At 46.8% G+C, this 235479-nt stretch overlaps 3 protein-coding genes across 6 annotated transcripts; 1 reads left to right on the top strand and 2 right to left on the bottom strand.

The window, feature by feature from the left end:
- Positions 1 to 3268: 3268 nt before the first annotated feature.
- On the bottom strand, positions 3269 to 101402 carry pex1 (peroxisomal biogenesis factor 1). Of its 3 annotated transcripts, XM_038797374.1 has the most exons (24): positions 101183 to 101402; positions 90031 to 90177; positions 88369 to 88452; positions 87603 to 87717; positions 76307 to 77064; positions 75232 to 75351; positions 73137 to 73260; positions 71500 to 71609; positions 69100 to 69194; positions 60304 to 60436; positions 56562 to 56658; positions 50726 to 50896; positions 49524 to 49678; positions 48499 to 48688; positions 46750 to 46916; positions 40113 to 40247; positions 30365 to 30429; positions 28661 to 28803; positions 27364 to 27467; positions 25461 to 25637; positions 14161 to 14391; positions 11625 to 11822; positions 10297 to 10427; positions 3269 to 3706 (listed from the first exon to the last, which is right to left on the bottom strand). In XM_038797374.1, exons 1-24 carry the CDS (start codon positions 101288 to 101290, stop codon positions 3625 to 3627), a joined length of 3840 nt encoding a protein of 1279 aa, XP_038653302.1. In that variant the 5' UTR covers positions 101291 to 101402; the 3' UTR covers positions 3269 to 3624. The 3 variants fall into 3 exon arrangements, with proteins under 3 accessions (XP_038653302.1, XP_038653303.1, XP_038653304.1); XM_038797375.1 differs by lacking the exon at positions 14161 to 14391; XM_038797376.1 differs by lacking the exons at positions 90031 to 90177; positions 101183 to 101402 and having other exon boundaries at positions 87637 to 87717; positions 88369 to 88399.
- Positions 101403 to 101457: 55 nt separating this feature from the next.
- Positions 101458 to 132716, top strand: rbm48 (RNA binding motif protein 48). 2 transcript variants are annotated; one of them, XM_038797377.1, is made up of 5 exons: positions 101458 to 101707; positions 106380 to 106570; positions 107668 to 107813; positions 117854 to 118455; positions 131888 to 132715. In XM_038797377.1, the coding sequence occupies exons 1-5, from the start codon at positions 101606 to 101608 to the stop codon at positions 131957 to 131959; spliced, it is 1113 nt and encodes a 370-aa protein (XP_038653305.1). In that variant the 5' UTR covers positions 101458 to 101605; the 3' UTR covers positions 131960 to 132715. The 2 variants fall into 2 exon arrangements, with proteins under 2 accessions (XP_038653305.1, XP_038653306.1); XM_038797378.1 differs by lacking the exon at positions 101458 to 101707 and adding an exon at positions 101983 to 102175 and having other exon boundaries at positions 131888 to 132716.
- A 16049-nt stretch (positions 132717 to 148765) lies between these two features.
- efcab1 (EF-hand calcium binding domain 1) lies at positions 148766 to 195110 on the bottom strand. The gene is made up of 7 exons (XM_038796431.1): positions 194955 to 195110; positions 189518 to 189673; positions 161498 to 161602; positions 161245 to 161396; positions 150761 to 150808; positions 150553 to 150657; positions 148766 to 149041 (listed from the first exon to the last, which is right to left on the bottom strand). The coding sequence occupies exons 1-7, from the start codon at positions 195028 to 195030 to the stop codon at positions 148766 to 148768; spliced, it is 918 nt and encodes a 305-aa protein (XP_038652359.1). The 5' UTR covers positions 195031 to 195110.
- Positions 195111 to 235479: the final 40369 nt, after the last annotated feature.

The following is a 235479-nucleotide window of genomic DNA, read 5'->3' as shown; positions in this document are numbered from 1 at the left end:
GGCTTGATTAAAAAAAAACTCCAGGCCACTATATCTAATTCACATCACAAGGAGTTTCAACTGGTACCCTGCTGGATTATGAATATAAATTAGATGCTGGTAGTACTAGCACATCCCTGAATGTAAGATTCGTAGCTGCCTTAAGAAGCGCTGATGTACCCCAAGCGATTACAACAGATTCAAACATTGTGTAAAAAAAAAAAAAATCGCAGTGAAAAATCTGCACTTAAAATTCCCAGTATACCACTGTGGTTCTTGCCATAAAAACTTGTGCTGTATTCTTTATTACACTAAATAAATACTGCTAAAACATTTTTTCTACCATACTGGATCAATGTTACCGAATTTTGCTGGAAACAGATTTTCAGTATCGGTTGGAAGTAGAGTGTATGTCCAGATACAAAATGTAGAAATTATCCAGGAAAGAACAGGCTGAAGCTGTGAATTCACAAGAAAATGGCAGGAAATTGTGACACACGAGGGCTTCTATAGTTAAAAACAGATGGCAGTCTGTAGAAGACAAGAGGACAAATTAATATAACAATGATATAAATCTGAAATATTAAAGATATCCCTTGTGGACTGCTCTAAAATTTCCACTTGGGCTTGAAAAACTTAGATAGTTACACTTGGTGCAAGTTTTACACTTTTCCTGATTAGTTCTAATTTCTTTAGATACAGAATTAAGTTCTACTCAGCCCAGTGACTTGGAGACACCTCATGGGTATTTTTAGATTCCTTAGCGCAGTTGCTTCAGTAAAATATATCCCAAGCTTCTTAAGATACAAACATGCCACAAAACAATATCCATGATGTGGAGATGCCAGCGTTGGACTGGGGTGAGCACAGTAAGAAGTCTGACAACACCAGGTTAAAGTCCAACAGGCTTGTTTCGAATCACTAGCTTTCGGAGCACTGCTCCTTCCTCAGGTGAATGAAGAGCTGGGTTCCAGAAACATATATAGAAAGTCAAAGATGCAAGACAATGCTTTCAATGAGAGTCTTTGCAGGTAATCAAATTTACAGGTCCAGTCGAAGCAACTGGAGAGAGGGATAATCACAGGTTAAAGAGGTGTGAATTGTCTCAAGCCAGGACAGTTGGTAGGATTTTGCAAGCCCAGGACAGATGGCGGGGGGGGGGGGGGGGCTGTGAATGTAATGCGACATGAATCCAAGGTCCCGATTGAGGCCATACTTGTGTGCGGAACTTGGCTATAAGTTTCTGCTTGGCAATTCTGCATTGTCGCGCGTCCTGAAGGCCGCCTTGGAGAACGCTTACCGAAGATCAGAGGCTGAATGCCCTCGACTGCTGAAGTGTTCCCCGACTGGAAGGGAACATTCCTGCCTGGCAATTGTTGCGCGATGTCTGTTCATTCGTTGTTGTAGCATCTGCATGGTCTCGCCAATGTACCACGCTTCAGGACATCCTTTCTTGCAGCGTATGAGGTAGACAACTTTGGCCGAATCGCACCAGTATGTACCACGTATCTGGTGGGTGGTGTTCTCACGTGTAATGCTGGTACCCAAGTCCATGATCTGGCACATCTTGCGGAGATTGCCATGGCAGGGTTGTGTGGTGTCGTGGTCACTGTTCTGAAGGCTGGGTAGTTTGCTGAAAACAATGGTTTGTTTGAGGTTGCGTGTTGTTTGAAGGCAAGTAGTAGGGGTGTGGGGATGACCGTTGCAAGATGATCGTCTTCATCGATAACGTGTTGAAGGCTGCGAAGAAGATGTTGCAGTTTCTCCGCTGCGGGGAAGTACTGGACGATGAAGGATACTGTCGGTTGTGTCCCGTGTTTATCCTCTGAGGTGGTCGGTGCGATTTTTTGCTGTGGTGCGTTGGAACTGTCGATCGATGAGTTGAGCGCCTATCCTGTTTGTACGAGGACATCTTTCAGCGTCTGTAGATGTCTGTTACGCTCCTCCTCGTCTGAGCAGATCCTTTATATACAGAGGGCTTGTACATAGGGAATGGCTTCTTTAACATGTTTAGGTTGGAAGCTGGAGAAGTGGAGCATCGTGAGGTTATCCGTGGGCTTGCAGTAAAGCGAAATGCTGAGGTGACCGTCCTTGATGGAGATGAGTGTGTCCAAGAATGCAATTGATTTTGGAGAGTAGTCCATGGTCTGATGGTGGGATGGAACTTATTGATGTCATCGTGCAGTCGTTTCAATGATTCTTCACCGTGGGTCCAAGGATGTACCTGGTGTACAAACTCAGTTGAAGGTCCTGTGCGGTGGGGAGGTCTTGTTCAAACTTTCAATGAAGATGCTGGCATATTGAGGTGTGAATTTGGTCTCCATGGCTGTTCCGCGTGTCTGGATGAAGAATTTTTGTTGAAGGTGAAGACGCTGTGATCCAGAATGAAGCCGATGTGTTGCAGAATTGCATCTGGAGATTGCTAGTTGTCGGTGTTGAGTACTGAGGCAATTGCAGCAATGTCGTCTTCATGGGGGATGCTGGTGTAGAGTGCCGAGATAGCCATTGTCAGGAGGAATGTTCCTGGTTCAACTGGACCATGCAGTCGCTGCGACAACGGATGAACGGACATCGCGTGACAGAAATATTCCCTTCAGTCGGGGAATACTTCAGCAGTCAGGGGCATTCAGCCTGATCTTCAGGTAAGCGTTCTCCAAGGCGCCCTTCAGGACGCGCGACAACGCAGAATCGCCGAGCAGTAACTTATAGCCAAGATCCGCACACGAGTATGGCCTCAACCGGGACTTTGGATTCATGTCGCATTACATTCATCCCCCACCACCTGGCCTAGGCTTGCGAAATCCTACTAACTGTCATGGCTTGAGCCAATTCCACACCTCTTTAACCTGTGATTATCCCTCTCTCCAGTTGCTCCGTCTGGACCTGTAGACTTAATTACCTGCAAAGACTTGCATTCAAAGTGTCGTATTGCATCTTTGACTTTGTCTATATATATGTTTCTGGAACCCACCTCTTCATTCACCTGAGGAAGGAGCAGTGCTCCGAAAGCTAGTGATTCACAACAAACCTGTTGGACTTTAACCTGGTGTTGTAAGACTTCTTACAAAACAATACGTTCTGTGGCTACTTGTGTGAATCAAGTTGTTTTTGGCATAATAGTCCTGATTCTTGGTTCATAAATTAAACACTGATTATAAGTTATGAAAATGTTGGTGCTTATTTGTGTAAGGAAGCACTTTTCCATTTGCTACCATACATGTTGCTCAAATATCCTCTCTTCTGTCAATGTAGTCCTCGAGTCTGCTGTGTATAAGATTTTGAACTCAAATTGGCACTTTCTGAATATTTATTTAACAACCAACAAAGTGTCAAATTTATTAACCAAGACAATATTAATTGCTTTTTTAACAGAAGTACAAACAGTTTAAATTACAAGCTCAATAATACTGTTGTCATTCAATTTTAAAATGTACTTTTTATTGGGTAAAGGAGTTATGATATGAACGTAAAAAAACATTAACGTTGATCAGTTTCAAGCATAATTGACATATTTGAAAAATACATTCTTTAAAGATTTGGTTTGATTTGAAGTCACTTCAGACAACATTATTTCTTGAATCAAATAAAAAGTCAGATCAGTGCAACAAATTTATTTTACATCTTGAATTTGTCAGAAGAAATTTCTTATGCCAAGGTAATTCTCTGTCCAGCCTTTATGACTCCACTCAGTCTCTTAGTGCCTCCAGATTTCCGAAACCCATCATACCTTAAAAGACAAAAGGCAAAACTGAACATTGTATATATTGAAGGAAATTACTTACATTAGTGGCACTCTGTCTGCACACTGCCCAGGCAATGCTTTATGCCTAGTTAAGTCTATCCCAGTCTTTGGAGAATTATTCGAAGAAAGTTCCTTTGTCATACTGAAGAGAGCATGTGGCTCAATTAATTATACCACAAAGAATTTCATGATGTTACAGTATGGAAACTATTTAACCCTCCTATCCTGCGCTGGTAGTTTCCTCAATTAGTCTAACCCTAATCTGTCCAATCTTCATACCTTTCAAGAAACTCAGTTTTAACAATGGAAGGACTCTTCAATAAGTTTATAGCTGGGAACCCATGGGCGCGATTCTCCGCTCCCCACGCTGGGTGGGAGAATCGCGGGAGGGCCGGGCGACTCACGACACGCCGCCCTGGCACCCCCCGCGATTCTCCTACCCCCGGCACGGAGAATCGCCGCTCGCCGTTTTTCATGGCGACCGGCGATTCTCCAGCCCGGATGGGCCGAGCGGCTTGACGTTCCAGACCTGTTCACGTCAGCGGCAACCACACCTGGTCGCTGCCGTCGTGAACATGGCGCCAAAGGTTTGTTTGTGGCTTGTGGGGGGCGGAGAGGGGAGTGAGCACCACGGCCGTGCTCGGGAGGGGACTGGCTCGCGATCGGTGCCCACCGATCGTCGGGCCGGCGTCTCCAAGAGGCGCACTCTTTCCCCTCTGCCGCCCCGCAACATCAAGCCGCCACGTCTTGTGGGGCAGTGGAGGGGAAGACGGCAACTGCGCATGCGCGGGTTGGAGCCAGCCAACCGGCGCATGCGCGGCTGACGTCACTTAGGCGCCGTCGTCGCGTCATTCTCGGCGTCAAGCCCGGCGGCCGAGATTTACGGAGCGCCGCTCCTAGCCCCTTGGGGGGGGGGGGGGAAGAAGGCGAATAGGGTGCGAAGAGCGGCCTCCAAGGCCGTCGTGAAACTCGGCCGAGTTCGCGACGGCCGTCCCGATGCCGCGCAGGAGCGGAGAATTCCGCCCCATATTTTACCTATCCTCTGAAGATTTTTTTCCTAACCATTCCAAATTATTTCAAACGTGTGTCATCAAGTGAGTGTAGCTGACTTGATGGGAAAAATATGCATCATCATTTATCTTAAATTACAAAACCCTTTGTGAATTTGAAGCACTTTTAAGTTTACCTGTAACTTTTTCAACTCTAATTTTAAAAAAAAATCCAATTTCAATCTTAGTAAAATATCTTGTAAATTTATACTTGTATCGTTCCTGTCTTTCCGAGAACTGTTATTTGCAGCTGTAAAGGGTAACCAAGGAGTGACCCGAGTTTCCAAAGAGTTGTAGTGAAATTATTAATGAATTTGTGTCTTACTTTGTCTTATTACATTAGCAGTGGAAATACACCAAAATCAGAAATAATTTGGAGGTTAGAATGCTGAATTCTAAATGTATGTCAAAAGTATTTTGAAAATCCATATAAATCATATCCACTGCATTTTCACTATTCTTTAGTTTAAAAAAAATGTACAGTTAGTAGATGGAACCTTTTTGAAATCTGTACTCTCTGACTGAACTTGAATCCAGTTTCGCTTCACTAGTTTTAGTGGAATGAAATTGTGAGTTCACTCTACCAGATTACTGCCCAAGCTGACAATTGGAACTTATTCTGAATAGTCTTCTGCCAATTGGCCTACAATTCCTGTCTTACTTAAGTTTTTGGAGGGGAAACAAAATTGCTACTCCTCCAGCTCTCGAGCCACAATTTTCCTTTGGTAGAATTTATTCCTTGGAAAATTATACAAGTTAATAATTAATTACTTCCACCACTCAAGAAACAAACACGAAAGAGCACAGAATCCTGGGAAACCTCCACATTAGTGGGCAAGAGAAATACAAGAGTGGGCCATGCTGCCCCTCATGGCTGATCCGATCTTGGCCTTACCTGTTCCCATAACCCTTGATTATCCTATTTAAAAACATGTATGGCAGCAGAAACAATGGAGAGATCGGCGAAGCAGCTAATTAAATCTACCGTTACCTCTCTGTCCTTGCAAACTACCACCCTATTTCCAACCTTCTTGAACAGAGGCTATCACTTCTCAAATCTGGACCCATCTTCCTTCCAACTGTGTTTAAATCTCTCCAAACAGATTTCCATTCTTGCCACAGCACTGAAACAACTCTCAAAGTCACAAATGGTGACTGTGACATATGTAAACTAACTTTCCTCATCCGTTTCAATTTGTTGGCAAACGTTGATATAATTGACAACACCATCCTTCTCATACAACTAGGTAACTTTGAATCAGTTTCCACCTGTGTGCTGACAACATCCAACTTTCCCTCACCACTATCTCTCTTGACCCCTCCATTGCCTCTTGAATTACCAGACTGCTGGTCAGACATCCAGTACTGGATGAGCATCAATTTCCTGCAACTAAGTATTGGGACGACAAAGCCACCTAGTCTTGCTCTGTCCCTGACAAATGTCTGAGGCCAAACCATATTGTATTCAACCTTGGTGTCATAAGGTCTCAGTTCAGTAAAAACAGAGGAGCAGAAAAACAGGAAAATGGCTGCAGAGGGTAGACTGCAAATGAAGAGGCAGCTAAAGGTTGGTGAGCCCTTTAACACAGGTTGTTGGGGCAAAGCCCTTTCGAGCAGTATTCTGCTTGGCGCAACCTCAAAGTTAAAATTGTGCTTGCGAGTTGATGCTTGAGTGCATACTCTAGAATCTAGGGCAATGGACTCTCGGGAGATGAGATTGAAGCCCTAAAAGATGGACCATTGTTGCTGCCGTTTATTTTGGAACAACTTGTGGTGAAATTACAAGATTTTCAGAGATGTCGCCTGTAATCCCTTGTGACAGAGTTAGAGCTTCAGTGAGATTGGTTGACCCAATGTTTGCTTATTTCGTGATGGGTTGAGTCTGTAGACTCTTGTCTTGGTCACATTTGCCATTTATTGCATGGTGCAGTGTGTTCAACCAATTTGCCTGTCAATTCAGATGTGTCACAAGTAGGCTTATATTAACACTGCAATGAAGTTACTGTGAAAATTCCCCAGTTGCCACACTATGGCGCCTGTTTGGGTTCAGAGGGAGAATTCAGAATGTCCAAATTACCCAAAGCAAGTCTTTTGGGATTTGTGGGAGGAAACCAGAGCACCTGGAGGAAACCCACGTAGACACAGGGAGAATGTGCAGACTCCGCACAGACAGTGACCCAAGCCGGGAATCTAACCCAGGTACCTGGCACTGTAAAGCACCAGTGCTAATCACTGTGCTACCTTGCCGCCTTTATGTACCTCACATTAACCCTAAATGTTAGACTATAAGACAGATATTGTAAATTGTTTTGTATTTTTGTCCTTTTATAGGAGAGGAGCCAGATATTTAAGCGCGGGAGAGGAGCTGGAGATTTAAAAGCTGGAGTTCAGTAAGGAGAGGAGAGAAACTGAAGAGTGACGTCACAGGAGGGCTGTGATTGGATTGCCCAAGTGAGGACCTGCTGGTAAGTAGTGGTGACTGGCAAGTAGTTTTTCTTTTCATTGTCTATTTTTTTTTTCTTTTGTTTTTTGGCATTGTAGTTGTATAAATTAATCTAAGGTTTAAGACATGTCAGGAGATCCCAGACCCGTGTCATGCTCCTCGTGTGCGATATGGGAGTTCAGGAACATGTCCACTGACCCTAGTTCCTTCAAGTGCGAGAAGTATGTCCAGCTGCAGCTCCTGGAGCATCCGTGATGCTGAAGATGTTGTGGATAGCACGTTTAGCCAGTTGGTCACACGGCAGGTGAAAATTACTAAGGGAGATAGAAAATGGGTGACCAAAAGAGAGCGAGAATAGGTAGGCAGTGCAGGTGTCCCTTGCGGTCATCTCTCTGCAAAACAGTTATACCGATTTGGATACTGTTAGGGGAGATGGCTCACCAGGGGAAGGCAGCAGCAGCCAGGTTCATGGCACTGTGGCTGGCTCTGCTGCACAAGAGGGCAGGAAAAAGAATGGCAGGGCTATAGTGATAGGGGACTCAATCGTAAGGGGAATAGACAGGCGGTTCTGCGAATGCAATCGAGACTCCAGGATGGTATGTTGCCTCCCGGGTGCAAGGGTTAAGGATGTCTCAGACTGCCATTGAGCTAGTCAGAGTAGGAATGTCAGGATAGATAGGATGAATGCGTGGCTCAAGAGATGTAGCAAGAGGAAGGGATTCAAATTCCTGGGGCACTGGAACCAGTTCTGGGGGAGATGGGACCAGCACAAACTGGACGGTCTGCACCTGGGCAGAACTGGAACCGATGTCCTGGGGGTGGTGTTTGCTAGTGCTGTTTGGGAGGGTTTAAACTAATGTGGCAGCAGGATGGGAACCGATGCAGGAAGTCAGAAGCCGATGCAGGGAAGTAAAACGGGGCCAGAAACAAAAGCAGTAAGGGGGAAAGTTTAAGGCAGAGAAGCCATAGTCAAAAATCAAAAAGAGCCACAGTACAGGGTACAGTGACTGAGGAGAGTGTGAAAGGGGAGGTGGTCAATGCAGGATTGAGGGTGTTGTACCTAAATGCGTGCAGTATACGGAACAAGGTAAATTAGCTTGTTGCGCACATTGAAATTGGCCGGTACGATGTTGTGGGCATCACAGAGACGTGGCTGCAAGGGGATCAGAGCTGCGATCTAAATATCCAAGGATATATGCCCTATCGAAAGGAAAGGCAGATGGGCAAAGGGGGCGGGTTTGCATTGTTAGTAAGGAGTGAAGTTAAATCGATAGCAAGGAGCAATATAGGATCAGAAGGCATAGAATCTCTGTGGGTAGAGTTGAGGAATCGCAAAGGTAACATACTCAGATGGGAATTATGTACAGGCCCCCTAGCAGTAGTCAGGATGTGGGGCAGAAAATAAATCAGGAGATAGAAAAGGCATAAAAAAGAGAATATTACAATAATCATGGGGAGTTCAATATGCAGGTGGACTGGGAAAATCAGGTTGGTAGTGGGTCCCAAGAAAAGGAATTTGTGGAATGAGATGTTTTTTGGGATCAGCTTGTGACAGAGTCTACAAGGTAACAGGCAATCTAGATTTGGTAATGTGTAATGAGGCAGACTTGATTAGGGAACTTAATGTGAAGGAACCCTGAGGGAGCAGTGACCACAATATGATAGAATTTACCCTGCAGTTTGAGGGGGAGAAGCTACAATCAGATGTAACGGTATTACAATTAAACAAGGGTAACTACAAAGACTTGAGGGAGGAGCTGGCCAGAATTGAGTTGAAAAGGAGCTTAGCAGGGAAGACAGTGGAACAGCAATGGCAGGAGTTTTGGGGGGTTATTAGGGAGGCACAACTGAAATTCATCCCAATGAGGAGGAAACATGCTAAGGGGAGAACAAGGCATCCATGGCTGACGTGGGATGTCAAGGACAGCATAAGAGCTAAAGAGAAAGCATACCAAGTGGCGAGGCTTAGTGGGAAGCCAGAGGATTGGGAAGCCTTTAAAAGCGAGCGGAGGACAACTAAAAAAGCAATAAGGGGGGAGAAGATGAAGTATGAGTGCAAGCTAGCTAGTAATATAAAGGAAGAGTTTTTTTCCAATATATAAAAGGTAAGAGAGAGGCAAAAATAGACATTGGACCACTGGAAAATGTGGCTGGAGAAGTAATAACAGGAAACAAAGAAATGGCAGAAGAACTGAATAGTTATTTTGCATCAGTCTTCACGGTAGAAGACACCAGTGGGATGCCCGAGTTCCAGGAGAACCAGGGGTCAGAGGTGAGTGCAGTGCCCATCACTAAGGAGAAGGTTCTGGGGAAACTGAAAGGTCTGAAGGTGGATAAGTCACCTGGACTAGATGAACTGCACCCCAGGGTCCTAAAACAGATAGCTGAGGATATTGTGGAGGCATTGGTGATGATCTTTCAGGACTCACTGGAGGCAGGAAGGGTCCCAGAGGACTGGAAAGTGGCTAATGTAACACCACTATTTAAGAAGGGAGAGAGGCAGAAGACAGGAAATTATAGGCCGGTTAGCCTGAATTTGGTCATTGGTAAGATTTTTGTGTCTTATTAAAGATGAGATCGCAAAGCACTTGGAAGTGCGTGGTAAAATAGGACTGAGTCAGCACGGCTTTGTCAAAGGGAGGTCGTGTCTGACAAATCTGTTAAGAATTCTTTGAGGAGGTAACAAGGAAGTTAGACAAAGGAGAACCAGTGGACGTGATTTATTTAGAAGGCCTTTGACAAGGTGCCGTATTTAACAGGAGACTGTTAAATAAGTTTAAAGCCCATGGTGTCAAGGGTAAGATCCTGGCATGGATAGAGGATTGACTGACTGGCAGAAGGCAGAGATTGGGGATAAAGGGGTCTTTTTCAGGATGGCAGCCGGTGACTAGTGGTTGCCTCAGGGCACACATTTATTTTCTGGTTTGTTCTAAGGAATGTTACACGAGCTTTCATTTGCATTTTAGGTAGATTTGCAATAGTTAGACCATATCATTCCATATATTTGGTAACACAGTAAAACTCGATGTAGATTTTAAAATATTTATATTTCAGCTTTAATTTAACAAGAATTTTTTACTCACAGTTCTGTGAACTTATGCCATTCTTGCTGACCAATAGAGGGTCTTGTATTTTTCAGTGCTGTTAGTAAGTGGGATTGACAAATAAATTGTGACGCATTCATGGGTCCTGATTGATTGTGGTTAGTACCCTCCTGGAACAAAAGATTCATATAAAACAGAATTTGAGGAAATGCTGGTATTTAATATGCACAGCACGTGTTTTAAAAGCTTGGTTCCATAATCTATATTCGTAATATTAGAAACATAGAAAATTTGTATGAACAATATAATATAAACAGCAAATATATTAAAAAAACATTTTTTAAAGAAATAGTTTATTGTAGGATCAATTTGGTTGCAAAATCATTCCATACAGGTGATATTCTGTAAGATACCGCCAGTTGGAATAGATAATCAGGAAGATTGCCAAGGACTGACAGGTACTTAATCACAGCATTTCCTCAATAGTTTCATTTAGAGAAACTCTTTCAGATTCTGCAATTATCCATTTCAGAGTCTGTATTCATTAAACACAAAAGGTAGGTGAACCCATTCAGGACATTCATTCCACAAAACAGATCTTGCTCTGCTATTCTTCTTAATTGAGTCATGACATAGCGATTCTTATTCTGTAAAGGTAACTGAAGGTGTTGATATGCTGATTACAATGTTCCATGAAAGGGAAAAGCCCAAACTATATTTTCCAATATTACAGGTCAGGGAATAACATCAATTTGACATCAGTTATGGCACTTCAAATGTTTTATATTCCTTTTTACAGCATGTGTTAAATTCCAAATATCTTCCTGAATAAACAATAACTTGCTTTGTACAGCAGTAATATTTGGTATGCAGCAAAGACAGGGGATTGCGCTATCTTCCTTATTATCTTATAGGGTGTTTATGCTTTTGAACAAAATACCCCACACAAGGATAAGCTCAGGAAACCAATAACGAAATCTGTACTTTTGTTGTAATGCCTCACAAATGATTTGTTTCAAAGGGCTGCCTGGGCTGAGCTCAGCAGGTTGCTGAACCAGCTGCCTGAATAAGCTGCAACAGTGTAAACATTTTGAACTTACTTCTATAATTCAATATCAGTGATCAGCAAGAGATAGCTGACCCACAGAAATAAAATTAAAAATTAGAGAACCAATGGGGAGAGATAGTAAATTTGTAAAAATTCATAACGGAAGCCAACTTCTCTATTTATAATTTTTTTTAAACTGAAGAAAAGTACAGATTCAATATTTTAATGTACAAATAGGAGGCCTGGTGGCGCAGTGGTAGTGCAGTAACACAAGAAACAGCAATCTTTTTGTATTGATAAGGAAGCCAACTGACATTACCATGTTCTCGTTCCTTGTATTTGCTTTAATAACATTTAGTTCAAACCGTAGATGTTCCATTTGCTCCTGATTAAGTTCTTGGTATCCTTCTTGCAATGACATCATATAAGCAGGGGGATGAGAAGATATGGTGTCTCTAACAGATGTGATTGTGTGATCAAGAGTCATTGAATTTGGTCCAGACAAACATTGAGAGTTCTGATAAAAGAAAAAAAAGACTTGCATTTATGTGGCATCTTTCATGATTAGTGAAGTTCCCCAAGTGCTTTACTGCCAGTGAAGTACATTTAATAATAATCTTTATTACTGTCACTAGTAGGCTTATATTAACACTGCAATGAAGTTGCTGCGAAAAGCCCCTAGTTGCCACACTCCAGCGTCTGTTCGGGTATACAAAGGGAGAAATCAGAATGTCCAATTCACCTAACAACACATCTTTTGGAACTTTTGGGAGGAAACTGGAGCACCCAGAGGAAACCCACGCAGACACAGGGAGAACATGCAGACTCTGCACAGAGAGTGACCCAAGTGGGCTTTGAAAGCAGGTCCCTGGGACTGTGAAGCAGTAGTGCTAACCACTGTGCTGTGCTACCGTGCTGCCCTAGAGGCTCCTTTACTATGAGGTCATTAATTAATCCCGTCTCATTACATATAACCAGATCTGAAATACCTACTCCTTGGTTGGCACTAGAACATACTGCTCTTAAGAAATTCTCGCGAATACACTCTGACCTCATCTTCTGAGCTACCTATGCCAATCTGATTTATCCAATCTATATGAAGATTAAAATCACAAATGATTATTGCAGTACCTCTCTTAAAAGCCCCCATTATTTCTTCCTGTTTACTTCGCCCTATAGTGCAACTACTGTTGGGGGCTTATAAACTACTGCCACCAGTGACTTCATTCTGTTGCTATTTCTTAACTCTATCCAAATGTGATCCCACACACCTTGATCTTCTAAACTAAGGTCATCTTTCACTATAATGTTATTATTAATTAACAGAGCTGCATCATTACCTTTTCCTAGTTTCCTGTCCTTTTAAAATGTCAAATGCACTTGAATATTTAGGTTCCAGCCCTGGCCGCCTTGCAGTCATATCTCTGAAAAGACTATTTGTGCAATCACTTCATATGTTTTGTCCTGAATGCTGCACACATTCAGATACCCCTAATATGATCCTTCACCCCATTTAGTTGAAAGCCATCTCTACTGCCATAGTTATGATACTTGCCAGATCACTAATCCCAGCACGATAAAGACTATCCCAATGATACATCTTCCATTTCCCCCAATATTGTGCCCGTGCTTCGTGAATCAAAGCCCATTTCCTCCATACTAATCTTTGTGATCTTATTTGCCCTATGTCAATTTGTTTATGGTTCAGGTAGTAATCTAGAATTTGCTACCCTTGTAATGGTTTCCATGATTTATAAAGAATTATTAATTTTTATACAGATGATGAACAATCAATCTGGCCATCAGCAATTCTGAACACAATGTTATAATAATGGATATACCATTTTCCTTACTGACAATCCAAGGATCAGATTTAGATTTAGCTTTTACTAAGGCAAATAAAAGGCAAGTGAATACCTACAATGCCACACATCATGGGCTGGATTCTCCGCACCCCGACGGTGAAAGCGCATTCGCTGACTGGGTGGAGAATCCGTTTCCCCAGGAAATCAGTACTGGCGCCGGTTCCGCTATTCTTCGCCCCGAACAGCGGTGTACTCCGAGTATCCACCGCCTCAGGCCATTGCCTGAGGCCCGCCCTGCTATTCTCCGTCCCCGACCGGCCAATATCCAACGGCGTGGTTCGAACATGGTCCTGCCGTTAAGGAACCTCACGTGGCGGCTGCGGACTACAGTCGGGGGAAGGCCGATCGGAGGGCAGGGGTGGCTTTATTCAGGACTGGGGGATGTGCGCGCGGGCGAGCGGCCGATGCGGGGCACTATTTTGCCGGTCCAGCTTAGTGGGCTGAGTCCACCATGGAGCACGGCACGGCTGTCGCTGTGCACATTCGCGGCCTCTGACCTGGACGTGAGGGGGGCCATATCAGCAGCTGGATCTGTGAGCTCTACGACAGCTGCCTGCAAGACAGTGAATCTGTGCCCTTTTGCCGCCAGTTTTCCTGGCGTCAAAGACTACAGTTTTCATGACCGCGTGGGGACACAGTCCCAAAAATGGAGAATCCAGCCCTTATCTACATCTATGTCAGTTCTAGAATTTCCCTTTACTATTTCCTTCATGGCTCAGTTCATCAATTGTCCTTCAACTCGGAAGGTAAAATTAATAAAATTAAATAAAAGCAATATAGTAGTGGTCAGATTAAATCAGTTTGCTTAAATTAATGAGGTCACCTTTCCATAACTGCTATTTCCAATGAGGACAATGGCAGTACAGAGAAATAGCATCCATGTGGTGTTAGGACAGTAAAATTAGTTAGAAAATAATAACACTTATGAAAGTGGTAATCAAAAGATGATAAGATTCATTCATTACACCAATTTTATTTTTAAATGCTGACCTGTTCTGAAGAGGTTGCAGTTCCTAGTTCTGATTCGTAAGAGCTACCAAAGTAAAGGCGCCAGATGTTGGGGCATGGATCATCAGGTAATATTTCGCTGGTATCCAGGTAAACTGGAGAATGTTCTGACCATCTTTCTACGTCCCCTACAGACTCATCAGAACCATTGCTGTGATGCAAGAAGATCATGGAAGATAGGCTCATATCACTATCAGAACCTGAACCTGCATCCTAGAGCAAAATGGCAGAATTGCATTTAGTTATTGCACTATATATTAAGAACAGAGAAAGGTACAGCACAGGAACAGGTCCTTCGACCCTTCCAAGCCTGTGCCAATCATGATGCTCTAACTAAAAAAAAACCTTCTGCCCTTACTTGGCCTGTATCCCTTTATTTCGTCCCTAGTCATGTGTCCATCCAGATGCCCCTTAAATGTTGCTAATGTGCCCGTTTCCACCACATCCTCTGGCAGTACGTTCCAGGCACCCACCACTCTGCGTGAAAAACTTTAAAAAAATAACATCTCCCTTAAACTTTACCCCTCTCCCCTTGAACCTATGCCTCCTTGTAATTGACACTTCCACACTTGGAATAATCCTCTGACTATCCAACCTGTCTATGCCTCTCATAATTTTGTAGAGCTCTATCAGGTCTCTCCTCAGCCTCCGTCTTTCCAGTAAAAACAATTCTAGTTTATTCAACCTCTCTTCATAGCCAACACCCTCTAGACCAGGCAATATCCTGGTAAACCTTTTTTACACTCTCCGCAAAACTTCCACATCCTTCTGATAATGTGGTGACCAGAACTGCACACAATATTCCAAATACGGCCGAACCAAGCTTTTGTATAGTTGGAACTTGATTTCCCAACTCCTGTATTCAATGCCCCAGCTGATGAAGGCAAGCGTGCATTTTCCTTCTTAATTACCTTGGCCACCTACCTGTGTTGCCACTTTTAGGGAACTGTGGACCTGCACACCCAGATCTCTCTGCATATTAATATTCCTAAGGGTCCTTCCATTTACAGAATAATTCATACCTAGATTTGATCCTCCAAATTGCATCACCGTGTATTTGTCCGGATTAAACTCCATCTGCCATTCTGTGCCCAAGTCTCCAATCTGTCTGTATCCTGCTGTATCCTCTGACAATCCTCGGCACTATCAGCAACTCCGCCAATCTTCGTGTCAGCCCAAACTTAATCAGATCACCCACATTTTCCTCCAGATCATTTATATATACTACCAAACAACAGAGGTCCCAGCATTTATCCCTGTGGAACACCACTAGCTATAATCTCCATTCTGAAAAACACCCTTCCACCGTTACTCTTTGTCTTCTACAACCAAGCCATCTCATCTAGCCATCCCACCCTGAATCCCATGTGATTTTAGTTTTTGTACCAGTCTGCCATGTGGGACCTTGTCAAATGCCTTACTAAAGTCCATATAAACTACATCCACAGTCCTTCCCTCATCAATTGTCTTTGTCACCTCTTCAAAAAACTCAATCAATTTGGTGAGACACAACCTTCCCCATACAAAACCATACTGCCTGTCACTAACTAGTCCATCTTCCTCAAACTGTGCATATATCCTGTCCCTCAGTATCTTTTTCACAAGCTTCCCCATCCCTGATGTCAGGCTCACCGGCCTATAATTTGCTGGATTATCCCTGTTTACCACCTTAAACAAGGGAACAACATTGGCTCATCCTATATAACATTACTGGAGCAAAATAAAAATAAAAATTATTTGAAAAATATCTTACTGGCACAAAAGTGCTGACAGAGTCATTTTATGCATATCTGAGGAAAGGAAGCTACAAATGAGAACGATTGTGTGGAGTTGGGTAATCTCATTCTTGAAACAGAAATTGACTAGGGCAATGACCATTCAGCAGTTTTACACTTGCAGTCATTTGATTTTCCTTTGGCTTCCAAACTTTAACACAAGCCTTTTAACATCAAATCAAATACAACCCATTTGTATTCTGATACTACATTCAAAATCTTCTAGAAGACGGAGGTCAAACAATTACGATGAAAGTGGAATACATTCCATTTGTACCTTGGCTCATACTTGTATTGTAACTTATTGTCTGTACGTTTCAATTTCCATTATAGCCGTTGTCCTAATTTTAAGTTCCTGAATTGTAATTATTCAAAAATATTTTGTTAAAAATTCCTATCAAGTCAGGTATTAAAACCTGTTACTGTAACAGTATATGGTACTACCTATGATTGATCAATGTCAAGGGCCAGGGAAGTGGTTAAGTAACCACCAGAGAAATGGCAAAAGCTTTGGGTGTTGAGTGCCTGGAGGAGGATCTTCAACTGCATCCACAAGCTGTGAAGCAGCTATAGCATACCAGTGAATGAAAGAGCAATCGTGGACAGTCTGAAACTCAACACCAGCAATTAACACCATGCCATGTGTGGAGGAAGTAATAGAAGCTACAATATAGAAGAGTTGCATTTATATAGCTTTTATCACAACCACCAGATTTATCAAAATGGAGTACAACCAATGAAGTACTTTTTGAAGTGCAGTCACTGATGTAATGTAGGAAACACAGCATACAATTTTCACACAGCAAACACCCACAAACAATGTGATAATGACCAGATAAATCATTTTTTGTGATGTTGATCGAGGGGTTAAAAACACAAGAACCATATAGCCCATCGAGTCTGCTCTGCCATTCAATATGATCCTGGAAGATCTTTAGCTTCACCTCCACTTTGACACCCACTTACCATATCGCCTGGTTCCCTGAGAAACCAACAATCTGAACATATTGAAGGCTGAGATGGACAATCACGGAGCATACACAATCCTCTTGGGTACAGAATTCCAAAGATTCACAATTCACTGAGTGAAGAGATTTCACCTCACCTCAGACCTTAGTCCTTGTCCACTTATCCTGAAACTTTGCCTCCGAGTTCTAGATTCCTCAGCAAAGGGTAACAAGCTCAGTGTCTACCCTGCCAAGCCCCTTCAAAACCTAGGGCGGAATTCTCCGACCCCCCGCAGGGTCGGGGAATCGCCCGGGGCCGGCATAAATCCCGCCCCCGCCGTGGCCAGAATTCTCCGCCACCCGGGAATCGGCGGGGGCGGGAATCCCGCCGTGCCGATCGGCGGGCCCGCTGTGGCGATTCTCCGGCCCGCAATGGGCCGAAGTCCCGCCGCTGTCAGGCCTCTCCCGCCGACATGGTTTAAACCACCTCTGTGCCGGCGGAAGCAGGCGGCGGAGCGGGCCCCGGGATCCTGGGGTGGGGGGGCGTGGGGCGATCGGACCCTGGTGGGTGCCCTCATGGTGGCCTAGCCCGCGATCGGGGCCCACCGATCGGCGGGCGGGTCTGTGCCGTGGGGGCACTCTTTTTCTTCTGCCGCTGCCACGGCCTCCATCATGGCGGAGGCGGAAGAGACCCCCTCCGCTGCGCATGCGCCGGTGGTGACGTCAGCAGCCGCTGACGCTCCGGTGCATGCGCACACTCACGCCGACCGGCGAAGGCCTTTCGGCCAGTCCAGATGCCGGGCGGCGTGGCGCCAAAGACCATTGGCGGCAGTCAGCAGAGCGGGAGCCACTCCGGTGTGGGCCTAGCTCCTAAAGGTGCGGACTTTTCCGCACCTTTGGGGAGGCCCGATGCTGGAGTGGTTGGCGCAACTCCACTATGGCGGGACCCCCCCGCCCCACCGGGTAGGGGAGAATTTCGCCCCATATTTGCTTCAATGAGATCAGTTCTAATTCTTCTAAACTCCAGAGAATATAGGCCTCTCATCCCAGTGAACATTCAATATACTACCTCCAATATAAATATATTCTTCCTTAAGTAATCAGTAAGAATTAACAATACATCCTCCACAATAATACTCAATATCGGGGCCCCGCAAGGCTTAGCCCCCTACTATACTCACTGTACTCATACTCCCGGCTTTGATCACTATCTGTGCGGAGTCTGCACGTTCTCCCTGTGTGTCCGTGGGTTTCCTCCGGGTGTTCCGGTTTCCTCCCACAGCCCAAAGATGTACAGGTTAGGTGGATTGGCCTAGCTCAATTGCCCTTCATTTCCAAAATTGCCCTTAGTGTTGGGTTATGGGTTGTGTGGAGGTGCGGGGTTGGTTAGGGTGCTCTTTCCAAGAGCCGGTGCAGACTCGATGGGCCGAATGGCCTCCTTCTGCACTGTAAATTCTAAGAAATTCCAGTACACTTTTCTTCAGTCAAGACCTTCAGTTGGATGTCTTTGCTTTCAATTTGTAATGGCTTTCAGTTTGTAATGATTTTCACTAAAAGTTCATCAGGATCTCGAGACTTCTCTGCAGACTAAACAGCAGGCAGGAAACATTTTGGAGAGAGAGAAAGCAACATACAACCTCTCCTCTCAGCATCTAGGACCCGATTGTCCTTCCTGTGTTCTCTGAAAACCATCCCACGAGGGTGGATCCAATCACTGCTTGTTGCTGGCCAGAATATGGCCTTTGGCCACCAGCCAACTAGTCAAATGGAATCCCTCTGATCTATTGGCTGCCAGAAAGTCCAAATTCTGCTGTTCAAATACTAAATCTCCAATATATTGTGCAACTTTTGAATTCCTCACATCCTCTGCTTGACTTAAAGATACATGTCCATTAAAGATTCATGAATCAAAACGATGATGACAAAGTAAAAGAAATAGAAAATAAGGGAATCAACAGGTAGACATTGACACGTGCACGAGTACACCCATCAGCATTAGAAGTTTCAAACCTTTTAAAATATATTCTGTTCTTCCAACAAGCAAAGTGAATAAAGTGTCATTTCTCCACTTATGCTCTATCTGTCAACTTCTTGCCCACTCACTTAACCTGTCTATATTTCTTTGCAGCCTCGTGACCTCCTCACGGCTTGTATTCCCACCTATCTTTGCACCCGTAAACTTCGATATATTACTCTGTCTCTTCATCTGAGTCATTAATATAGATTGTAAATACGGGTTCGAGCATGGATCCATGTAGTATCCGCTAGTTACAGCCTGTCAACTTGAAAATGCCCCATTTATTCCTACTGTTAGCTTCCTGCCATTAACCAATCCTATATTCACTATTATAGTACTCCCAACTCCATGAACCCTTGTTTAATATGAACCTTTTGGGTAGCACCATAACAGATGCCTTTTGAAATAGAAATATGCAACAGCTACTGCTTCCCCTTTATCGACTCTACTAGTTACATCCTCAACTAGCTCTAATAAACTGGCCAAAAGAGATTTTTTTTCTCATAAAGCCATGCTGACTTTGATCATACTCGGCCTAAGTGCATTGTTTTTTTAAAAAAAAACACATTTTATTACAAAATTGTATCAAAGCAGGTTACAGTCAGTAAACACCCCGGGAAACATACTTCCCAACAATCAACTATACAGATTGTACAGGTTTTTCTTCTTTTTCACACCCCCCCACCCACCTGCGACGAACAACTCCTCAAACAGGGTCACAAACATCCCCCACCTTTTCTCAAACTCCCCCGCTGACCCCCTTAACTCATACTTTATCTTCTCTCACCTCTTCTCTCACCGCAGGAAGTCGTACGGCCATCCAACCATGCTGCTACCCCCAGTGGCGATGCCAACCGCCACTCCAGCAAAATGCAATCGCCATGCAATCAGAGAGGTGAAGGCCACGACATCGGCCTTCCTCCTCTCCACGAGCTCTGGCTTCTCTGAAACCCCAAATATCGCCACCAAAGGGTCCGGGTTCACCTCCTCTTCCACTATTCTGGCTAAGACGGCGAACACTCCCGCCCAGAATCTTCCCAATTTTTCGCAACCCCAAAACATGTGCTCCTGATTCGCTGGCTCCCGCTCACACCTCTCACAATCATCTGTTACCCCCTGAAAGAACTCACTCATTCTCGCCAGAGTATTATGCACTCTGTGCACTACCTTAAACTGTATCAGGCTCATCCTTGCACAAGAGCAGGTCCTGTTTACCCTTCGCAGTGCCTCACTCCATGCTCCCCAATTGATCTCCATTCCCAACTCAGCTTCCCATTTCTCCTTGATCTTCACCACCCACTCACGTCCCTGCTCCCCCAGCCACTTATATGTATCCCCAATTCCACCCCCCTTCCACATCCAGAAGCAGCAGTCGCTCCAGCAGGGTGTATCCCGAAAACCTAGGGAACCCCTTCCAGACCTTTTGTGCAAAGTCTCTAACCTGAAGATACCTGAATTCACTACCCCTCGGCAGTTCTACCCTCTCCCTGAGTTCCTCCAGACTGGTGAACCCTTCATCCAAATACAAATCCTTCACATTGACCAGCCCCACTTCCCTCCACCTCCTGTATACACTATCCATCCCTCCGACTCAAACCCATGATTCTCGCATAGCGGCGTTAGCACCGACATCCTTTCCACCCTAAAATGCCTCCTCAGCTGATTCCATATCTTCACCGTAGACTGCACAGCCACTTGGAGCCATTAGCAATGCTGCTGTCACCATAGCCCTCAAACTAGACCCCTTACAAGATTCCTCCTCCATCCTAACTCACTCTACCCCTTCTCCTTCCCACCACCGCCGCACCTTGTCCAAATTCGCCACCCAATAATAATGAAGCAAGTTCGACAACGCCAAGCCCCCCTGCTGCCTCTGCAGCAGGGACGTACGTTGTTAATATTCCCTGAATATGAGATTTCAGCACTTCCCTGATGACATATGTCAGGTCAGCTGGTCTGTTTTCCTGCTCCCTCCTTTCTTAAATACTGGTGTTGTATTTGCTAACTTTCAATCTGCTGGGACCATTCCAGAAGCTCAGAATTTTAAAATATCATTGCCAGTGCATTCAATATCTCTGCAGCTTTCTCTTTTCAAATCACAAAGTGTTATGTAATCAGGTCCCAGGGATCAGATTTTAGTCTCCGAAGTTTTTCCAGTAGTTTAATTCTGCTGTTATTAATTACCTTTTTCTTTTCATTTCCTCCACCCCCCAATAAATTTAGAGTATCCAATTAATTTTTTCCAATTGAGGGGCAATTTAGCGTGACCAATCCACCTAACCTGCACATCTTTGGGTTGTGGGGCGAAACTCCCGCAAACACGAGGAGAATGTGCAAACTCCACATGGACAGTGATCCAGAGCTGGGATCGTACCTGGGACCTCGGTGCTGTGAGGCAGCAGTGCTAACCACTGCGCCACTGTGCTGCCCATTATTAATTACCTTACTTGCATCACTCTTTAGCTTCTAGTTTACCTTCTCTTTCTGGTATGAAACTTGAGTCTTCTTCTGCGAAGTCAGACACAATATATGTTCAATTATCTTTGCGTTTTCCTCAATCCCCATGATAAGTTCTCCTGCTTCTAAGCTTCTAAGGGACCAACATTTACATTAGCTCCTCTCTTCCTTATACGTTTATCAGTTTTTATATTCCCTGGCTAGTTTACTCTCTCTATTTTTCCCCTTTTCTCTTTTCATCAACGTTGTGGTGGCCCTTTGCAGATCTCTTCGACACTCCCAATGCTCAAACGCGTTATTATTCTTGGCAACATTATAAGCTAACTATCCTTAACCTCCTTAAGTAAGCTACAGAAAGATACCTCTTGCTGAGTTTTTGTTTTTCACTGGAATGTATTTTTTGTTGAACATTCTGAAACATTTCTTTAAAGCTCTCCCTGAAGAAAGGCAGCACTGACTTTAATGAATGGCAGGAACTTGCTACCAATTGCTAAGAATGGCGACAACCTGTCCATTGGATTCAAGTCCAACGCCTTAATGATGATAGAACGATGGCAAGGATGGAAAGGAAGCAAATTCTTCATTCTGGATCGCACCCCTTGCCCCATGTGTCCAAAGATCTGAAAGTTGCTCAGCTCCCCATGGCAGAAATATGTGACCCTGATTAGATGTTGTCATCAAGCCTAGGGACAGTCGATGATGACACAACAGTCAAATGATTAAGATCATGGCACATGGAGTCAGGGAATAAGTAGAAGAATTGGACAACTTGTTGGTTGAAAGGAAGTAGGGAGAGGAGTAAAAGAGACAGAGTGGGAAGTGGGGTCCACAAGGATCAGAGCTGGGACCCCTGTTATGCATCATTTATATTAACATTTTGAAATCAAAAATACAATTTCTAAATGTGCAGACACCACCAAATTTTGATAGTTAATACTAAAGAGAGCTGTAACAAATTAAAGAGGACATTGACACCCTTTGAGTGAATGTAAAATTACCATATGAATTTCAACACAGACGAAAATAAAATGTTACATTTTGGTACAGAACATTAGATGGTCAAATACTGCTTGGAAAACAAAAATCTAAATGGGGTAGATGAACAAATGGGATATTGGAGTAAAATACATTAATCATTAAAGATAGCGACATATAGTCATTTCAAAAAGCCAACCAAGCACTAGGGTTGATTTTTAAGAGAACAGAATTAAAAACTGGAGAAGTTAAGTTAAATCTCCACAGGAACGTAGTTAGTCCACATTTACAACATTGTGCACAGTTCTGGGGCTTGATTCTCCAAAAATGGGGCTATGTCCCCACACCAGTGTAAAAACGCTGGCGTTTCACTCATGAATTTCCTTCAAAAAGTTAAGGGCGATTCTCCTATCTGCAGGGGGCTAGCAGGGCCCCGGGGAGCTGCTCGCAGATATGGCTGAGGAAACAGCCCCTGCACGTCCAGTCGGGAGTCCACACATGCGCACGTCGGCGGCCTGCATGCATGTCTGCCCTGCGACAGGGCAGATTTGGACTGCGGAGCGCATCCAAAATGGAGCCCCCCCGGCCCGAGATGGCTCTGAGCCACCCGTTCGCAGCCCCGGCCATCCATAAGGCCCACCCCCCTTCCCGCTGCTCGATCCCCCCACTCCCCACCAGAGCGGTCGCGGACTGAGTCCGCAGCCGCCACCCAATGTTCCCGACAGGCAAGACGTGGTTAGAACCACGCCGTCAGGAACTCGGCCAATTTTGCCTGGAGAATCGCTGGGGGGCCTCTGTCAAAGGCACCCCAGCAGCGTGATCCAAACACGAGCGATTCTTTGGGAACCGGGGAATCACAGGAGCGGCGCTGACCACAATCCCCGCATAAGAATGGATTCTCCGCCCTTGAGCCAAATGCGATTTTGGTGCGGGGCTGAGGAGAATCCAGCCCATTATTTACAAAGAAACCTATCAGGAAAGGATGAACAAACCAGGTTTCCTTTTACTTGAAAATAGAAGGTTGAGAGGTGACCTTATAAGAGAGGTCCTTAAAATTATGAAAGATTTACTAGAGTAGACATACATAAAGCATTTCCACTGTGACAAAGATCAAAACTAGAGGCCATCAATATATGATCATCATCAGTTAATCAATCTTGATTAATAAGGGGATCAGAGGGGAGAAGGCAGGACAATGGGGATGAGAAAAATATCAGCCATGATTGAATGGCGGAACAGACTCGATGGACCGAGTTGCCTAATTCTGCTCCTATGTCTTACGGTCTTATGGTCTAATTAGAGAATTCAGAAGAAATTACTTTACCCAGAGAATCATCAGGATGTGGAATTTGCTACCAATGGAACTAGCTGAGGCAAATAGGGGAAATTAGGTAAGCCAATCAGGGAGGAGGGTAAAAAGGTTATGCTGATAGGTTATGCTGATGAGTTGCTTCGAAGGGAGCACAAATAAGAGGATGGACTGGTTTGATCAGACCACCAGTGCTGAATGTTCTATATAATTCCATGTACGACTTCTATGTTATGGTTCTTTGAAGACTAGGGGCGGAATTCTCCGACCCCCCGCAGGGTCGGGGAATCGCCCGGGGCCGGCGTAAATCCCGCCCCCGCCGTGGCCGGAATTCTCCGCAACCCGGGAATTGGCGGGAGCGGGAATCACGCCCCACCGATCGGCGTGCCCCCCGCGGCGATTCGCCAAAGTCTCACCGCCGACGGGCCAATCCCGCCGACGTGGTTTAAAACACCTCTGTGCCGGTGGGATTGGTGGCGCGAGTGGGCCCGGGGGGGGGGGGGGGGGGGGGGGGCAATCGGACCTCAGGGGGTGCCCCCACGGTGCCTGGCCGCGATCGGGGCCCACCGATCGGCGGGCGGGGAAGTGCCGTGTGGGGGCACTCTTTTTCTTCCGCCGCCGCCACGGCCTCCACCATGGCGGAGGCGGAAGAGACGCCCTCCACCCCGCATGCGCCGGTGGTGACGTCAGCGGCCGCTGACGCCCCGGCACATGCGCGGACTCACGCCGACCGGCGAAGGCCTTTTGGCCAGCCCCGGCGCCGACCGACGGGCGCCAAAGGCTGTTGGCGCTGGTTTTGGCGTCAGTCGGCGTAGCAAGAGCCACTCCAGCGCGGGCCTAGCCCCTAAAGGTGCGGAGAATTCCACACCTTTGGGAAGTCCCGACACTGGAGTGGTTGGAGCCACTCCGCTACACGGGACCCCCCGCCCCGCCGGGTAGGGGAGAATTTCGCCCTAGATGTTAGACAAGTATTTGACATTAGACAAGCATCTGCAAGACAGTGGTTACGTTGCTTGGATCCTGCTGGGTAAAGCCAAGTTCTCCTGTTTAGGTTATGTAGAGCTGGCTCTGAGCAGTAAAAAAAAATTAAATGTGCGAACAAGAGAATTTCTCCCTCATAAATCTCTTAGCAGAGGTGAGGTACTTTTAAAATGTATCCAGGAGGTCCAAACCACTTCCAACTATTTTTCAAATTAGTTTGGATATTGCATCAAATTTACAATCCATTCATAGTTAAATAGAAGTAGTTTGTGATGGCTATAAAAGCAGACCCACTCTAAGTTCTGTTAGGGCGAGTTTGAATCCCGATACCACATTTGCACTGCAAATTTATCAGTCTGCAGTAAAGTGCATTTTTTTTCTTTATTCGTTCACAGGATGTGGGTGTCACTGGCTGAGCCAACATTTATTGTCCATCCCCGAAGGCATTTAAAAGTCAACCACATTGCTGTGGCTCTGGGGTCACATGTGGCCAGACCAGGTAAGGATGACAGATTTCTTTCCCTAAAAGGACATGAGTGAACTATATCGGTTTTTACAACAATCAACAATGGTTTCATGGTCATCATTAGATTTTTAATTCTACATTTTTAAAAATTTAATTCAGATTTCACCATCTGGTCTAGTGGGATTCTAATCCAGGTCCCCAGCATCGCCCTGGGTCTCTGGATTATTAGTCCAGTGACAATACCACTACGCCACTGCCTCCCCATCACACCATTGCTAAACTTGCAATATAAATTCAGCCACAGAAAAAAAAGTAATATCTTGGAATTGGATGTTCTTGTACTTGATGCACATACCCGGATTACACTGGATGACAGAGCGTTGTGAACTGCATCCAGCTGAGCATTGCAGAGTAAAGCCTTCAGGTCAGCTCCAGTAAAGTATTCAGTCATGGTTGCTATTTGTTGGAAGTCAACATCATCTGCTAAGTGTAAAGATTGGCTCAAAGCTTTCAAAATCTCATAGCGCGCAACCTGAAGTGAGAGAGGAAGAATGTGACATTTATCTTGTTTTCAGTGTAAACAAAGTCAAAAATTCAGCTGTAATTGCACAATGCATTAGAATGCACAGATGAAACAGGAACTATGAGCATTAAGCTGATTACATGGCAAATTTGTCAAAACTTGGATTATGTACATTTTGCATTCGTATTTTGAATAGAAGTATTCTCCTTATGACAAGCCCAGGTCACAAATGGCAAAGCACTTTAGCAATATCCTGATGCTTTTGACACCATGTGCACTGCATAAATAAAATCTAGCTCAATCTTGGTTTGTTTTTAATATTTGGAATAATATGAATCAGCAAAGGTAGAATGGAAAATACATGTGAAGAATAATATGAAAGAAATGAACAGTTTTTTCTCCCATTATTTGTCACAACACACTGCTATATCCCTATGAGAGAAAGTTAATTATATTTATTAGATTTTTATCTGTGCCGTGTGCATCATACTCTGAGGGAAAGAAGGAGCAGAAACTCAGCAGAGTCTTTCTGGGCTGGGGATATCTCGAAAGTAACTGATCTGGCAATGATAGCTCAGATGAAGAAAATTTCTGTGGCAGTTTTGATGCACCAGAACATGCACCACGCAGGTCTGTACCCAAGGCACTGTTGATTGAAAGCCAGCTTAGTTTATTCATGGAACCTAGGAGATGTAAATTCGTCAATGAGGGACCAGAATTCTTCTCAAACAGCTCCAACTAAATCTACTAGTCAAGCAGCAGTTCCAGGATATTGCGCAGGATAATTTGGTTAAACAACTGGAGAACTCTTGTGCAAGGGCTCTAAGCCTTGGATCTGCTAAACTGTGCTTATTTCACTTGACTTATGCAAGCCAGTTCTATTTCTACATGAAGAAGTCTTAGAACACCAAGTTAAAGTCCAACAGGAAAGGACGTCCCAAGGTGTGGTACCTTGGCGAGACCATGCAGACGCTGCGACAACGGATGAACGGACATCGTGCGCGCCAATCGCCAGGCAGGAATGTTCCCTTCCGGTTGGTGAACACTTCAGCAGTCAAGGGCATTCAGCCTCTGATCTTCGGGACGCGTGACAATGCAGAATCGCTGAGCAGAAACTGATAGCCAAGTTCCACACACACTAGTATGGCCTCAACCGGGACCTTGGATTCATGTCTCATTACATTAACCCCCCCACCATTTTGCGAAATCCTACCAACTGTCCTGGCTTGAGACAATTCACACCTCTTTAACCTGTGATTATCCCTCGTTCCTGTTGCACCTTCTGGACCTGTAAAGGCACAATTACCTGCAAAGACTCACATTCAAAGTATCATCTTGCATCACTGAATTTGTCTATTTGTGTGTTTATGGAACCCACTTCTTCATTCACCTGATGAAGTAACAGCGCTCTGAAAGCTAGTGATTCGAAACAAACCTGATGGACTTTAACCTGGTGCTCTAAAACTTCTTACTGTGCCCACCCCGGTCCAACGCCGGCATCTCCACATCATCATCTCTACAGCGAGTGCACGCTTCATGTTAAAGAAACAGAACCGTGACAGATAGATGTACAGCTCTCAAGAACTTGACTTAACATGGTAAACTGAGCAAATATCTGAAATACTAGAAAGTTTTATTTTCTAAATAAGTTAATAAATACTTAAAGTCAAAATATCTCATGTATAACTATATTTTTTTCACTGACTACACTCTAAAAACTGTACAATTTCAATACCTGATCTGGAGGAGGGCAGTACACAGATTTATCTAGACGACCTGGCCTTAGTAGAGCAGGATCAATCAAATCGGGGCGACTTGTGGCAGCCAACACATAAACCCCTGTAGACAACATTTCTGGGTAATTATTAGATCATTTCTATTTGGCTTGATCATAGAAGAACACCCTTGGTCGTAAGCAATGTGAAATTGGACTTTTTTTTAAAAAAAATGCCTCTCTAATTCTCATTTTAAATAGTATCCCAATTTAACTAATTCTCATTTTAAATAGTATCCCAATTTAAGAGTTCATAATACAGTTCACCACCATTTGCTCAATAAAATAATGGAGAAGGTGTTCTTCAACAAGATCTATCACTGACAACTCACTGGAAAGAATACACTTTGTGACATTGGTTTTTGGGTTTGATTTCAATTCAAAATAAATCAGTGTGCTTTATTTTTAGACAAACAGCAAATCCACCGACCTATAAGGAGGAGCTCTCAAGATGCAAATAAAGTTAAAAATACTTGCAAGTATATAGTGTCTTTTGCAATCTCAGGGCTTCCCAAAACACTTTAAGGCTAATTAAGTGCTTCTGAAATAATGCAAGAAACATGGCAGCCAATTTGCACACACAATAAAGTCGCAGTGTGATAATAACCAGATAATCTGTTTTTCGTAATGTACTTTGGGGAATAAATATTGACCAGGACTCGTTCTTCTTCATACAGAGTTTCCAAAAGATACATCTCCATCACTGCAGTTTCAGTATTGCAAGAGAATGACAGCCTAGATTTCTTGTTCAAGTCGGTGCTGTGGGACTTGAACCCACAACCTGACTTTGAGACAGTGCAGTGGACTGGCGGCACAGTGGCGCAGTGGTTAGCCTGTTGCATCACGGTCCTGAGGTCTCAGATTCGATCCTGGCTGCGGGTCACTGTCCGTGTGGAGTTTGCACATTCTCCCTGTGTCTGTGTGGGTCTCGCCCTCACAACCCAAAGATGTGCAGGGTAGGTGGACTGGCCACACTAAATTGCTCTTTAATTGGGAAAAGAATAATTGGGTAGTCTAAATTTATTTTAAAAAAAGATGGGACCACAGTGGAACAATCTATTTCAATCACCTTTTCCAATATGCATTCCTCAGCCTCTGAGAAAGTACATCCTAAACCATATTATTAAGTCTCTTGCATCTAATCCTATCTATGCCCCTTATTGTATGGAGGTCTCTCAACCACTGGATACAGTCTGTTTCTATCTACTGAGTCCCAGCCCATCATAAGTTTGAACTTCTTTATTAAATCACCTCGTACCTTGTAAACCTTCTACTCCATCCAGTTGTGTGAGCAGTTGATTAACAACTCTATCAGTTACACCAGTGTTGTCATGACCACGGCGAGGTGCAATGGAATCAAACTCATCAAAGAAAAGAATGCAAGGTTTAGCTGCCTGTGCCCTGGAGATCAAAATTCATTATGCAGAAAGAATTGTGTTACTCTTTAGAATTCATATTTTCTAAAATCATCTTTTAAATAATTGACAAATTGAATCTATTTGTGACAATTTAGCATTTACAGAAGTGCGGTAAGTACAGTGTTGACACATGGGGTTTTCATCTAACACGATCAAGCACACCTGAAAAGTGACATGCTCGGTAAACTCCTTTGGGCACTACAGCAAAGATATGCCTATTTTTCCAGGAACATGGTATTTCTAAACATGGGGCGCGATCCAACAGCCATGCTGCGCCGGAAAAGCAGCTTGCCGCAGCGCAGTATGGTCGTCGAAAGCCGGGACACCCCGCTCTCGGGATCTATCTGGCTCACGTGTCTCGCAAGATTCAATGCAATTTTGCGTGACGTTGCGATGTGAATCCCGCCCACAATGGGCAGGATCACTTTTTAGCAAATCTGAATATTAGAACGAGACAGTAAGCTTCACTCTAATGTGCATATTCCCGAGGTACCCGAGGCTTTGGGATTCATCCCCTATGCTTCCGAGACCTCAGGCGAGTGCGATTCGGCACTGGTGCCTACAATCAGGATCAGACAAAACGGCATTCGTGGGGGTCTCCAAGGGGACTGGAGGCATCCAGCTGCATGCCCTTTGCGCACGGTGGTGCACAGGCACTGCTGGTGCCATCCTGGCAGCCAGTCTGGCACCCTGGCAGTGTCACCTGGATGCTAGCCTGGCACTGCAAAGCTGGCAATTTTTGTGCACATCCGATCGGGTTGCCCAGCGTGGGTGTTGGGGAGGTTGTAGGGGTGGGGGGACCCTCCCATTGTGCGCTTGGTGGGGGGTTGTAGATCGCTTCGGGGGGTCTCGGATATCCAGAGCCCATTTTCTCTTGCTACAATGGGGCGTTTCGGCACGAGTCGTGTTGAATAGCCATGTGTTTCCCAGCACTGGAAGTGTTGGGGAACACGTAGCTAAATGCACCCTTTTGGGAGAATGACACCCATGGTCACATGAAAGCCACCAAGCTGCTCAGATTAAAGAGTTTCTTCAGTTAAAGTGTAAGTCAGTTCACCACCACCATTTTCTCTCTGGACACAGAGAAGAATGGGTTACAAAGGATAGAGGCCTGGGCCCTTCAACTTCCTCTGGCCCCAGGCTATTCCTTCCCTTTCTCCTGGGTTCTCAGTGCCCTGCGCCCACTCCCTAGCCCTTTTGTACTTCAGGTTCCAGTTCTTAACACCATTGTTGAGTAGGTATGACAACAAAATCCACCTCTTGACTCTTTAGACAATTTTGTTCTCTGTTCAGATAGAGATTTCTCTGAATCACAAGAAACCACTAAGTCAAAAACTAACCTAGAGGCAGAGGTTAAAGGCAATTTCTGGAATCAAGGATTTTACAGAGGCAATTTTATCTCCCTCTCTCTGTTGATGTAGCCATGATACCAGAGAAATATGAAATGAAATCAAGGGTTATAATTAATGAAGGAATTTTTTTGGTCAATCCTCTGGAAATCACCTAATGACAATAATCAACATATACGGGCGCATATCACATACTTGCTGAAAACATCTCGAATTGCCTGTTCGCTTGCGCCAATATATTTGCTCAGCAGTTCTGGACCCTGTGAAAAAAAGGGTTGGAAATCAGTTCAATTATTTTAATTCAATTCATTATTTTATATTGTTTAGATCCCAATGTCACGCAATTCATCCACTAACAGCAGAGGATGGGAATTTTTACCCAATACCAATTCTGCTCAGAAGCTCATATTCAGAGTTTTAAGAGAGTGACCCTGTGTGGGGGAGCACTTAACCTCTATTTTGGCGTTTTAACTCAATATGCCAGAGAACAGAAATAAACAATATCAAAAAATTTTTAAAGCCTGAACACTAAAACTTATGGCAGCACTGCAGCAGAATGCTTGATGTATATATTATAGCATGATATGGCATTGTACATGCTAGGTTACTAAGGCAAGTATTTCACCTGAAAGGGGAAGCAAATCTCTAAATGTATAATGGGAACGACAGAAGAGGGGAAAATATTGTGTGTTGTTCTTCACACATCCTGTCAAATGCTTGTCTTGGCTCAATGGTGGCATGCTTGCCCTTTGAGTCAGAGTAGTATAGATCCAAGTCCAATTCCAAAGAATTGGGACACAATCTAGGCTGACACATCAGTGCAGCACTGAGGGAGTTCTGAAAAATTAGACATGCTATCCTTTGGATGAGACGTTGTGGTCCCATTTTTGCTCTCAGATGGCTGGAAAGATTTCACAACACTATTGGAGAAAACTGTAGCGTTTTCTTTGATGTCCGAACTAATATTTATCCCTCTAACAACACCACAAACACCATTTCATTGCTCTGTTTGGACTGTCCTGTGTGCAAATTAGTTTTTCTGTTCTCTACAACAGTTGACTACACTTCAAAAGTACTTAATTGGTTGTAAAGTGCTTTGGAATGTCCAGAGGTACAATGTAAGTTTTTATCTTGATGGTTAATTATGAAAGAAATAAAAGTCACCATAGTCTCGGAGGACCATTGGCTTCTCTCTCCTTTTGAGAGAGAGCTGACTGGTGGTGATTTAACCTGAGGATCACCACACCTCAGACGAGGGGCAAAGTTGAGACGACAGCTTCTTCATGGACAACCTCAGCTGGTACGGGAAGTGAACCTGCACTGCTGGCGATGCTCTGCATCATGAACCAGCCTTCCAGCTATCTGACCATGTCAGTGTCTATGCGAGGAACAGATCTTTCAATCCTCATACTGAAACTTGCATTTATATACTGGTTCAATACACATGGAAAAATATGGGTTGATTAGGAAGAGCCAGCATGAATTTCTTCAGGGAAAATCATGTTTAAACGACTTGCTGGAGTTTTTTGAAGAAGTGACAGAGAGTCGATGAGAGTCATGCTGACGTACATTGACCTTCAGAATTCAAATATGCTGCTGCATGACTTCCAGTGGTGGCATGTAGGTGAAGGTCGCACGTTAGGTGGCTCCTGATAGAGTATCTGGTTTTTGACTTTTATGCCCGGTTTCAGGGATAGTTTGTGAATGAGTTGGTGTGGGAAGTCATAAGGAAGATGTGAAATGCTGAAGACCCAGAAGAAGGGTGCTGGAAAGAAGAAGGCAAAGTCCGCCGTCAAGTGAGGCAGTAATTCCTGCAGGAAGAAAGATGGCAGGGGCTGGGTTGACGGATGGGGCCTCTCCCCTCACGGTGGAAACTCTGACCGAGGTGATGTCGCTGGAATTCAAGAGGCTGTTTACCAAGCATATGGAAGTGCTTCAGAGGGAGATGATGAAAGAATGGGCGGAGGAGGCGGTTGCCCGGTAAAGGTGGCAATGACGAAGATGTCGGTCGAGGTATGGGAGCAAGGAGAGAGGTTGAAGGGGGGGGGGGGGGGTGGAGGAGGCACTGTCGCAACATGGCGACCAGTTCATCTCGATGAATGAGAATTTGAGGGTGGCGGAGGCCAAGAAAGGCCTCAGTCAAGATGGAGATGAGGTTGAAGAAACAAAATCTGAGAATCGTGGGCCTGCCTGATGGGGTGGAGAGCCCAAGGCCGACTGAGTACTTTGCAAAAATGTTTGCGGAAAGGGAGGGGGAAGATTCTGTCCTCTACGAGTTGGAAAGGGCACGTCGGTTGCTCAGGTCAAGGCCTAAAGTGAATGAGCTACCAGGGGTGGTTATAGTTTGCTTTCACAGGGTCGATGTGAAGGAGTGCAATGCAGTGGTTAGCACTGCTACCTCACACCGGCGAGGACCCGGGTTCGATCCCAGTCCCAGGTCACTGTCTGAAGTTTGCACATTCTCCCCATGTTTGCGTGGGTCTCACCTCCACATCCCCAAAAGATGTGCAGGCTAGGTGGATTGGCCATGCTAAATTGCCCCTCAATTGGAAAATAAAAGAATTGCGTACTCTAAATTTATTTTAAAAAAAGGAAAAGGTCTTTCGCTGGGCGAAGCATCAAGTGGGAAGGTGTTGGTTTACGAATATACCAAGACCTGACAGCAGAGTTGGCGAGAAGGTAGACGGCCTTTGGATGGGTGAAGGCAGCATTGTATGTAAGCGGAGTGAGATTTGGAGTAGTATACCCTGCGAAGTTGAGAACGATTCACAATTCAAGGGATTTTTATTTCGAGGTGGTGGAGATGGGGGAGGCATTCGGTAAGGTTGAAGGACTGGCACTAAGGTGAAAGTTGGAATTTGCACTTGGTTGGTGGGGATGGGGATGGTGTTTTTCCTATGGTAGTTATTCGATGGGGGTTTTGTTTCTCTGTTTCTTGAATGGGGCGTTTTATTTACATGTGGTTTTTAGGGTTTTATTCCCTAATGGGTGCAGTTATGTATTGTTCCTTGGTATAAGGGAGATGGGCATATGGGGCTGGGTTCAGCATGGCCCTTCCACCTAACCTGCATATCTTTTTGGACTGTGTGGGTGAGGCTCACACAGACACAGGGAGAACGTGCAAACTCCACAGACAGTGACCCAGGGCCGAGATCGAGCCAGGGTCCTCGGCGCTGTGAGGCAGTAGTGCTAACCACTGCGCCACCTGCTGATGGTGGGGATGTTTGAGGACGCGATGGTCAGGGTTGTTTCCGCAAACAATGGGGCAGGCTTCCATTTCGCTGTTGCCAAAGAAGGATAAGGATCCAGTGGAGCGTGGATCGTTTGGCCCATACGTCTGCTGAATATGGATGCCAAGATACTGGTAAAGGTGTTGACGGTAAGGTTGGTAGGGTGCCTCCTGATTATAATTGGGAAGGGCCAGACGGGGTTCGCAAAGGGAAGACAGTTGACCTTGAATGTGAGGAGGTTGTTGAACGTGGTGCTTTCTCCATCACAGGGGAGGGAGACAGAGGTGGTGGTGGCACTGGACATGGAGAAGGAGTTTAATCAGTTGGAGTGGAGTCATTTGATAACTATATTGGAGAAATTTGGGATTGGGCTGAAGTTTGTGGAGTGCGTGCAGCTGCTATACGAGGGGCCGATGCGAGCGTGTGCACAAATAGTATTTTGCATTCTACCGGGGTACGAGGCAGGGATGCCCTATGGCCCCCCTTCTGCTCGCATTGGCAACAGGGCCCTTAGCTATTGCATTAAGGAGCTCCATAAATTTGGGACGTTTTCAGGATACAAATTGAATTTAGGGAAAAGTAAGTATTTTGTGGTCTCCCCTCCATGAGTGGGAGCAGGGGTGGGGGGCTGCCATTTCACCTGGCGGCGTCTCATTTTAGGTATTTGGGGATGCAGATGGCCCAGGATTGGGCACGGCCTCGGAAGCTTAACTTCACTAGCTTGGTGGGGAGCGTGAAGGCTGATTTGCAGACGTGGGACAATCTCCCTCTGTTGTTGGCGGGCCGGGTGCAGTCAAGATGTTTTGCCACAATTCCTGTTCTTGTTTCAATGCCTGCCTCTTTTTGCCCAAGGCATTTTTTAGGGGGTGCATAGGCTGGTCTCATCATTTGTTTGGGCAGGAAAGCTGGCTAGGATTAGGACGGTGATACTGTAGAGGGGACGGCACACTGTGGGTGGGGGGGTTAGGCCTCCCAAATTTGTTGTATTATTATTGGGGAGGGGGGGGTAAATGCAAAAAAGGTTCAGAGTTGGAGCAGGGAGGGTGGGGATATGTGGGTGAAGGTGGAGGCGAGGTCTTGCAAGGGGTCGGGTAGTGGGTGCTGGCAGCTGCGCCACTTCCGATGGCCCCAGGGAAGTATACGGTGAGTCCAATGGTGGGGGCCACGTTGATTTGGAGGCAGTTTAGACAGCAGCTTAGTTTGGGAGCTGGGTCGGGGGGGTTGCCGATCAATGGGAATCATGGCTTTGAGCAGGGAGGATGGATGCAAGATTTTGGGGATGAGAAGAGAGGGGGAATTGAGGATTTGTTTCCAGGAGCGTGATTTGAAAATGTGGAGGAGTTGGCCGAGAAGTTTCGGCTGGCGTGGGGCGAAAGCTTTAGGTCTATGCAAGTGCGGGATTTTGCGAGGAGGTCTTTCCGAGCTTTCCCGATAGCGCCTGCTTCCTCATTGCTGGAGGCGGTGCTGTCAGCTGGGGATTTGGAGAGTGGGGTTGTCTCGGAAATTTACAGGAGGATCTTGAAGGAGGATGGTGTATCGATGGAGGGGGTTAAGGCGAAGTGGGAGAAAGTGTTGGGGGCGATGCTGGAGGAGGGTGTGTGGTGTGAGTTGCTGCGGAGGGTATATACCTCGATTTTGTGCATGAGGCTGGGGTTGATACAGCTGAAGGTAGTGCACAGCACCTTACAAAATCTAGGGTGACCGGCTATTCGAAGGGAGAGTATGTCTGTGAACGATGTGGGAAAGGCCCTTCACATCATGTGCATATGTTTTGGTCCTGCTCGAAGCTGGAAAGGTTTTGGAGGTCGGTGTTCAAGCCTACGCCTGGTAAGCGGGCCTTGTTAGGGTGGAGGTCAACTTCTCCACCCTGTGCCTTGGCGTGGCGGGGGTACCTGTTGGATGTTTGCTCCAAGAGGGGCGAGTAATAGGTTCTACAATTGGGGTATGTTCATCATTCATTTTTGGGAGTTGGTTACCATTGACTGTTGAGGGAGTGGTGGGAGTGTGGGGGGCAGTTTGGGTGGGCTGGGGTTATGTTTTGTCGGGTTGTTTTGTATCGTAAAATTGTTGAAAATTTGTTGAATAAAACCACTTTCAACAAAAAAAAAATATGGTGCTGCACAACAGACTTGTGAGAAAAGTTACAGCTTGTGGAACAAAAGCAACACGAATACAAACTTGGCTGTGTAATAGGAGACAGTGAGTAATGGTTAAGATATATTTTTGTGCTGGAATAGAAGGTTTTTTTTGTGTGCTCCCCGGCATTCAAGAGGAGAATGCCTCTTAGCTATAATGCTCATTTAAAGAGATGGTGCAGACACAATGGGCCAAATGGCCTTCTTCTACACTGCAACAATTCTGTGATTCTGTGACTGGTAATCCAAAAGCCTGGAATAATGCTCTGGAGGCGCAAATTCAAATCACACCACGGCCACTGGGGAAAATTAAATTAAATTAATAAATCTAGAATAATAAACGCTTTTCGGGTACAGTGACCACAAAGTTACCAGATTGCTGTCAAAAATCGATCTGGTTCATCATTGTCCTTTCAGGAAGGGTATCTGCCATCCTTACCCAATCTGTCCTATGCGTGACTCCAAACCCCAGAAGCATGGTGGACTCTTAACTGCCCTCTGAATTGACTGAGCAAATTACTCAATTATAGAAAAGTCAAAGAAGATTAGAACAGGACAGGCCACTCAATAGCAACTTAGTTATTGGATATGGAAAAGGCATGCCCATCGTCAGTTGACCCTGCAAAGTCCTCCTCACTAACCTCTGGGGCTTTTGGCAGAATTGGAGGAACTGTCCTAAAGACTAGTCAAGATACCTTACAGCCAATGTCCAAGACTCTTTCATTGTCATCCCTGGGTATGCCCCTTCAGAGGTACAGTGGTATATGTGGGAGGAAATGGGCCAAGGAGTCTTCATTATTGACTCTGGATTCCATAAAGTCTCATAGATTCAGTTCAAAGGTGAGCAAGGAAACCTCCCTCTTATTAGCATCTACAGCATTCCCGAAACTGATGGATCAATACTCCTCCATATTAAACACCATTTGGAAGAAGCAGGGAGGGCAGCAAGGGCACTGAATGTACCCTGGGTAGGAGGCTTGAATGTCTACCACCAAAGTGACTCGGCCGCATCACTACTACCTGAGCTTTGAAGGACATAGCTGGCAGAAAGAAGCTGCTACAGGTGGTGAGAGACTAACAAGGAGATAGTATGGGGAAACCCACTCGACCTTGTCCTCACCAATCTATCTGCTGTAGTTACACCTGGCCATGACTCTGTTGATGGGTGTGACCACCACACTGTCCTTGTCTTGTCTTCACACTGGGGACACCTTCTATTGTGTTACGTAGCATTAGCACTATGATAAAAGGGATAAATTCAGATCAGATTCAGCAGCTCAAAACTGGGAATCCATAAAGTGTGTGGGCCGTCAACCTATAATCTCATGGATCAGTACATCCCTCACTCTACTTTTACCATTGAGCCAAAAGATCAACTCGGGTTCAATTACAGTAGAACAGCGTGCCAGGAGCAGGAACAAGCACACCTAAAAATGAGGTGCAACGCAAAACTGCAAACAATAGAAGTAGCATGCAATAGACAGAGCTTTGAAAGCCCACAACGACAGATGACATAAAAATTCAAAGTGCAGCCACATCAATGTATGAGCAGCGATGGTCAACGTGAAGAGGCAGTTCCATAAAACAAACCCATCCTGAATGATGCAGCTCCCAGCGTGATTGCAAAAGGTAAGGCTGAAGTTTCTGCAAGTATCTTCAGTCAGAAGTGTCGAGTGACTGATCCATCTTGGTCACCTACAAGGGTCCCCAACATCACAGATACCAGACAATTTGATTCATTCATGTGATGTTAAGAACAGGGTTCAGCGAAGCCTATAGGCACTGATAACATCTCCACCCACATGCTTTAATGTAGAATATTGCCCACTCGTCCTGACCACAAAATAGGACAAATCAAGTGCAGCAAATTACTGTCCCGTCAGTCTACTCTCTCAATCATCAGTAATGTGATTGAAGATGTCGTTGTCAGTACTCCAAGCAGCAATGATTCAGCAATAACCAGCTCACTGTCGCTCAGTTTGAGTTCTGGCACAGCCACTAGGCTCCAGACCTCTTTACAGTCTTGGTCCAAACATCGGCAAGGAATTGAATTCCAGGTGGGCGTGACTACCCTTGGCATCAAGGCAGCAATTTGACCAATTGTAAAATCAGGGAAATCCGTCCACTGGCTGGAGTCATATCTAGCACAAAGGAAAATGACCCATTGCTCAGGACAGTGGTCCACGGCCAAAACATCTTCAGTTGCTTCATTGGCATTCCCTCAATGAAGTGGTCAGTAGTGGTGATGTTTGCTGATGATCACACAGCATACAATTCTATTTGTAGCTCCATGGATGATAAATGAGCCCATGCCCTATTGGAGCAAGACCTGGACAACATTTAGATTTGGGCTGATAAGTGGCAATTAATATTCACGCCAGGCAAGAGTTAGCAATGACCACCTTCAACGAGAGGGAATCTAACCATCCCCTCTTGACATTCAATAGCATTTCCATCGCCTAACCCCATGAGGGTTAACATCCTGAGGGTTAACATCCTGAGGGTTAACATCCTGAGGGTTAACATCGACCAGAAACTTAACTGGGCCAGCCACATAAATACTGTGGCTACAAGAGGAGGTCAGAGACATTGAATTCTGTGGCAAGGAGCTCACCTGCTGACTCTCCAAAGCCTGCCTATCAGGCACTAGTCAGAAGTTTAATGGAATATTCTCTACTTGCCTGTATGAGTGGAGCACCAAAACCACTCAAGAAGTTCAACACCATCCAGAAAGCAGCCAGCTTGATTGGCATCCTAATCAGTACTGGCACTTAATGGCAGCTGTGTGTACCATCGATAAGATGCACTGCAGCAACTCACCAAGACATCTTCAAAAGCAGCTCATAAACCCGCAAACTAAACCACTTAAAAGAACAAGGACAACAGATGCACGGGAGTACAATCACCTTCATGTTCCCCTCCAAGTCACACAGTATCCAGGTCTCGAACTATATTGCCACTCCTTCAACGCCAAATGGGTGAAAATCTCAGAACTCCCTCTCTAACCGCATTGTGGCTGTACTTACACCTCAGGAATGGCAGTTCTTCATCATCACCTCCTCAAAAGCAATCAGAGATGGCAATAAATGCTGGCCTATCTAGTGATGCCCAGGTCGGATGAGCAAATAAACAATAGGAATCTGTCCCAAGAACTTTACAGTAGCTTAAAGAAACAGGAAGAGACCAGGGGCGCGGTTTTCTGCTCCCCACGCCGGGTGGGAGAATCGCGGGAGGGCCGGGCGAATCACGACACGCCGCCCTGGCACCCCCCGCGATTCTCCCACACCCCCCAAAATGACATGTCGCGTTTTGCGACACGCCGCTCGGAGAATCGCCGCTTGCCGTTTCTCACGGCAACCGGCGATTCTCCGGCCCGGATGGAGAGAGAGAGAATAGGGGGCGAGGGGTGGCCTCTGACGCCGGAGTGAAACACTCCGGGTTTCACTCCGGCGTCGGCTGTTTCACTCCATTTCGGAGAATCGCGCCCCAGGGGCGGGATTCTCCCAATGGGTGGCTAAGTGCATTGTGTTTTACTCCGGCGCTCCAGGTGCCGATCCCGGCCTGAACCCGGTGCCGAGGGGTCCGCGCATGCGCAGTTGGGCCGGCGCCAACTAGCGCATGCGCAGTTGCCTTATTCCCCGCGGCAGCCCCGATGCCAAATGACACAGGGCTACAGGAGCCGGCGCGGAGGAAAGGAGGCCGGGGGCAGAGAGGCCGGCCTGCAGATCGGTGGGCCCAGATCGCGGGACAGGCCACTACGGAGGCTCCGCTGCTGGTTCAGACCCCCCCTCCCCCCGCCACAGGCCGCCCCAGATCCTTCAACGCCAAGGTCCCACCGGCTCAAAGGATGTTAGAACGGCGCCGGTAGGACTCGGCTTTTTGTTGACAGCCGCTCGGCCCATCCGGGCCACAGAATCGGTGCGCCGGCCCATGCTGGAGAATCGGCGCATACCCCGGCCGGCGCCGCGCCGATTCTCCGCGGGGGGGTCGGAGAATTCCGACCCAGGTGTGTGGACCAAACGTTTTCACTAAGAGGTGAGTTTTAAAGACAGTTTTAAAGGATGAGAGAGAGAATTCTCGAGTCTGCACCCATGGTAGCTGAAAACATGGTGGGGCAAATGAAGGAAGAATCCATAAAAAGTTGAAATTAATATGAAGATTGTTCAAGGATGGAAGAAATGTATCACTGGAGATTATAAAGATGGGAAGGACAAGCCATCACAGGATCTAAACACAAATAAGTATAATCAATTTAAGGTCTTTACAGACTTGGAATTCCTAATTGACACTTTGGATGGCATAGTCAATAATTTAGTTCTTCAACTTCAGGTAGTCTCATTCCTTGATTATTTTTGGTTATTTGTCATTCTATTTGGAAATTAAGTAAACAAAGAAATATAAAATTCACTAAGCAAGCCAGAAAAGCAAAAATATCACCGGTCTTTAGAAATTCTTTCAAAATATATTAGTGGCATTAAGAATCAGAAATGTTATGCACATAGACACAATAATTCGACGTCCTTGTTTTAAAGGCACAAGAGAGGATGTTCAACTGCACCACGTTAACAATTATCATACCTTAATACTAATAAAGTTCAATCCACTTTCTCTGGTGACGACACCTGCTAATAATGTCTTTCCAGTTCCTGGTGCCCCATACAACAGGATTCCAGATCGCTGTCGTATAGGCAATTTTACAAACAGCTGTGGGTACTGAAAGGATAAAATGAATCAAAACATTCCACATGACTCCATGAGCTTCAAAAATACATAACATATTTGCTTTGTATATTTTAATTTATTCATCGCTCTAGTGAAAAAATAACTGCACTCTTTGCTAAATTATCTTTTCATGCTTGACTGCAAGATTCTATAATGGCTTGTGAAGCCAGATACCTAATTCACACTGCACAAACCATAATCTCGAGCTATGTTTTCATGAATGGTTTAATGTTCAGCTTGTGCTCTGCTAATCTTTCACTGAATTTTCCCTCAGCCTTCAGCAATCACCCTTCAGTTCCTGACCTTCAATGGCTCATGATTCAGCAATGCCTCAAATTTAACATTCTCATCCTTGTGCTTGTGTTCAAATCTTTCCATGGCATCGGCCATCCCTATTCTGTAAACTCCTCCAGCTCTACAAACCTCTTGAGAACTCTGTGTTCCTCCAGTTCTGGCCTCTTGGGCATCCCTGGCAGTTTCTCTCCCCTCCCCCCCCCCCCCCCCCCCCCAGTTTCAGCAGCTTTTAGCGACCTGGTTCTAAGCAGTGGATTCCCTCCCGAATCTTCTCTTTCTTATAGGTGAACCTTAAACTTACCCCTTTGATCACTTATCATGTCTTACTTTCTTGGATTGGTGTCAATTTATTTTGTCTGATTCTATAGTGTCTTGGGATGTTTCACTACCTTAAAAATGCTACATAAATGCAAGTCATTGTTGCCATTACCTGAATCTGTTTAAATTAGTTAGTCCTATATTATCCAATTCATTTAAGACTACCTAATTTCCAATGTGCTATGAAGTAGAAATGTGGTTATGAAGTTAACAGAACGATTTAATCTTCGATTTTTGAAGCGCAACAAATTTTTCCTGTCTACACAATTTTATTTTAAATTCCCAATTTATTCACAATTAACTGAAAGCATTCAAAGCAAAACATACAGAGATAATAGAGGGACAAAGTATACTGATACAAGCATCTTTCAAATTTTACATCTCTAGGGTTGTACTGTCATAACTCATTGTTGCTCCCTGCCAAAACCCTCATTCATGCCTTTGTCATCTCCGGACTAATCGGATGATATCCAGGCCAGCCTTCCATCCTTCATGAACTTCGGCTCAACCATCGCTACTGTGTTCACTAAACTGCATTGGTGCCTGGTTTCACAACACCTCAAAATAAAATTTAATCCTCTTATTCAAATTCCTTCATAACTTAGCCCTTCCCTATCAACTCTACTACCCTTTGGGAGTTGCGAGTTCCTTGATTCTGTTCTCTTGCATATCCAAAATCTCTCTGCTCCGCCATTAACGATCATGCCATCAGCCATCTAGGGCTTAAGTTCTAGAATTCCTTCCTTACATCTCCACCCATCTTCCCCCTCTTGCTTGGAGACCCAATTTAAAATCCTGACAACATTTTGCTTACTCTCTTAATAATTCCACCTTTGGATTTGTGTTTGTGTCTTATTATGCCCTTGAGGCACCTCATAACACCTCCAATATGCAAGTCATACCAATGAAAGCTATTTTCTTGAGGAGCAACATCACAGATCTTGCATTCTCAGTGCTCAGTTGAGGGATGTATGATGAGCTTTTGATAGAAGATCCAATAAATATTGGTCATTGCAGGAAGGATGTGAATGTGTTTCTTGTATTCTTCAGTGTGCAGGGCAGGCGTTGTAGGGGAATGTGTTTTGAGCATGAGAGCCAGGAAACATTTCTAACTGAAGGGCGAATTTTTCAAACTGTTCACAATAAATATTGTCCCATTATTTTCAATTAATTTAACTGCGACAGTATCTTCACAATGGAACTAGGCACAGAGCATTTCAAAATTTTGAGCCCACTCATCATTTCAGATATCCCCAGATTTATCAATAAGTGAATATCTAAAGCATGATTCACAGAAAAATGACTAAATGTCATTTTGGGCGAGTTTACAAGGTGTTTCCTGCCGGATTTCTAGGTGAGATCCAGACCTGGATTTGCCCACACCGAGGGCACGATTCTCCGGCCTTGTTGCGCTCCCGCTTGAGTGAAACAAAGCCGATGAATAGCGGGAGAAGCCAGAATCGAGAAACGCGGCAGGTGCCAAACAGTTTCCATTGCAACCGATCCACTCGCGTAGGAGAAATCAGGATCCCGTCGCAGCATGGCGAGAAACCAATTATCAACACTTATGCCTTATATCCATACAATTAACGGGAGCTGACCCATATCCAACGGCTTCCCGTCATTCAGCGGCCTCCTCAGCAAGTGATCATGAACCTGGCGGAAGGGTTTCTGCGGGGAGCTGAGTAGCCATCTTTGCTCACAGGCAAAGAACCTGGTGGCGCTGGGCTTGCTGTCCGAGTGCTCAGTGGGGGGTGGGGGACCCTCAGCTTGGGGGGGGGGGGGGGGGGGGGGGGGGGGGGGGTGGCATCCTCTGCAGTGGTGAGCCGCCTTGGGAAGATGGGGAAGGGGGCGGGGGGGGGGGGGCAACCGCATGCGGCACCGTCGTGCCAACTCCTGGATCACGTATACCCATTACAGGGGCAACCCTTGTCCCTACCCTTCTGCCCCACCGACTGCTGAGGCTTCTAGCCATGTGCCTGAAGGCGATCACTAATATTGAATTGGCAGTCATGGTTAAGTGAGCACCACACAACACAAGGGGATTCCCGTGGTTAGGCAGGCCATGTAGCATGTGGGAATCATTACCTAGCATCCCAATCATTCCCTGATATTTGGACATCGTGCCTGAATACTACGGGAGGCAACACCACACATGCAGCAGCCAACAACCGAACACCCAGGGGATGGGACACAGCTCCGGGGACATCTCCACAGTCAGAGGCCTACTGGTGGCTGGGTGTGTGTGCACAGGAAGTTCTGGATTTGAGGGAGGGGGTGTTGGGGAGGATGAATGAGGCAATGGAGGATCCCAAGTTGGGAGCCACCGTTGTTTGTCAGTCTAACACCCTCTCTCAATGCCTTACAAATATTGACCGATTTGAAAACGGTATGGATGGCATTTTGGACCGTGCAGAACAGACCCTAATCTGTGGCAGCAGTTGCACATGGAGGAAGACACCCACTCCCGGTGGCCGTCAAGATCACCGCAGCCCTGATCTTTTACGTGTCATCATTCCAGGGCTTGAGCGGGGACCTGTGTGACATCTCGCAGGCCACAGCCCACAGGTGCATCCGACCCAGGCAGAAAACTATCTCAACTTTGACATGCACCAAGCCCAACAAGATGCCCCATCTCCGCCATCGCTGGGATGCCCCAGGTCAAGGGCTGATTGAGACTGCACGCATGTCGCATTGCGCTCATCGTGCCATCTGGAAGTGCTCTACATTAACAGGAAGGGGCTCCACTCCCTCAACATACAGATGTGTGTGACCATGGCATGGAGATCATGCAGGTGTGTGCAGGCTTCCCAGGGAGTGTGCACGCTTCTCAGGGAGTGTGCACGACAGCTACATCCTGGGGCAGTCAGACATTCCCAGCATCTTCGAGGACCACTCCAGGATAGACGGCTGGCTCTTGGGGGATAAGGGACACCTGCTGAGGATCTGGTTAATGACTCCAGTACAGAGACTGGAGACCGAAGCGGAGATCCGATACAACGAGGCCCATGTGACCACTCGGGCTGTCTTTGAGTGGTGCATCGTACTGCTCAAATTGCGGTTCCGATGCATTGACCGCTCTGGTGGTGTCCTGCAGTACACAGCCCAGAGGGTAGCCCTTTGTGGTGGCCTGCTATGTTCTCTACAACCTGGCACAGCAGCAGGGCGACTTGTTGGAGGCTGGGGATGAGGAACATGTGCCGACCTCCGAGGAGGAGGATGAGGAGGACAAGGATGACAAGGGTAGCACGGTAGCCTTGTGGATAGCACAATCGCTTCACAGCTCCAGGGTCCCAGGTTAGATTCCGGCTTGGGTCACTGTCTGTGTGGAGTCTGCACATCCTCCCCGTGTGTGCGTGGGTTTCCTCCGGGTGCTCCGGTTTCCTCCCACAGTCCAAAGATGTGCGGGTTAGGTGGATTGGCCATGATAAATTGCCCTTAGTGTCCAAAATTGCCCTTAGTGTTGGGTGGGGTTACTGGGTAATGGGGATAGGGTGGAGGTGTTGACCTTGGATAGGGGGTAGGGTGCTCTTTCCAAGAGCCGGTGCAGACTCGATGGGCTGAATGGCCTCCTTCTGCACTGTAAATTCTATGAGGAGGCGTTGGACCAGCAGGGGCTTGAGGATGATCCCAGGGAGGAAACAGAGGACCAACTGGAGGCTGCAGGACTGGCGGCAGCGGCGAGGGTCCATCAAGCTCACCCGTTTCATATAGGATGTGGCTTGGTCCATCAGCGTTCGTAATCAATACCTTGCCCAACCCCTACCCCCATCTACCGCCCTCCCAGGGTCTGGTCACATCACTCCAGAGTGCTGGGACTCTGTATGAGAGTGTATCGGCACCATCAGTGGGTCATTGTCGAGGGCAGGGGGGGTGATGATAACTCAGAGAGCTCAATGCCGGTGCTCCTAAATCGATGCGAGTCTGATCCCTGCCTGGCTGCTGATTGCTCGCTCACACTCATCGCCTGCACATGGTGTGCCAGGGGTGGGGAGAGTGATCATACTTGGAAGATGGGCCAAGAGTTCGGAGGTCAGCCCGCATTGCGGGTGAAAGTGACAGAGGCGCCATGCTGCTTGTGGTCAAGGGTTTTTAATGTGTCACAGGTGTCCAACAATTCCCGCTTTCCCAATGGTGCCCTCTCACTCGCCCCACCATCCACTCACTCCCCCACCCTCTACCTATATCTGACTTACCCAACCCTCCCCCAGTGATCCTCAATGAGTTTAACCTTCCTAGTTCTTCTGCTACATCTAGGTGTGTCCCCAGGATGCACATGTGAGGTGGAGGCAGCCAGTTGCTTACCTCGTTGCATGGCCTTCGATGACCCTGGCAGGCTCTGGTGCCAGAGGGCCCCGGCGTACTTGTCGGCAACACATGCACAGCCGTAGGTACTGACTTTGAAATGCAGCTTGATCAGAGGGATGGAACTCGGGGGAGCAGATGGCCACCATCTCCACTTCACGGGACGGGTCCGGGTTACTCCCCAGCACCCATTCCTCCCGCTTGGTGCCCATAGGGACACCTGGTTCACCTCGGGACGGAGGGGCAGCTTGTTCGAGCCCCGGCTGCCACTGTAGCTGCCATCTGGTTCTGCCAGTCTTGGCAGCACCCCAATGTCTGCACCATTGTGTCGACGCCCTCGACGATGCTCCTTAGTGATTGGGCCATGCTATGCAAACCTCGGCAATGTTCACCTGTGTACACCGCAGCGCCGCGGCCATTTCCATCTGAGAGTGGAACATGTCCCACATCACTTCATCATAGTCAGCTAGGTACTGGATCACATCCCCAGCGAGTCAAGACATTCTGCCGAGCCCCTCAGCCATGGGTGTCTATGACGGTGCCACGCCTTGGGACACCTGCACTAATGATGCCGACAGTCTCGTGCACCAGGCTCTCCACTGCAGTCGTCACCATAACAGTCTTGGCCTCGGGTGGATCCTCACCAGTATAGACCCCCCAGAGTGGCCATCACACCTGATTTCTGCTTGTGGAGACCAGGACTAATCAGCACCCGGCTGAAGCCTTGTCAGTGCACTGGATAACTCCCAGGAACTGTGGGAATGCGACCTCAACCTGACCATTTAAATGTCATTACCAGGATCACACCAAGCGAGGGTCTGATCCAGATCACGCTGGGTGCTGTGGGTTGGGTAACTCACGCGTGGTTTTGCTCTTGGCCCAAAGCCTGATTTGAGCTTCTCCCATGATGCTCCCTGCCCACGATCAGCGCCAGGCTCAACACGATGGGAAAATCACGCTCCTGTTGTTGATTTCTCGCTCTTAATTTTTGAAGTTTAGAAACCAATATTAATGGGTAATTGATGGGTAAGGGCAGCACGGTGGGACTGTGGTTAGCACTGATACCTTACAGTGCCTTGGACCTGGGTTCGATTCCGACCTCAGGTGACTGTTTGGAGTTTGTACATTCTCCCCATGTCTGCTTGGGTTTCCTCTGGGTACTCCGGTTTCCTCCCATAGTCCAAAGATGGGTAGGCTAGGTGGATTGACCATACTAAATTGCTCCTTAGTGTCCAACGGTCAGGTCAGACTACGTGGATGTGGCATTGGAGTGGGCCTAGGTTGGGTGCTCTTTCAGAAGATCGGTGCAGACCCGATGGGCTGAATGGCCTCCAACTGCACTATAGGGATTCTGTGATTCAAATGAATTAAGGTCAGGGTTCTTGGCTTTTGAATTTATTGTGAAATTTAACAAAAACAAAACTTGACAATCCACTACCAACCTCCAACTGCACAGGAAACAATGGCAGCATTTTTACATTTGAATAACATACATCAAATATATTCCCCATGCAATATCCTTAGTCATCTAACCTTAAATAAAAATATTTCACTGCACAACAGTTTTATCTCATACCTTGACAGATAATTGTATAGTATCCATGAGAATTTGTTTTACTTCATGCAGTCCTCCCACTTTGTCCCAACCCAAATCTCTTGGTTTGTGTAACTTGGCATTTCTTAGCGAAGTAGGTGTAAATCCGACAAGCGCCCGCTGGAAGTCCAATGTTGTCAAATGTAGTTCTGCAAATAGAAAAATGTAAAAAATGCTTGTTTATGGATTTCAGAAGTTTGGCGTGTTATAGTTTGCCATCAATTTGACAAAGCGGATTTGAATTTGCAAATCAATTACTGAGATTTTTCTCTACTGGATTCAAACCGTTTACTACTAACTACCTTTACATAGGTACTGGAGATGAATTAACTTTTGTCGTGCAGTTAATTTCTTAGAATATACAGAGTACAATAGTACTCCAGAGCTAGACATTATTTCTTACTTACTGAAACTAAATTATAATCCTTTGCATTTCCATGATAAATTTAACTCTTGCTCAGCTAAAATATTTCTGTGACATATGCATATGCCATGTTTTATGCTTCCGAATGTCAGTCCAAAACATCTTACTGGCTAGGTTTTAAAAAGCTTAGAATGCTAGAATGGCATCACAGGAGACAATACAGTCCCCTGAGTCCATGCCAGTTCTTTCAAAAAGCTGCCATTTGGCATCACTTCACTGCTCTTTCCCATAGACCTGCAAATCTCCCCTTCAAGTATTTACCTAATATCCTTTTGCAAGTTATTAATGAATCTGTTTCCACCACCCTCTCAGGCAGTATATTACAGATCATAATTTACTGTGTTAAAAACATTTTTCATCTTGCCTCTGGTTTTTTTGCCATTTCCGCTAGTCACCGACTTTTCTGCACGAGAAAGAATTTCTGTTGGTTTACTCTATTAAAATCATTCAGAATTCTGAATAGCTCAATCAAATCGCCCTTTAACCTTTGCTGCTCTAACCCCAGCTTTTCTAATCTCACCACAAAACTGCAGTCCTCCATCTGTGGTATCATTTTAGTACATCTCATCTGCACCCTCTCCATGACTTTAATTTCCTTCCTAAAATGTAGTGACCAGAACTGGACACAGTACTCCAGTTAACTCAGCACGGGCTGAAAATCAAACCTTCCTGGTCTGTAAGGGTCAGCTGGTCAATGCCATAAGGCTAAGTCAGGAACAGTTTAACATAGTCGCAAATGATCACTTAGGGAGTGTAACACATAGGTATGTGTGCACAGATTTAGGTCCAAGTGCTTTTGAAAGCCTCTGATGAAACAGTGATGGATGGACAAGGATTCTATTGTTTATGGAGTTCTAAAAATAAATAAAATGGGGAGAGAGGAGGGGAGACTAAAAAGAGAAACAGGATACAAGACTGAGAAAAAGAGGACACAAAGATTCCAGAGCAAAACGTTTACAGGGACAATTTTCAATCAAATAGGAACATGGTAATTGATATCTTCCAAACAATGAGTAAAGTTTTGAAACAGGAAGCGTAGGCAGCTATGATTTTTGTATAAATATTCAATGTTTTAAATACATTGGCTTATGGCTAGAATTACTGGTTGACAAACAAAATGTGACAAAAGAGGGCAAGACCAGAACATATTGTAATACCTGTACCAGAATTATACAGAATAAAGGTTCTCTATAATGACAGCTAGAAATGTTTTCAGTTAACTTCATATGTTATTACAGCAATATACAGCCAGGTAACTGTATTCTAATTTATGATATTGCCATTTAAGTCTCTATTTGTAGCCATACCTTGTTCTTTGTTGTTTTTACTAGTCAATACGCGAGAGTGCAAAGCCCGTTCCATCAGCATGACAAAATCTCTTGCTACAAAGCCTTCAGTTGCTTTAGCCAATCCTTGAAGGTCAATGTTTTGCAATGTCTCCAATGGTACAATGGTTTTATTTTGTATTACAGAGGTTAAGAGTTGCACTCGCTGATCCTAGTAACCAAAGAGAAATATTAACTAATTTCAAACATGACCTTGGTAAATTATACTTCCATGGAATCCAGTATTTCTTAGCTCAAAGCACAAATGCCCAAGAGCACAATGATAAAGTCACAAACAGTATAGGTTATAATTTATGGTTCTACATAAACGGTACCTGCTTCAAGAAGAAACAAAAATAACTTAAATATTATTGGGAGACAAAATTGGTTAGAGTACCGATATATAAAAACAATTAGATTCCATCTCTTTAAAAAGATAAAACTGAAGATAATTAATGAGCAATATTTTTGGTCTCAGTTTCCGTCCAAGTTACTCCAGTACTAGTTTACGAGACAATTTTAGTTAATCTGAGCATAGTACCATTGATTTTAACAAATTCATTGTTTATGCAAAAATGGATGGTTTCTCTTTTCTCAAAGGCTGAAAATAAACCAGTATTTAGCAGCATGGAAAAGGAATGGAGACAACAAATATCCCCTCATGTTCGCCTCTCTTCCAAGTTTCTATTGGCTTTAAAACAGACTAGTGCGGTCTAAGTGGACATATTAAATAGCTCCTTTCTATTAGACACACAGTTGATGCACTATTTGAGACATCACATAGCTCATCTTCAAATCTTGAAATAGGAACCTGCAATACTAAACATTCAAAACATTAGAATTGTTTTTTCTTCCATTTATATTTTTAAAAACGTTAATTTAACTCTGTAATGAATGATACACTACATGCATCTAAAGATACAGAACATTTACAAAGAAAAAAATGACTATGATTCAAATAATGATGTAGTGTGAATTAGTTTGAAGTACTTAGGAAGTTGATTTACCTGGTTTGGAAGTGAAATACCCTGGATACACTGAAATATGTGAGATCCTTCAGCGCAAACAAGAGAGGGATGCAAAGTATTCTCAGAAATGCTGGTGGCTATCAATGCAATAAGAGTCCCTTGTGAAACTGCCACAGCGATCAAATGCTTCAAAACTGAAAAAGAGATTGCACAGATTAGTTAAAGCATTCAAAATCATCCAGTGTATTGCATATTTTATACCACGACCAAAGAATGCATTTCCCATTCCGCAGTTAAAATATTTATTAAATTCCTACCACTCACGAATTTTTTATGTTTATATAGAGGTAGTTCAAATACATTTTCATATGTTGCCCAATTTGTTTTTCTCATTATGGTTTCTAACACTGCCCAATTTCGGAAAATTCCACAATGGTCAAAAACTTATGCAAGTTCTGGGGAGTTAAATAAATATTCAATTTGCTTGGTCATCTTAGCCCAGTAAAGAGGAGTCAATTTACAATATTTGTATTTCATCAATGATAGCTCCTTCAAATTTACCAACAAATGGAAAGGAAACAGCAATTGTCCTTCTATTTCCAAGCTCAGATCTCAGTTGAAAAAGGGCGAAGTATAGAGCAAGTCAGCTTGCACAGATCTTTAATACTTCCTCATGACTGGCATAATGATGGCATTTGTTAACCTACCAAATACTTACACAATAAAAGGAAGGAACTTAAAAAAAACAATTTCCAAAAAGCCATAAAGTGCTAATTTCCCAAGAAATGCTAGCAGTTGGTATGCAATAACACGTATTTACATAATTACATTCTTGACATTCTCCAGAAACTAACCTGCCCATATCAGAGGGACTTTTCAAGAGTTTTCTAATTATCATAATGGTAAATTTAAAAAAATCTTTTAAAATAAGAAAACATGTAAAACCACGGTGCTCATGTGATACTGTCCTGTTGTCAACAGTGTATAAAAATCCATTTATCTCTCCAACACAGAATATCCAAACTTAAACCCCTGTTGTTGGGTTTCCATATTCATTCCAACCTGCTGTGAGATAGAAGTATTTTGCCAACTTTTCTACGATCAAATTAATCAGATAGAATTTGTCCAACAATTAATCAGCCTATATTATGGTTCGCCCGTTTTGGAGTAATATAGTTCCATTTAATGTTATTGGCCTGTTACCTGAAAAGCAATAAAAAATGTTAAATGAAAGCAATTACTTTGAGAAAGCTGCTTGCTAAGAATAGCCTGGGCACTGTGTTCATGTTCTGGAGTAGAGGTAGCCCCAGCAATATGATCTAAGTCATCCAACAGAATAATAGAAGGCTGCCTCCACGCTGCCTCTGTGAAAGTATCTTCCCATTTCTTACGGATATTTTCAGCTCTTTTACCTAGATTTAAAAACAAATTAATACAATTTACAATCACAATTACACACAAACTCTATTTCTTCAACATATATGTCCAAAACATAATATTTAATTCAATTTCTTTAAACACATAAAATTTAACTTCATATTGAAGATTTAAAAAAACATTTGACAGTTTTCCATACATTCTCACTACTTGAGTCCATCCAAATGAAAAGACTCAGGCAAAAGAACAGAAGCCACTGTTCCAGATGATTCATGAGAAAGAGAACTAATCAATTGAGTTACTCATGCAACACTAACAAAATATTCCTGCTCTACTGAACAAACAATAAAATAGTTAATTAGCTCCTTTAACATAGAATTAAATTCGATGGTGTTTGAGTTATAGTGGGCTTTAAGGAAGGTCTTCAAAGTAGGAGAAAGGAAGTAGAGAGGCAGAGTATTTTAAGAAGCATATGCCAGACTTAGGCCATTGATGGCTGAAGGTATAGCCACCAATGGCAGGGGAAAGGGAAGGGGGTCAGAGTCAGAAGAACATGGTTCTGAAAGGTGGGGTGGGGGTAGGCAAGACTTCAGAAAGTTGCACGTTATAGTGAGGCCCATGGTTATGAAAGGATTAAACCACATGGATGATTGGAAATCTTGAGTGACAATAGTCAGCAAGTATAGGTGTAATGATTGATCGGGACTTGGTGTGGGATAGTAGTCAGAAATTTAACAATGAGCTGGAGTTTATAAAGGCTGAAAGGCTGGTGAGAAAGCATTGGAATAGTTAAACCTGGAGGTTTAAAAGGCATGGATAAAAATCTCAACAGCAGGTGCTCCGAGTTGGAGGTCGAGGCAGGCAATGTTAGAGGGTGTTTTTTTGTCGTAGAATATGTATTACTCAGATGTTCAGGCTTGAATAGTAAGTATGGAGTGAGTAACAAGGGAATGAAGTTTGTGGCAGAAGCCGAAGACAATGGATTCGACTTAACAGAAAAGTTTTTAAGTGTCATTTTGGGCGCGATTGGACTAAATGGCTCTGTTGGCAAGATCCTGGCCTGTACTTAATGGCACTTAGAGCCGAAAAGGAGCGGCCACGAGTGTCTCACCATCACCGGCTGTTGCGCCATCTGATACGCCTCAGCATCTCGATGCTAATAAGGGGGAGCAGTTTTTAAATACTCCCTTATCACTCACTCTCAGTCAACACAAAAGCATGGCAGAACACAGACCTACTCCTTACTTTGGGAATGCTGAGCTGGACAAGCTTGTCGACATTGTAAATGTGACAGGGCATCCTGTTCCCCAGAAGGGATCGGAGGGTCAGCAGTATGGCCACCAATACCACCTGGGAGGCAGTGGCAGCAGCTGTCAATGCGGGCAGCATGACCAGGAGAACCAGTGTCCAATAGTGGAAGAAGACCAACGACCTCCACCTCTCTCCAGGCCAAGGTAGATTGGGAAGAGTTACTTGTTGAGAAATCTACAGAAGGGTTGGGGGGGGGGGGGGGGGGGGGGTCGTTCAAAAAGGAAATGGGGAGGGTACAGGCCCAACATGTTCCCTCTAGGGTAATAGGAAGGAGTGACAAGACCAGAGAACCATGGATGACCAGAGATATTCAGGATACAACGAGAAGGAAAAGAGAGACTTTTAGCAAGTACAAAGGGAGCAATTGGATGGGATGGTCAAGGGGGAGTTGGAATTTTAACCTGTAAAGTGAGGTGATACACTTTGGAAGGAGAAATTTGATAAGGAACCATTCAATGAATGGTATTGCACTGGGAAGGTCCGAGGAACAAAGAGTCCCTGGCGTGTTTGTCCATTGATCTCTGAAGGTAGAAGGGCTGGTTAATGGGGTGATGAAAAAAGGCATATGGGGCACTTGTCTTTATTAATTGAGACATTGATTACAAAAGCAGGGAGGTCATGTTAGAGTTGCATAGAACTTTGGTGAGGCAACAGCTGGAATACTGTGTGTAAGTATGGTCGCCATGGTATAGGAAGGATAACAGTCAAGGCTATGAGCCAATGGGATTGGGTAGGCAGGTCAGGTGTGTTTCATGTGTCAGTGCAGACTCGATGGGATGAAGGGCCTCTTTTACACTGTATTATCTGTGATTTGTGATCAGTTCCACCTGCCAGCCTCAAATTCCCAACCCCCACGATTCACTGGCTGACACCTCGCACCCTCCCCACATCCGATCTTTGTGCTTGTTCTTCAGCACCTCCTGACACCACCCACCAGCACAACTCCTTAATGTCCAGTTGCAGTGCCCACACATGCCACTTGCTATCGATCCGCCTGATCCATCAAGCGTCCGGCTCACAAAGCCCTCTCTTTTTCCCCGCAGGAGAAGATAGCCCACTCTAAGCGGGAAAGGGCAAAGACTTGGGCGAGGGTGGGGGGGGGTCACCCAGATGAATTGTCTCAAGTGAGTTGTCCATACCAGACAAAGTGATCCTTTCCACTCACGAACCACATGACCATTGTCTTTCAGGATCTCCACCTGACGGGGCCGGGCCATCCGGAGTTGTTCCCCCCTCCGCCACCCTGGAGACGACCTCGGAGGAGAGCTCCAAGGAGACCACCATCGAGATGTCACAATAATCACCCCACCTTCCACCAGTACAGGGGCACATACTTTGATGGACGACATTTGTAGATAGCTTCTGGGGCACAATCTGGTGAGCACCACAAAGTTGCTGACGTACGTCAGGTGGAGACAGTAACATCCAAGAGAGTCAGCAGTCAGAGGTGTGCTGGATTCCAGGGCTCTGCTGAGGGCCAGTCAGATGCCGAGCTTCTGGACAAGGCTTCCTCAGAGCTGATGCAGATGCTAGGACACAGTTGTGAGATTGAGGAGAGGGTGTGAGCGACAGTGGGTGCATAGCCAATTCGACGAGTCCTAATGGCTACGGGCGCAGTCGATGATGCTGACAATGCGTGGCACCGAGGCCAACACTGCTCGGGTGGCCATCGCAGTGGAAATCCTGCAGTGTGAGGTCAGCATCTTGAGTGGTTGTGTCCAAGGTATGGCTCAGTCTGTGACGACAAAGAGCCTTAACATCATGTTTCAGTCGCTGAGGGACATGTTCCATATGCAGGTGAACATTGCCGAGGCACTCCAGAGAGTAACCTAGTCACTGAGGGACATGTCCCAGATGCAGGTGGACATTGCAGAGGAACTGCAGAGCGTGCCCAGTCATGGAGGAGCATCGCTGATGGTATCGACACCATGGTGCAGACAACGGGTGGCACGGTAGCACAGTGATTTGCACTGCTGCTTCACAGCACCAGGGGCCCAGGTTCAATTCCAGCCTTGGGTGACTGTGTGCAGTTTGCACTTTCTCCCCGCATCTGCATGGGTTTCCTTCCACAGTCCAAAGATGTGAGGTTAGTTGGATTAGCGATGCTAAAATTGACTCTTAATGCCCAAAGATGTATAGGGTAGGTTAAGGGGTTATTGGGCCTCGGGCCATCCCTTGGCGGCAGGAGGCACCGCGCCGTTCCCTGGCGGCAGGAGGCACCGCGCCGTTCCCTGGCGGCAGGAGGCACTGCACTGTTCCCTGGCAGCAGGAGACACCACGCCGTTCCTTGGCGGCAGGAGGCACCGTGCCATTACCTGGCGGCAGGACGCATTGCGCCGTTCCCTGGCGGCAGGTGGAACCGTGCCGTTCCCTGGTGGCAAGAGGCACCGCGCCATTCCCTGGCAGCAGAAGGCGTTGCACCATTTCCTGCTGTCAGGAGTCGCTGTGCCATTCCCTGGTGGCAGGAGGATTTCCTTCTGAAGCCACGCCACGCCGTCAGGAAACACACGGTCGATGGTGCGCTGCCGGCAGGACCAGAGAATCCCAGCTTCAGCTTGGTGAGATGGTGTCATTGTTTGGTGGAGCTACGGCATCAGGCTTTTTGTGAAAGCATTTTTCAGTTTCTGTTCTGATCTGGCTGAAAGTGTGCACAGTGAAACCGTTCTGCTCTCACTTTTAATTAGTTAAAAGAGATTACTGTATTAATGGCAATGCAGATGTGTCTGAGGACAAAGGGGAGAGGAATTAAGCCAGTTGAAAACAGCTTTTGAAATCATCCAGCCAAAGTTTCTGTAAGGGATTGGACCAGAGTCAGATCTGTTATATAAATCAGTGTCAAGAGATCTCTTTCTCAAAGAATAACTCTGTAAAGCAAGTGCTCTTCTGTGCCATTGAAATTAGGGTGGATTGAGAGCTGAGATGGTTTATTTCCTTGTTGTTTAAGTGGGTATAAAGATAGCAAGTAAGGGTATTCTATTCACTGGGTAATGTTTAAGGGGCAATCGTAAGCTAATTTTGGGTGTGATGTTAAAGATTTTAACACTGCGTTAGTAATAAAGTTTTGTTTTAATATACCATAGCCCTATTTCTTCATACAATCACTCCTGGAGCGGAGCAACCTTTCCTCACTGTCTTCCAAAATTAAAATTAAATATTTGGATTTCAGTTGAGTATCCTAACCACTGTTGGGGTATGGTCTGGGATTGTAATGTAGGCTTGACAAAGTTGGTTTAAGTTTTAAGATGTATTTGCAGTTAAATACACTATAGTGGTTGCAGTAGGGAATGTGACACTTCAGCCAGGAAATTGGTGACTAATCTATGGGTGTGTCCATGATAAGCTAAGGAATATGATATTTGGGTCAGGATAGAATAGGGACAAGGAGCTGTCAATCAAATCTTGATGTTTATAAACATTGCGGTTAAAGCACTTCGAGTTACTCAACCATGAAGGGAGATAAATGGAGCAGTACTGACAGTTGTGTGTGTGTGTGTGTGTGTGTGTATGTGTGTGTGTGTGTGTGTCTGTGTGGAAGCTATCAATCACAGGCTTTCAGATCAAAGATCTGAGGGGGATTAAACACAGTTGACTGTTTTTTTCATCCCAGGAATTGACAGGTGGTGCTTCCCGTGTCTGAGCCAGCAAGTGTATTGTCCAGGTGAGTGTTAAAGTAGCGATTTGTTTCACTGCCTCTGTCTGGACTGCTCTCTAGTTTCTGGGGGCCTGCCTGACAGATGTCTCTCTTCTGGGGGGTCAGTGGGTGGGGGGGGGGGGGGTCCTCTCCTTATTTACAGGGTCTCTGATTGGGGGGGTGTCTCTTTATTTAGGGGATAAGGTGGTGGGGGAGGGAAGGTCTGGTGGGGGTGGGTGGGCAGGTCTGGCATTGTGGGGGAGAGGATGATCCTCGGGTGAACTTAGGGGGCAACTCCCTTAAAGAGTTACCCCCTTGGCATACTCTGCGAGGTCCACCACATCATGGTCATGCTTGTCAAGACCTGTAGTGATTCTCACACACGTGATTCCTAGCCCAGAGGATCAGAGAATCACACAGGCTTGGGGAATATGGTGCCCAGTCCGCTAAGTGGATAAAAATGGGTCTTAATAGCCCATTCGCATCCTCCCACTAGCATGGGGCACAAACCTCGATCCAGACACCAGCGAGGGGCTGGAGCATCGGAAACGGCGACAATCCCATTTTCTTCACAACCGCTGGATTTTCCGACTCCTTGGCAACTCCACTACCAGCAACACAAGGTGGAGAATTTTGCCCTTTGTATCTTTGTAAGTCTACTAAGATTACATTTGTTCCACAGAACCTTTGTTCTAATGAACTAAATCATTAGATTATATCAGTCTCATCAAGTGCATTTAATTGTAAGTTATTCCTACCTCGCAACATTTTACAGTCAATAATTTCCACATGTGTTTCCAGTTTATCTGATGCCTCTCTGCAAATGGCCTTTGCTAAAGTAGTTTTCCCACTGCCCTGTAAAAATTGAATTTCCAATGTCATACATTAACTTTTATAAATTACAGAGGTTATGAACACATTTCTTTTTCCAAGGTGCTTAATAACCACAGAAATGCATAGACATCCACTTCATAAAAAATGTTTTCTTTGAAGACACTTTATTCTGTTCGGCTATCCCAAAGTAAGTAGATGAACCATGTAAATCAGGAAGGCCGCAGGCCTGATAAAGGGGAAATTTAAGATCTGTTTGTAATAGCTTCAATGCTCTCAGGTCTCCAGCCCCCAATGATCAGGTCTTACACAGCCAGTGGAAACCCCAAAGAAAATTGCTGCCTTCATTCAGGTTCCGTTCAGCCTGCCTGCATTGAATGCCTAGATTAAAAATAAGTCTTAGTGGGTTCGTGAGAGGGAGGCAGCTTTTTCCGAACATTAGGAGGGTTTTGAACGTCTCTATGGCACCGGCGGAAGGGAAGGAAACAGAGGTGGCTGTGGCATTGAATGCTGAGAAGACGTTTGACCGGGTAGAATGGGGGTACTTGATGGCAGTTCTGGAGCGGTTTGGGATTGGACCAAGATTTGTGAACTGGGTAAAGCTACTATTTAAGGAGCCGAAGGCAAGTGTCCGCACAAAAAAAAAACGCTCGAGATACTTTTCTCTCCACCGTGGGACGAGGGAGGGATGTACTATGTCCCCCCTGCTGTTTGCACTTGCGATTGAGCCGTTGGCCATCGCATTAAGAAGTTCAGGAGCATGGAAAGGAATAGTGCAGCGGTGTATGGAGCTATTTTGGAAGAGGATAAGGCACCACTGGAAGGGATCAAAGCAAAGTGGGAGGGGTTGGGAGAGGTTATAGAGGAGGGGGTCTGGTGTGAGGTGCTCCGGAGAGTAAATGCCTCCACCTCATGTGCGAGGTTGGGGCTGATACAGCTGAAGGTGGTATACAGAGCTCACGAGGGTGAGGATGAGCCGATTCTTTGAAGGAGTATGTGAGCATTGGGGGGGGGGGGGGGGGGGGGGGGTGGGGGGGGGGGGGGGGGGGGGGGGGGGGGGCTAATCACGTTCATATGCTTTGGTCCTGTCCAAAGCTAGCAGATTACTGGAAGGAGGTTTTTAGGGTAATTTCCAAGGTGGTGCATTCAAAACTGGACCCGGGTCCCCAGGAGGCCATATTCGGGGTGTCGGACCAGCCAGGGTTGGAAACGGGTGCGGAGGCAGATATCGTAGCGGATCCTGTTGGGATGGAGAGCAGCCTCTCCACCTTGTGCCCTGGAGTGGCGGGGAGGACCTGTTGGAATACTTGACCTTTGAGAAGGTTAAGTTTGAACTGAGAGGAAGGACGGAGGGGTTCTACAAGTCATGGGCATTATTCATCAGGCACTTTCAAGAACTGGATAACATCGAACATAAGTTGGGGGGGGGGGGGGGGGAGGGTTGGAGGGGAGGGGGGCTGTGTGTATTAAGGGTGGCTATGGGTAATGCCCGATTCCTTTTTGTCATTTGTTTATGTAAATATGTGGGCTAATGTTTTGGGGGCTGGTGGGAGGATGGGATCGTTGTTATTGTTAAGGGGATTGGCATATTTGTTGCTGATTATTGTTTGTTGTTGGTGAGTGTAAATTTGGGAGGAAATGTGAAAACGGAGAATAAAAATATATTTTTTTAAAAAACAGGTTTTAGCCCTGTCCAGCCTCAGAGAATCCCTCATAGACGATTTACTGTGCTCTATGAGCCATGGAGTAACAACAGAGGAAGTTCCATGAACAACAACTATAAAGAGTAAATATGGAGAGGAAAGATCGAAGGCAGGAGTGCAAGGCAAAAAGGGTCATCGGAGAATACAAATATTACATTACAACAGTAAATTAGAAATCATGCCTACAGACTACCTGAAAAAAAATCAACAATCACAGTCTAAATAATCAATGAAGCTAGAGCCTAGAAGTGAGATAGAATGGAACTGCTGCCTATGTGACTGTCCCATGACTGACTCCAGAGAGGGCAGCACGGTGACATAATGGTAGCACTGCTACCTCAGGGCGCCGAGTTCGATCCCGGCTCTGGGTCACTGTCCGTGTGGAGTTTGCACATTCTCCCCGTGTTTGCATGGGTTTCGCCCCCACAACCCAAAAGATGTGCAGGGTAGGTGAATTAGCCACGCTAAATTGCTCCTTAATTGGAAAAATGAATTGGGTACTCTAAATTTATAATTTAAAAAGATGACTGACTCCAGGGAAGGTTCTAGAGTCAGGACAATTTGAAAATTATGGACATGCTTTAATTTTTAGCAACATTCCGTTTGGGAGTTCATTCATCTTGGGCAAGAAATGTACTGCTACAGAACTTTAAAGCCTACAGCCACTTAAAGAACTAGGTATTATAAATGAACTACTCTTTTGAGAGCAGTATGAAAATATTTCTAGATTTATTCTTGCCTGAGAGTTTTACTGTGTCATCATGGGTCTTAGATTTTCAAAGGCAACAGAGGATGAAGGCTCTTGCTGGGAGAGTTAAAAAGAACCAGAAAGAAGTGCTGAATCATAGGGAAGGTGATGGTAGTCAGTTTCAGCTGCCCAACTCCGTGCCTGGTTGACTCAGTTTAATAACTTCACAAGTTCAGAAGAGACTGTCTAATAAATGCACTACATTAACGATGCAAACAACTTCCCATCATCTCTTCCTGAAAAGAGATTATCACTAACATTGGGACAGGGTCAGGTAGAGGTGAGGAAATAAAAGGAGAGAGACAGTGGATCAGGGAGGAAGAGGGAGCAAATGAGAGCAAGAGAGATAGGAGAGAACAAGAGTGAGAGAAAGAGAAAAAAGGAGAATGCCCACCAGAGCTCCCCATCACTTAACTTGAAACTGCTCCCTCCTCAACGCCTCCATTATTTGCTAACCAGAGATTCCTACTCTCCCAATTGTCAACCTCATTGTTTCCATTCCTCACTTCCAACCTGATCTTTATTCTGCTCTCTTCATGCTGATCACCATCCAACTTTCTGCTGGATGATTTGCATAAAGACAGGAATTTGCCCTGAACCTCCCTGTGAGCATTAATAAATTGCTGAATATTTGATCCAAATACAAAGGACTCTCACGGCAGACATATAGGGCGTTGTTTCATTGTAAGGACACTGCTAATTAGATGATTATGGACCTGACAAGAAGTTTAAACTTTGAGGCTCAGAAGGGAAACAATTAATATCTTGGATGTTTCAATTGAGGTTTTAAGTTTTAATTTTATTCAATTTTCTCTTGCTTTACCTTTGGGTCGAGAGAGAATGCAAAAGAAAACTGTCTTGCCCTAACATTTTTTTCTTTCTGTATCTAATTTAACTCTAATTCACTTTATTTTCTTCTGTCATTCCCTCGATCTTCCTCTATCCTTAAATTTCATGGGTATGATGGTCTAGCTCCCTAACCAAATATTCATGAGGATCCAGATGCCACAATAGTCAGGTACTCCTATCAATTGATACTTCAAGCAACTTAAGGTTCAAAGTTAATATAACGTGGAAGATAAGGAAATTTTATTCAGAACTATCTCTGCTCAGCAAATTCTGTGCCATTGTATTTGAATGCTGCCAAATGCTAAAATAAAATGTTGTGTGCTAGTTTCTCCACAGGAATTCTGTAGAAAAAAAGTGTAGACTAGTCACCTTTACTCCTGTAAGCAGTACTCCTCCACTTCGGAGACCCTGTGCAATTGAAGCAATTTCCCATGAAAGTGGGTGGCCCAATAGGCTGAGAGAGATGTGCTCAAACGTTGACCTGGCAAGTTCATGAATCCCTCTGCAATACATTACATTTAATATATTATAATGTAGTTAAATAACTACGTTGTGGATAAAAAAAACAAATCACCTACTGCAAATATCTATATGTAACATTTTCAAAGGGTTCAAGAAGGCAGCTCATCACCACACTCGAAGGCCAATTGGGGATGAGCAACAAATGCTGGCCTTGCCAGCAAAGCCCACATCCCGTAAAAAATAAATTTTAAAAATACAGTAAGTATATTAAAAACTAAGTTGATAAGATTCTCTCCACATGAAATGTATTCTTTAATGACATTGGAAAAATATTAATACATTTTTTCCAATGCAAGCACGCAGATTCACTGGCACACAGGCACTGGAGTGTAGCACACCTGACAAAAAAAAAACAGAAACTGGCCTTCATTTGCCAGATCATTGCAACCAGTTGTTCCACAACTAGAGGTAAGCAAATTATCTCCTACAGCTGAAATACTCAAATCAAGCATTGCAACTTGACTTCCAGACCATAAAAGAGCAATGCAAAAACACAAAAGTTTCCCAGGGGATAAGAAAACCCTTTAGTGTTAGACTCGAAGATTATGCTGAAAGCAAATATTAAAAATATAAATGAATCTGAATATATCCTTTATAGTGTTTCCTTTAGGGAAGATTTTTTAAAAATCACTTCCGTTAGAGGTGATATAAGTAAATGATGGGAAGTAAGCTGTGCTTGTTTGTGAACGGAAGCACTTTCAATACATTGGATTTTTAAAAAAAAATTAATTGGCCTACAGTGCTGTGGAAGAATTAATCATTGCTTATTTAACTTGCAGCTTATCTCTAAAAGCGACATACCTTTTCCAATTAGCTACTGTATCCACAGAAGCCCAGAAAATACTTTCAGAATTAATACAAGTCTAATAAAATATAAAATAAAGTTCAGCAGGTAATATGGAAGGTAAATGGAATATTGGCCTTTATTTCAAAAGGAATAGGGTATAAAAATAGGTAAGTCCTGCAAAAACTATACAAGGCACTAGCTAGACCACACTTAGAATACTGTGAACAGTTTTGGTCCCCTTATCTAAGACACAATATACTTGCATTGGAGGCAGTCCAATGAAGGTTCACTCGGTTGATCCTGGGTACAGAGGGATTTTCTTATGAGGAGAGGTTGAGTGGGTTGGGCCTGTACTCAGTGGAGTTTAGAAGAATAAGAGGTGACCTTATTGAGACATATAGGATTTTCCGGGGTCTTGATAGGGTAGATGCTGAGAGTGTTTCCCCTTGTGGGAGAGTCTACGACCAGAGGGCATAATTTCAGAGTACGGGGTTGTCCATTTAAGTCAGAGATGAGGAGGAATTTCTTCTCTCAGAGGATAGTGAATCTATGGAATTCTTTAGCACAGAGAGCTGTAGAAGCTGGGTCATTAAGTATGTTCAAGGCCACATCTCTGTGATAGACAGATTTTTAATCAGTAAGGGATTCAAGGGTTATTGGGATAAGACGGGAAAGTGGAGTTGAGGATTATCATATCAGATCAGTCTTGATATCATTGAATGGTGGAGTAGACCTAATGGGCTGAATGGCCTATATCTGCTCCTACATCTTATGGTGTCTATCACAGAGATGTGGCCTTGAACATAGCTTCTACAACTCTCTGCAGTAAAGAATTCCACAAATTCACTACCCTCCGAGAGAAGAAAGTCCTCCTCATCTCTATGTATTAAATGGGTGACCCCTTACTCTGAAATTATGCCTTTATAATCCTCATTGTGATGTGGTCAGCATGACATGCCACTAATTTGGAGGAGGGAAATGAGGGAAATTTGGGGCAGCAGGGTAGCATGGTGGTTAGCATAAATGCTTCACAGCTCCAGGGTCCCAGGTTCGATTCCTGGCTGGGTCACTGTCTGTGTGGAGTCTGCACGTCCTCCCAGTGTGTGCGTGGGTTTCCTCCGGGTGCTCCGGTTTCCTCCCACAGTCCAAAGATGTGCGGGTTAGGTGGATTGGCCATGCTAAATTGCCCGTAGTGTCCTAATAAAAGTAAGGCTGGGGGGGGGGGTTGTTGGGTTACAGGTATAGGGTGGATACGTGGGTTTGAGTAGGGTGATCATGGCTCGGCACAACATTGAGGGCCGAAGGGCCTGTTCTGTGCTGTACTGTTCTATGTTCTAAAAAAAATACGAAGGATCTACACTAGCAGCTGAATTGGTGCCTTGTATCATGGGTATGTCCCTTTAAGAAATGTGTGTTTATCAAATAGCTTCAGTGATGTCATTGTGTGGGTAGAGCTGGGCTATTGTTCTGGCTTTTACTTTCATTTTGAGCAGGGAGCTGTTTGTAGCTCTGTGTTTTACTTTTGTTTTAGACAAGCTGCATTCAGACAAAGGAAGTTTTATTTTGGTCTCTCTCTCTATATATATATATATATATATGTTTTGTGGAAAAAGGGATTGGCTGATTTATGCATGTTGTTACTTGAGTGAATCAGAAAAAGGGAAGTTATTCAGGGTTAAATGAAATGAAAAATGAAATGAAATGAAAATCGCTTATTGTCACGAGTAGGCTTCAATTAAGTTACTGTGAAAAGCCCGTAGTCGCCACATTCCGGCGCCTGTCCGGGGAGGCTGGTACGGGAATCGAACCATGCTGCTGGCCTGCCTTGGTCTGCTTTAGAAGCCAGCGATTTAGCTGAGTGAGCTAAACCATCCTCCTAATCTCTGACTTAAATAGAGTACTGTAGCTGTGTGGGGGATGTGTGTTTGTAGTTGGTAAAAATGCTTATTGTGTGTGTTTATAAAATGTTAACTGAATTTGTAGAATAAACTTTGTTTTTGATTTAAAGTGCTTAAGGCCTCTGTTGCATAACACCTGAAGAGTAGACTCTTGTGCTTCTCATAACCAAAATTTATAAACAGTTGTAGGTCAGGTGAACTCCATGATATACTTTTGTGTTCTCTAAACCCTGGCCCATAACACAAGAATGAAATCAACTCTATAGGGTAGCAGGCAACATATTTGCAGAGCCTACAGCAGTAACTATATTAAATATAAAAGCCTTTATGATGCAAAACTATCAGGTGAGTACCATAAAACGTGCCCCAAAGCTCCATGCAGCTTTCCAACCACAGCTCAGGATGTATATGGCTGGAAATGACCACCTCCTGACTTACACTGCTCATTTAAGGGCAGCACGGTAGAGTTGTGGATAGCACAATTGTTTCACAGCTCCAGGGTCCCAGGTTCGATTCCGGCTTGGGTCACTGTCTGTGCGGAGTCTGCACATCCTCCCCTTGTGTGCATGGGTTTCCTCCCACAGTCCAAAGATGTGCAGGTTAGGTGGATTGGCCATGATAAATTGCCCTTAGTGTCCAAAATTGCCCTTTGTGTTGGGTGGGGTTACTGGGTTATGGGGATAGGGTGAAGGTGTTGACCTTGGGTAGGGTGCTCTTTCCAAGAGCCAGTGAAGACTCGATGGGCCGAATGGCCTCCTTCCGCACTGTAAATTCTATGTAAATTATTGGTTGCAAGAGCAAGAAATGACAATCTTGAGGCAGACAGAATTGAAAATGATTTCAGGAGTCTTAATGGCATCAGGAGGATGAACTGCATCCTTTGACCTGAATTTTCCACTTCTATCCTACTTCTAAATGGAGCACCAACCACTCAAATAGAAGTCTACCCAAAATCTGAGATTGCTGGCTTGCTCAGCGTTTAAAACAGTTGTCTGATTTGAGTAGTCTTAGCTCCCGTTATAGGAGCATAAGATTCAATATCCTTCAATTATTCTACTGTGGTGCTGATGTGCATCCCCATCTGCATTAGAATATGCTGAAACGCTGTTTGGCCTGCAGCATTCCTGACACCAAGACACTGCTAGTAGTGGATCGCATTTACACCACTTCACAGAGCCCTGGAAACTAACTTTGATCCCAATGGTCCACCAACCCCAAGTTCAGAACCGCAGCTTTTAAGGCACTGACTGGGTTTTTACAATTGGAGCAAGTCTGCAGCAGGTGTGGTTGTAGAAGTGGAAGCGGGGTTGTAAAGACAGAAATTCACTCTGTAGTGGTGGGGAAGAGATTGTGTTAGATGCAGAAGCAATTGCTAAATGAGATCTTTACTCTGAAGACAAGTATCACCGACCTTTAAGTATTCATTTAAAGTTTAATAAAACTAAAGGCACGATTCTCCCAAAAGGGAACAAAGTCCCCTAGCGAGCGCCTATAGCCGCATGTTTCCCGGCACTTGAAGCGCTGAGAAACACATGGCGTTTCAACACGATTCTTGTTGAATAAAAGACCTGAACAGGGAAAGCGCGGCCGAGCCTGCACAAAGCCCTGTTTTTAAACAGTGGGAGCCCCGTTCGCCGAAACTCCCCGTTGTAGTGAGAGATCGGGACCCCATTTAAAATTGGCGTCCCGATCTCCAAGGCCCTTGAAACAATCCCCAGCTGCCCCCCCCCCCCCCTTCCTGGCCTGATTGCGCACATGCAAAAAATACCAGCTTGGCACACCTTGGCAATGTCCATGCCAGCCGTCAGTGCCATCTGGACACCTTCACAGTACCAGGTTGGAGCAGATGTCACCAGCAGTGCCAGTGGATCACCCTGCCAAACGATATGGAGCTGGGGGCCTACGATCCCCTGGGAGACACCAAGCGCCATTCTGTCTGGTTCCCGTTTGTGGGGACCAGTTTTGAACGGTGCTCGCCAAAGATCCCCGAGGCAAAGGGGTTGAATTCCAAATCCTCAGGTATTTCAGGAATCTGCACATTAGTGTGAGGCTAACTGCCTCGCTCTATTATATTCAGATTTGCTAACAGGTGATCCTGCCCATTGTGGGTGGGAATCACATCGCAGCGTCTCACGAGATTGCGTTGAATCTCACGAGGAGTTGTGAGCCAGCTAGATCTCAGGAGCAGGGTCTTCCAGCTTTCAACGACTACGCTGTGCCACGGCAAGCTGCTTTTCCGGCGCAGCGTGCCCATTGGATTGTGCCCCAAGTATTGCTGAAATAAACACAGGACTGGAAACACATTCGGAATTTTCCATTTATTTGAAATATAGAAGATATTTCGGTAAAAACATGAAGTGTTAATTGGAAGATAAATTCTACAACTTAATGCCAGAACAATGGATAAGCCCTGACAGGTGAGTGGGTCCTGAAAATTTTCAAATACTGGTATCAGCACCAACAATTGCACCATGGTACAGGTACATGATCTAAAAAACAAAATTGTCCAAAAAAAGACAGATCTGGCTGCTACTCCAAGAACCAAGTATGAGAATGAAGAGGTCATTCTCGGGCTGATCCCAGAGGGCAGAATGAATGGGTTGTGCACAAAACAGGTCTCAAGTCCAATACAGTGCTTTAAGATCTGCTTTTCCCTAGCCCTCCCTATTCTCCAGACACAAAACTGCCTGTCCCACCCAAAGACAGAATCAGAGTCTCTGCTCAACGGTCTGCAGCCATGGGGAACTCACAATTAGAATCAGAGCAATGGAGTTGCAATACATGACCTTTGCACCGATTTCCAAAATAAAATAAAAATGTTAGCCAACTTATTCGCCAATGTTTGTCAATAGCCCTCTTTCAAATGGAGCTGGGTCCATTAATTCTTTCCAACCAAACCTGGGATATACCTGCATTTATTTTCACTAATTCCTAGTGAATGGATCACATGATGGGGGGTGGGATTCTGCTGAGCAGCAATAAGCCTCCAGCAATGCCGCTTTACAAATTCCAGATAAGTTCTCCGTGCTGCACTTCCTTAGATAAAGTTGCGACATCAGAAAACATGGGTGGGGTTCACCCCTACCAGGCGGGGCGGGGGGGTCCGGGCAGGACGGATGGCGTGAACCACTCAGTCGTCGGGCCGCCCAAAAGGTGCGGAATTCTCCGCACCTTCAGGTGCTAGGCCCACCCCGGAGTGGTTGGCGCCCCGCCGGCCGGCGGGAAAGGTGCTTGGCGCCGCGCCAAATAGTGCCGAAGGGACTCTGCTGGCCGGCATGAGCCAGCGCATGCACGGGAGCGCCAGCGCATGCTGGCGTCATCCCCGCACATGCGCAGAGGGATTCGCTTCCGCACCGGGAATGGTGGAGGACCACAGCCTCTGGTGCGGAAGGATAGAGTGCCCCCACGCACAGGCCCGCCCGCGGATCGGTGGGCCCCGACCGCGGGCCAGGCCTCCGTGGGAGCACCCCCCCGCCCCCCCAGGAAACCCGGAGCCCACCCGCACCGCCAGGTCCCGCCGGTAAGGGACCTACTCTAATTTACGCCGTCGGGACTGGCAAAGAACGGGAGGGACTTCGGCCCATCGCAGGCCGAAGAATTCGGTCAGCCCCGGGGCCCATTGAGTTGCGCCGGACCCCGGCATTCTCTGAGGTGGGCGGCCGTCTCACGTCGGGACAATTTTTGGGAGGCGGAAAAATTTGAGGGACGGCGGGGGCGGGATTCACGCCGACCCCCGGCAATTCTCCAACCCGGCGGGGAGTCGGAGAATCTCGCCCCCTATGTCTATCCCTCCAATCTAACGGTGAGCAATGCAAAATCTAGTCTTGGTCCAGGGGGTGCCGGATTTCAGATACTAGACCTGTAGTTTTATATACTTTACAAATCAGAATAATTTCCTTACGCATACGGTGGCGACCATGAGCTAAGCGGTTACACAAAAGATGGCTCTCACATTGAATTCTCGGTTCCGACCGTTTAACTCTAACAAACAGGCACCAAACATATACCCCAGCTTAACGACGGTTAACTGCACTGACAAGAAAAATGGGGAAAAGTCAACCGCTCAGTTGAAAAGCCAACAAAGGCGAGGAGCAGGAAACCTCAGCCTCGGAGCTGGCAGCCACACGAGGTGGCACTTAATCAGGTAGGGCCGACCCCACAGAGCTCCCAGCGCAGATCAAATCCCTGATGGACAGGCTTACAGGCTTCATCACATCCGTGCTCCAAAGACACAGGGAGGAGCTGAAAAGAGACCTCTGGCAGCCGTGTAGACAGCAGTTGAACCTGTGACAGCCCCCATGAAGGAAGCAATGGCCAAGATGGAGAGGAGACTTTGAGGCCCAGGGGACAACGGCACGAACCTTCGAGAAGGCCGTCACGGACCAAGGGGACCGGAGCACTTGAGGCAGAGGTGGCGATCCTGATTAGGACCCACAAGGGCGAAGAGAAAAAGTTGACGACCAGGAAAACAGATTGCGCCTACAGAACCTAAGAATCTTTGGGCTGCCAGAAGGAATGGGGGAGAGGATATATAGCAGCGGCACTCGGGAATCTGGTCAGTGAGGAGGGCTTCACCAAGCCCATTGGAGGTAGACCAAGCCCACAGGTCGCTTCAGCAGCTGCCAAAGTGGGGATCCACCGTGGGCGATAATCGTGAGGCTCCACAGGAACCAGGACAAAGAGCGGATCCTGTGGGCGAAAGTCACGAGAGGACATTCCATTCTCTTGTACCAAAAACATTGGGGCAGACCTAGCCAAGCATCAGGCTCAATCTAACAGTGTCAAAGCCGCCCTGTATAAAAGAATGGTGCAACTTGGCATGCTCTACCTTGCCAAGCTATGGGTTATGCACCAGAGGAAGGAATACTACTGCGATGCCCTGGAGGAAGCCAATTCATTTGTTCAAAAGAACGGTCTGAGCAAATAGGAATAGAGTGCAATAGCCAGAATGTCAAGAGAGGCAGAAACGAACGCAGGTAAATGTGTGGAGAAAGTGAGGGAAGAAGCAGACGTAGGGTTAAATAGGGGAACCTACGAGGGGAGAGCACAAGGATAGTGGGGTACAGGGGGAGAAGTTGGGGGGGTAGAGCATTGGTTACAACAGATAACATTCGGAGATGGCGAAAAAGCAGAAGCAGTTGGTGGCCATTTTGAACGGCCTGTGAGTGAAGCATGGGGGAGGGAGGGGGGGCGATCATCTCCCTGGAAGCTGAGAAAGCATTTGATCGAGGTACTTGAATGGTTTGGGTTCGGAGACACATTCACTATATGGGTGAAGCTCCTGTACAGCGCTCACGGATGAACGCCGCCCTTCTGCTAGGTTGGAAGTCAGCATACCCACCCAGAATGGCACTTAGATCTGGCCAAATTTCTGAGGCTGGAAAAAGCAAAATTTGCGATGAGGGTCAAAGGAGAGATTCCACGGCATGTGGAATAAATTCATAAGTCTCTTCACACACGGAGAAGGACCCAGGTAGAGGGCTACCCACAGGAGGGAACACAAACCCCTCCCACAAGGGCTGAACCGGGGATACAAACAGGTACACTCTCCCTTAAAAACTCAGACTCAAGGGGGGGAATGGGGCTACTCCTCTCTTCTCCCCCCCCCCCTCTTCCCCCCCCCCCCCCCCCCCCCCCCCCGGCAAAATAAAGACGACCGGCAAGCGAGGGGAAGGATCCCAGCAACATTTAAAGTTGGGTGCAACTCCTACCACCAAGCAATAGGAGCCCCAATAGGAACCCGTCAAAATACTGTACAAATTAACACTACTGTAAAAATGTAAAGTAGTATTGAAACCTCAGTCACCGTTACGGTGACAGCGAGGGGCTCATGTTTTTTTGTTTCTTATTTGTTACTTACCATCACCATTCTTGTATTGTCATTTATGTGCAAAACTCTTGTTTTTCTAATTCAAAATCCAATAAAAATATGTTTTAAAAAAAAAATCATTTCCTTACCCCAAACAGCTCAATTTGTAAAATGGCAGAACCTGGTCAATATCATCCACAGTCTTTACTACATTCGAGCCTACAGTTGTGGGATGCATATCCACCTTTACAGAAAACAGCATAACAGTGAGTCACGTTACTGAATTATAAAAAAGACAATACGACAATAAATTACATGCATCTAAAATGATAAATCATTTTGTATGCCTTTGTTAATCAATAGAATAAACATGATAATTAATATTAAAAGGTAACTTCCAACTACCAAATGATTTTTCAAGATTATATTAATTAAGTGAATGTCACAGTAAAGTATCAAGAGAATAATACTTCCCAGCATTTAGAGGTGGAGATAGTTAGCAGTTTCAAATTCCTAGGGGTACAAATCTCCAAAAATCTGTCCCAGTCCACCTACGTCGAAGCTACCACCGAAAAAGCACTACAGCGCCTATACTTCCTCAGGAAACGAAGGAAATTCGGCATGCCCACATTAACTCTTACCAACTTTTACAGATGCACCATAGAAAGCATCCCATCTGGCTGCATCACAGCCTGGTTGCCAATGGCGCGGCCCAAGACCACAAGAAACTTCAGAGAGTCGTAAACACAGCCCAGTCCATCACACGAACCTGCCTCCCTTGCATTGACCCCATCTACACCTCCCGCTGCCTGGGGAAAGTGGGCAGCATAATCAAAGATCCCTCCCACCCGGCTTACTCACTCTTCCAACTTCTTCCACGAGGACACGCACGAACAGACTCAAAACAGCTTCTTCCCCACTGTCACCAGACTCCTAAACGACCCTCTTATGGACTGACCTCATTAACACTATACCCCTGTATGCTTCACCCGATGCCGGTGCTATGTAGTTACATTGTGTACCTTGTGTTGCCCTATTATGTATTTTGTTTTATTATGTATTTTCTTTTATTTCCTTTTCTTTTCACATACCTAATGATCTGTTGAGCTGCTCGCAGAAAAATGCTTTTCACTGTACCTTTGTACACGTGACAATAAACAAAATCCAAATCCAAATACTTATTGCAATGTGACTTAATAGTTTCAAGTGCTTTTTCCACTGTCTGTTGACTAATCTCTGTAAGTTTTGTCATCAAGGTCTTTTAGGAGTCTCTGAGCAATCTTAAGTCTTCTGCCGCAACACTATACCTTTGCATTCCATAAAGCAGCTACACTAGCTGCTTTTTTGCTGAGCTTATGTTTTGATTTGGTTCACTTAAGTGCATGCAAACATACTGCATTTCTGGTGACGATGGCAATCATTCTGATGATTTGAGGGCCCAATCCACTTTATGTTTCTTAAGGTCAGGTGAATGACTGGTTCCTGTTCTGATGTGCATTTGACTTGGCCATCTTCTTCAGGGCTGATTCCTTCTTCTTCTATTTTTGGACCAATTTATCACCAACACCAAATTTCCTCGCTGCAGCATTTTTTGAGTCAGCAAATGTTATGACTTTTAGTTTGAAAGCAGTTTCATTCTTTTTGCGGAGGACCTATCTGTTCATCATTTGCCATGCCTTGCACAATCTGCTCTGTTTGGGAATGGCTTACAACTCTTGCGCATCTTCTTTGCAATACAGCCTGCACTGCCTGCTTGGGGCGGCAGAGTGGCACAGTGGTTAGCACGGCTGTCTCACAGCTCCAGGGTCCCAGGTTCAATTCCAGCCTCAGGTGACTGTCTGTGTGGAGTTTGCACTTTCTCCCCATGTCTGCTTGGGTTTCCTCTGGGTGCTCCGGTTTCCTCCCACAGTCCAAGAATGTGCAAGTTAGGTGCATTGACAATGCTAAATTGTCCCCTAGTGTCCAAAAGGTTAGGTCGGGTTACTGGGATAGGGTGGAAGTCTGGGATTAAGTAGGGTGCTTTTCCCAGGGGCTGGTGCAGACTCGATGGGCCAAATCGCCACTTTCTGCACTGTAAATTCAATGTTTCTATGATGCCATGTGCCAATTAACAGTATAAAGTAATTACAATGTGCACTTCTGGGGCTGCAAAATTGATACAGACTACTGACCGCCACACCACAATCTAATGAAATACCATCATTTCACCTATTGGAGAGTTGTCTCATTTATATTAGTATACAGGGAAAGAGTCATTTTTTTTCTATGAACAACCCAGAACAATTACCTCTTGTGCGTTCACAAAATAGCAGCCAATGTGAGAAGTTGGAAAATATAAAGACGGTGATAAATTATCTTTGCATGTATATCAATAATATCAACTCTGGATCTGCATCCATCCCAAACTGCACCAACATAAATACTATAGATGGGTTTGATTAACATTCATTGCAATATGAAATAACACTAGGTTCTAAAAGAGTAATCCCATTTAGCACTGTAATGTATAATTAAAAAGAAACAATAATTTGTGGTTACAGTCTATTTACCTCTATATATATTTCTTTAGCCAAACGGGGATACAATAAAAAACAGACATTCTCTTCAGTTTTTGACAGTGCTACACGTTGTTCCACAGACAGCATAAACTCGATCTCTTCTACAACACAAAATAATCATTTTAGTATCAACTAATACACATTTAGTTTAAACACTAAACAAAAAATCATATTTAGAAAAAATAACAATAACTAAACTATCACCTTAATCCCAAAGAGATCCTGTTTAACTCCCACTTCAAAAAGGACGGTTAGAAAAAAAGACTAAATAAATTGTAGGAATAACTGATACATTATTTCAATAATCTGTGCTAAAGATTGGGGGTGGGATTCTCCGAACCCCCATCGGGTTGGAGAATCCCCAGTAGGAGGCGCGAATCCCGCCCCGCCGCCGGCTGCCGTATTCTCCGGCGTCGTTTTTCAGGCGGCAGCAGGATTCTCGCCACTGTCCCTTCGCCGCCGGCTGGAGCGGCGCCAACACCTCCGGCGTCAACCTAGCCCCCTAGAAAGGTGAGAATTCCTCACCTTGGGGGCGTTGACGCCGGAGTCGTTGGCGCCGGTTTTCCCACCGGCGTGAATTACTTATCTCACACACGTCGGGACCTGGCAGGTGAGTATGCGGATGCAGTCCTCGGGGGAGCGCGGGAGGGGGACACCACGGTGGCCCGGTCTGCGATCGGAGTCCACCGATCTGTGGGTGGGCTTGTTCCGTGGGGCATTTCTTCCTTCCGCGCCGGGCCCCTGTTGGGCTCCGCCATATTGCCCAGGGGCCAGCGCGGAGAAGAGAACCCCCTGCACATGCGCGGAATCACGCCGGCCGTTCTGCGCATGCGCGAACTCGCGCCGTCCCTTCGGCGCCGGCTGGTCCACGCATGCGCGGAATCACGGCAGCCGTTCCGCACATGCGCGAACTTGCGCCGTCCCTTCGGCGCCAGCTGGAGCGGCGCCAACACCTCCGGCATCAACCTAGCCCCCTAGATAGGTGAGAATTCCTCACTTTGGGGGTGTTGACGCTGGAGTCGTTGGCGCCGGTTTTTCCGCCGGCGTGGGAATTTAGTCCCCAGAAGGGAAGATCTCGGCCTAGGTGCTTGTGTTGAACTCCATTTTGTAGCACACCCAATGCATACATTTTTTAAAAATAAATTTAGAGTATCCAATTCATTTTTACCAATTAAGAGGCAATTTAGTGTGGTCTATCCACCTACCACATCTTTGGGTTGTGTGGGTGAAACCCATGCAGACACGGTGAGAATGTGCAAACCCCACACAGACAGCGACCCAGAGCCGGGATCGAACCTGGGTCCTCGGCGCCGTGACACAGCAGTGCTAACCACTGCACCACTGTGCTGCCCAGCCCAATGCATAAATAATCACATGAATCTTAGGATCTTATGTTCAGTAATAATGACAACATCAATAACCTCCAGTCAGTCATTTAACTCTAACAAAAGCAATTAGCATCTAAAAGAGCAACTCTGAACCAGATTGGTATTCATTGTTAAGAATAACATATTTTCCTCCTAATCAATTAGGTCTAGAAGAATGCAAGCTTAATATATTTAGTACAGAAATAATTTACAAACACACCAGAACCCTAAATCAATGAAATGTCAATACTCATCACTTACGTTCAGCAATTGGTATTTGTGCCAGATTTGATAATGCTGCACAAAATGGCAAATCCTCAGAGCTCACAACATTGAGCCAGGAAAGGAAGGAGGATTTAATATCATCTTCTTTAATCTCCTGTGGCTGAACAAGAGGAATATTTTTAATCCAGTTTTCTAAAGAGCATATTTGAATATTTAAAAGGCTAAATAATTTAATTTAAATTTGCATGATTTTGTTGAATATACTTTAACTACTGACTTCAGAACTGTTGCAATTTAGGGGTAAAAATTTAGGGGTAAAACGCGACAAATGTCTCTCTCGAGTATTTATCTGCATGATGTTCCAATGTGCAACCATGTTTCTAAAATGATTTTTAAATCTCAACAGAAGATTATTTTTCCCAATCAGATTAATTAACTTTCCTTTAATCCTAAAATTACTCACTGCAAAAGTCATCACATAGACTTAGCGCCCAGTGTCAATTCCCACCTCACGTGCAATGTTTTCATAATTGCCAGCTGAGTGACCATACAACATTTTGGGTTACTTACAAAATAGATCGAAACAGTGCAAAATAAATGCAGCCTTAGTTGAACAGCCAAACAGAAATCACAAATTCACAATTCAGAGTAAAGTGGCACAATCGGAGATAAGATTGACTTGTATGCAGACCTATCAGCAATTGACGCGGAGGTTATAATTTTGGTTTTGCAGCACAGTGATAATATGCAAGAAATATATGTAATTTTCTTTTTCAAAAAGTCGCTTCTAGATATTTAGACTGTAAATTCCTCATAACGAGTAAAGCGTTCAATGCTCCAAAAGTACAAACAGCAGTGTCTGGGGAATAAATCCTCTTTAGGTTAGGACGGGTTATTGGGTTACGGGGATAGGGTGGAAGTGAGGGCTTAAGTGGGTTGGTGCAGACTCGGTGGGCCGAATGGCCTCCTTCTGCACTGTATGTTCTATGTTTTGCCCTCTCACTTAAAGAATAAAGTGGATAGAAGCCGATTTCAATTATTTTTTTTAAATGGGCAGTAAAGTATTTACTTTTGTTTTGCCACATGACAACACAAAATAATCTAACCATCTCCCCATGACCTTCAATTACATTATTATTGAATCCCCCATTATCTACATCCTGGACATCATCACTGATCAGAAACTGAATTGGACCAGCCATTTAAATACTGTGGCTAAAGAGCAGGTCAGAGGCTGGAAACTCTGATGCGAGTAACCAACGTTCTGACTCCCCAAAGTCTATCCACCATCTAAAAGCACTAGTCAGGAGTGTGATGGAATACTTTCCACTTGCCTGGATGAGTGCAGCTTCAACAACACTCAAGCTTGACACCATCCAGGAATCAGTAGCATGGTTAATTGGTACCCCATTCACCATCTTAAACATGCACTCCCTCCACCACTGATGTAAAGTGACAGCAGTGTGTACCATCTATAAGATAACTGGCAGCAATTCTCCAATGTTCCTACAACAGTGCCTTCCAGAGCGGCATGGTGGCACAATGTTTAGCACTGCTGCCTCACATGCCAGGGATCCAGGTTCAATTCTGGCCTTGGGTTACTGTCTGTGGAGTTTGTAAGTTCTCCCTAGATCTGTGTGGGTTTCCTCTGGGTGCTCTGGTTTCCTCCCACAGCATAAAGATGTGAACGTTAGGTGCATTGGCCAGACTAAATTGGCCCTTATTGTTTAGGCATGTGCAGGTTAGGTTCTGGGGTTACAGGGATAGGGTGGGGTGGACATGGGTTGAGCGCTCTTTCAAAGGGCTGGTGCGGACTCGATGGGTCGAATCGCCTCCTTCTGCACTGTAGTGGTTCTATGATTCCAAACCCATGATCTCTACTACCTAGAAGGAAAAAGGCAGCAGATGCATAGGAACACCTCAAAGTCAAATGCCATCCTTACTTATTCCTTCACTGTCACTGGGTCAAAATCCTGGAATTGTCTACAGAATAGCATTGTGGGTATGGACTGTAGCAGTTCAAGAAAGTGACTCCACAATTTTCTCAAGAGCAATTTGGGATGGGTAATAAATGCTGGCCTTCCAACAGATACCCACATCCTGTGAAAGATAAATTAAAAAATAAACTCACCAGTGTTTGTAAGGGTTGCAACTTAATTCCAGCTGGAAGGGAAGGATCTAATTTTAATGAATTTATCCTGACTGTAGCAGTTGCTTCCATGTTCAACTTCTTCCTTAATCTATCTGGAATCTGACAGGAAACTTATAGTGAAACAAACAGCAACATTTTGCAGGAGATATTTATGGTTAGCACCTATTTCCTTTATATTATCTGCAAAATGTTCATTTTAAAGGCCATTTTACAAGTGCTGGTTTTTATTTAATTGATTAGATGGCTGTTTTCCCATTCCACTTTTTTGTTGGTGTACATAAATGTTCAATGTTCAAATTCTAAATGTCCTCCCGGGCTTTCAGAAGGAGAAACTTTTCGATAAGTATTAGACAACCCAATGTATCTACATAGTATATTTAGAATGAGTAGGGAAAGAGAGAATGCAAATTATTTGCATTTCTGTACAACCTTGTATCATAACATCTCAAATGTTGCACACAACAAATAATTAATATTGCCAAATGCAGCAACATTTAGTAACAACCATGAAACAAATGGCTAGTTGCTTAGTTTTGTTGATGGTTCTGGATTACTGGGGCATCAAAACTCTGCACTCTTCTGCAGAAAGTGTCTGAGCAGCCTTCTGATCAATTGAATAGTAGAATACAAACAAAAGGACTGGATGTCTAAAAATCCATCTCTCCCTGATTACTTGGAGTGTCAGCCTAAATAATTAATTCAAATGGTCAGATGGGATTCAAATCCATGACCTTTGGTCCAAAATTTAACACTAATAGATCGCAGCACTGATGATATTCATGAGGTTGGTGGACAAGATTGTCTTACACTTTATAGAAAACAAAACAAAACCAAAAAACTATTTACTAGCCGGAGACTGGTAATTGAGAGACTGAAATACCAATCATATTCAAATACATAAAAATGTTATCGTATAGCCATAATACATGAAATAATGCTTTTTCTAGCATTTAATTATTCCAGAGCTGCTTTCTTTGGATAAAGCACTTTATAGAACGCCTGTTTGATTGTTATTGGTAAAACTAGACTCAAACAGATGCACACAAATACTAACCCAAACTTTTCCACTGTGAAAGCTTGTGGACTTAGTACACTTTAAATGTTCACACCCGTGACAGATTATTTTAACGATGCAGGATTCATCCTCTTCTTTACTATCTCTTGCTTTTGTGTCACTTCCATTGCGGACAATATTTTTCTTCTCAGTTTGTAGATTTTTCTTGGCCATTTCTTTTTGTTGTCTATACGACAAAAGTTTTGTCAGTTTCCCATAAAAAATCTGTGCATTACTGTTGTCCAGAGCAAGTATATCTTGATGCCAAGAAAATATATGAACTGTATCAGGCTGTCTTTGGTTCCATGGTATTGCGCTGTAAATTTCAAAATTATAAGGGAATCTCTTACACACTCTGAATATTGAGTCTATTTCAAAGGACATGGAAATAGTGTTTAAAAAGGTGTCTTTGACAACAACTTTGGAAGGAAGTTGTTCTGGAACATCTGAATTTACAGAGAATAGGTTTTTTATCAAATCCCATATATTTGACATGATGCTTCTGTTTAAATGGTCTTGATTTGCCCTTGCATATTTTTCATTCATTCCACGTTGATTATATGGGCCCTTGGAAGGATGTTCAATTCTAGGTTTCTCTAAATTTTCATTTTGTATTTTGTTGTTACCAAGGTTAAGCTCTTTATTTAAAATACTGTTTCCAACAGAAGAATATCCTTCAATTTGCCTCAGTTTAGGTGACACAATGAGTTCAGTGAAGGATTCTAACCTTCCATAAGCAGCAGCAGGCATGAGGGAACCTAGACCAGGAGAAGAAAAGATATATAATTCATATGAAACAAGAACATGCATTTATATTACACGTTATGACGCAAGGCCACTCAAAAGCACTTTACAGCCAATTAACTATATTTGAAGTGTAACGTTAAAAAAAACCAGCCAATTTGTCCACAGTATGGTTCCACAAACAACAATGTAATGAGTACAGAGAAACTTTGTGCTCGATCTCCCGTCGCTCAATTCCCCTCAACCACCTCGACCCCTTAAACACCATTGCCAATGGTTCTATCGCTAGGGCAAAGAGCAGCGGGGAGAGCTTGTCCCCCAGTGAAGCCCAAAGTAATTTGAACTAACCTGGTTTGTCCAAACACTAGCCTTGGGTGCCTTATTTCGCAGCCGAGCTCAATCCACAAAATCCCTGCCCAAATCTGAAGGAACCCAACACCTCAAACAATCGAACCATTTAATCTGATCGAACGCCTTCTCCGATTCCACTGCCACCAGCACTTCCGCATTGCTGGCCTCCTAGGGCATCATGTCGTTAACCAGCCTCCGTACATTCGCCGACAGTTGCCGCCCCTTCATGAACCCCATCTGGTCCGCTCCTATCACCCCACCACACAATCCCACATCGACGATGCCTGCACCTTCGGCAACAATTTTGCATCCACATTCAACAGCGAAATCGGGCAGTACAATCCGCACTAGTCTGGGCCTTTATCCTTCTTTAAAATTAGCAATATCAAAGCCTGCGAAGTGTGGGGGCGAGCTCCCCCTCACCATCAACTCATTATACACACCAACGGGCACGGCCCCCCCCCCCCCCCCCCCCCCCCCGCACCAACCCAAACTCTTTAGAAAACCCGACCAAGAACTCATCCGGCCTCGGGGCCTTTCCCGCCTCCATCACTCCACTCCGGCCTTTGCCGCCCCACACAATCTATCACCTCCCTCAGCCCAATCGGAGCCCCCACTCCCTGCACCTTCACAACCCGGAGGAACGGTAGCATAGTGGATAGCACAATTGCTTCACAGCTCCAGGGTCCCAGGTTCGATTCCGGCTTGGGTCACTGTCTGTGAGGAGTCTGCACATCCTCCCCATGTGTGCGTGGGTTTCCTCCGGGTGCTCCGGTTTCCTCCCACAGTCCAAAGATGTGCAGGTTAGGTGGATTGGCCATGATAAATTGCCCTTAGAGTCCAAAATTGCCCTTAGTGTTGGGTGGGGTTACTGGGTTATGGAGTGGAGTTGTTGACCTTGGGTAGGGTGCTCTTTCCAAGAGCCGGTGCAGACTCGATGGGCTGAATGGTCTCCTTCTGCACTGTAAATTCTATGATTCATGATTCCAAGAAATGCCTCATCCCTTTCTCCCCCACCGGAGGTCATACAACCTCCAATAGAACGCCTCGAAAACCCTATTCACCTACTCAGGCTCCGGTATCACCGTTACCCTCTCATCTCACCCTTCCAATCTCTCGCGCCGCTGCCTGCCTGCTCAACTGATTCGCAAGCATCGTATCATTTTCTCAACATACTCATAAACCGACCATTTTGCTCTATGCAGTTCTGCCACCAGCTTTCCAGTAGACACCAGCCCAAACTCCATCTGGAGCCTCTGTCTCGCCATTAGTAACACCTCCTCAAGCACCACCGAATATGGTTTAGCTCACCGGGCTAAATTGCTGGCTTTTAAAGCAGACCAAGCAGGCCAGCAGCACGGTTCAATTCCTGTAACAGCCTCCCCGAACAGGCGCCGGAATGTGGCGACTAGGGGCTTTTCAGAGTAAATTCATTTGAAGCCTACTCGTGACAATAAGCGATTTTAATTTTCATTTCATTTCAGCCCACTCCGCTCTCCCTCTCTCTGTGCACTCGAACCAATATGAATTACCCCCTTACCACTGCTTTCAGCACCTCCCACAATGTGAAGGCAGTAATCTCTCCCAGTTATTTAGCTCCACGTAATTTTGGATGGTGACCCTCACTCTCTCACAGACTCCCTTGTCCACCAGCAATGCCACATCCAACCTCCACTTGGCCGCTGAGCCTCCCCCTGCACCACCTGCAAATCCACCTTGTGCAGTGTGTGATCACCGTACACACTCATCCAACCACTCCCGCCGATAACTCCTTGTCTAACACAAAGAGATCGATCTGGGAGTACACCCAGTTCACATTCGAGAACCAACACCCCCCTATCTACTTCATCGTACCCGAAACCTTCAGGAGCCGAGGGCACGAACAGTCCAACCTAGGATCCAGAACCAGTAAACATCAAACAAGAAAACACACTCACCCACTCCAAACCCATATTCATTAAATACAACCATCTGCCCATTGTGTAAACCTACATTCCCATTTTAGCATCTCCAAAATTCAGAGTCTTTACACATCTCCCAGTCCATGGACTCTCATAAATGCACTCACCTCCTCCAGCGCGTTGAAATAAAACTCAAGATTTTGGTGACACAGACGAGCAGGATACAACACTGCAAATATCACCCCTTCCTTGTTGAGGGCAGCCTTGATCTGATTATAACTGTCTGGCTGCTTGGCCAAGTCCGCACCCAGGTCCTGGTAGATCCTCAGCACTTTTCCTTCCCGGGTGCATTTTTTGTTTGCTTTGCCCACCTCATCGAGGAAATGATGCAGCCGCACCACCGTCGGCTCTCGGCGGTCCCCCCGCCTTCGGCCTTTTCCTCAACGCCCTGTGCGCTCAGTCCACCTCGGGGCGGGGATCGTTAAAGACCCCCTCTCCTACCAACTTCTCCAACGTACTTGCCATATACTTTGTGGCCTGCGTTCCCTCGATCCCCTCAGGCAGCCCAACGATCCAAAGATTCTGCCTGCTGGAACAATTTTTGAGGTCCTCCACCTTCTCCCTCAACCTCTTCTGGCTCTCCACCATGACAACCATCTCCGCCTCCAGCGAGGTCAGCCGGTCCTCATGCTCTCCCACCGACTCCTCCACCTTCTGGAGTGCCAGACCCTGCATCTCCAGTCTCTGCTCCACTCTCCCAAAAGCCACCCAAAGGGGCTCCACTACCTTCGCCAGGTCTTCTGCGGCCTTCTGCCTCTCCTGCTGGAACTTTGAAATCAACAAATTCACAAGCTGTTAAGTGGGCCACTGGGTGGGCAACGACGCTCCAGCACCCTCCGCCATCTTTCTCTGTGTCGCACCTCGAATAACCTTTCGTTCAAGATACTGCCTCTTACTTGTTACACCCCTCGTCTGGTAAAACATAAACCGGTCCCACCTGTGGAGTACTGCAATTCCAAAGAGCTCACAACAGCAAATACCCATTGAATCGGGTGGAAAAGGACCAAAAAGGAGCCATCAAATGTGCGACCACTCACTCCATGGCCACCACCGGAAGTCCCCCGAATTGGCCATTTACCATCTTTTTACAATTCATATGCCGATAGAAGAATTTTGGTTTCCTATTATGTTAGCTATCAATCTATTTGCGTCTCATATTCATTTTTCACTTTTCCTCTGATCTTTCTATATTGTCTGCTTCTCAGTTGTATTGTCAACCTGACATCTGTCATAAACATTATTTTTCTGCTTAATCTTATCCTCATTGTTCAGGGAGCTTTGACTTTGTTTGTCCTATCTGTCCCCCTTATGGGGATACACCTCAATTGTACTGCGATTTCGGTTTCATTTCAATCCCTACTTTAAGGAAGCCAAATGTCCAGCATTGCTATATTCTCTTTAGTCAATACTTCCAACCCCTCCTTTCTTTCACTATCTTTCCTGAACACCTTGTATTCAGGAATATTTAGTATCCATTCCTGCTCTTTCCCAGTCAGGTCTGTAATGTTCTATAGAACATAGAACATAGAACGATACAGCGCAGTACAGGCCCTTCGGCCCTCGATGTTGCACCGACATGGAAAAAAACTAAAGGCCATCTAACCTACACTATGCCCTTATCATCCATATGCTTATCCAATAAACTTTTAAATGCCCTCAATGTTGGCGAGTTCACTACTGTTGCAGGTAGGGCATTCCACAGCCTCACCACTCTTTGCGTAAAAAACCCACCTCTGACCTCTGTCCTATATCTATTACCCCTCAATTTAAGGCTATGTTCCCTCGTGCTAGCCACTTCCATCCGCGGGAGAAGGCTCTCGCTGTCCATCCTATCTAACCCTCTGATCATTTTGTATCCCTCTATTAAGTCACCTCTTAACCTTCTTCTCTCTAACGAAAACCTCTTTTTTTTTAAATAATTTTTATTGGAATTTTTTACAGAAAATATAACAACAAGTATAGCAAAAAGCAGTAATATGCAACTAACAGCCCCATAACACCCACAATTCCCCCCATACCGTAACATCACATGTATCACATTCCCCCACCCCCCCCCCAAACAAGAGAACTTAACCATAAATTAAAATTAGATAAATCAAATTTAAATAAATAAGCCAACATAATCAACGTCTCCCCCCCCCCCCCCCCCCCCCCCGGGTTGCTGCTGCTACTGTCCCAGTACCCTATCGTTGAGCCAGAAAGTCGAGGAAAGGTTGCCACCGTTTAAAGAACCCTTGCACCGATCCTCTCAGGGCAAATTTAACCTTCTCAAGCTTAATGAAGCCCGCCATGTCATTGATCCAGGTCTCCACGCTTGGGGGCCTCGCGTCCTTCCACCGTAGCAAAATCCTTCGCCGGGCTACTAGGGACGCAACGGCCAGCACACCGGCCTCTTTCGCCTCCTGCACTCCCGGCTCTACCCCAACCCCAAAGATCGCGAGTCCCCATCCTGGCTTGACCCTGGATCCCACCACCCTTGACACCGTCCTCGCCACCCCCTTCCAGAACTCCTCCAATGCCGGGCATGCCCAGAACATATGGGCATGGTTCGCTGGACTCCCCGAGCACCTGGCACACCTATCTTCACCCCCAAAGAACCTACTCATCCTCGTCCCAGTCATGTGGGCCCTATGCAGCACCTTGAATTGGATGAGGCTAAGCCGCGCACACGAGGAGGAAGAATTTACCCTCTCCAGGGCATCAGCCCATGCCCCGTCATCGATCTGTTCCCCCAGTTCCCCCTCCCACTTCGTTTTCAGCTCCTCTACTGACGCCTCTTCCACCTCCTGCATAAGCTTGTAGATATCGGATATCTTCCCCTCCCCGACCCAGACCCCCGAGAGCACCCTGTCACTCACCCCCTTCGCGGGGAGCGCAGGGAATCCCTCCACCTGCCGTCTAGCAAATGCCTTTACCTGCAGATATCTAAACATGTTTCCCGGCGGGAGCCCAAATTTCTCCTCCAACTCCCCCAGGCTCGCAAACCTTCCGTCGATAAACAGGTCCTTCAGCTGTCTAATGCCCGCTCTATACCATCCCCGAAATCCCCCATCCATGTTCCCCGGGACGAACCTATGGTTCCCCCTTAACGGAGCCTCCATCGAGCCCCCCACTTCTCCCCTATGTCGCCTCCACTGCCCCCAAATCTTGAGGGTAGCCGCCACCACCGGACACGTGGTATACCTCGTGGGAGGGAGCGGCCACGGCGCCGTTACCAGGGCCCCCAGGCTTGTATCCCCACAGGACGCTCTCTCCATCCGTTTCCATGCTGCCCCCTCCCCCTCCATCACCCACTTACGCACCATCGACACGTTGGCCGCACGGTAGTACCCCGAGAGGTTGGGCAACGTCAGCCCCCCCACATCCCTACTCCGCTCCAAGAAGACCCTCTTCACCCTCGGGTTGCCATGCGCCCAAACAAATCCCATGATGCTGCTGGTCACCCTTTTAAAAAAGGCCCTAGGGATAAAGATGGGCAAGCACTGGAAGAGGAACAAGAACCTCGGGAGAACCGTCATTTTGACGGATTGCACTCTGCCCGCCAGCGATAGCGGCACCATGTCCCACCTTTTAAATTCCTCCTCCATCTGTTCCACTAGTCTGGTGAAGTTAAGCTTATGAAGAGCCCCCCAACTCCTGGCCACCTGCACCCCTAGGTACCTGAAACTCTTCACTGACGAAAACAACCTCAAGTCCATCAGCCTTTCCTCATAAGATTTTCCCTCCATACCAGGCAACATCCTGGTAAATCTCCTCTGCACCCGTTCCAAAGCTTCCACGTCCTTCCTATAATGAGGCGACCAGAACTGTACGCAATACTCCAAATGCGGCCGTACTAGAGTTTTGTACAACTGCAACATGACCTCATGGCTCCGGAACTCAATCCCTCTTCCAATAAAGGCCAACACACCATAGGCCTTCTTCACAACCCTATCAACCTGGGTGGCAACTTTCAGGGATCTATGTACATGGACACCGAGATCCCTCTGCTCATCCACACTACCAAGAATTTTACCATGAGCCAAATATTCCGCATTCCTGTTATTCTTTCCAAAGTGAATCACCTCACACTTCTCCACATTAAACTCCATTTGCCACCTCTCAGCCCAGCTCTGCAGCTTATCTATGTCCCTCTGTAATTTGCAACATCCTTCCGCACTGTCTACAACTCCACCGACTTTAGTGTTGTCTGCAAATTTACTCACCCATCCTTCTGCGCCCTCCTCTAGGTCATTTATAAAAATGACAAACAGCAACGGCCCCAGAACAGATCCTTGTGGTACGCCACTCGTAACTGAACTCCATTCTGAACATTTCCCATCAACTACCACTCTCTGTCTTCTTTCAACTAGCCAATTTCTGATCCACATCTCTAAATCACCCTCAATCCCCAGCCTCCGTATTTTCTGCAATAGCCGACCGTGGGGAACCTTATCAAACGCTTTACTGAAATCCATATACACCACATCAACTGCTCTACCCTCGTCTACCTGTTCAGTCACCTTCTCAAAGAACTCGATAAGGTTTGTGAGGCATGACCTACCCTTCACAAAACCATGCTGACTATCCCTAATCATATTATTCCTATCTAGATGATTATAAATCATATCTTTTATAATCCTCTCCAAGACTTTACCCACCACAGACGTTAGGCTCAACGGCCTATAGTTACCGGAGTTATCTCTACTCCCCTTCTTGAACAAAGGGACCACATTTGCTATCCTCCAGTCCTCTGGCACTATTCCTGTAGCCAATGATGACCTAAAAATCAAAGCCAAAGGCTCAGCAATCTCTTCCCTGGCTTCCCAGAGAATCCTAGGATAAATCCCATCAGGCCCCGGGGACTTATCTATTTTCACCGTGTCCAGAATTGCCAACACTTCTTCCCTACGCACCTCAATGCCATCTATTCTAATAGCCTGGGTCTCAGCATTCTCTTCCACAATATTATCTTTTTCCTGAGTGAATACTGCCGAAAAGTATTCATTTAGTATCTCGCTTATCTCCTCAGCCTCCACATACAACTTCCCACCACTGTCCTTGACTGACCCTACTCTTACCCTAGTCATTCTTTTATTCCTGACATACCTATAGAAAGCTTTTGGGTTTTCCTTGATCCTACCTGCCAAAGACTTCTCATGTCCCCTCCTTGCTCGTCTCAGCTCTCTCTTTAGATCCTTCCTCACTTCCTTGTAACTATCAAGCGCCCCAACTGAAACTTCACGCCTCATCTTCACATAGGCCTCCTTCTTCCTCTTAACAAGAGATTCCACTTCTTTGGTAAACCGAGGTTCCCTCGCTCGACCCCTTCCTCCCTGCCTGACTGGTACGTACTTATCAAGAACATGCAATAGCTGTTCCTTGAACAAGCTCCACATATCCAGTGTGCCCAACCCTTGCAGCCTACTTCTCCAACCTACACATCCTAAGTCATGTCTAATGGCATCATAATTGCCCTTCCCCCAGCTATAACTCTTGCCCTGCGGGGTATACTTATCCCTTTCCATCACTAACGTAAAGGTCACCGAATTGTGGTCACTGTTTCCAAAGTGCTCACCTACCTCCAGATCTAACACCTGGCCTGGTTCATTACCCAAAACCAAATCCAATGTGGCCTCGCCTCTTGTTGGCCTGTCAACATATTGTGTCAAGAAACCCTCCTGCACACATTGTACAAAGAACGACCCATCTAATGTACTTGAACTATATCTTTTCCAGTCAATGTTTGGAAAGTTAAAGTCTCCCATAACAACTACCCTGTTACTTTCGCTCTTTTCCAGAATCATCTTCGCCATCCTTTCCTCTACATCCCTAGAACTATTAGGTGGCCTATAGAAAACTCCCAACAGGGTGACCTCTCCTTTCCTGTTTCTAACCTCAGCCCATACTACCTCGGAAGAAGAGTCCCCATCTAGCATCCTTTCCGCCACCGTAATACTGTCCTTGACTAGCAGCGCCACACCTCCCCCTCTTTTGCCCCCTTTTCTGAGCTTACTAAAACACCTAAACCCCGGAACCTGCAACAACCATTCCTGTCCCTGCTCTATCCATGTCTCTGAAATGGCCACAACATCGAAGTCCCAGGTACCAACCCATGCTGCCAGTTCTCCTACCTTATTTCGTATACTCCTGGCATTGATGTAGACACACTTCAAATCACCTACCTGAACACTGGCACCCTCCTGCGAAGTCAAATCTGTGCTCCTGACCTCTATACTCTCAATCTCCCGTACCCCAAAACTACAATCCAGGTTCCCATGCCTCTGCTGAATTAGTTTAAACCCCCCCAAAGAGCACTAACAAATCTCCCCCCCAGGATATTGGTGCCCCTCAGATTCAGATGTAGACCATCCTGTCTATAGAGGTCCCACCTTCCCCAGAAAGAGCCCCAGTTATCCAGAAATCTGAATCTCTCCCTATTCCTCATCTCACTATCACGTGGCACGGGCAACAACCCAGAGATAACAACTCTGTTTGTTCTCGCTCTGAGCTTCCATCCTAGCTCCCTAAAGGCCTGCCTGACATCCTTGTCCCCTTTCCTACCTATGTCGTTAGTGCCAATGTGGACTACGACTTGGGGCTGCTCCCCCTCCCCCTTAAGGACCCGGAAAACACGATCTGAGACATCACGTACCCTTGCACCTGGGAGGCAACATACCAAACGTGAGTCTCTCTCGCTCCCACAAAATCTCCTATCTGTGCCCCTGACTATTGAGACCCCAATTACTAATGTTCTACTCCTTTCCCCCCTTCCCTTCTGAGCAACAGGGACAGACTCCGTGCCAGAGGCCCGTACCCCATGGCTTACCCCTGGTAAGTCCCCCCCCCCACAAGTATCCAAAACGGTATACTTGTTACTCAGGGGAACGACCGCAGGGGGTCCTTGCACTGACTGCTTCTTCCCAGTCCCTCTGACAGTTACCCATCTATCTCCAGTCTTTGGTGTAACTACTTCCCTGAAGCTCCTATCTATGACCCCCTCTGCCTCCCGAATGATCCGAAGTTCATCCAGTTCAAGCTCCAGGTCCCTAACACGGTTTTTGAGGAGCTGGAGTTGGGTGCACTTCCCACAGATGAAATCAGCAGGGACACTGACGGCGTCCCTCACCTCAAACATTCTGCAGGAGGAGCATTGTACTGCCTTCCCTGACATCACCTCTAGATTAAAAAAAAAACAAGAAAAAGAAAAAGAAAGGAAGAGCTTACCTGATATGTTCTCTGTTCTTATCACCCAACATACTCCCACCTGGCTATCTGCACCGCAGTTCATCAACCTTATTTACCACACTCTGCACGTTTACATACATGTACAGTAAACCTAATATATGCCTTACTGCATTCCCTCTTATTCAAGCCCCACTATTTCTTAATCAAATATTATCTGTCTCTCCCAATTATTTGTGCACCTTGATTTTTCTCTTTAATCCTACGTTCTGATTCCCATCCATCCACTCACCACTCTAGTCAAGTTAATTTAAATCCTCTCCAAACGCCCAAATACAAGCAACCCATCATGCAAATATATTGGTCCCTTTGTAAAGTACCTCAGCATGCCCTCTGCCTTCATACATAAATCTCCTTCTTGATCCTTAAATCGGTCCTCTATTTACCACCCTTTTATTATTCCTATGTCTCGAGAAGACTTTTGATTTCCGACCATGTTAGTTTGAGAAGAGTCTAATAACGTTCTTTGCTTCTCATTTCTTTTTTAATTTCCTTCTGCTTTCTATATTCAGACTGCTGCTCATTTGTTCAGGTGCAATTTGTCTGGTCTTTACAGCTCTCATTGCCCTCAGAACCACTAATATTGTCCCAGGAATTTAAAACCCTCCCTCCTGCACCGCATAGCGACGCATTCATACGCTCTATCCTCCTTTTTCTATACTCACTAAAACCAGGGACTACCTTTGAGGTCCTGCTTGCTAGTCTTTTCCCCTAGCTGCCTGCAGGACCTCATCACTCTTCCTACTTCTGTCATCGGTAACAATATGGATTATGAGCTCTGGTTATTCCTAACCCCTCAGGATGATCTGCAACTACTCACTGACATCCTTGACTTTGGCACCAGGGAAACAATATATTATTGTAGATTCACATCAGCAGCCAATCTCTTGATTTTCAGAGTTTGGCACTTGATTTTTGAGATGGTGGGGTTGCACGAATATAAATATCCTAACTTAATGTGTATAAATATAATGAAGCAACACCATTTTTCACTGATTCACACTTCATTTACTTACCAACTTCAATATATATCACAGTATGCTTCCCTACCCATATTGGAAATATTCCTCCAGGAAAGACTATTCTGATCTGGTCCATAATATGTCTTTCAAGGGATGTACTATGGAGCTCCTACAAAAATCACATAAAATGAATCTGGGATTATTATCTGCATGGTACTTGATTGTAAGCAGTCGTCATCCAATTAAAAATAACATAATTTATTTTGTAGTAAAAAAGTAGCACTACGAATACGTTTATGTGAAGGCGAATGAACTAAAGAAATAAAATGTTAAACTAGCAGGTGCTTTCATTACAGGTGCAGTGCAGAATAATGATGGGCTTGTGAAACTTCAGACTGCATCTACCTGAACTATGAGAAGTATATTTAGTATTTTCAAGGTAAAGATAGTTTTTTGAAGAATAAAGGAATAAAGGGCTATGGTGTTCGGGCGGGAAAGTGGAGCTAAGTCCACAAAAGATCAGCCATGATCTCACTGAATGGCAGAGCAGGCTCGAAGGGTCAGGTGACCTACTCCTGCTCCTAGTTCTTATGCTCTTATATAGCATTGCAACGAAATGTGTCCTTACAACGATGGCCAAATATCTGCAGTGTTAATAAGCTTAAAATATAAGAAGTTCTAACAATGGAGAAATCCATTGTGCATGCCTGAATTAGAATTTGTGGAATGAATCTCAAATGTAGTATAGACGTGTATATTTAAAAACTGCACATTATTGGATTATCTTTTGTAAATAATAGTTAAGAAAATAATCTAGTACCAATATTTCCCAGTCACTAGCTGAAAGGGGTTCCACCGCAGCTCGTTGACAGGATGACACTTGTGCACAGGGCCTAAGAAACACCTGAATCACAGAAAATAAATGCAAATTCATTATTTCAACACAAAAGCAAAAGCACAATTCATTGCGTACCAAGCAGAGAAAACTGAGGTAGGGATAATGGTGGCAGATAGGGACAGGCCAATGATGACAAAAAGCTGAGCCAATAACAGAAATTGGATAATCAGGAAGTGATCAACAGAACAGTTAAATGTGTTGCATACATGATTAGTTACAGCTCTGGGAGGGTTGGCAAAAGTGAAACTGTAATTTGGGTGTGTGGTTTGGAAGTGTAGAGGTGATAACAGGCTATAACGTGAAACAGTTATGCAGATTAGTCAATTTTTCCCCACACAAAGTCATTGATTAGTTCCTTACATTCAGTATCAAAGATGTGGGTAAAAAATAAGGTAAAGAAGAAAATTAGTTTGGAATTATTTCAATCTCAAGGATGATCTTGGAGGCTTATGCAGATGGAACAGCAGTATGATGTGAGGAAGTCAAGTTGGACCTGGTAGAGGACAGTCATGCTAGCTGAGCACAAGACCCATAACCAATGAAACTACTGTGTGCCTGGTGTATCAGTGGAATGTTACAGATGCTAAACCGTCTAAAACCTGGAAGGATAAGCACAAAAGGTGGATGCAAGGAAGAATATCAAGTCAATGTCTGGAAGGCCATGGGTCAGAAGAGTGAGGGGTTAGTACAGTGTTTTTCAACCAGGGTTCTGGAGAAAAACATCCTGGACGGCACGGTGGCACAGTAGCTAGCACTGCTGCCTCACAGCTCCAGGGTCACGGCTTCAATTTCAACCCGGGTGACTGTGTGTGCGCGTGGAATTTGCACTTTCTCCCCATGTCTGCGGTTTCCTCCCACAGTCCAAAGATGTGCAGGTTAGGTGGCTTGTCCATGCTAAATTGCCCTTAAGTGTCCAAAAAGGTTAGGTGGGGTTACTGGGATGGGTTGAGGCATGGGCTTAAGTCAGGGGCTCTTTCCAAGGGTTGGTGCAGAATCGATGGGCCGAATGGCCTTCTTCTGCACTGTAAATTCTATGATTCTATGAAAGGTTTCCAAACATATGAACATTGCACCAAATTTTACATTTGATAAAATACATTTTTAATGTTCGCATTTTCATTAATTTAATAGTGTTTTACTTCATTTTCATTTTTAATATTTATATAAATATAATGTATAAAAATAGTGAGTGGGAAGGAGGAAGAATTTCACAATATATTACAGGACTCCTTAACCAAAAAATATTGAGTTCTGAAGAAGTCATATTGGACTCAAAATATTAACTCTTTTCTGTCTCCATAGGTGCTGCCAGACCTGCTGAGGTTTACCAGCACTTTCTGTTTTTATTTCTGATCTGCATTCACACAGTATTTTGCTTTTATAAAAATTGAAAACCATTGGGTATGTATGAGGTCGGATAAAAGCAAGGGATTAAATATTTTCAATAATGATAATTGAACCAGAGATTATAATTAGAACCAAGGTAAAATATTACAAGGAGATAGATAATCCAGAAAATACCAGACCCATCTTCAACTTAATGATCACCAAGCAATTGAGAAATTGAAGTTGAAAGTTACAGACCTGTTCTCCATCTTTGAGACCAAGTTTTTCTCCCAGTTGTCTATTGATCTCTGCAATGTTTTCTCCTTCAAGTCCAGTATATCTCCGTCCCACCCAACTTAGAAATGCTGACTGCTGAAGACCCCAGGATAATTCAATTGCTTGGCACTAAACATTGTAAAAGAAAGGTAATTACGTAAGCATTGTACTAAGAGAAAACAAAATAACATTAGTGCTCAATTGTCTAAACACTACAAAACAAATGATACAATTGCACCACACCAGTATTCCATCAGCTAGGGATTCTGTGTCTTAGAATAAGCCACACATCTTTACACCCATAAAGAATTAAACAACATCTGCATAGGCATTGTGATGGGATATACTTGGTTACTCGTGCACTTCTATCAGCAGGATATGGTACTGAAAATGCGAAGGGGCTGAGATGTTGACCCTACTCACTTTGAGAGATGGCATGAGACAGAGATCATCCCAACTTTTGTAATAGCAAGTAAAGTCACCATTGTCCCAGATGACCATAGGCTGCTTTCCCCTTCGAGGGGGGAGGGGAGCGGGAGAGCCGACTGGTGGTGATTTAACCTGAGGATCCCCACACCTCAAGAGAAGGGCAAGGTTGAGAAGATAAGCCTTCCTAATAACATCAGCTGGTACGGAAATTGAACCCGCGCTGTTGGCTTTACTCTGCATCACAAACCAACTGAGCTAAACCGGCCCTCGGTTTGAAATTTGCAATAGTAATGATGGAAAAACTGTCAACATTAACCATTATTAGTTTACTGAAATCAATAGCAAATTTGGGAGTCTACACATATGAAGAATTACAAAGAAATCCAAAGTTCCTCTCTATAATAAGGGGGCAGCAGGGTAGCATGGTGGTTAGCATAAATGCTTCACAGCTCCAGGGTCCCAGGTTCGATTCCCGGCTGGGTCACTGTCTGTGTGGAGTCTGCACGTCCTCCCCCTGTGTGCGTGGGTTTCCTCCGGGTGCTCCGGTTTCCTCCCACAGTCCAAAGATGTGCGGGTTAGGTGGATTGGCCATACTAAATTGCCCGTAGTGTCCTAATAAAAAAGTAAGGTTAAGGGGGGGGGGGGGGGGGGGTTGTTGGGTTACGGGTATAGGGTGGATATGTGGGTTTGAGTAGGGTGATCATGGCTCGGCACAACATTGAGGGCCGAAGGGCCTGTTCTGTGCTGTACTGTTCTATGTTCTATAATTGTATGTTTCTCCAGTGGATCTCCTGCTGAAGATCCTCCCACCCACTGAGTACAATCTTTAAGCAGTGAATTGATTAATACTTTCACTTTTATGCTGTATGGCCTCTCTGTAAAAACCCTTGAAAATCCCAGCATCTTGTTGAATGAGGTATAATTGGATTTTTAAACAGTGCATCAGGTTTAGAATTACAGCTAAACCCTCACTGAAAGCTAATGTTATTTTTTTGGAATGTCAAACTTTTCCGTTATGATTCTTAAAGATACAAATATTTTCAAAACGTTTTTAAAGATTATATTTTAATTTATATAATTTAATAATATAATTTATTTAATTATCTGAAAATGTACTTTAAAAGCAATAATAATAATTGCTTAAAAGCATATTACTGCGGATGCTGGAATGCGAAACCAAAGAGAAAATGCTGGAAAATCTCAGCAGGTCTGGCAGCATCCATAGGGAGAGAAAAGAACTAATGTTTCGAGTTCAGATGACCCTTTGTCAAAGCTTTTAACCTCCTGGCTTACCAACTAGAATACTTCAATCTGATAGGTTTTGCACATGATTTGCTGACATCATTGATGCTGGATACATGGAGATCCTCGACTTGGTGCCAGATTTAAAATCCATTTCGGTAAAGGGAAATTGACACCAGGATCTCCAGATTTGTTTGGGCCGTTTTATTCAAGGTCAGGAGAAAGTGCTATTGGTTCACCGCTGACTGCAAGGTCCAACCCAAAGACCCATAAAGAGTTTCCAGTCTATCCTTACCATAGAAAAATGACCCAAGGCATTTACAGACTTTCAAAACAAAAATGTTATCAAAGTGAAGACCTGGGTGGAATTTCTGTGGCTGTTCTCCCAATCCTGTCATAACGTCAGCACCATTTCTTTGGCGTTTTCACTGATAGTATTATGGTGGGATACTGGAGGAACTCCAACACAAAATTCAGGCATCAGTGTCAGCTCTCAGGAATAACCCACGTTGTGGGTAATTCTGAAAGTGTATATCTAGATTTAAATAATTACACCTTCAGAGTTTAATTTTTGACATTGTTATTTTGATTATTTAGCTTTTGATTAACAGAGTAAAGTGGATGGATTATCTTTAAAATACATTTTTGTTTGCTTGTTTTACAATATTTTCCAAACATCGAATTCAATTGAATGTGGTCCCAAATATACTTGAGAACAATTAGTAATAATAATTAGAACAAAAAGCTTATTTTGCAAAATTTGGCACAGATTGTATTTGCCAGTGACTTGCTCTGAAGAGGAAAGACACAAAATGTCTTTCATAAATGTTTAAACATATTGCTGAATCTTTTCACACTTGGGTTCTTGTACCCCATGATAAAAACAAATTACTGCGGAAGCTGAAATCTGAAACAAAAACAGAAAATACTGGACAATCGCAAGTCTGACAACATCTGTGGAGAGGGTAGGAAGCTAACATTTTGAGTCTGACTGAGTCTTGTCAAAGCTGGAGAGAAATGGAAATAGGCTCGGATTTATACTGTAATGGGTAAGCGTAGAGCAGTGGGGCTGGATAGAGACCAGCGATAGGTGGAAATTAACAAAGGTGTTGAGAATAGAAAGACAAAAGGAATGTAAATGGGGGTAAATGGGGAATAAGACCAAGAAGGGTGCTGGTAATGGCACATAAAGAGATTAGAATGTACGAATGGCAGAGCAACAGTGAGCAGTGTGTCAAATGGCAACAGGAAACAGATGGCCCAAGTGGGGTGGAGGAAGGGGAAACAAGGCTGAGGGAAAAACAGATCAATGGAAGAAATTAAAATAAATTGATAGAAATAAAAATGAAATGAAATGAAAATGAAAATCGCTTATTGTCACGAGTAGGCTTCAATGAAGTTACTGTGAGAAGCCCCTAGTAGCCACATTCCGGCACCTGTCCGGGGAGGCTGGTACGGGAATCGAACCGTGCTGCTGGCCTGCTTTAAAAGCCAACGATTTAGCCTAGTGAGCTAAACCAGCCAGGGGTGAAGGTGGAAGAGAAAGTTCACAGTCTGAAGTTTTTGAACACAATGTTAAGTCCAGAAGGCTGTAATGCACCTCATCGCTCGATGTGGTGCTGTTCCTCCAGTTTGCACTGGGCTTCACTGGAACGTTGCAACAGGCCAAGGACGGACATGTGGACGTGAGAGCGGGATGGTGAGTTGAAATGGCAAGCGACAGGAAGGTCTGGGTCCTACTGTGGAAGGACCCAAGGTGTTCTACAAAGCGGTCACCAAGTCTGCGTTCAGTCTCTCCAATGTAAAGTAGACTGCATTGGGAGCAGTGAATGCAATAGACCAGATTGAAGGTGCACGTAAAGCGCTGCCTCACGTGAAAGGTGTGTTTTGGTCCTGGGATGATGAGCAGGGAGAAGGTAAAGGGTTACACCTTCTGCGATTGCCTGGGAAGGTGCCGGGGAAGAGGGTGAAGTGTTGGGGGTGATGGAGAAGTGGGCCAGTGTATCCTGGAGGGAATGGTCCTGCAAAATGCTGATACGTGGAGTGAGGGGAAGATGCGTTTAGTGATGGAATCATGCTGGAGTTGGTAGAATTGGCGATGGATGATTCTTTGAATGCGGAGGCTGTTGGGGTGAAAAATGAGGACAAGGGGGACCCTAACCTGTTCTCGGACGGAGCGGAAGGGGTGAGAGCAGAAGTGCTGGAGATGGGTCTGACAAGGTTGAGAGCTCTGTCGACCAAAGTGGGTGGGAAACCACGATTAAAGAAGAATGAAGACATGTCACACAAAACGGTGCTGGGTGGGGCCCTGGAGGTGGGGGAGGCTGTAAAGAGAATAGGGGTCTAAGGGGGGGGGGGGGGGGGGGGTAATGCCCATGTGAGTGGGGGTCACACTGCCCTTGGATAAGGGTGTGGGAGACTCACAAGCTCATTTAGAAATTGGGGCACCGTTTCAAAATAATTTTAATAATCTTTATTGTCACAAGTAGGCATACATGAACACTGCAATGAAGTTACTGTGAAAAGCCCCTTGGTCGCCACATTCCGTGCGGCCCGATCTTAAAGTTCAGCTCCCCAGTGTTGAAAAAAATTCTAAGTGTGGGCTAAACCGATGAGAATCTCCTCAGGTCCCCAAAAAAATTATTAAGTGTGGTTTGATAACGGTGGGGAAGTTGCCGGCAGGAAGCTCCCTGTAAAACTGTCACAATTGAACTTCGACATTTTCCCTTTAAATTCTGCCCTCCCGACCGTAGAGCTGTTGGCGTAGAGGAAAAAGCTGCAAATGGACTTTAGCCTGCTATCCACCAGGAAAGCAGTGTAACCAACTCAGCCAGACACAGGGGACCTTCTAGGAACACGGAGATAAGCTGGCCGCCTACTGGCTCACCATCTGAGAAAGCAGGCAGCTACAAGGAAAATAGCGCAGGTAAAGGATGGCAGAGGCAGATTGAAAGCAGAACAAAAAGAGGTCAACCAAGCAACCAAGACCTTCTACCGAGGGCTATACAACTCCGAGCCCCCCGACGGGGATGAAACAGTTCCTAGACAGACTGGAAATACCAGTCTTGGATGAGGACAGATGGGAGGGGGAACTGGAAGCACCAATAGATCTGGAAGAAATCATGGAGAGCATCAGCTCCATGTAGGCGGGTAAGGCGTCGGGACCTGACAAGTTCCCAAAAAAACTTGCACCGGCCCTGGCCCCGCATCGAAGGTACATGCTCGCGGACTCGCTGGCAAGGGGCACTTTGCCTCCTACACTAGTGCAAGCCACAATTTCACTGATACCCAAAAATGACAAAGACTTGACGGAATGTTGATTATCGACCCATTTGGATGTGAAAATACTCGCAACGTTCTTGGCTTAAAGACTGCAGAGCTGTGTACCAAAAGTGGTCGCAGAGGACCAAACGGACAAGGGTAGGCAGCTCTCTGCAAACATCAGGCGGCTGTTGAATGTAATAATGGCCTCCCATGGGGAGAGAACACCAGAGGTGATCGTCTCCCTGGATGCAGAAAAGGCCTTTGACAGAATCGAATGGAAGTATCTCCTTGAAGTACTGGAACGGTTTGGGCTAGGAGCAGGATTTGCCACCTGGGTGAGACCGGTACAACGCTCCCAAGGCATTCGAACCAACACCATCAGCTCTGAATACTTCCAGCTACAAAGAGGCACAAGGCAAGGCTGCCCGCTGACCCCACTCCTGTTCGCACTAGTAATCGAACCCCTGGCGATAGCCCTGCGGGAAGCAAAAAGCTGGAGGGGCATCCAAAGAGGAGATAGAGAGCACAGAGTCTCACTCTATGCGGATGATCTGCTCCTATACGTCTCAAAGCCACAGGAAGGAGCGAAAGCAATCATGCAGATCCTGAAAGAATTCGGAACCTTCTCAGGTTACAAACTCAACCTGGGCATAAGTGAGGCATTCCCAGTGAATCCAAATGGAGGAGGGACAAAGCTGGAGGGACTCCTGTTTAAAACAGCCCAGAACAGATTCTGATCCCCGAGAATCCAAATAGCTAAAGACTGGACACTGATCCATAAGTTGAACCTGACTAGCCTGGTGGAGGAAGTCAAAAAGGACCTACAGAGGTGGGACACACTCCCACTCTCATGGTGCGAAGAGCGCAGATGATCAAAATGAACGTGCTGCCGAGGTTCCTCTTCTTGTTTAGATCCATACCGATCCATCCCCAAGGCCTTCTTCCAAAACGTAGACAGCGTAATTAATTATGGCATTTGTGTGGGGGGGCGGGGGGGGGGGGGGGGGCAAGAATCCAAGAGTCCCCACACCAACACTGCAAAGGAAGAAAATTAAGAGAGGCCTGGCACTGCCAAATTTGCAATACTACCACTGGGTGGCAACAGTAGAAAGTGAGGGGATGAGTGCATGAACCCGACTCGGAGTGGGTGTGGGATGAGGAGCCCTCCGTGCCCTAGCCACAGCAGCACTCCCTTCCCCCTCGGCAAAATACACATCCAGCCCAGTGGTAGCGTACACTGAAAACGTGGGGCCAATTAAGACAGCACTTCAGTCTGACCAAGATGTCCCCCATGGCTCCCATCTGCGGTAACCACAGATTCCCGCCAGCCATGCTGGACACAAGTTTTAAAAAACGGAGACAGGACGGGGGAAATGCTGACAAGTTAGGGATTTCTACATAGGAAACAGACTAACGAAGCCTGAGGAATGGGAGCTACCGACAGGCCAGGAAATGAGACACCTACAAATAAAACACTTCCTCCGCAAAGAGGGTGTACGGTACCCATGGGTCCCGGTGACCACACTATCAGAGGACCTGATGAACACAGACAGCAAAGAATGGGGACTCTGCAGGAAAATATACGGACAGCTACTGGACAGACCCCGAACACCCCTGGATGAGACCAGATGGAAATGGGGGGAAAAGAACTGGGAACAGAAGTGGGTTGGGGACTCTGGAGTGAAGTACTGAGCAGGGCCACCTCCACCTCCTCCTGCGCAAGGCACAGCCTCATGCAGTTCAAAGTAGTGCACAGAGCACACCTGACCAGAACTCGAATGAGCAGATTCTTTCCAGAGGTGGAGGGCAAATGTGAACGGCGGCAGAGGGGCCCGGCCAACCACACCCACATGTTTTGGGCTTGTCCCAAACTTGCTGGGTTCTGGACAGCCTTCTCCGAGGCAATGTCCAAGGTTGTGGGGGAGCGGGTGAAGCCATGCCCGAATGTGGCAATCTTCATGATATCAGAGCAGCCAGAGCTGCACATGGGGAAGAGGGCCGACCCTCTAGCTTTGGCTTCCCTAATCGCACGCCAGAGAATCCTGCTCGGCTGGCGATCGGCAGCACCACCCACAGATGCAGACTGGCTCGCTGACCTATCAAATTCCTCCACCTGGAGAAGATCAAATACGCCATATGAGGGTCAGCGGAAGGCTTCCTTACCACATGGGGTCAATTTGTCGGCCAGCAGTAGCCAGTAAAGAACATTTATAAGGAAAAAGAGAAATACAAGGAGGAGCATCTGGGACCCGGGTGGAAGGGGGCAAGAGAGAAAGCCTGAGAGGGACAAAAAAAACAATGGGGATGGAGGGGGCAACCCCCCTTCCACAAGATGGACACAGTCGCAGCCGACAGGGGGAAGAAAAGGGGGGAGGGAAGAAAGGAGTGAGATGAGGAGTAGGGGGAACACACCCCCAGAGCGATCAAAGAAGGCATCAGGGGAGATGGGTGGAAGGGGTTAGGGAGAGGGAGGTAGACAGTGGGGGGGTAGGAAGAGGGGGGGTAGGGAGGATTATACGCCGAGTCAGGCGGTGACAGTCTGTAAATAGAGCAACCTAAGAAAAAGCGTTTTCTTATTGTACAATAAATGAAAATGAATGGCACTGTAAATAATTTTGAAAATGCCAATAAAAAGATCTTTAAAAAAATATAAATTCCTAAGAGCAGCCTATGGGAGATAGGACGGACAGATAATGCCCAGGATAGTAGACAATGCCTAGTGAAATTCTGCAATCAAAGATATTTGTTTAATGTAAATCTAAAACAGACAATTTTGAATTCAAGCAATGTACTGCCTACGTGCTTCTCAATGTATAAATGATCTATTGTTTCTTAACTGGACAGAAAATCACTTCAGAGGCATACTCCGAGGTAGAACTTTCCCAACGAGTTGGAATAAATGATTGCTCTGTACCGGAGACTCCTGAGATTATATTGTATAATAATCATCTTCCATTAAGGCAATCCATCATTATTAACTAGGATACATGAAATATTTATGATGAAGTAACAGCAACAAAGTTGAAAATACACCCACACATATTCATAATCCTATTAGAAAGTTTACTACATTGCTGTGATCATGTGGGGTTAGCATTTCAGAGCTAGTGAAAATGAACTGCATTCAGAAAAGTTGTGCATGCACAAATACTTGTTCACAATTATGCAAACTAGATTCAGATAGGTAATTTTTTTTAACAAAAGTTTAAAAGTAAATTTTTCAATACAGCTCCGATTCAACTCGAGTCATACTATATCAGAAGAAAACCAAGTGATGAAACATTTACCTACAGCTGGTCGAAAACACTTGTTACAGAATGTACTTATGCTGCCATTTTTGAATATGTAAACAACATAACACTGAGCAAGGGGTCCAATTTGATTCTAGACACATTACATCACTCTGATCTTGAAAACATAGTGAGGATACGGTAATGATTATGTCACTGGATTAGAATCATGGATTAAAACTAGAGGACACAAGCTCAAATCTCACCATGGCAGTGATTTTTTTTCTACACTAGAAATAAGAGCCTGCTGTTCCAATCAATGAAAGGATGAACAAGCTATGGCTAACTGAAGAAGGATGGCACATAATTGAAATAAATACAGTACAATTCTGTGAGGTCGAGTGGTAGGCCTGAAGATTGGAAGAATTTTGGAAACCAGAAACGGACGATTTTAAAAAATAAAGAGGGAGAAATTAGAATGATTTCATCATAAGACCATGATACAGGAGTAGGATGGTCGGCCTATCGAATCTGCTCTACCATTTGATAAAATCGTGGCTAATCTGATTGTGGCCGTTACTCAATTTTCTTGCCTGTCCCCATAGGCTTCTAACATCTTTGCCAATCAAAGTTCTAACTCAGATCTTCCTCAACTCCATCTTAAATTGGAGGCCCCTTATTTTTAAACTCTGCCTCTTATTTCTAGATTCTGTTACAATTATGAGGTTTAGGATTATCACATATTTGGGACTGTACATTTAAATTTAAATAAATGAAGGAGGGTCATATGACCTGTTCTGAATTGTGCCTGACAGTAAGCCTGGGTGGTCTGAGTGTTAGAGATCAAAGGAGGGCTTAATTTGCTTTACTGAGGACATGTAAGTATTTGTACTTGAAAACAATGGTAGCAGTCTGAGTTTACAATGAGTCTCAAAGTCCCAGGAAGGTGTTGTTGGTATCAGGTTCTAAACAGTTGTGTTGTAGATTGTCCATTTCCTTCTAAAGTGAAAGGGATAAAGAATAGTTAATTAGCTTTTCTACCTGGATGCAAAGTTAACGTATTGCATGTTGCTATTGGGAAACCATTTTGAGAGTAAATTACAGGCTTCCCAACAATCCAATAAAAATCACAGACAGCAACAGTTCTGTGTGGTCAGAAAAGAGGAAAGGTTGCGTGGCTTTGCGAGTTACCACAGTCAGATGCGGAAGGGAGATGGCCTCTAATCAAAATAGATGCATCCTGCAGTCATGGAAGGATTCCATGATATTTATTCTGACATGGCCAAAAGAAAAAATTGTTAGAACAGGCTTTACTGGGTCGCTAGATTTAAGGGCATCTCCAAAAACTGAGGAAAGCACCTGGTGACAGTCATTCGAGTTACTACTCGGTAAAATGGGGATATCGGAACCCATTTTAAGCAGCAGCAATTTTGCTAAAAGGACTGTAATTCTGTAGTGAATACGATGGATGGTAAGTGTAAAAGGAGAGTGTTCCTCCCTGTAGTTTGAAGGAGAAGCTGCTCAAAAAGAAAATAGTGTTTAGTCATATACAAGGAATCTAAACATCTTTAAGCTATTAATTGGAAGTTCGAATTTCTTTTTAAATGTTATCAGTCTCTATGAAGATTGTTCACAATTCACTCGAGGAAACATCCCCTCCAGCATCAAGGCGCCTCAGAATCTTATGTTTCAATAAGATCAACTCTCATCAATCTAAACTTTAATGATTAGAGGCCCAGCCTGCCTTTCCTCATTAGACAACACCGAATCAGCCTAGTCAACCTTCTCTGAACTGGTTCCAATCAAAGTATATCCTATCTTAAAAAAGGAGACCAAAACTGTACACCGTACTGGAGGTGCAGTCTCACCAATGTCAGTGTCTCCCAGGCTGGGGTTCCTGTGATCAGGATCTGAGCTGCTGCTTGCTTTTCAGTCCGATCGTATTGAGATTCCAAACATTATCTAAAAACTGTGTTTGACTATTAAACATAGTAAATGTAATGAGGATAGATAAAAGGAGAAAATATAGCATGTGGTGTGACAGTAAGGTTGATATCATCAATGGTTGCACTACAACTGCGCTTGGGTGGAAAATGCTCCCTCAGCAGTTCTGGAATCACCAAATACTGCCTTATATAAAAAAAGTAATCTATGAAACTGGGAACAGTAAAAAAATTGAAACTGTTGGATCGTTTGCTCGAATCTTCTGTGGAGCAGTAATTATCGTCAGATTGTCATTCAATTTGTATTTTTTAACTCTCCTCTGCATATCTGACCGGGTATTCTTGCCCAGCTTCTTCAGAAATGCAGTCCCATGGTCTTCATCACAGCACTGGGATGCAAGACGACAAACCGCACATCGTTTTTACAGCACCAGTTGTTGCGGTAAGTTTAACTGTCCATTGTGAATATCAATGAATGGGTAGGGTGGCATGTATGCATGGGGTTGAGATCAGTGTGAGTGATTTGGGATGGGGTCGCAGTTATACAGTTACCCAGGAGTCCAATGAGGATGTTTCTGTCTGACATTGTCCTGGGTAAATATCCAGGTTAGTAAATTGGAATTGTCCAAAGTCTCGGACTCTAACTGGATGTCCCAGGGAGAATTGGGAATTGCCCATCAGAAGTTCAAACTTCACCTGCAATTCTCACGGACGTTTGCACATCGGGAGATCCCCTAGCACCCCTTGGGTCATATGTCCAGTCTCCCATCAAAACCAGAGACTGGTACATCTGGGCTAATGCCAACTATCCGACCTGTTCACTAATGTACTTTTCAAGAGAAATCTACCGTCCTGGCCCAATCTGGCCTTTATGTGGCTCCAGCTCCACACCAATGTGCTCAGCTGACCACTGAAACGGCCCAGAAGCGGCCACGACACATGTGCCCATTATTATCATCATCGCTTTTTCAGGGCTACTCGGGGTAAATGAAAACAGGGGAGAGAGAAGTCGCCGGCGGCCATCACCTCCTCCAGGTGGAGCTGCGACGCTCGCTGCGATGTCAGGTGCAGGAAGCAGTTCTTGACGTTGCTGAATCTAAGCTGCACACACACGGCGGCCCCGGCTCCCAGCATTCCGCCCGGCTCCCCCGTGCCGGACAACCCTCCCGCGAGCAGGCTCTCGCGCCGCTTGTTCCGTTAGCCGCAATATTCTAAAGATTCGAATTCAACCCGCATTCTGGAACTCGAGCAACCGCCAACTTCAGGCTCCCGAACTGACTGCGGCCTGCAAGTCTTTGATCGACAAGCCAGCCGGCCTATCACTGCCCGAGGAGAGGGAGCGGGTCTCCCAATTGGCGCTGGCGGGAGGAAGGCGGGGCTTTCCCAAAGGGCTGTGCCGTCGAGCGGTCGGGGTTGGACTGCGGTGCCTTCCTGCCCTTGGCTTTGAAGATGGCTGCTCAAGGCCCGGAGGTGTTGAAACACCATCAACAAGGAAAAGTCTGCTTCACCCGGCCCAAGTACCGAGAGGGTCGACGGCTGAGGGCTGTCAAAGTAAGTGTTGTCTGAGTATGTGGTGTTTGGTACAGTACCGGGGAGGGATTGTCTCCTGGTTTTCAGTAACGGCCGCGCAGACCAGCTTGGGAAGACTGTTCTGTCTCTTGATTAAATTCAATGTAATTTGTATTAGGATTGTTCTTTCCACATGGCTGTCCCCCCCCCCCCCCCCCCCCCCCCCCCAACATCTTGTGGAAAGTTGCGGGTATTGGGGGGGGATTTCTTGAATCGCCTCTGAAGCTATTTACCGCTTTCTCCTCAAGAGATTGAGCCTGTGCAAGATCTCCACTTTGTGTTGGCAAATGTTTTTTGGGTTTCACGGCCAAATTTGAATTGGAGGAATTGCTTTGTGTTGGATTTCCCACCAGAAGAAATTGTTTCTCCGTCTTTTCTGACAACGACTGTTTGCCGAGCCAGCGATGCTCGGATGCACCGAAGAATAAAATGATGCTTTGGGATCTCATGGTGAGTTCCAACCTCATTTTGTCCCTGCCGTGTCACTGATTCTCCACACCTTCTGTTTGTTAATTTCCCTTCGAAATACTGACATCGTGTGCGATACTATCTGTATAAACACTTCTGAATATATTTGCTTTAATTTTACCCTGTCCCAGGACCTTTGACTCCCTCCTGATGTCTCCTCGCTACCATTTACTGCCAGCTAATTACATCCAAATAATCCCTACATAAACAGGCCTATCTGCCGATGACACAAAATTAAGTGGACATCTGAATTGTGAGGAGGATGCAAAAAGGCTTTCATGGGGATTTATACTGGCAAGTGGACATTGCAGATGCAATATAATGTAAAGGGTGGTGATCCTTTGGAATTCCTACCCAAAGGGTTGTGGAGGCTCAGCTGACTATTCAAGACAGTGATTAATAAATTTCTAGATATTAAAAACATGAAGGGATTTGGGGATGGTGTGGGAAATTGGTGTTGAGGTAGGATTTGGGGATGATGTGGGAAATTGATGTTGAGGTAGAAGTTGAATGGTGGAGCAGGCTCGAGGGACCAAATGGCCTACTCTTGCTCCCATATCCCTAATCTAAACCTTCAGTATTCCTTAAACTTCCTACTTTCTTGAGGCTTAACTCCTTTTGAGGTAATCCTACAGATTCCATGTCTCTTGGAATCGTCCAAAGGATATTGGGCACTTGTCACCAACTCTACGTGGAGCAACCCCAAATTATCCTAATCTACTCTCTCGCTGACCTTCCTGCCTAGCAAACCTGCTGGGAGATGTTCTTCTGATCTCCTCGGTGTCTTAACGCCCTCCCAGGGGTGACCTCTGGACTCTGGCAGTGGATCAGCTACTACCATCCCTCTTCCCTTGGAATGCCCATTCACTTTACCATCTATTAACTCATTGTGGATAATTGCACCAACACCATGGCCTGAATGGAAACCTGGTTGAAGGGTTGATGAAGTCTTTATATCTGGCTGTAACCACCGCTCCCCGTGCCCGTACCACTGCAATGGTAGTATCACCAAATTATAGAATCACACCATGGTCTGTTCTACTCTTCTGGCAATATTTTGTCTTGTGAGCATCTTGCCTATCATTTAAAATCTTGCTCACTAACCAGCCAACCAAGTACTATGCCAGTTTTTTGACTAAGTTAGTTTAACTGCTTTCCTGTCTTGCCTTTGAACCAAGCAGCAACTTTTATTATCCTCACTGATTTCAATCTCCATCTCATCATGCTCTTTCACCCCTGTGCTCCAATACCCTATAATCTCTTCTTCCATTTAAACTCTTCAACCCTCACTGAGCTCGCTTTGATCTTCAATCCTGTTTCTTGCTTTCTCAAGCCTATCCCCAACAAATTGCTGATCATTAAACTTCCCTCATTGGTTCTTCTATTATCATAGAATTTACAGTGCAGAAAGAGGCCATTCGGCCCATTGAGTCTGCATCGGCCCTGATTGAACCATCAATTCAGCGAACACGTGTAGTTGGATCTGAACAGGGGCTTTAATACACTTACAACAGAGCCAGCCTTTTCGTCGTTGAACTTCAGATGAACTGGCAGGCTGGCTCTAAGGCACTGATCTTTATACATTGGTCCCAGGGGGAGGAGTCCTGGGCGGAGCCAAGGGAGGAGCCCAGTATAAACTCTCACGTACTCCCAGAGCTACTCCCCCTGGTGGTCGGATAGTGCAACTGCACTTACAATGGTGGATAGTGAACATATATACACGGAGTTATATTGGCAACTATATACAGCATTGATCTTACAACGGGTAGATAATGAACATATATACATGGAGTGATATTGGCAACCATATATAGTGTGAATCACATTCACCACACACTCTACCCAACCCCACACCTCCACCCTATCCCCGTAACCCCACTGAACCTTTTTGGACACTAAGGGCAATTTAGCATGGCCAATCCATCTAACCCGTACATCTTTGGACTGTGGGAGAAACCGGAGCAGCCGGAGGAAACCCACGCAGACACGGGGAGAACGTGCGGACTCCACACAGACAGTGACCCAATCTGGGAATCAAACCTAGGACTCTGGAGCTGTGAAGCAACTGCTAACCACTGTGCGACCGTGTTGCTCTGAGTTGACATAATTAAAGTTCTCCTTCCTTGGATACTATTACTCTTTCTTTGAATTGACCATCATCACCCCTTTACTCAAAAGAAGAACTGTGGCATCCCTGTCCGTGCACGCAGCAAGGCCACCGTTAATCTTTCTTTCACAAGTCATTGGAGTGCTGTTGCTGCCCAAATCTGTGCTCCTCTTTCCTGTTGCTTCATGTTTGAATCCCTCCAATGAGACCATGCCAAAAATGGCTTTTATGGAATCACAAACGGCGTCCTATGTGACTGTGACAGAAGTATTTCACCCAGTTGACCATACTATCCTCCTCCAGTGTCAGAAGCTGCTTCCAGTTTTCCCCTCTGATTTTTGAAAAAAATCAAGTGTACCCAATTCATTTTCTCCATTTAAGGGGTAATTTAATGTGGCCAATTCACCTACTCTGCGCATCTTTGGGTTGTGGGGGCGAAACCCATGCAAAGACGGGGAGAATGTGCAAACCCCACACCGACAGTGACCCAGAGATGGATCGAACCTGGGACCTCGGCGCTGTGAGGCAGCAGTGCTTGAGTTTTCCCCTCTGATAACAGTAGCTGCTGACAGCCTCACTATTATGAAGTACAACCAAAGTCCTAACCAAAGCTGACACTCAAGTGCAAGTGTAAAAGGGCTGATGTCAGAGGTGCTAGGCGGGATTCTCCACCGGCCGACGCCAAAATCGAGAAAGATTGTGGCGGGTGCCAGGTTCACGCCAAATCGCAATTCTCTGGTGCCTCTACAGTGGCGTCAATGCGCTCCATTCCGCATGAACAGTAAATGCCGCTTGCATATCGTTAGTGGGCCTGTCCCGGTATTCTCCACCTACACCGGGTGAATTCCCGCCGGCAAGGTTCACTTGTGCTTTTAAAAATTGTGAAATAGGTTTTGTCATTGCTGATGGGGGGGGGGGGGGGGGGGGGGGGTTGGTGGTACAGAAAGTGTTCAACATCGCCATAGTGTGCTCACAGATGTGCTGATGGCTGGGGTGGGGGGCTTCTGCCAGGATCAGGGAGAGTAGCGGGGGGTGGCCAGGAGGTGGGCTTTGGGGACAGGGTGGACAGGTACGAAACACCATTGCCGCAGACTGGAAGGCAGCCATGCAGCTGCGCATGTTGGTGACTGCCCACTGTGAACTTAGTGCCATGGGTCGTATGAGTGTCGTCGTCGCCTCCCCCAGTGTCCTCTGGCTCCAGCCGACCCTTCAACAAGATAGGCGCGCTCCAGTGCCATCTTGTTGGCTGTGAGGAGTGTGTGTGGGGAGTGAAGTGTTAATGTATGGTTGCAGCTTGTCAGCCTCTCAAGTGTCAGTCCTGACCCCAACAAATCTGACACTGTTTTCCAATGGAAGCGTTCGTTTTCCATGTGGCGCTAGTCCGAGCCCCTCAACTGTTGCTGAATCGGTCCAGGTGCGGAGCCAGTTTTGCTGCCCACATCCTGCCCGGCGTCAACACTTAGTCTCAGGAATGGAGAATCCGGCTGGCTGTCTTTCAGGTGAAACTTTAAGCCAAGCCTGCTCTCTGATAGTTGTAAAAGATATAATGGCAGTATTTGAAGGAGAGCAATGGAATTCTCAGCCGAACCAAGATTATCAAGGTACTGCTTGTGGGATTTTGCTGTGTACAAATTTGGTGCCCTACAGCACACAATTCCATTTCATAAGTATTTTCCTAACGGTGAACCACTTGGAGATGCCCTAATGTTGTGAAAAATACTTTACAAATTATTTTCTTTTCTTCTTTAGTTTAATTCTTGGTTGTGCTTCATTCCAATAGTCTCTAATTGGAGCACTCTTAGTATTGTAAAACAAAGTTAATTCAATGGTTAAAATTAAAATGTAATTTATTTGCAGTGTGATATTGTTTCACAGAGTATAAGCATACTGATTAAATACAATTATGTTATACATTATTTATCAGATGTTAAAGAAAAAAACCAGTAAGTGTAAATAATGCTGACTTCTGTTTTGTTGCCTGACTACATTATCACTCTAAAACAATGCAATAGCATTAACAATTATTAGGTGATCAGCTTTATGTTTTCCTCCCAATAATAATGTTTAACAATGATCTAGGTGTACACGATAAATCTGGAATCGAGACATCTGCTAGTACAAGGAGTGCCAGCTGTGGGAGTCATGAAGGAGCTGATTGAGCTTTTTGCTTTATATGGAACCATTGAAGAGTATTCTGTGTTGCATGAGTACCCGGCCGAGGAATTCACCGAAGTTTATCATATTAAATACCAAAGATTACAGAGTGCAAGGTAATGAACTGGGATAACTTTCTCAGCATGAAAACGATTAAGCATGTTTTTCTTTTGTACCTTAACAGCACTGAAGTGTTTTTGTATTCTTGCTTACTTTCTTAAGGGATGAGCCAAAGTAACAATTTTTTTTTTACTTTTGTGTCTGAATCATGAAGAAGTGCTTCACAGCTCCAGGGTCCCAGGTTCGATTCCCGGCCGGGTCACTGTCTGTGCGGAGTCTGCACGTCCTCCCCGTGTGTGCGTGGGTTTACTCCGGGTGCTCCGGTTTCCTCCCACAGTCCAAAGATGTGCGGGTTAGGTGGATTGGCCATGCTAAATTGCCCGTAGTGTCCTAAAAAGTAATGTTAAGGGGGGGTTGTTGGGTTACGGGTATAGGGTGGATACGTGGGTTTGAGTAGGGTGATCATTGCTCGGCACAACATCGAGGGCCGAAGGGCCTGTTCTGTGCTGTACTGTTCTATGTTCTAAGTGAAGTATTTTAAGAATACTATACATTATGCTTTTTCATTCAAGGCAGTAAATTGAGCACTGGGTGGTGTGCAACCTTAGTCTGCAGTCAATTTTGGGTGTAGTCTAAAATTTTATGTGTACTTGAAAATCATGCAAGTAAAGGTTATACAATCTGTAGTTGTATGTATGACTTTTACATAATTTTGAAAGAAATATGGTTAGTTTTCATTATGATGAATGCAGCATCTGTCAGGTACAACCAACATCCATTGAAAAATAATTTAGAGTTGCTACTTGGTACAATTAACGTACAAGATTTCAAATCTGGTCATTTTAACCATATCTTTAGTTTCACTGGGAATCTTCTAAAAAGGTGAGAATTGTACAAGTGGGTTGCTGTATTATGACTTGTATTAGACTTCTTATCATTCGGCATTTTTAGTTTGAGGCTGTTTAAGAATGTTTTTGTAAAAATGTTACTGCAGCATAACCTGGAGGGAGGTATAGAGATATGTCACTGTTTGTATGTTTTCCTGAAAACACAATTTAATGTCATTATTTTCTATAAACAAAGTTCTGTTATATAAAAGTAAACTCCAGTACCTAACAATGGTATTTAACTGTATGTTTCAACCATTTCTCAGAATAGCAAAACGCAAACAGGATGAGCGAAGTTTCTTTGGTAGTTTGCTTCACGTGTGTTATGCTCCAGAGTTTGAAACAGTAGAGGATACCAGAGAAAAATTAAAGGAGAGGAGAAGATACATAATGAGAGTAACAAGTAACAAAGGTTTGTACACAGAATTTTTTCTCATTTTTATAACTTCTTTTGCCATTTTACAACAAACCCAAAAAGTAGTTTATTTATTCTTAACATGAAAATGCAGTTATTCTTTTCAATTTAGAAAGAACTCATTCATGTTTCCATAGCAAAGCATTAAAGTTTGCATGCTTCAAACAGTCCGATTACAATTTTAGGTGTTTCAGTGCAAAAAAATAAGTTGTTGTATCTATGAATTCTGAATACTTGAAAGAGTCATATGTGCAAAGACTCCCCAAAGGACCAGTTATTGATCTACAAACTTCTTTCAGCAACAGCAAGTAACCTGCAATTGAATTCAATGTTTCTTTTCACAGCACTTGTTGCAATTGTGCCATTTAAAGAGCATCCTAGCATCACTGTTTTTTTGATCTAATACATTTTCTGACTTATCAAGAGTAATGCAACAGGTTTTAAGTGTCCCTTTCACTTCTCCAGCTGACAAGGCAAAGAGGTGAAACTGAAATTGACCTAATCTCTATGGCTCCATCCAATAGCTAAACAACTGGGAAGCTTGTACTCCAGCGCTGTTCAAAATGTTGATCTTAGTGGGTCAATATAGTGGCTCAAGACCTATATATAAACAATTACAATGCAAAGCACTGAATCAAGGGAATACTTCAGTTTAGAATATAAAACTTTTAAGAAAGTTTTTTTTTAAAAGGCTACACAAGCATTTTACATTAATGTTTGTTGCCTCATCTTTTTAAATATAAATTTAGAGTACCCAATTCTTTTTTTCCAATTAAGGGCCAATTTAGCATGGCCAATCCACCTACCCTGCACATCTTTGGGTTGTGGGGGTGAGACCAACGCAGACACGTTGGGGAGCAAACTCCACATGACAGTGACCTGGCGCCGGGATCGAACCCGGGTCTTTGCCGCTTTGAGGCAGCAGTGCTAACCATTATGCCGCCCCCTGTTGCCTTGTCTTACAAGAATTTCTTGGTCATTTATGCTAGCTTCTTTTGCATAATGGTATCTGAAATAAAACATTAATTTGTTCTTTCAAAACTTACAGCTACTTTCCTACTCTTAAATTCAGAGCACATCAATCAACATGTAGCATCTATCGCGTTGTGGACCGTATTGCTGAAAAAATATTGGGCAGCATGGTAGCATGGTGGTTAGCATAAATGCTTCACAGCTCCAGGGTCCCAGGTTCGATTCCCGGCTGGGTTACTGTCTGTGCGGAGTCTGCACGTCCTCCCCGTGTGTGCGTGGGTTTCCTCCGGGTGCTCCGGTTTCCTCCCATAGTCCAAAGATGTGCGGGTTAGGTGGATTGGCCATGCTAAATTGCCCGTAGTGTCTTAATAAAGTACGGTTAAGGGGGGGGTTATTGGGTTACGTGTATAGGGTGGATACGTGGGTTTGAGTAGGGTGATCATGGCTCGGCACAACATCGAGGGCCGAAGGGCCTGTTCTGTGCTGTACTGTTCTATGTTCTAAAAGACATGTTGTTGAAGCTTTCATCTTAGATTTGTACCATAAGACACAGGAGCAGAATTAGGTCACTCGGCCCATCGAGTCTGCACTGCCATTCAATCATGGCTGATGTTTTTCTCATCCCCATTCTCCTGCCTTCTCCCCATAACCCCTGATCACTTTATTAATCTAGAACCTATCCATCTGTCTTAAAGACACTCAGTGATTTGGCTTCTACAGCCTTCTGCGGCAAAGTTTTCCACAGATTCACCACCCTCTGGCTGAAGAAATTCCTCCCCTTTATTCCAAGGATCATTCTTGCGAACCTCCTCTGGTCCCTTTCCAAGGCCAGCACATCCTTCCTTGGATACGGGGCCCAAACTGCTCACAATATTCCAAATGGGGTCTGACCACAGCCTTGTACAGCCTCATAAAGACATCCCTGGTCTTAGTATTCTAGCCCTCTCGCTATGAATGCTAACATTGCATTTGCCTTCCTAACTGCCGACTGAACCTGCACCTAAAACCTCAAGAGAATCATGAACAAGGATTCCCAAGTCCTTTTGTGCTCCTGATTTCCTGAGCATTTCCCCATTTGGAAAATAGTCTATCCCTAAATTCCTATGCCCTAGCCCGATAACTAAACTGTGCCCTGCACGCGTGCCAACTTAACTGGTGTCTAACTCTCTGGTCATACGGGCCCTAACGCTACGTCTAGGTGGTTCCACAGATGGTACAGCAGGAGTGGAGGTGGCCTTCTGTAATTCCTGCCCTGTGACTTGGGCCCTGTTTCGGGCGTCTTCTGTGCCATGGGCCTAGCTGCTGCACGGGTGTCCCAGGTGGCGTGGTGCTGCCTGCTGCCCACCAGGGACACAAGGGGGAGTCCACGGTGCTGCAGTGTTCTGGTACTTGCCCTGCGGCAGTCACCGGCAAGGGCCACATCACGTCCTCCTCCCTTGGGGTGCACGATGGTCACCTGGCTACTCCATGGGACGGGGGTGCAAGTGGAGCTATCCCCTGGCGCTGCCAGTCGTAGAGACCCTTTGCTGTCTTGACCAGGGTCCAAACATTCACAGCCATGGAGCACATAGAGTGGACCATCTCCGTCTGGGACTGCGCCACATCATCCACTGACTGTGCCACCACCTTCTGGGCCTGTGTCACATCAGCCAGGGACTGGGCCAACTCCCTGTGCCATGTCGGCCAGCGCCTGGGCAATGCTGCCAACCCTCCCAGCCATGGTCTGCTGTGACTGGGCCATGTTCAGGAGCGTCGCTGTTATGTCCAGGTGGCTCTGGCACATGGTTGCCTGTGAGACGGCAACCCTGCCCTGGGCCTCGGCCAGCGCTGCACAGAATGTCCCAGGCCTTGGGCGTGCTGATCCATAGCTGAAACCGTCGTCCCCAATGGCTCCACCACGGACACTACCCGTGTGTTGTTGGCCTGGGTGGCACGCATTGTTGACACCATCTCCTGCTCCTGCACGTGGTTGGGCTGCTCCAACTGCACCTGCAGGTACTGGATGCTCGCCAAGAATCCTCATGTAGTCCCTGGCTCTGTGACTACATCTCCACGATGGATTTGGACTGTCTGTTCCAGAAACCTGTCTGGACGGCAGCAAGTCCCTGGGGTCGGCCCGTCGTCCACCCCCTCAGGAGTTCCTACCTCCACCTGCTGCACCGGATCAGTTGTGTGGTGAGCACCAGATAGTGTCCCAGGAGCCTCCTCACTAGAGTATCCAACTGAGTTGAGTGTCTCTGGGAGATTGTTAGAGACAGCTGTGTCGGAAAATCACTGTCATCCTCCAACTATTTGACTACAGCAAAATATAGATAGATAGATTGGAGAGTTGGGCAGAGAAATGGCAGATGGAGTTCAATCCAGAAAAATGCGAGGTGATGCATTTTGGAAGAGCTAATTCAACAGCGGACTATATGGTCAATGGAAGAGTCCTGGGGAAAATTGATGTACAGAGAGATCTGGAGTTCAGGTCCATTGTACCCTGAAGGTGGCAACGCAGGTTGATAGAGTGGTCAAGAAGGCATGCAGCATGCGTGCCTTCACCGGACTGGGTATTGAGTACAAGAGTCGGCAGGACTTGTTACAGTTGTATAGATCTTTGGTTAGGCCACATTTGGAATGCTGCGTGCAGTTCTGGTCACCACATTACCAGAAGGATGTGGATGCTTTAGAGAGGGTGCAGAGGAGGTTCACCCAGGATGTTGCCTGGTATGGAGGCTGCTAGCTATGAAGAAAGGTTGAGTAGATTTAGGATTGTTTTCGTTGGAAAGACGGAGGTTGAGGGGGGGACCTGATTGAGGTCTACAAAATTATGAGAGGTATGGGCAGGGTGGATAGCAACAAGGTTTTTCGAAGAGTGGGGGTGTCAATTACAAGGGGTCACGATTTCAAGGTGAGAGGGGGAAAGTTTAAGGGAGATGTGCCTGGAAAGTGTTTTTACGCAGAGGGTGGTGGGTGCCTGGAACGCTTTGCCAGTGGAGGTGGTAGAGGCGGGCACGATAGCATCATTTAAGATGCATCTAGACAGATATATGAACGGGCGGGGAACAGAGGAAGTAGATCCTTGGAAAATAGGCGACAGGTTTAGATAAAGGATGTGGATCAGCACAGGCTGGGAGGGCCGAAGGGCCTGTTCCTGTGCTGTAATTTTCTTTGTTCTTGACTCGAGCTCCAGGATCTCTTCTGTCTCAAGAGAAGGGCTAGTGTCTGAGCTGCTCTCATTGCTGCTCGGATTATGGGGGACTCTCGCTGTGGCACCGGCTGGGCGTGGGGGACGCCAGATGGAACGGCCCTATCACACCAGACAAGACGCATGATTAGACCACGGAGGGGTCGGGGGTGTTGACACACGAGTCACAACTAAGCGGGGTCTCACTTCCTTGCCCTTGGCCAAACTCTACCTCGGCGACCTCCCTGTCCTCTAGTCCGCCGAGCACATCCAGAGCCCTCTGCACAGCCACAAATTCTGCGATGGTGTCAACACTTAGGTTCAGAAACAGAGACCGTCTAACAGTAGACATGATTTACGAATGGACAATCGTGCTAAACAATCCTGTAGTGCTAATAATTACACTGACAACCCAATATTATCAGTCAGGCGCACAGTGTGGCTCACTTAAGCATGCAGGAAGCTACATATATTTACACACACAGCCCATACCTTTGCAAACAGAAGAAGCATGTTCGCGCATTGTGCCTTTTTCATTTAAACAAAAATTTAGGAGACAGCTGGCCAAAATATTGCCATGGCATGAACCAATCATAGAGTCAACCTGCCTGGTGTGAATTTGAACAAACGTTTGGCTGTCCTCTGATGTGTTTACCATGACTATGCCTCTACTAATTGGAGTCAACTTGCCAATCAATCTGCACCGTCTTCTCAAGCAGTTTAATTGTCGTTCCCTTTACTATTGGCATTCTTGTGAAGTGTTATGATGAGTGCAAAGAGAAAAGCTATGAAAGTCCTTTTTTCAGCAACAGGCAATAAATGTATTTTAGTGTTTAGTATAATTAGCTCATTTGCTTTGGATTAAATTGGAATCTTGAAGTTATTTTTAATATTTCGTAAAATGTGAGATAAAATTTGTCAACTATAACCAGCATTGTTGGAAATGTAAACCAGTGAGTAGGATAGTAAGATGACACACGGGCAGTCACACAGCAGATGAAGTTTAATGGAAGAATGAGGGGAGGCATTGAACTAAATGATACAATTTTAAAGGCGGTTCAAGAGCAGAGAGACGTGGGCTACATGAGTGCAAGTTTTTTAAGGTGGGAGGACAAGTTGAAAAGACTTTTTTTTAAAAGCACACTAAATTCTTTTTTTTTTTAAATAATTTTTATTCAAATTTTTCAACAAATTTTCTCCCAACAATAAAGTGAACAAGGTGTAGAAATAAACAGAAAGAGAAATCCCCCCAGTGCAAAGCAATCAATTAATAACTTAATAACAATACAAAAAAGAAGAAAATAGCAAACACACCATCGCAAAAACAAAACCCCGAACCCCCCCCCCCCCCCCCCGGGTTGCTGCTGAGATTGTCCACCCTCTAACCCTCCGCCAGGAAATCGAGAAAGGGCTGCCACCGCCGGAAGAACCCTTGTACCGACCCCCTCAGGGCAAACGTAACCTTCTCCAGCCTAATGAACCCGGCCATGTCATTGATTCTGAGCTCGGGGCTTCGCGTCCCTCCACTGTAAGAGAATCCTACGCCGGGCTACTAGAGACGCAAAGACCAGGGTACCGGCCTCTCTCGCCTCCTGCACTCCTGGCTCCGATGCTACCCCAAAGATCGCGATCCCCCAGCCCGGTTCCACCCTGGACCCGACCACCTTGGACAATGTCCCAGCCACCCCCTTCCAAAACCCCGTCAACGCCCGACATGCCCAGAACATGTGGGTGTGGTTCTCTGGGCCTCCCGAACACCTCCCACACCTGTCCTCCCCCAAAGAAGAGGCTCATCCTGGCCCCAGTCATGTGCGCCCTATGCAGCACCTTCAGCTGAATTAAGCTGAGCCGTGCGCAAGAAGAGGACGAGTTCACCCTCCCCAGGGCATCCGCCCACGTCCCATCGTCGATCTCTTCCCCTAGCTCCTCCTCCCACTTCGCTTTCAGCTCTCCCACCGAGGCCTCCTCCTCTTCCTGCATCATCTGATAAATTGCCGAGATCCTACCCTCACCGACCCACGTCCCCAAGAGCACCCTATCCGGCAGCCGCGGGAGCTCTGCCACCTGCTGCTTGACAAACGCCCTAATCTGCATATACCTAAAAGCATTCCCAGGGGGAAACTTCCCATCGAGGAAAAGGTCCCCCATCCGCCTGATGTCTGCCCTATGCCAACTCAAAAACCCACCATCCATTCTCCCTGGTGCAAACCGGTGATTGCCATGTATTGGGGTCCAAACTGAGGCCTTCACGTCCCCACTATGCCGCCTCCACTGCCCCCAAATTTTGAGGGAAGCCACCACTACTGGACTCGTAGAATACCTTGCTGGGGGGAGTGGGAGCGGGGCCGTCACCAGTGCCTCCAAACTCGTGCCCACACAGGACGCCACCTCCAACCTCTTCCATGGGGCACCCTCCCCCTCCATCACCCACCTACGAATCATTGCCACATTCACAGCCCAGTAGTACCCCACACGGGTTGGGCAACGCCAAACCACCTACCTCCCTGCCTCGCTCCAGGAATACCCTCCTCACTCTCGGGGTCTTTCGCGCCCACACGAACCCCAGAATACTCTTATTAATCCTCTTTAAAAAAGCCTTCGGAATCAATATGGGGAGGCACTGGAAAAGAAACAAAAACCTCGGCAGCACCGTCATCTTAACTGGCTGGACCCTACCCGCCAAAGAGAGTGGCAGCGCGTCCCACCTCCTGAACTCCTCCTCCATCTGTTCCACCAGCCTCGAAAAGTTTAGCCTATGTAGGGGCCCCCCAGCTCCTAGCTATCTGGACCCCAAGATATCTAAAGCTCCTCTCCGCCCTCTTCAACGGGAGCTCTCCTATCTCCTTCTCCTGGTCCCCCAGGTGCAGCACAAACAGCTCACTCTTCCCCACATTGAGCTTGTAGCCCGAAAAATCCCCAAACTCCCCAAGTATCTTCAACACCTCTGGCATCCACCCCGCCGGATCCGCGATGTACAACAGTAAATCATCTGCGTACAGCGACAACCGGTGCTCCTCTTCCCCCCCCCCCCCCCCCCCCCCCGCACATCCCCCTCCAGTTCTTCGAATCCCTCAGCGCCATGGCCAAGGGCTCAATCGCTAACGCGAAGAGCAGGGGAGACCAGGGGCACCCCTGCCTTGTCCCCCGGGAAAGCCGAAAGTCCGCTGACCTCCTCCCATTCGTCACCACACTCGCTACCGGGGAGCTATACAGCAACCTCACCCAGCTGATTAATCCCTCACCAAACCAAACCTCCTCAGCACTTCCCACAGGTAGCTCCGCTCCACCCTGTCAAAAGCTTTCTCCGCATCCATAGATGCTACTATTTCCGCCTCCCCAGCCGCCGGCGCCATCATCATAACATTGAGAAGCCGCCGTACATTGACATTCAGCTGCCACCCCTTCACAAACCCCGTTTGTCCCTCATGGATAACCATCGGGACCACATCTTCCACCCTCCTGGACAGTACCTTAGCCAACAACTTTGCATCCACGTTGAGGAGCGAAATCGGCCTGTAAGACCCACACTGGAGGGGGTCCTTATCCCGCTTCAGGATCAATGAGATTATTGCTCTAGACATCGTCGGGGGCAGAGCCCCCCCTTCCCTCGCCTCATTCAGGGTCCTCACAAGCAGCGGGCCCAGCAGATCTGAAAACTTCTTATAAAACTCCACCGGGAACCTGTCAGGTCCCGGTGCTTTCCCTGTCTGCATGCTCCCCAGCGCCTCCATCAGTTCCTCCAACTCGATTGGGGCCCCCAGACCCTCCACCCGCTCATCCTCTACTCTTGGGAACTCCAGCTTATCCAGAAAGCGGTCCATCCTGCCCACCTCCCTAGGGGGCACCGCCCGGTACAGCCCCTCGTAAAAGGATCTGAACACCCCATTAATGTCCCTGCCACTCCGCACCAAGTTCCCTCCTGCATCTGTGACTCCCCCTATCTCTCTCGCTGCCTCCCGCTTCCGGAGCTGGTGGGCCAGCATCCGACTTGCCTTCTCCCATACTCATATATCGCCCCCTGCGCCCTCCTCCACTGCGCCTCCGCCTTCCGGGTGGTCAGTATATCAAACTCCGCTTGGAGACTGCGACGCTTCCTCAAAAGCCCCTCCTCCGGGACATCCGCAAGCATACTAAATTCTTGAATCACAAAGTACAAAAGCAGGAAAGTGTGGCTAAATCTTTATAGAATACCAATTAGACCATAGCTGGGAGTTTGGGGCCAATTCTGGGCACTTGGTAAGTGTCAAGAATTCCTTGAGATGCAATGGGGATTTATTAGAATGATACTTAGGATGAAAGGCAATTACGGGAGCAACTGCATTTTTCTCCTTGGAGCAGAGAAGTTTAAGGAGATTTGGTAATGTGCGAAATCATGAAGGGTTTTGATAGGTAAATAAAGACGAACTGTTTCCAGTGGCAGGAAGCTTGGTAACCAGAGTAAATATATTTAGGACAATTGGCCTTAATACTAGAGGTGACATGAAGGGAAAAAAATAATGCAAGTTGTTGTCTGAAATGCAGTGCCTGAAAGGTCGTGGAAGTAAATTAATTATGAACTTCTAAAGAGAAAAGGATAAATACTTGAACAGGACACTCAGTCAGCAATTTTCAGTAGGACTTGTTGCGTACTTCTTTTGTGATCGACTAAATGGCTGTCTCCATAGAATCCCGACAGTGCATAAGGACGCATTTCAGCCCATTGAGTCTGCACCGGCCCTCCAAAAGGATAACCTACCTAGGCCCGCGCCCTATACCTGTAATCCTATCTAAGCTTTGGACACTAAGGGACCATTTAGCATAGCCAATGCACCTAACCTGCACATCTTTGGATTGTGGGAGGAAACCAGAGCTCCCAGGGGAAAACCACACAGACACTGGGAGAATGTGCAAAGTCTACACAAAGTCACCCAAAGGGGCGGCATGGTAGCGCAGTGGTTAGCACTTATGCTTAACGGCACTGAGGACCTGGGTTCGATCCCAGCTCTGGGTCACTGCCCATGTGGAGTTTGCACATTCTCCCCATGTTTGTGTGGGTCTCAACACCACAACCCAAAGATGCGCAGGCTAGGTGGATTGGCCATGCTAAATTGCCCCTTAATTGAAAAAAAAAGAATTGGGTACTCTAAATTTTAAAAAAAAGTCACCCAAGTTCGGAATTGAGCCCAGGTCCCTGGCACTGTGAGGCAGTAGTGCTAACCACTTTTTATGCTATATCAGTCCATGATTCTGTTTGTGAGTAATACTATTTTAATCCATGACATTAACGAATAGAGTGCATCAAATTAGCTGAAAGAAAATGGAAGAACTTGCATTCATGTATCACCTTCAAATGTCTCAAAGCGCTTTACAACCAATAAATTACTTAACTGTAAATGCTGTTGCAATTTTTGAAACACAGTAGCCAATTTGCAGAGATCCCACAAAGAGCAATGAGAGAATGATCAGTCTATTTTAGTTATATGGTTGAAGGATAAATATTGGCCAGGGTGTTGGGTGGAACTCCCTGCTACTTTTCAAAAGAATTCAACAGGAATTTTACATCCACCTGAGAGGGCTGAGGGGCCTCAGTTTAACATCTCACCCCAGTATTGCACTCCAGCTTCGGTTTCGATTCTGTGCTCAATATCAGCATTTGAACTCTTAAGATTGCTACCAGCTGAGCCTTAAAATCCTTAATCTAATGAGAATAGTGAACCTTTAGTTGTGTCTGTTTATGTCTGTTTATGTTGGCATGCAGAAGTGCCAATTTTTACCGTACTATTTTTTGTTATGACATGTTACATTTCACAGTGGTGTTTGTCATCCATGTTGCATCCATGTGTAAATATCTGAGGAAATTTGTAGTAGCCAACTTGCAAACATTTATTTATCATACTTTTCAAATTTGTCCTTTTAGATAGAGACCTGTATAAGGCAGAAAAGAAAGTTGGAAAACCAGTTACATTCCCAAATGTCACAAGGGAAGCATTTTCGGAAAACTCTGAGCATTGTGGAAGTTTGGAAACCAACCAGCAGGAGTGGAATACAGATTTCATGTATGGTTACCCAATGTTATTGCCTCCACCACTACCAGAAAATCAAGTGGCTTCATCAACATCAAGGATCAGACAAGAATATTCTCAAATATCTTCTTCACATGAAACAATACCAAAAGTCATCCCTCTTTACACAGAAAACTCATGTTTTGAATCGGAACTACCTTGTTTTCACAGCCAGCATTTGGGCAAATCTTATGATTCAAAGGACTCTCCAATGTCAAAAACAGAAAGCTGGGCCCCTAATGTTAGGACTTGTGTCTCTAGATTTGTTCCCAGGACTACTCAACTGCATGAGAGGAAGAAAATAAATCAACAAATGAACATTAATATATTTGATGGATTGGATACTGATACCACTGCAGTGATAATAGGACCAAAACCTCCGGAAATACCAAAGGTGGACCTGGGAGATAATTCCTTGAATGTCTCTGCTACTTTGATCAGAAAGAAACTTACAGAGGTATGCTTTATATAATGTTATGCCTCTGATAGGATATTAGGAATAAGGTGGTTAAATGTGATCAGAACAATTTAAAAAAAAATAATAATTTATGTGAAGTAGGCGGCGCTGGTTAGGTCAGCATTTATTACCCATCCCTCGTTGCCCTTCAGAAGCTGATGGTGAACCGCTGCAATTCCTGACCTGGAATCTCCTGGGACATTACCAATGCACCCATTTTCAGATGCCAATGTTGATTTCCTGCAAATCTCAATAGAATATACCTTAATGTAAAATGGACTTAATCAGCATAAACAATCAATCACCAGGAAAAGCCTTTTATCTTTCCTCATTTGAGTTTTAACTTTAATTCATATACTTATTAACCATCATTTGTACATATTTGGCACGTTTCTGTAGACCAGAAAGCCGAACGGCGGTAGTAGTGAAGTTGCTGGAGGATTTCATAGCACAGCATTTGGAAAGCAATGGTGTAATCAGACAAAGTCAGCATGGATTTACAAAAGGAAAATCATGCTTGACAAATCTACTAGAATTCTTTGAAGATGTAACTAGTAGAGTTGACCAGGAGGAACTGGTGGATGTGGTTTCGAAGGCTTTTGGCAAGGTCTTATAGAGCAGATTAATATGTAAAGTTAAAGGATGCAAAGATTCCTCAGCAGGATTTGGACAAACTGAGTGAGTGGGCACATGCATGGCAGATGCAGTATAATGTGGATAAATGTGAGGTTATCTGCCTTGGTAGCAAAAATAAGGCAGATTATTTGAATGAGTGTAAATTGAGAGGTGGATACTCGAGACCTTGGTATCCTCGTGCATCAGTCGCTGAAAGTAAGACGCAGGTACAGTAGGCAGTAAAGATGGCAAATGGTATGTTGGTCTTCATAGTGAGTCGATTTGAGTGGAGGAATAGAGATGTTTTATTGCAGTTGTGTAGGGCGTCGGTGAGGCCACACCTGGAGTGTTGTGTGCAGTTTTGGTGTCCTTATCTGAGGAAGGATGTTCTTGCTGTGGAGAGAGTGCAACAAAGGTTTACCCAGAGAGTGAATCTGGAATTCGCCACCACAGAAACTAGTTGAGGCCAAACATTGTAATTTCAAGAAGGATTTAGATATAACTTTTGGGGCTAAAGGGATTGTAGGATATGGGGGAGAGGGGGGCAGGATCAGGGTATTGAACTTGATCGTAATGAATGGTGGAGCAGGTTCGAAGGGCCAAATAGCCTCCTGCTTCTATTTTCTGTTTCTGTTTAAGAACCTTCAATTAGGGGAAGTTTAAAATTTTAGTATGAGTTGTGTAGTGATGCCATAAACATCCATTCAAAGAAACAGAAAATTTAGACCTGATTTTGATAATACTAAATTTTTGCAGTCCAAGAGGTAATCAGCAGCGGAACACTAGATAACTTAAAAGAACCTTTTATTTACCGCGGGGCTGCAGCATAGCTGTAATTCTGAGTTACAGCAAGTGAAAAGCAAATTTTTCTTAGTTACAGTTGACTATACTTACAAAACCCCTCGAGCCTTTCAATCATTAGTCATACAATTAGCTCATTGCGCCCCTCCTTCATGTAATTATTTCTTCCCATCATTATTAATAGTTAGTTCACATGTTTCATAGTATAGCAAGTCTTTATCGAAAGTCCTGAGGAGTGTAGTTCTCACAAACAGTTAGACTCCCACGGATAGTTCACAGGCTTTCCAGACAGCCAAGGCCGTGATAATGCCTTCTCACAGAAGCGATTCATTTAAAAATGCACGTACACATTTTGCACAAACTTGACATTCCATTTCCCATCAAGCTCTGATATTTAACTTGACCAAACTCTCATTCCATTTCCCATTAAGCTCTGATTCTAACCTGAGCCAAACTCTCATTCCCCCCCCCTTTTATCATTTCATGATAACTTCTAATCCATAGCTACTTGCCTCAGTCTTTCCCATTCTAACTGCAAAGAACAAAGAAAATTACAGCACAGGAACAGGCCCTTCGGCCCTCACAGCCTGCGCCGATCCAGATCCTTTATCTAAACCTGTCTCCTATTTTCCACGGTCTACTTCCCTCTGTTCCCGCCCGTTCATATACCTGTCTAGATGCCTCTTAAATGATGCTATCATGCCCGCCTCTACCACCTCTGCTGGTAAAGCGTTCCAGGCACCCACCACCCTCTGCGTAAAAAACTTTCCACGCACATCTCCCTTAAACTTTCCCCCTCTCACCTTGAAATCGTGACCCCTTGTAACTGACACCCCCACTCTTGGTAAAAGCTTGTTGCTATCCACCCTGTCCTTACCTCTCAATTATGTAGACCTCAATCAGGTCCCCCCTCAACCTCCGTCTTTCCAACGAAAACAATCCTAATCTACTCAACCTTTCTTCATAGCTAGCACCCTCCATACCAGGCAACATCCTGGTGAACCTCCTCTGCACCCTCTCCAAAGTATCCACATCCTTCTGGTAATGTGGCGACCAGAACTGCACGCAGTATTCCAAATGTGGCCGAACCAAAGCCCTATACAACTGTAACATGACTTGCCAACTCTTGTACTCCATACCCCGTCCGATGAAGGCAAGCATGCTGTATGCCTTCTTGACGACTCTATCAACCTGCGTTGCCACCTTCAGGGTACAATGGACCTGAACTCCCAGATCTCTCTGTACATCAATTTTCCCCAAGACCCTTCCATTGACCATATAGTCCGCTCTTGAATTTGATCTTCCAAAATGCATCACCTCGCATTTTCCTGGATTGAACTCCATCTGCCATTTCTCTGCCCAACTCTCCAATCTATCTATATTTTGTTGTATTCTCTGACAGTCCTCCTCGCTATCTGCAACTCCACCAATCTTAGTATCATCTCCAAACTTGCTAATCAGACCACCTATACCATCCTCCAGGTAATTTATGTAGATCACAGACAGCAGTGGTCCGAGCCCGGATCCCTGTGGAACACCACTAGTCACCCTTCTCCATTTTGAGACACTCCCTTCCACCACCACTCTCTGTCTCCTGTTGCCCAGCCAGCTCTTTATCCATCTAGCTAGTACACCCTGAACCCCATACGACTTCACTTTTTCCATCAACCTGCCATGGGAAACCTTATCAAACGCCTTACTAAAGTCCATGTATATGACATCTACAGCCCTTCCCTCATCAATTAACTTTGTCACTTCCTCAAAGAATTCTATTAGGTTTGTGAGACATGACCTTCCCTGCACAAAACCATGCTGCCTATCACTGATAAGTCTATTTTCTTCCAGATGTGAATAGATCCAGATGTGAATAAATCCTATCCCTCAGTATCTTCTCCAACAGTTTGCCTACCACTGACGTCAAGCTCACAGGTCTATAATTCCCTGGATTATCCCTGCTACCCTTCTTAAACAAAGGGACAACATTAGCAATTCTCCAGTTCTCCGGGACCTCACCCGTGCTCAAGGATGCTGCAAAGATGTCTGTTAAGGCCCCAGCTATTTCAACCCTCGCTTCCCTCAGTAACCTGGGATAGATCCCATCCGGTCCTGGGGACTTGTCCACCTTAATGTCTTTTAGAATACCCAAAACTTTCTCCTTCCTTATGACAACTTGACTTAGAGTATTTAAACATCCATCCCTAGCCTCAACATCTGTCTTGTCCCTCTCCTTTGTGAATACCGATGCAAAGTACTCATTAAGAATCTCACCCATTTCCTCTGAGTCCACGCATAAATTCCCTCTTTTGTTTTTGAGTGGGCCAATCCTTTCTCTAGTTACCCTCTTGCTCCTTACATACGAATAAAAGGCTTTGGGATTTTCCTTAACCCTGTTAGCCAAAGATATCTCATGACCCCTTTTAGCCCTCTTTATTGCGCGTTTGAGATTCGTCCTACTTTCCCGATATTCCTCCAAAGCTTCATCAGTTTTGAGTTGCCTTGATCCTATGTATGCTTCCTTTTTCATCTTAGCTAGTCTCACAATTTCACCCGTCATCCATGGTTCCCTAATCCTGCCATTTCTATCTTTCATTTTCACAGGAACATGTCTGTCCTGCACTCTAATCAACCTTTCCTTAAAAGACTCCCACATTTCAAATGTGGATTTACCCTTAAACAGCTGCTTCCAATCCAAATTCCCTAGCTCCTACCGAATTTTGTTATACTCTGCCTTTCCCCAATTTAGTACTCTTCCTTTCGGACCACTCTTGTCCTTGTCATTTTCCTCCTTCCCTCTGCATCTTCTTTCTCATCCATTAGGCTCACTTCATGTTGCTGTATTAACTGTTGGGGAATTACTGCTTCACTGACACTTTTACACAAGCATTTCATTAGGAAGCTAAGCATGATTATTATAAGTATTACCATTCCCAGGATCATTAATCCATGCACCAGGTAAGACCCCAATGATCCGCCCAGATACGTGTTTATATGTAATTCCCTTTTCTGCCTTTCATTAACGTTATGCCTTGTCCTTTGAAGGGTTGTTCTTCACTAACACATCTCTCCCTTATACTTTTGTCCTGGCGGTACTATGCCTGTTTTTGCAACTATAGTCCCATCTACATCCAATCCGATGGTAGGGCAATCTTCCTTCAGTTCTTCCATCAAGGAGCAGGGTTTGGTGCGGTCGTCACACTTAGGTCGAACATCCGTCCACCGGGGTCACATTCCAGGATCCTCCTTCCTCAGGGTCATTGTTGATGCAGTGTAAAGTGTTGTCCCAACACCGGTGATGGACTCGTTTTCCGCTGCCTCCACAGGTTCTTTGCTTGGCCTTCCCATGTGTCTCTAAGAGTCCCAGCAAGACTACGGTGATAAGTAGGTACTTCATCCTACAGGCTGGGTGGAACTGTAACCTAGGGCATGGAAACAAAAATGGTTACTTTTCATTTCACTTTAAGGCCTTACAATGACGGATGTGGATCCAAGCATTTTTCCCCAGTCCTTTCCTAATCCAATTACGAATCAGGACATACTCTCCCGGATTAATTGTGACAGAACTGGACAAGGGAGGTATTTCCTCATAAGCATCTCGCACCCGTGAATGGAGGCCTTTCAATACCTTAGTTAAAGTTATCACATAATTGGCCATTTCAGTAGTCATGTGGTGGAATTGGACATCCTTGGAGTTTTCTTGATCCCAGGGAGTTCTAAAGGGTCTGCCGTATAGAATTTCAGAGGCACTCAGTCATGTCTTTCCGGCCGGGGTCACACGTATCTGGAAGAGGGCAATAGGCAATAATTTGAGCCAAGTGGCTCCAGTCTCTAGTCTCTGCCTGTAGTTTTGCCAGTTTCGTTTTTAATGTCTGATTAGTTCTTTCTACCATTCTCGCTGCCTGGGGTTGGTACGCGCAATGTAATTGTTGTTTTATTCCCAGCTGAGTACAAAATTCCTTATTGATCTGTCCCACAAAATGAGGTCCATTATCAGAGCTTAATTGATGTGGAATCCCAAATCTAGGAACAATTTCTCGCATCAAAACTTTTACTACCGTGAAAGCTTTGTTATCAACAGTGGGGTAAACTTCTATCCACTTACTAAATACATCAACAATAACCAATACATGTTTATAACATTGGCATCTTTCCAACTCAATGTAATCCCTCTGGAGCGTCTTAAAGGGACCTTCAGGTAACAGGGTTTTACCCATTTCACAGGGTATTGCTTTTCCAGGGTTATATTGCTGACATACCAGGTAACGACTGCTAATATTTTGTGCTATTTCCTGCAGCTTGGATGCCACCAAGTCTTCAGCAATATATATCACCTGTATCTCGTGCACCACAATGAGTTGCAAAGTGAACACATTCAGTGACCCAGGCTGCCAAGGCGTCGGTCAGACAAATTTGTCCTGCCGGGGTGACCCACTACTTAGTTACGTGATTATAATGACACCCCAATTCTTCCCACAACTCTTTCATACTTTTAGGAGCGTCCTGCAACTTAACAACGTCGGCAATAGCTGGCTTTGGCTTTACCGAGGGAGACTGGCTTGGTGAGCTTTTAGTCCGACTCATAATTTCTGGCACCACCATCTCCTTCCATTGGGAAGCTTCTTTGGTTTGGTGGTCTGCCTGTCTTATTTCCTACATCTGTTGGAGGTTTTACCCAATGTATGGGCAGCGCATTTCATAACCGCCATCTGTCTGGGCAGCATCAGGGCCTGTAGCAAGTAAGAAACCAATGCCCTGTGTGAAATTTGTTTGCCGGCCGATGTCAAAAATTCTCTATTTTTCCCTTATACTTGGCCAAAGTCATGCGTGACTCCAAAGGCATATCTAGAGTCTGTACAAATAGCCACCCCTAAATCCCTTCCGAGGACACAAGCGCGAATCAGGGCAAATAACTCGGCCCGTTGGGCTGAGAACGGGGCTTTAAAGGCTGCTGCCTCCAAGGTTTTCCCGTCTTGATTTACTATCGCATATCCTGATAACCGCTCCCCCCTTTCACCGATGGAAGCACTTCCATCTGTGAACATGGTCAGGTCTGGGTCATTAAGAGGGGCATCCGATAGGTCCTTCCTGACAGATGAATCGTCCTTTATAAGTGACATGCAATCGCGTCCAGGGTGTTCTTACTCAAGGGGTGGATTGGTGAGAAAATTTGCAGGATTAATAGTGGTGCAATGGTGGAATTGGAGCTTTGGATTGTTCAAGAGATAAATCTCATACTTGTTCTGTCGAGCCATGGTGAGATGCTGAGTTTGGAGCTGGCCTAGTAATGCCGTGACTGAATGTGAGCCCAGGCTGGGAATAGCTTGTTGTTTTAACGGATACTGCCTGTACATATCCACGCTTGGGTCTCATAAGACAGTTTACAGGGAATGTGGCTTGTTCAGCCATTTTGTGTCAATATCTAAGTTGTTCTACCTTCGCATTCAACCTTTGCATGTCTAGCGAATTTACCATAGAAGTTTCTGTCTTAAATCAAGTCACTACATTATTGATTATACCTCTTCTAACCCTGTGTAGGTCGTCATGCCCTCAAAATCTAGTGGCACCCGTGTCATTGACAGCCTGCTTCATAACAACTTTACTTAAAACACTGTACATATTTAATTCATATTATGAACAATACCGGAACACGCGAGAAGCAGACACAAGTTGTATACGCATCCGATGTCTTTCACCAAATGTAGATGTAGCCAAGCATTAAAATAAGCTATATCCTTTGTCCAGTCTCTGACTGCTGGGATGCATATCCCATCAATAAAATTATCTAAAGCACCATAGTTCATGTAGCTACGTGCATCCTGTGTACGTGAAGTCAATGATGTTCAAGCGCCTTGAAGTGCTCGTAGTGGTTCTGAGATCTCAAGAGTCATCACAAGTCTCCACAGGTGCTGCTGTCATGCTAGCCTTTCCTGAATGTTTAACCTAAAAATTTAAAGGAAAAGTGTCCTGGTCGTCACCAGGTGTTAGATGTTGTCCGTATGAAACTTTTCCTGTATGGGCCGAACACTTGTGTTATGCAGGGGTTAGTTGTCCTTATATATATATATATATATATATATATATGGTTAATTAGCCAGTTTATAATAACTCAACTGTCTCAAATTCCTGAAGCTTCTGCAAATATCGTGGCACCTATAGTTACTTGTAAAGTTCTGCACTATACGTCCTATGTTCTAACACCAAAGATCCATTCTGCATGGGTTAATTATCGGAATATATCTGAAAATTCAAAACTTAAGATTTAGAAGTTCCAATTAAAATGCATCTTCAGCTGTGTGGACTTTTCATAACTTTTTCAAGGCCAGAGCTCACAGGCAAACCCAGCATGGGAGTGTCAAGACATCTTCTGGATTATACACAAAAGCTTGTTGAAAGGGTTAATTTTCTTGCAGAGACAAAAAGTGGCGTATAGTGGGTGGATAAATTGGAATGATGCCATTCGCATCTCTAAATGTTTTCTTTATATTTTCACTCAAATGGACTGGGAGTAAAAGTTGGATTGCTGCCAAATTCCGTTATCAAGTCTCTTAGAACGATATGTTCTCTCTATGGAGTTACTTTTCTGACGTTTTAATTTCCAAGCTAATTTTGAACAATTATTTTAAAATATCAAACACAATATGTTATTGAATCTCTGACTGAACCATTTCGCTGTATCGTGGTTCTTTCCCAGACGAACATGATCATGGACATATTTTATTTACCCATCTGTTCTTTATACTTAATTCTGAATTCTCATAATTAAAACATCTGCGTTGTGAGACAGGTTAGTTTTACCCTACTGATGATTATTTGTGTCAGGGAAGTTTTAACCCTGAACTAATGACCGGCTTGATCATATGTCATATGCTTTGCAACTTGTCATATGTATTTCAAATATCCTAACCTCCACTGAACACCATAAAACTAATATTTTCTTATTCTTACATACGTGATTTTGCACACTGATTAAAATTCCTTGTGTATCAAAATTACCCTGGAAATGCCAATGATAGCCTTTGAAAAGAAAAAATTGTTAACTGTACTCAAACTATAATCTTTAAAGGCAATGCGTAGACAATTTGAAGCTTTCAAATAATCACAGCTCGAAACATAACTTTTAAAAGTCAAAGTCTGAAAATGAAACATGAATACAGAGAGACAGTGAATAGTTCAGAACAAAGTTTAAATGCCTAAAACTCCCTCTCTATAAATGCCTAAAACTCCCTCTCTATAGATGCCTAAAACTCCCTCTCTCTCTCTGTCTATCTCTCTACGTAACTCTGTCTGTCTTTGGAACTCTTGTCGCTCTTTCTCTTTATCTACCTACCTCTCTGTCTCTCCCTGACTCGCTCTCTTTCGCTCTCTAAACTTTCACTGTCTCTATCAGTCCCTCTCTCTGTCTCTGGCTCTCTCTCTTTCTCTAACCCTCTCTCTCTCGCTCTCTTAAATGGCGGCAAAATCGTCAATGGTAGAAATACCTGGCTTCTACAGTTAGGTAAAAATCTTTCTGGAGCCTATTTTAAAATTCCAGATTATAAACCCAAGGTTACTTTCTCAGAAGGTAAATCGTAGCAGAGAGATATCAACATTCACAGACCAAGCATACACATTCTCACAGGTCACAAATATCAGAGTAAAGAAACAGAAATTTCACAATAGCTCAATTAAAATACTGAACAAAATCTTTCATTCTCCTTCGAAAACTTTATCTGTGTTATTCCATTTAAGTCAATTTCCACTGATTAATTTTAGAGGCATTAGCTATTCTTAGAGACTATATTTCTTTGTGCAGATGACCTGCTTGCGGAAATGGTTAAATTTTGTATAGAATCGAAAGTGGTGGAGAACTTGGCATGATGCCATCTCCATCCGCTACGTGACCTCAGACATTATCCATCCTTTCTTTCAATTTTCAATGTTCGTTATTTAAACCGGTTTTTGGAAAGAGACATTACTGGATGTTTATTTTTCTTTTATTTCAAATGAATTGAATTACTGCCGAATTTATCTGGACGGCTTGAAACGATCTGAAGTTATTCTCGACATGTATCCATTGTTATGTTTCTAACCGTAATCTTGTATTGACTTTCCTCCCCATTTTTCGTTTTGGGAGGGGGGTTAGTCATCCTCAGATATTCCTGAACAAAAACTAATTGAGTGTTTTAGCCCCTTTCTGATCTTTTGGACTTCACTTAATTTGATACATTTTTTTCCTCTCCTTGAGACATTCCGGGTCAGTCGTTAGCCGTAATTGTTGGCAGTTTTGTGATGTCTTTTGCCAGTTTGCACAATCTGTACTGCCGCTATCTTTACCCGCTTTATGCTTAAAGGAGTCCGAGCTCAATTCCTTTAAACTAGCCTTTTTCCCAAATGGTGTGAAGGTTTAATTTATGTAATTTGTGCTAACTTTATTTGTCTTATCTCTACTTCTGTGTATCTCACCATTTTTCTCTGTTCCACAAAGATCACACCCATCTTTGATCATTGTTTTATTTTGTACCAGAGTATTTTGCTCTTCAAAAACCAAAAAAAAAACAAAATTTTAAACTGACTCTTTTACTCATTTGGACTTGGTACCAGATTCGTTGGATGTTACCTCACCGTCCGTCTGCCTTACCGAGTGACTCTAATTTTTAGCGGTCAAAGGTTTGACTACTTGCCTTGTCCACCGGCTCGAGCGGCGTCCAGCTCAGCAACATCCTTCCAGACTTGCACTAAATGTTACGGGTGAAAATATTCACACGAAGGCCTGGGTATCAGTAACAAAGCAGTTTATTATGTCAGAATTCTGGGAGATAAAATCTGGGAACTCTACAGTCCCTGACAGCACCTTATCCCACTTAAACTTAAACTCACATGGATTAATATACAGATTCAAGGCGGATAGCCTAATAACTTGGTTCTTTTCCCATATGCGCATTCCCTTTTTTTTTTTCTCGGCCTTGGCTGTTTTAACTATTCCTTTCTCTGTCAATTTTATACCCAATTTGAATGCATTAGTTTCCCCCCAGTGGCCATTTTTCTTCTCCTAAATTTTTATGCAATTCCCCCCATAATAATATCAGCTGTTTAGTGTTCCGGATACTGTTCACAAAGCGTTTGTAGTGCACTGCCCCTTTCAAACGTGGTGTCTAACGTATTACCCATTATACCCTTTATCTGATGCCAGATGGTCCTTCCGAGTACAATTTTAATAGCGATCCTAGATCACTAGTCCAATTTTGAATTTATCACAGGGTTATCCTGCCCTGTTTTCCAATTGGTTAAGGAAATTACGTGTGTGGTGTTTTATGTCAGGGTCCGCACGCTTTTTGCCCTGTTTATGTGTTAAGCAGAGTTATCCGCATCTGCAGGAGATTATAATTTAAATCACGGAGTAATCGTGCTCCATGCAAACCAATTAACAGCTCGAAGGTGACACCGTAAAGATTTTATGTCATCCGCCTTACAAAGTTAACGGGAACCTTTTATCGTGAAGGTTTCAGGTAATAACAAGGACCATGTTGGCATTGATATCTCTTTACCTCCTTTAACTATTTCTTAGGGACTCCAACCCGGTCCTTTTGAGGAATTGATCCTCAGGAACTCAAACCTGGTAGCTTTTAGAGGAATTGATGGGGCAGCAGGGTAGCATGGTGGTTAGCATAAATGCTTCACAGCTCCAGGGTCCCAGGTTCGATTCCCGGCTGGGTCACTGTCTGTGTGGAGTCCTGCACGTCCTCCCCCTGTGTGCGTGGGTTTCCTCCGGGTGCTCCGGTTTCCTCCCACAGTCCAAAGATGTGCGGGTTAGGTGGATTGGCCATGCTAAATTGCTAAATTGCCCGTAGTGTCCTAATTAAAAGTAAGGTTAAGGGGGGGGGGGGTTGTTGGGTTATGAGTATAGGGTGGATACGTGGGTTTGAGTAGGGTGATCATGGCTTGGCACAACATTGAGGGCCGAAGGGCCTGTTCTGTGCTGTACTGTTCTATGTTCTATGATCCTCAGGGACTCAAACCCGTAGCTTTTAGAGGAATTGATCCTCAGGGACTCAAACCCGTAGCTTTTAGAGGAATTGATCCTCAGGGACTCAAACCCGTAGCTTTTAGAGGAATTGATCCTCAGGGACTCAAACCCGTACCTTTTAGAGGAATTGATCCTCAGGGACTCAAACCCGTAGCTTTTAGAGGAATTGATCCTCAGGGACTCAAACCCGTAGCTTTAGAGGAATTGATCCTCAGGGACTCAAACCCGTAGCTTTTAGAGGAATTGATCCTCAGGGACTCAAACCCGTAGCTTTTAGAGGAATTGATCCTCAGGGACTCAAACCCGTAGCTTTTAGAGGAATTGATCCTCAGGGACTCAAACCCGTAGCTTTTAGAGGAATTGATCCTCAGGGACTCAAACCCGTAACTTTTAGAGGAATTGATCCTCAGGGACTCAAACCCGTAACTTTTAGAGGAATCTAACCTCAGGGACTCAAACCCAAGCTTTTTTAAGTTTCTGGGGTTCGCCGGACTGACCTGAATCTCGTAGGGGCGTCTCCAGCAGCAGGCAGTAGGACAGGCTCGCGACCGGGACAGCGAAGGGGAAAAACCAAAGTGGTAAAAATCCTCACAATTGGGGGCCCTATTTTCCCCTATGCATCCGGAGGCGATCTGCTGCTTACACCGTCTGCTTCTGTCGACGCACTAGAGATGCCCGCATTCTCCACCAAATGATAATACTAAATTTTTGCAGTCCAGCGGTAATCAGCAGTCGAACACCAGATAACTTAAAAGAACCTTTTGTTTACCGCGGGGCTGCAGCACAGAGTTACAGCAAGTGAAATGCAAATTTTTCTTAGTTACAGTTGACTATATATTCTTACAAAACCCCTCAAGCCTTTTAATCATTAGTCATACATTAGCTCCTTCATGTAATTATTTCTTCCCATCATTATTAATAGTTAGTTCACATGTTTCATAGTATAGCAAGTCCTTATCGACAGTCCTGAGGAGTGTAGTTCTCCACAAACAGTTAGACTCCCACGGATAGTTCACAGGCTTTCCAGACAGCCAAGGCCGTGATAACGCCTTCTCACAGAAGCGATTCATTTTAAAATGCACGTACACATTTTGCACAAACTTGACATTCCATTTCCCATCAAGCTCTAATTTTTAACTTGACCAAACTCTCATTCCATTTCCCATTAAGCTCTGATTCTAACTTGAGCCAAACTCTCAATTTCAGTGAGGATTTGTTTTTAAAAGTGCTCAATAAATGGCAGTAAAATACCAGATCAATTACCTTTACTTTCGTACTTCAAAATATGGCTGTAATTCAGAGCCACTGAGCAAGAGCAGTTGCGGTAATGCACATCTGCAAAGCTGTAACATCTAGAGCAGGGCCATTAATGTAGTCAGAGATGCATTTGGGCACAGGGATTAATGGTCAATTGTAAAAATCAATTAATTAATCTGGTGTATTATACTTACAAATTTAGCATATACAAATCTTGTAGTCCACACATTTGATTTGTCTGCATCCAGGTTGCTCATGTAGACACATAGAGGAAATGTCAGGCTTATTTGCAGTTATAGGGTAATCATCAACATAGCTGATTTCCATGTTGTAACTTCTATGTATTCTATATTTTAAGAACTAAATGAAAATCTTGCAGAACTTCATTTTTGCATAGCAAAAGAGGTTTGAAAACTGGATAAAAGTACTTTTCTCATGTGACTTCTCCACTTTTCCATAGGCAAGCAGCGCCAAGTGGCACATGGGGATTTACATGCAAGCAAGAGAGGAGGCTAGTGTTCTGAAATAGTGTTCAGCAGCTGCTGTTCCATGCATTCCAGTGGCTAGTTCATGAATGGAATAGGGGTTGGAAGAAATTACCTGCTTGTGTTTCTAAGCAAGAATGATGTGTAGAAGGGTGTAATGAAAAGCAAATTTTAAGGAATAATTAAGATATATTTTGCTTCAATTAGAGAATTTTAAAACTAACATTGATAGGTAAGTTTATCATTTAATTTTTTTTCTTGTTGCTTTCACAAGGTGTTGTCCGTTTCTGCAACAGAAGCTGAAGTATCGCAAATAAAACCGCCAAAGCAACGTCGAAGAATCTAAAGATAATAAACTTCCTGAAAGATGAAAAAATGGTCTTGCATCACTTTGAACAGAACTAGCCCATGCTATGTAAAAATGATCCGCCCCAATGATACATTAGGTGATTCCACTAATACTGAAATAATCAGTTATGTTTTTATATTAGGAGAGGGAGGTTGCCACAGACACCGCAAGAATTTCCACTTTTCAAAAAGTGCTAGTGATCATTGTCTGCTAGTACAGGCAGAAGTATCTTCAGTTTGATGTCTCAGCAGAAGTACTGTACATTACCAACACAGCAATCATTCAATACTGCACTGGATGTTGGCCAAGATTACATATTCAAAGTCCTGACATTGGACATCTCTCTACCAATTGCAGTTGTGAAGTCAGGCCTAGAAAATTAAGAGTACATGCAATAAAAGGAGTTTGTTCACCAATCTGAAATGTATGATCAATGAAAGGTGAAGAAAAGCATACATATTGGGAGAGAACCAAAGGCACAAAATGCATGCTTGAGTGCAAGACGTGTATAAAAGAAAAAGAGCGAGATGGTGGGTAATGACAGGGAAAAAAAATAGAATTGTGTATTAATAAAAAGCAAAAAAATGCCTGCAGTTACAGAGACTGAAAAAGAGGTGCTTTCATGAAGATAGGCACATTATCATTTGCATAAGAACAATGTCACTGGAGACAGCTGTATTTTAAAAAAACCAAAACACATTTTATTTTCCATCCCGCAAGACTTAATGAATTAAAAATAAATGTATACACCAATTTTTTTCTTTGCGTATTGTGTAATTTCCTATAACTCTGACATAGAGATGAGGCAATGAACTAGATCAGTTGCTGATCGGAGAGAGGAAATGGTGTAAAATTGATTCAGAAAAATGTATTAACATGAATTATTCTTGGACTAATGATGATTTTGGTATGGTAGTATTTACTGCCACCTAGTTGCCTTGCAAATGTGGTGTGGAGCCTCTTAAATGGTGGCAGTCCTGTGGTGATAGTGTTCGATAGGGAATTGTAGGATATCAACTTGGTGCCAATGAAGGAATTGGGATACGTGTCCTATGGCGATGGTGGAATTAGGATACGTGCCCAGCTGGCGATGGTGGAATTAGGATACGTGCCCAGCTGGCGATGGTGGAATTCGGATACGTGCTCAGCTGGCGATGGTGGAATTAGGATGTGTGGCCCCAGCTGGGGATGAGGGAATGTTTAGAACTGACAGCATCCCTTGAATTGGCTGTAATTATTCGAGTTTGCTAGAGGTTTTTGGTTCTTGTTGGGAGATGTTTTTAAATGAAAAGTTACAAAAAAACAATTGTTAAAGTACCAGTGGATCTTCAGTGATTTGAACTCTGCCTGTATCATTTTCTTGTAGCTGATCGTGAATCTGTTGTGAATGTGCTTTTTTCTTTGTCCACCTGTGTTTCTTTTCTTCTGCATTCTTTAAAAGTGGAGAGATCTGCAGCAAACATTCAGAGTAATCATGGAAAGGAACGTGATAGGGAACATGCTGTAACACCCGTGTTCCCACAGAAATGTATTTGCATTTACTGTTGGAGATTATAGCAGCAAGTTGCATTAATAGCTGCATTGAATTTAGATACTATTTTCATAGCCACTCGATAGGAAATGACATTTTCTGCACCAGCTTGTACTCCGAACCCAAAAGTACTAAATTTGTCGTTTAATCCAGTGGAATTGTGATTTGGTGCAAATTACTATTTATATTCTCTAATCTATTGAGTTGCTTAGTTACTAGAAAACTAAACAGTATGAAAATTGCTTTTAGTTAAAATAAACATAATAAAACAAATTATTTTGGACTTGAGTTTTCCATTTAGATGGCCTCTATTACCAGGTCAATAGATCAATTATTTAGCAGTACAATTTTAAAATATATGGTACTGCATCTCTTAAAATAAACCAGAATCACGTATCTGGGAAATGACACTTCAAACATTCTCGGCATTAGACAGGCACTATGTACTTAGGAGGACCTTGCACAAAGAGAAGACAGACATTGGTGAGGTGCATGGGGAAGCTGTAAAAGTATAACTGCACTGATATCACCTCCCATCTATATTGTGCCTGCATATTTTAGGTGCAGGTTGTCATCCAGTTGTGGACACAAATGCCAGGGCTTCATGGTTTATTAGGTCATGTGTCTGCCCTTTTGTTCTTCATTACTGGAACTGAGCATTCTTCAAGCACAACAAAGACAAAAATAACCTCTTGAATGTTTTAATTATTGGATTAGATTTACTTTTTCTCAATTGGTTCTTTCCCCCTTTAACATAATTTCAACTAAATCAATTTACGCAATTCTGAAAATCCCAATTCAATTCACTCAGTTACCACAATGGTAGCAGAAACACGGTCATTGCAATGCAGCCTCATTTGAATATAGGTAGAGAAGAGCCAATTATCACAAATTAGGCATAAGCAATAGAAGCGGCTGATAATTTCACACTCAAAATCCTTTTATTTTTTTTCCTCGTACCCAATTTTTTCCCAATTAAGGGGCAATTTACCATGGCCAATTCACCTACCTTGCACATCTTTGGTTGTGGGTTGAGACCCATGCAGACACGGAGAATGTGCAAACTCCACACAGTGACTCGGGCCAGGATTGAACCCGGGTTCTTGGTGCCGTGAAGCAGCAGTGCTAACCACTGTGCCACCCGACCAAATCCTTTTATGAATACACAAACACTTGTAAACAAATCAAATTACTAACATTCAAAAATATAGTCACTTAATATGCTATCACTTATTGTACAAACAAAATATGCATTGGCAAAAGTTTACAATATTGAGATGCATCGTCCATAATCAAATTTAAACATCTTTATCTTTATACATAAAATGTACATTTTGTTTTCTTAAACACATATAAAAAAGGAACCTTTCTATCATCTTTAAAATTGTAAGACAATTGAAACAACCAAGAATGCCCTGCAAGTATTGTACAAAGTGGCTTATCAAAGGATTTTCAGTGGCTTTTCCCAATGCAAATTTCATATTTGCTCCAGCAATTTTTAAAGAAAAATTGAGATAGCTGGAAGGACAGATTTATTTTTCAATGTTAAATACTTATTAGCTTAAATATTTAAACAGTTTTAGAAAAATAATTAGCATTTTCTGTATTGTACCACTCATATTCCATGTAATTAATGCAAAGGTTATTGAGTTGATGCAACAGGAAGTCTTAGTTTATACAGGTGATTAAAAACAAACATTTGCATAATGCTCAATTTAACAAATTCCTTAGTGCTTGGATTACTGGTAATGAAATAAGAGTTTAGTTGACTATTATGAAAAAAAAATGACGATGCAGTCTTACAAAGCGTTGACAAAAAATTAATCGTCCTTGATTTTTTGAAGGCCTGTTCTTCAAATGCAAGGTGCGCTCTACAGATAGAGATAAGCATAATTATTGACCTGTTTCTCATTCAAAAAATTACAGTTTATGTAAGTTATTCAGTGCTGCTCTTATAGTAGATGCTGAAATGTTTAAATTTTCCACAATCACAAAGAAAATATTACAACTGAAATAAATGATCGGGAAGAAGTTACGATAAGGTGTAGGATAGTATTCATAAACTGCAGTATACATTTTATATTTTGGTTATTTCATTAAATACAGGAACTGAATGAAATTCAACCTACTTATCAGATCATGAATAGCACAAGTATATTATTCAAGCTGAAAATGCAATTTATGTTGTGCTGTAATTTCAGTACACAAAGAGCCCAAATTATCACAATTTATAAGTGTAGAAGGAGGCTATTCAGCCAGTCTTCACTGGCTCGCTGAAAGAGCATTCTATCTTGTCCCACTCCCCTGCCTTATCCCCATAATCTTGCACATTCTTTTCAGTAAGGTTGTAATGAGGTCAGGAGCAGATTAGCACTGGCAGAACACAAACTGAGCAGTAAGCAATTGATTACTGAGTGAGTTCTGCTTCATAGCACGGTCATGACCCCTTCTATCATTTGCTGATGAGTTAGAGTAGACTGATCGGCAGTAATGGACCGGGTTGGATTTGCCCTGCGTTTGTGGACAGGACATACCTGGCAGTTTTTCACATTATCGGGTAGATGGTAATGTAGGTGGTGTACTGCAATGGCTTGGCTAAGAGCACAGCTAGTTCTAAAGCACTAGTTTTTAGTACTATTACTGGAATGTTGGAACCTGTAGCCTTTGCAGTAGCCAATGCCTTCAGCCATATTTTGACATCATGTGGAGTGAATCGAATTGGCTGAAGGCTGGCACCTGTTTGCTGGGGACCTCAGGAGGAGGCAGAGATGGTTCATCCACTTGGTACTTCTGGCTGAAGATTGTTGTGAATAATTAAGCCGTGTCTTTTGTACTGATGTGCTGGGTTCCTCCATAATTGAGGACAAGGATACTTGTGGAGCCCCTCATGCAGTTAGTTGGTTTAATTGCCCACCACCATTCACGTGCAAGTAGTCCTCTGTTGTACCTTCACCAGGTTAACAACTAATTTTTGATATGCCTGGTGCTACTCCTGCACTCTTCATTGAACCAGGGTTGATCCCCTGGTTTGATGGTCTTGGTGGAGTGGAAGATATGCCAGGTCATGAGGTTACAGATTGCCGTTGTGTACAATTCTGCTGCTGCCCCACAGTGTCACATGGATGTTCAAGTTTCTTTGTTGAAAATATTTTTGATTCAAGCTTTTAATATTTTAACATTTTAACTATACACCACAACAAAGCAAAACAACAAAGACCCCAAACCCACCACCTCCCAATAACCCGAAACAAAGACCCACTTTGCCCCCCCACCCTCAAACAGCTGACAGTAACCAACTTTTTAAAATGTAATATAAACAAACACCATCTCTTGTGGAACCCCTCATTCGCCACCCTCAAATAAATTTGACCTCCAAATACAAAAACTCGGATCCTCCGGCACAACGAGGCATACGGTGGAAAAGCTGACCATCACTCCAACAGGACCCGCCTGCGAGCAATCAGCGAAGCAAAGGCTAAAACATCTGCCCCGCTCCCATCAGCAGCTCTGGCAAGGCCGATACCCCAAATATGAACCCCCCCACAGAGGACTGGGTTCCAAATCAACATTCAAGATTGCCGACATGGTGCTGAAGAATGATCTCCAAACTTTTTGGCCAGACCCCACCCGCAACGTTCACAGATGTACTCCACCCCTTCAAACAAACAAGCTCATCCTCAATTTCATCAGGTGCGCTCTATGTACCACCTTTAGCTGTATCAACCCAGCATGAGGTTGAGGCATTCACCCTTCTCAGCACTTCGCACCACAATCCCTCCTCCAGCACCATCCCCAGTTCCTCATCCCACTTGGCCTTAACCTGCTCCAATGATGTCATATCGTCCTCCAAAATCCTGTAGATCGCCGAGATGACCCCCCCAACCCCATCACCGACAGCACCTCCTCCACAACAAGTGGGGGCAGTACCACCGAAAAAGTCGGGAAAATCTTCACAAAATCCCGCATCTGCATGTACCCGAAATCTCCCCCCCCACAGAATCCCAGACCTCTCTCCCAACTCGCAAACCGCTCTTCTAGAAAAAGGTGCTTCATTTCCATCACACCTGCTCCTCCCATTCCTGAATCTAGCATTCATAATTGCTGGCTCAAACACATGACCCCACGGATTGGCATCCACGTCAACCCCGCCCCTAATCTAAAGTGCAGCTAAAACTACCTCCATATGGACAACTGGTGGCAGCAATGGGGTGAGCGGTCGCGTATTTGGTGGCTCCTGTTCGAGGTGAATTTTTTTCAGTCCTTCCCCCACCTGAACTGTGTGGTGTTTGGGGGCAAAAGGTGCATGAGTGTCCAGTGAATGTAATACTCCTCTGGTGGGGCTGGTGTATGGCCCATTGGACGAGGAGTGCCACAAGGAAGAGAGAGCAGTTGGAGAAATGAAGTTTTCGTGGTGCAACACAGAAGGTGGCAGAGGGAAAGGGGGCATCGATGCCCTCCCAGTGGTCAACGGAGCAGCTGGTGGAGTTGCTAAATTGGCAATTCCAGCAACAGAAGAAGGAGGCCTTAGAGGATTTGGCCAAAGCGGTGGAGCCCGCATAGGGAGGCGATTGAGCGGGTGGAGCAGAAGCAGGAGGCTCAGGGCCTGGCGATCCAAAAGGTGGAGGATTCAGTGGTGGAGCACAAGGATCGGTTGACTTCACTGGAGGAGGAGATGGGGGAAAGTGTTGAACAGCCGGAAAAGGCTGAGGGAGAAGTTGGAGGATTTGAGATCCACTCCAGAAGGTAGAATCTGAGGATTGTGGGAGAATGCAAAGGCATTGAAGGTATGGAGCCGCCAAGTTTGTGGCGAGCATGTTGGAGAAGCAGATAGGGCCCAATAGGTGGATCAAGCACACAAGGGCGCTGAGGAGGCCGCAGGTGGGGAGCCGCCGAGAACAATGGTGGTGAGGCTGCATCGGGAAGTCGATGGACGTTATAAAAGACCATGAACTGGGTGAATTGTGAGGACATTTGATCTTTGGAGAAGAATTCTACGTAAATTGAGGGGCAAATTGGGTGGATAAATTGGAGTAGATGTCGGCGGGCAGTGGTGAAGGTGAGTGTGCCTTTTGTTTTCCTTTGTTTGCTGGTGGCTGGGGAGTTTGGGGGGTGGAGGGGGAGAGTAGCTAGAGGCGGGGGTCACCATGCTTGCTGGGCGGGCTAGTTAACGGGAGTGAAGTGGGAGTTGTCACGAGGAAGGTGTGGGGGGAGTGGGGAATCCGTCGGTTCTTTGTTTGGATGTGGAAGGGGGGCCGGGCGCAGACATATGTGTGGTTGGTGTGGCGCAGTTGGGAAGGGAGAGATGGCAGTGGACATCTTGGGGCAGGCCTGGAGGCATGTTGTGATGCCAGCTGGGGGGTGGGGGTGGGTGGGGGGCTGGCTTAGGAAGTTTGACCGACACAGGAAAGGAGCGGGAAATCCCCTGACCAGGCTGGTTGCATGGAATGTGCGAGGGTTGAATAGACCGGTTAGAAGGTCGGGTGTTCTCATGCACTGAGGATGTGAAGGCGGACGTTGTGTTTTTGCAGGAGACACATCTGACTAGGCTGAGGAAAGGGTGGGTGGGGCGGGTGTTCCACTCAGGGTTGGACATGAAGAGGACGGGGTAGTGTGTTGGCTAATAATTGGCGTTTGAGGTGGAGAGTATTGTGCCGATCCATGGGGTAGATATATGATGGTCAGTCGGAGGTTGCAGGGGATGCCGAATCCTGGCCGAATATTTATGCCCTGAATTGGGACATCATGGTCTTTATGAGGCGGGTGTTAGGGAGGATCCTGGACCCGGACACGCATCGACTGATAATGGGGGGGGGGGGGGGGGGGGGGGGGGGGGGTTTAGTACAGTTCTAGATCCAAGGTTGGACCGGTCGAATCCTAACTCGTCGAAGGTGTCGGCTGTGGCTAGGGGAGTTGAGGGGTTTCATGGGTCATATGGGGAGGGCAGGGGTGTGGACCCGTTGAGGGTTGGGAGGCCAAGGGCGAAGGAGTTCTCATATTCTCACATGTGCACCGGGTGTATTCTTAGATCGATTTCTTTGTGATGGATAAGGCGCTGCTGGCGGGGGTGGCCGACTCGGAACACTCGGCGATCGTGGTTTCCGACCATGCACCGCACTGAATGGAATTGTGGATGGCTCGAGGAGGCTCAACGACAGCAATGGAGATTAGATGTTGGGCCGTTGGTGTATGAGGGGTGTGTGAGAGAGTGAGGGCCACCATCCACGGTTATGTGTTGCTGAAAGACATGGGGGAGGACGCGGTCACCACGCTGTGGGAAGCACTTAAGGCCGTAGTTAGGCCAAAGTTATTTTGATCCGGGCGCATTAGGAGAGGGTGGAATGAGCGGAGAGTGCAAGGTTGGTAGATGAGATTCTGAGGGTGTATAGGAGGTACTCAGTGGAAGCAGAGGAGGGTTGTTAAAGGAGAGGCAGAGGCTCTCCATAGAGTTCAGGTTAGTGTCCATGGGGAAAGTGGGACGGCAGTTGCGGAGGGACAGAGTTGCAGTGTTCGAGTATGGGGTGAAGGCAAGTAGGATGCTGGTCCACAAGCTGAGGAAGCAGGCAGCGGCGAGGAAGATTTGCAGTGTTAGGAATGAGAGACGTACGGTGATGGTGGATCCAGAAGGGGTAAATGGGGTATTTGAGGTCTTCTATAGGAGGCTGTACGAGTCGGAGCCTCTACTTGGGGAGGAGGGGATCAGACGCTTCCTGGATGGGTTGGTGTTCCCGAGGGGAGTGTGACTGGGTGACCGATCAGGCTGAGGGAGATGATGGATGGCTTGGGTGCGATGCAGGCAGGAAGGCCCCAGGGCCGGATGGGTGCCTAGTGGAGCTTTATAAGAAGTTTGGTGCGGAGCTGGGGCCACTGTTAGTGAGGATGTACAATGAGGCGAGGGTTTAGAAGGGCGCTCCCCCCAGGCATCCATTTCCCTGATTTTGAAGAAGGATAAGGATACGCAGCAGTGGATCGTACTGCCCGATCAATGCTAGAGTGCGGAAAGGCGGTGAGGGAGTTGCTATTTTGGGTGGTGGGGCCATGTTTTCAGAATCGAGGAATCCAGGTAGCGCGGAGCTGGGCCCAGATACATAAAGTGAACTTGGCACGACTGGTGAAGGGTTGAAGCGGATTTCAAGTGGTGGGATGTGTAGCTGCTGTCACTGGTTGGGTGTGTGCAGAAGGTTAAAATGACGTGTGCTGCCCAGGTTGTTGTTAGTGTTCCAGAACCTCCCCATCTTTGTTCCCAAGTCCTTTTTCCCATAGTCAATGGGATAATTTGGGAGTTTGTGTGGACGGGGAAGACCCCGCCGGTGAGGAGGGTGTTTTGGGATAGGGCGGGGCCAAGTTTGATAAATTGTTATTGGGTGGCGTACAACGCAATGGTGATGAAATAGGCGGTGGAGTAAGGGTGGGGGCGGATGGGGGCCACATTGTGTATGGGGAAGGGTCAGAGGGCTCGGTTGTTAGCGTCCCTTTCATTCTCGCCAGTCAGGTACTCGGTGAGCCCATTGGTGGTAGCGGGGTATGGAGCCAGTGTAGGCAACATTTCAGGTTCGAGGGCATGTCATTATGGGTGCTAATATGTGATAATCATAGACTTGTACCGGCAGGGTTGAATGAGAGGTTGGGGGTGGCGGCAGGTGGGGATAGAGTACTTCAGAGACTAGTTTATAGAGTATAAGTTTGCAGGTGTGGAGGAGTTGGAGGAGTCCTATGAGTGTCCAAAAGGGAATGGTTTTAGGTGCCTGCAGTTGAGAGATTTTGTGAGGAGAGAGGTGCCGTCCTTTCCGGGGCTGCCGCCTCTGCTGTTACAGGACAAGGGTTGTTGGAGGATGATATTGAGGAGGGGAGGGTGTCAGATATCTACAGTGAGTTGATGGAGAGAGAGGGCACTCAGTGGAGGAGATTAAGTGTAAATGGGAGGAGGGGTTTGGTGGGGAGGTGCAGGCCGGGACCTGGGTAGTGGCCCTGCAGAGGATGAACACGTCCTTATCATGTGCGAGGTTAAGCCTCATCCAGTTTAAGGCGATGGTTGGGCCTGATGAGCTGATTCTTTTCAGGAGTGGAAGACAGGTGTGGGCCCACAAATCATGTCCACATGTTTTAGGCATGTCCAAAGCTGAGGGGGTTCTGGCTGCTGTTCTCAGATGTTATGTCCATGATTCGTGGGTGTGGGGGGGTGGTCCAGGTCCGGACCGTGGCGCTATTCGGTGTGTCGGAAGATCTGGGAGTCAGGTGGGGAGGCCCGCGTATTGGCCTTTGCCTTCCAGGTAGCCCAGAAACGGATCTTGTGCTGATGGGGACTCCGAGCTGCTGAAGGCGAGGTATGGGCGAGTGACCTGGCAGAATTCCTGCAGTTGGAGGTCAAATTGCTTTGCAGAGGTCGAAGGAGGAGTTCACCAGAGGTGGAAACCGGTCATTGATTCTTCCAGGTGAATTGAGGGGTCAGCGGGGTGGGGGAGATAAGGGAGGTGGGAGCTTGTGGTTTCTGTTCATGTTGATATTTTGGTCTTCTGATATACGTAAAGAGCTTCGAATTTTAAAAAATGCCTCCATATCTTCAACATGGCCACCACCACTAGACTCCACAATATTTCCCTGGGATGAACAGAAGTGGCACCGTTAGCAGTGTCCAGATCTCCAACCTCTTACAAAACCCTACCTCCATCTTCGCCACAAAACCTCTGGATCCCTGCCCCAACCCTGCACCTTCTCAGGGTTGCCGCCGCAATAATAATACACAGGATTGGAAGAGCTAGGCCCCCTGACTGCTGCCCTCTCTGAAGCACCGATTTCCTAGTCCTCGCTACCTTACCTGCCCAGACAAACAACAAAATCAACCGTTCCACCCCTATAAAAAACGTTTTTCGCCAGAAGACAGTAGGCACTGAAACAAAAAATAAAAACCATGGCAAAATATTCATCTTAATCACCTGCACCCAGCCTGCCAATGATAGAACGCTCTCCCACCTTAGTAAATCCACCTTGACACTACCCACGAGGCTTGCGAAATTAAACTAACCGAGCCGGGCCCAATCCTGAGCCACCTGTCCTACCTGAAATGGCAACCACAACCCCCAAGCCAGCCCCTGCCCCCAAAAACACAAAAAAACACTCACTCTTTTCCAGATTCAACTTGTAACTTGAAAAAGCTCCAAATCTCCTAAGCAGTCCCATTATATCCCTCACTGAAGAACCCAGGTTAGAGATATACAACAACTAATCATCATCAGCACACAGAGACACCTATGTTTCCACCCCACCCCACCACCCCCATCTCCTTCCACTTATCCGAGCACCTCAATGCTATGGCCAGGGGCTCTATTGCCAGTGCAAACAGGAGGGGGAACATGGGGCATCCCTGCCTCGTTTGCCTATGTAGCTGAAAGTACCCAGAGTTACCTAATTTGTGTGCAGCCTCGCCTTCGGTTCCCTATATAACCCACGTCACAAACTTATGCCCAATCCCAAATCTCTCCAACACTGCAAACAAATAACTCCACTCCAGACAATCAAATGCCCTCTCAACAACCAACACCACCACCACTGACTCCCACCCTTCTGATGGCCAGACATTCAACGGTAACTGCCTGCCCTTTACAAACCCAGGCTGATCCTCCCCAGTCACCTTTGGGAGGCACTCTTCGAACCTCAGCGCCAACACCTTGGCCAGAGGCTTGACATCCACATTTAGCAGAGATATTCGCCTATTCGACCCACACTCCACCGGGTCTTTATCTTTCTTTCACAGCAACAAAATGGATGCCTGTCCTATTGTCTCTGGCAGAGCCCCTTAGCCACCACAGCCTCAAGCATCCCAACCAACAGTGGCGCCAACCTATCCAGAAACTTTTTATAAAACTCCCCCAGGAACCCATCCGGCCCGAGTGCCCGTACCCGTCTGCATCTTCCGCGTCGCCGCCCAAACCTCCTCAATCCCCACTGGCTCTTCCAGGCCAGCCTTCTCCTCCTCTCCTGTTCTAGGACTCCAGCACCCCCAAAATCCCTAATATGTGACTCATCCCCTGGGGGCTCCAACCTATACCACTTTTCATAAAACACCTCAAATGACTTGTTCATCTGCTCCAGCACCACCACCAACTCCCCTGCCCCATCCCGGACCCAAACACACTCTCTCGCAGCCGCCTATCAGCGGAGCTGGCCTGCCAGAAAGCAACAAGCCTTCTCCCTATACTCATATACAACCCCATTCACCTGCCTTAACTGCCGAACCGCCTTTCCTGTGAACAGAGGTTCACATCTTGCCTGTAGTTGCTTTCTCCTCACCAGACGTCTGGGGTAGGATCCACTTCCCATCCACTTCCACGATTTCCTCTATCAGCCGCTGCCCCTCCTCTCTTGCCTCCCTGACAACCTGAGCCTTAAGTGAGATGATCTCACCCCTAACCACCGCCTACAGCACCTCCCAAACCACTGATGGCGAAATCTCCCCATTCCTATTGAACCTCACATAATCTTCAGTCACCTTTGAACAAAAGTTCGGGTCCGCCAGCAGCCTCACATCCAACCTCCACGCCGGCTTCTGTGCCAGTCCCTTCTCCAGGATCACATCCACCAAATGCGGAGCATGGTCCAGGATAACAATTACTGAGTATTGCGCTTTCTTCACTCCCGAAACATCTTCCCCATAATAAAAAAGTGATCTTGAATACACATTACACTGGCGAAAATAAAGAATACTCCCTCTCCTACAGGTGCAGTTGTGTCATCCCCCCTCTCCCCTGCCGCCCCCCCCCTCTCTCCCTGCCGCCCCCCCCTCTCCCCTGCCGCCCCCCCCTCTCCCCTGCCGCCCCCCCCCCCCCCCCCCCCACACTCCTCATTGACACTGCCAACACCTTTGTCCACCATCCCAAGGAGGTCAGCGAACATGGCGTAGACCTATCCACCTTTGGATCAGCACTGCATTCAAGTCCACCCCCCCCCCCCCCCCCACCCCCCTCCCAGTATTAACTGGCGTGTATGCAAAATTCAGCACGGCAGCCAACATCCTTCTTTAAAACCCTTTTTGTCTCAATTTGGGCGAATGCCGCAAACCAATCTCTCCTCCAACGCTCCCGTTACCATAACATACCTGCCCCCGCTGGTCAACCACCACATTCTCCATCTGAAACTCACTCTCATACCCACCAGTACATTACCCCCCCCCCGGGGCCTACTAGCAAAGCCCAAGTGGAACACCTGGACTCACCCAGCCCTTCTGAACTCTTACCGTGTCCGTTAACGTTCAAATGGGTCCCTTGCCAGCAGCACCATGTCGGCTCTCAAGCTCTTCAAATGCGTGGAAAACCCTTGCTCGCTTTCACCAGTCCTCTCTCCCCCCCCCCCCCCCCCCCCCCCCCCCCCACCCCCCCCCCCCCCCCCCCCCCCCCCCCCCCCCCCCCCACCACAACCCTTGCACGTTCCATGTTACCATACAGGCCGGTGGTCTCACATCACCCCCACCCCTCCTGTCAATCATAATCACTGCTCCTGACCCCGCCTGACCGACAGGACCAGCCTTGCCTCTAGTCACCGTCAGCCAACTACCACTCCCTCCCTCCCCTTCCCAAAAACCTCCCAACCACTTCCTCTTGAAACCTCTTCTCCCTGCATCGTCCCCAATCCCCTACATTCACATCTCCCAGGCACATCGAAACTTCTCTATACAGGCTCAAAATGACTGCGGCCTCTTGCCTGACCTTGTTCCCGTTCACTAGCTGATGTACCATCAATTCGACTCAAGACACATTTAGGATCCGAATAGTGGCTTTAATCTGCTAGTTGTTAGCCTGGTGGTTGACTACAGAGAATGGCCGACCGCCGAGAACTCTGGGTACTTATACCCCGCATCGGAGGCGGGACCTACTTGCCTCTCGACCAATTGGAGAGCAGTCACATGACTAGTCCCAACCAATTGGACGAGAGGCACATGACCAGCCAGAACCAATGGGACGCCAGTGCTCTGCACCAATGGCAGTGCTCATATCCATACCACCACATTCACCCCTTGTGTAGAAAGAAGGGGGGGGTGTGTAAAGTGGGAGAGAGAGGGGGGGGGTCCAAGGACTGGTGGTATGAGCAGCGAAAATCGATAGGGGTGAGCTGCCCACTGGCTCGTGGCAAAACAATACTACTACTAATAACGACAGAATAATACAAAATGTCCAAAAAAAGTCCCATGGCTGCATCAGATGGAGACGTGAAAAAAGGCCACGGGTCTGCCCGCTTGGTTCAGAGTGGCCACCAGAGCTACGTCAGACGCGTTGCTCTCGACCTGGAATGGGAGGGACACGTCGATAGCATGCATTGTGGCCTTTGCGATATCCGCTTTGATGCGGCTAAAGGCCTGGCGGGCCTCCATTGACAGGGGAAAGGAGGTGGACTGGATGAGGGGGCGGGCTTTGTCGGCATAGTTGGGGACCCACTGGGCGTAGTATGAGAAGAAGCCCAGGCAGCGCTTGAGGGATTTGAGGGAGTTGGGAGAGGGAGTTCCATCAGGGGGCGCATGCGTTCGGGATCGGGGCCTATCACTCCGTTACGCACTACATAGCCAAGGATGGCTAGACGGTCGGTGCTAAACACGCACTTATCCTTATTGTAAGTTAAATTAAGGATTTTTGCAGTTCGGAGGAATTTTTGGAGGTTGATGTTGTGGTCCTGCTGGTCGTGGCCGCAGATGGTGACGTTATCGAGATACGGGAAGGTGGCCCGTAAACCATGCTTGTCGACCATTCGGTCCATCTCCCGTTGGAAGACCGAGACTCCATTTGTGACACCGAATGGAACCCTGAGGAAGTGGTAGAGGCGCCCATCTGCCTCAAACGCGGTGTACTTGCGGTCACTCGTGTGGATGGGGAGCTAGTGGTAAGCGGGACTTAAGGTCCACCGTGGAGAAGACTTTGTACTTCGTGATCCTGTTAACCAGGTCAGAAATACGGGGGAGAGGATACGCGTCCAGCTGTGTAAACCTGTTGATGGTCTGACTGTAATCGATGACCATCCGGTTTCTCTCCCCAGTCCGAACTACCAGCACTTGGGCTCGCCAGGGACTGTTGCTGGCCTCGATAACTCCTTCCTTAAGGAGCCTCTGGACCTCGGACCCGATGAAGGTCCAGTCCTGGGCACTGTATCGTCTGCTCCGAGTGGCGACAGGTTTACAATCTGGGGTGAGATTAGCAAACAAGGAAGGGGGGTCCACTTTGAGGGACGCGAGGCTGCAAACAGTAAGAGGAGGAATAGGGCCACCGAATTGAAAGGTCAAGCTCTGCAGGTTGCACTGGAAGTCCAGGACCAAGAGTGCCGGAGCGCATAGACGGGGGAGAATGAGGAGTTTGAAATTTTTGAAAACCCTCCCCTGGACTGTGAGGTCCGCTATCCAGCACCCGGTGATTTGGACGGAATGCGAACCTGAGGCCAATTCAATTTTATGTTTAACTGGGTGGATGGGGAGCGCGCAGCGTCTTACCGCGTCGGAGTGGACGAAACTTTCCGTGCTCCCGGAATCCAGCAGGCACCTTGTTTTGTGTCAGTTGAGATGAACCATTGTTATAGTCTTGGCGAGCGTGCGTGGTCGCGACTGGTCGAGCTTGATGGAAGCCAGTCGTGGTGAGAGTTCCAGATCCTCTTCGGTGGCAGAGTAGTCGCTTGCAGGGTCTTCCGAGTTGGCCCAAGATGGCGGCGCCCAGGACCCGCACGTGGAGTCGGGGTCCCAAGATGGCGGCGCCCAGGACCCGCACGTGGAGCCAGGACCCCAAGATGGCGGCGCCCATGGCCCGCACATGGCGTTCGGGGCCCAAGATGGCGGCGCCCGTGGGAGCTTCGTGGCGGCTGGGGGCAGTGTCAGCGGCGTCTGCGGGCCGGTCGGGGCAGCTGGGGGCGCGGGTCTGGAGGACCGTGGGGCCGTTGCGGGGGCCGGGAGGCGGGCCGGAGAAGTTGCTGCGCGGCGTGGAACCACGCCGCGGTCGCTGCGCGGAACAGCAGCGACTGACTTGGTCTGGCAGACCACCGCGTAGTGGCCCTTCTGCCCGCAGCTCTTACACAGTGCGGAGCGGGCCGGGCAGCACGGGTGCTTCAAGAGGCCACAGAAATAGAAACGGGGCCCCGCTAGTTTGTCGAAGCGACCCGCGGCGCAGGCTTGGGGGGGGGCGGGGTCCACGGAGGACGGGGGTGGCGTGTGCCATGAAGTCCAGGGGGTTGCTGCGCGGCCGGGGGCATATGCGCGGGCGTTCAGGTCAGCAACCTCCAGGGAGGTTGCCAAAGTCCTTGCCTCAGCTAGACTGAGGGCTTTCTTCTCTAACAATCATTGGTGGATAGAAGGAGACTGCATGGCAGCAACGTAAGCGTCTCTGATTAGAAGTTCCATGTGCTGCGTCGCCGAAACCTGGAGACATGTGCACATTCTCCCTAGAGCTGCGAGGGCCTGGTAAAACTCGTTGAGGGACTCACCAGGGAACTGTTGTCTGGTCGTCAGGAGATGCCGTGCGTATACTTCGTTGACCGGCCGGAGAAAGTGTCCTTTGAGAATCTCCATGGCCGCATCAAAGTCGCCTTCGTCTTCGATCATTGCGTAGACCAATGTGCCCACGCATGAGTGGAGGATGTGGAGTTTCTGCTCCTTGGTGTGCTTGCCGGCTGCAGTCGTCAGGTAGCTATTAAAACACGCCTGCCAGTGTTTAAAAATTGCAGACGCATTTGCAGCATGCGGGCTGGTGCGGAGGCAGTCAGGCTTGATGCGAAGCTCCAATCTAAAATTCTAGCAGATTAAATTGATGTATCATCAATTCGACTCAAGACACATTTAGGATCCAAATAATGGCTTTAATCTGCTAGTTGTTAGCCCGGTGGTCGACTACAGAGAATGGCCGACCGCCGGGAACTCTGGTACTTATACCCGCCTCGGAGGCGGGACCTACTTGCCTCTCGACCAATTGGAGAGCAGTCACATGACTAGTCCCAACCAGAGGCACATGACCAGCCAGAGCCAATGGGAAGCCAGTGCTCTGCACCAATGGCAGTGCTCATATCCATACCACCACACTAGCCAACTTACGTTTGCCAGCGAGTTCGTCCGTATCAGAATCCCCTGCCCCCACATACCCAATACCAAAAGGAAAACCAACATAAAGCCCCTCCACACCCAGTCCTTCCACACGCTTCAACACAATCAACATCCAAACAAAGAAGAAACAAGTCCCAACATATTACCCCAAGTCCTCAATCATCCCCTCCAAAATACAAGCTGAAAGAGAGAAACAAGATCAAAACAAAGTCCAAACTCAAAGGCCCAGTCCTTCAGCCTTCAGGAATGCCTCCACCTCCTCTTCCATCTCAAAGTAGTAGTCTCTGGAGATGTGAGTAACTCTCAGCTTCTCAGAGTAGACCACCCCAAACTGCACGTTGCTCTTGTACAATATTGCCTTCTTCCTACCAAAAGCCTCACGCCATCTTGCCAGCTCCGCCATATGATCCTGGTATATACGAATACCACTGCCTTCCACCTCACCTCTCGATTCAGATTCGCCCATCTCAGCACTTTCTCCTTCACCTGGTACCTATGAAAATGGACTATTACAGCTCTGGGTGGATCACTTGCCTTTGGTTTCAGCCAGAGCGACCAGTGAGCCCTGTCCAGCTAATAGAGGAAGGGATCCTCCACCTCCACCAACAACTTGCCGAACAAAGCTGTACATATATGACTTTATAACTATCTCCGCCAAAATACTCTATCGGCTTTCAGCCCCTCAGGCAATCTGCCTTTGTGACTTGTTCTCCAGGTCCTCCACTTTGGCTATCAACCTTTTGTTACTCTCCTCCACCCTCTGCAACTCCTCACCCATCGAGGTGAACTGGTCGCTTTGCCGCAACAATGCCACCTCCACCCCCTTCAATACCTCTCCTTGCTCCCACACTGCTGTCGTGTATTTCCCAAGGCAAGTATGTCATCCACCAACTTCTTGAGTGAGGTCATCATCTCCTCTCAATACCTATCAAAATGCTTGGCAAACTGCCGCTAAATTCAACAGCCATCACTTCAGCCAGCGTTTCCACTGTAATGGGGGCAGCCCCACCCAGCGAGCTTGCTCCTGTCATCTTTCCTCCCACCACACTCCTCCCTGAACCCGAGCCCTCCAGCAGACCATTGCTTGCACTTTTTCTCCCCTTATTCTTCTTCTGGTATTTCGATTAGTTGCCGCAACTTTTCAAAGGATCAATCATGTAAAATTTGCCCAAAATCTGTGCAAAAGGGCCAAAAAAAAAATATTAGCAGGAGCCACCTAATGTACGACCTCCACACACATGTCACCACCGGAAAACCCATAGATGCTCAGTTTTCAGTTACCATCTCATTTGTGTGGCAGTGCCACAGAGGATAGGTGGTACGCAGGAGATTTTCTTGCCCATGTTTGACCTGATGTTATGAGGCTTCTTGGCGTCCAGAGGTACTGTTGAGAACTTCCAGGGCATCTCCCTCCAGATTGTATACTACTGTGCTGCCACCTCTAGTGGGTCTGTCCTGTGGGTCTCCTAGTGGCTTGACTAGTCTAAGGCACAGCTCCTTCAATTTTGGCACAAGCCCCTAGATGTTAGAAAGGAGGGCTTTTCAAGGGCAACAGGGCTAAGTGCGCCATTGTCATTTCCGGTGCTTAAGAATCAACCACATTGCTGTCAGTCTGGAGTCCCATGTAAATCAGGTAAGGATGACAGATTTCCTATGAACAGATGGGTTTTCATGACAATGATGTCATGGTTAATTCTTAGATTTATTTAAAAAAACGAAAGAACCAAACTCAAATTCTGCCAGTTGCCATGGTGGGATTTGAACCCATGTGCCCAGAGCAATAGCCTGGACCTCTGGATAACTAGTCCAATTACATTTTCAATACACCACTTCCTCCCCATAGAAGGGAGGGGACTTATTTGTGTGTTGCTTATACACTAGTGTTCAATGGATTCATTATATTGTGCTATTTGCCCACATCCCAAAATAATGCTGAAAATGGAGTGATAATTCACTTTATATAACAATTTAGGCAACATTAAATTGCATCTTCCAACAGCCTACCTTTGAATCTGGTAGGCAAGGTCCAAAAGCTTCCAACAAGAGGTTATCAACCTTTACTGCCTTCTCAAAGTCTGCATATGAAACTTTGTTATCATGATCGTAGTCCTAGTAATGAAAAGGACACATTTTGCAACAATAATTAATCATTTAGAATTAGATCACATGGAGCAATTGAGTGGTATAGTAAATTACCACATTGTCCATTCACCTTTAGCACTCGATACCCTCTTCCAACACGCTTCCAAAAGTTACGGTCCTACAAAAGATTTATTTAGGCAGTTAAAAGCTCATTTTTAGTCAGTATGGGCTCATAATTCTGTTCAAGTTGTCAACCTCACTTAAAAAGATCACATTAATAAATGTTGTGGGAACTGGCAATTCCCACAATTGAGGAAAAATAACAGGAACTTTACGAGGTAATTTGTTTTGCTATTCCTGATCAAGAAGTACTTGTTGCTGATATTCAGGGGAAACTTCAGTATGGATTCTCCAAAGCTCTGGTGGATGATTTGCAGAAACACTGGAAAACCATGGGTGGGATGCTCCACCTCGCCGTGCCACATTTCTGCCTTACCACGCCGGCAAGATTCTCCATTATGCTGGCCGGTCAATGGAGTTTCCCATTGTGGGGCAGCCCCACGCCGTCGGGAAACCCCCGGGAGCGGGCAAAATGGAGCAGCCCGCCGGTGAGAATCCTGCCCCATGGACGGGATTATCCGTTGGCTGACACCGGAATTGGGAAACATAATTGGGTGGAGAATCGGTTTTAAGGCTGAAATTGTGGCGGGCGCCGGTTTCACACCAAATCACAATTCTACAGTGCCTCGCCAATGACGTCAATGCGTGCCACTCCGCATGTACAGTAGAAGCTGTTGGCATATCATTAGTGGGCCGGGGCCTCCGCGATTCTCCACCTGGTGTCTAACTTTCTGGCCTTAGGGACCCTAATGTTACTAGGTGGATCCCCAGATGGTACAGTAGGAGTGGAGGCGGCCTGCTATGATTAGTGTCCTGCGACCGGGGTCTCCGTTGGCTGCCGTCTTATGGAGAAACCAGGCTTGGATGGGCCCGTCTGCTACTCAGGTGTCCTAGGTGGCATGGTGCCATCCTGTTCTGCCCATTGCCCACCAGACGCTCCAGGGATATTTGGTAGGGGGAGGAGTCCGAGGTGCCGCAGTGTTGCTGCACCTCTCCAACGAGAGTCCCCGGCATGGGCCCCATCAACTCCTCTTCCTTCGGGATGCCCGGTTGCCCCCGGGCTACTCCACGGGACTGGGGTGCGAGTGAAGCTAACCCCTGAGGCTCCCCCGTCACCTGGCACCGCAGGTCCTGGAGGTCCACTGCCATCTCAGCCAGGAACTGCATGCTCGCAGCCATGGAGCACAGGAAGTGGACAATCTCCATCTGGAATTATGCTACGACTGTGCCACCACCTTCTGTGTCAGTGCCACATCAGCCAGTGATTGCATTATCTCCCTCTGGGACTGGGTCATCTCCCGCTGCGTCTGTGCATCTGTGCCACATCCACGAACGCTCTCAGCCATGGCCCGCTATGACTGGGTCACGCTCAGAACACTGCTGCCATGACCAGGTGGCTCTGGCACATGGCTGCCTGTGAGAGGGCAGCCCTGTAGCGGACCTTGGCCACAGCCTGCACAGAGTGCCCCGAGCCTTGGACATGCTGATCTATAGCGGAAACCTTTGCTGCCCCCCCCCCCCCCCCCCCCAAGGCCGTGGGTGCCACCCGTGTGGTATTGGCCTGGGTAGCAAGCATTGCTGGTGCCACCTCCTGCTCCAACAGATCCTCCAACTGCATCTGCAGGTGCTGGATTCTCACTGACAACCCCTCGTGTAATCCCTGGCTCTGCAACTGCATCTCCAGAAGCTCAAAATCTTTCTGTATGACAGCTAGTCCCGGGGGTCAGCCCCCCTCTGAACGTCCACCCCCTTGGGAATTCCTACCTGTACCTGATTTACCGTGGCATCTGTGTGATTGGGTGGGTGGTGTGGTGAGGGCGATGGGGTGGTGTGAGTGAGGGTGGGTGGTGTGGGGATGTGAGGGTGGTGTCCAGTCCTACCTCGGTGTCAACACTTACTCTCAGGAACGGAGAATTCCGCCACATATTTCTTCTGGCAAAGGTACAGGAGAACCCCTATGAAAATGAACCCCTTATGTTTCTCAGAATGGCAATGTATTTCATTCATCAGCATCGGCATTCTTCCCCTTAATGAACAGCAAACATTTCGGAATAAGTTTGTGCTGGAAATATTACAATATTCCACACTATGCAGAAGTCTAGTTTTCAGAGTGGCACTGTCAAGGTGCCAGCTTAGCATTGCCAAGGTGACAAGCTGACATTTTCTGTGCGCAGGCAATCAGGCCGGGGTTGCTGGGTATGGGTGTTGGGGAGCGCGTGGGTGGCTGGGGGAACCTTCCCATGTTGCGTTCGGACTGTGGGCCTCGGAGATCGGGACACGATTTTTATATGGTGTCCCGATCTCTCACTACACGGGATGTTCCGGCGAGCAGAGCTCTCCATTGTAAAAACAGAGCTATGTGCGACCTCAGCCGTGCATTCCCTTTTAGGCCCCTTCTTTAAAGCTAGTCGTGTTGAATAGCCATGTGTTTCTCGGCACTGCAAGTGCCAGGAAATACACAACTAAAAAATACACTCGCTCAGGAACTTTTCCCTTTTGGGAAGATCGCGCCCTTAGAATTATTTCAGCTGAACTCAGAAATCGGGCCACCATTTTGAATGGGTCTCGAAGTGAGGCCCCACATCCATGGGAAATGTCACTCCCCAAACATACATGGGCACTGTCCCACACCACCCAAATGAGGCCACCATGCAATGGAGTCCCTGGGGGCCCCCACAATACGCCTGACAGCAACCCCTCCCTTCCATGACCCACACCCATCACACCCCACCTCCCGTTGGCCCCTACTTACCTGCCCTGCACAACCCCACACATCAAACCCCCCCCTCCCCCCACCCTCCTTTCATGCACATGGCCCCCGCAGGCCCTGACCCTTGGCAACGCCATCCTGACACCTGGGCATCCTTGCACTACCACCCTGACAGGTCTCCAGATAGCTTAGCAGTGCCAGCTGAGCACAGTGGCAATACCAGGGTATCAGAGCCAACGTTCCCACATTCCAAGGGGAGGGCCAGGGAGCCACACTGTACTGACAATGACCACCCAAGGGTCTCCGATGGCCTGGGAGACCCCCCCCAGTGCCGTTCCACCTGGTCCACTTTCTTGTGGACCAGCACTGATTGTTGCCCACTTCAGCCTCCCTGGGGAGGCCGGAGAATCGAGGGAGGCCGGTGTATCCCTGGTAAGTAGGCCTTAAGTAGGTTTAAGACCTACTTCCGTGAGCACTGTTTTGTTCCACCTCTTTTGGGCGGAGTTCTGATTCCAATTCTTGGGGCTTGGGTGTATCCCGCGTGAGGCTGCCAGGAGGATGCCGGGCTCTGCCGGGATTCTCTGGCTGCATTGTGCTCTCGCTGAAGCTCAACACGGCCAGAGAATTGCGCCCTATATTTTGTTTTTACAGCATGAAGGAAAAAAATATGCTGCATGTTTCAAAATAAATGTAAAACAACAAATTAAACTTACATTGCGCATTTAACATTCTAATTCATCCCATAGCATGTCATTGATGAGTAAGGGTAGGTTTTAAGGAGACTCTTAGGAAAGTAGGAATTAGGAGAAGAGGTCGGCAATTCAGCCCTTTGAGCCTGCTCCACCATTCAATCAGATCATGGCTGATCTCTTCCCTGGTCTCAAATCCATCTCTCCACCTGGTCCCCATATCCTTTAACCCAATTTTTTTACCAGGTATATATCTCTCTCCTTCTTGAAACCATTTAATGACTCAGATGCCACCGCACTATGGGGCAGCGAGTTCCACAAATTCACCACCCTCCATGAGAAGTAGTTCCTCCTCATCTCAGTTCTAAATCTACCGCTTCTCAACCTATATCCATGTCCTCTCATTCTAGATTGTCCCACAAGGGGGAACATTTGGTCTATGTTTACTTTATTAATCCTCTTTACTATTTTATGGGCTGGATTCTCCGCAGCCCTGCGGCAAAATCGTGTTTGGCGGGGGGGGGGGGGGCGCTTATGCACGAATCGGGCCCGGCGCCGCTCCCGTGATACTCTGGTCCCCAGAGAATCGCTGGCCTCGAATCACGCATTAGGGAGCCATTGACAGAGGCCCTCCCAGTGATACTCCGATTCCGACCATCCGAATTCTCGACGCCGTGGTTCTAACCACGTCTGGCCAGTCGGGACTCAGTCCCTGGTGGGGGCATTATGAACGGCTGGGGCGGCGATCGGGCGGGTCATATGGAGTGGTGTGGTGCGGGCTAAATCGGTGGGACCTTGTTTGTTGGTCCAGGTCTGTCGGCAGGAGACCGCCGTTGTGCACCATGCGCGGACTCGGAACCGGAAGTGTGGGGGCCCGTATAAGCAGCCAAAGCTGCGCAAAGCTCCCCAGGTCCCTGCCAGCCCCCTACAGGTAAGCAATTGGTCTTTATTTTTTCCCGGAAAGTCTGGAGTGAAATGCCAGTGTTTTTACACCGGCGTGGGGATATAGCCCCATTTTTGACGAATCCAGCCCTATATAGAACATAGAACAGTACAGCACAGAACAGGCCCTTCAGCCCTCAATGTTGTTCCGAGCCACAATCACCTTACTCAAACCCACGTATCCACCCTATATCAGATTGTTTATTTTGCTTCATATAAAGTAAAGGTGCAACCATCACAACTGTTTCTTCCTCCAGAACAAAGAGGCACACTCACAAAAAAATGCAGTTAGAGAAACAGCTGCTACCCTGACTTAATGGATCCCTACAGAGCTTTAAAAATAAACAAATAATCTGATTAATCGCTTTGAAGTTCCAGCGAGCTGTCAATCACTATGCTTCGAACAGACAATGGAGGGTCATTTTCAGTGTAAACAATCCAGCTCAAAGCATTAAGCCACCTAGCCATACACACCACCTTCAATATTTCAAAAGGCAATAAAATTGACCGAGTGAAAATCACTTCAAAGGTTTCCTCCACTTTAAAGGTATAGCCTTCACCTTCATCTCTTAGACCTTTAAACTTGGCATACTAACTGTGATAATCCACAGGAGGCAGGAGTCCCGTCACCACACCAATATTTATTTCCAATAACTATATACAAGAGCAGCTCCAACAGGGCTGCTAGCATTCCAGTCAACTCAAGACTGAATCACAAAGCCTACACAGGTGCTTATATGGGCCCCCTCAATGAGCTATCATTGAGGGAGCTCATACTCCAATTGGCCAACCAATAATGCCAATTGGAGGTCATTACACTAACAAACATTTTAACAGGTTTAGGGGTGCAGATGATGACATTTTCACTTTATTATTGGGGGGGGGGGGGTTATGAGACAATAAGTGATTGTCTTAATGATATGAGGGTACAGATGAGCACATTTTCACTTTATTATGGGAAAACGTTAAGTGTTACATACTAACTGTTTAATGGGTTTAATGCTGCAGATGAGGAGAACAGCCAAAGGGGCCCCATCTCAAGGAAGACTCCTAACCTGAGCCCCACCACCCAACACAAGCCCCCCAGACCCCCACTTCCCAGGAAGGATCACCTTTAGCAATCTGGCAGCAATTAGCAATCTGGCAGTACTTACTACCTTGTCACGCCTCAAGGCTGCAAATTGCCAGGTCAACCCCCCTCAATACTTGCACCAATTCACGCCAGCAGGACTTTCGGCTAGGGGGGACAGATCATCCCACCTCCACTGTGTTACATTATGTAAGGAACTTTGATATTGTTAAGAGCATACAAACATAAAATGAGAAGCTTAACAATCAGCAGTTTATCAACTAATTTCTTTCACAGAACATCTCTAATCCACTCTAATCCAACCTATTCCTCTCATAAGGCTGGTCCTCAGGAAGAAGGGAAGACAATGGGCTGAATTTTACCTGATGAAAGATTACAGTCTGCCTTTCTGCTACCTCTACCCCCATTCCTTTAGCAGTCTGGAATGCAAGCTTTCCGGACCAGGTGACTTATTTTCCCGAAGTATAGGTAGCCTTTCCAATAACTCCTTTCAATTCTCCCACCATCCATTGCCTCCATTATTTCCACATCTACCGATCCTTTGTTAAATTCTACTTCCTTTGAATGTTTAAGTATTCTAACATTTCCCTGTATCTGTAAACATATGTCGCCTACTTTGCCCATAATAGGACCTGCTCCACCTCTTATGAACATATACATTAGGAGCAGTCGACTGCTAGGCCTCTAGAGCCTGTTCTGCCATTCAATAAGATCGTGGCTGATTTGAATTTAACTCCTGCCCCCCTGATGACCTTTCACCCCCTTGCTCATCAAGATTTATCTACCTCTGCCTTAAATATATTCACTCTGCTTCCAATGCCTTTTGAGAAAGAGAGTTCCTCATCTAAAAATCATCTTCAGAAGGCCAAAGACCTGCTTGAGGTATTCAGGTGATAATGGTTACATGTGCGATCTACCTGCATGTTTGGGTTGCATAGAGGGTTTAGGTGACATGTCTTTATTGGGTAAAAGCCAATTGGGTACTCTTGTCCTCCAATAATCCAACCACAAAGGCTTTCAGACTGCCCGAATAGGTGAACCACTTGGGTCTGTCGAAGGAGGGAGGAGTCATGACAGCTTTCCAGAGACCCCACATGATACACCTACAGCAGTCACAGACAAGTTGAATATTGAGGGATTGCAAGGTACCGGGCTGACAGTTGCTTGAGCACAGCCAAGGAACCCATGTACCTGGGAAATCCAGCCATGGCCCTAAAGCCAACTGTTTTCTCAGCCTGAATGGTCATAAATGACATATTGTCTCATGCAACAGTACGTGGCATCCATGGCCTTCATTATAGTTTTGGGTCCCTGACTGAGAAATGGCACATTAATTTCCAGATAATCCCTGGAACAAACCAGAGGCAAATACATTGAGTGCCAATATCACCTTTAGGCAATAGGCCACAGGGTATTTCCCACTTTCCAATGGCATTAACTCCTGCTCTTAGCATAACATACAGCTCCTTCACCAGCTACCAGCTACCTGGAGAGATGGAGTCTTCATAAGATACTGATGCTCGAATATTTCCATGAAGTTGAACTTTTGATGGGACCCTTAGATTGGGGAGTGTCTTCTGTGATAATAAGGTCGACCCTTCTGCATCCTCCTCACCCATGTGCAACGGCTTCCAAGCCAGCTTGGTCTCTCTTGGCTTCAGCACCGCCGCTTGATGTGGCTATGTCCCCAATGACTGTCACTCTCCTAATCACTGGAAGAGGCAAAATTTGGCAAAGCCAAATGTGATGAGTTGCTTGAGAACCTTGCATTGCCTTCCAGTGGCTGCTGTTTGACCTGTCCTTCCACAAAAAGCACGCAAGCTTGGAATTGCTCTTTCCAGTGCCACCAGTCTCGATAGCCCGTGCACCTTCAACTCATTGCCTGAAAGGGTGGTGAATGCAGACACTCAAAATTAAAGAAGTATAGTTGTTTTTGATCGGCACACATACCATGGGTCGAAGGGCTTTATCTTTGCTGTCGACCTCTATAACTCAACCAACAGCCTGCTTGTCTCAACAGAAATCTCCAAAAAAAATCTCCACTACTAAGTTGCCACTCAAATCTCATCCCCTTATGCTGAACATCTGAGAAACAAGTGCTCCATTCACAAAATTGAAAAAAAGCTTGCAAACTCCCAGACAATTGGCTACTTATCAACCACAGCCAGCCGCCGACTTGTTGCGGCACCCACATTCCATAAAATTGATTAATGGCAGAATTATGCTTGGGGAGTCATTCTGAAGCTATCCTACAACCAGCACTCCTCCAAGCCATCTGCTCTTGCTGCCACTAGCTGGTAAAAAAGTGACCAACATTTCTGCCCCCAAGTCTTCAAGACATCTATATGTGCGTCTATCCTACATCATTAGAGATTTACCAGGATGTTGCCTGGTATGGCGGGAAAATCTTATGAGGAAAGGCTGATGGACTTGAGGTTGTTTTCGTTAGAGAGAAGAAGGTTAAGAGGTGACTTAATAGAGGCATACAAAATGATCAGAGGGTTAGATAGGGTGGACAGCGAGAGCCTTCTCCCGCGGATGGAGGTGGCTAGCACGAGGGGACATAGCCTTAAATTGAGGGGTAATAGATATAGGACAGAGGTCAGAGGTGGGTTTTTTACGCAAAGAGTGGTGAGGCCGTGGAATGCCCTACCTGCAACAGTAGTGAACACGCCAACATTGAGGGCATTTAAAATTTATTGGATAAGCATATGGATGATAAGGGCATAGTGTAGGTTAGATGGCCTTTAGATTTTTTCCATGTCGGTGCAACATCGAGGGCCGAAGGGCCTGTACTGCGCTGTATCGTTCTATGTTCTATGTTCTATGTTCTATTAAGTTGTGCTCAGCTGCTTCACTTGAACACTGCATTTTCAAGATAAGAAGCCTTAAGAAATATCATGTTCCTCCTATTTAACCAGTGCTACTTTTGCATGTTCTTGGAACTCAACTTTGTTAATCCAACTCTATTTTAAAAGGGAAATTAATCAACATTGCAACAATATCCATTAATCTCTGATGGAGAACTATCCTTTCAATCTCAGTTTGCTTGAGATTTGTTAATTCTGCACTAATCTTCTAGTTCAGTAAGCTCACATCAAATAAATTTACAACTAAACTATCAATTTGTGAGCCGGGAGTGCAGGAAGCGAAAGAGGCCGGTGTTCTGGCCTTTGCGTCCCTAGTAGCACGGCGGAGGATTTTGCTTCAGTGGAAGGATGCGAGGCCCCCAAGCGTGGAGGCCTGGGTCAATGATATGGCGCGGTTCATCAAATTGGAGAGGGTAAAATTTGCCCTGAGGGGATCAGTACAGGGGTTTTTTTAGGCGGTGGCAGCCTTTCCTTGACTTCCTGGCAGAACGGTAGGAAAATAGGCCGGCAGCAGCAGCAACCCGGGGGGGGGGAGAAATGTGTACAGGTGTTTATTGAATATGCCGGGTGCTAATCTATTTCTTCTTTTTGTAGTTACTGGGGAGGGGGGGGGGGGGGGGGGGGCAGGGGTTTGGTTTTGGGGGTTATTGTGTTTTTTCTTTTTTGTTGTTAATATTGTTTTCTTGTTGATATTTTCTGTTTTTGATATTTTGTGAAAATCTCAATAAAAATTATTTTTTAAAAAACTATCAATTTGTCTCACATTTTGAAAAGAATCCTTCAATTCAACTGTTTAATAAAATAAATGTTTTTAATCAGTGTCTTTTCAAAGCTGAATCTGAAGTGTCAGACTCATATTGTTCTTCCCGTGGCTAAGTCATTTGCACTCTGGTGTGAGAGTTGTAGGTTCAAATCCCACTTTATGACTTGAGCATGGAAATCTAGGCTGATGGAGTGTTGCACTGCCAGTGCTGCGTTTCAAATAAGGCATTAAACGGGGGCCTAGTCATGTGGATGTAAAAGATCCAATCACGTTATTATGGGAAAGAGCAGGGCAATTCCCATACCAGCCTCCCCGGACAGGCGCCGGAATGTGGCGACTAGGGGCTTTTCACAGTAACTTCATTGAAGCCTACTCATGACAATAAGCAATTTTCATTTCATTTTATTTCAATTACCCCTGTCTCTTGGCCAATATTTACCCCTCAATCTTCATCGTAAAATCAGATTATCTACTCATTGCCACACTACTGTTTGTGGGAAATGGCTGCTGCAAATTGGCTGCCTTGTTTTCTACATTACCACAATTACTACATTTCAAAAGCCTTTCAATTTCAAAAGAAATTAGTCGTAAAATACTTTGAAATGTTATATAAATGCAAGTAATTTTCAGGTCATGATTTCCACTGCAGGGTATGGTTAGCACATCTGCAAACAATGTAGCCTTCCCAGTATAATCCCTGTCAAGGTTACTTTTTTTAAACATAAATATAGAATACCTAATTCATTTTTCCAATTAAAGGGCAATTTAGCGTGGCCAATCCACCTAGCCTGCACATCCTTTGAGTTGTGGGGGCGAGACCCACGCAAACACAGGGAGAATGTACAAACTTCACACGGACAGTGACCCAGAGCCGGAAGCGAACCTGGAACCTTGGCACTGTGAGGCAACAGGGCTAATCCACTGCACCACCATGCTGCCCTGTCAAAGTTACTTTTGCCTTGCCACCAAATGTCCCACTGATGCATCCCATTTCTTGAATAGCTTTTTTGATAAAAGTGTCACATTGATGGAATGGCAAACAACAGAAGTGTAATTAATTGTTTTGAGATATTTTGATAAATGCAATTTTCTTAACAAACACATTTTAAACTAAATTATCTTAATTTTCCTTTGTGAGGAAATGAAAATATTTCCCATGTTGTGGGGTCTTCATTTTCCTCATGAGAATTCCCGACACTTTTCAGGACTGGACCAGTTTACAGAAAATCACAAAACTGGTACCTCCCTTTGGTTTTCAATATGTCGACTGTGTGATCTTTCTCATTATTGGATATTGTTTATTTTTGTCAAAAAGACATGAGCATTCCCTAACCTGAGGAACAGATGAATATAAGTGTATTGTGCAGAGGTTGCTCTTAGTAAACAAAATCCTAGAAGAACATGTCTGATTCTTCATGCAATTCTCTCACCATCTTTTTCAGTGCTATCTCTACCAAGTCTTTAACTCCCTCATCAGGATCTTCTTCTGTTGGTTGTTTGATTAGGCTGCTTTTGAGCATATGAAACATCTCCTCTCGAGAAATGAACCCATCTCCATTCAGATCAAAAACGTCAAAACAGACTGGATCAAAATAAACCAAGAAATAACTTTTAGTTTATAAATTTTCATCCAAAAATTTACAAATATTTTACATAATTCAACAAATGTATATATAATCCTACATTTAATCTTTTCATCCAAAGTCCCACGGAGGAATATTGATAGTCCTTCAACCCATTCCCTCATGTTGACATAGCTATCGTTGTCTTTGTCAAATGCACGAAAAACTGGAAAAAAAAAACGATCTCAGTTATATACTTACGGTTTTTCAGTCTATCCTAAAGGCTTGATGGGGTTTACCATCTAAAGGAAGGTCAGCTAAAGAGTTTAAAATTTGCAAGGGTTACAAGCCAATTATTGTATTCATAAAATACATAAGAGTTGAGAAACCAATCCTGAAATAATGAATCAAGAACAGAATGAACTTTGAATTAGAAACTACCAGTAAGTCCTGGCCTCCTCTCCACTAGCAATTATGAGAAAGGGGGGGGGGGGGGGGATTCTCTAACCCCCCGCAGGGTTGGGGAATCACCCGGGGCCTTCGTAAATCCCGCCCCCCGCCGTGGCCAGAATTCTCCGCCACCCGGGAATAGATGGGGGCGGGAATCGCGCTCCGCCGCTGTCACTCCTCTCCCGCCGACGTGCTTTAAACCATCTCTGGTGCCGGCGGGAGCAGGCGGGGTGATCGGACCCCGGGGGGTGCCCCCACGGTGGCCTGGCCCGCGACGGGGCCCACCGATCAGTGGGAGGGCCTGTGCCGTGGGGGCACTCTTTTTCTTCCGCCGCCGCCACAGCCTCCACCATGGCGGATGGTAACGTCAGCGTTCGCTGACACTCCGGTGCATCTGCGGACTCACGCCGACCGGCGAATGCCTTTCAGCCAGCCCTGACGCCGGTCGGCGGGGCGCCAAAGGCCGTTGGCGCCAGTTGGTGGAGCGGGATCCACTCCGGCGCGGGCCTAGCCCCTAAAGGTGCGGAGAATTTTGCACCTTTGGGGAGGCCTGACGCCGGAGTAGTTCTCGCCACTCCGGTACACCGGGACCCCCCGCCCCGCCAGGTAGGGGAGAATCCTGGCCAAGGTAAGAGAAAAAGGACTGCTGCTAAAATTCTGAAACAGATAAATGCATTTCTCCTACTATTGCTTTTAATTGGGGATAATCTGATGGCCATGCCAAAAAGGGTCAACCAAGCCGTTGCAACAATCTACACCTGTATACCTCCAAGCCTCCCCAAAGGGGACTTGGGAATGAAGCAGTTCCTCGACGGACTGGACATGCCGGTTGTGGAGAAAGAAACAAGGCGGGCCTGGGAGCACCATTAGAACTGGGAGAAATCATGGAAAGTATCAACTACATGTAGGCGGCAAAGGCTCTGGGGCGAGATGAATTCCCAGCAGACTTCTACAAAGAATTTGTACCAGCATTGATCCCGCACCTGCGGAGGATGTTCGCAGACTCGCTAGTAAGGGTCGCTCTGCCACCAACACTGGCACAAGCATCAATATCGCTGATAAACAAAAAGGACAAAGACCTGACTGAGTGTGGGTCCTACAAGCCCATCTCACTACTCAACATAGACTCAAAGGCCCTGGTGATGCTCCGGAGAGCTGTATGCCAGAGGCAGTCGTGGAAGAGCAGATGGATTTGTCAAGGGAAGGCAGCTGACATCGAGCATCAGGCGCCTGCTGAACATAATAATGACCGCATTGTGTGTTATATGTTTAGCTGCTGTTGTATAAAGAGTCAAAGGTTCTGCTCCTTTTCCACAAACACCTTTAATTTACTTCAACAGACTCTGCACAAAACTCTATCTTCACATCACCTGCCACAAAGGCCACCTGAAGCCCCGTTACATATCAGTGTCAATTATTGGATATTTAACCTAAATGAGACAACTAATTAGAATGTCTCTTAACCCATTACTTAACAGTCTTCCCTTCCTTGGAGAAAAAATGAATTAGGTGAAAACAAAATTACAAGAAACTCAAAAGCACACACGCAACTTCCCCCCTTCTTATTTTTCCGTTTTGGAAGAAAAAAAAAGTCACAGAAACATGAGCCCTTCATTAACAATATCCAAAAGTTTCTGTGAGCTAGCCCCTCTTTTTGTAAAACAGTCTGACAATTGATAGCTACCGTCAATCCATTTAATTTTTGCTATTTCCCCTCTCTCCAACATCTGCTTCAACCTTGTGATGCCTATCCTTAACCTTTTTTCATTGATACTTTTTGTAGAGTGCACATTTTCCCACAGGGATTTATTGCCAATATGACAGTCAATAGGTATATTAGCCAAATCCCCTAATCCCAAAATTTCTGTCAATATCTCAGATATATAAAAGGCCATATCCACCGCCTCTACAAAGCTTAACGTCTCAGCAGCCAAAGTGCTTTTGACCACTCTCCTTATTTTCTTTGTTTCCCATACAAGAGGGCAACATTTACCATTGTTCCCCAAAAGGAAAATTATAAAACCTCCTGCGCTTGAAACCCCGTCACATAAATTTGCATAGGATGCATCACTATAAACTATAAGTTTCAAGTGCTTACGGTCACCTAAAACCAGGAACCACAAAATACACTCCTGCATTTTTAGTTTGACCAACGCTTTATTTGCTCTTATTATGTCCTCCACTTTGGGATCATTAATTTTTGTGCTCAACTCTGAGACATCAAAACTCACGTCCGGTCTAGTCTGTCTACCTAACCAATTCAGTTGCCCAATTAAACTTCGCAGTTGCTCTTTTTCCATCTTTGAAACCATTGCGTCTTTTTATGAAACCAGGCCACAGCTAATTGCTATTTGGCTGATGCTTTCCAAATAAGATTGCTGACATAAAGTTGCCCCTAACTTAGTCTGTCCGATTTCCAGTCCAATGTATTTAAATGCACCAGAAGCCTGACTTCCAACCCTGAATTCTTTCCCCAAACCAGAGATTACAATAGCTTCGAAATCACTAGTCCCACCCCACAAAAAATCATCAACATACATCACAAAGATGCCAGGAAGATTTCCTTTATAGTGCCAGTAAAACATTACCAGATCTGCTTTCAACTGACAACAGCCTAACTTTTAACAAAACTGACCTTACCGAATAAATACCAGACTCTATAAGCATCATTTAAGTCATATACACATTTGTTCAACTTCTAGAGTACCCCTTCTGTGTTAGCTGCCTCTTTAGGACGGAAAAAAATGTCTCTCTGGAGCTGATGCCCCTGCAAGAAGGCAGCTTTTATAAATATAGATTTGCATTCCCATGCCTTTGTGGCTAATAGAGCCAAGAAGATCTTTAAAATAACCTTTCCTGCCCTAGGTGAATCTACCCTTAAATCCTGATCTTCTAGGTTTTCTTCAAATCCCCTCGCCACAAGGCCTGGCCTTTTCCTTATAAGTTACATCTGGAAGAACCTTTCCCGTGCAAATCCATCTGTGGGATAGAGCTCTTTGTCCCCTATCCGATACTTCCGTGTGTACCCCAAATTCACTCCAACTATGCAGTTCTTGCTGTTTGGCATTTTTGTTAACTTTTTCATCTAACTTATTGGAAGCCACCAAAATCACATGTCCATGTGGGCTTCTACTCCTATTAGTATTTGTAGTCTTACTCATGTTCCGAGACCTTGATAAATATGTCCCCTCTCCCACCTGGTATCTCGTTCTGTACTGCAACTGCTTGATCTTTCCCTTGTGTTGTGGTATGTCCTTTCAATAGTTCTCGACCTTTTCCTGCGGACCTGTTCACTATCCGAAGTACTATCTGAACTGGCACTGCGTTTCTGTGCCATCCATTTTTGAACTTAGTGTTCCCAATCCATTGTCTTGACTCTCTTCCCTGAATGCTGTACATTCAACCAATGTTTATACTTTCTAGTGACCTTCCCTGCTCTACTAATAACAGGTACATCCTTCCTAGACCCTTTAGGCAAGTATGTCACTTTTGTACCAACATTTGGCAGTTGTCTTTTCGGAAAACTGGCCTGTTCTAAATCATCAGAAGTGTTCTACAGAACCCTGTCTATATCCGTTGACTGGTCCTCATAGTTCTGTAACACAGCGTACCAGATGACCCTGGTTCCTCGTCTTGTCTGTCTGCTCTGTCTTATTTTGAAAATTTGTAATCATTTATCCTTGATGAATGTACCCTAACAGTTTGATTGCCATGTTGCAAAATAATTGTTTTGCCATCTATGCCTATGATCTTCCCTGGGCCTTTCCATTCATTAAAACTGTCTCTCTTATAGTATACTATGTCTCCTTGCTGAAAAACGGTATTTGATGGCCGTACATTTCACCTCAAAGCTCTGCAAATTCTTTCAGAGACTTCTGCTTCCAAAAAAGCTTTTCTACTGCGATGTAATGCACTTAAATGCTCAGCAAAGGCAGAGCTAATTGTAGTCCCTTCCCAAGCTGGAGGCTGGTCATCCAAAATGGACGGAATTTTAGGATTTCTACCAAACACTAATTGAGAGGGATTATAGCCCCCAACCATCTGCAATGAATTCTTTGCCTGTATCGCCAATGCTAAAGCTGAATTTAGCTTGCAGTTTAGTCTATCTGCTAAAATTTTCCGGAGCATGTCATCTTTTACCGCATGTTTTCTTTCACACACACCATTACTAAAGGGGTTTTCTGCAGCCATATTCAGAACTGTGATATTCACATTTTCACACATATCCATAAACTCAGCATTAGCAAATTCTCCCCCATTGTCCGTAAGGAATTTTGCCGGTTGGCCCATTCCTGTCCCAATCCATTTTTCCACAATTTAATGAAGAATTACTCTCTTTTCTTTACTTTGTACAATCATTGATTGACTAAATCTGGTTGCTAAATCTACAAAATGCAATATAAATATATTATTGGCTTTATCCCAGATTTTAAGGTCCATGGCCACAATGTCGTTAAAATCCGTGGCCAAAGGTAGGGTTACTATCGGTCATGCTGGTGACCTTCTGAACTTCCTACAAACTTCACAGCGATCACTAACCTGTTCTATTAGCTTAGTACAGTCTTCATCCCTTACTCCTGCATCCTTTAATAAATGTTTCAGCCTCCGAGGAGACGGATGCGCAAAGTGCCTATGCCGTTTTAATACAACAAGCTTTTTATCAGCTAAAGTCGCATTATCAACTGCCATTAACACATCCTTAACAACTGTACTTGGAATATTATTTGTCAGTAATGGAATACAATGGTGTCCCGACTGTGTAAATTGTAAATCCACCGTCTTTCCAAAAACTGTTGCCTTATCCCGTTCCATGTGTGCTTTCTTCATCAACGGTCTGCTCAGAAGGAAAGGTATCTCACTTGATACAGTATCCGTGCTGATTAAATGATTCACTCCGGCAATATTGCAAGGGATCACAACTCTTTTCAGCGACTTCAGAGCATTATCATCCCCAAACCTGAAACTCGTGGAACTTTCAAACTCCTTAACCTTGTTAAGATTTTCAGCATTCAAGGAGTCCAGGAAACATTTTAACCAGTCAATTCCGCACACAGTAGATGTGCAGCCACTGTCCAATACAGCACAATTGAAGGATTCCGCAACCAACACCCTCATTACCGGCATAAAACTGCTCGTTAACAGATTCAAACCCTGCTCTGGGTCACTGCCCGTGTGAAGTTTGCACATTCTTCCCCATGTTTGCGTGGGTTTCGCCCCCGCAACCTAAACGATGTGCAGGGTAGGTGAATTGGCCACGCTAAATTGCCCCTTCATTGGAAAAATGTATTGGGTACCCTAAAAAATTTTGAAATTTTTTTTTTTTGAATGCTTGTTAATAGGGTTAATAGGACAATGCCTTCTTTCTGGTCACTATCTTTTTCCTCTTCTGACTGTTTCGTGTCATATGTCGCTTCAAACACTCTATTATAACATGTTGGACAGTTGAAAGCATAATGGTATTGAGTCACATCGAAAACATTGATTTATCATGCCTCGTGCATTTCTGGGGTTCATCTTCCTATTGTAGGTTCTAACTGAGTTTCTGTCTTCATAATTTCCGGGTCCCGATCTCCTTTTATAGTCTTGGAACCTGTTTGTAGCCGTACGATTTTGCCATTCTCTTAGTAGTGTATCTTCCATATTTGGACCATATTTGACCTATTTGGGTCATCAGACCCATCGTAATCGAATGTTTCCCCAGAAACGTTTTTCAAGCTTCTGTCATCTGATCGAATAAGGTAGCCTTATCTGCAAACTGAACCCCTGTCAAAACCAGGAGCCAATCCATGTTGCTCACTCTAGCACAGTAATTAATTTAAAGGCCAACACAGACTGTGGAAATTCCAGGTTGTGTTTCTGCCGCCTTTTATATAGGCTGTCAAATTCCATTATATAGTCTTCAATGGAGAAATCCTCTATTTTCCGGAACCTATCAAAATCCGACCATGCTTCATACGCACTTAACAAGTCATCCTTTTTATAAATCTTATCCATATAATGTAATCGAATCTGCAGACCTTCTTCTGAGTCTTACTCTTCCAATTCCAGCTCAGAAAACACTTTGCTCCGGATTTTACTGTCATAAGGTAGAGAAAGAGCCAAAGCCATACTTTGTTTTCTCTTTCCCAAGGCAGTTACCTTAGTCCACATAACTACTGCACTTCTCCATTGGTCGTGTGATCCCTTCAGAAAATAAGGGGGGATAGTCATATCCAGCCATCTTTATCCTCGGTTCAGTCATATATCTTTGTTTTTTTTTCTTCTCACTCACTCTTTCGTTTGGTCTGGAAAAGTTGTATCTTTCAACCCTTCACATTTGCACAGCAACCATCCTCTGCTACCATTTGTTATACGTTTAGCTGCTGTTGTATAAAGAGTCAAAGGTTCTGCTCCTTTTCCACAAACACCTTTAATTTGCTTCAACAGACTCGGCACAAAACTCTAACATCACATCACCTGCCACAAAGGCCACCTGAAGCCCCTTTACATATCAGTATCAATTATTGGATATTTAACATAAATGAGCCAACTAATTGAAATGTCTCTTAACCCATTACTTAACACCTGGGAAAGAACACCAGAAGTAATCATCTCCCTGGACACAGAAAAGACCTGTGACAGAGTCAAGTAGAAGTACTTCATAGAGGTACTGCAATGGTTGGGTTCGGACCAGGGTTTATCTTCTGGATGAACCTGCTGTGCAGTGCTCCCATAGCGAGCGTACAGACAAACACCACCAGCTCTAAATACTTCCGGCTGCACAGAGGCAAGAGACAAAGATGCCCGCTATCCCTGCTGCTGTTGCTCTAGCAATCGCTCTCAGAACGACGAAGGAGTGGAGAAGTATCCAAAGGAGGGACAGAGAGCATAGAGTCTCACTCTCCGCAGATGACCTGCTTCACTATGCCTCGAATCCTCAGACCAGCATGCAAGGGATAATGAAACTCCTAAAGTGGAGCCTTCGCAAGTTACAAGTTTAACCTGAGCAAGAGCAAGAACTTCCCTGTGAACCCGCAGGGGGAAGGGACAGACCTGGGGGGATGTCGTTCAAGCAAACCCAGACCAAATCCCGCTACTTGGGGATCCAAACAGCCCAAGACTGGACACAGATCTGCAAATGGAACCTGACGAATCTGGAGGAGGAAGTCAAAAGAGACATACAGAGGGTGGGGCCCAATCCCACTCTCCCTCGCAGGGAGAATTCAAATGATCAAAATAAACGTACTGCCCAGGTTCCTCTTCCTGTTTTGATCCCTCCCAATCTACATCCCCAAGGCCCTTTTCAACAGTCGACAAACTAATTATAGTGTTGTGGTGGGGAAGAACCCAAGGATCCAAAAGGAGATCCTACAAAGTAAAAGAAACACGGGAAGCCTGGCCCTCCTGAACCTAAAGTTCTACCACTGGGCGACCACCGCAGAAAGAGTGAGGGGATTGGTGAAGGAACCGGGAGCAGAGTGGTGAAGATGGAGGAGAGTTCCTGCATAGGGATGTCCGTCTGAGCCCTAGCCGCAGATGCTCTCCCATCCCCCCGGGCCAAACACTCGAGGAGCCCAGTGGTAGTAGTCATGTTCCAGGCATGGTAGCAAATCAGGTAACACCACACCTACATATTCCGGGCTTACCCGAGACTTGTCGGGTACTGAACGACCTTTTATGAGGCAATGTCCAGTGCTGTGGGAGTGAGGGTGGAGCCATGCTCAAAAGTGGTGGTCTTCGGGTTTTCAGATCAGCCAGAACACTTCATGGGGAAACGGGGCCGCGGCCTGGCCTTTGCCACTCTGATCACCTGCCAGTGAATCCTGCTCGGCTGGCCGATCAGTAGCACCACCCATAGCTGCAGCCTGGCTGTTCAGCCTGGAAGAATTTCTCAGGTTGGAGAAAATCAAATTTGCCATCCGGGGGTCAGAAGAAGTCTTTCACAGGACGTGGAAACCGTTCACCAACTTGTTCCAAGATCTGTTCGTAGCCAGCAACCAGTAGTGCTGGGGTGGGGGTGGGGGGAGGGGAGCGACACAAATGAGCCATGGGACAGGGACAAAGAGGAAAAGGAAAGATGGGGGGAGAAGGCATGCAAATAAAACGAGAGGGATGAAGGACAAAGTCGCAGGCCACTAGTCCGAGGGAAAGCTGAAGCTCAAACTAAACTGTAAATAGATACCTGTAAATACCTGCTCTGGCCATTCTGGGGATTGTAACAGATGTACGCTGACTAAAGGGGAGTCACGGCCACAGCGGGAGGGAAGACAATTGCCTGTAAATCTATGTGCTGATTTCGGTTTGTCTTTTTATTTTCCTTCAGGGTGTGGTTTTGTAATATGTAACTTATAAATTGTACACTATAAGATATGAAAATCCAATAAAAACACTTTTTTTTTAAAACAGGCAATGTCAATTCAGTTGCCTGTTTTGCAGATCACCTGATTTTCACTGAGATTGATGGAAATTAACATATGCAGAGATCACTAACAAGACAATTTTGAAGTAACACAATGGAAGTATTATTCTTTAATGTATGTGTTCCTTCAGTGCAAAAATGAATAATTACTGATATTCTTCTGAAAACACAAAATAGTCACTTCGGGGAGGGGAGATCGTCTCTATCCTCCTCTGTTAGCATTCCAAAGGGACATTTCCCTTTCATGACACTGTGGTTCACTCTTATCACCACAGCATCCAATCTCCTTCCTATGGCATCTTCCCCATGCAATTTCAGGAGATGTAACCACCTGCCCTTTTATCTCTTCTCTCCCCAAAGTCCCAATAACACACACACCTTCCAGGTGAAGCAGCACTTCACTTGTACTGCTCTCCTCTATGTTAGGGGGACCCAATTACAGGTTGGGTGATCCCTTTGTGGAATACCTCCATGCAGTCTGCAAACATGGCCATTACGTTCCAGATGCTTGTCATTTTAATTCACCGCCTGTTCTCAAGTTACATTTCTGTATTCAGCCTACTGCAATGTTCCAGCGAAGTTGAGCTTGAACACAAGCTTGAGGAACAGAATCTCTTCTTCTGACAGGCATTTTCCTATTTTTCTGGACTCAGCATTGGCTAGAATCTTCGGAAGCAGCGGCAATAACAACCGTTTTGTGCTACGCTCATAAGTGCACCAACATGAGGCTGCTGCGCACTTCTTCCAGATTGTCAGAGAAATACAGTGCAGTCTCATGGCAGCTCTGCCAAGGTGGAGCAGAGTCGGGAGAAGAGAGAACATGCTTCCCTCTAAGGCACTAGCTATCATATGGCAAGTTTAAAAGTCCAATCTTTGAAATTTAGTGAATGGATAAATTAATAGATGATTGGAGAATGTTAAATGGGTGTGGTAGGTAGGTGGGTGAAATGGGTAATTGGGTGAGGTGGGCAAATGGAGTGAGTAATTGGGTAAGTAGGTAGGTGGATAGGGTGGATGAGGTGGGTGAGCCAGTAGTTGGGTTGGTTTGGGGGTCAGTTAGTTTGGGGTTCGTCGGGTACACAGGTGGTCTGTGGGTAATCAGGTCAGATTATAAGGGTACTTTGATGGTCAGGAGAGTAGTCCGGTCAGGTAGTCATCGGGTCAGGGGTTAGGCGGATGGTCAGGTGGTCATGGGAAAGCTGGGTGGTCGGGGGATAATCAAATAGTGGGAAGGTGGGGGGGGGGGGAGTCAGGGAGGTCAGGGGTGGATATTGGTGGAGGGAGGGTTGATAGTTGGTGTCAAGGGAGGTGGTCAAGAGGTAGCCGGGTGGTCAGTTGTGTAGGTATCCAGGAGTTAAACTAAGTTTATCTGTCTAACATTTCCTGGATAACTATACAGGTAAATACCGCAGAACTATCCCAGTGAGGCATTCATGGAGGATTCCAGTGAACATGAGACAAACCCATTGAAAATTTAAGCTTCCTGGGGAATTTCCTCAAAGATCAACATGTCATCACTTCCAGACTCTTTTTACTTTCAGTCAGCTGTCCTGTATTCTTAGGTAATTTGGACATTCTGAATTCTCCCTCAGTGTACCCGAACAGACGCCGGAATGTGGCAACTAGAGGGCTTTTCACAGTAACTTCATTGCAGTGTTAATGTAAGCCTACTTGTGACAATAAACACTTACTCTGGGCCAATGCTTTGTTTCTGCAGAACACCCTTTATCACTTGCTTTGTCGTTTGTTACATGACATTTTTGTTATTTAATCTCTCTCCATCTGACCTATCTCTCCTTCCTATTTTGTTCCACCTGACCCTCATCCCCCTTTTACAACAGTTTTAAAATCCATCCTATTTTCTATCTTCGGTAGTTCCAAAATAAAGTTATATCTCTGTCCGCCTACGGCACAACGGGGATCGGTGGCTACTGTTCATATTCTAATGCAGCCTTCACCAGAGATCATTGTGTGATTTCTGGAGAGAGACAAGTGGGGAAGGTTTGGAATCGAAGGGAGGGCAGAGTATTGGATGCAACAGCAAGGGTGCAGCTCTCAATGGGCACCTCCTGCTTCTTGATTCTGATGTCTTGATGAGCAGTTAAGTGCCTTTGAAAGAAACCCCACCCCCCCCACCCCCCCCCCCCCCCCCCCCCCCCCCCCCCCCCCCCCCCCCCCCCCCCCATCCCCTCCTCCTGGGACACTGCTGACAAACCCCAATAGGGTCTGTCATAAGACCATAAGACATAGTAGCAGAATTAGGCCACTCGGCCCATCGAGTCTGCTCCGCCATTCAATCATGGCAAATATTTTTCTCATCCCTATTCTCCTGCTTTCTCCCAAACCCCATATCCCCTTATTAATCTATCTCTGTCTTAAAGACACTCAGTGATTTGGCCTCCACAGCCTTCTGCAGCAATGAGTTCCACAGATCCACCACCCTTTGGCTGAAGAAATTCCTCCTCATCTCTGTTCCAAAGGATCATTCCTTAGTCTGAGGACTGTGGTTCTGCTTCCAGTTTTTCCAACAAGTGGAAACATCCTCTCCACCTCCACTCTTTCAGCACTCGCAGTATTCTGTAAGATTCAGTAAGATCCCCCCCTCATCCTTCTGAACTCCAACGAGTACAGACCCAGAGTCCTCAACCTTTCTTCATATGACAAGCACTTCATTCCAGGGATCATTCTTGTGAACTTCCTCTGGACCCTTTCCAAGGTCAGCACATCCTTCCTTAGGTACGGGGCCCAAAACTGCTCACAATACTCCAATCGGATCTGACCAGAGCCTTATACAGCGTCAGAAGTATATCCCTGGTTTGGTATTCTAGCCCTCTCGACATGAATGCTATCATTGCATTTACCTTCCTAACTGTCAACTGAACCTTCACGTTAACCTCAAGAGAATTGTGAACAAGGACTCCCAAGTCCCTTTGTGCTTCTGATTTCCTAACCATCTCCCCATTTAGAAAATAGTCTATGCCTCCATTTCTCCTTCCAAAGTGCATAACCTCACACTTTTCCACATTGTATTCCATCTGCCACTTCTTTTCCCACTCTCCTAGCCTGTCGAAGTTGGCCGATCTTCAGGGATGCATGGGAACACATGCGAGTTCGGGAGAATCCTTGAGCCACCACTTTATCCCCGTGGAATCAGGGATAATGAGCTTTAAGTAGTTTGTTAATGAGCCTAATTAGTTTGGGGGGGGGGGGGGGGGGGCCTCCCAACATCAGCCAATCACACGGCTGACTTTAAAAATATATATTTTTTTATTCTCCACCTTTTTTCACATTTTCTCCCAAATTTACATTCACCAACAATAAACAATACAATGTCAATCCTCATCCTTCCACCAAACCCCCAAAGAGCAGCCCGCATATTAACATAAACAAATAACCATTAACACATACAGTCCCCCTCCCCCAACCCTTCCAGCACCCTCGCGCTAATGTTCAATGTAATCCAATTCTTGAAAGTACATAATGAATAAAGCCCATGAATTGTAGAACCCCTCCATCCTTCCCCTCAGTTCAAACTTAACCTTCTCAAGAGTTAGGAATTCCAGCAGGTCCCCCTGCCATGCCAGGGCACAGAGGTTGATCTCCATCCCAACAGGATCCGCTTTCAGGTGATCAACGAGACGAAGGCTCAACATCTGCCTGCGCACCCGTTTCCAACCCGGCTGGTCCCTGCACCCCGAATATGGCCTCCCGAGGGCCTGGGTCCAACGAGGCCCTCTTTAGAGATTTCCAGAAAAACCTCCTTCCAGTATCCTCCAGCTTTGGACAGGATCAAAACATATGAACAAGCAACGTTCACAACATCTTTACCCCCTCAAAGAGCCGGCTCATCCTCGCCCTTATAGAGGTATGCTCTATATACCACCTTCGGCTGTATCAACCCCAGTCTTGCGCACGAGGTGGAGGCGTTCATTCTACAGAGCACCTCACACCAGAACCCTCCTCCATACCTTCTCCCAACTCTTCCTCCCACTTGCTTTGATCCCTTCCAGCGGTGCCTCCTCCTCTTCCAAAATAGCCCTGTAAACCGCCGACACGACCCCCTTCCGCAGTCCCTTTGTCGTCAGCACCTCCTCCAGCAATGTGGAGGGCGACTCCACCAGGAAGCTCGGTATCTCCTTCCTGGCAAAATCTTGAACCTGCATGTAGCTAAACATTCCCCCCTGCTCCAGTTCATACTTCACTCCCAGCTCCTTCAATCCTGCAAATCGACCCCCAAGAAACAAATCTTTTCATGTCTTAATCCCCTTCTCCTCCCATCTCTGAAAATTTCCATCCCACGTCTCTGGCTCAAATCTGTGGTCCCCTCGAATCAGCATTTCCTTGATCCTGCCCACAACCCGAAGTGTTGGCGAAACTGCCTCATATTCTCAATGAAGCTATTATTACCGGACTCCCTGAGTATTTCCCCGGGGCCATTGGGAGCGGCGCTGTTGCTAGCACCTTTAATATCAACCCCTACATAAACTCTCCTCCGTTCTGAACCACTCAGAATCAACTCCTCTGACCCAGCTCCGCACCTTCTCCACATTTGACGTCCAGTAATAATACATCAGGTTCGGGAGACCCAAACCCCCTGCCTTCCCCTCTGTAACAGCACCTTTCTAACTCTGGCCACCTTCCCTCCCCATATGAACGAGGTAATCATTCCTACAATCTCTCTAAAAAATGCCGTTGGCAGAAAAATCAGTAGGCATTGGATAATAAACAGAAACCGTGGCAACACGTTCATTTTAACCGCCTGTACCCGACCCACCAGTGACAGAGGGAGACAATCCCACCTTGCCAGGTCAGCTTTCACTCTCCCCCCCCAATCCCGAGCAACCTGTACTCCCAGGTATCTTAAGTGAGTCCCTGGCCTACGGAATGTCAGCCCCCCCCCCCCCCCCCCCCCCCCCCCCCCCCCCCCCCAAGCCCCCACCCCCGGCCGAGACATATGGCTGACTTAATGGGAGGTCACTGGTGGGATTGAGATGCCTAGCTTCCTCTGCAAACTTTATGGGCCCACCTGTGGCCTCCATTAAACCCATCCCTATTTCTCACCACTAATATTCACATTCAAATTTGCAAATCTCCCATACATATGTGATGGCGGGTATAATATTTATCAGCAGTTGCTGAGATTTAATTACATAAGCAACAAGGGTAGCTTATCCAGGAGTTTGCACATCCTATCTCTTCCTTTTTAAATAATTTTCCCCTTCTTTTTCTTTCCTTGGGATACTGACTCCTTGCTGGTATGCGTCCTTGACCAACTCTCCAGGCTCTCCACAATTGTAAATTTCGACTGTGGACCCTGACAGTAAATGACTATGTTTTTCAACAACAGGAGGAATCACAGCAAAGATCAATCCCACCCACACCAGATGTCCACACAGTACACTTCCAGTATGAGTCAGTGTTTAATGATCATGAAAAGAACCTGGGGCTGATGAAGCCAATTTGGTGTCCTTACCAATGCACCAACAACTACATGTACTCACTCAGCATTTATTAATAGTTGAACCTGGACACTTCCCAGTCTTTCATTCGTCTACTTTGAACAATCGTTGAGCCATCAAGGGTGAAAGACTGCATTTTTGCCACTTCTTATCTCTTGGTTGTTTCCCTTACAACAAATGTTCTCCAGTTGTGTGAAAGTATGGGCAAGAATTTCTGCGATGGTTTTCTCAATTACCCACCACAGCTTAAGTCATTTACACTGTTCCTTCAGTGTTTTCACTGACCTTGCACTGAAGTTAAGGTGGAGTATTGAGAACATTTCCATCCAAGTTTTTTCTCTAGTTTTGTCCTAGCATTGGTTTTTGAAGTTTGTCCTTGCATTTACAGAGGTGCAAAACATCATATATTTGCTGTGCTGATCCACCCACTGATGTATATGCATGTCAGAAATCCTGAGGCAGTCTTGCAAACTTCCTAAACTTGAAAAGGTTTGCCATCCACAACAGTGCACTATGTGGCTAAGAAAGCACCAGCTCCCAGGAATTCAGATAAGTTCTTCCCTTCTAACAATGCACCAAAGTTGCCAAAGGTCTCACAGAGCCCAGCTGGATGATCTGAAGTGTTCTAGCTCCTAGTGATTTCATATATCTTCCATCAGTATTTTTCAAACTTTTTTTCCCGGCACCCACTTTTACTATTTCGCAGACCTTTGGGACCCACGCCACGTTCGCTTACAGTCTATCCTGAGATAAGGCAGTGTTTGGGACACTAAAGTTTTCATGCCCCAGGCATGGAATGGAAAGAAAATAGTCTAGTTTTCCTGGGCTATGAAGGAAGATTCAGAAACACTACTCTACAGCTCCAGGGTCCCAGGTTCGATTCCCGGCTGGGTCACTGTCTGTGCGGAGTCTGCACATCCTCCCCATGTCTGCGTGGGTTTCCTCCGGGTGCTCCGGTTTCCTCCCACAGTCCAAAGATGTGCGGGTTAGGTGGATTGGCCATGCTAAATTGCCCTTAGTGTCCTAAAAAGTAAGGTTAAGGTGGGGGTTGTTGGGTTACGGGTATAGGGTGGATACATGGGTTTGAGTAGGGTGATCATTGCTCGGCACAACATCGAGGGCCGAAGGGCTGTTCTGTGCTGTACTGTTCTATGTTCTATATGGACTCTACTTAAAGTTGATCTCGATAGGGAAAGTGCTGCAAAGTTTCCCCATGGCTTCAACGGTAATCAAGAAAACTTGGAGATCCGTGCACTTCCACATCTCTGGCAATTGTGAGAAACCAAAGGAGAATTTACTTTGTGAAGGTGTGAAAAACTGCACTTTCGGATATCAGAAAACTCATTAAAGGTTCTGAAATATTTACAAATCAATACTTTTTATAAAGTCATAATCTCTTACCTTTCTATTTCAACGTTATCCTTTCTCCAACCAGTCCAAAAACAGAGTTAGGCATAACCGCGAGGTTTAGAGGGCAGCCTTCCAGTTACCAAGCACCTGCCACCATTATCATTCGGCAACGTGGAGATCACAGATTTGTGGTGCTATGTCACTAAGGAATATTTCTGGGATCCACTTCTGGTATTGTTTAAAGTATTGCAGGGTCAGTACTTTAGTATGGGTCAAAATAAATCACCAGGTGAATGGATTCTGGTGGTAGCAACTGACTCCCAACATGAGCAGCTGCAACAAGTCAGGAGTGGGCCGAAGGGCAGCGAGCAAGGCAGCCCCCAGCAAACACAACACATTCGTTGCACAAGGTTAAATCAGTGAGCTCAGCGACTATCATTTGCTTGGATATTTCCCATTTCTTTTTCGCAGTTCTATCTGTCTCTCTCTCTCTCACTGGATTGTTCGAGGGATGGGACAGTGTGCCCATGAACCTGAATACCCCACACTTCACCAAGTTAACAAAAGCGCAGACCGCGACCCTCAACTCCTCAATCCACCTGCGGGTCACGACCTGCACTTTGAAAAACCTTGTCTTACATAATAGTCTAAATTTTTACCACAGGCATTGTTGGAATCCTGATGCAGCGGTGAAAAGCAAGTCCTCAGCCCTCAATTGCCGACAGTAGGACTGTCTCAGCAATTTTGCTACAGGTGACCAAATGGCCACCCATGCACACAATGTCCCATTAAAGACAGCTGAAGGGTTCCTAATGCTACCAGCCCCATTAGGGGACCAGCAGCTCAGAAACTCAGCAATTCCAAAGGAAAGGTGGGCTTGCTGAAATAGGTCTGAGACCTTGGGGGCTGGGCCAGTAGGTTTTAAAAAATGGAGAATTCAGGGCCAATGGTCAGAGGGAAACCCTTCCAGGGAGATATTGATGCTACGGGAGCTGGCTTCACTGCCCACAGTTCCCTCTTTGGGTCATCATGTCTGGCACCCGCAGGGCTGCTGCATGTAGGCCAGCTCCATTTTGCTGGCAGCCTCCCGATGGGGTATGGGTATTTCCCCACCAACAGAAAAATAGCAGGGGCCCTGTAAATTCCATCTGATGGACTTTTGGTTTTGCACCTGGCAGCCCACCTCTCAGAGCAGGCAGCCTTCATCCAATCCTGGCGTTGATAAAGTGTCCACGTTGTGTCCTGACCAATCTGCCTTTGATCTTTCTGCCCCCCCCCCCCACCCTCCTCAGCACTAGTAAATTCTGCCCAATACTTTCCTTGTTCTTTCACTATTGCTTAATCATTATCATGATTTTGCCAAGCATTGTGAGTCACTTTTCTACATTAAAAGCATTACATAAACACAAGCTGTTTTTACTGCAACAGTTTAAGAAGGCACACCAACACTTTTTCAGGATGACATGAGATGGGAAGAAAATATAATCTTATCAAAGTCACCCATATCCCAAGAACAAGTAAAACATGTCGGACAGCTTAAAAACACTCATCACATTTGCAGATCCAACACTACTCAAGAAGCTCAACACCGTCTTCCGGAGGCGGCATGCAGGAGGAGGTTGCACATTGGATGGCTCCTGCTCGAGGCTTGATTTTTTAGAATTTAATGCCCGGTCCCAGGGGAATTTTTGGTTAAATAAGTGCAGGAAGACATAAGGAAGAAGGATGTCCAAAACCCAAATGGAAAGCTCCCATCCACTTCCTCTCGAAAACACCTCGCCCAGAATCGGTCCCCTCCCCATACGTTCCACACCTCCTAGGCCCATTGAAACCTGTTTGCTGGGTGGGGCCACACTGTTCACGGCAGAAAAGATGCTCGAGGTGATGGTTGTGGAACTTTTTTTTCTGAAACTCTTTTTATTGGCTTTTCTCATATTTATTAACAGTTGTTCCTTATATACATTACATTTTTCTTGCCCGCGCTAATTTGCTTTATTTTACAGAGAGGTTTGTTTTGTCCTTCATTTGACTAACTGTATGTACATTTTGCTGCCCTCTGGGTTAGTCTATGATATTCCTCCCTTCCTTGTGGTTTCCCCATTTTTCTCTCCCCCCCCCCCCCCCCCCCCCCCCCCCCCCCCCCCCCCCCCTCCGGGTTGTGCAGTTCTTTGGTTCTTCATCTTTTTTGTTTATCCTGGCTTACTCCTCGTTGTCGGCCTCGAACAGGCTTTGGAACAAGCCGACGAACTGCCCCCAAGTATCCAGGAAGCCTTCCTCTGACCCTAGGATGGTGTAGTTAATCTTCTCCTGGTGGAGAAATTCCGAGTGGTCAGTGAGCCAGGCTGCAGCTTTGGGTGGTGCTGCCAATCGCCAGCCGAGCAGGATTCTCTGGCGTGCGATTAGGGAAGCGAAAGCAAGGGCATTGGCCCCCTTCCCCATGTATAGCTCTGGCTGCTCCGATACCCCGAAGATTGCCACTATTGGGCATGGCTTCACCCTCACCCCCACAACCTTGGACACTGCCTCGGAGAAGGCTGTCCAGAACCCAGCAAGCTTGGGGCAAGCCCAGAACATGTGGGTGTGGTTGGCCGGGCCCCTCTGGCACCGTTCACATTTGTCCTCCACCGCCGGGAAGAACCTGCTCATTCGGGTTCTGGTCAGGTGCGCTCTGTGCACCACTTTGAGCTGCATTAGGCTTAGCCTTGCGCAGGAGGAGGTGGAGCTCACCCTGCTCAGTGCTTCGCTCCCGAGTCCCCATCCTACCTCTGTCCCCAGTTCGTCGTCCCATTTTTGTCTGGTCCCGTCCAGTGGTATTCGGGCTCTGTCCAGTAGCTGTCCGTATATTTTCCCACATAGCCCCCCCTTCTCGCTGCTTTTGCCTATCAGGTCCTCTAGTAGTGTGATTTCTGGGGCCCCGGGATACCCTACTGTCTCTTTGCGGAGGAAGTGCTTTATTTGGAGGTGTCTCAATTCTTGTCCTCTTGATAGTTTCCACTTCCTCGTCAGTTCGGCCAGTGTCGCCAGTCTGCGCCCTACGTAGAAGTCCCTGACCGTCAGTGTGCCCCCGTCCTGCCTCCATCTTTTGAAGGTGGTATTTAGCATGGCTGGGGGGAATCTCTGGTTGCCGCAGATGGGGGCCATAAGGGAAATTCTGGTTATCCCGAAGTGCTGTCTCAACTGAGTCCACCTTCTCAGCGTGGCCGCTCCCACTGGGCTCAGTGTATACTTTGTTGAGGTGGATGGGAGTGCTGCTATGGCCAGGGCCTGGAGGGTTGCTCCTTTACAGGATGCCTCCTCCATTTGTACCCAATCGGTGTCTGGTTCTTGTACCCATCCCCTCACCTTTTCTGCTGTTGCTGCCCAGTGGTAGTATTGTAGGTTCGGTAGAGCCAGGCCCCCTCTGACTTTCCCTCTTTGCAGTGTCGGTTTGGAAATTCTCGAGTTCTTGCCCCCCCCCCACACATGATTAGCCTGTCTATGTTTTGGAAAAAGGCCTTGGGGATGAAGATCGGGATGGGTCTAAACAGGAAGAGGAACCTTGGCACTACGTTCATCTTGATTGTCTGCACACTTCCCGCCAGGGAGAGTGGAAGTGAGCCCCACCGTTGTAGGTCTTTTCTTACTTCCTCCACCAGGCTGGTCAGGTTCCACTTGTGGATCCATGTCCAGTCTCTGGCTATTTGGATCCTGTAACGGAATCTGTTCTGGGCCGTTTTGAACGGGAGCCCCTTCAGCTCTGTCCCTCCCCCTTTTGAGTTCACTGGGAATGTCTCGCTTTTGCCCAGGTTAAGTTTGTAGCCTGAGAAGGTTCCAAACTCTTTCAGTATTTGCAGTATTGCCTTCAGTCCCTCCTGTGGCTTCGAGACATAGAGGAGCAGGTCACCTGCATAGAGTGAGACTCTGTGCTCTCTATCTCCTCTCCGGATTCCCTTCCAGCTTTTTGCGTTCCGCAGGGCTATCGCCAGGGGTTCGATCACTAGCACAAACAAGAATGGGGACAGGGGGCAGCCTGTCTTGTTCCTCTCTGTCGCTGGAAGTATTCAGAGCTGGTGGTGTTAGTTCGGACACTCACTTTGGGAGCATTGTACAGGAGCCTCACCCAGGCGGTGAATCCCGCTCCTAGCCCAAACCGTTCCAGTGCCTCAAGGAGGTAGCTCCATTCGACTCTGTCAAAGGCCTTTTCTGCGTCCAGGGGGACAATCACTTCTGGTGTTCTCTCGTGTGGGGGGGGGGGGTCATTATCATATTCAGCAGCTGCCTGGTGTTCGCTGTGAGCTGCCTACCCTTGACAAAGCCCGTTTGGTCCTCTGCAACCACCTCTGGTTCGCAGCCCTCCAGCCTTTTGGCCAGGACCTTTGCAAGTATTTTCGCATCCACGTTCAGCAGTGAAATGAGTCTGTATGATCCGCATTCCGTCAGGTCTTTATCTTTTTTGGGTATTAGTGAGATTGTAGCCTGCACTAGCGTTGAGGGTAGGGTGCCCCCTGACAGTGAGTCCGCGAACATGTCCCTTAGGTGTGGGGCCAGGACTGGTGCAAATTTTTTGTAGAAGTCCGCTGAGAACCCGTCGGGTCCCGGTGCCTTCCCCGCCTGCATGGAACTGATGCTCTCCATGATTTCTCCCAGGTCTATTGGTGCTTCCAGCTCCCCCCGTCTGTCTTCCCCCACCACTGGCAGTTCCAGTCTGTGTAGGAACTGTTTCATTCCCGCATCCCCGTCGGGGGGCTCGGAGGTGTACAGTCCCTGGTAGAAGGTCTTGAATGCCCGATTGACCTCCTTTGGCTCTGTTACCAGTCTGCCTTTGCTATCCTTAACCTGCGCTATTTCCCTCGTGGCTGCCTGCTTTCTCAGCTGGTGAGCCAATAGGCGGCCAGCCTTGTCTCCGTGTTGGTAGAAGGTCCCCTGTATCTGGCGGAGTTGGTACACTGCTTTCCTAGTGGTTAGCAGGTGAAAGTCCATTTGCAGCTTTTTCCTCTCCGCCAGCAGCTCTACGGTCGGGGCCTGAGTATTTTCTATTGTCTTCCAGAATGGAGTCCACTAGCTGTTGCCTGGCCACCCTCTCTTCCCTATCTCTACTTGCCTTGTAGACGATGATCTCTCCTCTGATCACAGCCTTCAGTGCCTCCCAGAACGTGGAGGGTGAGACCTCCCCGTTTTGGTTGTTGCTAACGTAATTGCCTGTGGCCTGCGATATATTTTGGCAGAAGCCTTGTCGGCCAGGAGGTCCGTGTCCAGCCTCCATGTGGGGTGCTGGGCCCGGCCTGTCTCCAACCTCACATCCATATAATGTGGAGCATGGTGGGAGATAACGATCGTGGAGTAGTCCGTTCCCGTGATCCCTGGTTTTCCTCGCTGCAAAGTCGATACGGGTGTATACCTTGTGCACCTGAGAAAAGAACGAGAACTCCTTTTCTCCCGGGTGCAGGAACCTCCATGGGTCCATTGCCCCATCTGTTCCATGAAGGCCCCCCAGCTCGGCAATGCCAGACGTTTTCCCCGTTCTGGGGTTTGATCGGTCGGTCAGTGGTCCAGCACGCAGTTAAAGTCGCCCCCCCCATAATCAGTCAGTGTGTGTCAAGGCCGGGGATGTGGTAAACCACTGTTACACCTGTATTAGGTGATGTAAGGTAGGACCTGTACTACAGGTTCGCCGGTAGCCCCTGCCTACTGGCTCCGCCCAGTAGGAGGAGCGTGTCCTCTATTCAGCAGCCATTTCGCCAGCTGCTGTGGGAGGCCACACATCTTACTGCAATAAAGCCACAATTGTATCCAACCTTAGTCTTTGTACAATTGATCGTGCATCAGGAGATTTCCGCCATGGTCTTCCTTATGAATTCTGAGTCGTCCCAGTTGGGAGCATACACATTTACTGTACGACAGGTGCCCCTTCCAGGACACCACTGACCATGACATACCTTCCCCCTGGGTCCGTAACTGTCTTGGTTCCCGTAAACCTCATCCTTTTGCTGATTAATATTGCTACCCCCCTCACCCTCGTCCCGTAGCATGAGTGGTACGTCTGTCCCACACAGCCCTTCCTTACCAGCAGTTGGTTCTTCTCCCTCAGGTGCGTCTCTTGCAGGTAGATTATGTCTACTTTTAGGCTTCTTAGGTGGGCCGTTGAGTCCCCTTACATTCCAGGTAACAATCCTGGTGGGGGGGGTTTCTGACCCCCCCGGTCCTGTGGATCACCCATACGCACCTGGTGGGTGCGCCCCTGCACTCCAGGATTTCCCTTTGCTAGGGGGCCGTCCAAAATTGCCAGGGTCACCGCTCTCACCATGGGTCAGGCCCCAATGCTCAGGGGTTTCCCTTTGCCCAGGGAGCACCCAATGTGGCCACCAGCTGTGTGTACGCCACACGGGTGCGCCCCTGTGCTCTGGGGTCTCCCTCCTCCCTGATGCCCTCTCGAGTGGCTCTTTGCGGCGCCCGCTTGGTTCCTCGCCCTGCTCCATGTCCGCCGAGGCCTATGTCTGTACTGCTTCACTATCTCACCCTTCTCTTTACTTCTCTTTTGTTCTGCATTCTCCCCCAGACTCCTCTCCCCCCCCCCCCAGCCCCTGTCCCTTTGTCCCCCCCATACGTTCTCCCTCCCCCTTCTGCCCCCCCCTTCCTTGTGCCAGACGCTCCCCCTCCCCTGAGAGGGGCGCCGTGGCCCTCCTTCCTTCCTGCCCTCCCGTGCTGGCCCTCCTCGCTAGTACGGTGGCCCTCCTCCCAGTATTTCCCCAGTTCTGGCCCTGTTTAACCTTTCTCCTACTGGCCCTTGTCTCACCCTCCTGTTTGCTTTCCTCTCCCTCATTTCCCTCGCTCCACTCGCCCCCCCATTGCACTGAGGGAGGAGTCGAGCTCTGAGACAAGACAGCACAGTCCCGCGCAAGGCATAACACACACGTGCATAGTTCATGAGTCCACTGTCCTTGTTTACGGTCTGTCTGTTTACGCTCTTTGTTCTGGTTTTCCCTTCCTTTTCCGTCCCCATGTCTTTTACTGTGGTTGCATGTGCAGCTCTAACAAACTCATCAGCCGCTGGGGTGTTAAAATACAGTTCTTTCCTCTCAAATGTTACCCAGAGTTTGGCCGGGAATAACATCCCAAATTTTACCTTGCTTTTGTGCAATGCTGATTTTGCCTTGTTGAATTCACCCTTTTTTTGGCCAGGTCTGCCCCAATGCACTGATACACCCTTATGGTCTTCCCTTCTCACGTGCTCTATTTCATTTGCCGGGCCCACTTTAGGATTCTTTCCTGGTCTTGGAACCGGTGCAGCTTTGCAATAATTGCTCTGGGCTGGTCCCGGCTTTGGGTTTGGGTAGGAGCAACCTGTGCACCCTGTCTATTTCCGGAGGGTTTGGGAATACCTCCTTTCCCACTAGCTTGCCCATCATTTGGGTGATGTAGCCTGTTGGGTCTCTGCCCTCTATCCCCTCTGGCAGACCCACTATTTTAATGTTCTGCCGTCTGGACCTATTTTCCTGGTCCTCCACTTTCCCTCTGAGACTCCCCTGGGCCGTTACTAACCTTTTGACCTCTGCTTCTAGGGTTATCACCCTGTTGCTCTGGTCCGAGGTGGCCCTCTCCAATTCCAGAATCGTTTTTTTCTGCGCCTTCACTTGCCTTTCCAGGCCTTCGATGGTCTGCTGCATTTTGTGCATCATCTCCTTCATCATTGCTTGGAGCTCCGACCAGAGTGCCTCCTTTATGCTGGTCGCTGCGTCCTGCTCACGCTCTGCTGCTTGGTCCGCCATCGTTTTCCCTTTCAGGCTCGCCTGTACCTCCGTCTCATCTTGTGGGGCCACCTGTCTGCGCGTCCGCCGCTCATGCGCCTCACCCTCGCTGCTGTTGCTGCTGGCATCTCGCTATCCCGTCACCTTGGTGTTTTTCTTTCCTCCAGCCATCAGTCTGTCTCTTTCTTTCCCCGCTGCTGTTCCTTACCCTGGGGTTGCTCTCGCTTCCCTCGCTCCTCTGCTCTGGCTGGGTCTTCCTCGGGCTTCAGGTTTCCCTTTATTTTTGTTGGGGGGGGTGGTTTGTTGGTTACCTTCCTCCCTTCCTTCCTTTCTCTCTTTCCTTGTTTCTTTATTTATTTATTTATTTAGTTTTATTTTTCCCCCTTCTCCTTCTCTTTTTTTTCCCCTTCCTTCTCACTGGGTCAGGAGGGTTTGGGAGAGACGTTTCCTGGTGCGGACCGGAGTCCCTCTTTGTCTCGCCGCTCACCATGTGGTCGCTACCGGTCCGTTGCAGTGGGGCCGACTCTCCTTGGCCGCGTCTGAGCCTCCGGCTCCGGTTCCTCCCGCACCTTTTAAAAAAAATATTCTCCGGCACCTCTCCCACGGGCCTCAGCTTACCGTCGGTCCGATTCCTTGCGGCTTTTTTTTTCTTCCTCTTCGTACCTTCGGCGGAGCGCTGCATGGGTTCTTTCTTTTTTTTAATATATTTTTTTTTAAAACATGAATAAAATACCCCCGGGACTAAACAAACAAAATGACCCTGAAAGTTTAGTCCTTTAGCGGGAGCTGCCTTGTGCACATCTTCCCCCTACCATGGTTGTGGAACTTGATGAACAGTTCACAACGCACTTGGAGGTGATGAGGAAGATGATAGCAGCATTCAAAGTGCAGCACAGTGGAGTAGGCGATTGCCCCGATGAAGGCGGCGGTGTCGAGGACATCGATCAGCTCACCTCTAACGGTGAGGAGCTGCAGAGGGTGGTGGAGGCCAATAATGGTCTGCGAGCTGAAGTGGAGGACCTGGAAAACAGATCCAGGCGGCAAAATTGGAGGATCGTGGGCTTGCCCAAAGGGGTGGAAGGCCTGAGGCCAACAAAGTATTTTGCCAAGATGTTGGCGGAGCTGTTGGGGGAGGGGGAAGATCCCTCTCGGTACGAGCTAGATCGGGCTCATAGGGTGTGGAGGCCTAAACCAAAGGCGAATGAGCTGCCTAGAGCAGTGATTATATGTTTCCCTAGGTACTGCATGAAGGAGAAGGTCCTGAGTTGGGCTCAACAGAAGCAGGAGGTGCAGTGGGCTGGAGTTGGTATACGTATATACCAGGACTTTACTGTGGAGTTGGCGAGGAGGCAAGCGGCCTTCAGCCGAGTGAAGACGGCACTGTGTAACAGCAGTGTGCGTTTCGGCATCGTGTACTCTGCTAAGTTCAGGGTGACCTACAACTCCAAAGACGTTTATTTTGAGACAGTGGGAGCATCGGAGGCGTTTGTGAAGGCAGAAGGACTGGGGCAGAAGTGAGAAATGGGACTGAGGATTGGTCTTGGACTGAGGGTAGGGGGATGGAGGAGTGTATCTAGCTTTATTTTTAACTGCATGTTGTCATATGTGCTGAATGAGTTGAAGTTGCCTATTTGGACATGGTAAGAGTTGGGATTTTCTTTTGCATGATGGTTCTTCGGGGTTTGTGTGTTTACACTGGAGTTGTGTGTTGATGGGGATTTTTTTGTTTTCCTGAGACTGGGCAGGAGTAGGGGATTGGAGGGGAGTGAGGCCTGGGCAGGAGGTTCCACACTGGCTAGTGAACGGCCAGTGAACGGAAGTGTGGTGACGAAATAGGCAACTTCAACTCATTTAGCGGCTACCAGAGCCTGGTAGAACAGGTTTCAATGGGTTTAGGAGCTGTGAAAAGTTGGGGGAGAGGACTGATACTGGGTGGGATGTTTTCGAGAGGAAGTGGATGGGAGGGTTCTGGAGAGGTGAGGGGGGGGGGCTCAATGGTAACAATGGGACTGGATGGGCCAAGCCTACTGGGCAGGGCCTGGAGTTATGATGATGGTGGATTGGAAAGAATGAGAGACCCCCAGTTAGGATAGTTACATGGAATGTGAGAGGTTTGTTAGGGGAAGGTTTTCAGTGTCATCTCAGTATCATCGGGGGTAGTGCTTGTGAACTTGGAACCAGGACCCCTTGAAGCCTTTTTCGAGGGTTTGGACAGGCTCGGGCAGCAGGCGGGTGCAGGGGCAGATGTTAGCCTTTGCCATGCTTATTGCCCGGAGGCGGGTCCTGTTGGGGTGGAGGTCAGCTTCTCCACCCTGTGACATGGCTTGACAGGGGGACCGACTTAGACATAGAATTTACAGTGCAGAAGGAGGCCATTCAGCCCATCGAGTCTGCACCGGCTCTTGGAAAGCGCACCCTACCCAAGCCCATACCTCTACCCTATCCCCATAACCCAGTAACCCCACCCAACACTAAGAGCAATTTGGACACTAAGGGCAATTTATCATGGCCAATCCACCTAACCTGCACATCTTTGGACTGTGGGAGGAAACCGGAGCACCAGGAGGAAACCCACGCACACATGGGGGAACGTGCAGACTCCACACAGACAGTGACCCAAGCCGGGAATCGAACCTGGGACCCTGGAGCTGTGAAGCATTTGTGCTAACCATTATGCTACCGTGCGAATTTCTTTGACTCTCGGGAAGGTGAAGTCTCAGCTGAAGGGGATGAAGGAAGGGTTTCACAAATTCATAGGGGCTGTTTATTATGCACTTCTGAGAATTGGTTGCCTTTGAACATTGGGGGGGGGGGAAGGGGGGATCGGCGGCATTGTTGTCTTTGGTTACACTGTTTACGGATTGATTGCTAATTTGTGTTTTTATTACCTGGAATGCAAGTGTGGATGTTTGGTCTATATATTGAGTGGGTGCGGTTTGTGTGTGGAGGATTGTTATTGTATTTGTTTCTGCTTGTTTTTTCTTTGATTGTTTATTGATGAAAATGTTGAAAGTGAGAAGAATAAAAAGATTTTTTTAAAAAGCTCAACACTATCTAGAACAAGCAGCCAACGTGACTGGTACCCCATCCACCAACATTGATTTACTCCACCAACGATGAACAGTGGCAGCAAGGTGTACCATCTACAAGATGCACTGCAGAAACTCACCAAGGCTCCTTTTCCAGCACCTTTCTGCAGCACCTTCCAAGCACACGACCATTACCATCTTGTAGGACAAGTGCAGCAGACACATGGGAACACCAACACCTGGAAGTTCCCGTCCAAGCCACACACCATCCTGACTTGGAAATATATCGCTGTTCTTTCACTGCCCCTGGGTCAGAATCCAGAAAATCCCTCCCGAACAGCACTGTGGGTATACCAACATCACATGGACTGCAATGGTTCAAGATGGAAGCTCACCACCACCTTCTCAAGGATAGTTAGGGATGGGCAATAAATGTTGGCATAGCCAATGACACCCATATCCAATTTATTTTTTAAAAAGTGGCAGATCAACAATTGAACTAATTAAAGATCTATTGAGGCCTGGTGTTGAAGGCCATTGGAACTTTCCAGTCAGTCTCCAGGTTCCCACAAGCAGTGGTATAGTACAGCTGCCGGGAGGTGGTCTATTGGTGGTAGACATGGGGGCCTGCACTACAAATAGGCTTAAGTCTCTCCTCTGCCTGACTGGTGTCATGCATCAGCCACAGGTCTCCGTGTCAGATTCCCCCACAGTGGTGGCTGGGGTGCAAAAGTATTTTTTGGAAAGAAGTTGGAGAGGCTGCTTCATTTTAGGACATTCTCTCTCTTATCTGCCAGGTCATCCTGCTTTCAAACTAAAATAAACTTCCCCAGCTTTGAGAATCCTTTGCCATTCTTAATTGGATGGCCAGCCACCATCTGGCCTCTAAATAGCCAAATTGGTGAAAATCACCATTGATTAACTGTTTTCCACAGTGGGAGTTTCTGACCCCCATCTCAGTCTGATGGTGGGGTCCTGAATCCAAAGAGAAATCCTGCCACACATACATCACTCGAGAGCAGCAAGGTAGCACAATGGTTAGCAAAGTTGCTTCACAGCGCCAGGGTCCCAGGTTCGATTCCTGGCTTGGGTCACTGTCTGTGCGGAGTCTGCACGTTCTCCCCATGTCTGCGTGGGTTTCCTCCGGGTGCTCCGGTTTCCTCCCACAGTCCAAAGATGTGCAGGTTTAGGTGGATTGGCCATGCTAAATTGCCCTTCATGTCCAAAAAAAGTTGGCTTGGATTACAGGGATGGGTTGGGGATGTGGGCTTGGGTCGGGTGCCCTGTAAATTCTATGATTCTATGAGTCACAGCACAGATATTTGGTACACGTTTTAAATTGACATTTATCCAACAACACAGCAAACTTTCTTTCTAGCAATTAGAACAGTAATAATTTGGCTGTGAAAAATACATAAGGCAAGATGTGAAGCCACTTCCATTGCCAGATGATTGCAGTTTGATACAAAATCAAGATCATAAAAATTCACAATCCATTGGACTTGTGTAGAAATCTTTTTTAAAATTTAACTGTCAAATGATGCAATGTTAGTAAAGAAGCGATGCAGCTACTGGCTCATTTTGAAAATTTAAAAATGTCAGAGAATTTAAAAGTTAGCATACAGCTTTGTGTATGTATATATGGACAAGCATGCATGAACAGCTCTCCAATGATTTGTTTGTGCTGCTCAATTTACAGATTTATATTTCAACAAAACCTGCACCTCTCACCTCTGTCCATGATCATATCATCAGTCATTCCAAATGTGGTGTGCAGAATGTTTCTGAACTTGTTTCGATCCAGTCCAATTCCAATTCGCTGTTCAGGAAAAGTGGCAACAAGCGTACCGAAGACTTTCATCAAACACTGCACCTCATGTTTGTTGACTGCAACATATGCAACGCAAAAATGTTTCTTAACCTAAGACATGAAAAACTGGAGACTTTTTTAATAAAATGCAGTACTGACCTTTAGTAGGAAGCTAATAAAATTGCTATGCATGCAGGTATTAAAGGGAAATTGCTACTTGTATTTTTTTCAGTTCAGAGAATCGTAGAATTCCTGCAGTGCAGTAGGAAGCCATTCGGCCCATCGAGTGTGCAACGACCCACCAAAAGAGCACCTTACCTAGGCCCAATCTCCCACCCTAGCCCCATGACCGCACCTAATCTTTAGGTACTAAGGGACAATTTAGCATGGCAATCCACCCAACCTCCACACCTTTGGACAGTGAGAGGAAACTGGTGCACCCAGAGGAAGCCCGCGCAGACACAGAGGAAATGTGCAAACTCCAAACAGACAGTCGCCCGAGGTCAGAATCGAACCTGGGTCTCTGCTGCTGTGAGACAGCAGTGCTAACCACTATGCCACCCCCTTCATTATCATTTTGTTGTTAGCTTCAGAATTTCTGGTAAGGGACAGCCTGAAAGCAAATCTTGTTGTGAACACTCTTTCATAAGACATCACAAGTTCTGCTCCAATGACATTATCTAATGGAAATGCAACTCATAATCACCCCTTCTCCAATCAGTGTCATTGGTCAGAATGTTATGATGTTATATCGGGAAAGTTTGTTTCAGCTGTTAGGCTGCCTCCAACCAGTAATTCTAAAGTAGGATAATCATTGCAGTTGCCAAATCGCTCTCACTTAGGGGACACATACGATGATCACCTACTTTTCCATCTCAACATCACACTCCAAGTCACAAGTGCTGAAATCTCTAGGCATCCCCCAGCTTATAGTTTTAGAAATCAAAACCCCATAGTTTTGATAGAAGGCTTCCCATTGTCCTCATAATCTAGCCTCACCTCTAGAGCATTCTCTTCACCTCCAGGAAAAATATTAGCAGTGTTTACAAGTATGGGGGGGGGGGGGTTGGGAATATAAAAAATAAATAGACAAAAGGGGAAACAGGGAATGAGAAAGGAAACGTGAAGATAGAATACATTATAATTATTTGTTTATTCTTTGCATTCCATGTGATAGGTGCAGCTTTTATCACATGCTTTTCATACAAGGCTATGTTTGATAGGATGGCTTGGAACTAAGTTCACAACACCCCTGGGGCCAAATATTAACTCGTTCAGCAGCTATGGCCCTCAGTTAATTAAATGCAAAGGAACCTTCATTTCTAATATTTAACACTGCTGTGTCAATACAGTTCAATATTGTTTTAATTTCTTAAAATGTTTGAATTATATATCGTGGTCCCTCAGATGATGGGCGGCATGGTGGCACAGTGGTTAGCACTGCCGCCTTACAGCGCCAGGGACCCGGGTTCAATTCTGGCCTTGGGTCACTGTCTGTGTGGAGTTTGCATATTCTCCCTGTGTCGGCGTGTGTTTCCTCTGGGTGCTCCCGTTTCCTCCCACTGTCCAAAGATGTGTAGGTTAGGTGGACTGGCCATGCTAAATTGTTCCTTAGTGTCCAAAGATATGTAGATTAGGTTAAGGGGTTATTGGGATAGGGTCGGTAAGTGGGCTTGGGTGGAATGCTCTTTCAGAGGGTCGGTGCAGACTCAGTGTGCTGAATGGTCTCCTTCTGCACTGCAGGGATTCTATGGGGTTGGATTATGACGAGAGGCCAAGTAAACTGGACTTGTATTCTCTGGTGTTTAGAAGAATGAGCGTCAATTTCATTGAAACCTATAACATTCTGATGGGTCTCGATAGGGTAGACACAGAGATTGTTTCCGTTGGTCATGGAGAATAAAAGACCAGGGCACAGTCTAATGTTAAGGGGCTGATCATTTAGGACTGAGATGAGGAGAAATTAATTCACCCAAAGGCTCATGAATCTTTTGAATTTCCTACCCAAGGGTTGTGGATGCTCCATTAGTGAATACATTTAAGGCTGTGATAGAATGATTTTTGGTCACTCAGGAAATTAAATGGAGCTGAAACACAGATCAGCCGTGATCATACTGAATGGTGGAGAGCAGGCTCTATATGCCATTTGGTCTACTCATGCTCCCAGCAGACAACAGTGAGTAGGCCAACACACCCTGCACGTAGACGTGAGGGGAAGCGCCCTGTATGTTAAGCACCCTGTTTTTGGCACTTTTGGTGCCAAATCACCATGGAGAGCTTCTTCCATTTTCCAGCTGTCAACAAGCAAGGCAAGAGAACTGTGAAGATGAATCATTTTGTTCCACAAAAGGAATGGCCAGACACACAAATAGACAGAGTATGTACTGGCCAGGATCTCACATGTGTTTCTGCTGGAGAGAGCTGCTCAAGTGAGTCCAGGGTGGGACAGAGTAGTGCTATTGCTAGCTCTATATAAAGCTCCAGGGTCTCTGATTAACAGTCTATAAAGTATAAACTTAACTCAGGAACAAAGCAGTACAAAGATGATTTCTTCAGGTATGGTTTTGTCAATTGTGCCAAGGCAAATACGGATGCAAAGCCATGTGTGCTACATGAAGAAAGGTAAATGAGAGAAGTTTCAGATTTTGAAAGAGAAATGGTGGGTAAAAAATTTATTTTGAGTTTGAGACCCAAGGGTCAGTGATTCTACAGCTGACTCTCAATGAAAAAAACTATGCTGCTGTATCTGACCTGTGACAGCACATTAAAAACACACCAAAAGCCCATGAGGCTGTCAGCATTCTGGAGTAGCATCTCCATGATGGGATCTGCCCCAGAATACTGAAGGAGGCTAGAGAGGAAATTGCTGAGGCCTTGACAGAAATCTTTGGGTCCTCACTGTCTTCAGGTGATGTCCCAGAGGTCTAGAGAATAGCCAATGTTGTTCCTTTTTTTAAGAAGGGTAGCAAGGATAATCCAGGGAACTACAGGCCGGTGAACCTTACGTCAGTGGTAGGGAAATTACTGGAGAAAATTCTTCGATACAGGATCTACACCTATTTGGAAGCAAATGGACATATTAGCGAGAGGTAGCACGGTTTTGTGAAAGGGGGGGGGGGGGGGGGGGTCGTGTCTCACTAACTTGCTAGAGTTTTTCGAACAGGTCACAAAGATGATTGATGCAGGTGGATGTTGACTATATGGACTTCAATAAGGCCTTTGACAAGGTCCCTCATGGCAGACTGGTGCAAAAGGTGAAGTCACACGGGATCAGGGGTGAGCTGGCAAGGTGGATACAGAACTGGCTAGGTCATAGAAGGCAGAGCGTAGCAATAGAAGGGTGTTTTTTTGATTGGAGGCTGTGACTAGTGGTGTTCCGCAGGGATCAAAGCTGGGACCTTTGCTGTTCGTAGTATATACAAATGACTTGGAGGAAAATGTAACTGGTCTGATTAGTAAGTTTGCAGACGACAGAAAGGTTGGTGGGATTGTGGATAGCGATGAGGACTGCCAGAGGATACAGTAGGATTTAGATCGTTTGGAGACTTGGGCGGAGAGATGGCAGATGGAGTTTAATCCGGACAAATGTGAGGTAATGCATTTTGGAAGGTCTAATGCAGGGAGGGAATATACAGTGAATGGTAGAACCTTCAAGAGTATTGACAGTCAGAGAGATCGAGGTGTACAGGTCCATAGGTCACTGAAAAGGGCAACACAGGTGGAGAAGGTAGTCAAGAAGGCATACGGCATGCTTGCCTTCATTGGCCGGGGCATTGAGTATCAGAATTGGCAAGTCATGTTGCAGCTGTATAGAACCTTAGTTAGGCCACACTTGGAGTATAGTGTTTAATTCTGGTCCCCATACTACCAGAAAGATGTGGAGGCTTTAGAGAGGGTGCAGAAGAGATTTGCCAGGATGTTGCTTGGTATGGAGGGCATTAGCTATGAGGAGCGGTTGAATAAACTCGGTTTGTTCTCACTGGAATGATGAAGGTTGAGGGGAGACCTGATAGAGGTCTACAAAATTATGAGGGGCATAGACAGAGTGGATAGTCAGAGGCTTTTTCCCAGGATAGAGGGGTCAATTGCTAGGGGGGATAGGTTTAAGGTGCGAGGGGCAAGGTTTAGAGGAGATGTACGAGGCAAGTTTTTTCCACAGAGGGTAGTGGGTGCCTGGAACTTGCTGCCGGAAGAGGTAGTGGAAGCAGGGACGATAATGACATTTAAGGGGCATCTTGACAAATACATGAATAGGATGGGAATAGAAGGATACGGACCCAGGAAGTGTAGAAGATTTTAGTTTCGACGGGCAGCATGGTCGGCGCAGGCTTGGAGGGCCAAAGGGCCTGTTCCTGTGCTGTACTTTTCTTTGTTCTCCCAGGCGCATCCAGTGCTGAGTAAAACATTTTGTTGCTATTGCCCTTCACGATGACCAACGTGTGCGAGGATAGATTTCCAGTTCTCACAAAGATGAAGACGGCGCAAAGGAAGTTGCTGAAGTCTGCACCCGATATGTGCATTGCCCTCTCCTCCTGTAAACCTGATTGGAGTGATCTAGTGAGGACCAAGCAGGCTCCCCATTCATATTATAAGCAAACGTGGCATGTGTCGCGAAAACCAGCCCCGGCGCTGGTCGTGAAGGTCGGCCGGTTAGTAAAAGTGGGTCCGGGAAAAAGTTTGAAAAACACTACTCCATGTCATATGTAATTATTACCATGGTCTTCAGGATTTGGATGTCAGGACCAAGAGATTCACACATGCCAGCGGAGGGTTCAGCGATTTTACTGCAGGTAAGGTAAGGAAGCCAAAGTCCCATCTGCCAAAGTCCCCTGTGAGGGGGAGAGCTGACTGGTGGTGATTTAACCTGAGAGTCACCACATCTCAGGCGAGGGGCAAGCTTAAGATAAATAAATATTCATAAATAACCTCAAGTAGCTCCCTGATCACTGCCTGCACCTGGGCCCAGCATCCAATCAAGGGCAGTGGGTGAGTTCCCAGTGCTGCTGGAGGGACCAGTAGCTGTAAAGGTGGACAATGCTGAGGCAGGTGGGAGATCGAGAGAGAATCTCCCCTCCCAGCACATTAAAGATTAATTTTAACATTCATGATGGTTGAGTGGAGACCTACTGATCAGAGGGGAAGTCCTGGAGGAGGATCCCTGGCACTGCGGGCCCTCCCTGGGGAACGGAGCCTCTCCCTGGGGAATTCCTGCAGGGGACCGCTCAGCCACCAGCACAATGCCATCAGCCCCACTTAATGGCCCCCGATCGGACCAATAATTGTGCAGTGATGCTCGCTGCCTCGCCCGAGCGACGGTATCTTGTTTCCAGGCCGTCCAGCGGCTTCTGCCTCACTTACAGCGCTTGGTGAGTTTGCAGAGGGTTTCAGCCAGCTGCTGGTGCTGCTTTCTGCTCATGTCCAATGGCCGTGACATTGGTGCTCCGTTTCGCTGCCCCGTCCCTCACTGACTCCGCTACCTTCCCCTCTCTGTCCCCGTCTGTGATCAACGCCGCCCGTAACCTTGGTAACGCCCAGAGACGGCCCAATAGAAAAACGTGTGGGCAGCGGCTGCGCGCGCAGCCGGCGGTGACATCAGGTTGGGATTGAGCGGCAGTGTCGGAGTCAAAAGATCTGCACTGGCAAAGTGCACTGTCTACACTGGCAGCGTGTCTACACTGGCACAGTGCACTACCTACACTGTCAATGTGTCTGCACTGGCAGAGTGCACTGGAAACGTGGCTGCACTGGCAAAGGACATTGTCTACTCTGGCAGAGTGTCTCCACAAGCAGAGTCACTACATTGGCAGACTGCACTGTCTAAACTAGCAGAGTGCAGTGGCAGAATCACTCCACTGACAGTACACTATCTAAACTGGTTCGTATTTGCACTGGTAGAGTGTCTGTACTGGCAGAGTCTCTCTACTTTCATACTGACAGTGTCACCTGCATTGCTTGAACTGGCAAAGTGTTGACACTTTTGAAACTGGTCGAATGTTTGCACTGGATGAATGTCCACACTGGCAGACTGCGCCATCTATACTGGCAGAATTAGGTTTGAATTGACAATAACTGCACTGACAAACTGATTATTGTTCAAACTGGCAGAAGGTCTTCACTGTTTTCACTCAGACTTTCTACACTAATAGTGTCTGTATTGATAGAATGCCTTCACTGTGCATGGGTAAAATGTCCACTGGCACAGTGTCTGCATAAATGAGTCTCTAAACTAGTAGAGTACTCTGACAGCCTGTTTCCATCTGTAAATTGTGCATGGAATTTCTATAGAAATGCCATGTTTCTAAGAATCGACAACAAATTTAAAGGTAAAAAATTGAAATGTGAAATTCACCCCTTCTGTTTTATGAGGCAAAAGAGTTTGACATGACCAGAAATTAAGACAAAGTTAATTTCTCTGTAAAACAATCCTCAACCATTTTGGTGTCTTATCACCAATCTGAGGGGGCGATCACAAAGTGGGACAACAGCTATTTGAGTGTATAAAGTATCTTTCAAGTGGGGAAAATACAGAGTGGAAAGATAAGGAGGATGTCAGCGTGATTTAGAAGAAATTCCGAGATGAAACTAAGCATGTCTACTACATCCATTTTCATAAAGATATGATGTGGAGATGCCGGCGTTGGACTGGGGTGAGCACAGTAAGAAGTCTTACAACACCAGGTTAAAGTCCAACAGGTTTGTTTCAAACACGAGCTTTCGGAGCACGGCTCCTTCTTCAGGACATAAAGATATGGGGCTGGATTCTCCCAAAGGACTATGTCCCCACACCAGCGTAAATACTCCAGAGAGTCCTGGAAAAAAGATCGGCTAATTCAATGCCCTGCAGGGGGCTAGCAGGGACCCGGAGTAATTCACGCAGCTTTAGCTGCGGATACGGGCCCCGCACTTCCAGTTCGGAGTCCGTACATGCGCACAGCGGCAGCCTCCAGCAGCCGCGCCAAGCTCCACGCTGATTCTCGGGTCCCAGAGAATAGCCGGACCGGCGCCGGGCCCGATTTCGGCATGAAAGTGGATTCTTCGCCCCTGCGCTGAACGTGATTTGGGGGTGGGGCTGCGGAGAATCCAGCCCATTGAAGCAAAAAGAAAAGAGGTGAAGTTGATTTAAATGGAAATGAAAATCTTGATAGATGTAAAGTAGGCTGTTGATTTGCCAGCACCATGTTTGTCAAAATTATTATCCCATATTATTTTTTCATATTTGTTCTTAGAATGAAGATGCCAGCATTTATTGTCTGTCCCTAATGGCCATTTAGAAGGTGGTGATGAGCTGCCTTCTTAAACCGCTGCAGCACATTTGTGGGTACACCAACATGCTGTTAGGGAAGGAGTTCCAGGATTTTTCCCCAAAGACAATGAAAGAGTGACTATATATTTCCCAATAAAGATGGTGTGTGGCTTTGAGGTGAATTTGCAAAGGGGTGGTGTTCCCATGATCCTGCTGCTTTTGTCCTTCTACGTGGTGGAGATCATGGGCTTAGAAGATAACGTTGGAGAAGCCTTGGTAAGTGGGTGGTATGCACCTTGTAGATTTGCATGCACTGCAGTCACTGTGCTTTGTTGGTGGAAGGAGTGAATAAGTAAGGTAAATGGGTACAAATTAAGCGGTCTGCTTTTTCTTGGTAACCTTGATTCACCTGAGCAATAAACCTTTCTTCTGAGATGTGTATGATTGAGGAACTCTATTGAAAATCAGTGCTCACAGAGAACAATCTGCTTTTTGTTATTAAAATGTTTTATTCATAAAAGCCAGGATGTTGCATTGTGTTGTTAGGACCAATTGCTTTTACAGTATCCAGTGCACTCAGTCCCTTCTTAGTGCATTTTTGACTGAATCAATTTGGCTAGATCTGAGCAGTTATGTTGTTGGAAACTGTTGGCATTGGCTACTTAAGTATTGTTCACTTGGTATTTTGGGCTGAAGACATTTGCAAACACAATTAAGCTTTGTCTCTTGCATTCCAAAATACTGCACTCCAGCATTATCATTCAGTGGGGTGGTAATGGAGCCTCTTCTTTACTTCAATTCCTCAATAGTTCACCACCTTTCTTGATTTGATGTGGTTAGGTTACAAAATTTCAACTTTACCAGTTGTTTCTCTTAATTTGTTCATTACTCTGCCTCATTGCGCTGAGGACCAGGGTTTGATCCCAGCCCCAGGTCACTGTCCATGTGGAGTTTGGACATCCTCCCTGTGTCTGCGTGGGTCTCAACTCCCCCAATCCAAAGATGTGCAGGGTAGGTGGTTTGGCCATGCTAAATTGCCCCTTAATTGGAAAAAAAATGAATTGGGTACTTTAATTGTTTTTAAAAATCCCTTTGTAGAAAAAATCCTTCACCATTCTGGCGTGTCCCATCACCAGTATTGCTGTGCGAGGGCAGTTTAACAGACAGGTTGCCCTGGCCATAACGTCACTGAGTTGATACATTATATGCCTGGTGCATATTCTCTTCTACAGTCCCAATTGCACTCAGAATTGGTCTCTAGACTTGGTTACAGGTCATCGTTTTACATAGTTCCTCCCTGCTGTCCCACAGCACAATATGGATTCTAACATTTGACTCATTAGATCTTTGCTTAGTCTGTCCCATTCAGGATGTGGTAACACTTAAAGGCTCAGACATTTTCATTGTTACATTTATATTGCTGAAATTAAGGAGAAAGAAACTGTGCCAGTCATTGGGGGCGGGAAGGGGAGGGTGCTCGACATCAGCCCGGGTAGGTAAAGCAGCCAGGCTACGTACTTGATTTTGGGTTCCCCCTAGCGGTAGAGGTAGGACAAAACCATGAAGCAGCCAGACTTCCGGTGGCGGTGATGACGTAGGAAGCCACACATTTGGGAGCTCCTGTTTTAAACGGACTTTTCGGCTCTTTTTAGAGCCCAAAATGGAAATTTTTCGACGTCTCCCGGTGGGAGAAGGTGTGCTGATCGACTTTCCCCGCAGTCCATGACTCGAACTCGGAGTGGAAAGGGGGAAAAAATGGCAGCAGCTCCCCAGAAAAAAACAGGGGAAGGAATCCAAGATGGCGGCCGGCGGAGCTCCAGAGGAGTGGAAGCAGTGGGCCCTGGAGCAACAAGCTGCTCTCCTGCGCTGTTTTGCAGACTTCAAGGCTGAGGTACTGAGCTCTCTGCAGGAAACGAACAGAAGGCTGTCGGAGATTGAGACGACCCAGGGTGCTGCCATCAAGGAGTTGCAGACGCAGGCCACTGAATGAGAGGAGTAGGCCGGGATCCTCGTGAGTAAGGTGGAGGGACACGAGGCACTCCACAAGAAGTGGCAGGAACGCTTCGAGGAGCTTGATCACCGCATGAGGTGGAAAAATCTGCGGATCTTGGGCCTTGCGGAGGGGCTGGAGGGGTCGGACCTGACAACCTATGTGGCTACGATGCTGAACTCGCTAGTGGGGGCCGGGTCCTTCCATCTGCCCTTGGAGCTGGAGGGAGCACACAGAGTACTGGCCAGGAGGCCTAAGGAGAATGAACCCCCGCGTGCGGTGCTGGTGAGGTTCCCCCGGTTCAATGATCGGGAGTGTGTGCTGCGATGGGCCAAGAAGGTGAAGAGCAGCAATTGGGAAAATGGGGTAGTACGGATCTACCAGGATCTACCAGGATTGGACCGGTGGCTAAGCGGCGGTCCGGATTTAATCGGACGAAAGAGGTGCTTTACAGGAAAAAGATAAAGTTCAGAATGTTGCAGCCCGCGCGCCTGTGGGTAACTTAATCGGACCGACATTATTATTTCGATTCCCCGGAGGAGGCGTGGCCTTCGTGCGGACGGAGAAACTGGACTTGAACTGGGGGTTGCGGGGTCAGTTGTAATACCTTATTGCTGGTTTCTGCTGTTGCTGTGTTCTCTTTTTTTTTGTACTTTTGCAATTTTGATATGGTTATTTATGGGGGTGTTGTTCTGTTATGTTTTTTTTTGCTGTGGGGCATTGTTTGAGTTTTGTATCTTGCGGGGAGGGTTGGGGGGGTTTGTAGTATTCTATGTCGGGTTGGGGGTATGGAGTGGGGCTGGTATTTGGGAGCTGCGTCAGAAGGGTGTGGTGGGGCAGTGCGAAAGCGCGGGCTTTCCTCTGGTTTCCCGTGCTGCGGGGCTGGAAACGATGACGGGGGGAGGCGGGGTCTTAACTGGTTCTTCCCCGCGCTGGAGCGGTGCCTGGAGGAGGGATAGATTGGGAGATAATCCCACTTTGGGAGGGGTCGGGTTATTGGCGGGAGTTTCCGAGGTCAGCAGAAGTTAGCTGACCCACGGAAGTACAATGGAGGACGGTTCGCGGCTAGGAGGGTTCCTAGGCTGGGGGGGAAGGGAGGGGGGGGGGAAAGGGGAATACTGGGTTGCTGCTGGTAGGGTCAGGAATGAGCTGGTGGGGGCTGGGGGGACAGAGGTGAGGTGTTGTCGCTGTGGGGACTGGGTCGGGCAGGGGGTGCTGGCCTGGGGCGGGCAGTTGACGGGCTATGGCTAGTCGACGGGGGACGCCCTCTGATTCGGTTGGTCACCTGGAATGCGAGAGGATTGAATGGGCCGGTGAAGCGGTCGAGGGTACTTGCTCATCTGAAGGGGCTAAAGGCAGATGTGGCAATGCTTCAGGAGACCCACCTGAAGGTGGCGGACCAGGTCCATCTGAGGAAGGGATGGGTGGGGCAGGTTTTCCACTCTGGGTTGGATGTGAAGAACTGGGGAGTGGCGATTCTGGTGGGGAAAAATGTGTCGTTTGAGGCATCGGAGGTGGCGGATAAGGGGGGTAGGTATGTTATGGTTAGGGGCAGGCTACAAGGAGAGAAGGTGGTACTTGCTAGTGTGTATGCCCCAAATTGGGACGATGCGGGCTTTATGAGACGTATGTTGGGACGGTCCCGGATCTGGAGGCGGGAGGCCTGATCATGGGGGGGGGGGGACTTTAATACGATGTTGGATCCTTCACTGGATCGGTCCAGCTCTAGGACGGGTAGGAGGCCGGCGGCGGCCAAGGTACTGAGAGGGTTTATGGACCAGGTGGGTGGGGTGGACCCATGGAGGTTTGTGAGGCCGAGGGCACGGGAGTACTCTTTCTTCTCCCACGTACATAGGGTCTACTCTCGGATAGACTTCTTCGTGGTGAGTAGGGGACTGATTCCGAGAGTGGAGGAGACCGAGTATTCGGCCATTGCAATCTCCGACCACGCTCCGCATTGGATAGAGTTGGAGATGGGGGAGGTGCGGGACCAGCGCTGTTGTGGCGGTTGGATGTGGGGTTGTTGGCGGAGGAGGAGGTGTGCAGGAGGGTCTGGGCAAGTATTGAGGGGTACCTCGAGGTGAATGATACGGGGGAGGTTCAGGTGGGGGTGGTCTGGGAAGCCCTGAAGGCAGTGATTCGTGGGGAGCTGATATCCATCCGGGCATACAGGGAGAGGACCGAGAGGAGTGAGAGGGATAGATTGGTGGGAAAGTTGCTGGTGGTAGACAGGAGGTACGCAGAGGCACCAGAGGAGGGACTGTTGGGGGAGAGGCGCAGCCTGCAGGCTAAATTTTATTTGCTGACCACTAGAAATGCGGAGGCACAGTGGAGGAAGGCACAAGGGGCAGTGTACGAACATGGTGAAAAGGCGAGTAGGATGCTGGCTCATCAGCTCCGCAAGCGGGATGCGGCTAAAGAAATTGCTGGAGTGAGAGACAAGAGTGGGAATGTGGTGCGGAAGGGGGTAGAGGTGAATGAGGTCTTCAAGGACTTTTACGGGGAACTGTACCGGTCGGAGCCAATGGGGGAGAGGAGGGGAATGGAGAGGTTCCTCGACGGGCTTTCTTTCCCGAAGGTGCAGGAGGAGCAGGTGGAGGTGTTGGGTGCGCCGATTGAGCTGGAGGAGCTAGTTAAGGGGATCGGGCAGATGCAGTCAGGGAAGGCACCGGGGCCGGATGTGTTCCCGGTGGAATTTTATAAAAAGTTTGTGGATCTAGTGGGCCCCTTGCTGGTGCGGACACTTAATGAAGCGTGGGAAGGGGGGGACTTTGCCCCCGACGATGTCGCGGGCGCTGATCTTGTTAATTTTAAAGAGGGACAAGGACCCCCAGCAGTGTGGTTCATACAGACCCATATCTCTCCTCAACGTAGATGCCAAGGTGCTGGCAAAAATCCTGGCCACCAGGATAGAGGACTGTGTGCCAGGGGTTGTACACGAGGAGAGACAGGTTTTGTGAAGGGAAGGCAGCTGAACACGAATGTGCGGAGATTGTTGAATGTCATCATGATGCCGGCGATTGAGGGGGAGGCAGAGATAGTGGTGGCACTGGATGCGGAGAAGGCCTTCGATAGAGTGGAGTGGGGGTACCTATGGGGGTGTTGGGGAGGTTTGGATTTGTAGAAGGGTTCATTAGATGGGTGAGGCTGCTATATGAGGCCCGATGGCGTGCGTGGCCACGAATGGGAGGAGGTCGGAGTACTTCCGGCTTTACCGAGGGACCAGGCAGGGTTGCCCCCTGTCCCCCTTGTTTTTTGCACTGGCAATCGAGCCGCTGGCGATGGCGTTGAGGGATTCAGAAAGGTGGAGATGTTTGGTGCGAGGTGGGGAGGAACATAGGGTGTCGTTGTATGCCGATGACCTGTTACTGTATGTGGCGGACCCGGTGGGAGGGATGCCGGGGGTGATGGAGCTGCTAGCTGAGTTTGGGACCTTTTCAGGTTATAAACTAAATTTAGGCAAGAGTGAGGTGTTTGTGGTGCACCCTGGAGACCAGGAGGAAGGAATTGGTAGGCTCCCGCTTAGGCAGGCAGGGGAGAGCTTTAGGTACCTGGGGGTGCAGGTGGCCAGGGACTGGGGGACTCTCCACAAACATAATTTCACCAGGCTTGTAGATCAGATGGAGGTGGAGTTCAAGAGGTGGGACACGCTGCCATTGTCGTTGGTGGGGAGGGTGCAGTCCGTAAAAATGACGGTGCTTCCGAGGTTCTTGTTCCTCTTTCAGTGCCTGCCCATCTTTATCCCCAGGGCCTTCTTTAGGAGAGTGACTAGCAGTATTTTGAGCTTTGTGTGGCCACATGGGACTCCGAGAGTGAAAAAGGTGTTCCTGGAGCGAGGGAGGGATAGAGGCAGGCTGGCCCTGCCCAACTTTCTGGGGTACTATTGGGCGGCCAATGTGTCAATGGTGCGTAAATGGGTGATGGAGGGGGAAGGGGCAGCGTGGAAAAGAATGGAGATGGCGTCAGTAGAGGTACGAGCCTGGGTGCCATGGTAACGGCACCGTTGCCGCTCTCCCCTATGAGGTTTACCACAAGCCCGGTGGTGGCGGCGACCCTAAGAATCTGGGGACAGTGGAGACGGCATCGGGGGGAAACAGGGGGCTCGATGGAGGCTCCATTGGGTGGCAATCATCGGTTCATCCCAGGGAACAAGGATGGGGGATTTAGGGGGTGGCAGAGGGTGGGCATCAGTAAATTGAGGGACCTGTTTATTGGCGGGAGGTTTGCAGGCCTGGGGGAACTGGAAGATAAATTTGGCCTTCCCCAAGGGAACATGTTCAGATACTTGCAGGTAAAGGCGTTTGCTAGGCGACAGGTAGAGGGATTCCCTTTGCTGCCCTTGCGGGGGACGATGGACAGAGTGCTTTCGGGGGTGTGGGTCGGAGAGGGGAAGGTGTCTGACATCTATAAGGTAATGCAGGAGGTGAAGGAGTCGTCAGTGGAGGAGCTGAAGGCTAAATGGGAGGCGGAACTCGGGGAGCAGATAGAGGACGGAACTTGGGCGGATGCCTTGGAGAGACTCAACTCTTCCTCCTCATGTGCGAGGCTCAGTCTCATCCAATTTAAGGTGCTGCACCGGGCCCACATGTCCGGGACTAAGATGAGTAGGTTCTTTGGGGGTGAGGACAGGTGCACCAGATGTTCGGGGAGTCCAGCGAACCACGCCCATATGTTCTGGGCATGCCCAGCACTGGAAGAATTCTGGAAGGGGGTGGCGGGGACGGTGTCGAGGGTGGTTGGATCCAGGGTCAAACCAGGGTTTGGACTCGCGATCTTCGGAGTTGCGGTAGAGCCGGGAGTGCAGGAGGCGAAAGAGGCCGGTGCCCTGGCCTTTGCGTCTCTAGTAGCCCGTCGAAGGATCCTGCTACAGCGGAAGGATGCAAGGCCCCCAAGTGTGGAGACCTGGATCAGTGACATGGCGGGATTTATAAAATTGGAAAGGGTCAAATTTGCCCTGAGAGGATCAATACAAGGGTTCTATAAACGATGGCAGCCTTTTCTGGACTTCCTGGTTCAAAGATAGGTATCTTGGTCAATAGCAGCAGCTACCCGGGGGGGGGGGGGGGGGGTGTAAGGGGGGTGTTCCTTATTGTAGTTTCTATGATATAACTTAATATTGTGTTAATTTGCGTTGTTGTCAAAATGCTCTGTTCATGGAGGTGGGGGCGAATGTTTATGATTGCTAATATTATTGTTATTTTTGGTATTTTATTATGGTTCGTTGTTGTATAAATTCTAAATTTTTCAATAAAAATTATTTTTAAAAAAAAACCCATGAAGCAGCCATTTATTGGGGGAATGTAAAATCCAGTCCATGATCTTAAAATTAGAGCTAGGCTATTAAGGGGCTAAACCAGGAGGTACTAATTTCACATAAAAGATAGAAGAAATCTGGAATTCTCTGCACCAAAGGAATGTGAACTTTCAAGAATAAGATCAATTTTTTAAAATTAGATTAGCGTCTCAAGGGATAGGAATCAGAGATGGGTAAATGGAGTTGAGGCATAGATCATTCATGAACAAATTGAAGGGCAGGCAGGCTTGAGAGGCTGAATGGCCTACTCCTGTTTCAGTAAAATGTTGCCTATTGATGAAATATTTGGAAAGACTTGACCAGTGCTCAAAATGTCCTATTTCTCTGCTGGTGTCAATAGGAATTCTGCTGGAGCAAATGAGCACAGGAGATGGTGCACCTGAGTATTTCAAAGTGAGGAGCACAAAGGGACTGACGACAGTGCAGAAACAGGATGCATGAGTTGAACAGAGGACAAACGGAATGTAGGAACACTCACCTGGTCAGTGAAGGTGAGGAATCAATTAATTGTATTTATTAAGTATCTATGATATTTGAATTATCCGCTTGCACATTGATGTAATTTAACTGCTTGCTATTACTGTCATTAAGCACAGTTTACGCTTATTATAAACAGCATAGCCTTTGCATTGAAGTGTTCCATAATTCTACATTTTATGTAGTCAGGCCAAAGTAATTATCTGATCTTTTCTCTATCTTTTCCACTCTTTACCCCTCCCTGTCATCATGCCTCCTTTCTTTTTTCCACCCTCAGTACCCAATCTTTACAAATTTTAATTCATTAGTTCATTTAATTCATCTTCTTTCCTACTTCCATGCTGCCAGAATTGACTCCCTCTCAATTATCTTACAGCTTTCCACTATTCCTCTCAGCATCCTGCAAAAGATCTGTCAAGACACTTGGCGCTGTTTCCTAATGAACAGCCTTAATTGTCCCCTACATTACCAACCTTGCCAAGCACACCTGCCAAGGGCAAATCTTGCCATCCTCCATTCCATTCATCTCATCAGTCAGCTCTGGCCTCATGGATGTTGCTAGTATATCAGTTATCATTGCCCCTCTCCACATCAGCAGGGTAGCATGGTGGTTAGTATAAATGCTTCACAGCTCCAGGGTCCCAGGTTCGATTCCCGGCTGGGTCACTGTCTGTGTGGAGTCTGCACAGTCCAAAGATGTGCGGGTTAGGTGGATTGGCCATGCTAAATTGCCCGTAGTGTCCTAATAAAAGTAAGGTTAAGGGGGGGGGGGGGGTTGTTGAGTTACGGGTATAGGGTGGATACGTGGGTTTGAGTAGGGTGATCATGGCTCGGCACAACATTGAGGGCCGAAGGGCCTGTTCTGTGCTGTACTGTTCTATGTTCTATGTTCTATCTCCCTCCAGAATGTACATTCACTTGTGTATAAAGCCCTTACCATCCAAAAACCTGTGGACAACAACATGATCAAATTACACCTTGGTCTGCTTCCCTACTTCTCTGGTAATGTTTCATCTGAGAATCTCACCCTGTTCCACTTCAGGGCTCTCATTTAAAATACTGGTTCTTTACTGTCCAAACATCACTTCAAGTTTCTCACTGAGATATATTATCTGCTTTCCTCCTCCAATCTCTGTACTACATGACTTCTCATCCTCAGTAATTTCAACCTCCATTTTAATTCTTCTGGTACTCTCTCCTCTGAATTTACTACACTCCTTTCCACCTTAAAGGTCTCCCTCCATATAACTCTCCTCCCCATATAGACAGCCACCTCCTCGAGCTTGTCATCCTACATTGCCCATCTATTCCCATCATTACTGTCAGTGACAAGGTAATCTCAATTTCTTTGTGTCGCTCTGATGGATCTCTGTCTCTATTCGGAACCCTGGATATCCGTTATCCCTTCTCAGTTCCCAAATAACAGAAGTCCACTTGTACTTTATTTTCAGCTGTGCCACTGGTAAACGTATTTTCAATACAAAATTTAGAAAGTTTCCATCTAGCCCTGCAGCAAGCTAGTCAGATTGATTGTCTTTAGCGAATACAGTAGTTGAGTTTTCATTCAATTACAAATCGTAGTAATTCTTCAAATAATACACAGGATAAAATAACTAAGTAATTTAAACAAAAGAAAGATGGTGATTAGCAAAAGCAAGCAGCAAAGAAAATAGGTTTCAGAAAAAATAGATGGGGTGATCTCGCAATGAGTTTTTCCATCCCGGTAAGTGATTCTTAAGGAGATTATTATCTTAAGGTCTAGCCTTTTTTTTTACTTCTGATTGGCTTTAACTAATTTATAATTTACTCAATTCGGCCAAAATGTCTGTCCATCAGTTTAAGAGATATATGTATTTAAATGTATTGGTGCAAATTTCCCATGTTATGGGCCAGAGTTCATCTGACCCATGACTTTTAATAGATTGTGGTTATGGGGAGCACAAGGGCCCACTGGTGCAACAGAGCTAAAAGTATTTTTAAACAAAACACAATGTTTATTTATGAAACCAATTGACACGTTACAAACCCACGGTAAACATCTTAACAACTATCAACACCAGTCATCCCCACAGATACAATATTCTATAAGTAACCCTTCATCTTTCCTTGCAACATCCATAAGACAAAATACCTTTTTAAACACAGAGATCAGGTTTAAATTCTCTATTGAGAGCAGTTCTCACTTTTAAATCCACAAATGATCTGGAGACAGTCTTTAGATTGCAGAGTGAGATCCTCATACAGCTCCTTGCTTTGCCTGCAGCTATCCAACTCTCAAAACAAAACTATAACACACCCTGTAGCAGACAGCCCAAAGCGAAAGTAAAAGCAGACAGACATCTCAGCTACCTAGCTCCATCCACTCTCTGACATCACTACAGCTATCTGACAAACACCCATTCCTTAAAAGGTACTCTCACATGACACCCATTCCTTCGCTTGCCAATTTCCCAAATTATCCACACCTGCATCTAACATTAATTAGAAAACACAGTTTTCGTTAAGACATTATCACCCGAGACTGGTTGTTGCTATAGAAACAGGACTACTCATTCTTAGGGCAGCAGCACCAATTCTTACGATACAATAGGGCCTTTTAGCTAGTTGACGTCACTGACCTTGCAGCCTCAAGCAACGAGCAGAAAGAAAGAAATTAAAGTGTATGATCTGGATTAACCCTTAGTGGATTCCCAGCTATTGTTGCACTTGAGGGGGAAAAAAACAACAAAAACTGACATTTTAAAAGATTTTAAGAAGACGATTAAAATAAAAACCATATAGTTTAGCTGGTGTCCATGGATGCAAGGACAAAACTTTTTTTGAAGAAGAGATGAACTACACATTAATGAAAACCTGAAAGCTAACAACACTGTTGTTTGACTTTGGGACAATTCTCAAATGTGGAAAAATAATATAAGTTAGCAAGTTTTAAAAAAAGATGTTATTTAAGACAAGGAACAAGCAATCAAACTATTACTACCTGGAATCAAATGGAAATGTTTGGATTCTGTTTTAAAAATGAAGATATTTTATTGGCCTGCAAGATTTCTCCAGGGCTCGTGGTTGGGATAGGATTAAGCAACTGACGGTGGACGATAGAGGCAGGAAATTAATACAGCAAATGTGAATTGGGATATTGGTGCAATTCAATGGAATATTTCAGTCTGGCATTAATATGAAGGAAAGATTAGAGGAGGCTGGTAAATTGATGAACTTTATCTTGGTAATGCTTGTGTCCTTTTCTATGCTTTTATTAAGAGAACAAAGTTTGATACTCTGGTCACGCTACCCAAGGCATCTGGTCCATATGTGGAGAGATAAGCAAGAACTCAGATCTTTTGATAAGATCAAAAGGTTCAAGAACGTGTGGCATGACATTTGGGGCTCTGCATACGTGTGAAGTGTGAAGTAACTAACAGGCAGGAAACCAGTTCAAAATTGACCCTTTCAAAGGTGTGAAACTCCTTGCCATTATGCATTGAAAAGTGGGTCCCATGCATGCACACTACTTGACAAACAGCATGGCAGGAAATGATCAATGGGGCCAATAGAGTGAAACAACACCATTAAGTGATCAAGGCACTGACTCATATGCCACAGAGAAAATGTTTTCAAAATATTGGGATAAAATCAAACACACTGCTGCGTGTCAAAATGAGTACAATTGAAGTGATAGGAACAGTTAGAGGCCTGATATAAAGTAAACCTGGTGAGGAGTATCTACGAGGTGGATACAGGAGAATGGAGAGTAGGAGAATATTTTAAGTCCATGCATGATGTTATTTTGAAAGATTGAGCGAGGTGATCTGCAAGTGGGGAGTGACAGACAGAAAGGGGTAACAATCTAATTATTTACAGATCCCATTCAAATTATAATAGTGATGATGTGGAGATGCCGGCATTGGACTGAGGTGTAAGAAGTCTTACAACACCAGGTTAAAGTCCAACAGGTTTGTTTCAAACACTGTTTCGGAGCACTGCCCCTTCCTCAGGTGAATGAAGAGGTATGTTCCAGAAACATATACATAGACAAAGTCAAAGATGCAAGACGATGCTTTGAATGCGAGCATTTGCAGGTAATTAAGTCTTTACAGATCCAGAGATAGGGGTAACCCCAAGTTCAAGAGGTGTGAATTGTCTGAAGCCAGAACAGTCGGTAGGATTTTGCAACCCCGGCCAGATGGTGGGGGATGAATGTAATGCAACATGAATCCAAGGTCCCAGTTGAGGCCGTACTCGAATTATAATAGATTCTGGAATAAACTGGAGTTTAACACAAGTTATGTGAAGAGAAAACTGGAATCTAAAACAAAAACAAAGAAGTGAATTTTCTCCCTGCGCAGATTACCCTACCCAAGGGCTAGAGAAAGAAAGTGATCAAGATTAATAACAAGAGGGAAGGAGTAAGATTTCACCCTATGAACACTGGAACCTTATTATACGTGACTCACAAATTGAGATGACATTTAATGCACATAGGAAGCAATGAATGACATTAATAACATAGTAACTGGTCAAATTTTGTTTGTTTTAAATTATGTAATTTACAATGACATGGGTGAAGCCAGTCTATTCCCACACTTACAGGAGAAAGCACAATAAGACACACAGACAAATGTGTGGGGCATCAAATTTCCAGCAGATCTCAGAATCAAGGTAGCGATATCAATTAAACCAATCGTAGATTTATCATGGACACCTTAAGACAATTAAGAATTAGTCCCACCTTATTTAGGCCCATTAGAATACAATAACATCATTCATCACATTCCAGGATGTGGATTGGGATTAGTGATGGAACCATCAATTCACCAGACACGTGTTTCCGATGTGAATCTAGGCTTTAATCGACTTACTTCAGAGCCAGCCTGTTACCTGTCGATGAACTTGTAGTGACCCAGGCTGACTCTGGACACGGGTACTAATACAGCTACACTAGGGGGAGGAGTCGTGGGCGGAATCAAGGGTGGAGCCCAGTACAAGTTCCTAAGTGCTCCCAGCGCTACTCCCCCTAGTGGTAGGACTGCGCTACTGCGCTTCCAACAACAGTGTGAATTAACATATATATTAACATATATTAGATTCACTACATTCACCCCCTTCAAAAAAAATCAAGTCCGGCGGGGGTGGTGGTCTAGTCTATAAAGTCAGTCTGTCCGGCGGTCGGATTGTCCGCTGAGATCTGCGGAGCACCGGGGTTGCAGCCTCTTGCGGTTGCTGGATGGGTGTAGTGTGTTGGGGTACGATGGGGGACTCCAGGGAGGGTTGTATCCGAGCTTCATACTCTCCTGGTTCGACCGGAGACTGGGGGCGCTGGGGGCTGGCCGGCATGGGGGTGCAGAACTGGTGGAGTGAGCACGTGGGCTCGGGAGCGGCAGCATGGGGTGTAGAGTGAGAGATCCTTCTCTGGGGGTAGGGGGGCGCTGGATCCGGCAGGTGCCAGATCCTGGAGGGATACTGTGTCCTGAAGGCCGTCAGGGAACTCGACAAATGCGTATTGGGGGTTGGAGTGGAGCAGGCGCATCTTTTCAACAAGGGGGTCGGTTTTGTGCGCCCTGACGTGTTTTCTCAGGAGTACGGGGCCCGGCGTCCTCAGCCATGCCGGAAGCGAGACCCCCGTGATAGTGCCCCTGGAAAATATGAAGAGCCTCTTGTAAGGGGTCTGGTTGGTCGCCGTACACAAAAGGGACCTAATAGCGTGGAGCACGTCAGGGAGGACTTACTCCCACTGGGAGACTTTGAGCTTTCTAGACCGGAGGGTCAGTAGGACGGTCTTCCAGACCGTCGCATTCTCCCTCTCCACCTGCCCGTTCCCCCTGGGGTTGTAGCTGGTAGTCCTGCTCGAGGCAATGCCCTTTTCGAGCAGGTACTGACGCAGCTCGTCGCTCATGAAGGACGAACCCCGGTCGCTGTGTACATAGCTGGGGAAACCAAACAGGGTGAAGATGCTATGCAGGGCCCTAATGACTGTGTGGGAGGTCATGTCGGGGCACGGGATAGCGAATGGAAAGCGGGAGAACTCGTCTACGATGTTTAAGAAGTAAACGTTCTTGTTAGTTGAGGGGAGTGGCCCTTTGAAATCAATCGCGAGGCGTTCAAAGGGCCTAGAAGCCTTGACCAGGTGGGCCCTGTCTGGTCTATAGAAGTGCGGTTTGCACTCTGCACAGATCGGGCAGTCCCTGGTGACCGCTTTTACCTCCTCGTTGGAGAAAGGCAGGTTTCGGGCCCTAATGTAGTGGGCGAGCCGGGTGACCCCCGGGTGGCAGAGGTCATTGTGGATGACCTTTAATCGGTCGATCTGCGCGTTGGCGCATGTCCCGCGGGATAGGGCATCCGGAGGCTCGTTGAGCTTCCCGGGTCGATATTTGATATCGTAATTGTAGGTGGAGAGTTCGATTCTCCACCTCAGAATTTTATCGTTTTTTATTTTGCCCCTTTGCGAGTTGTCGAACATGAAGGCAACCGATCTTTGGTCGGTGATGAGGGTGAACCTCCTACCTGCGAGGTAGTGCCTCCATTGACGGATAGCTTCCACAATGGCTTATGCTTCTTTCTCGACTGAAGAGTGTCAGAGTTCTGAAGCGGAGAGGATAGGGGAGAAAAATGCAACTGGTCTCCCTGCCTGATTTAACGTGGCTGCAAGAGCTACCTCTGAGGCATCACTCTCTACCTGAAATGGGGTGGATTCATCCACCGCCCACATGGCCGCTTTGGCGATGTCCTCCTTGATGCCGTCGAAGGCCTGGCCGGCCTCAGCTGACAGGGGAAATTGTGTGGTCCTAAAGAGTGGGTGGGCTTTGTCCGCATATTGAGGGACCCACTGGGCGTAGTATGAAAAGAATCTCAAGCACCGTTTGAGAGCCTTGGGACAATGAGGGGGAGGGAGTTCTAAGAGGGGGCGCATACGGTCCGGGGCGGGGCCCAGGACTCCGTTTTCCACGACATAGCCGAGGATGGCTAGTCTGGATGTGCGGAAAACACATTTCTCCTTGTTGTACGTGAGGTTCAGTTTCTGTGCCATCTGGAGAAAACGGTGGAGGTTGGCGTCGTGGTCCTGCTGGTCATAGCCGCAGATGGTGACATTGTCCAAGTACGGAAACGTGGCCCGCAGCCCGTACTGGTCCACCATTCGGTCCATTGCTCGTTGGAACATCGAGACCCCATTAGTGACGCCGAAAGGGACCCGGAGGAAATGGAAGAGGCGGCCATCGGCCTCGAATGCCGTGGTAGTGGCGGTCCTCCGGGCGGATTGGGAGCTGGTGGTATGCAGACTTCAGATCCACCGTGGACAAGAGCCGGTACAGGGCGATCTGGTTTACCATGTCTGCAATCCTGGGGAGGGGATACGCGTCGAGGAGCGTAAATCTATTTATAGTCTGACTGTAGTCGACCACCATACGGAATTTTTCCCCGGTCTTAACGACCACCACCTGAGCTCTCCAGGGACTATTGCTGGCCTCTATAACCCCCTCACTGAGTAGCCTTCGGACCTCTGCTCTGACAAATACCATAATCTGCAGGCTATACCGCCTGCTACGAGTGGCTATGGGTTTACAGACCTTGTGAGATTGGCGAAGAGAGGAGGGGGGGGGGGGAATTCGCAGCGTAGCAAGGCTGCAGATCGTGAGTGGGGCAGGGGCCCTCCGATGCTGAGGGTGAAGCTCTTGAGGTTGCATTGGAAGTCTAGGCCTAATAAGAGTGGCGCGCAGAGTTCGGGCAAAATGTAAAGTTTGAACTTCGAGTAACTAGAGCCTCGGATTGTTAGTGTCGCGGCGGTGCGCCCCTGGATCTGGACAGAGTGGGAGCCTGAAGCAAGCGCGATAGTTTGCCGCACTGGGAAAACAGGGAGCGAACAGCGTCTTACCAGGTTTGGATGTATGAAGCTCTCTGTGCTCCTGGAGTCGAAGAGGCATGGCGTTTTGTACCTGTTGATATGGACCTCTGCCATCAAGTTTCGTAGATTCTTTGGTCGGGATTGGTCCAGGATGACCGCGCTGAGTTGCGGGTAGTCGGTGGCTCGATCAGCTGTGCTGGAGTGGCCCCATGATGACTGCCCTCTGAGTTCATAGTTTAGTTCGAATTCCTCCGCTGAGTTCTCCGAGCGCGGAGATGCCGATCGGGCCCGTGGATCGCACGCGGCGGGCGGCGAGGAAGATGGTGTCCAAGATGGCGGCCCCCATGAGTCGCACGTGGCGGGCGGCGAGGAAGATGGCGTCCAAGATGGCGGCCCCCATGAGTCGCACGTGGACGGCCGCGTGGTGGAGGTTTTCCAAAATGGCGGCCCCCATGAATCGCATGTGGCTGGAGGGGGTGGAATCGGGGCATAGGCCGCAGCGTTTTGGGCCCCGTGGGGCTGAGAGTGTGGGGAGCGGTTACAGCGAGACGCTGGGGAGTTGGAAGCTGGGGCCCTTTTTGCGAGGCACACTCTTGCGTAATGCCCTTTTCGCCCGCAGCTGCTGCAGGTCGTGTTGCGGGCCGGGCAGTGCTGCCGCGGGTGCTAGTTCTGGCCGCAGAAATGGCAGGCTGGAGCAGCATAGTGGTTTGCTGGGGCAGCATAGTGGCTGGCTGGGGCAGCATGGTGGCTGGGCGGCCGCGTAGCACAGGCCTGAGGGAGTCGCTGGTTGGGGGCCCATGATGGGGTCGCGGGGTCCGCGGGAAACGAGTTAAGGCTGCGGAAGGAGACCTCCATCGTGGTAGCAGCTTCCACAGTCGTTTCTAAGTCCTGGCCCCCTTTTCCAGCATTCGTTGGCGCACATAGTTAGACCTGAGGCCCGCTACAAAAACATCACGTACCGCCAATTCCCTGTGTTCAGCCGCGATAACCGCTTGGTAATTACAGTCATTGGACAAATTGTTAAGTTCTCTTAGGAATTTGGCGAGTGATTCCGTAGGCCACTGACGGCGAGTCGTAAACACATGGCGAGCGTAAACTTCATTAATTGGCCTTACATACATTTTTTCGAGAACTGCTAGCGCCGCAGTATATGAACTGGCCGAGTTTAGTTGCGTTGAGATTCTATGGCTCACCCTCGCGTGCAGTAGACTTAGCTTCTGATCCTTTGTAGTTTCGGCTGTGCTTGCTTCGGCCAGGTAGGCCTTGAAGCACCGGATCCAGTGGGAGAAGATTTCTTTAGCCTCTGCATCCTGCGGGTTGAGTTCCAGGCGTCCAGGCTTGAGGGCCGATTCCATAATCGATCTTTACTGTTAAGTCGATTAAATTGATGGAACCATCAATTCACCAGACACGTGTTTCCGATATGAATCTAGGCTTTAATCGACTTTCTTCAGAGCCAGCCTGTTACCTGTCGATGAACTCAGTGACCCAGGCTGACTCTGGACACGGGTACTGATACAGCTGCACTAGGGGGAGGAGTCATGGGCAGAACCAAGGGTGGAGCCCAGTACATGTTCCTAAGTGCTCCCAGCGCTACTCCCCCTAGTGGTAGGACTGGGCTACTGCGCTTCCAACAACAGCGTGAATTAACATATATATTAACATAAATTACATTCACCGCAATTAGTTAACAGGCAAGAGCTTTTACTGACCAAGTTGTGCATTGAGTAGCGAACTGAAGTATTGTTTGTAGTGTCTGCTGTTCAGAAATACTGGCCCATCCGAAGGATCAGAGAGGCAACCTCAACATCAAAATGGCCTGTTTTGAATCAAAGGCCATTAGGGGGGACAGAAGAGGTAGATTTAGGTAAAAAGAGGTAGATTTAGGTATACTATATACTAGGTTTAAATTAAAACCAAAGGGCTCACATAATAATGATAATCTTTATTATTGTCACAAGCAGGCTTACATTAACACTGCAATGAAGTAACTGTGACAAGCCCCTAGTCGCCACACTGCAGCACTTGTTCGGGTACACTGAGGGAGAATTCAGAATGTCCAATTCACCTAACAAGCACGTCTTTCGGGACTTGTGGGAGGAAACCAGAGCACCCGGGGGAAACCCACGCAGACACAGGGAGAACGTGCAGACTCCACACAGACAGTGACCCAAGCCGGGAATTGAACATGGATCCCTTGAGCTATGAAGCAACAGTGCTAACCACTGTGCTATTGTGCCGCCCCCATGAGCTAGTGCTTGTGGAGACATAGAATGTTCCAGAGGTAGATAACCTCAGGTCATTACTATGGCAACAGATACAACTCCCAAGGCCTTGTAACTGAGGCAAGGATGCCGGCACACATAAAGTTGATTGATACCAGGCAGTTGCCGCTCACATGATCATCAGAAAATATAGAACAATGGAAAGGAATTTAGGGGAGCAAGAGCTCAGACTTCCGGTGGTGGCAATGGAGGAGTAAGCCGCACATTTGATAGCTCCCGCCTGTGACGGACTTTTGGACCTTTTCCCCCGGTTGTTTCTGGATTTTATTGGACAAATCGGTGAAAAGTGAGACAGTGAGGAGAAATCCCCCTCCAGTGTATGGAGAATTGGACCAGAAGTGGCTGTGTGAGAAGACAAAGTCCTATAAGGAAGACAGTAATGCGGGAAAGCATGGCGGAGAGCAAGGGCCGCGGGGACAGGGCACCGTGGTCGACGGAGCAGTTGGTGAAGTTTTTGGAAGATTGCTTCCCAACCAGGCTGATTAAATGGAACGTCAGAGGGTTGAATGGGCCGGTCAAGAGGGCTCGCGTGTTTGCGCATTTGAGGGGGCTGAAGGCGGACGTGGCAATGCTACAAGAGACACACCTAAAGGTTACAGACTAGACGAGATTGAAAAAAGTGTGGGTTGGCCAAGTATTCCACTCAGGGCTGAACTCAAAGACCAGAGGGTAGCGACCTTGGTCAGCAAATGAGTGGCATTCGTGTCAGACAAGGGGGTAGGTACATAATGATGAGTGGGAAGCTGGAGGGGGTGCGGGTGGTACTCGTGAATATATATGCTCCGAATTGGGACGATGTGGAATTCATGAGGCAGGTGTTAGGTAAGATCCCATAGTTAAGAGCCACATAACCTGATAATGGGGGGAGATTTTAACACAGTCATTGATCCGGAATTGGACCGGTCAAAATCCAGGACAGGGAAAAGGGCTGCCGCGGCAAAGGAATTAAAGGGTTTTATGGAACCGATGGGGGGAGTAGACCCATGGAGGTTTGCACGGCCAAGGAGTTTTCTTTTTTCTCACATGTCCACAAGGTATACTCTCACATCGACTTTTTTGTTCTGAGCAGGGTGCTAATACCGAAGGTGGTGGATACTGAGTACTCGGCAATCGCAGTGTCGGATCATGCCCCACATTGGGTGGATCTACGGGTTAGTGTGGAGAGGGCAACGCCCACTGTGGAGAATGGATGTGGGGTTGTTAACGGACGAAGCGATCTGTGGGCGGGTGAACAAGTCCATCCAGAACTACCTGGACACAAATGATACGGGGGAGGTCTCTGCAGCGACGGTTTGGGAAGCTTTGAAGGCAGTGGTCAGAGGGGAATTAATCTCGATACAGGCCCACAAAGAAAAGGCGGAAAGGGCTGAGAGGGATAGGTTAGTGGAGGAGATACTCCAGGTGAAGAGAAGATACTCGGAGGCCCCGGACGTGGGGCTACTGAGGGAGCCGCAGAGGTTACAGGCAGAGTTTGGCCTGTTGACCACAGGGAAAGCAGTGGAACAGTTGAAGAAAGCAAGGGGGGGGCGATTTATGAGTACAGGGAAAAAGCAAGCAGAATGTTAGCGGACCAGCTCAGGAAAAGGGAGGAGGCTAGGGAGATAGGTAAAGTAAACAGTAGAGGCGGGATACTGTTGTGGACCCAGTGGGGGTGAATGAGGTGTTCAAGGACTTTTATAGTAAATTATATGAGTTGGAACCCCCGGCTGGGGTGGAGGGGATGAAGCATTTTTTGGATCAGTTGAGGTTCCCGAGGGTAGATGAGGATCTGGTGGAAGGGCTGGGAGCCCCAATTGAGATTGAGGAAATATTCGAGGGGCTGGAGGGCATGCAGTCGGGCAAGGCCCTGGGGCCTGACGGCTATCCGGTGGAGTTCTACAAGACGTTTTCAGAGATATTGAGCCCACTGCAGGTGAGGACATTTAATGAGGCAAAAGAGAAGGGAGTTCTCCCCCAACAATGCCGCAGGCTTTGATTTCATTAATCCTGAAGTGGGAGAAGGATCCAGAGCAATGCGGGTCATGCAGGCCAATTTCTCTACTGAACGTGGACGCCAAACAGCTGGTTAAGATACTGGCCACAATGATAGAGGACTGTGCCCCAGAGGTGATAGGGGAAGACCAGACAGGATTTGTAAAGGGCAGGCAACTCAAGGCCAATGTTCGAAGGCTTTTGAATGTTATTATGATGCCCTCAAAAGGAGAGGAGGTGGAGGTGGTGGTAGGGATGGACCCGCTTTTGATCGGGTGGAGTGGAATTACATGTGGGAGGAGCAGGGAAGGTTTGGGTTTGGTGAGGACTTTATTGACTGTGTGCGGTTGCTCTATCAGGCACCAGTAGCTAGTGTGCGTACGAACCGGCTGAGGTCGGGGTATTTTAAACTACACCGAGGTACAAGGCAAGGGTTCCCCCTCTTCCCGTTACTGTTTGTTGTGGCCGTAGAGCCATTGGCCATGGCCTTAAGAGCCTCTAGGAACTGGAAAGGGCTGATTCGGCAGGGGGGGGGGGGGGGGGGGGGGGGGCTCACTTTACGCAGATGGCCTGTTCTTGTATATTTCAGACCCGTTGGAGGGGATGGGGGAAGTAATGTGAATCCTGGGAGAACTTGGCAATTTTTCGGGGTATAAATTGAACATAGGGAATGTTTGCGATCCAGGCAAGAGGACAGGAGAGGAGCCTGAGAGAGCTGCCGCTTAGAATGGTAGCAAAGAGCTTTCAGTATCTGGGAATGCAGGTGGCCCGGGAATGGAAGGCACTGCACAAGTTAAACCTATCCTGGCTGGTAGAACAAATGGAAGGGGACTTTAAGAGATGGAACATGCTCCCGCTATCACTGGCGGGGAGGGTACAGACCGTGAAAATGACGGTCCTCCGCAGATTTCTGTTTGTCTTTCAGTGCCTCCCCATCTTCATCCCAAGGGCGTTTTTCAAGCGGGTCAATAAGGTTATTTTGGGCTTTGTGTGGGCGGGTAAAACCCCGCGAGTGAAGAAAGTGTTGCTGGTGCACAGTCGGGGGGAGGGTGGCTTGGCGCTGCTGAACTTCTGCAATTACTACTGGCCGGCTAATGTAGCCATGATTAAGAAGTGGATAGTGGGGGAGAGGTCTGTGTGGGAGTGATGGAGGCGGCGTCATGCAAAGACGCAAGTTTGGGAGCACTGATAACGGCACCTCTTCCGTTCACGCCGACCCGATACTCCACAAGTCCGGTGGTGGTGGCGGCTCTGAGAATCTGGGGGCAATGGAGGAGATATAAGAGAGTGGAGGGAGCATCGGTTTGGACCCCAATTTATAATAATCATCGGTTTGTACCGGGTAGGCTGGATGGTGGGTTCCGGAGATGGCAAAAGGCAGGAATTAGAAGGATGGGGGATTTAATTATAGACGGGAGCTTCCCCAGCTTGAAAGCCTTGGAGGATAAATTTGAATTGCCAGCAGGGAACGGGTTTAGGTATTTGCAGGTACAAGACTTCCTGAGAAAGCAGGTTCCAGCCTTTCCGCTGCTGCTGCCACGGGGGATACAGGATAGAGTAGTCTCCAGTAGCTGGGTGGGAGAGGGGAAGGTTTCAGATATTTACCAGGAGCTTTCGGAGGCGGAGGAAACTCTAGTGGAGGAGCTGAAGGGCAGGTGAGAGGACGAGCTAGGAGGAGAGATAGAGGCAGGTCTATGGGCGGATGCTCTAAGCAGAGTTAATACATCCTCATCATGTGCCAGGCTCAGCCTGATACAATTTAAGGTAGTCCACCGGGCACACATGACAGTGGCGAGGATGAACAAATTTTTGGTGGTAGAGGATAGGTGTGCGAGGTGTGCGAGAAGCACAGCAAAACATTTCCACATGTGTTGGGCATGCCCGAAGCTTAGAGGGTTTTGGCAGGGTTTTGCTGAGGCAATGTCCACGGTACTAAAAACACGGTTGATGCCAAGTCCGGAGGTAGCGATCTATGGAGTGTAGGAAGAGCCGGGAGTTCAGGGGGTGAAAGAGGCTGACGTCTTGGCCTTTGCCTCCCTGGTAGCCCAGAGACGGATCTTGTTAATGTGGAGGGACTCGAAGCCGCCGAGTGTAGAGACCTGGATTAGTGACATGGCTGGGTTTCTCAGTCTCGAGAAGATAAAGTTCACCTTAAGAGGGTCAATAGTTGGGTTCTCCCGGAGGTGGCAGCCGTTCGTCGACTTTCTCGGGGAAAATTAAAATGTCAGCAGAAGCAGAACTCCAAGGGGAGCGGGGGGGGGGGGGGGGGGGGGGGGCGGCTGGAGAGGGCCAGATTGTTGTTTTATGGTTGGGGTGTGTGAAGATTTGGATGGGGGTGGAAATGTTTATTATACCATGTTTATGTCATTGTTATTATTATTATCAAAATGTTCAAATACCTTAATAAAATATTTTTGAAGAAAAAGGGAAGAGGTCATGGGTGTGATTCTCGGGAAATATTTCTAAGTGTTGTGGCGAGTGGGAATTGCTGTGAGCTTCCCGGCGCTCAGCCCAGCGAGGCCAGCTCAGATATTTAACGTTAATTTGTCCACTTAATTGGTCCACCCGGGGGACCTGTCAAACATGAGTTGCTATTGCCTGACTGATTGACCCATCCCTTCCACTGACCACAGGTGCCAGCCTGATGCTGAGCTTGTGGAAGAGGTAATCCCAGAGCTGATGGAGACCATAGGGTGCAGCTGACATATTTAGAGGGCGGTGTCAGCGACACTCCAGCAGATCCTTAGGAGGAGTCCCAGAGGCTACAGGTACAGAAGATGTTGCCATGAATGCGTGGCACCGAGCCAACATTGCTAGGGTGGCAACCGCAGTGGAGAGCCTGGTGCATGACGTCAGCATCATTAGTGAAAGCGTCCAAGGCCTCATGCAGTCGGTGACGGCCATGGATGAGGGTCTAGGCAGAATGTCCGCCTCGCTGGAGGGTGTCAGCCAGTACCAGAGCGACCTTGATGAGGTTCTGTGGGACATGTCCCGCTCTCAGATGGGACTAGCTGAGGCACTGCAGAGCTTTTCCCAGTTGCAGGTGGGCATTTCCGAGGTGCTGCAGAGCATGGCCCAATCACTGAGGAGCATCGCCGAGGGCGTCAGCACAAATGGTGCAGACCATGGGGAACTGCCAGGGCTGAGAGAGCCAGATGATGCCAGGGCTTGAACCAGCCACCCCTCCATCCCAAGGTGAACCCCAGGGCCCTATGGTCACCAAGCTGGAGGAGGGGGCGCTGGGTGGCTCATCGGACCCATCCCACGGAGTGGTGACGGTGGCCATCAGTTCCCCCGAGTTCCACCCATCTGATGAGACCACATCCCATAGCCAGCAGACGGGACCCTCCGACCTCAGAGCCCTGAGGATGTCCATCAGGGACATCGTAGGCCATAGGATAAGGTAAGCAGCTGGCTGCCTCTACCTTAAATGTGCATCCTGGAGACAGACCTAGACATAGTGGTAGACGTAGGAGGGCAAAGCACATCGAGGATCACTGAGGGCACAGGGGGAGGGGGTTGGGTGTTTGTAGGGGGTGAGGGGGGCTGGGGAAGGGGATGACACTAACGAGATGGCGAAAGATTGTCAAACACAATAAACACCTTTGTGCACAACTTGAATGTAGCCTCTGTCACCTTCTTCTGAAACCCCGGGCCGAGGGTACCCCACCCCCCCCACCTATAGGCGAACCATGTCCATATGTTTTGGACATGTCCAAAGCTAAGGGGATTTTGGATGCCTAGGTACCTAAAGCTTCCCTTTATTAACCTAAACGGCAGCTCACCCAGACGCCTCTCCTGTCCCCTCGCCTGGACCACAAACATTTCGCTCTTTCCCATATTGAGCTTATACCCCGAAAGCCGGCCAAATTCCCCAACAGCCCTCATGATTTCTTCCATCCCCTCTATAGGGTCCGGAACATACAAAAGCAGGTCATCCGCATAGAGCGAAACACTGTGCTCCACCCCCCCCCCCCCCCCCCCCCCCCCCCCCCCCGCCAAACCACCCCACCCCCCCCACCGGACCAGTCCTCTCCAGTCCCTCGAGGCTCTCAGAACAATTGCCAACGGCTCTATAGCCAGCACAAACAACAGTGGGGAGAGGGGGCATCCCTGTCTCGTCCCCCGGTGCAGTCTAAAGTAGTTTGATGTCCGATTCATCCGTACACTTGCCACAGGAGCCTGATTCAGTAATCTGACCCAGTCAATAAAGCCCCGCCCGAATCCGAACCGTCCCAGTATCTCCCACAGATAATCCCATTCTACCCGATCAAAAGCCTTTTCTGCATCCATTACATCACTACCTCCTCCTCCCTACCTTCCGGGGGCATCATGATCACATTTAACAGCCTTCTTACATTGGCCACTAACTGCCTGCCCTTAACAATCCCGTCTGGTCCTCCCCAATAACATCCGGAACACATTCCTCGATCCTGGAGGACAAGGTTTTGGCCAGCAACTTGGCATCTACATTCAACGGAGATCGGCCTGTAGGACCCACACAGCTCCTGGTTCTTGTCCTGCTGAAGAATCAGCAAAATCGTTGCCTGTGACATCATCGGGGGCAACACCTCTCTTTCCCTTGTCTCATTGAACATCCTTAACAACACCGGCCCCAACCCCGAGAACGTTTTATAAAACTCCATTGGGTGCTTATCCGGACCCGGGGCCTTACCCGCCTGCATGGCCTTCAAGCCCTCCACTATCTCTTCCAGCTCGATTGGAGCACCCAGCCCTTCTACCTGCTCTCCGTCCCTCCAATTCAGCCCCTCCAAGAAGTGCCTCATCCCCTCCGGCTCCGCAGGGGGTTCCGATCTGTACAGCCTGCTGTAGAAGTCTCTAAATGCCTTTATCACACTCCAACCAGGTTCCTGTCTCCGTCCTTTACTTTCCCTATCTCCCTAAGCTGCCTCCCACTTCCTAAGCTGCTGTGCAAGGATTCTGCTGGCTTTCTATCCATGTTCATAGATCGCCCCCCTCGCCCTTTCTCAGCTGCTCCACCGCCCTCCCTGTGGTCAGCATGCTAAACTCCACCTGTGACCTCCGCCGTCCTCTTAAAAGCCCTGCCTCTGGGGTCTCCACATACCTCCTATCAATCTGTAGTATCTCCTTTACCAGTCTGTCCATCTCCGCCCTGTCCACCTTCTCCCTATAGGCCTGGATCGAGATCCGCTCCCCCCTGACCACCGTCTTCAGTGCTTCCCAAACCACCGCTGCTGAAATTTACCCCGTGGCATTGACCTGCAGGTAGCTCTGAATACATTGCCTCAGCCGCTCGCACACCCCTTCATCCGCTAAAATTCCCACATCCAACCTCCAGTGCGGGAGCTGGTTACTGTCTTTACCATTGCTGGAACCCTGCCCGTTCTCCGTTCTCGAGCTTGACTGGTCAAGCCAGGGTCCATAACTGTGTTGAAGTCCCCTCCCATGACCAACCTGTGTGAGTCCAGGTTCGGTATCTTCCCCAGCATCCTCTTTATAAACTTCACATCATCCCAATTTGGTGCATACCCACTTACTAATACTACCTGCACCCCTCTAGCTTCCCACTGACCATAATGTACCGACCTCCCACGTCCGAGACTATTCTACCCGTCTCAAACACCACCCGCTTATTGATCAGGATTGCGACCGCTCTAGTCATTGAATCCAGTCCTGAGTGAAAGACCTGACTGACCCAGCCTTTCCTCAGTCTAACCTGGCCCGTTACTCTAAGATGCGTCTCCTGCAACATTACCATGTCCGCCTTCAGTCCCCTAAGATGCACAAACTCATGTGGCCTTTTGACCGGCCCATTTAACCCTCGAACATTCCAGGTGATCAGCCTAGTTGGGGGGCTCATTGCCCCCCCCCCCCCCCCCCCCCCCCCCCCCCCCCCCGCCGATCAGTCATCCCCTTTTTTAGGCCTGCCTCCAGCCCATGCTCCGTGCCTCCATCAGTCCATCCCCAGGCATCCCCCACCACCCAACCTCCTCTCTGTCCCTCAGGCCAAGTCCCTCCCTCGTCAGCAGAACATTCAACCCCCCCTCCCCCCCTCGTAACAACACCCTGTAACCCAACCCCTTTACTAAATTAAACATATGCACACACCCCCACTGCGCTTCTGAGAACTAGCTCACCCAGCTAGCTTGGTGGCCTCCATCCCCAGTGCCAGATAGTCTCCCACCTATTGTCTCCTCCCTACCCTTCCCACCGCTCATACAAATAAACTCCAACATCAGACAATCCCCACACAATTGCCCGACAGAAAAACACCAAGATCAAAACAAGCACACCTCCATCCCCCAACAGTGCAAATGAAAGCCTTAACTCACTCAGCTCTACCGCTGGTCCCAAATCAATGCAAACGGCATCACAAACATTTTCCAGGATCGCAAAATGAGAAACTGTTTACAAAAACAGAGAAACAAAAACATGAACGTTGCAGCCAAGTTGAAAAGTTCTCAATCCATCACCAGCCCTTTCTTTTTTTGCAAAGTCCACCGCATCCTCAGGCGACTCGAAGTAGAAATGCTGATTTCTACAGCAAAAAATGCTGATCCTCATGTGTGACCCAGAGACGGGCTGGGTATAACAGTCCAAACTTCACCTTTTTCTTAAAAAGGATCGACCTGATCTGGTTGAAGCATGCTCGCCTCCTGGCCACCTCTACACTCAGGTCCTGGTAAATCCGCAGGATGCTATTGCGCCATTTACAGCTTTCCCGGAATTCCCAACGGTTGTTACACCTCGCGAGATCTAACGAGATAACGCGATCTGGATACCACCCACAATGGGCGGTACCCAGATTTGCAGTGTTAACCTAACCGGTTCCCGGGATCTACCGGCCTCACCAAGGAGACTCCAACTGGCACCGTTTAGCACTGGTCCCCCCTAGGTGGAACAGCACATGGGGGGTGGGGGGGTATACCTTCAGCCAAACAGTTGTAGCCAGTTAGGATAACACTTTTGCAAGACATCAAGGAGTAGCGTGGATCATTAGAGGCCTTCAGTCTGCCATCTCCCTCTTGCACGATGGCCTCCCCCCACCTCACCACCACTATCCCCAATCTCTTGCTCCACCCCTGCAGCAGTAGCCTCCCTCCCCCATCTACCCCACTCACCAAGCCCAAATCTCTTGTTCCCTCACCCGTCTCCCAATTGCCTGGGCCCATCCGTAAGTGTTCCCAGCTGTGTTTTGTTTTCTTAATTTTCCTGAACAAACAATCTGTCGCTTTGGTCAACTGCCTGATAATAAATGGAAGTAAAGAATTATAGTGTGGGCGTACCAAATTTTGAACGGTTCATAATTTTTAAGGTCAAATGCATTATAACTTGGGGGGGGGGTGGGGGGGGGGAGGGGGTGGAGTACCCCAAAGATGATCCCCATCCCTCCTCATCCCAGAGATGGAGCAAGAGATTGGGGATAGTGGTGGTGAGGTGGGTGGAGGCCATCGCGCAAGAAGGAGATGGCAGACAGCAATTGCCCGGGAAGTGCAAACTTCCGATGGACAATTGCCCTGCAATGGAAACCATCCGAAAATGTGACTTAAATCACAAACTTCAGATAATCCCATTTTTTTTACGTCAATAGTGTAGCCATCTGGGATGGCCACGTCCCGATTACAAAATGGACACTTTGCAGAGAATGCAGGGAAAATGGACAATACTGAGAAAGCAAGCAGGTGCAAGGTTTATCTGTTGATTGGAGCCGTAGCTCCCAGACAAGACCGATACTGCAAAGCCATTACCATACTAATGAGCCATCTCCAGGGACAAAAGAGTAACATTTAAGTAAACTGATACCAAGGCAGATGCCCTGGCGCCAGAGGAGACTAGAACAAAGCAGGCCAACGGTGACCTAGGACACGCCCAGCAATCAGGGCACCCACCCCTTTATTGGAGGAAATTGGTAGGAATGATCAAGATACGGTCCAATTAATTGGGGCCAAGTTCAAGGCCCACCCAAAAGCGCGCAAAGCCCCTTTTGAGTATAAGAAGGATCCCCCAAGAGAGACTCGCTCTCTTGGCCTTGGCTCTCAGCGAGGAGAGACCTCCCTAGCAGCTGCACCAGAACAAGTAAGTCCAAAGTTAACGCACGCTACGAGACAGACGCTCCTAGCTACTATTCCGTACCAGCTCAACCCCAGCAGCCTCCGAACCGGACAACGGCCATTGTTCCTCTGACTGAGCGGGCGCCCGAAGTTAAGTATAGGCTTTAGTAGTAGGGATAGTTTAGTTGGTAGAGTTTTGTGCATGAGTAATAATTGACTGTGTGTGTAAATAAATGAGCATTGATTTCGAACTTACTAACTGGTGTATCGAGTCTTTGATCAGTATTCGGTTTTGAACCTTGTGGCGGTATTGAAAGATACCTGGCGACTCTTGAGCAAACGTAATTAGAATTAAGGAAGGCGACCATATTAACCGGCATAAACAGCCAATTAAAGAGAGGACACAATTAGCAACAATAGTTACCCTCAAAATGTTAAAAGAATTAAAACTACTTCCTCTATTCCTGGGTACAGATTCCCCTCACCCAATCACCTGCACCCCCCATGTCTGTCCAGCTTCTCTCACCCACGGCCGACCACCACTCCCTGCCCCTCTACCCAACTGCTCATCCCTCCACAACTGTCTGACCCCCCTCCCCTCACTCTCTGCCACCCACTTCAGGTGCTCTCCCACCACCCCGACACTTCGGCCCAAAGAAAGTTAAATTGTGGAGTAACGCTCATCTGCAAATATGGGGGTGGCATGTTAATTATCATCTACAATCATATGAGTAAGTCGAATAGAGAATTATTAAAACTATATTCAATGAACACATAGTCATGATTGTCAGAAATTGTTGTCAGCTGCAAATCATTGGTTTTGATGGCTAACAATTAACTAAATATTCTCCTTTAAAGTGATGCCTATAGTTGAGAAATGTGAATTCTAGAATTCTGTTCTTTTTCCTAGGTACACCAAGCAGGTACACCAAGCTGGTACACCAAGCTGGTACACCAAGCTGGTACGCCAAGCTGGTACGCCAAGCAGGTACGCCAAGCGGTACGCCAAGCAGGTACGCCAAGCAGGTACGCCAAGCAGGTACGCCAAGCAGCAATAAGGTTATCACCAAGACGGAACTATACATACCTAACCGCCGGCCGAGGTAAAACGCAATTTGGGCCTCCAGCTAAATTTTCTGCTCCTGTCACCAAACCCGTCCAAAAAGAACAGGGGCGGGAGACCTCAGTCCCTAATTTAAGCTGTATACCATGTTGTGTTATGCTTCTTCACGTAGCATGAGCTGCTTCCTTGATGTACACTCTGACAAAGGAAGGTTCAGACTTGGAGATAGATTTAACACATTTATTGAACAGTTAACAATTCTCCTACTTGGGTTTGACTCTCATGCTAATCTTACTATAGTAACTCATCTGACTAACCAGTCTGGTCTAATCCATGCGGTGGGTGTGATGCTTCCTGATCTGCCCCCGTGTCTCTGAGTGTCTCCTATGGAAAGAGAAAGAGCATGTGTGCCCTGTCCTTTTATATGGGTAGCCCCCTTGTGGTAGTGTCACCTCTGGTTGTGCCTTGACTGCCCATTGGTCGTGTTCTATCTTATTGACCTATTGGTTGAATGTCTGTGGGCGTGATTCTCCGCAAATGCGGAGAGTCGTAAAGGCTGCCGTGAAACTGGCCGTGTTTCACGGCAGCCTTCACGCCTGTTCCCGGGACCCGATTCTCTCTCCCCCCCAATCGGGGCTAGGAGTGGGACCCCGGGAATCACGGCGTCGCGGCCTTAACGACCGTCGTTAAGGCCGCGCGCCAAGATGACCCGCGGCTGGCGTCTGTATGACGTCAGCCGCGCATGCGCAGGTTGGAGCCGGCTCCAACCCGCGCATGCGCGGTTCCGCATTTCTCCACCGCCGCCCGACAAGATGTGGCGGCTTGATTTTGTCGGGCGGCGGAGGGGAAATAGTGCGTCCCTTTTGGACGCAGGCCCGACGATCGGTGGGCACCGATCGCGGGCCTGTCCCCTCCCGAGCACAACGGTGGTGCTCCCGCCCCAAACGGGCATCCAGCGCCCGTTTTACGACGGCAGCAAGCAGGTGTGTTTGCTGCCGTGAAAAAACGGGCGTAAAGGCCCGGCCACTCGGCCCATCGGCTGCGGAGAATCGCCACTCCAACCGGCATGGGCAGCTATTCTCCCAACCGGCGTGGGCAGCGGAGAATCGCGCCCTGTGTGTCATGATGTCTCTGGTGCTCCCTCTAGTGTTTATTTAGTTCTAGTGTGTTTACATTAACCCCAGTATATCTACATTAATCCCTTGTGTATTTACAGTGCCCTAGTATATCTACATTAACCCCTTGTATATTTACAGTGATGCATATCACCACATGCCATAGTTTTGGTTTTTCCCACAAGGGAAACATCCTTTCAGCATCCACCCTGTTAAGTCCCCTCAGGATTTTGTACGTTTCAATAAGATCATCTCTCAATCTTCTAAATGTCGATGGATACAGGCCCAGAGTGTAAAGAGCTTTATGTGATATTTCATTGTAATTTAACCATTTGTCAGTGAATGGTAAAAATGAACCAAAAAAGTTGACAAATGGCATAGTATACCTGCTCAGCAATGCTGCATGCCAATTTTATGCTGGCATTCTCACTGTCCAAATTTCAAAATTTAATGTCATCTAAACATCATTATTTAATTTTTTTAAAATTACATTTGGCCAGGTGCTGCCTTCTCCACGATGGGTTTGGGTGAAAACTCACAAACATTTTTCTAGACAGGATATGGTATAATGTTCTTACCACCATTTGAAATCAGGTGTGAAAAAAAACCCCCACAGGAAATCAAGAATACTAAAGCGAGAAAGCAGTGTTGAAATTTAGTAAGATCTTAGGCTTTGGCTGATTCTCTGTGTGCCATTTTGGGCACATCATCATATGAAGGAATCAAAATGCAGCATAAATACACTCCATATTATCAAGGTTGCTAATGTGAAGAAGGATTTCAGAAAGCCTTTTTCAATTGAACTGAGAAAAGTGGGGAGATTATGGCATAACCAGATATTAATCTTTAAAGATTATAAGAGGTTATGATAAAATCAAGTGTGCTAGATTGCTTTCACCAACTGGTGGGAAGCCACAAGCTTAAGATAATCAAAAACAGAATCAAAGACTGTAAAGTAGCCAATCCTCTTAAAGGGCTTTCACACCGTTCAAACTGGAAACATAAAGAACGAGAATAAAATCATTCTTAAAAATACGCACAGAGAGCACATTAAAGATTGGGACATACCTGGGTGAAGGTGCATAGGGCCTTAAAATGTTAAATGCGACATCCGGTGGCGGCCATGGCGTGAGTGGTCGCACATTTGGCAGCTCCCGCTCGAGGCTTTTCCCTGTTTCTAGGGTGGATGTTTGCAGCAAACGGTTGGAGGACTGACTGGAGAAAAGTTTGACTCCACTGGTGGGGCTGGTGGATGGATCCATGGACCAGAAGTGGGTTAAGAATGAGGGAGCAGTTGGAGCAAGAGAATCTTTGTGTGCCACAGATTAAGATGGTGGAGGGTAAATGGCCTACCTTACCTGCCCAATGGCTGATGGAACAACTGGTGAACTTTTGAAATGCAAAGTTTGGTCGTCAGAGGAGGGAGGCCCAGGAGGACCTCGCCAAAGCGGTGAACCATGAAAAGCAGGAATTGACCGGGTGGAGCAGAGACTGGAGACCCAGGGCCAGGCTATTCGGAAAGTGGAGGTGGCAGTGGGGGAGCCCGAGGAGCAGCTTGCCTCATTGGCGGCTGAAATAGATGTGATGTGGGAGACACAGAAGCAGTTAAAGGAGAACATGGAGGACCTGGAGAACCGCTCCCGGAGACAGAACTTACGAATCGTGGGGTTGCATGAAGGCATCGAGGGAGCGGACGTGGGCATACATCTAGCCAAGATGCAGGAGAAGTTGATGGGAGAGAGGGCCTTTGACCGGCCCCTGGAGGTTGACCGAGCGCTGGTGGTGAAACTGCAGGCGAATGAGCTATTGAGGGTGATGGTGGTGCGTCTTCACCGGTTCCTGGAAAAGGAGAAGATAGTGAGATGGGCAAGGCAGACGAGGAGATGCACCTGGGAGGGGAGCGAGCTTTGAGTATACCGGGACCTGGGTGCGGACCTGGCGAAGAGGAGAGCCAGGTTCAATCAGGTGAAGGCTGTCTTCTTGAAAAAGGGAGTGAAGTTTGGGATGTTGTACCCGGCCCGCCTCTGGGTGACTTTTAATCGCCGGAAACGTTAGTTTGAAACACGAGAGGAGGCGATGGAGTTTTTAAGAGACAATGGAATGACAGGAGAAGGAGGACATTGTGGAGGAGGTGTGAGGAGATGGTTGCTTTTTCTGTCTGTTTTTACCTCCATCTTTTTTTTTGTGGGTTGTTGGAGAACTTTTCTCCTTCAAGATGTTTTGTTGCGATTGAGGGTGATTGCACCTTTTTTTGTATTTCATTGTTGTTTCTGAGCTGTGCGAGCGGGGGCGGGGAGGGGAATCAGCGAGCGGGTAGGAGGTTTAGGCGCCTTGGGCGGGGGCTGCCAGGCTATCTGGGCAGGCTAGTTAACGGGAGAGCAGTGGGGGGGGGGGGGGGAGGGGGGGGGGTGATCAGATGGTTACCAGAGGGGGGTGGGGTAGTTGTTTTTTTGTAAGGGAAGGGGGGACAGGGGGATGCTGACAAAGGTGCTGTTGCTGTGGCGTAGCAAGGGACGGAGTGGTGACGGTGGTCATCTGAGGGTGGGCCTGGAGGGTTGCATGGCATGTGTCGGAGAAAGAGTATGGTTGATTGGCAGGGGAGGGGCAGGGTGCCCTCTGACCAGGTTGGTCACATGGCACCTGAGGGGGCTGAATGGGCCAGTTAAACGGTTGCATGTTTTCGCGCACCTGAGGAGCTTGAAGGCGGATATGGCGTTTTTATAAGAAACACATTTGAAGATCGGGAATCAGACAAGGCTGAGGAAAGGGTGGGTAGGGCAAGTCTTCCATTCGGGTGGCGGTGCTGGTAAATAAATGGGTGGCGTTTGAGATGGGAATATAGTAGCAGATTCGAGGGGAAGGTTCGTGATGGTAAGTGGGAAGCTGGAGGGGATGCCGGTAGTCCTGGTAAATGTTTATGCCCCAAATTGGGATGATGTGGAGTTTATGAGGTGAGTGCTGGGGAAGATCCCAGACCTGGACTCACACTGGCTGATTATGTGGGGGACACTGTAACACGGTCATTGATCCAGGGTTGGACGGGTAGAGCCCGAGGCCGGGGTGGGTGTCGGCAGTGGCGAAGGAGCTGAAGGGATTCATGGAGCGCATGGGGGGAGGGGGTGGACCCGTGAAGGTTTGGGAGGCCGAGGGCAAAGGGGTTTTTGTACTTCTCCCATGTGCATAGGGTGTACTCTCGGATTGATTTTATTGTGGGAGGGGAGGTCAACTTGGGGTACTCACCGATCGTGGTTCCAGACCACGCACTGCATTGGGTGGACTTGCAAATAGACCGGGGGGGGGGGGGGCAGGGGGAGGTGGCAGCACCCGTAGTGGCGGCTGGACACATGGTTGTTATTGGATGAAGTGGTATTTGAGTGGGTGAGGGCCGCCATTCGGGGTATGTGGAACTGAAAGGTACAGGTGAGATCTTGGCCACCACACTGTTGGAGGCACTCAAGGCAGTGATTAGGGGGAGTTCATATCGATCTGGGCTGATAGAGAGAAGGAGGAGCCAGCAGAGGTGGCAAGGCTGGCGGACGGGATTCTGCGGGTGGACAGGTGGTATTCGGAGCCCCCGGAGACAGGATTGTTGAAGGAGAGGCAGAAGCTTCAGATGGAGTTTGGGCTGGTGTCCGCGGGGAAGGCAGTAGGGCAGTTACGGAGGGCCAAAGGGGCGGCGTATGAGTACAGGGAGAAGGCGACTAGGATGTTGGCCCACCAACGCAGGAAGCAGGAGGCAGCGAGGAAGATTGTGAAGGACAGGAGGGATGGAGTGATATTGGACCCAGTGGGGGTTAACGGGGTATTTGAGGAGTTTTAAAGGAGGCTTTATAAATCAGTGCCCCCACCAGGGGGAGGGAATGTGACAATTCCTGGACCGGTTGGAGTTCCCCAAGGTGGAGGAGGACCTAGTAGAGGGGATGGGAGCACCCATTGGACTGGTGGAGGTGATGGTGGGTATGGGGACAATACAGGCAGGGAAGGCCCCAGGTCCAGATGGTTTTCCAGTAGAATTTTATGAAAGGTTTTTAGTTACCTGGGCCCATGCTGGTAAGGGCATTTAATGAGGTGAGGTAGAAGGGGGAGCTCCTCCCCCCCCACCCCACCCCCCCCCCCCCCCCCCCCCCCCCCCTAAACATTATCGCAGGCCTCAGTATCTTTAATTTTGAAGAAGGATAAGGATAAGGCCAACGTTTTGGCCTTTGCCTCCCTGGTAGCCCGCAGGCGGATCCTGTTGGAATGGAGAGGCTCGGAGCCACCGTAACCGGGGCTGGGTGAGCAATCACGCGGAATTCCTTCGGCTAGAAAAACTCAAGTTCGCCTTGAGAGGGTCTGTGGAGGGTTTTGCCTGGAGATGGAAACCGTTTATCGATTTCTTACAGGATAATTAAGTTGGCAGGGGGAGGTGGGTGGAAGAAGGGGGGGTCTTTGGGGTTAAAAAAGGAGGCAGAGTGGGTTTATTTGTTTGTTATGTGATTTCTTATTTGTTCCCTTTTTGGTTTTGGTTGTGTTTGATGGATATATAAATGCCTTAATGAAAACATTTTTAAAAATGTTAAAATGCCAAGAACAAGTGCAAAAAATAATCAAAAGGGGCTAATGCTCGCTTTTATAGCTAGAGGACTGGAATATAAGATATTCATAAGATATAGGAGCAGAATTAGGTCATTTGGCCCATCGAATCTGCTCCGCCATTCAATCATGGCTGAGCCCATCCTGGCCTTGACTCCATCATCCTGCCCGTTCTCCATAACCCTTCAACCCATTACCAATTAAAAATGTCTAACTCCTCCTTAAATTTAATCACTGTCCCAGCATCCATCCCACTCTGGTGTAGAGAATTCCACAGATTCACAACCATTGGGAGATATAGCTTCTCCTCACCTCCATTTTACATTTGCTAGCTTTTATCCTAAGACCATGACTTCTCGTTCTAGAACATCCATAGGATAAAAATATTTTTAAAAATAGGATGCCCCACAAGAGGAAGCAACCACTCCACATCTATTTTATCCATACCTTTTATCATCATGTACACCTCAATTTGATCTCCTCTCATTCTTCGAAACTCTAGAGAGTATAGGCCTAAACTGTCCAATCCCTCTTCATATGACAAACCCCTCATCTCTGGAATCAACCGCATGAGCCTCCTCTGAATTGTCTCCAATGCCACTACATCTTTCTTCAAATTAGGGGACCAAAACTGTGCACAATACTCCAGGTGTGGTCTCACCAAACAGTTGCAACAATGCTAACTTACCTTTATACTCTATTCCTTTAGCTATAAAAGCAACATTCCATTTGCTTTATATTTTTGAATGTACGAGGATCCCCAAATCCCTTTGCAACTGAACACCCCAAAGTCTCTCCCCATTTAGATAATAAGTTACCTTCCCATTTTTCCAACCAAAATGCATGACCTCAAACTTATTCATGTTAAACTCCATCTGCCACAGTTTGGCCCACTCTGCTAACCTACCTATATCCATTTGTAAAGTTCTTATTTCCTCTTTGCAGCTTACTGTCACACCTATTTCTGTGTCGTCTGCACATTTGGCCTTAGAACCTTCTATCCCTGTATCCAAATCGTTTATATAGATTGTAAATATCTGGGGCCCAAGGCCCGAACCCTGTGGTGCCCCACTAGTTACATCTTGCCATTTAGGAAAAGACCCATTTATACCGACTCTCTCTCTTCTGTCCATCAACCAGTCTTCTATCTGAGCTAATTAATTATCCCTAAACCCATGTGATCTAATCTTATGAATTAACCTTCTATGCAGCATCTTTTCAAATGTCTTCCAGAAGTCCAGATATACTGGCGGGAATTCTCTGAGCCTCCGCCCCGAAATAGCACTCAGCGCGGGGGCGGAGAATGGGGCCTCAGACCCACGGTCAGTCCGACACCGGGACGCGCTTCCTTGGCGACTGGAGACTCGGCGCCAGTCACGCGCACGGTCGACGCGCCACCGATTGGGGTCGTTGAAAGAGGCCCCCGTGGCGATTCTCCACGGACGACCGGCCGAGTTCCCGCCGGTGTGTTTCATATATGGTTCCACCCGGCGGGAACTCGGCTTCGTGGCTGCGGTGGCCGTTCTGGCGAGGGGATCAGCCTCGGGGGGGGGGGGGGGGGGGGGGGCCTCCACGATGGCCAGGCCCGTGATCGGGCCGCCGATTGGTGGGCGCGCACGATCTGGTGGGGAGGCTACCTTCTTCCGCACCAGCCCACTGTGTGGCTCCGTCATGTTACACGGCGCCAGTGCACAAGCGGCCGCCGCGCATATGCGCGGACCCGCGGCGAGCAGTGCAGGGCTGCGTACGGCAGCTGGAGCAGGGCGGAGCACTCCAGCGCCTTGTTGGCCCCCTGTGAGCTACAGAATCACTGGGCCAAGAGGCTCGTTCATGCCGGCATGAAACACTCCGGTGTTTACGCCGGCGTCAACACTTAGCCGTGTTTTTAGAGAATCCGGCCACGACATCTACAGGATCCCAATTATCCATTTTGCTTGTTCCATCTTTGAAGAACTCTAATAAATTAGTCTAACATGATTTGCCCTTCAAAAAACCATACTGACTCTGATGAATTTTGACTTTGCAAATACCCTGATACTACTTCCTTGATAATTGATTTCTAACAATTTCCAAACAACAGATGTTAAACTAACTGGTCTGTAATTTCTCACATTCTGCCTTTTGGAATAAGGGAATTACATTAGCATTTTTCCAATCCTTTCCCGTTTCCAGGGAATTTTGCAATATTATAACCAATGGATCCACTATCTCCGCTGCCACTTCCTTCAACACCCTAGGATGCAGGCCATCAGGCCCGGGGGACTTGTCTGCCCTCAATCCCAATAGTTTGTTGAGTACCATTTCCCTATTAATGTTGATTGATCTAAGTTCTTCCCTTATTATTACCTCTGAATTACTCGTTCCTATAGAAATGCTACTAGTGTCCTCCACCATGAAAACTGAGGTAAAATATTGATTTAGTATCTTTGTCATTTCTGTTTTCCGCACTATTAACTCTCTGGTTTCATCTTTCAAGGGACCAACATTCACTTTCGCAACTCTTCCCTTTCATGTACTTACAGAAGCCTTTGCTGTTCTTTTTGATATTTTTCATAATTTACCTTAGCTCATTTTATTACTTTTTTAATAACCCTTTGTTTATGTTTGAAAGTTTCCCAATCTTCCAGCCTGTCGCTGGCCTTTGCAATATGATATACCTTAGTTTTTGTCTTCATATTGCCTTGACTTCCTTGTTTATCTAATATAATGACATAGGAATTATGTTGCAACTATGCAAAACCCTGGTTAGACCCCACTTGGGTTACTGTGAGCAGTTCTGGCCACCAACCTTAGGAAGGTTATTTTGGCCTTGGAGGGATTTTTGCAACGTAGATTTCCAAAAATGATACCTGGATTACAGGAGTTGAGTTTTGAGGAGAGATTATTCAAGTTAAATCTGTTTTCGCTAGAATTTAAAAGGTTAAGGGTTGATCTGATTGAAGCATTCAAGATATTAACAGGGAACAAAAGGATAAATAAGATAAACTATTTCCACTGGTTGGAGATTCTAAAACTAGAGGGCATAGTCTACAAATTAGGGCTACACCATTCAGGGGAGATGTTAGGAATAACTACTCCACTCAAAGGGTGGTAGAGGTTTGGAACTCCCACAAACAAGCTAGATCAGTTGTTCATATCAAATTTGAGATCGATTTTTGTTAAGCAAAAGTATCAAGGGATATGGGCCAAAAGCAGGTAAATGGAGTTAGGTGGCAGATCAGGCACAATCTCATTGAATGGCGAGCCGGACAAACTCGAGGGACTGAATGGCCTATTCCTGTTCCGAGGGATTGGATGCAGGGGCATATGTGGCACGTATGTTCACGAAGCTGCTGAAGGCAATAGTTGGGGGCAGCTGATTTTGGTACGGGCTCACAGGGAGAAGGAGGAGCGGGCAGAGATGGATAGGCTGGTTAGGGAGATCCTCCAGGTGGATAGAAGATACTCGGAAGCCCCGGAGGCGGAGTTGTTGTAGGAGCAGCAGAAACTGCAGATGGAGTTTGGTCTGATATCCACAGGGAAGGCAGTGGGGCAGTTGAGGAAGGCGAGAGTGGCGGTATAGGAGTATGGGGAGAAGGCCAGTAGGATGCTAGCACACCAGCTCAGGAAAAGAGAGGTGGCCAGGGAGATAGAAAAAGTGAAGGACAGAGGGGAGAACATGGTTTTGGACCCAGCAGGGGTGAACGGGGTGTTCAAGGAATTTTACAGTCGGTTGTATGAGTCGGAGCCCCCAGCTGGGGTGGAGGGGATGAAGCGGCTCTTGGAGGGTTTGGAGTTTCCGAAGGTGGAGGAAGGGTTAGTGGAGGGGCTGGGAGCCCCGATCAGGGATTGTAGAAGTAGTAGAGGGATTGGAGGCCATGCAGTCAAGCAGGGCCCCAGAACCGGACGGCTACCAAATGGAATTTTACAAGAAGCTTTCTGGGGTGCTGGGTCCGCTGCTGGTGAGGGTATTTAATGAGGCAAGGGAGCTTCCTCAACAATATCAC

Source organism: Scyliorhinus canicula, chromosome 5 (genome assembly GCF_902713615.1).
Source record: "Scyliorhinus canicula chromosome 5, sScyCan1.1, whole genome shotgun sequence".
In the NCBI taxonomy this organism is placed as follows: Eukaryota; Metazoa; Chordata; class Chondrichthyes; order Carcharhiniformes; family Scyliorhinidae; genus Scyliorhinus; species Scyliorhinus canicula.
This window is presented reverse-complemented; position numbering and strand designations above follow the sequence as displayed.

Excerpts from the sequence above, each read along its gene's own strand:
- pex1 (XM_038797374.1), bottom strand. The coding sequence starts at position 101,290 with ATGCTGGGAGCCGGGGCCGCCGTGTGTGTGCAGCTTAGATTCAGCAAC. Across the intron at positions 50,897-56,561 it reads TGACTGTAAAATGTTGCGAG|GTAAAAGAGCTGAAAATATC; the intron begins GTAGGAATAACT and ends TTTTAAATCTAG. Across the intron at positions 14,392-25,460 it reads TGTCATCCAGTGTAATCCGG|GATGCAGGTTCAGGTTCTGA; the intron begins GTATGTGCATCA and ends ATTTTGCTCTAG.
- rbm48 (XM_038797377.1), top strand. The coding sequence starts at position 101,606 with ATGGCTGCTCAAGGCCCGGAGGTGTTGAAACACCATCAACAAGGAAAA. Across the intron at positions 106,571-107,667 it reads CAAAGATTACAGAGTGCAAG|AATAGCAAAACGCAAACAGG; the intron begins GTAATGAACTGG and ends ACCATTTCTCAG. Across the intron at positions 107,814-117,853 it reads GAGAGTAACAAGTAACAAAG|ATAGAGACCTGTATAAGGCA; the intron begins GTTTGTACACAG and ends TTGTCCTTTTAG.
- efcab1 (XM_038796431.1), bottom strand. The coding sequence starts at position 195,030 with ATGTCACGGCCATTGGACATGAGCAGAAAGCAGCACCAGCAGCTGGCT. Across the intron at positions 161,603-189,517 it reads TGATATGATCATGGACAGAG|TTTTTCGTGCATTTGACAAA; the intron begins GTGAGAGGTGCA and ends TTTTTTTTCCAG. Across the intron at positions 150,658-150,760 it reads GAGGGTATCGAGTGCTAAAG|GACTACGATCATGATAACAA; the intron begins GTGAATGGACAA and ends TTTCATTACTAG.